We start from the raw sequence: 282,215 nt of genomic DNA, 5'->3' as shown, positions 1-282,215 counted from the left end.
GATGGCCAAACGAGGCTTTAGCAGCAGGATATTAATTTTTTTATCACAATAAAAGCCAACATTGAACTTTATAACGCAGTATAGTTAGCAATCTAGTCTATAAAAAAGAACAGACAAGATCAGTATTGAAATGAACATTAAACATAAAATATACAGACTAGATTTATAACTATATTGCCTTATATATTTCCATGGTGGCTTCTATTTTGAAAAAAAGAAAATCTCAGTTATCGCTGCTAGCATAATATCCTCCTGCTAGAAGAACGGTAATTAATCCTCGTATTGCCATCACAAGTGTCAAGTGAATATCCACAACATCATAACAACGTCTTTTCAAGCCAGGTATGTTACAATCATTTGAGATATTAGCTAGTGATGTTATAATGTCACAATGTATTATATAGATAGGTGATCTGCTGTAAAGTTTTTAAATAGCTTATGCTAGCTAACGTTAGCAATGTAGACCTATAGCTACTGTCATAGACTATTGTGAAAATATGATTATATTAAATGAATGCACAATTATGAGTATTTATTTGTAGATTACAATTTTATTGGTTTGGCATTATAATAAGTAGTACGAAAATATATTGAAAAATGAAATATTCATAGATAACATTAGCATAATGTTTTCTTTTATAGAGTGGCGAGGAAGGAGAGGAAGAAAACTAGATAGGAAGGAGAGTGAAGGACATAGTGGAAGAAAAGTTAAGATGTGATTACTGAGACAATTTATTATTCCAAACAAGATTTTTTGAAATAAAATATATATTATTATTAAAGATTGGAGAGGAAGGAGAAGAGAGTGAGAATGAAAAATGGAGGAAGGAGATTGTAGAAGAGTGAGGTGGAAAGGTAAAGAGAATGAAAGGAAGAAAGTGAATAAGTGAAGCAAAGAGGAGAAAGATTTGAGAAAAAAAGTGAGTGTAAGAAGAGCGACACAAACAATCCTGAAGAAAATGCATTATTGTGTCAAATAAACAGGTTAGATTGGTATAGGTATATTATGCAGTTACCAATCTCATCATCATCTTATTTCTGTATTATGTTAAGTATTTCACATGTACTATTGTCTCTGTTTTTTCAATGTTGCTTATGTTCAGTTCTGCACTTCTGCACTTACTGAATGTTCAGATTGGACAGTTCTGTCTTGTTTGTAATGTTTCTGTATTCACTGTCTATCGCAGTGTGTATTTTAGACTGAATACATGAAACCGGAATTGTCCCCTCTTGTTTATGAATAAAAATCACATTGTATGATTTTTAAGTAATTATTTGCATTTTATTGCATGACATAAGTATTTGATACATCAGAAAAGCAGAACTTTTTGGTACAAAAACCTTTGTTTGCAATTACAGAGTTCTTGACCAGGTTTGCACACACTTTAGCAGGGATTTACAGACCTTCTCCAGATCCTTCAGGTTTCAGGGCTGTCGCCTCCAAAGATTTTCTATTGGGTTCAGGTCTGGAGACTGGCTAGGCCACTCCAGGACCTTGAGATGCTTCTTACGGAGCCACTCCTTAGTTGCCCTGGCTGTGTGTTTCGGGTCATTGCTGGAAGACCCAGCCACGACCCATCTTCAATGCTCTTACTGAGGGAAGGAGGTTGTTGGCCAAGATCTCGCGATACATGGCCCTATCCATCCTCCCCTCAATACGGTGCAGTCGCCCTGTCCCCTTTGCAGAAAAACATCCCCATCCTCCATGCTTCACGGTTGGGATGGTGTTCTTGGGGTTGTACTCATCCTTCTTCTTCCTCCAAACATGGCGAGTGGAGTGTAGACCAAAAAGCTCTATTTGTGTCTCATCAGACCACATGACCTTCTCCCATTCCTCCTCTGGATCATCCAGATGGTCATTGGCAAACTTCAGATGGGCCTGATTTTAATCCATGATTGATGCCCCACGAGGTGAGATCTTGCATGGAGCCCCAGACCGAGGGAGATTGACCGTCATCTTGAACTTCTTCCATTTTCCAATAACAGGCTAAGCATAAAGTGAACTAAATCTACAGGACGACACATTCACACATCATGATCGATACCAAATTTAACTGATAATGAACAGCTAGGCCTACATTATTGATCCAAATTAACTGTTGCACTATTCCAACTAATCTTATTACTCTTCAATGTTGTTTCAATGAAAATACATGCACCTAGAGGTATGAGGACATTGATTGAGAAATGGACATGTTATCTCATTAATTCAATCAACTGTTTTACTGTTTGGTCAGCATTATAAAATGTTTAACATGTATTTATAATTTTCCTGACATATTAAAGAGCAATACGAAGAATAAAAGTTTGGGTGTGCAAAAGTATGGTCAGAGCCTTCTCCTGGATAAGGAGACATGGTGGCAGTTAATCTCTTTTGTGTGCTGTATAGCCTTGATATATTGCTCCATAAAATAAAATACAATTGATTTCTCAGTTACAATGAACTCTTTGGTTTCTTCAGGTTTATTGTACCTACACAGAAAACGACCTTCATTTTAAAGCTTGGTTATGTTTAGTTTAGGGAGTTTGAGTGCCCTTAAATTATTATCATTATTTGATCAGTAATTTGTTACTTTTCTAATAGCGCTGTGGACTTCATTAAAATGGTCTGCCCTCAGTATTTACCTTTATTTATTTACTCTTGTGTGATTAAATTCAATAACACATTGTAAGGTATTCAAGTAGGTAATTATCTCTATCTGAAAACACTGCAATGCATTATCCAATTCCTTTGCACTCATCCTATTTTTTATACGCTAATGTTGGAGCACTAAATAACCGTCAATACCCAGTGTAGTGTATATCGCAATATTTGTCCCTACCATATGAGAGTATTGTGATACCTTTTTTGGGCCACATCATCTATTTCATTGTTGCATTAGGTTTGTTAATTAAAAGTAATATGATAAAACGTCAAAAGGGTTAGTTTCTTATCTCGCCATTTAAATGATTTCTCCTGCAGCACTTATGGTAAATGCCCTCTCATCCGGATCAATGTGTCACCAGATTACTATTACTATTATTGAATATGTATCTGTTCAGGGTTTATTAGACAGGAAAATCATAAAAGATAGTTTTGCTGAGAGAAGTGGGCTGGATTCAAACCCATGATGCAGTAGATGATGTGTACTGGAGGCCACGGTGTGACTAGATTTGAGCTACAGAAAGGGACATTTTTGTCAAAAGGCATTTCTTTATAGACCTGCTTCCATAATTTGTGGGTACTCTCCAGATTAAAACCAACATGCAGTACCACAAACAGGAAAGAACCATTCAACCTCAACATCTGAATCAAAATCATTTTTATTTTCTACATTTAACCTTATAAATGTACTTGATGTAAACATACTTCTTCTAGTGGATGACCAAAAATAAAGTCAGAATAGACAAAATCTACTAAAGTCAACTATCAAGTAACAGGCTGCATCTGCTGTTCAATCTGAAACAGTGCATTTGGATTGTAAAACATTGAAATGGAAAAGGCACGCTCCACACTTTAATGCCTGTTTGCTTTAGCTATTCACATCATTGAGCTTTAAGACGTGTTACAAATGACTAAAAGGGTCACATGATAAGGAATCTACCTATGTATGTGTCACGAGTGACCAGAGGGGTTTGATTTCAAAGGAAACACAGTATTGTCATATCAAGTCTTTATGTATAAATGACAGGTGTCTCACTTAAATGTACAGTATTGAGGACACTACTGAAAACAAGGTCTTGAATACAACCTGATGCAACAGTGCAAACATTTTGAGGTTGATCTTTTAATGTCGGAGTCAGTGAATGTACGGCATGCATCGTTACAATGTTATATGTGTGTTGTGTTTAGATTAGATTAACTTTATTGACATTGAACAAGTAGAAATACAGTACAACGAAATGCAGTTAGCATCTTACCAGAAGTGCAAATAGAAGACGGCAGAAAAAGTATTAAGTATATGTGTATTACAAGTGGATTGTATAGATGTGCAAAGAAGGCAAATGCAATACAAATGGCAATACTTAATGTGCAAATTTAAGACCAATAGAGGAGGGCAGAAAATGTACACGTATTAAGTTTAGTGTATGTTACAAGTGGGATAAATAATTGTGCGTGTACAAATGGCAATTCTAAATGGCATACTAAATGTGCAATCGTGGCTAGTTGAAGGAGTAAGGTAGCATGTGCAGAGATAGCAGGAATGAGGTCCCGAGGTAGACCTATGTAAAAACTGAAGGTGATAGGTGGCATGTTGAAGGTGATAGGTGGCATGTGCAACTGAAATGCAGGGATAGCAGCAGGGAGGGTCCCGAGGTAGACACGTACCTGTAACAACTGAAAACTACCTTACTAGACAAGGCAGTTGCAGAGTCCGGTAGTACAAAGGGAGTAGTGCCACAATGTCCCTGAGAGACAGGGGATATGGTTAGTGATGGGTCACAGAGTTAAGCAGGGTTACAGTAGATGGGAAGAAACTGTTCCTGGGCCTGTTTGTGCAGAAACCGCCTGCCTGATGGTAGGAAACAAACAGTTTGTGGGGTGGATGTGAAGGGCCCCTGATGATCCTGCGCGCCTTGTGCAGACACCGCTTGAGCTAGAGGTGGCGGGGAGCTGGGCACCACTTGTTGCTGGGCCTTTTGGTCTGCAACAGCGCAAACGTTAAACCACACTGTGGCACAGTTAGTGAGAATGCTCTCGAAATGTGCTGGGGTAAAAGTTCACAAGGAACTTGGAGGACAGACGGCCCTTTTTCAGCCTCATAAAGTACAGGCGGTGATGTGCCTTTTTGACCAGGGTTGAGGTTTTGAGGGTCCGGGAGAGGTGGACACCCAGGAATTTGAAGCTTAACACACGCTCCACCTCAGTGCAATTGATAAGAACTTGGGAATGACTGCAGACTTTAGACTTCCTGTAATCCTCAATGAGCTCGTTGGTTTTCTTTGTGTTGAGGGTTAGGTTGTTGTCAACGCACCATGCCACCAGGCGCGTGACCTCCTCCCTGTAGGCTGACTCGTCATTGTCACTGATCAGGCCTACCACCGTGGGGTTGACTGCGTACATGACAATAGTGTTCGAGGTGTACAGGAACACAGTCATGTGTAAAGAGGGAGTACAGGAGGGGGCTCAGAACGCATCAGTGTTCAGGATCAGGGTGGAGGAGGTGAAGATGTCTAAACTGACAGACTGGGGTCTGTTGGTTAGGAAGTCCAAAGTCCAGTTGCAGAGAGAGGGGCTGATCCCCATGTCGTGGAGTTTGTTGACCAGCCTAGAGGGAATGACTGTGTTGGATGCTGAAATTGCAATTAGTGTCTGTGTATCAATTGTCAATGAGTTTGTTAGCTCTCACGTGGATGCACTGAGTAGGCAAGATACTGAGCAATGGGGAGAAAGCTGAGCCACAAGGCAAAGCTCTCGATTTACCGGTCAATCTACGTTCCTACTCTCACCTATGGACAAGATCCCGGATATAGGCGGCCAAAATGAGCTTTCTCCGCGGGGTGGCTGGGCGATCCCTTAGAGATAGGGTGAAAAGCTCGGTCACCCGGGAGGAGCTCAGAGTAGAGCCGCTGCTCCTCCACATTGAGAGGGGTCAGCTGAGGTGGCTTGGGCATCTGTTTCGGATGCCTCCGGAACACCTTCCTGGGAAGGAGGGACTATGTCTCCCGGCTGGCCTGGGATCGCCTCGGTGTCCCCCCGGAAGAGCTGGAAGTGTCTGGGGAGAGGGAAGTCTGGGCATCTCTGCTTAGACTGCTGCCCCCATGACCCGGCCCCGGATAAGCGGAAGAAAATGATGATGATGAATATGATTTTACTTGGATTGTTGTGTTATCTATAAACTGGGGCAAGTCAGGCTTTAGAGCAGATGCTTTTCAGACTTCTGTTAAGTTTTTAAAGGCACCTTATGTACTACTACTATAAAAACTATCATATAGGATGAACCAATTTTGCTTTTACTTGTTGTCTCTTCATACTTGTTTCATATACTCGCAGTACTATCCCCCCACCCTAAACCACCCTGTACTAGCTAATAGTATTCCAGTCTTGTTCGATAAGGGAAGAGGAGAAACGTTGTGTTATTGTATTAATTCTGTCTTGTGAACGTTAGAGGCAGGATTGTACACAGTGCCCCTTCACATTCAGTTTGCTAAAACTCATTGAATTGGGCCAAATGATTATTCAATTATTAACAGCTCTTCTGATTTCCAAAATCCCAGCTAATATGTCAGGAGTACTTGGTTTTCATCTATAAAAACCTTAAGTCCTTACCTGTTGTGTATTTAAATTTTCTTTTCTTGTATTTATCTAACACTGTGCTATTGATTTTGCATTAATGTATTTAAATATATACACAGGTTACCACAAATATACACAGTTTACCACATATATCAGCAAAGGCCTGCCAATACCATTGCACATTTTTAAGCTTACTCAAATAGGCCTGAGAAAAAGAAGGATTTAAGAAAAAATCTTTGATTTACTATACCTCACTCATTAATATCTATGTTTCACCTTTATTGCTACTGGTTGTCCAAACAATAATTTACAACTTTTCAAAACCAATTATAATTATAAAAGTTTCATCTGGAGCTTGTCTAAGTTATCACTTGCTCTATTGCTTCAATCAATCATATTATTTGTCTAGAGAGCAAGCAATTTCCATTTAGATTTAATTTCACTAGGGGTAATTTGAGAATCACAGACAGGCAGTGATAGCTATACAACATCCTCCTATTCGGTCATTCTGAAACCTAGTTTTACACTATTCAGAATCCATGAATTATACGTTTTCTTTTGCATTAGTGTCCTCAAACCTAATACTGTACATGAAGATAGTGCTAAGATAGTGAATTTGCTCATCTTTAACCTGTATACATGACTGCTAAAGATACCTGAACACCTTTTGTTAGTTTATTAATTCTATGGGTATCTTTAGTCCATCTCCGTATTCTGTTTAATTACGATGTAAGACAATGTACTGTATATCTATTCATAACATACAGGAGGTAGTAACGCGTTACATTTAACGCAAATTAGTAAATGAGTACAGTTTCAGAGGAACGAGTACTTTTTTTGTTACATTCTGGGGGCTGTACTCTTTACTCTTACTCAAGTATTAAATATTTTTTATAAATCGTACTCTTTACTAAGTTAAATTTCACCTACTTTTTCGTAACAATTTTGTCTTCAGTCGTTGGTCCAAAAATACTGAGTTTTTTCGTTTCGTGATTTGGATTTGTGGTGAAGTGTTCCCTCCCACTCCTTTAAATCTGCATCGGATTTTGAGCACAGACGTACCTAATTAAATGACAGACACCGACACCGAGATGGAAAGTTGTCAATTGGAGGACGTTGACGAGGAAAATTCCAATCCCTGGCCACAGTTGCACGACATGTTTCTATTTCAATTTTAAATAGGCAATCTCAGTCATCTCGAAATGTTATATTCCCAAACACGCAACCAACTCTGCTTTCAAAAACTCATCATACCTCCGCAAGCACATAGAGGTAAGGCTACTTAGCCAGCTAAATCCTATTACCTTTTTATCTTTATTATCTTCATTAAACTACAAGTCAGTACAACTAAATGCAGTAAAATATCCTAATTATAATGTAATATTCTAGCTAACTTACTACATTTAATAACACTACATGTTGTTAGTATATTTGTATTAGTGGTTCATTGGGCTTGACTCAAACGTTATTATTTAGTAATGCACTTTAGTTAGCAACATACCCAGTCTAGCTAGGTAGATTTTAGCTGAAACCAATTGCTGCTAACCACGTGGCTTAGTTGCAATGCAGTCAGCCATTCCATCCAAGACCTGACTTACTAATAACAAATATTTGATTGACAAGATGTACTGAGCATTACTACACAATATTTCTTTTTTACCAGTAACATGTATGATGGTCTTAATTCGCAAGAATCTTATTTGCAACACAGATTAATAATAGAAATACAGTATTATTTATTTTTGCAATTTATTTAGTTTTCTATTCTGCATCACTATAAAACAAATGCCTATTCAAACATAAAAAATGCAGTTTGCGTTTGTATTTCTTATCATTTTTCCTTGTTCAGTGTCTTGAACATAATATACATAACTAGTACTCAAGTAAAAGTTACAGTACTTTTACTTGACTTCAGTACTCTACCCACCCCTGATAACATATAAGCCAGCTTGGAAGCTAGTAGGTTTGCCAAATAGAAACAGGAAAGGCACCATCTAAGTCAATGCCCCTAAGGAGTTTGGATTCCTCTATGATCTGAAAACATCATGTGTCAACTTAAGTCTCTCTCTAAATGTGTCTAAGCTCGGATCTTGTCGAGACGTTCATTAAAAAGTTTGAATCTTTCGTGTCATTTAGTTCATTTGAGTCAGTAATTGTTCAATTGAACGATTAAACTGAATGAGTCAGTCATTCACAAGTTTTTTTACTTAGGCAAAGTTGGTGTATGATTTTATCATTACAATCAAAAATGGACTACTACATAAGCCTAATTATTTTAGATCTACCATTTGTCCAATTATCTGTTACAAACATGTTTTTATAATGCTACTGTCTTGATAAATTTTTTGGTTGGGTAGAACTCCACTGCAAGTCGTTCAAATGAATGAAACAACCGTTCTGTTGAACAATAAAACTGAACGGGTCTGTCGTTCATGAGTATTTTTTACTTAGGCAAATGCTCCGTGCTTGTTTTCATTGACATCGGTAATCAAATAACTATCTTAAGTATTATAGTCTGCGTTCAATTATCAGTTATAAACATGTCTTTATGGTGTCCCTGCTTTTATCTATTTTTATCTGCAAATGTACATAGACGTGTGATTATATTGTAGAAATCTGCTGTCCAATGTTCAAATGAATGATACAATTGAACGACTCACTAGGAAAAAAGGACTGTCCCGAGTCACTAAAAAGATTTGTTCAAAACAAACGAATCGTTCGCACACTCTTCACAAAATAGGAACATGGATTATCCGGACGTCTTCTCCAGTTATCTTGTAAATATCACAGACATAATATTACTGTATATCCCATTCATTCATTAAATGCTTGAATAAATATGGATAGATGTAAGCTAAACAGTCTAAGTATTAACAATTTGGTTTGTTTGCATAATTATTCTGCTTACACGAGCTAGCTAATGTTGCTAACTTCGGTCAATGTTGTTTACCATTGTGAAATAGCCTACTGAGAATGCCCGCTTTCTGGTTGTGGCTGTTACTAATCTATCATTATTATTATAATAACTACATCATTGATTTTGCCTGTGTGTGATAAACAGTGGACAAAACCTTGCCTGTTATTAAATGAGCACTGCAGAGATGGGCATTCCAGATGATTTCATCAGTCCTATCTGTCTGTTTAATGGCTTGCAACCATAAACGTCTGCATTTAGTTTCAAAGGTTGGCTTCAACGACAGTATTCTATAAAAATGAAGGCCATCTTTCTTTTTTGCATTCCTATTCTGACATCCAACGGCACTACAAGACATTTCTTCCTTTAGTCCGAGGATTTGCCAGTTTCCATACACTTGTTCCCGCAGGTTTCTGCCACCACCAAACTTCAGTGACGTCCACTCGAATATTGGTCTATACAAAAATCTTTAACCGATTTCCGTTTTCTGTTTCGATATCTGGATTAGAAGCATCAATTGTGACTGACAGGATCAAACAGACAGTGATCTGTGGATAAGGCAGTGATTGTGTCTGACAGGATCAAACAGACAGTGATCTGTGGATAATTGTTTTTCTCTGACATCTTAAGCATAGGCCCTTTTCTGAACCTTATATCTGTTCAGTCACATTTAGACACCAAGGCTTATCAGAGTTAACACCTCTGATATATTTTGTGGTCTGTGTCTCATCCTTGAGTACAATTTAGAGCACTATGTTAGAAATTGCAAGACAGATTGTGGAGATGCTCATTTGTATTGGAGCTACAGTATTAGGGCTTGTTAATAAATTCTGACCAGGTAAGGAGAGCTTTGCCTGTCTGGTTCACAAATGCTTTGAAAGGGTTTTCTCTTTACTACTAAACGTTATTCACTTCCTTGGAAGCTATTGTTTCATCATGGGAATTAATATCAATCCAAACACAAAAAACATTCAAAAAAAAGTTGAAGTGAAACCAACCATCCTTAAATTAGCATTTATTATCAATATTTATCATGCTGTATTTGCCAGGAAATAAGTGTTGACGCTAATTGCTGTATCTTATGCAAAATACAATGCCCATCTTTACATATTTTATGTCTACGGTCCTGTCTCATTACAACAACTCCCAATGGATTTGAAATAGTAGAATATCATGACAAGCCTTTGTTCTTTCCACATCTCCCAGCCAGTAAAGTTATAGGTCAACATGTGCGAGTGTAAGTGGTTTATACGCTCACCTGAAAACCTCACTAAGGAAACTTAGCTTTGCAGGCGCACAGGGTAGTTGCTAGAGTGCTATGCCAACCACTCCCTGGGCAATGCTGGTCAACATCTATTGCCCATGGGCTTCCCAGACATTCGTCAGCTGCCAGTGTAGTCGAGGCTCAAAACTAACCTGTGATGGTTAGCTTGGTAATACGAGTCTTAGGGACACACGCGGGCATGCATTTCCAAGTTAAACGAAGATACCTTTGTGTCCCTTTGGATCAAGCTCCATACGGTGCATCAGCAGACATTTCCCTTAATCATTTTAAACAAATCAACTACAGGACCATCCTCACTGACCAGCGGATTGCATCAACAGAAATATCACCTGACTTAATTTCACTTGTCAACTGCCAAAGACCCTCCTTTTTATATTGAGTGGTTAGCCAAAATGTATTGCAAATAACACGGACCTTAAGCTTAACATTTCCTTGACAGGGTAGGGGCAACAATACATTTTCTAAAATGTAATTATATAAAAAAGGCTTGTATACACTAGATAAGCTAACAGATTATCAAACTGTTGTAGATTACTGTTGCTATAAAATACATGAATGGAAATGCAAGCTAAGAGCTAACAATTGGATATGTTTTAGTTGCTTCCCAACTACATTTTTTTCCTAATTCTATTATGGAGCTGGAAGGATGTTTGTCACTGTTTATTCCACTCCAAAACACTTTGAGCAAAAACTCATCTTGACGTATGTGACAGTGCAAGGGAGTTGAGCAAAAAGTGGAGGTGAAAAAAAGGACACAAAAGCAGATCACGTTCTGATCGTAATTTAATTTCAGCGCCACAACTGGCGTTGATGAAATGCAACACAAACGAACAATAATCCACAAGGGCAACAGAAATAGCGTGTGTAATCAGGTGAATGAGGATCTGGTGTGCATGGAGTGTGTTGCGGCCATCGCTCATGCCAGCGGTTAGTAGCCCACACTGGCAAAGAGGAGTGCCAAAGAGGTGTGACAAGATCCGATAGCCGCATCATGGATCGGTCAGATAAGTGTCCTTTTTATCTTAAATGGTTACATGCGACAATTACCATTTCATCCACTATAAAAATGTTGTCTCCTTTGCAAATCTAAAAAAATACTGTGTAAAACCACTTTAAGTTAGCCATTTTGTGGTTAGTAATTGCGGTTTATACAATTACACTCTCAAACCTTTAATCATGATAACATTAATTCACCAGTCTACACCTAACTTCATATAGTAGTCTTTGGTTAGGGCAAAGCTCCTATTTGACAAAACACCTCTGTTTCCTTTGAAGGCCAAGTCCTCCAATGTGTTCTGTGGGGTTTCTTAAGTTCATGCTCTGACCCAGCGAAAAGGGCACGTTCTTCTGTCTATGTGCAGCCTCATGGAATGCTTTTAACAGAAGTGCTATTAGTGCCTATGTCCTGTTCAGAACCTCCTGTCAAATAATTGCTTTGAAAAACAGATATGTCTTTCTGTCTGCCAAGAGGATTTAATGTAACGTTATTCAAAACTGTATCACCCATTGACCTTCTGCCGTTTACAAGACCAATGTCCCCAAAAATATTTTTGGGAGTGAATGAACACATTGAAACATTAGAAAAAATAAAATGTTGTTGAGTCAATCTTTCTGTTCTTTACGTGAAATATGTGAAAAAGTAATTACCATTTTCTGAGTTTAGACAGACAGCCCAATACTGGTTTTTGTTTTGGAATAATGGGTCATTTCACCAATCAAATCAGCTTTGGAAATGAGTGTAAATATCTGATGTTAAATGAGAATGGAGTGTGACAGAATGAGTTTGAAGTATACGATTAAATGTGTGAAACTGTAAGAAAACATATTTTCTTTTGCATTTACTGTACATTCAATTACAACCCTGTTTCCAGAAAACGGTTGCATCTCCTCTTAACAACACTATGTAAGTGTTTGGGAACTGAGGAGACCAATTGCTGTAATTTTCAAAGTGAAATGTATTTCCATTATTGCTTGATTTAGGATTCCAGCTGCTCAACCGTTCGAGGTCTCCTTTGTCGTATTTTTCATTTCATAAAGTGCAAAATGTTTTCAATGGGTGACAGGTCTGGACTGCATGCAAGCTAGTTTAGCACCCGGACTCTCTCACTATGGAGCCATGCTGATGTGATACGTGCAGAATGTGGTGTAACATTGTCTTACTGAAATAAGCAAGGCCTTCCCTGAAAAATACTTCACCTGGATGGCAGAATATGTTGCTCCAAAATGTATATAATATTGTTCAGCATTTATCACAGATGTGCAGGTCACCCCTGCCAAGTGCATTAATCCACCCGTACCATTAAAGATGTTGACCTTTGAACTGTGCACTGATATCAAGCCAGAGTGATGAACCCCACCCCATCTTTACTCTCTTGGATGCTTTTTTTTCTACCCAATCATGTTACTGACCTGTTGCCAATTAACCTTATTAGTTGTGAGATGTTCCACCAGGTTCTTTTTTTGTTGTTGCATTACACAACTTTTCCAGTATTGTTGCCTCTGTCCCAACATTTTTGAAACATGTTGCTGGCATCAAATTCAAAGTGGCCATATATCTTTTCAAGGAGGAATAACAATTTTTCAATTTCAACATTTGATATGTTGTCTTAGTACTAATTCCTATTGAATATAGGGTTTAAATGATTTGCACATCATTGCATTCTGTATGACACAGGGTCCCAACTTTTTGGAAATGGAGTTCTATTATTAATATTAATATTTTATTTCTGCTACAGCGGTACTCCTATTATTATGGGACTCTAATACATTTAGATAGAAGGCAAAACCATCCTTATGCTTCAATGACTGCTGAGTCTAAGAACTGTTTATTTTTGTAGCTCCATTCATTCAAGTAGTTCAATCCAATGCATTTACAAGAGTTGCATGGACACAGTTTCTTCCACAAAAGAGCTATGGATAACAGAATGCGATAGCGTCATCCCGTCTTGTCCGCATGACAACTCGGTCATGGCTGGTTGGCCATTTACAGTCTTGTTTCAGTGCTGTGAACTTTAAAATAATGTGCCCTGTCCCTAATCAGATGCCTTATCAGTTGTTGACAAGAGTCCCTAATGTAATTGTTTCAACTGCGGCAGACAAATTGCTGTATATTTAGCTGGTTAGCTAAACTTCTATAGAGGCTATTGCATGCCCATTCCACCCATAAAACTGTACTGACAAGGATTCCAAACAAAAATAATCAACTATAATCATAATTTTTTGGGAGGAAATATTCTCAGTTATCTTCTTCTGAGACACCTCATTCAATATAATAAGTAACTAGAGTCTTAGAGTTGGATGTTTCCTTTCTGTTGGTTCTTTGATTAGATGTCTATCCAAGTTCATGGTTTCCCCAGCACTGATGTTCCCTTATTTGGGGTGGGGGTGTGGTTCATAAGACCTGGCAACATGCTTATTTTGGGCTGCTGTGTGTGGTGACTGACAGGCGATACACCCTGTATGTGATCCACTAGGGGAACAGGGAGAGCTGTTAGGTAGCTGCCTACTGAGCACCTACACCTCAAATGTTCTACTGCTTCAGCTACTGTTCCTCTTGAGAGACAGAAATCTGACAAACGAAATCCAACCAGGTCCGATGATTGCTCCAAACATTTTGGTGCCTAATCACCAAAATGTCATACAATCTAAGCATATTCCTCAAGAACATATAAGTAAAGTAAGCATTAATTAGATCAAAGGACATTATGTCAAAACGTAACCAATGAATTAAAAAATATGTATGTTTTATAAGGTCTAAATAATCCATGTGCTAAAAGCACAAGTCATTTCCACATTTGCTATTGTGTCTACTGACTTTTAATTATCTTAAGATCAAATTTATCACAAATTTGTTTCTCAGAAAAAGTTAGTTTTAGGGTTAAACGCTAATGGAAAAAACACCAATAGAAACATGGCATCTTCGACTACCTCAAAAGTATATCTGTTACTGAATTAATTTTTTTGTTATTTTTACTGAAAATAAATGGGTACCAACACTAAGTGAAATACTGGGCAATGTATTTGACACTTTGACTTTATAAAGTCCTTTCCTTCGAATTTGAACACATTTCCAAGATATCAGTTTACAAACATTAATAGCTAGCTTAACCATTTTGCTCTACCCAGGGTTTAAACCAACGAACCTCTAAACACAAAGGCGACACCAACGAAGTGTCATTACCATCAGCCCAAAAATGCCAAGGCCCTTGCTTACCAAGGGAAACAACTACTTTGAGGTGACATAACTAATTGAAATTCTATCTGCGCCGTCAGTGCGCTAACTCACTAGCCATTTCACAGCCATTACAGTAGTTACTGTAGCTCAAGCAAAACATGTAACCAAACATCTGGGTAACCAACTTCCTCACTTCTGTCACATGCTGTTAAAAGCACACTGTTTGTGGCTCAGTGCCATATTAAAAATGTGAAAGTACAGAATATTTCAAATGATGAAGACAGCATTGCTGCTGTTCATTTCGAGTGTGTTTAATGCACATTTCAAGAGAATTCCTTCATCTACTGGGGAGAACAATTGATTTGTCTTACCAGCAGGCCAATCCTGAAGACGGATGCTGTAATAACTGTCAATGGATTTTGCAGGCTCTAGCCATAATGTAAACGCGTACCAACGTTTGACATGATAGCTATTATTTTGAGGGTAATTGAGGGTAATAACATTAACTAATGCAACTGTGGGTGCGTTGAGTTGTGAACAGTCTCTTTTCTGTAACATGTCGGTAATATGCAAGTGTGATGCTGATTTTCAGATGACTGGGAACTCTGGAGGGAAAAACAAGCTCCAAATGGGGAACGTTATTTTGAGATCCAGGTTGGAAACTCCCAGAGCTCCAATTTTCCAACCTAAAGATCACTGACATCATGAATTGACCTTGTTTTCCCCATAGAGTTTCCAGGTGTCTTGACTTATTGGGAGGATGTGCAGCTTGCAGGAGAGTTACAGCTGTAAAATGACAGAACTCCCTTTTCGTAATGTGTAATGCGTAGTACTTACAACTACATTCATCACACATTTTTATTTCAAGTCTATATCAATGTAACATTTCAGGGAGAAAGTTTCAAAAACAAGAAATAGTATTTTTTACTACTACATCCAGAAACATCTCCAAATGTTTGGGGATACATATTCCCATATGTCTTTGCTTCAGAGGTGTCTTAAGCTTTGCATGTTTCTGCGAATACATTTATATTAACGATCTGTAATCAAAGAAAGGCATTTGTGTATTAAGGCTGTTTGTTGTATACAAAAAAGTCCATGAACAAAACAATGAAGGCATTTTGCTGAGAAAATTGATTGAGGCATTCTCTAAGCTCAGAAGTCAAATTGTCAAGAACATTTATAACATTGTTTAGCTAGTTACTTGGCAACAACTACAAGGGTGTTTAAATAATAATTTAATTATAATTACATTATTATTGTTATTATTATATAGCCCAGTGTTTATCTAGTTACCTGAGAACCAATACAAGGGTTTTTCAAAGAGCAGTCTGTAATGAAAATAAATTGTCACATTATTTTGGTATTATCCATGAGATAAAGAATAAAGCATGCATTTCTAGGTTTATGTGTGTGTATATATAGGGCTGGATTCAAACTCAGACCGAAAATCTAAGTAAACAATGAATTTCATCACGGCAACTCATAATGTGACTCAGTAGTGTGTATGGCCCCCATGTCCTTGTATGCACTCCCAACAATGTCTGGGCATGCTCCTGATGAGACGGAGGATGGTGTCCTGGGGGATCTCCTCCCAGTCCTGGATCAGGGCATCAGTAAGCTCTTGGACAGTCTGTGGCACCACTTGATGGTGTCAAATACCCAGATACATAACGTCCCAGAGGTTTTCAATTGGATTCAGTTCTGAGGAACGGGAGGGCCAGTCAATGGCATCAATGCCTCCCTCATCCTGGAACTGCCTACACACTCTGACCACATGAGGTCAGGCATTGTCCTGCACCAGGAGGAATCCAGGGCCCACTGCACCAGCGTAAGATCACATGATTGGTCTGAGGATTTCACCCCGTACCGTGGTCATGGTACCGTTGGCCAGCACGTGGAGGTCTGTGTGTCCCTCCAAGGACATGCCTCCCCGGACCATCACTGAATCACCACCAAACCGGTCATGCTGGGTGATGTTGCAGGAAGCATGAAGTTCACCACGGCGTCTCCAGACTCTTTTCACGTCTGTCACATGCTTAATGTGAATCTGCTCTCATCTGTGTAGAGAACGGGGCGCCAATGGTGGACCTGCCATTTCTGGTGTTCTCTGGTGAGTGCCAATTGTGCCGCATGGTGCTGGGCTGTGTCACGCAGGTCCAACTAGAGCACGTTGGGCCCTCATGCCACCCTCATGGAGACTGTTTCTGACAGTTTGGTCAGAAACATGCACACCAGTAGCCTGCTGGAGGGCTCTAGCAGTGCTCCTCCTATTCCTCCTTGCACAAAGGAGCAGATACCGGTCCTGCTGCTGGGTTGATGTCCTTGTACCACCCTGTCCAGCTCTCCTGCATGTCTCCTGGTGTCTCCTCCCTGCTTTTAAGACTGTATTGGGAGACAGTGACGTCGTTAGGCCTGGGCGTCCGGGAAAATAGCCCCGGATCTCAAATTGACCAGAATTTCCCCCGAATGTATTGTGATCCTAGCGACGCCTCTGCTAGGAGACATAGCAATCATTCTTGCGTCGACACATATGGATGTGCCATCCTAGAGAAACTGGACAGTGACAAGGACACTAGCAAAATGCAAACCTAGAGAAAAATCAGTCAGGAAGGATAAAGAGAGCAATTGTCTGTGGCCACCACCTGCAAAATCATTCCCTTATTGCTTTGAACAGTGATAAGGAGATTTGTGTCGCATTTGTGTCTTCCCAAAATCCATTGGTTAAGAAAGCCTGATGTCCGTCTTTGACTTCTTTCAATTCCTTTTCAGATTGAGATGTAAAGGGAGGATGCCAGGATTGTGACATGAAAATGTTATAGATGTCTGCGGGAAGCCTGTGTGGAAAAACATGAAATAAATTGTTGCCGCAAAGATTAGAGCAAATGTCTTTAATTAGAATTTCACAGTACTTTATACACACCAATGTATCCTGTGCATATTACATGTGAAATGAGATGTAATCATATACTGATGGAATGTAAGTATAGCAATAATTTAAACATTTAATGTATGAATCAAAAGGTACCATGGGATGTTTAGGGACCTCAAAAGACAAAAACCCTTTGACATCCCATCCAAATGACTGCCCTACTTCACTGCCTTGGACATTGATCTTTATACCAGAAGGAAGAGTGCCCCTACTGTCCCCCAAAGACCACTCCAGGTCTTCCATCCGGGGACCCACTGGGTCCAACACCTCTTGGCTTCAGAGGCAAGTCAGCAGCAGGATTCAAGGTGCTATGTTGCTTGCAGTCTCTACACACTGTCTCTACTCTATATGCAGATGACAGGTTGCTAAGGGACATTTTCTAAAGTTAGAATAACGCTGAATCAATGTCTGTGAGATCACACAGCCTACGATTACAGTATTCTAAGCACCATAACAGGATGGAATATAATAGCATAATATGACATTACTCTAGGATAATAATGATTATCTTACACTAATGTGAGAGTGATTATTCTTACATTTTGTTCTTCAAATATAATTATGACTCTAGTCTGCCTAATACCTGCCTTAGCCCTACTCCTGTTCATTACAAAACATTAGTTACAAAGTTAAACAAGAGTGTGTAGTAAGTAGTGTACTGGAATTTATTTCAGTGAGAGAATATAACATGTTCCTTGTGTTCCAATTCTGAAATAACAGGTTTTCCTGCTTCCACGGACAGTTCAGCCGATGCAGTTGTATTTGTTTGCTTGGTTTACTGTATGCAGCCACTGATGCTTGTAGCCTGCCTGTCCTCAGCAAATCCTTCTTGTCCCTGGCCAGATTTGATACTCCGTCTACTGTGTGGCTGTTTGAGTCCCTAACCGCTATGCTATTTAACACTGTGTGGACAGTCAGTCTGTCACTCAGTCAGAGACGTTCGCTCTTTTTGCCCGAATCCGCATACGCAGTCTGGAAGAAATCCATGTTTAAATTATTGTTAATATTAACAATAATATGAAGTGACAAAAAAGTTTCAACATCAGAAATTTCAGTCACAGTTTTATTTCAAAGTGGTTGCAGTAAGCTGCTTCAGCTCAGATAAACTGTTCCGCTGCAAGCTGGAGATGCTCATGAGGTGAAGGGCAGTCTTCCTGGACGTAAAAGCTTTCTTGCAGCCGGAGTCCTTGTACACCTGATTGTGATTTCCAGACCCAGGGAGAGAAAATAGAGCAGTAGAACCCTCAAAACCAATCTCCAAAATGTAGTCTCCTCCGCTAGCACTTCTCTCTTTCTCTGACTCATTGTCAAGTATGTTTCCTTGACAACCACAGAGGTTTTCAAGCTCAAATCCATTTAAAAGTGACACTATATCTCTCCTGGGTGTGAGAAACATTAAATTGGATCTGAAAAATTTGAATATATATATTTTTAAACCTGTTCTCTTAAACTCTCCTATGAACTTGCACAATTGTATCTATTAATGTTATGTTTTAGGGTGTGTTAATGTAGCTGTATTATTATTTCTATTAGTATTTACTTTGGGGGGGGGGGGGTATTGTTTTATTAGTATCATTTACTTTTTTTCAGTCTTTTTAAAGAATCCCATTGTATGCCTCAGTCAGCCTCTAGGTGGCACTGGACACTGTAATTTACATTTGTCTTTTTCCACTGTAATGTGGAAAGAGCCCTGAGAGATAGGACTGTAAAGTGATCCTGATCTATGTAGTAACTACTGTTGAACAGTAGATGGAGGTGATGAAGCTTGCATCACATCATCAACCCCTTGCATCAAACCAAATGTTTAATTAAGTGACAATTACAGTATTTCCATTATGTTGATGTGAGATGTGCACACTAATAGTCAAATCTGCTGCAAAGCAATCTGTTCACCTCTTTATGGAAATGACTTGTGTAGACCCTTGCTCATTAACCTTTAACTACACAGCCAGAGAGTCTTTGTCTATTCTAAGCATGCCGTGAGCTACTCAAAGTTTAATTTTCAGCAGCAGGCAGCGTCACAAAACCACTCGTTCTCAGCAGTTTGTCTGCATATACGTGCAGTTATGGGAGAAAACAAGTACATTTAAGTGCTCTTGAACCCCTGCCAATAGAGATGGAGATAATAACTTAAAAGGTGTGGCAATCTAATTAACACTTTAGAAATGATTACAAGATTACCTGTTCCTCATGACTAGGCCTTATTGACATTATCTCCTTTGATCTGCACATTATGGATCCCCATTGAAATATTTCAAACAAACATTTGAAAATAAATAATTAAGTGAATAATTACAAGCTGGCAGATGTGTGATTACAGATAGGGACACAGCAGCAGAGCATCATGGTCTCTTTAAATTCTATAATTAGCACAAAGATCAGAGGAAGGCGTTAAGAGTGTCTGAATGCAGAACCTGGAGCAAAAGCGCCATACAGGGGTCAGGATGTTCCACAAACACAGTACGTTTTTGGTAATGTAACTAATTTCATCTCATTTTAAGATGTTGTCATAAAGAACACATATTCAAGTTAATTTAAGGAACATTTTACCATCTCAAAGTGTATATGTATATTATTAGTTTTATTGTAATAATACATAGGTGCCACTTATATTGTAATAATATAAGTAGTGTTACCAATATAATTAGATTGATCTTGAATCAGCTATGAATGGTCATGTGTGTGGAAACTGTTGTGTTAACAGGAAGGGGGAGCGCTATGTGTGTTTCGATGCACCAAAAATGTCTTAAAAGTGAACCAGCTCCCCTGATAATACATTATGATTTGACTAGAGATGTTCATTGTTTCATTTCGATAACACTTTCTAAACAGCAGTCCTAATTATTTAATTTAACAGAGTAATAAGTAAAGTAACAACATTGTAATTACATGTGTATAACTATACATATGGTTCTTACAGAATCAGTTGTTGTAACCCTGGAACAAGATGTAAGTATATTATGTAGTATATTTTCCCCTGATGAATGTTATTTCATACACTATTGACATTATTACACATTCACATGTAACCTAATTATTTGTTATTACATGTCTGAAGGTCACCTTTTAAAAACCATGTTAATAAGTCATACTAGACCTTTATCCCATTAAATGGAACCAAAACGTGCCAATAATAAATAAAAAAAACCACAAGAATTTGACTATACAACTGTTCTAACAAAGCACATTTGGTCATTAAAGAGTAGTTATTGCAAAGAAAATCTGATGTTTTATAGTGAAACATTTCTTCATTTTGACAGTTAGTTGAAAGGTTATATAATTATGTATATATTTACAAACAAGGGGGTTTGAATCCTGAATTGCTGATTGTCAGTTCTTAGGCACGACACATTGCGGAATGCCAGGACACAGCGCATAGCCATTGTATTTGGAAATATATCACGAACCCCAGAGATGCGTTTGTAACTCAGTTACCAAAGCAGTTTGACGTGATTTGATGTCATAGCCATGGTATATTCTCTGATATAACATAACTATAAGCCTATAGTTTATACCATAATCAAATTTAATTTCTTCTCCAGGGAGGGGTTCAGGTGACAGCAAGGTGGTGGTGGTCTGAAAAACCTAAATTTAACTTGAATCCAAATTTGATATGGTCAGACAAAGGTTGATTGATTTAAATTTTACTATTTACCTATTGGTATTTAGTTCATTTTCATGATATGCCCTTTCTCAATTCTGAGTCAAGTGTAAAGTAAGAACAGTATAGTGACATAAGACGTACTTGCACTTATAATCTAGTTACCCAAGAGCAAGCAAATAAAGAGAAACACACACTTGCTCTCCCACAAACACACACACAAACGCAAGCACACAAAACACAGTCCACATGCACACAAAAGCAGCGTCAGATATCTTGGCTGCAGGTGGATATTGGTAATGTGATAGAATTATACAGCTGGATGCATTTCATTTGGTTTAATACTTTCCCAGGAATGTTTTCTTAAGCCTTGAAAAACAACTAATTGCGGTCCATTGGACAGTCACAGACTTTACAACATTGTTTGTGTACAGTTTTTTCACAAATACATGTACATTCACAAATTTTTTACTATTTATTTTGCACTGTACAATGGTGAAACTATGTGAAATGTGAAACCTGTAATACAGCACATTTTCCTGAACCATGTATAGATTTCCAGAGTATTTATGGTTTTCTAAACTATATGTTGTAGATTTTGGGTGCTTTATAATTGATGTAGTGTGCATGCTGTCTAAGGTAGCATTTGAGCGATGTTCTTAATCTCCCTTCACCCGCACACACAAACATACACAGAGTAAATAATGTTGATGGCATCCCACCCAAGCGTTTTATTATTTCTCGAAACGCAAGGCCTATAGAAAAATATAAGCTTGGTACAGTCGGGCCCAGTTAATGAGGGGGTGCTTTATGTATGTCTCCCTCTCAGACATTCGAAGACATACATTTGCCACCATAGCACCAGAACCAGTTCAAGAAAACAGGAATTGGTTTGTAGGAAGTGTATGACTGTCTCCAGATGGGAGTACCTGTATGGTCATGTTGTGGAGATATTTTGCTTAAAATTACACACATTAGGTCAAATAATGTCCTCTTTAAACAATGTAAGTACTGTTTTATACGTATTGTTTTCCACAGGTGAAAAGATATTGTAGACTTTTTGGCTTCACCACACCCAACAAAGAGCAGGGAGGAACAGAAACAGCTAATACAAATGGGGATCTGTGATATGTTAAGTCTTCCTTGGTAAAATGATAAAAAAAGACTGTTTGGATCAACGTTTCATTGCTGTTAAGATCCGTTTTCTCTGAATGTCCGACGAGTTGTGCCATTAACTGGGGAATATCTAACTATGGATGGGTGAGAGGCATCATAACACATGATTTCAATCAATTTCCGTCGGTCATGATGTACCAATGGGTTGATTTGCACTCAGTACTTGCAATACTACCGTGGCTGAAGCCAGCTATGCCTTTAACCAGCCGTCCAGCCTCCTTATAATGTGGAATGGAGTCTCAGCAGGGAGTGCTGTTTAAACCAAATTAGAAAAATGTCACTTTTCCCATTTTAACAGCTGTTGTGCCTGGATGCGATGCACGTCTGACCAACATCGTGGGTGTTGGTTTGCAGAAGAGTTTTAGAAAAGTTGTGCTAAGTATCGCATGACAACAGCTTTTCAAATAATTTGTCTGTATTTGGCACGCCATAATTCCCAAGCAGGCCAGAATTTTTGTTTATGCTGTCAGTTCACACATGTACAGGCTATAATGCAGAATCCATAATCTTCACCTTCATCTTTGCTATGTATCTTCCTGTCTTTCTTTTCCAAAACACTTAGGAGTTTCTTTGTCCAACCCTCCAGTTGTCACCCTCAGAGCCATGTCCTCGACCCTAACCAGCTATGCTTTTAGACAGATCAATCAACCGAGACCACTCTCTTCCGTGACACGTAGACTCTTTGCACTGCCCAAGCTGACTCTCTACTTTGTTCTCATCCTCCTGAATCGATCTGCTGCCTCTGTGAACCATCAGATCCTCATTCTGAACCTCTCGCAGCCGGGTGTTTTAGGCTTCACACACTATCTGACATGGATAGGATCTGTGCTTTGCAGACATTCACAACATGTCCTCCCCACCAGGGAGCAGTTCTAGGCCCCCTCCTCTGGTTTCTTCACACCAAGTTATTTGGCTCTGTCTTACGGTTTAGTCATTAAGTTCTTATCCAGAGCAGCTTATAAGAGCAATTATGGTTCAATGCCTGGCTCAAGGGCAAAACAGCATATATGTTTTAAGTATATTTGTATATAATCTAAGGGGAAAAAAAACAGCATTTATTTTTGTTACTTGTTATCAAACCCCTACAACCAAATCCAAAATATTTCAACATTCCTGATTTCTCCTGTCACCCTGTTCCTCTGCACACTTGATAGTAATTCAAAACTGACAAGAATACTAGCTGTTTGCTATTGAGTTAGAAGCTTTGAAATGTCTGCACAATTACATTTTTATTCATTGTTAGTCATCTACTCTTTAACTGTAGCTAAATGTGTTTGATCCTAGCTCCCATTGTTGATGGACCTATTAAATGCTTAGCCCTCTTATTTAACTGCCATGCCAGCCATTGGAGTCAGTTTGAGGTTGCTATAGTTTCACAAACACATGATTTGTTTCGAGGCTCGTCTTTTTTTCCAAGTCTCCCCTTTTGTATTTTGAGCCAACATCAAACAACACTAATGGAACTATAATGACACGTTTGGATTTGTATTTTGTCAACTTTGCCTAATTTGATGCTATTAAGCCTGCCTTGAATGACACAATCCCAGCATTGTCATCTCGCAGCTCATACCAAACACTGCATGTAAATGGATATGGATGTATCCTCAAACCAGGCCTTAAAGGAAGTTTGCCCACAACATATTGTATATTGCACTTAAATGATGTGTTCCCCAATGCACAGTAAGCACAGCTGTATTTGGTATGCAGCTTTATCATGTAGTCATTCAGTGTTAACTCTACTTACAGTAAGCTTTAGGAAGCAAGCCGAAGGAACAGGAGACAAATTGGTGTGGTGTGAGTAAACAGCTAGCTGTTAGAAAAATATGTATGGAATTAATTATTGGTTCTCCGTCCAATGGTATTCAGGTCTTGTGTTCTTTTTTTGATTCCTTAAGAATAATACAATTATTGATCCTTGTATAGAAGTGAGTGGGATGCACGTTCAAAGCAAACCCGACAAATGAATGTTGTTATTCCTTCGGATATCAGTTCTGTCAGTTGTGAGATGTACAATTTCTATCCATGTGACTGCAATAGCATGGCTTTGCCCAGATTCAAATGGCCAAGGCTGCAGACGTTCTGTAGACATAGTCATTTACACAGATGATTGGATGCCCCCATGTATTTTACTAACACTGTGGTTCATGCAGAATGGATGCCAGGCATTTTAAACATACAGTACTTCCAGAAAAAAGCAATGATTGTGGTTTTTGTTACAGGAATGTTGTGTAAAAAAAAAAATGAAACACGCGCCAACCTCTTTTTTTTATCCCAGCATTCACACATAAATATGCAGCGTGCACACTCACACTTGAACTAACGCACAATCACACACGTGAACACAGGCGAGCGCACACACATGCACACATTGACACACTCACGGACGCGATGACACACACACACACGCACAGAGAGGGGGAGCAAAGGAATGCAATAAATTCAGAAGAAGGTTTGCTACAGCACTGTTTCTATGACACTGGTACTTGTTGTAATCCTCCGTATTCATCTCTGAAGGACTGTAGTGAGTGAGAACACTAGGAAGCACCTGAGGCCATTCAGTTGGAAAGTAGTCAAAAGGTAATACTTTTTTCCAGTCTTGTGCTTTTCAGAGGAATCTAATTTTGTGTTGATGACTTCAAGACCTGATTACTCTGAATAAATGCATATTGCCCAGCCATGAATGAATGCTAATATGTCCTCTGAAATATCAGCATTCCTTGTTGGAATAAATCTTCGGAATACAAGCTTTGTAATATATTATTTCTAAGGGCCCAACACTTGGTTCTCTCAGCTATAACAATATGATAGTTAACCATATGATATTCTGTGTTCATCTCACAAAAATAGGGCTTATGTCCCCGGTGAATTTGTTTTCACAACAGAGGTCTCCAGCACCTAAGGTTTGATACTTATTGCTGCACACAGATGTAGTGAATGGGCCTGGTCATTGTCCTCTGTCCAACCACTGTACAGCCATCACCACATGGCCTATTACTCAGGTCACCATGGTGACAGCAGATGAGTGGCAGACATCAACGGTCTGTCTTTCGTGTGTATGGTATGGTTGGTCAAAGCTCTCTGTCTCTCTCTCTTTCTGTCTCATTCTTTGTCTCTCTCTCTGTTTGTCTGTTAGTCCGGTCTCTCTCCCCCCCACCCTCCCTCTTCCAGTCCACTGGGGCTAATGGAGCCCGGACGGAGTGACAGGACAGGCCGGGTTGGATCCAGGCGGTGGTGGCTGTTCCCAGGACTGCAGACAGACTGTAGAGGAGAGGGTGTCTGTGAGATCAAACAGAGGGCCCTGACAGTGATGAGAAGCCAGGCAAATTAGGAGCAAGCTGAGCAGATCTATTACCAGAGAGAGCCAAGACAGCGTGTAGGGGTGTCTGCTCGCCTGTTCGCCGCAACAACAACAACAAGGAAAGGAAGCCTGTACCTTTTAACTCCACTGACGGGGGGGTCAGGATTAGTAACCAGTATGTCGGCTCGTCTTTGTGTGATTCACTGCTTTGAGTCTTCTCACAGGTGAATCCGAAGTGAGGGATGTTGTTCAAACAAGGGTCAGGTGGGATTGTATCACTGTACATGGACTGACATGAACAGTTGCCGTGGACTTCCTTGACATGTCAGATTTATTTGCTCCATCTGAAGTAATTTAAAAATTAAAGTCATCACAATGTTTTTACAAAGACTACCAATGCGTTTCTCTTTGTGATACTCCTTGACTACCGCAAGGACAATCTGAGTTTTGTTCCCCCTTAGGAGAAGAATCCGCAATTTCGGGGGTTGAGGTTGGCTCCACTGATGAAACTGTAATTTAGCCTATACTTTGATGTCTTCTTCATTCATCACCTTGGCTGCAGTCGAACTGACTGGAGTATCCAAGGGCATCTTTTTGTGTTGTTGTCTAATTAACTGTAATTGCTTATTTTGTAGCCAGGCCTGTATGCGCTGCGTCGCCTTGTAATAAGATAAATTGTATGGATGGTCTGAGGACTACCGACGCCAGGGAGAAGACACTCCCACTGTCACTCCCCGACATAGCATGTACATCTGCCGCCAGTAGCCTTGTTATTAAGTCGTCCGCTCACTACTGGAGGTCCCGCTCCCTCTGTGGAAGATGAAGTCATTTGTTTTACAGGAAGGAATTTGGTCTCCACGCTGTCAGGTTGAAATGTTTCGCAGTTGTGTTGTTGACATGTGTCTCTCTCCTGTGTTGACCACAGTTTGCTTTGAGGTTACCTGGTGATGTATGTGTGAGCTGTTAAAAAGGTGTGCATCGATACATTTAGACCGAATTTATTTGACCGAATTTACTCATCCTATTTGTTAGATAATGTAAGTTCATGTTTACAGATGAACATTTTCTGAGTGGCACAATGTACTTACTGTAAATCTCCTGAACAAAATGTTGGTGACTGGTTTTAGTTGATGTTAGGATTGTACCCTTTTTGTCCTCTAATGACTTATCGGAATGTTTATTAACATTCAAGCTCCCAAAAGTTAACACGGTATCACCATGGTATATTCTACTTTTAAATATCCGAAGTATTCTTCCGGAATTCCTCGAATGGCTCTTGGTCTGACACCTCAGTGTGTGGAGCTGAACGGCAGGCGGGCTTTGGCGTGGCGCAGGGCCAAAGACAGATTTCTCTGGGAGAGGATAGTAAATTACAGGCCAGCGCAGGCCCTAATGAGGCCCAGGGAGTCTAGGTGACCCCATCAGGCGCGAGCCTCAGCCAGGCTAAAGGTGCGTCGCTGGCACTCCCTGTTCTATCTGTCGTGGGCCGTGCAGCGCAGTGTTGCGCGGCTGGGTGATTAATCATACAGCTGATCTGGAGTCAGCCACTCTAATGACAGGCCTTCCCTCCAGCGCTGTTAGCATCTTCCCTCTCCGTGCTGCCTGGTGCCACAAGGTCTGCTACTCTAAACACTGGCTCCGGATCAGGTTTCAGGCCAATGGGAGACATTCACGGACACTGCTGCTGCCCTGTAACCTGAGTCTGGCAGCCCGCAGACTGATCAATACGGGACACTACAGGAGCTATAGAGGCTTGCGATGTATGATGCAATAATGAGTCTATACAATATTTACATAATTGGTGAAGTTGTATAGATGATGTAGTCAGAGTAGGGGTATACTATAGCAAGTATGCAATGGTGTCCAATTCCCAGTAACAGAAGGCACCAGTTTTTATCAGTGTCCTATAGCCCGTTATCATGACATACTCATTATCATGACATACTACTATGACAAGCAGGCATATCATATGGATTTGGTCAAATTATTTCAAATGTTATTTATAAACTTTCCAATATATTCTGTGACTTTCAGTTTACACCTCAAGCAATCATTTTGTCCCGGTTTTTGCCAAAACAGGACCTAAATTCTACATGTATTAGTAAAACCCTAATCCTTTTGTCCAGAAACATGTCATTATCCAACCATGAATCTCCATCTTGTCTCCACAAACACTATGTCTGCTCTGCTTCCAACATTCCAGGAGTGGCTGCTGCAGTAAATAATCAACAAATTACTCAACAATTGCTGCTGTCTTTCCAGTAAAAGTATGGCTGGATTGTCAAAGATAACACCCACTTTGGATTGCCATCTAACTTATTAATTTGATGGAGAGGACGATCGTCTAACTACGGTTTCTAACTTTCAAATAGTGAAATCTAACTTGCTCTGTCTTTTATTTGCTTTACCAGAAGGCAACAAGTTTCTAGTAAACACTTCAGGAAAGACCAGATATGTCTTTTTTTTAAGAAAATGAAAGGATATATAATGCAACAGAAAATGATTCATGTGTTGAATAACTTGTGACGGTGGCCAAAAATAGGAGGTCATATTTTTTTGTTACATCGTCCAACCAACTAGTTGAAAATAACAATATTTACATTGAAATTTCAGACAAGGTATTCGTTAACATGCTAGCTAAAAAAATTTTTTTGTCTCCAATAACCGTAAAACATTGATGCCTAGAAGTTTGTAAAAGCCATTGTTGAATATGCTGGTAATAAGGGGTTCATACCTAACTAACTTAAAGAGCCCTCTTAAGGGTTTGGGGCCAGTCAGAGCCGCCATACAGAGGATAAAAGGAAGGCCACACCTTGTATTTCCCCTCTTCAGTCCCTCTCAGGATTCCTCTTGTATTCATCAGAAGAGGGCTTGAGAAAACCCTGGCATTACTGGTAGCTAGTGGTGGAGCCAGCAGGACTAGTCTGCTGAGGTCACATCCGCACAAAGGTTCATGACATTTCATTAGTTGTCTTTTCCACACATCATAATCCCCATTTATCAGAGAGGTTCTCTGGAGCCCAGCAGAGAACCCTACAAATTAGCAAGAGGCACCAACAAGGAAGTGCACTGGCAGACTGGAGGTCAGGAGACTAATGTATGGGCTCTTTCCTCTAAGCTCCTGTCTTTGTCCTTTGATACAGGAACATGTGATATCAATTATCATTACCATTGTAGAATTTTCTGTCAGGAGCCCTGTTTTAGATCCTTCCATTATCATCCTCTTGCAATTTATTTTAAGTATCACAGATTGCCTCCTCAGCTATCAGACGTAGAGTCATTGTTATCTTTCAAAGGAATTGCTTTTCTTCTCTGAGTGAATCCAGTTGTCTCTCACTCCAGCATTACTGCTAGTATGGACTGGGAGGATCATTAAAGGTTTAACGGCATCAAAGACTTTCCCTTCAGAATCCTTTAAAAGCCCATTGAAGACTTTTTCTTTTTTTGATCATCCTAAATATCCAGCGACTCTAAACATGGTAGCTTATATTACTTGGTCATGGACAATTCCTCCTTTAAACACCAAGAGAGCATGTTCAAATCTTTTGTGGATTTACGGAGTACATGTTTAAATAATATATATATAAAAAAATATATATTTCATTTATAAACAACAACAAAAACAACATTCACACACAACTGTGATTGTGAATTAGCTATTTTTGTACTCAAATATATGAGCAGAATAGCGTAGATTGAAACTAGACATATATTGGAATGATCTGCAGACCTTGGTCATCAGGGCCCCTTTTCCAGTGTTTTTTTTTTTACCAGGATATCACTTATTAGAGAGTACTAAATACATAGAAATTGAATGAAAAGAACAGACAAACTATTGACTTGAATGAGGACGAGACTTATATTAATTCCATGGCAATTCATTTAATCCAATCCACTAGATGATATCCATGTTGAAGTTGTTTTAATAAATGGCCCCAGGATCCAGAGCACAGTTTAAATCCTACAGATACTATATCTTAATTTGATCCTCAGGAAGATTAACTTGTATCTTCTTGTGTATTTGAGGTTTATAAAAGCTTTAGAAATTTTTTAATTTCCACTTTAAAATTTGAACTAATGTTACTGAAAAATCTATAAATCTAATTTGCATAAAAATGTACATTTCCTCATGCTGCAGGATCATTTTCCTGCTGCAGCCAATTGGCTCAAATTGAAATCCCACATGTGTACTTTTAACAGGTTTATTAAACAAACAAATGATCACACTAGGTACGTTTACACAGGTGGATTTGCTGCCACCAGCCACTTTTACAGGAACAGTCTTCCTCTCTGCTGCTGATGACAACTTGTGCCAAATAAAATGTATTGCTTTTTATTTTTTACCGTTATTTAACCAGGTAATGGAGTTCAGTACCAATACTCATTTTCAATGACAACATTCCCGAAGACATAGAGTTGCAAAAGGGCAGGACAACACACAAACACATAAGCAATGTAAAATATAAAAACCGAAACTAAACAAACAAATTAACATAACCACTAAATTGTATACAACAAGACATGTAAGTTTGATTCAGCAAGTACATCTATAAGATTGATTGGGCAGCTGGTTTGTTTTTGAAGGACAGAGGTGTCATGAGAATATGAAGTTTAAAGTTTTTTTCCTGTACATTACAGTAATCAGCAGAGAACTGAAATGACTTATGACCAAAAAGACGATATGTTTTAGGTCATAGATATTAAACCTTCTCCTTCGGGACCCCTAGCCATTCCATGTTTCTGATCTATTTCTGACACAGCATATTTAAGGCTGTGTTTTTTATTAAGTATTTCAATTTCTTTCTGACTGAAAGAAAATGACCAGATTATAATTTATGTACATTAAACTGACTTTGAGGACAAAGATCAAATACTTTTTACTGAATGACTTTACAGGGCTACAAAAAAGTTGCATTGAAGACCTAGCGTCTAGGAGAGACCACGGTGAGATATTCACCACAGTGCAGGTTACTATTGGAAAGGCAGATGTTGATGAGTGAGATGAGGTAGAGGGTGGAATTGCCTAAAAGAGCCTTATATGATTGTGCATGTGAGTTTGGCATTGGGTATGTGGCGATGGTGAGTTGTTAACCAGAGTGTAAATCAATCCAAATGTATTTAACCAGGTGAACTTAACCATAGATTGTGAACCAACATTCATTTTCAATAATGACGTGGCAAAAAAACTCCCAAACACACTCACACACATCCACACACACAATCTTACACACCCACACATCCACACACACAATCAAACACACAAGCACATACAAACAAAGAAGTATAATATTTGTATACAAGCTACCGATGCCATATCCTTACTGCATTATCAAGGAAGTGCAAACAGGAAATACATTGTCGAGTATTTAAGGTTTCAAAAGGCTTCTGTAGTTTGTAATATCCACTTTGAAATTGGACCTGATTTCCCCCTTGATGTCAAAATGTATATACTCCCTTAAAATGTCTATTAATTAAATTGTACATAATGATTCACATTTCCTTATCCTGCTGGATTTTTGTCCTACAGTGGCCAGCTGGCTTAATTTAAGATCCCACATCTGTAATTTAAACGGCAGGTTTTATAAACAAACAAATGTTCACACTAGGTACGTTTACACAGGTGGATGTTAGCTGCAAACAGCCACTTTTACAGGAACAGTCTTCCTCTCTGCTGCTGACGACAACCTGCAGAAAATCAAATCAAGCCACCGTTATTTAACCAGGTTCATTTAACCATTAACTGAGTATCAGCTTTCACTTTCAAACACAAGGCAAAGGACACACTGTTGCATTCACACTCACCACAGCATGCACGCACACACACACACACACACACACACACATGCACATGCACACACCAGCATACTTCCAGTGAATGCCATTGTCACCACAGGCTGCTGAGTAAGTGTGCAAATATCATTGGTTGGGTGTCTGGGGTGGCTTTGTGGGCTGTGGATGGTGTGTTCTTACTGTAGCTGCCATAAGCATTATTTTGGACTCTTCCTACAGTCCACCCCAGAGTTTTTGAAACCTCTCTGTTGCCCTCTAATTGGCACTTAAGCACGGTTCCTTTATTACCCAGAGGCTTGTATACTGGACTGATGATGAAGTGATGATGGGGAATGCATGATTATGGCTCAAACCAGAGGGAATGTGTCTAGAGTTTCCTTGGCATGCCACTGATGGAAAGTTGCGGAGATTTGTGTGGGAAACCTCTTCATAAATCACATCCATAATGACCCATGGCAATCCAAGTGTGAAGAAATTGTTAAACAAAACTTTAGGTACTCTAATGTGTTTGGATCTAGGTGATTTCAAAGCTTGCAGTCAGCCATGAAATCAGGTACGGCCCAGTGTAAGAAAGGTGTATGAAGGCCCTCACTCCAGGCGGATTTCTTCCCAATGTGCTTTACTGGATGGTAGAGAATACCTGAAGTGCTTAGTCTTTTGACCATCTGGATCATGAAATGCTAAAAGTAGTCAGTGTATCAGTTGGCTAGAGATCCCGCTCTTATCTCTCTGGATAAAATAGCAAAGTAACATGCTGTTGATGTTTGCAGTATTCCTCTTGGAATAATCTCTGTAAATAACTTGTCTGGTCCCAATTAGGAACTGCCTGTAACTTCTCCGAAATGTCTGCGGCTCTGCACTGTTTTTCACATTCCTGGTGGTTCGCGTTGCTGTCCCTTATGAAGCCTCTTAGTAAATGTGTTTGTTTGGATGGGAAGCACCTGCGGGCCTTGGATGGGATTATGAGCAGTGTTGGACTCCAAAGGCTGTTGTTCTTATCTGATAGGTAATGAATGCTCTGTGTTATTAAGAGGGCTTCCTTCACCTGCACACAGGCTCCACTCAATGTGTCAACACGGCATGGCGTGGCCAGCCAACACTGTCAGGTTAATCAGTACTCTACTCTCCAACGGTTGTCATAGACATGGTCATCATTCCATAGAAGCAGGCGGAATAGAAACAACACATAACACATTCTTTGGGGCATTCTTATACTGAACACATTCCTAGGTTTCAGACCTCACTATGAAAATTTGGATATCTGCCCTATCAAAAGAAACAAGTAGCATTTATAATTTCTGTTATTCTTGGCTTTCCTTGGAAATGCTCTCTTACTTTTGGTTAACATATCGAGCATTAGCGACCCCCAGTACCAAGTTCAAATGCCTCAACTACTTTTGAAAACAGCAAAACAAGTAGTTTGAAAAACATTGTAGAACAAGTAATTTGATATTGGTAAATATTTGAGAATACTATTGGGAAAGTATTCCCAATAGTATTCAGTTCAGAAAAGGGTCTTATTTCCTATGATTCAATACCTAAAGCTAATACTTTATAATAGTGTTTCAGGAAAGAGGACATAACGCCATGTTACATATAAAAAAACATTGAGTTTGGAAATACTTTTTTCAGACATTAACTGGCCTAAATATATGCCTGCCAATGCTGAAAAAATCCTCTGCAGTTGAGGGACTGTGTATTTTTATTATTGAGGATCAACAGTTGGTGGAATATGTGAGTTGATAAGGTAATTCTCAATTTCTTTGTCTGTACAATGTGTGGTTGTTCCAACTTCAATTAAACTAAATAGTGTCTATTTGACTTGTGTTTTGCTGGTTGTGTATTTTGAAAACATTTTTATTGTATTTACATTATTATTTAACTCATCTAGCACACACTGTGATGCATGAAAGTATGTAGCTGGCTGTGACAACGGAATGTGTCATTAACAAACTTCCGAAATCTTTCACTTGTTTGGTATTCTGGAGGTGCATCTCATTAGTCTGCATTTTAATTCTCTTTAAATCCAACAGCTACAAATTGGAGGGGTAACATTTCACCAGCTCCGTCACTCAGCAGATTTCCAAAATAGTTGTGAAGTGTTTGACTGCACAATAAATTCAAATGTCTATTCATATAATTGTATGTAAACATTTGCCTTTTTGCTCAACCTTTGAAGCAGAGTATTTGAGGGGATTATACATATAGCATGTTCAGGCCTAAAAAAATGTCCCTTTCTAGTTGCTTGTACGAGCCATATGCTATACTGTAGTCACTGGACACAGCAAACTAAATTCTTCAAAAACATCCCCACAATAAACTACACAATCATCTCACAACTTTGAAGTCCATAAAGGCTTATCAATGAAAAAACACTTAGCTCTGACCTACACTTAGCTCAGTATTAATACCTTAAATCTATCCACTCAAACTGTGATTACTTCCTGCTTTGTCCTTGTATGAGTCCACACGTAATCCTTACTGAATGAACAGTGTTCTATTACATACGGTGTGGTCTCTGAATGTCACGTGACCAGGTTGTTGATGTTAGCAGGCACTATGTCGGTTAGATCTGCAACCACTGTTGTAACAGACAGTAGACTCTCCTGCATTTAACTCACCTACAGCGCCGGAAGAAATTAAGAGACACCTGCACCTTTTTCTTTTCATTTCCAAAAAGGTTGAAAAGGAAAGTTTTGAGTGAGGAACAGAAGCGTTCAATTTGCAGTGGTCTCTTAATTTTAACCCTTCTGTTCCTCACTCAAAACCTTTTTATTTGAAAAGGAAAGAAAAAGGTGCAGTGGTCTATAAATTTTTTCCGGAGCTGTATTTATGAATTCAATGCAGTCAGTGTAGTCATTGCTGTGTTTCCATTCATGAAGTATTTACAAAGCATTTTGAAACATCTCCTCAACCTTAACCAGTCATGCTTCAAGATATGTCACTCAACCGAAACCGCTGCACTCTGTCTCATAGGCTCTTCAGATTTCCCAAGCTGAATGTACTCTGTCTTCATCATCCTAAATTTACCCACTTTCTTTCACAGTGTTGATCCATCATATCTTCCTCTCTTTCTTCTCTAGGTCTGGTGTCTCAGGCACTCAGGCTCTCCCCAAACTCTTGAATTGCATTTGATTCCTATGTGCTTGGCAGACATCTGCTTGAATGTACTCAAGCTCAACCTCAACAAGACAGAGTTGCTCTTCTTTTGAGTCCAAGACTCATCCATCCTGTTAAGACATCTCCACTGTGCGGTACTCCCAGAGTGCAAAGACCTTGGCGTGACCCTGGACAACGCTGTCAAACTCGTGAACTTTAAGGTTCATGCTGTACAACCTTGTGGAGTATGATCTAGCCTCACACAGGACGTGATACGAATACTAATCCAGATACCTACCATCTCACGCCTCCTACTCGACTACCGCAGCTTACTGTTGGATGGGATCCATGCTTGTGCCATCGAACCCCTGCAATTAATCAAGAATGGTGACCACCTTGTGTCCTACCTACCCGAGGTCTCTCATGTCACCATTATCCTCTACACAGTGGCATCACACTACATCTCACTCCCTACTCTCATCTGCAGCCAAATAGGAAGCCACACGTATAGAGTAGCAATGAATCTTAAACCAACCCCTGTCCCTTAATGCACTTATTTGTAGTGTCCTCAATGGTCAGATGTTAATGACAAAACTTTGGGTGGTTAGGGGTTTAATGAATGACATTGGGACACATCGAATGAGACAATGAATGATGCCTTATGGGATTATACCTGTATGTGGAGTCTTTATTGTTGCAAACTTGCTGGAAGTGGCCACTGGAGGGTCTAATTAGCACCTACATCCTTGAGCATTTCCACTCTCTCAGCAATTGGGACACATGCAAATAGCAGAGGCGCACATGATCGTGCAAATAGAGGGAAGTGGGTGGACTGGAGGAACCACATCCGGTCCATGTACTAGATGTTTTCCAAAGCTAGCACATCTGAATCAACTTGTCAACTTAGAGCATTTTTTCACTACAATCATTTTATTTAGAACATATATTGTATAAATGTATATTGTAAAAAAGTGAAAATGTCAACTGCTGCACATCACCTTGACATGGGACACTTTTCAATAGTCCTTGCAGCTACTGGGGTCTTGTTTCAATGTGTATTTGAGTTGAATCTCGTTTGTAGGTCCTTCCAGCTTCATAAACAGAGACAGAAGAAAATAATTTTGTTGTTGCAAAGCAACATAGTCACATAGTCAGTGGCCTGGCCAAAGCGCTGAGCCTTCATGTATTGTACCTTACATTTCTCATATAATGAAATTGTTTTTAATTGTTGTAGTCTAAAAAGGCTCCTACCTCAAGCCCTTATCGTTTTGATTCAGTGGAGCTGAATTCTGAGATGGCTGTGAAATCCAAGAGGTTTGAGTAGAGATTCGACTACTTCCACTATTTTAATGTAGTTGAAAGGGTTACATTTTCAGCATCACTGCACTTCATTGGTTGACCCCCTCCTGATGACCCAGTTGGGAGTCATGTTCACATGACTAATTACCTAGTTGGACTTAAGTAACAGTAAATATTAAAAGATCTGAAGTCCGAGCACCCAGTTGACTACATTAGAAGAGTGGGAGCCCTCAATGGTGCCGCCCATGCACTCTATTGGTCCTGGGGTCTTGTTATGGTCAATGATATAATACATTTTACCTAGTTCCAGGATATTTTGCCAATGGGATATTCTGGTTGGCTCTGCCAGGAACATGAAACTGCAAATCAGTTACCCCAAGCACATTTCGAAATCCAATGAGAAAAGTGACCACAAAATCTACATTTTGCCACCTCAGTCTCCAGACTGAAACTCTATTGACAACCTGTGGTTTGAAATAGTGTTGTTCATAAACACAAAACATGGATCTTAAGGATAAGGAAATATTATTTTAGATCCCTTCCAATGATTCGTCCAATCTTACATAAAGTTCTGGAAAAGATTCAGAGACCACTGCACCTTTTTCTTGGCTTTCCAAAAAAGTTGAAAAGGAAAGTTTTGTGTGAGGAATGGAACTGTTCAATTTGCAGTGGTCTTGAAATTTTAACCCTTCTTTGCATCACCCAAAACCTTCCTTTTCGACTTTTTTGGAAAGCCAAGAAAAAGGTGCAGTGATCTCTTAATTCTTTCCGGAACTGCATATATGACGGGAGAATTACATTACATTTCTAACCACTATGATTCACACCTGAAAGACTATTACTTATTTTTGACAAAGAATATGAGGCATTCATTCAAGAAAAAGTTGCACTCTTTAAGATGTCGGATGTAATTAGAATGCCAACCCTGGATTATGTTGCTTCGGTTTTACAGCAGGCCCTGAACTTTCTGGGTTAAAAGTATCTTATCACTAGAGCTACTCTGTGAGAGTGAGCTTTTCTTTCTCACAGCTCACCAGACTGTAAAACCGGGGGTTAATTGATATTGCCTTTGGGTGAAAGGGTCACTTCTTTTACCCAAAACATATCCTTTTTGGCAGTTCGAAGCTCTCAGAGATTTGTTTTGACCTCTTTCTCTTTTAGAGGAAACAAGTGAGTATCCTGGGGTAACGGTGAATGATCTCGCCCCAAGTCTTCTCACATGAATAGGCACCTTGAACATAACCACACAACCTTAGCTGTCAGGGCAGGGAAGCTCTTTGAAGTCTTGTAATGTACACCAAACCCCTCCCTCTTCCTTTCTGCTTTATTTATGGTATTTGTTTCAAGCACAGATGAATTTAAATGACGTGGATTGTAAAGACAAAACATTTGTATTTTCTAGTAGGTAAAGAATTAAGTAAACTGGGTTATGTTTGATTCAGGTGCAGGAATTACAGATATTTTCTCTCATTTCTTCCCATCCTTTCTTCCTTTCCCCATCTGGCAGCTTGTTGGTCATTGTTAATAGACACCAAAGTGCTAAATGTTGTTTGTCTTCAGATAGTGGTGGACCTGGTAACGTCCTACTTTTTGAAGTGTGACCTCGAATTTAAAGGCTGCCTACTGTTTTTGTTGGCACACAAAGATAATCTCAGAGAATCTGCTTTAAGTCTACCCATTGACACATATTCTATGCCTTTAAACACCTTGTGCAAATGAGCAAACAGAGATAGTCATGTGTATGTAACAGCCTGCATTAGATCCATCATTGTTTTACTCTACGACTCACACCACTGGAACACAGCAGCTAAGAACAGAAAACCCAACACATTTACACCTCCCCAAGATCAACTGTTTCTCCTTTTTTTGTGTGGATGCAATCACTTAAACAAATTACATTCAGTTTAACCCCCCCACCCCACCCACCCCAATCTTTTGTTTAAAACAAATGGGAACATTATGTGTTTCACAAAGGAAAAGGTAGAATCAAAGGGAACTGGCCACAGTTCAATTAAGCCCTGTTAACTGTAAAAAGGCACAATGGAGAGAATTTAAAACACACAGCAAATAGGTTTGGCTGCTTTGGATGCTTCCGTTTAAAAAGCCATAAGGAGGAATAGATGTGACTTAATTGTGCATAATATTGAACATCAGGAGATTGAGTGATCTAGGCTAAGAACATTGTCCCTTTCATGTTGGTGGCAGGAGATAGAGGTCTTTTGTACTAGTGTTTGCTTAACCCCCAAAAGTATTCTGAGACATAGGGCCTACAGTATGCAATGTTATCTGACTTCAACTCCTCTTGACCTTCAAAGGTTGATGAATCAAGAAAAAGGCTGCCAATGTGGCTCTTGCAGAAAAATACAGTGTGTGGGCATAATTAACCAGCTTCACATCCTACTCAAATGATAAATTGACCTGAAATTAATACATTTCTTAAAGTTAGCCATGTATATCCCGTTACACATTGACCGAAATAATGTGAGAAACTGTGAGGAAACTGTGAAGAAGGAAATGGCTGAATTAGTTTATTTCCACTGTAAGAAGCAAAAATAAAATTGAATCTAAAGTGCAAAGTTATTGCTTGTAAAGCACTCATAAAATGGTCTTGATAATGATAAATAAGTATTTTGGTTGCAAATACATAGTGATTGATAATGTATTCACTCATATTTACATTTTGTTTGTGGCAACTCAGCAGTGTGATTTAAATATTAAACGTTGGATGCATGTCATTAATATTGAATATAAAATAAAATTCCCAGGACAGTGTATTAAGAATTAGATCAGTATTGAATCCCACATAACATCTGTGTAAAGTTTTGTGGCAAAATGCTAAAATCAAATATTCTAATTGTTATGCTCCAAAAATATTTAACTTATTTCATTTTGATTGATATAGAAAACAGACATAACTTTAAGAGTTTCTTCTGTGCGCCATAACTCAACTAATCTACAGGATAGTTGCTTGGGATGTTCAGAAGGCCCTTTTCAAAGTATGACCCATCTGAGTCAGATCTATCTGCAGCTGTAGGGACCTAGATTCAGTCATTCATTCAGTATAACTACAAATCATCTCACGGTAGCCTATGTAATTGGTTTGTAGGTCTATGTTATTTGGCCAATCTGAAATGTTATGTACAACTATGCCAGGATGTGTGGTTCTTTGCAACCACCAAGCATGTAGAGGTATGGCTTGGGTTGTGAGAAATAAGTTGGTTTTATAATGACCTGTTTTGTTTACAGAATGTGTAAATATCCTTTGGCTTCACAGATTTTGGCAGTTTGTTACATTACAAATATTTTGTCGGTGCATCTTAAAAGACCTGCATATTCTTGTTTTATTATTCTAGTTTTTTTTCTGGACGTGAGGAATATGCTAATGATGTTAGTCTTGTTGGTGTTGTGAAAATATCGTTTGGGTGGTCAAGGACCATGGGCTCTTTTTCGAACGTTTAACTCAGTCACACAAGTAATTCTATACATAAAAACGTGTTTTTCTTAGATTCTAGGCTACATGAATATTTGCCATTGTAGGTTTAAATCACATGTCTACTAGTCGGCTTGTGTCTACATTGAAACCTTATTTAAAAACCATGTTGGTCTGAGTCTGTGCAATTTGCTGAGTTGGGCATTAAAACTTGCCTGACAGCTCTTCAGTATGCTCACCCAGGACATACGTTTTGGGAAACATTTTGGTTATGGTTTGTTAGCTGGGATAGCAGTTTACCATTAGTGGAATTAGTTGTGTTCACAGGAAATAATTTGTGTGAATATAAGTTGAGTTTTTATGAATCATCAGATCTTTTATCCAGTAAAACAGTGTCATGTTAGTATGTAGAATTGAAGCCAACCATTCACCTTATCTAGGGACTTGAACAGATACCCACAGGGTCAGACAGGAAATAGGGCCTATTGACATGTTATTGGGAAACAATGATTAGTATTTTCGTCTTCTGTGGATTAGGTCCATGAACTCTCATATGCCGTGACAAAACAAAACAAATGTGGCCATTGCCTAACACCAGCTAGATTAATCAAAATTGAATAGTATAAATATCTAATTAATGTTGGAGTTTATTTGAATAGGGGTTAATTTTATGAAATGTTACATCTAGTAAAGGTATTTTGTGCACCAGTGTTTCAGTATTTCTGAAGTTTGACAGTCACAAAAACTAGCATGATTATGGTCTAACATTAGCTTGATAGCTAACATCAGCTAACCTAGCCAATGTAGCTGAGCCAGGCAATTAAACAGAAGGGATTTGGAAAGCTACTAACCAGTCCAGCACATACGTTTAATAAGTCCCACGAAAAGATTACTAGCTAGCCACTATTGTAGACACTATTGCTGAGTTACTTATTAAGCTAACATGGTTTTTCACAATGCATCAGCCTCCTGCCGCAACTCCTATCAGTGGCTCTAGTGCAAAATTGATCAGAAGGAGCAATTACTGTAAAAAAATTCTGATATACAGGTTGATTTTCTTATTTTGGAGCAGTGTCTTTATAATTTAATTGTAAATGAAACAATCTAGGCAATCTAGCCATTTGTGTCAGAAGAGGTAGTTGACTAGCAAACCTGTCTTGTTAACTTGGTCAGTAACATCACCAACCACATTCTACACGTGATGTAAAACAACAGGGCAGTCTTTCATAGTGGTTGATAAGAAGTGCATGGATTTGCTGCTGTGTTTGAAAATGCACATTTACTTTGTCCCATTCTTTGTTGACAACTAGCTTTAGGAACATTGTTTTAATGCTAGCTAGCTACCTAATTAAATAACATAAAGACATTCAGTGTCAACAATAAAAGGATGTATAATTAATTTACACTGGCTTTTGTATTGTTTGCTCTGTCATGATAAATAAAAAGTGACCAACCAACAAAATTCTGCTTCTGTACTAAAATCGTACAGTTCTGAACACAGAACAGTACCTTGTTAAATATGCTCCAAAGACTCCTCCCAAATTCGCTATAGAACTTCCAAACTTATTATACACTTGCAATTTCTGGTTGTTCTGTTTGGAGTTGCTCTTGAAAAATGACAGTTGACTTCCAATCTCGCTACGCTCTCTAGAAAGAATACAAGTACACAGTCTTTGTTGACAAAGCAAAGGAAATGTTTGGAGGCCTGTTTTACGGAGTGCCTACATAGTGTGCATTTTAAGAAATAGTAAAGGTAACCACATGATAAAATCACATTCACCATGAGCTTGACTGGTACCTTTCAGCTACATGTGAACTAACTTCTTCACGTCGCTTCTCTCTCTGGCCGTATGTGTATCTGTGTGCATATGACTGGTGAAAGAAGATCAAATTGTTTAAATAAGAAGAATACCACAAATCCTCAAATTCTGAATGTAGACTTGTAGAAATCATGGTCTAAATCCTGACCAGAATACAAGGCATTGCCCCAGAGGAGACGATTTCCAAGGGGCCTTAACTGAATTTAGTTCATTGCTCTTACTCAGATGTCATATTAACAGGACTTAAGTCCTACCTATATATGTAGAATTATTTTCTGAATGATTGTAATAGCTGTAAAGATATTCTTTAAAAAAAAAACTTTCCCACTGTCCCATACTTGTCAGCCCTCCTAATGATTGAGTAGGAGCCTTCTTGTGCGATCAGCCAGTCATGGGTTATCTGGGAGAACAGGAGGGAACTGAACATTCACCCTTGGTTGGCCCCCACGTTGATGGTCAGCATGGTGGAGGGAATGTTTCCTACCCTCAACAGCTGAGGTTTGTGCATCAGGAAGTAAAAGATCCAGTTTCACAATGCTGGGTCCAGGAAGTGTTATCTGGGAGTGAGGCTTTGGGTTCCATGACACAGCTGTTTTTCACTTTATAATGACTTTAATGTCATATTCTTCAAATTTCTTGCCCAGTGAACTGACCTTTTGACTATTTGATTACTTTGATGTCCTGCGCTTGTAGATGAGCATCAACCTGTAGATATTTGAGGTTTGGTCAGAGGGGGACAGCTAACATTCTATAAAGCAATGTACTATTACACAACAGGTTAGGAGGAGGTGTGGTATATGACTAAGAGTTGTTTTTAGGCACATTGTGTAGTGGAGTGTCAGGAAACACAACTTATGTGGCAATACACCACAAACCTGTTATGAATTTAACTAGAGCAATACAATTAATTATTCTGTAACATCCATGGAATACAGTCTCAAATAACACAGCTTTCAGCTAATCATCCTACAGGGTTTGAACCACCCGATTTCTAACAAAGCAATAAGACACCACTGTAGTTACACTGAATTTCTGTATTTCCGTAATTTCACCTAAGAGCTGATTGCAACTCATATGTTTTCTATGGGATAAAAATCTGAACTTATCACTGGCCACTCTAAAACAGTCCAGCATTTTTCTTTAGCCATTCCTGTGTGGTTTTTGGTGTATGCAATCAGGCTGTCATAGATCCCTCTTTCAGCAGTGGATTCTTCCTACCATTTAACACTTCTTTGTGTGCAGGGAATTGTGTGGGCTTCCAGGATTCTTGAGGTCAGCTTGTAGACGTTTAGCAGTTGTGTGAAATGCTTTGTCAAATGTTCAATCCAACTTTTGACAACATCTGATGTCAATCATTTTCTTGCAGCCATTTCCTGGGCAGATGAACACTGTTCCCTGGGCTAGATATTTTCTGATAATAGAGATTCTCTGCTACCAGGAATTCCAAGGTCCCGGGAAATGGACTAATATTTTAGTATTATTTTGTTTCTGGTATCCTGAGTGATACAAAAGTGTGTTCTGTTTCTTCTTTCTCATGCTACGTTGAGTGGAAATCTATACCCTGTAGGCACATGCAACTTACCATAGGCCAGGAAAAGAACCCGATAAATTTGGATTACCTGTTTCTATTCATATATATTATCTTAGAATATTGTCCAGGCCATTTATATTTTATATATATTGCTTATTCGCTTTATATACAGAATCTCACAAAAGTGAATACACACCTCACAGTTTTTTAAAAATTGTTTGATTATATCTCTTCATGTGAAGAAATGACCCTTTGCTACAATTTAAAGTAATAAGTGTACAACTTGTATAACAGTGTGAATTTGCTGTCCCCTCAAAATAACTCAACACACAGCCATTAATGTCTAAACCGCTGGCAACAAAAGTGAGTACACCCCTAAGTGAAAATGTTTCCGTCCCAATGTCATGTGACTCATTAGTGTTACAAGGTATTAGGTGTGAATGGGGAGCAGGTGTGTTAAATTTGATGTTATCACACTCCCTTATGCTGGTCACTGGAAGTTCAATATGGCACCTCATGGTAAAGAACTCTCTGAGGATCTAAAAAAAAGAATTATTGCTCTACATGAAGATGGCCTAGGCTACAAGAAGATTGCCAAGACCCTGAAACTGAGCTGCAGCACGGTGGCCAAAACCATACAGCGGTTTAACAGGACAGGTACCACTCAGAACAGGCCTTGCCATGCTCGACCAAAGAAGTTGAGTGCACGTGCTCAGCGTCATATCCAGAGGTTGTCTTTGGGAAATAGACGTATGAGTGCTGCCAGCATTGCTGCAGGTGTTGAAGGGGTGGGGGGGTCAGCCTGTCAGTGCTCTGACCATACGCTGCACACTACATCAAATTGGTCTGCATGGCTGTCGTCCCAGAAGGAAGCCTCTTCTAAAGATGATGCACAAGAAAGCCTGCAAACAGTTTGCTGAAGACAAGCAGACTAAGGACATGGATTACTGGAACCATGTCCTGTGGTCAGACCAAGATAAACTTATTTGGCTCAGATGGTGTCAATCGTGTGTTGCGGCAACCAGGTGAGGAGTACTGTGACATACTGAAGCAGAGCATGATCCCCTCCCTTTGGAGACTGGGCCGCAAGGCAGTATTTCAACATGATAATGACCCCAAACACACCTCCAAGACGACCACTGCCTTCCTAAAGAAGCTGAGGGTAAAGGTGATGGCCTGGCCAAGCATGTCTGTAGAACTAAACCCTATTGAGCATCTGTGGGGCATCCTCAAACGGAAGGTGGAGGAGCGCAAGATCTCTAACATCCATCAGCTCTGTGATGTCGTCATGGAGGAGTGGAAGAGGACTCCAGTGGCAACCTGTGAAGCTCTGGTGAACTCCATGCCCAAGAGGGTTAAGGCAGTGCTGGAAAATAATGGTGGCCACACCAAATATTGACACTTTGGGCCCAATTTGGAAATGTTATCTAACTTTTGTACATACTGTACATATAATACAGTGGGGAGAACAAGTATTTGATACACTGCCGATTTTGCAGGTTTTCCTACTTACAAAGCATGTAGAGAGGTCTATAATTTGTATCATATGTACTCTTCAAGTGTGAAAGACGGAATCTAAAACAAAAATCCAGAAAATCACATTGTATAATTTGCATTTTATTGCATGACATAAGTATTTGATCACATACCAACCAGTAAGAATTCCGGCTCTCACAGTCCTGTTCGTTTTTCTTTAAGAAGCCCTCCTGTTCTCCACTCATTACCTGTTTTAACTGCACCTGTTTGAACTCGTTACCTGTATAAACACACTGTCCACACACTCAATCAAACAGACTCCAACCTCTCCACCTGTACAAGGCTGGGATGGGCTACAGGACAATAGGCAAGCAGCTTGGTGAGAAGAAACTTGAAGGATCTGGAGAAGGTCTGTGTGGAGGAGTGGGCCAAAATCCCTGCTGCAGTTTGTTTTTCTGTACCAAATATTAAGTTCTGCTTTTCTGATGTATCAAATACTTGTGTCATGCAATAAAATGCAAATTAATTACTTAAAAATCATACAATGTGATTTTCCGGATTTCTGTTTTAGATTCCGTCATTCACAGTTGATTAGTATCTATGATTAAAAAAAATTACTTCTACATGCTTTGTAAGTGGGAAAACCTGCAAAATTGGCAGTGTATCAAATACTTGTTCTCCCCACTGTATATTTATATACAGTACAGGCCAAAAGTTTGGACACACCTTCTCATTCAATGCGTTTTCTTTATTTTCATGACTATTTACATTGTGGATTCTCACTGAAGGCATCAAAACTATGAATGAACACATGGAATTATGTACTTAACAAAAAAGTGTGAAATAATTAAAAACATGTTTTATATTTTAGATTCCTCAAAGTAGCCACCCTTGCTTTTTTGATAGCGCTGCAAACCCTTGGTGTTCTCTCAATGAGCTTCATGAGGTAGTCACCTGAAATGGTTTTCACTTCACAGGTGTGCCTTGTCAGGGTTAATTTGTGGAACTTTTTCCCTTATTAATGGGGTTGGGACCATCAGTTGTGTTGTGCAGAAGTCAGGTTGATACACAGCCGACAGCCCTATTGGACATATTATGGCAAGAACCAATCAGCTAAGTAAAGAGAAACGAGTGGCCACCATTACTTTAACAAATGAAGGTCAATCAGTCCGGAAAATTGCGAAAACTTTGAATGTGTCCCCAAGTGCAGTCGCAAAAACCATCAAGCGCTACAACGAATCTCACATGAGTACCGCCCCAGGAAGACCAAGAGTCACCTCTGCTGCTGAGGATAAGTTCATCCGAGTCACCAGCCTCAGAAATCGCAGGTTAACAGCAGCTTAGATTAGAGACCAGTTGAATGCCACACAGAGTTCTAGCAGCAGACACATCTCTAGAATAACTGTTAAGAGGAGACTGCGCGAATCAGGCCTTCATGGTCAAGTAGCTGCTAGGAAACCACTGTAAGGAGAGTCAACAAGCAGAAGAGATTTGTTTGGGCCAAGAAACACAAGGAATGGACATTAGACCAGTGGAAATCTGTGCTTTGGTCTGATGAGTCAAAATTTGAGATCTTTGGTTCCAACCGCTGAGTCTTTGTACGACGCAGAAAAGTTGAACGGATGGATTCTACATGCCTGGTTCCCACTGTGAAGCATGGAGGAGGAGGTGTGGGGGTGCTTTGCTGGTGACACTGTTGGGGATTTATTCAAAATTGAAGGCATACTGAACCAGCATGGCTACCACAGCATCCTGCAGCGACATGCCATGCCATTCGGTTTGCGTTTTGTTGGACCATCATTTATTTTTCAACAGGACAATGACCCTAAACACACTTCCAGGCTGTGTAAGGGCTATTTGACCAAGAAGAAGAGTGATGGAGTGCTGCGCCAGATGACCTGGCCTCCACAGTCACCGGACCTGAACCCAATCGAGATGGTTTGGGGTGAGCTGGACCGCAGAGTGAAGGCAAAAGGACCAACATGTGCTAAGCATCTCTGGGAACTCCTTCAAGACTGTTGGAAAACCATTTCAGGTGACTACCTCTTGAAGCTCATCAAGAGAATGCCAAGAGTGTGCAAAGCAATAATCAGAGCATAGGGTGGCAACTTTGAAGAAACTAGAATATAAGACATGTTTTCAGTTATTTCCCACTTTTTTGTTAAGTACATAATTCCACCTGTTCATTCATAGTTTTGATGCCTTCAGTGAGAAGCTACAATGTAAATAGTCATGAAAACGCATTGAATGAGAAGGTGTGTCCAAACTTTTGGCCTGTACTGTGTATATATATATATATATATATATATACATATGGCAATGTGGCTGTTTTTAGATTTACATTTCAATCATTTAGCAGACACTCTTATCCAGCGCAATATACAGTGAGTATGTTTTTCATCCTTTTGTATGCAACATCTTTCACTACTGCATATAAAGTGCAGTAGGCTGTTACATTAATGCCATCAGCATCCAATCCAAGATTTTCATCCTTTCTGTCTCTGACCTGGAAGTCTTTGGGTAAACAGAGACAGTAAAGGTGTTTGACTGTTCCTGTCTGTTTGCATGCTGACCCCCCCAGACAGCCATCTGCTCTTCAGAAGCCCCGCTCCTTCTGTGAGCTCCTATGTGTGACGCCTGACATCAAATTCTTTTGGATCTCCACATCTGTAATTTTCAAACATAACAGTCAGGCCGCTTGTGAAAAGCACAGCCACTAGTACTGGGTCATCTATCTGCAGGAAATAACTTTTGCTGTGTCACTGACCCAAACACAAAACTGAAAGGCATTTTTGTGCAGAAATATAAATTACAATTTTTATGTTTAAAATATGCTTTTTACTTAACGTTACATGATGTTTGTCGTTTTGAAGTTCTGTTTTCACAATACCAAAGATGTGTAGAAGCGTCTTTTCAGGTTGTCCCTAATGAGTCAACAGAGGTAATTAGCATTTTCCTTAGACATGTCAAGGCACATTCATTGGTAGTTCCCATTCAACCATATCAAGGAGAGTTAAGAGGAAGTTGTTGTGCCACACACTATGAACATGTCTGATAAGGTTATAGCCCCCGGATTATTCCTGGAAGTGTTCACAGGAAAGAGAACATTATTTATTGTCACCGCCACTAATGGGCAGTGGGGAGTCGGAAGGGCAGGTTTAATTACTAATCATCCGTATATCCTGTTTTCACATCAAATCAACATCTTTAGTCCTTTGATGCCAACATCAGAGGGCCATAGATAGCAGTGCATCCACAGGTTGTGGGCAACAATCTCCCTTCCTTGCCTCACCAGTTATTATCTTCATCGTTTAAATTAAAGAGATCCACGGTGATGTCCTCATTCATACAGTAGGTTATATTACATACACTTATATTACTTACAGTCAAGTACGTTCTAGGAAAATAACAGCCCACCAGCATCCTTGTTCAGAAATGAATATACAGTACTAAGCAAGGTAATAGAGTAACTCCTTACCTACATTACACCTGCTTTGGAAGCAACCAAATTGAGTAATTAGAGACTCTATTTCTCTGTGCACTTCAACACAGTAAAAGAGATTGGGGGTTCAGTTTAGCTTTAAAAACATTAGACATGGGTTTTCATTTAGTCGACTCGTTCTTGTTTTGGGACCTTTTGAGCCTTTTTAGGCAGACCACTGGGAGCCTGCATTCGCACAAAGTCTGCAGACAAAGATCATGCCATTTGAGCATCTTCCTTCCATGTTCCAAAGGAAAACACAGGCTTAAAAGAAAAGTAACCCTGTTAGTTCTTTCTACATCACTTAGTATTGCTTGTTTGCTTTAATCTTCTTTAAATAAACCAGAAGATGTGTAAAATCATGAGCCACTGGAAAATAGCACTTTCCTGCAGTGGGGCCATCGTGTACATGTATCAGTTCTCATAGTCAACGAGTTGGATGCAAGATTCATTTTATTTATTTTATTTAACCAGGCAAGTCAGTTAAGAACAAATTCTTATTTCCAACCACGGCCTGGCAAGAGGAAAACATCCTCTTGAGGGAAGGGACACAAGAGAATAAAGGGATACTAAAGGAAAATACAAAGAAAATTACAATCAGCCAAATGAAACATAACACATGTAGAGGAAAACATAAATCAGTAAACACACCACAAACACCACCTGACCGAACCGGCAAGGCAAAGCAAATGACACAAGAACCATAACAAAGCACAATGTACAAACAAAACCTCACAAAGGAAAACAAATCAGCCAAGACAACATATGACCAGATAGGACCATGGTGGAAAGCAGTAACAGATTAGAAGGTTATCAGTGAATTAGCTAAATGTAACAGGCCATAAAGCAGCTTCAAAATCTAAGTATACACAAATGATTAAATATGATTAGACAAGGGCTGAATTGTTATGGTCATACAACTGGGTTAGAGCATCATTGAAGTGATGGCACCAGGATGCACTGTGAGAAGAAGACAAGCCGGTGGAGGGAGTATGATACTCTAGCCAACCTAAACATTGTTGCAGACCAGGCATACCCCTAGCCTCCAAATTCCGTGAGAGACGGAATCTAAAACAAAAATCCAGAAAATCACATTGTATGATATTTAAATAATTAATTTGCATTTTATTGCATGACATAAGTATTTGAACACCTACCAACCAGTAAGAATTCCAGCTCTCATAGACCTGTTAGTTTTTCTTTAAGAAGCCCTCCTGTTCTCCACTCATTACCTGTATTAACTGCACCTGTTTGAACTTGTTACCTGTATAAAAGACACCTGTCCACACACTCAAACAGACTCCAACCTCTTCTCAATGGCCAAGAGCAGAGAGCTGTGTAAGGACATTAGGGATAAAATTGTAAGGCTGGGATGGGCTACAGGACAATAGGCAAGCAGCTTGGTGAGAAGGCAACAACTGTTGGCGCAATTATTAGAAAATGGAAGAAGTTCAAGATTGCGGTCAATCTCCCTTGGTCTGGGGCTCCATGAAAGATCTCACCTCGTGGGGCATCAATGACCATGAGGAAGGTGAGGGATCAGCTAAGAACTACACGGCAGGACCGGGTCATTGACCTGAAGAGAGCTGGGACCACAGTCTCAAAGAAAACCATTAGTAACACACTACGCCGTCATGGATTAAAATCCTGCAGTGCACGCAAGGTCCCCCTGCTCAAGCCAGCGCATGTCCAGGCCCGTCTGAAGTTTGCCAATTACTATCTGGATGATCCAGAGGAGAAATGGGAGAAGGTCATGTGGTCTGATGAGACAAAAATAAAGTTTTTTGGTCTAAACTCCACTCGCCGTGTTTGGAGGAAGAAGAAGGATGAGTACAACCCCAAGAACACCATACCAACCATGAAGCATGGAAGTGAAAACATCATTCTTAGGGGATGCTTTTCTGCAAAGGGGACAGGACGACTGCACCGTATTGAGGGGAGGATGGATGGGACCATGTATTGCGAGATCTTGGCCAACAAACTCCTTCCCTCAGTAAGAGCATTGAAGATGGGTCGTGGCTGGGTCTTCCAGCATGATAACAACCCGAAACACACAGCCAGGGCAACTAAGGAGTGGCTCCGTAAGAAGCCTCTCAAGGTCCTGGAGTGGCCTAGCCAGTCTCCAGACCTGAACCCAATAGAAAATCTTTGGAGGGAGCTGAAAGTCTGTATTGCCCAGCAACAGCCCAGAGACTTGAAGGATCTGTATGGAGGAGTGGGCCAAAATCCCTGCTGCAGTGTGTGCAAACCTGGTCAAGAACTACAGGAAACATATTATCTCTGTAATTGCAAACAAATGTTTCTGTACCAAATATTAAGTTCTGCTTTTCTGATGTATCAAATACTTATGTCATGCAATAAAATGCAAATTAATTACTTAAAAATCATACAATGTGATTTTCTGGATTTTTATTTTAGATTCCATCAATCACAGTTGAACAGTACCTATGATAAAAATTACCGATTTCTACATGCTTTATAAGTGGGAAAACCTGCAAAAACGTCAGTGTATCAAATACTTGTTCTCCCCACTGTACATCTGCGGGATGTCCTGACCAACAACTCCACCGATCCACAGCGGCTCCACCTCACAACTTGCAGGTCTTGAAGGGTCTTGGTGCCAGATACCACAGGACATCTTCAGGGGTCTTGTAGGGTCCAAGCCTTAGTGGGGCTGCGTTGTTTTGGCGGCACATGGAGGACCAACAGCATATTAGCCAGATGGTCACAATATTTTGGCACATATATATACACACATACATACAATATATTTTTTGTATTTAGGTGTTGTGAAATTATTATTTAGGTAGGAGCCTTCCAAAATAATAAGACCCACAAATAACATCAGTGTATATTTATATTTTTTCTCTCAACCTGAGATACCATTTCTAAATGTGAAAAAAAAAAGATATATATGAAAATATAACTATTTCCAGGGCATGGCTTTGAGTGTATTTAGTTTTTTTGAGTGGTGGCTCACTATCTTCTAGGTTTCTCCTTTGGTTTGGCTTTGGGGTCTCCTATTGAAGTTAATGAAAGTGAAGGAAGCCACTGTGAGGCTGAAATATTATAAAATTATCAAAATTCTCAGGCTTACCGAAAACAACAATTTGAAACACCATTAAAAAGAACGGTGAGTTTAGTGATTGCAAATGGTCTGCTAGGCCATGAAAGACCTCTACAGTGGATGCCTGAGGAATACTCAACATAATGAAAACAAGAGCATGAACCCACTCAATGACGGAGGTGTGCTTGTGTAAGTCACTACCACCAACAGACGACAACCAGCCAGCAGATCTACAAGGCTTTAAAATAGGATAGCCTGGTTAGTTTTCTAGAAGGTACATAAACCATGCAGACTTCTGGAAAAAGCTACTATGGACAGATGAGACAAAGATTTACATGAGCTAGAGACATGGCAAAAGGAATATGTAGAGAAGAGAAAGAGCCACAGTATTCCACGTCTGTAGTCAAAGGTGTGTACAAATAAAAGGTTACATTCAGTGGATTCTTAAGAATACATACAGTTGATGTTGGAATTGCAAACAAGCTTCAGAGGAGATGTCCACTCTGTTCATCAAGAAAGGGGTAAGATTACCGTCCCCAGGGTCTGAAAAGAAGCCCACATCGCAACATTTCTAAACTATGATGTCAAGCAACAATTGTAAAATACATAAAAAATACTTACCTTTGATCCTTCTTAACTATCCGTGTGTTCTAAAGACACATCAGGTTTTAGGACCATCTCTGCGTCTTTTTTATTATAAATTGTTCTACACTTTATGGACATTAACAAAAACTGTTTTCTAGACTTATTTGGATCACATTATTTATTGAGGCTTTTCATGGATTGGACTGGACCAGCTGGTAGATGGTTTTAAAATTAGTTAACAAACAGAACATTGTGCTTACTGATGGTTTTTAAGGTAGTTTAACAGGTAAGAGCTTGGATCAGTAATCAAAAAGTTGCTGATTTGAAGCCCTAAGCCAAGAAGTTGACAAATCTGTGTTTCAGGCCTCCAGCAAGCCGATTTCTCCTACTCGCTCCAGGGTCACTGTCAATAATGGCTTAACCCCTGGCCTTGACCCCATTCCCAAAACTTTTTTTTTTTTTTACAATTCACATGTGTATAATACAGGATATTTCCAATACAAGTGGAAAATAGAACAAATATATATTGTATTTACTGTTACCCCCAAGATTGACTTTTAGCGCTATTATGGAGCTTCAACCTGTCGTTTTTGCCTGAAAGAAAACCTGAAATTGAAATTGTTACTTGAAATTGTTACAAGATTGTTTACAGTACAATATAATAATGCAGCATCCACTGTATTGAGCCACTGGACATAGATAATTATAGTGTGTTATGTATTATTACAGGCAATAGTTTCAGCACACATCACTGCACTTTGTACCAGAAAGTTGGAATGTGTGTTTAATACCACAACGTTAAACCACATGTCAATTTCACATGAATGTGTTTGTGTTTTTCTAATTCAGTTTGTAAGAAAACCTCCTGTTAACTACCATTTAATGGAATATGATGTACTATGAAGTGTTGACTGATCACGACTTCAAAGATGGGGGGGGGTGGGGGGTGAGGTGTGTACTCTGCAAACATTCACACTGGCCTGTTTGAGAGTTTCATAATAACGGAGCAAAAACTGCTCCGTTATTTTACAAATTATATGTGAATACCAGCAACCTTTTGAACAAAGGGTTCCCTTTCTCTTTAAGGGGTGTAGATGAAAAGCCAGGGCTTTGGAATTCTAAAGATGCCCACTCTTTTCCTCAACGACCCCTTATACTGTAGTAAGTATTTTTGAGTACCCTCCCCACTGTTTGTGCTATAGAAGAGTCCATCCACAGATGTTTTGGTTCTCCCCACCGATGTTGATGGTATCGACAATAGCAGGGGGAAGGATCTCTAGTGCCAGCTGAACCACATGTATGGGAAGAGGACAATTGCAAACTGTATATCCTGTGCTTTGAAATGCTTACCCCTCTGCTTTGTCTCTCCTGACAGCTTCAAGTAAAGACTTAAAATCTTCAATTTCTCGTTACCTATAAGGTGGGGGAATGCAAAGGAAGTTGAACACTGCATACTGAAAGAAAAACTACTTAAAAGGGACAGGTTTTGTGCACTGTGTAATGGGAATGCTGAAGTGTGTCCATTTGATGGATTGCCTCTATTTTCCATTCATTTAATTTCTTCTAGAATCAGACAAAGGTTGCACCCATGGAAATCTAGTGGCCTTGGAGCATCTTGATGGAGCTGTTTTTTATAGCAGCCTACTAAACAGGGATATAGGCCTATTTGTGATGGTAAATTGTTCCATTTAACTTTTCAATCCACCAAATTCAACTTAACGCTACGTTGATGGAACTGTCATTACACGTCATCCATATCTCATTGTGATTTCAAAGTTCAATATAAGCGTTTACTTGGTTATCTGGGTAAACTTCGAGTTAACACCAAGCCTCCAAGTGTTTATAAGGCCATATGGTTGTTCTGTTGAGGACAAATAGGCTAAGGGGCATCTAGTGAGCCTGTCACTCACCCGAAACTTAAAATTCCGAAGAAGTCACTCTGGCTGTCATAAAACAACCATATGGAGGGCCTCAGTAACGGGGGTCTGGTCCTACACTATGCATCCAAAAATAGGGTTATTAAAATAAGGTTATAGCAGTGATAGATGCACATGTTTAGATTGGTGCAATAATGGAAAGTATCTGAGTAATTCCCACGTGTGGGATTTTTTTTTAAAATGAAGCAACATGCATCAAAGACTTCAACTGTGTCAATATACCTTTTGTCTAGTGTGTTTTGAATTTGTTTAAATGGAATAGCCGATATCAGTGCTTTGATGACATTCTTCCCCTTTTCATTCACACTGCGCAAAATAATTTGAAAGATGTCTTTTCAACATACTGTGTAGGTTGGAAGATTTATAAACCAGTAACTTTTTGTCTGCAATAATGAGCAAAATAATTAATATTGACTAAAATTTTGTGACACTTTTTATTTCAAATAAAAATATAGACATTCATATCACAATTTGTATAAATTTGTATAAATCACAGTGTTAATACATGTACAATAAAATAACACTATAGAGCACCTTCTCAAAAAGCTGTGACCAAAATAATTAAGTGCCATTATCTATATGTTATGTACAATGCAGTAATATACTGTAATAATCATATATCTCAGGTTTCATCGAGAAACAATCAAAACCACTCAGCTATTTTTGAGTAACAAAAAAAAATAAAAAACATAAAAAAATCACACAATGTGTCCAAGTAGAAAACAAATTCCTCTTCTCTTGTCAGAAATCCCATCAGTCCTTCTGTTTAGACTTTCTGAATGGCCACAAAAAATCCATGTATTGCTGCAGACAGATCACTGATTCAATGTCTTTGGCATGTGTGCAGACTTCGAGATGCCTTGCTGTTGTGCTCTCCTCTCTGAGTTCTGCAGGACAAACTGTCTCCACAGTCACATCGCTGGAATATCTCCAAACCCTGGGTGCCTTTCTTTTTGTGCTTGGTGCAGACCTGACCTTCTTTCAACACTGGCTTGCAGATCTTGGACCAAAAATGGCGTGCACAGCAAAGTCCCTCTGTACAATCTGAAGACCTCAGGCAGTTCTCTCCTTCCAGACCTGAAAAATAATTAATTTTAGGTTTGTGTATAAAAAAAATACAATCACTCCGAGTACATTTTTACAATTTAACAAAGATTGCTTACATACCTTTGGGAGTTTGTGCAAGATCTTGTGTAGCCACTCTGGAGTTTAGCTCCACTGTAGCGTTGTCCTCGTGTGTACTGCTGATAGACAAAATGTCCTCAATTCCAATCTGCTGAACCAAGTCAGGATCACTGGGTAAACAAACACCTAGGAAGGTAGAGATCAGACATCAGATAATGTGTTTGAAATTACACCAGCTCATTCAACAGGTGTGTTGAATTGCTCAAATGAACACACTTCTCTACAAAAGTTCAAAGCAGTGAAGAATAATATCAGATACATATTTTTGGGCTATATTTAACAGACTACATTGGATGGTGTAATTTAACATGAAAGACGTGATTTGTAGGTTACTCACCATTGCTGCACTGGTTGCCTGGGCAGCATATAGCGTCCCGCATACAGCGCTTTCTGCGCTTCTTGCAAGGGAGACAGGCGCCTCGGGCAGCAAAGCAGAAACCATGGTCACCGCAGTCACCATCTGCAGAGCAACTCAAAGACTGAAATCAGAAAGATATATGTTTGATTATGTATTCGCCCATTTCTCTTTTTTATAGCAGCCAATTGAAATATTATAGGCCTGATGTTTACGCTAAACCGTTTAATTTTAAATTCAACGGATAGGACACATTGATCAATCAATATTTATTAGCCAACTTTTGTGACAAATCGATGATGGTCTTACCTGGATGGAATCAACTGCCTGATTTTGGATCCCACTGTCGTACGTAAATTCGTCAGGGCTCGCGCTGACCGGGTGACTGGGACCCGCATCTCCAGGTATGTTCTTGATGGCATTTGAGTTGAGAAGCATTGGTCCAGCGCATGCCGAATCAAAGTATCCAACACTCATGTAAAAGACAGCGGAAAAAACAAAAGGGATCATCATTTCTATTGTAGAAAAGATTGTTGTGTGTACAAATTGTACCAATTCCAAGATGCAATTGTAAGCGTCAAGCTTGACGGCAGGTAGGCGTCCACAAGTCAGGCGGAGTAAGATTCCTCTGTAATCCTAGTACTCCTGACACGCGATTTATACATGTGCAGTTGTTTGCATTCCCGCCCCCAGCTATGTGTAACAAAGGGGTGGATGGCATTTCAAAGGGCTAAGCTCATGACGCATCGCACTTGCAAGTAGCCTACCCATTGGCCGGGAATCATAATCCAAAGCGTCTTGCATTGTTTGTGTACAATTATCTACGACGCTGACACAAACACATGAACAAAATGTTTACTAATGGAAAAGTTACAAGCATTTCAAGCGATAGAATAAGAATATGAATGGGACTATTACCAAGACCCAAATACAATGTATAACAACGGGAAATTATAATTTCCGTTGATGTTGCGTATTATCAATATATGGCAACATGTAGGCTGCTGTATGGGTGAAGACAAAAGTATTTCGAAACAAATATTAAAGGCGGCCAAAGTGTTTATGATGCGCCTGTTTAGTCTTTCCGTTTGATTGTTATGTTTACAAACCGAGGTCTATGAGGCGTCATCAAATGCCTCAGTAAATAGGTTAGTTGCTCTTGCTGAACCCTGACCGGCCCGCATTTTTTTCGTAATGGGTGATCATTCAAGTCATTGTCTTCCCATTAACAGCATTTGATCCGTAATTGTAATGAGATAACTTTGAAATGCACTTGATTAAGCAAGGCGGCAAGGATCAAAGTGAAATATGCTAATAAAGGGGGTGACAAGTTTACCGAATGAATTACCTTTCAGACTAAGTGCTTTAAAATATAGGCCAATATGGGTTGATTAGCAACCCACGAAAAATAATCCACATCGGTCTCTCTGAACTTCATCCGTAGCCTGTAAAACAATTACTCACAAGTATTCCCTTCGCCTCAGATAAAGCTCTTGTCAGCCTACCCCTAAGCACGTTTTGTGTTGATGTAGCCTATTGTGCCACTTAACAATACTAACGAGATTTCTATGTCAGATCTTTGACAGTTAAACGTTTCAATCAATGCTTCTCTACAAAAAAAGGTATAGCCGTCAGTCTAAAGACTTTGCTTGATATTAGTAAATGAAAGATCTACTCTGTTGCAAAAACGGTGTGGTCCTAAATCAGGAATAGTGCTTAAAAAGGTTTAATAGCAATAAAAAACATTTGTAATAGCCCCAAAAATCTAATTTTAGACCAATTTAAACAGGGAAACGAACACAATTTTTAAAGGACTTAGGATTTGCACCAGTGAAACAGTAAACCCAAACAATAGTGGATTTAATGAAAGTTGATTCAAAATATATTTGTAATAGCTGAAATAATCGAACGAGCTCATTGGGTTAAGTACAGCTTATGTAGGAACAAAATGCGCTAACGATTTAACAGTTTCAACGTGCATGTCTGCCAAATACTTGCCACGCAAATAAAAGGCTTTGATGTTGTTGACAGAGGTTAGTTAGGCTAAATAGGCCACCACAAGACAAACGTTCAATACACTTCATTAAACGTGAATTGGCAGCATTCATCCCGATTCTTTGGTCTTCAGGCTTTGTTTTAATTGTACATCCAAAGCCTACAGTGGTGTAAAATGAAGCTTGTGTTAAGGCCCCTTTGATGGGGACAGATCAAACAGTCCTTAACCCCCAGTCTTAATCAGACTCCAGCAGACATGGCGTTTTTACAAACAGTCCGTTTGCTCGGCTTTTTGCGGGTTTTAACATAGGCCTACATTGTACTCAGCAAATTCATTTGGTTGGATTCTAGGTAATCCTGTTTTGAGATGCCTGGTTGCAGCTTAATCCATTCATGCTACAATAGACCCTCACTACTTAGCCCATGTCCCTAAAAGTGTTGAATAAACATACAATCAGTTTGCGTTAGATTGTAATAATAAACGGGCAGACCGTTTACTTTATAGTTTAGTTAGATAATAGCCTGAAGGGACAGGTGCTTTGAAAGCTCCCTCCCGTGGTGAGAGAGAATAACAGTGTTGCCTTAGGCCCTAAATGAAATACGCTCAAATGAGCTGCCTTGTAGTTACAAACCCAGGTTAAAGGCGCTATTCAACTGGCACGTTGATTTTATCCATATTCGTGATTTCCAAAGCTTTTGTTCAGGACAACGATCTTTTCCATAACATATATCGTTGATATCTTTCAAACTAGGTTAATTTGGGAGAGAAAAGCACAAAAAAAATCCTACTCTATGTGCTTAATTATATAAACTCTTCTGAACCTGTCGAATCCCGGAGGGCATTGAATAGACACCTGGATCACGCTCAGCAGCCATCTTCCAAAACCAATGCAATCATCAAAACAGATATAAAACTTCCCTAACAGTGCTCAGGCAATAGTAATCAAAATCCGTCAGTGGGAGTCAGACAGATATAGACAGAAATCACAATTTACAAAAATATAATATAAAAAGTAAATAATTTATGGTTAAAATACAATACATTTATGCAAAGTATTATATTTAATTGAATTCATTTTTGCAAATGTTTTGTGTTATAGACTAAATTTAGAATTGATTAAAAGAGAATTTGAGTAATGACTAAGCAAAAACATGTTTTTATAAATGTTTTCTTGAAAATAAAAACTAAAATATCTCATGTACATAAGCATTCAGACCCTTTGACATTACACACCAATTTGAGCTTAGATGCACCTTGGTTGTTTGATCATCCTAGACGTATCTAGTACTTCACTGCAATACACCTGTTACAAATTCAACTTATTTGTCATGATTTAGAAAGGCACACACTGATGGGGGGACTTGAAATCTGCAAATTATGGCAAATGCCAGAGGGGCCGGACCATCATTTATTGGGATAGGCTGGTAATATATATATATATATATATATATATATATACACACTCATCTAAAGGATTATTAGGAACACCATACTAATACTGTGTTTGACCCTCCTTCGCCTTCAGAACTGCCTTAATTCTACGTGGCATTGATTCAACAAGGTGCTGAAAGCATTCTTTAGAAATATTGGCCCATATTTATAGGATAGCATCTTGCAGTTGATGGAGATTTGTGGGATGCACATCCAGGTCACGAAGCTCCCGTTCCACCACATCCCAAAGATGCTCTATTGGGTTGAGATTTGGTGACTGTGGGGGCCATTTCAGTACAGTGAATTCATTGTCATGTTCAAGAAACCAATTTGAAATAATTTGAGCTTTGTGACATGGTGCATTATCCTGCTGGAAGTAGCCATCAGAGGATGGGTACATGGTGGTCATAAAGGGATGGACATGGTCAGAAAAAATGCTCAGGTAGGCCGTGGCATTTAAACGATGCCCAATTGGCACTAAGGGGCCTAAAGTGTGCCAAGAAAACATCCCCCACACCATTACACCACCACCACCAGCCTGCACTGTGGTGACAAGGCATGATGGATCCATGTTCTCATTCTGTTTACGCCAAATTCTGACTCTACCATCTGAATGTCTCAACAGAAATCGAGACTCATCAGACCAGGCAACAACTCAAATTCCAGAGTTTTTCAATGGTGATCAGGTCTGGAGATTGGGCTGGTCATGACAGGGTTTTGATCTGGTGGTCCTCCATCCACACCTTGATTGACCTGGCTGTGTGGCATGGAGCATTGTCCTACTGGAAAAATCTATTATTGGGGAACATTGTCAGAACAGATGGAAGCAGGTGTTCTTCCAGGATAACCTTGTACTTGGCTTGATTCATGCGTCCTTAACAAAGACAAATCTGCCTAATTCCTTGCTGAAGCATCCTCAGACCATCACCGAGCCTACACCAAATTTCGCAGTGGTTGCGAGACACTGTGGCTTGTAGGCCTCTCCAGGTCTCAGTCTAACCATCAGACAACCAGGTGTTGGGCAAAGCTGAAAATTTGACTCGTCAGAGATGACCTAACTCCATTCCTCTATGGTCCAATCCTTATGGTCTTTTGCCAACTTCAGCCTGGCTTTGCTTCTCATTGATCAAGGGCTTTTTTCTCACTTTGCAAGACTTAGGAGCCTGTTTTGAACTATCCTCGTCATGCACTTCACTCCAGCTGCAGTTTGCCATTCTTTTAGTAGGTCACTTGATGTCATCCTACGGTTGTTGAGTGACATTCGAATGAGTTGATGGTCATCTCGGTCAGTGGACAGTCGTTTTCACCCTCTGCCAGTCTGTAGCTTTGTTGTCCCCAATGTCTGTTGCTTGACTGCCGTCTTTGATATTTTCAGGATGGAAGCAACCTGATGCTCACTGTATCCCTCTACCAGTAAAGCCAGAATTGAACCCTTCTTTTCCTCACTCAAAGCTTTTCTTTTCAACTCTTTTGTCATGCTGAATAGTTCTTTTTTAATTCAAATTACATTTGAGGTACTACTTGCACTGTTTTTGCCATCCAGCTGGTCCTATTGCAAGAGGATAGTGATGACCACAGCAGTGGTTTTTATACTTTTTCTCATAAAATTAAATTTGGTTCAGGTAATCACCTAATCAGTACCTCATTTAGTAAAATGAGGTGTGCCTGTGTTGGAATTTAACAGACACTGGAATGGAATGGCTGCCATACATGTAGAGTACATGCTGATTTAAGAAAAATTTGGAGTGGTCTCCTAATTTTTTCCAGAGTTGTATATTAGTTATCTTGTTAATTTATTGGGAATTTGATTTGCTTCTAATTTTCAGTCAGTCTATACAGCAGTGGTCTAGGCTGGGCTTTTTTGTGGGCTTTAGTTCTCAGTCTATTTGTTCTAGCAGTGGGTCCTTTGATGGATTACATAGATTTTTTCCACAAACTCACTTTTCGATGTCAAAGACATCTTAATGGTGGTCCACCAGTGGTGAATTGAATGGATTGTACATGACTTTGATAGGAACACATCTGTCTACACAAGGTCACACAGTTAGTGCATATCTGAGCAAAAACCAAGCCATGATGTTGTAGAAATTGTTCAAAGAGCTTTGAGGCAAGATTGTTTTGAGGCACAGATCTAGGAAAGGGTAGCAAAAATAATTGCAGAATTGAAGGTCCCCCAAGTTTAGAAACATGCCAGGACGCACCTCGTGCAAGCTTATTCCAACCAAACATAAGGGCGCACTGCTGAATTTCTTAAAGTCCAATCTTCATATAACTTGATATTTACTGTCAATGTACGCAGGTGTATAATATGTGCATTATACTGGCCAGTACGTTAAATCCCACAGCAATAACTGTATAATAATATCAATTGATATACATCTCCAAAACACTATTAAGATTTGAAAGTACAATCAGTTAGGCAACACGGAGGCACCATAATGGCTACATGATGAAATCTCCTGGCCTGTGCCACACATTACATTTTGTACACATTGTCGTAACTCACACATTTTTTGCAAATATTTGATTATATCTTTTCATGTGACAACACTGAAGAAATGACACTTAGCTACAATGTAAAGTAATAAGTGTACAGCTTGTATAACAGTATACATTTGCTGTCCCCTCAAAATAACTCAACACAGAGCCATTAATGTCTAAACCGCTGGCAACAAAAGTGAGTACACCCCTAAGTGAAAATTTCCAAATTGGGCCCAATTAGCCATTTTACCTCCCCGGTTTCATGTGACTCATTAGTGTTCCAAGGTCTCAGGTGTGAATGGGGAGCAGGTGTGTTAAATTTGGTGTTATCGCTCTCACACTCCCTCATACTGGTCACTGGAAGTTCAACATGGCACTTCATGGCAAAGAACTCTCTGAGGATCTGAAAAAAAGAATTGTTGCTCTACATAAAGATGGCCTAGGGCTAGGCTATAAGAAGATTGCCAAGACCCTGAAACTGAGCTGCAGCATGGTGGCCAAGACCATACAGTGGTTTAACAGGACAGGTTCCACTCAGAACAGGCCTCGCCATGATCGACCAAAGAAGTTGAGTGCAAAGGTAAAGGTGATGGACTGGCCAAGCATGTCTCCAGACATAAACACTATTGAACATCTGTGGGGCATCCTCAAACGGAAGGTGAAGGAGGGCAAGGTCTCTAACATCCACCAGCTCTGTGATGTCGTCATGTCGGAATGAAAGAGGACTCCAGTGGCAACCTGTGAAGCTTTGGTGAACTCCATGCCCAAGAGCATTCAGGCAGTGCTGGAAGATAATGGTGGCCACACAAAATATTGACACATTGGGCCCAATTTGGACATTTTCACTTAGGGGTGTACTCACTTTCGTTGCCAGCGGTTTAGACATTAATGGCTGTGTGTTGTGTTATTTTGAGAGGACAGCAAATTTACACTGTTGTACAAGCTGTACACTTACTAATTTACATTGTAGCAAAGTGTCATTTCTTCAGTGTTGTCACATAAAAAGATAAAAATCTAAAATTAGCAAAAATGTGAGGGATGTACAACTTTTTTTGAGATACTGTATATGATCAGGGGTTAAATTTGGCCACATGGCACCATTTTGGCATTTGGTGTATCTTTTGATATATGGTGCAAATGGGTTTCTAAGCCCAAAAGTGGGATAATATGCCCAACTGAATGCTGAAACCTGGTCAATGCTGCTTGCAGCTTTAATTATTATTATTTATTATTGGACCTACATTTGTAAACCATGTTTTAAGAAACCAAAATCTATAAACCTTGTCTGAAGTAACCATCATTTTTAATCTTGTTACAAAAAGAAAATAAGCACTTGAGAAAAAAACTGTAATAAATCGACAAATAAAGGAGCATCATTGCTATTTCATATTGATTTGAAAGTTAAAATTTTATTGTAAGAAAAAGGCATATAAATAGCTGGACCATAAAAAAGCAGCAAGCCAAGCAACAATGACAATTTAAGTGGTTTGACCTTGTCATGCAGCCTTAAAACAAATATTAAGGATATCTTCTTGATGCCATCGATTTAAGGCACTTTCAATAATGCCAAAATGCTATGTAATGACGCTCAGATACGGACTGAATGACTTCACAGTCATTCTGTCATGTATGGTGAAAACATTAAAAGATAATTAAATCTTGATATAACACAATATTTCATTTGTCACAACATATCCAAAATATTCAAATTAAATAATGACATTCAAACAATAAAGTATAGTCTACTCATACACATACTGTATCACAAAATATCAGCACTAAATATGTATGTACAGAACTATTTATTTCTGGTTCTACATTAATAATATTAAATAATTTTCAACCAAAGGATAAAGGATAATGATGAATTTGAGGCCTTTCATGTAGAAATTGTAATGTTCTAAGTTCCATGTTGATGTGAAATTAATAATGTGATTAGAAGAAAAAGCTCTGTATAGCAGACTGATTGCATTGGTGTTGTGAATTTCTCTCTAATTACAATTAAATCAATTTTACAGGGCACACCCTACAGTAAGTAGAATTGAATTGGAATGGAAATCAAGCCATTTAAAGGGCTTACAGTTTTCTTTAAATCTATTTTTAAATAAATTTTTCAATAATTACAAATACTTATAGTATAAGGTTACAGTCATTTTTAAATATATTCTCCTAATTAAAACATTGTTTTATTAGAGTGGTCAAGAAATATTATTGTTTTTATTGTTAATTATAATTTAGACCCTCCAAAAAAAAAAATTAATCTTGCCTCAGCAGATATGGGGTAGTTAAAGATCGATATCACACCCTCCACAAGTTCACCAGGACGGTAAAAGGTGTCTTAGAGGGTAACAAATTCTCCAGCTTTACAACCAATGTAGCCCTGTCCGATTTCCACCTGTCCATCCCAGGTAGTACTATGTTTCACCACAAATAGTTTGAATAGTTAAAAAAAAATTATACTTCCTTCACTTCAAATTCTGTTTCCTGGGTCTATGGCCATTTTACTTCATGTTATTTGAATTTAATTACCTTCAGAAAATCTAAACCCATCCCAACCCTGACTGACATCACCTCCTGTCTCCTCTTGTAAGCATTTTTCTGTGTCAGTACCAGCTTGCCATCTAGTGGTAGAACATGTTTTTGCTCTTCCCTTATTTCCTGGTTGGATCCCTAGCTTAACAAAAGTAATACATTAAGAAGGCAGATATGACCTTGCAATTGAATTCAACAAAATATAACATGAAAATAAAAATCTAAATTTGATCCAAAAACCCAAATTAGTTTTCATCACACATCTTTGCACTTACAAATTGTGTAATTACATGTGTAATTAGATTCTGAGTATGTACAGTATCTCACATAAGTGAGTACACCCCATACATTTTTGCTAATATTTGATTATATCTTTTCATGTGACAACACTGAAGAAATGACACTTTGCTACAATGTAAAGTAGTGAGTTTACAGCTTGTATAACAGCTGTAAACTGTAAATTTGCTGTCCCCTCATTTTCACTTAGGGGTGTACTCACTTTCTTTGCCAGCGGTTTAGACATTAATGGCTGTGTGTTGAGTTATTTTTAGGGGACAGCAAATTTACAAGCTGTACACTCACTACTTTACATTGTAGCAAAGTGTCATTTCTTCACTGTTGTCACATGAAAAAATATAATCAAATACACTGAACAAAATAATAAACGCAACACTTTTATTTTTGCCCCCATTTATCATGAGCTGAGTTCAAAGATCTAAGACTTTCTCTATGTACACAAAAGGCCTATTTCTCTCAAATATTGTTCACAAATCTGTCTAAATCTGTGTTAGTGAGCACTTCTCCTTTGCCGAGATAATCCATCCACCTCATAGGTGTGGCATATCAAGATCGGACGATGATTAGACAGCATGATTATTGCACAGGTGTGCCTTAGGCTGGCCACAATAATAGGCCACTCTAAAGCGTGCAGTTCCATCACACAGCGCAATGCCACAGATGTCACAAGTTTTGAGGGAGCGTGCAATTGGCATGCTGACTGCAGGAATGTCCACCGGAGCTGTTACCTGTGAATTGAATGTTCATTTCTCTACCATAAGCCGACTCCAAAGGCGTTTCAGAGAATTTGGCAGTACATCCAACCGGCCTCACAACCGCAGACCACGTGTAACCACACCAGCCCAGGACCTCCACATCGAGCATCTTTACCTCCAAGATCGTCCGAGACCAGCCACCTGGACAGCTGCTGCAACAATCGGTTTGCATAACCAAAGAATCTCTGCACAAACTGTCAGAAACCGTCTCAGGGAAGCTCATCTGCATGCTCGTCGTCCTCATCGGGGTCTCGACCTGACTGCAGTTTGTCGTCGTAACCGACTAAAGTGGGCAAATGCTCACATTCGATGGCGTCTGGCACTTTGGAGATGTGTTCTCTTCACGGATGAATCCCGGTTTTCACTGTACAGGGCAGATGGCAGACAGCGTGTATGCTGAGGCCCTTTGGGTGAGCGGTTTGCGGTGGGGTTATGGTATGGGCAGGCGTGTGTTATGGACAATGAACACAGGTGCATTTTATTGATGGCATTTTGAATGCACAGCGATACCGTGACGAGATCCTGAGGCCCATTGTTGTGCCATTCATCCACGACCATCACCTCATGTTGCAGCATGATAATGCCTGGCCCCATGTTGCAAGGATCTGTACACAATTCCTGGAAGCTGAAAACATCCCAGTTCTTGCATGGCCAGCATACTCACCGGACATGTCACCCACTGAGCATGTTTGGGATGCTCTTGATCGGCGTATGCGACAGCCTGTTCCAGGTCCTGCCAATATCCCACAACTTCGCAAAGCCATTGAAGAGGAGTGGACCAACATTCCACAGGCCACAATCAACAACCTGATCAACTCAATGCGAAGGAGATGTGTTGCACTGCGTGAGGCAAATGGTCACACCAGATACTGACTGGTTTTCGGAACCCCGGACCCCCCCAATACAGTAAAACTTTAGAGTGGCCTTTTATTGTGGCCAGCCTAAGGCACACCTGTGCAATAATCATGCTGTCCAATCAGCATCTTGATGTCACACCTGTGAGGTGGATGGATTATCTCTGTAAAGGAGAAGTGCTCAGTAACACAGATTTAGACAGATTTGTGAACAATATTTGAGGGAAATAAGCCTTTTGTGTACATAGAAAAAGTCTAAGTTCTTTGAGTTCAGCTCATGATAAATGGGGGCAAAAACAAAAGTGTTGCATTTATAATTTTGTTCAGTGTATTTACAAAAATGTGAGGATGTGTACTCACTTTTGTGAGATACTGAATGTTTGAGTGCATTTTCTAATGGAATACAGTAAGTATTATATACAATATATCATCTGTATGTACTGTAATCATATGTGTGATATTCAAATGTGTAACATGATACAAAGGAAGTGGTAAAAAATTGATATTGATGACAACAATTTCAAGAGTCAAAACCCCTGTTGAAATTGGGGTCCTAAAGACGCTACAACAGAGAGCTGGAATCACAGTTCCACTCCATTTAGTATCACAAGTAACCACTGAAAACACTGATAAGTGCCCACAGCCACAACAAATACATTATCCTAAAAGAAACCCTATCCATTAGGGGACCCAGTGGGGGACATGGTTGATTGTGATGGCAAGAGACTGAAGGTGACTCGTGTTGGCTAAAACGTTAGTCCCGATGCCACCTCGGAGGCGAGTGCAGCAACTTTGGCGAAGGCATCTCGGTGACCTAGAGTGGTAGTTCTGTATGACTGCCCCCTTCACTGTCGCTGTCCGTTTACAGCATCATCAACTGTCCGGTTGTCAGCTCCTCTGTACTCTGCGGTCACGCCTTGAAGGGCTTCTCCAGGAGAGTCGTTTCAGAGGCAGGGCTAAGGAGCATCTGGACAGGCTGCTACACATAGAGGGTACTGTTAAAAGTCGGTGTCCCAGCCAGACATGTCGTCTGGAGGAGGCTCATCGTTGTCCTCTGGGAAACTGTCAAAGTTGCTTGTGTCAGTTGGCGATGAGACCTTGTGGAAAAGAGAAGGAGGGGCCTTGGTTAGTGGCATGTAGCGCTTTAATAAAGGAAATCATGACACTAGCATGCTCTTTAGACATGTTGGTTTCATTTTAAAACAACGCATCTTACATCGGGGATGATTGGAGGAGTCAGGGTTCCTTTTCTCAAACCCTCACAGTTAAAGCCTTCAAACCATCTGGGAGGCAAAGAAAAATAAAATAAAAAGCAAAACTTTATTGTTGTAGATTTTTGGTCTGAAGAGCAATCATTGCCATTAACTAGGCAGGGTAATGTAGTTAATTGTCTTACTTGTGCTTTTGGATATCTTTGACTCCATTTTTCAAGTTTCCTAGTCTTTCTGAAGGATTATCCCTGCATAGTTTCTTTATCAAATTGGCAGCATTTTTGGTGATCTTCTTTGGAAATTCAATCATGTCGATTCCTCTAAGGATGATATTGTAGGTCTTCATTGGATCTGGCCCTGAGAATGGTGGGCTGAAAAAAAGCAGGAACATTCATTTAAACGGTACATATGTGGTATTATTTGATCACACAGGCATTCCTTTTGATTCCATTCACTTATTCTACTAGAGATTGACAATAAAATGACAAGGGTAAATGAAAAATCATTTGGATAATTTCTATTATTTATTCTTTACGTTTTGTAAAAACGTTTTCAATTATGATATGTATTTTATACAGGATTAAGCCAAAGGACTACATTCATTTGACACATACATTCAACTGGACATATGGTCCCACCAGAAAGTTGACTTCCACCTCCAACCCAAACCCTCCAAATTAAAGAGGTACAAGGGGCTGCCAAACTTAGCCCCCCGGGTGGCAGATAAGGTGAACAGTCTTGCTCAGGGACATTACAATGAAATGGAAACTTGTAACGTTTCAAAGTTCTGTTAGTTTACCAGTAGACTTTTGAAAGTTACCTACTGTCTGCAAATCTGTGTTTAGCCATATCCACAATGTCTTCTCCCTTACCTTCCAGTCAAGAGTTCGTACATGAGGATCCCCAGTGACCAGTAGTCAGCGGAGATGTCGTGCCCCTTGTTCAGGATGATCTCAGGTGCCACATACTCAGGGGTTCCGCAGAAAGTCCATGTTTTCTTCCCAAACCCAATCTTTTTGGCAAAGCCAAAGTCTACCTGTGGAAAGACAGGAGAGCCAATGAGAACCTTTGAATGTACAGGCTCCAACTGTCCCTGTGGGTCTTGAGCCATGTCCTGATACTGCAGGTGTGGTAGACCCCTGTCCTCTCACCAGCTTGGCATAGCCTCTGTGATCCAGGATGAGGTTCTCTGGTTTGAGATCTCTGTAGATGATCCCTTTGGAATGCAGGTAAGCAAAAGCCTCCACCACACAAGCTGTGTAGAACCTTGTGGTTGAGTCTTCAAATGATCCTCTGCAATGTTGAAGACAAAATCCATAAAAGGAACGATTCTCCTGAAAACATTGCTGCCTAGGTCCAGGGTTAACACCAACATAAAGTTTGTTAAAATCTTTCCTTTGAAATGAAGAAGGCATGGAAAAAGCTAATCAACATAGTGTCAACTGAGTTGGTTGAGAGATGCAGTTTCTATACCTGTCCCTAAGTATTGTCCAGAGCTCCCCCCCAAGGCAAGCCTCCATCAACATATAGAGATATTTGGCATCTTTGAAGGTCCTATATAGCCTGAAAAATTGAGAAAAGAACTGGTTAAAAGCATGTCAACTGAACATTTTGTAGTTTTATTGAACTATAGATAGCTATTAGCTGCCTGTACAGTATCTATGTAACTACCTGACAATGAAGTCCGAGTGAGCCTCCTGCATGATCTGCTTCTCAGAGCGGATATGCTCCTGTTGCCGTGTGTCCACAATGTGTCTCTTTTTCAGGATTTTCATTGCGAACGTCTTGATCTCATCACTTTTGAGCTGCACCTGCAGAAGGACATAATCGATACAAGGCATTGAGCATCTCAAGGTCACCGACCACTAAAAACAAACTGAACGACATCTGAGGGTGAACAGGTCCTGGCTGTCTAAGTGAATCGGGTCCAGTAATAGTATATGAGTCATGGGTCTATTCGTGACATCCTGACGACTCGAAAATAGTTTACTGGGAGCAGGCATTCTTCACATTGCGTATGTCAGGGAGCACCTACATGTCTGGGGTAACTCAATCGCCGGGCTGTCTAGCAATGGACTGCAGTACAGTGAACACGATGCCTGGGGGCAGGCAAAAGGCCACTTGTTTACTGAGGGTGCCGCAGGGCCGAAAATAGGCTATGGTTAGGGGATTCCTCTTTAGGCCAAGACGTTGGGCTTTTCCTTCGCCGTAACTCTGAGACCATGCAGGTCCGCATTGCGCCACTCACTTGAATCCCCCTTTCACTCTTCCCCTGTTCTCCGTAACTTTTCTACTTTTCAAATTTTCTTTCATGTCTGTTATGTGTCAGTGGTTTTAGGTGTATACTACACTTTACTATCCGAATTTTATTTGATGTTATAATTTCATTTGATAATTATGCAGTTATAATTGCATTTCAATATGAAACCAGCACAAGACATTAGCAGAAACACATATGGTATGTTTGCTAGTCTTCACGTATTTACGCTTGTGAAATTGCAGTATAGGTGGTGGTCTCACTTTTGTGAGAGACTTCAGTTTATATGTTTTAATCTTGCAATTTGCCATTAAAATGAAAGGGGTGTATCACATTTTATACATGGCAGCCAATAGCTGTGTTGATGTCATGAAATGCCCTCTAACTTGTAGTGTCAGTATGGTGTCAATCAAATGTTCCTTATTCAAGCCTAGAGAACTTTTAAGCAATTTTAAGATATTACAGTTGTATTGTTGGTTTTACATAGCTGTATAGAGGAAAACCATTCCAGACCAGTATGCACAGCTTAGCAGTTGAAAGACGTGTCTAGATTTAATGGTGGAAGGCAGTGGAATGGTTAATGTCCAGTGTTTTTCCAGTAAAGTCTATGGCTATTGAAATGCATATTTATGTAAATATAACAAAAGTATCAGTGTTTTGTAACCAATTATAAATAAATCAGTATTGAAGTCTTGATGTAGTAAACCCCAGAAGTAGGCCTATTCACTATATACTACTACATATTCAAGGAGTCTGATGTGGGACACTGAGAGAACTCCTATGCCATGTACCACTGTGGGTAACATGGCAGAGCTCCATTACCTCTTCTGCCCTCATATTGGAAAGTTACTTCAAATAGCCCAAAGACACTGATCTGACCTGGGAATGCTCTGTTACGGGAACTGTGAATGCTCTGTTACGGGACCTGTGAATGCTCTGTTACGGGACAAGAAGACCTACTTCCTACCGTAACTGATATCACTTCTCTTTTAAAGATTAACTTCTCTTTGGCTATTGATTCCTTGTCAGTGGTTTGAACTGAAATAAGACATGAGTCTGAAGCACTGGCTGCAATGATTTAACAAGATGTCTGTCCCAAAGATCCTTCTCTTAATGTTCACCCTTGAGGATGTCTTAGCAATTGAACCACTGGGGTAAAAGTCAAATTAGTTATCCCTAAATGTGTTTTTCGGTCTACCCAGTTAACATAGGATGACCGGACTTGAGTTTCAGAGTGGAGAAGCATACAAGGAGAGGAAGGAAGAGATAAACAGCTAAACATTATAAACAGACATACCGTACATACTTTATTTAAAAATCCTACCAGCTCCACTCGTCCGAAGCCTCCGACCCCCAACGTATCAATGATGTTGAAGTCCACCAGCTTAAGGTTGCAGAAGAAGGCATTCTCTGCTTCATATCTGCATTTTTTGAAGTGGAAGAAGGGAAACTTCTTAGACGTCTGGATGGAGTACGAGGTGATGGGGAATGACAGAGCCAGGGAAGGAGTAGGGAGACTGTTTTGGCGCTCCCTCTCTTTACGCACTGGAATAGGTATCATCAACTCACGCATTTTTATCTTGCTTTGGTCTGACCAAATGAAGTATAACAACAATCAATTGGACCCCTCAGACAAAAGTAAATTCGATGGTAAAAATAAAATATCTGCCCTGCCTTCTTGAAATGTTGCTTTACGAACACGTTCTACACAGCATCTGTAAGAGTTCACTCTCAAAAGTGGAGTTAAGGCGCCATTTCCAGTTCACATTGCGAGGGTTTGAATAGAGAGTTATCTGTGTGTGGAAGATTGGTGAATTGGCCAGATCTTCAGATTGTGTCTGCATGTAGCTCAGTTCATACACGCTTCCTCCAAGTCCTCTGTATGTGCTTAGTTCAGATTCCAGCATTAACAACCCATGGTAGACATCTTCACATTAGGAAGGAACCGGCAGGTGTATTGCAAACAAACCAAAGAAAATATACAGGCATACTGCACAGGTAGAGGTATTCTTCTAAAAGTCCAAGGAAATCAATCCAAAAGTTTTGGCTTTGAAGTTTGTCCTCCCAAACCACAAGATACGAAAAGAGAATAAACCCTTGAAATCAGACTGCAGGACATCGACTAAGGTGGCTGTCTGTGGCAAAACAAAAATGTAAGTGTGCTTGGCTCCAAGTACCAGCGACTAATAATATTGCGTGGCTGATCCCACTGATATTTTTAGCATGTGGACATTGCTTGAGGTTCACTCAGTTAGCATGGCTCTCACACCTCTGCCCTGCAACAAATCTGAGCTTTCATCATCTACATGGCAATTACACCTCACTTAGAATCTTCATCACACCTCTGTAGATTATGGAAAATTATTAAGGAAAGGACTGTGTCCTTCACTGGGCTGAGATGGAGAGCATGATGGTATGAATTCAATAAACGAATCCGGTATTCATAGAAAACTGAACAGATCTGCAGGCCTGAAAGCAGACCTGAAAAGACCCTGTGAACAACAAGGCTGTCAGGTTGTTTCCCTGCAGTGGACAGATATTTGAGCTACTGAGTGACCCCTCGGAAATGTAACGGCGTTTGACTGAGCATATGCTTCACGCCCCATTTTATTACTGGGAATTATCACTCTATCTTCAGTGTAAGTTTAGTTGAAAAAGATCATGGAGCACCCACGTTGCTACTGTAGCATGAACTCACTAAACACCCACTTCATCACACACTGCAGCCCCACTGCATCACATTCTGGTGTGACACGCGTCCCTGTGGGCAGCGGAATGGGGGAGCTGCTAATCGCTGCTAGTCACATCTGTGACAAACTGTAAGTCAGCTACGGAAAGAGAGGTCACATTTGTATACTCCGGCAGTGCCTAGAACCTGGCAATACCTAGGAACTGGCAGCAGCCAATTATAATGGACCATGCTGGGGGCAGACTACAGCACTGAAGGACACACTATCCTAAAAACAAGTGCCAATGGCTATTTATGACCAATTGGAATCAGAAATGGCATGTCTTCAATCTCAACATGGGTTGGGTGCCCTGCTAAATGTAATACTTTTCAAGGTCAAAGTCACTTTAGCAAATGCATATTGGATCTTAGTCTGATGACCCATTATTTAAGTGCTATGCATTATGCTGAACAATAGGTTTCGGGGTTTATAGGTGTGCTTTCCATTGATAATCCATAGACAGGTATAAAGGTGTTACACACATTTTGTTTTGAATACAAAAAAATTAAATGGCCTAGGATCTGGGTCAGTGTCAATGTAAATGTTCAAATCATGCAAATTGTCTTTTTATAGAGTTTACAATATTTTCAATATTTGTGTTGGATGTTTTCTGTTTCTATAGTAACGACTGCAAAACATATCCCCCACCTGCTCATTGTGGTCACCTGACTCATGGTGCAATAAATGGGTGCCATATCAAGTCACCTGACCTGTCAGAGAGCCCATTCATTCCACCACAAGTCCCCAGAGGCCTTAAGAGGAAAAAGTTTACAGATAGCGTGTCACATGACATCATTTGTGAGCTGCTGACAGAAGCTATGCTGAATGACGCCTCCAGAGGACAGGACTCTCTGAGGCCTCAGCTTCGGGCTGATTTTCCACTACGTCGTTGCTCAGTCCTGTTCGTCTGTCCCACGGCAGAAGCGGTTCAGGCCTTCAGGTTGACAGTAAACTTTTCATAAAGCAGGATTGTAACCACACTCTAGATTGAGTTGCTGAAACTGAAACAATAGGGACGTTGTTTCACTGCCAATATGAGGCGCTATAGCTAACTTGTAAGTTACTTCTTTATTAATGGATGATATCCTGTAGCTGCACATTGTTTTGTTTTTAAGACATGGTTTTGTAAAGATGCTGCCCCTGGCCCCTTAACATTCCAGAGCTGCTGCTGAATAGCCTGCTCAAGACAAACAATAGTCTCATTCCTCCATTCTGACACGAAGACCAATATCTGCACTACTGCTGCCCGGGCAGCTGTCCAAATATCTGCTAATTCCAAACCTGGAGCTGGATGAGTCTGTTCCCCTCAGGGGTCAACGCACAACTAAGAACGACTCATAGGGGTTTGACCCCGACATGTTTCACAATACAGCCACCAAATGGGCAGAGATGACAAAAAAAATCTTCCTGATGGAAGCGGGCTGCCAGGTGTTAAGGCACAATGTGGCAATTTGACCCGATTACATCCCCTTGACCCGCGGTCCTGACAAATCAAGCCTAGGTCAGTTCAGCTTGGTGTTATCCTTGTCACATTGCATTTCACTTATTTAGGCTAGCTTGTGTCTTTGTATTTTAAGAATGCATACGCTGATCAGTGGTACCCCTTTGATGTTGTTGACTTCTGATGTTCTCAAACTGTTTTGACTCAGAACATTTACATGTTGTTCAAATTTTATCGAGCACTTTTCTCTGAGAAACGCCTATTAAACAAATTAATTGGTACCGCAGAAGGAATCCTCTATAGCTCCAGCTCCATAGGCGTTTTGTTGAAAGCAGTAATTTGTGAGCAAATTACCAATTACTGTTACATAGGGAGGCTCACAGAAATGTTGGCATCCATTGTACTCAAACAATCAAGTTTCCACCACAACACACCCCTTTAAAAGTACAATGCAGTCTCACTGCCTTATGGCAAATATGTACAATGTACACAAATGTGCCTGGAATCTTGGTTATTTGTATCTTATCTTAGTAGCCAGGAATTGGCATTTAACATGTTTAGGCATGATTTATTAAGCAATTTAGCTGGGCTGTGATTATGATTTGGTCCCTGATATACTAATACAAAAGGGATCCCCTTCCCAAAAAGAACTTAGGAACACTGGTAGCAAACAGTTGACTCGTAAGAACGTCAGAATACCGATTTCAAGCTGCAAGTCCACAGTGTTCACGTGAGTAGAATTCCCTCTCTATTAATACAGCTTCAACAGTCCCATCCATCAGCCCATAGATAGAGGAGCCAACCCTCCCCGCTAGGCTCTGCGTCCCTGGCCTCTCACTTGGCCCTTACCCAGAACGGTCCACGACTACCTCCACCACCATGAGGACACTGTCCGGCAGCTTCCGACCCAATGGCCTCGCCAGCCAAAGGCGACAGTGTCGTATGGACTCAGTGGGCTGGGATGCTTTGAGAGGTTCAGGCTGGTATTCCCTGTGTCCCTTCCCCATGGGCACCCCGTGTTCCCTCTGTGTACTGTACCCTTCCCGGGCTCTCCCTTTTCCGTTTTCTGCCTACCCCAGCAGGACAGGGCATGGCAAACCTAAGAGGGGGACAGAGCTCTGGGACAGCTGTTTCAGCTGGGTTCCTCTAAACACGTTGTTTATCTAAGGACAGTCGTGTTAGGTGGTGGTTGGGGCATAAACAGCTTCTATATATGGCAACTGGGAAGCCTGACCAGAAGCGCTGACCTTGCAATTTCTGGGCGCATGCGCGCGCGTGTGCGTGCGCGTGTGTCTCGGCGTGCGTTTAACTTCTCAAGGAGAGTGTTCCTCTATCAGTCACTCTGATTTGTTGCAGAGGTGTTTCCTAAAGTCTGTTCATTCTTCAAAGAGCATCATGACCGTTTTCAAAAAGTTGAATTTCTAATAACTGATGATCTCATTCAATTATAAATAATGTTTCTAGTTGTCGTATAACCTGTCGACTGCTGAAACACTATCTTGACAGACTCTTATGTAAGAGCGGTTTATTTTAGCCACTGGCCTTTAGATCTAGCCCAGGCAGTGTCTTTAACAGCTCAATAATAGTGCCAGTAGAGTCACAAGGTTGATGATATTTTAAAACAATAAAAAGGAAACCATACACTCACTGGCCACTTTATTAGGTGCATTTGCTCATTAATGCAAGAAGTCAAACAGCGAATCAGGAAGCTGCAACTAAACACATAAAGCATGGAGACGGTCAAGGGGTCAAGTTGTGGCTCAACCGAAGATTAGAATTGAGAAGACGCATGGTCTGTGCGTCTTGGACCATGGTATTTCAGCATCACGGAAATTGCTGACCTTAGGTTTTCACTCACTGCTGTCTCTTGAGTTTATCAGGTATGGTATGATAACTACAGTGAGTGGCAGTTCTGTGTGCGAAAACACCTCGTTAATGAGAGGTCAAAGGAGAAGGGCCAGACTCGTTCAAGCAGACAGAAAGGTCACAAATAGCCACTCTTTACAGCCGCGTTGTGCAGAAGGGCATGTCTGAACGCACAATGCATCGAACCTTGAAGAAGTACCGAATGTATACCGGTATTCTAGAAGATGCTCTGAGGTACCTCAGTTCCAGAGAAGGAATATGCAATACTATAAGGATAAAGTGGACTCTCACTGGGCTGAAATCCTGATATTAGATATTTATGTGTAACTCAGACTTTCATGAACGTATTTTAACTTTAAATCAGCAGGACATTCGCTTAACAATCCAAAACATTTTAAAACGGAGCTCTTCAACAATTTCAAGCAATCACAATTGTAAGTTTGATATACTTTTGGAACTCCGGACCTCAAAAAATAGGAAATAAAATATCTCCTTTCCTATATGTCTTTCCTTCAAATAAGGCTTGATTTTATTTATTTATAAATGCTGTGTGAGAAATCTTTGAATAGAATTTGGTTCCCAGAAAAACTTTGAATGCCAGTGGTCCCCGTGGAAAGAGTCTGGTCTCGACCAAGTCCTTGCACACTCCTCATTATGAGCTATATATTTAATTGACTCAACATGAGACTTAAGTAATATTTTTTTTTTTAGCACTCCAGCACATTTTAGTCATTTAGCAGATTCTATTATCTAGAGCAACTTAATTGTTCTGTTTGTCTAAGTGCCTGGCTAAAAGACACATTAACAGAATGGTCAAATAACCAGTTTACTTTTTGTGGATTGATGAAGGCAAGAGAGGACAGTGTGTCTCTACAGTGAATTATGCATCAAGATGGACACAACAATATAATAAGGAATTGAACATGAATGTTCCATGATGGTATAAAAGTTCAGTCATTTTGGTCAGTCCATGGTTTGCCAGTGATGCGTTAGGATAATCAGTACCACAGTAAATCTGAATAATTCATATAGACTAGCTTTGTTACCTAGCTAGCAGTCCAGACCATTATATGGTGCTTAAGGATTGTCAATAACAATATCTAAATTTAGGATTTGGGCATGACTTGGGAACAAGCTGTGACATTAATTAAGCAACAACTGTAATAAGGACCATTGACCACTAGAGGGGGCCCACCATTAACAAATGATGACAGCACAACACCAGAACTCCACTGCAACATCTTTTAATATTTACTCCTCAAGACTTATAGAAACTATTTTAAAGTGACGAGTACTTGTTCTTTAATTACTAGTAATTATTCTAATAGTTACTAGTATATATTACTTTTACTAGTATTGATTTATTAGATACTAGAACTTATTTACTACGCCGTTTCCAAAAAAGTTGGGACGCTGCATAAACGGGCATGTTTACCACTGTGTTACATCACCTCTTCTTTTAACAACACTCTGTAAGCATTTGGGAACTGAGACCAATTCCTGTAGTTTTGAAAGTGAAATGTATTCCCATTCTTGCTTGAAATAGGACTTTCAACTGCTTAACAATTTGGGACCTTCTTTGTCGTATATTTTGTTTCATAGTATGCAAAATGTTTTCAGTCAGTGACAGGTCTGGATTGCAGGCATGCCAGTTTAGAAACCAGACTCTTTTACTACAGAGTCATGCTGTTAAAATACGTGCGGAATGTGGTTTGGCATTCCCTGAAAAAGACGTTGTCTGGATGGCAGCATATGTTGCTTCAAAACCTACATATTGTTCAGTATTCATGGTGCCTTCATAGATGTGCAGGTCACCCATGCCATGTGCATGAATGCACCCCCATACCATCATGGATGCTGGCTTTTGAACTGTACACTGATAACAAGGCAGATGGTCCCTCTCCTCTTTAGTCTGGAGGACACAGCATCCATGATTCCCAAAAATTATTTAACATTTTTGGTTTTAGGACAGTTTAGCACTTTGCTTCATTCCATCTTAAATGAGTTTGGGCCCAGAGAAGGCAGTGGCAGTCCTGGATCTTGTTTATTTATGCTTTCTTCTTTGCATGGTACAGTTTTAACTTAACATTTGTGGATGCTGCAACATACTGAGTTCACAGACAATGATTTTCCGTTGCTGAGCCCATGCACTGATTTTTCTGATATTTCCTTTTAATGATATTATGTACCATAGATGAGATCCCAAAACTCTGTGATTCATAAATTGGTGCACTATTTGCCCACGCAGTCTTTCACAGTGGTAGAACCCTCCCCATCCTCCCTTCTGACAGACCCATCCTTTCTGGAATCATCTTTTAATACCCAATCATGTTACTGACCTGTTGCCAATTTACTTTATTAGTTGTGAGATGTTACACCAGGTTTAGTGTTTTAGTATTACACTTTTCCAGTCTTTTGTTGCCTCTGTCCCAACCTTTCTGAAAAATTTGGCTGGCATGACATTCAAAGTTGGCATATATTTTTCAAGATGCAATAAAATGACTCAGTTTCAACATTTGATGTGTTGTCTTTGTACTATTTCTATTGAATATAGGGTTTAAATGATTTGCACATCATTGCATTCTGTTTTCATTTACAGTCTATGCAGCATCCTAACTTGCAGTGTCCTAACTGAAAATGGGGTTGTATTAGTTACTACTAGTAACAAATCAAATAGCTACTAATATCTATTTTATATTTACTACTAACTACATGTAACAATTAGAGACTAGTACTTATTCATTAGTTACTAGAAATGATTACAATAAATACAAGTAACTATTCCATTGCAATTTAATTCTATGGGGCTCTGCCATTCAGAGATCTACTATTTGCTTCCAACTTATTACTATTCCAACGGTTAATAGTATCTGATTCAGTTTTTTTCTGATAAGTATTCATTAGATACCAGTACCAATTCATCAGTTTACCAATATCTATTCAAATTATCACTAGTAGTTCCGTTTTACAAGTAACTATTCATTAGATACCAGTACCAATTCATCAGTTTACCAATATCTATTCAAATTATCACGAGGCAGACACCCAGCATGCTTTTCTGGTCGGGCCCAACGCTTGATGTAGCCAATGGTCTTTATTATATTTGTTCAGCTCAAAAACATTTTTAAATAATGTTTGCCAGACGCTGAATGCATACTTCGCTCATATACGCTATATTCTTCTTCTATTTTGGTACATTAAAAAACACAGCATGGATGGGCGTCACTAGGTCATGAAGTGCTTGCATTACACATCTTGCTGGCTACCAGATTGTACATCCAGTCAATGTTACATTTAGGGGAACACAATGGAATGACCAGTTTTACCATCATTATTCAGTTCCTGAACAGTTCTAATTAACATCTGATGATTATTCTTTAGCTGGCTATCTAACAGAAGCTAGGTCATATATATAGCTAGATATTTGTTTTAATAGATGCTCAACCAAACAAGTAATCAGAAAAATTGATAAAGGCAGTTTTAAGTGGAGTTAAACAAACAGGAGTATACAAAGGGAGGTACATTAGCAGTAAATATACAGCAAGATGATAAATCATGCAAAACTATTAAAAGACTTACATATATGACAGGTTTTAACAGCTTTTCAGTTTTTGGAGCCATGAATAGTGTCAATGTACTGTACCAACGCCCACATGAAAACAGAGCCTTTTACAGTATTTACATATCTGAATGTAGAATTTGGCTAAAATATTCATGAGATGAGATGAATTATATAATATTCCCTGTCTCTGCACATGCAGAGGAAACCAAACAACACATTTGCCCCAAAACTAAGAGAAATCATCGATAATAATACATCTAGAGATATCTTTCCACAGCTAGCTAGTTATCTAACATAACAAACTACGATTGCTCGTCAGACGTCATGCATACTTACGTTAGGTAGCTAATGTAAGTATCAAGATCTAAGACAAGCGGGCAAACATAGCGGTGTCGGCAGTATACACGGTAATTTCGCGTGCGTGTATGTCGAGTGAGTGAGTGACCATGTCTTATCACTGTTTCCCATCACCGCCTCTCCAGTGGCTACACTTACTTCTTAGAAGCACAATAGATGGTCAGTATTGTGACACCAGCACATGATGTTCTCCTGGTGACGGACAGGGAATGAAAATATAAAGCCGGAACAGTAAGGTCAGCACAATGGTTTTAGAATAGATTGGGTTCTATCATGACACACCCGAAGCCACTCGGTGAGACTGCGGTGTACATTGAAGACACCCCCACACCAACCAAAGCATCCCCATACCTGAACGCCCGTTTTTAAAGTAGAGGCTGATGAAGAGGGCCTGCGGTACACTGAGAAACAGCGCGTGTACACAGTCAATGTTCCTGTTTCCTTTCTCTTGTCTCTCCAGCATCGCTCCATCTCCTCAGCCACGCACTTCAACTGTTGAGCCGGGATTTGTAGGAGAGGAGGCGCCACAGAAATTAGGAGACAAGCTCATTCTTCTTTCTTAACAAATAAAGACGGCACTGAGGCAGAACAAGCAAATGAGTGACTACAATGGATCAAAACAGGAGGAACAATGGAACACTACGTTTTGATCAACTTCTAAGCCACACAACACTAATAAATCATCTCATGGTGCGGCTATTATCTTCTAAAGTATGTGTTCAGTGTGGGGTGATCCTAGTTAATATTTACTATTGGAATAGTTACTAGCAATTAAAGAATAAGTACTAGTCATTTTAAAATATTTACTAGTATGTTTTTAGCAATAAATGTTAAAACGGCTCTTTGTCTGAGATTTCCCATGCTTTTTCAATAGGACATGTATTACGATGGACAGATGGCTGAGATAACATGTCAGTATCAAGACAAATCCATATGTTTTGTCACCGACAAAAAATAAGAATTAGTTTAACTTTTAACAGGCTGAAAGACATGTCAGCCAATTAGCAAACTCCACATGTGCACATGTCAGCTGAAGTTCTATAGTTCTGTTCCAATTGGGCTTCAATTCTCAATGGTCACTTTGCCTGTAGCCTCAGCGATATAATTGGATGGGCATCACATCACTGAATTGGTTGAATTATGGCATCTGTGAGAGCATGGGCAGTGCCACTGAGGCCATCTTCATTTCACAGCTTTGAAACACACTTATACTAGTTTTATGAACGATATACACCAAAACATTTAGCTAAATTCCAGAAGGGACACCATTTACCCCAAACCATAAGCAATATTCAGCCGTTTTCACAGGAAATCTCTGTTCCATTCACACTTCTTTTGAAAACCTCTACATAGCGCTCTATGTAAAGCACAAGCGTGTTGTCATGTAGAAAACACTGCCATTCAATAAACACAACTCAATTCAGACAGTTGGCTCGGTGTGAACACTAAGAAGCATAGTTAATCAACAAGTAATCAGGAAGTTGGCATGAATAAAACGGTCTGCTTGAAGCTCACCTGTGTTTTGGACAACATCAGAGAGGTAAAAGAAGAGCGATGAGGAGAGGAAGAGAAAGAAGAACAATGATCTCTAAAGAGATTAGTGACACAATACTTTAAGATGCTCTTGTACATGTTACAATGATCAGGGAAGCTGGGCTGAGAGTACAGCCAAACCTGAGCTGATTCACAGTTGTTCATCAATTGTCTGGACTTTAAAATAGGTTACTTATTGTAAACATATTTAACTACAGTACAGACCACCCTGTTGTCTGGACTGAGAATATTTATCCATTAGAATGGTACAGGAAATTTGCATGAACCTGAGACTTGAGACCTGTTATTTTATATTCTAAAAAATCTTACTGTTGTAGAAGTGAGACAGCTACTGGCCCAAGAACTAGCCATTGTGAACATGGTTGTTGAAAACAACCTTATGAGCTTAGAAAAATCCAGTCAAGAAGAATAATTAAAGACATGGCAATTTTTTCAAGATATACAGACAATAATAGCCAGAGAAATAGGCCCAGGTCAGATTTAGGATGATGAGGCAGAGGCAACTTGTGACAATAACACTATTCCTTTCTAAAACACTTACTTTCCCCCTCTTGTCTTCATGGGCAAAATGTGTGTGTGGGTGTGGATGAATTAAAGGTGGAATTTTGAAACACCTTTAATTCTTTTTAAGAGTGTTTTAATTTCCTTTGAACAGTGTGCAATGGTTATCCAGTAGTGTCATTGTACTTGATGTTTTTGTGTGAATTTTTAGGGAAAAGTTTAATTTATGTCAGGCTTTGAGTATAATGTAAATTTGGGGTTTTGTGAATATGGTGTAAATTTCAAGGTGTGTTTATTATGGAAATGTGTGTTAGCAGCAGAAAATCTGTATAATGGTATGTTTTCTTTGTCAAAAGTATAATTTATTGACTGATCTCTACTGATGATGCCATTGAAATCATATGATCCTTCCTGTAAAATGGTGAAAGCCATCAATGGCGAAGACCATGACTAAATTACATCCAAATTGAGTCCTCTATCCATCTCTATCACCAAAGGGGTCGCACCAAATATAATTAATCCTGGCGCCATTTTATGCAGAAAATGACTGGGGAATAAGACAATGAATGCAATATACCGGGGACTACAGTATACAAACATATTCGTTTTAAATTAAGCTAAAAACACCAAGGGACTTTAGGAAACACCTCTACATCAAAACAGAGAGACTGAAAGGCACTATGTCATACAGAAAGACTCACAGACAGCAGGACACTTAAGACGAGGGCATGGCTGCACATACAGCTAGAGACAGATGGGCTCCTGCAAGACTCTAGGGATCAGGCCGCAACCAAATGAATTATCTGGGCTATAGATCTGAGACTGCTTCTCCTCATTATCTGGGTGATAGATCTGAGACTGATTCTCCTCATTATTTGGGCTATAGGTCTAAGACTGATTCTCCTCATTATCTGGGCTATAGATCTGAGACTGACTCTCCTCATTATCTGGGCTAAAAGTCTGAGACTCCTGAGTCTCCTTCTGAAGACAGTCAATATCAGAGATGGGACTTAATTGCATGCTACTCAATATCAGTGTTGGGGAACGTTAAATGCTTATCAATAAATGCTTTTTTATTGCAAGTGCCTCAACATTTTCAGGCCAGACTTACTTATCAGCCTATAAGTACAGACTTCAATTGTGCTGTGAACAATGAAGAACAAAAATAACAGCTGTAGCCTTGTACACTAATGAACAGACCATCTCAAAAAGAAAACTGCCATTTGAAATCGTTTTGCAATTTCCATTAATGTTTCATGACTGTATTCAGAGGTGAATAATTACTCCATCTAAATTAAATTGATTCATAAAAATCGCGTTTAGAAACAAAACATGCATTTAGATGTTAATTTACTATAAACCATAGTTGACAAAAGAAAATGTTTCTCTGCTTATATAAACGACCACTATTAAACCACTATTAACGCTTCATATACAAATACAATGTGGGCAAATAATGTTTATTCACGGAATGAAAGCGTACTCCGGTGAACCCCAAACAAGCCCCTCTGCCCGATGCACTTTGAGTGCTCTCCTAAATAATTTGTAGTTAATATAGCTCTGAAGTGGCAGCTACATGTTCATTCGGATTGAACACGCGTTTGCCTGAAAAGAATGGAGGATGATTTCTGATCGAACTTTGGTTGTCCAACAGGCAAATTGATCCTAGCAAAACAACAGCAACCGCGGGGATTAGTTATATGCGAGGGTAATAACGATTTAGTCGAAATAGTGAACTGCTTCCCAAGCCTGAATCACGAAGCTCAGCCGAGCTCAGCCTTCCACCGCACACATCGCTTGTCGACGCTGCATATTGTTTTGAATTGAATGGGAGCTGGGCGAGTGACTGGTAGGTGTATACCCTTTATTTGGGAGAACTGGTGCTGGCATCTTTGTGTCCGTTATTGCCACTTGCTACTGGAGAAAACGCCACGTAAAGCTTTGTAGCACGACATAGAGAAATTGAGTAACGCATTATTTATTTGGAAAAATATAAAGTAAGGGATTACTTAAATTAAATAACTAACGCGTTACGTTACTCGTTTCCTTTAAAAAGCAGTCTGCGGCTGACTACTGTAACGTTACTCAAAAGCATTTAGGTGGAAAGGTCAGACAAGCAGTTCAACTGAAACAAACATTCATGGTATGACTAGACTAGAACTTTGTGAAGCTAAATATATTCACAACAATTAAGACAAAAACCTAATGAGGCAGGCATGTTTGAGTGTTGTCATTAACAGTGTACGGATATGTATGTGGATGTGAGTCATTTTTGGTGCTAATGAGCGGTGGGCATGTGAGTGCATGTCAATGGTGTGTCTATGTGGTTCATGCACAAACTGAAAAGAGTTAAACGGCTAACTTTATGTAAAGAGTGAGACACTTACTTCGCTTTGGCTCCTGCATCTTCATAGCCTTTATTTGAGACATCCTCTAAGCCCCCGATCAAGTGCTTGAATGAACTGAGACAAAACAGAATGTGACATTAGTCATTACTGAGAGCACCCAGGTTACAGTTCTGCTCATGAGTTTACATCGAAAAACAGAATGTGACATTATTCACCTGCTAGAACACCTAGGTTACAGTTCTGCTCATGAGTTTACATAGCCTGGCAGAATTTGTGAAATCTGCACCATTCCTTAAAGAAAACATGAGTGATCAGCCAAAACATATCTATTTTATTTTAAATGGGATTCAAATTAAACTGTAAGGCATCACAGAATAGCACAATCATTAAACAAAACATAGCAATAATGAAAATAATGGAATGGTCCCTGTTTAAACGTTTACATTTACATACCATTAGTTTTTGATACTGAGTATTGCCCCCCTCAATGATGGCTTGCAGTCTTTTGTAATAGTACTAGATAAGTACTAGATAAGGCCCTCTATTTTCTCAGGTGGTAAATCTGCCCATTCTTCTTGGCAAAAAGCCTCCAGGTCCCGTAAATTATTGGGTTGTCTTGCATGAACAGCGAGTTTCAGATCTCCCTAAAGTGGCTCAATAACACTGAGGTCAAGAGGCTGTTATGGCCATTCCAGAACCTGTACTTTTTTCTGCTGTAGCCACTGAAGGGTCGACTTTGCCTTGTGTTTGGGATCATTGTCATGTTGGAAAGTCCAAGTGCGTCCCATATGTAGCTTCCGGGCGGATTCATGCAAATTATCCACTAATATTTTCTGGTAACATGCTGCATTCATCTTTCCATCAATTTTGACTTGCCATCAATTTTGTGCCGCTGAAGTTCACACTCCCCCACAACATCATAGATCCACCTCCATGCATCACAGAAAGGATGGTGTACTCTTCATCATAGATCCACCTCCATGCATCACAGTAGGGATAGTGTGTACTCCTCATCATAGGCCTTGTTGACTCCTCTCCAAACATAGCATTCATGGTTGTGACCATTAAGTTCAATTTTGGTCTCATCACTCCAAATTACTTTGTTCCAGCAGTTTTGAGGATTGCCTAGATGCAGTTTGGCATATTGTAAGTGGGTTTGGTGGCGTTGGCACAATGACAGCTTTTTTCTGGTAACTTGACCATGCAGCCCATCTTTCTTCAAGTACCTCCTTATTGTACATCTTTAAACAGCCACACCACTTTCTGTACTGATTGGCATTTTCAAATATTTTGATATCTTTTTATAACCCTAACCCTGATTTAAAAAGGGCAGACACAATTATGTGATAATAAATGGCTTCACCTGACCACTGCCCCTAAATAAAAGAAAAAAGGTCTGCATGATCATTCATATTTTCCCAAGAATTGCCAATATTTCACGAAATTCGGCCAGGGGTATGTAAGTTTATGAGCCCAACTGTATACTGAATTATGGGTTGTGTCCTAGTTATCTGTCCTTTTTGTTATATGGAAACTCCCTTGAGCTTATGGATATTCCAGCAAATCACCACTATCATCTGTCACAATATATGACACTCATAAACCAAAGTGCTTAGAGCAGAGTTAGTAATATTAACATGATCTTGTTAGCTTGCTGATGTCTCAGCCACATTATTGTAAATCGGCAAAGTATGAACATAGTGACTCCAATTGTTATTTGGTGAAAAAATTATTCACACTAATTACTTTTGTTTGTTAAAAGAACTCCCAGGTGGCATAGTGGTCTTAGGCACTCTTTCATAGTGCCAAGCTGTCCACAACAGTCTAGGTTTGAGACTTGATTGTGCCATTGATTGATGTGTGGCCGGGAGCTCCATGGGGAGGCTGTTGGCACTGTCACATCGTGCTCTTGAGACTCCCTCAAGTCGGGCACCCGAGGCTGTCTGTCATGTAAGCCTACCCTCACAAGTGGTGATCTGACTGACTTCCTGCTTGAAAGTGCAATGTGGGAAAGCAGATTGGATTGGCACAGATACCTATGAGGAAGACATGCCTTCATTTTAATCTCTCCTGAGCCTGTTGGGAGAGGCAAGACAGGAAAATAGGTACAGCTGGATATCACACAATTAGGGAAGGGTTTAAAAAAGGGGGTAATATCAAAATCAGCTAAATAAAATTTGCTAGTACTACTAAGACAAAATTGTCTTTGAATTGCATTTTCCTTCTTAATCAACTAGAATCTTAGTGTCATATTCATATCAGAGGAATCACTACAGACTAGTTTATTTATCATGATGAGAATATGTGTAGTGCTGTCAAGGCTGGATTTCATGATGGGAGCAGACATGCTTATCTGAGTTTGAAGGAGGAAATATAATATTAAAAAACAGATTGTCACTGTCAATTGTCTAAAATAAAAAACTAAAAACTGTCAGTTCAAAATGAAAAAAATACATTACGAATCTGAGCTTTCTGAAGGCAATCGTGAAATGACTGTCATGCAGAAAATATGTAGGAAGTCAGACATTCTAGAAGAGAAATACTTTCATCAACAACACTTGTGTTTAACAAGGATGGCAGGTTATCCGCAGTCTAATGTATTTAACTGAGAAGGTGTGGTCAATTTATTACATTTCTTTAGATATATATTTCTTTATTTTGTTTAGTTTTGACATTAACATTTAGCTCTGATAATAATGTTTGCTTGCACGTTATCATGGGTGTCATTTAAACATGATTAAAATGGAAAATACTGGAGCCTAAACCCTGAAATCCCAACCCAGACGTACTCTTATCTCTGAGAGAAAGTAGCTAGAGTAGTCGACACCTGCATGGATATATAAAAACACCCAGATTATGATGGGCGTCATCAAAACACATGTTTTCCCCTTTTAGAGTGAGCAGGTTTGAATTGTTATGGGTCCTTCTGTGCTGTTTTTAGCCATCTGTTCCAAAGTGCCTGAATTTGCACTACGGGCTAAGAAGGGTCTGATTACCACACTGCATCTCCAAGAGAGGGGGCAGGTTAGAGGAGTGACCATTGAAATGTGACACATCTGAGCCATGTCTGCAGAGTGCTGCTTCTGGGGATTTTTCTCCCAGTAGGCGACAGTGCTGATCGCATCTGTCTAGGCCCCCAGGCACTGAGTCGGCTTGGAGTTCCAGAGAAGAATACTCTCTCTTCCATGTCCCTCCTCCATCCACACTTCCTCCTTCCAACCCAGTTCCTACCACTAAATCATATTTGATGGTCAAAATATCACCTCAGTGCTGGAGAATCCCTCGGAACCCTCGCACTCTGCAGAGTAACTAATTCAACAACTATGCATCTCGTGATAGAGCTACATTCTGTCGAGTGTTTCTTTTTTTTTTACTATACGCTATTCCCCAGAACTCCATTCTGTCTGATTTCCTAATGTCTGTCGTGTCTGAAACCAGTTACGGAAACTTAAGCCACTGAACATGGTGATATTACTGTACTTTATTTGTGCATTAATTTAATCCTGAAGAAATATGAAAGAAATCTAGCCACTTATCTGATTTAAAATTTTCAGTTTCTGTAGCTAGCAATGTTAACAAGCAATGGTGCAACATTGTCTTTAAAATATTTATTGTCAATGATGACAGATGGTTTAAGACAGTTTAAAAAATCTCTAAGAATAACAGAGGGAAATGATGGTTGAAGTAGCTTGTTGGCATGAAGGTGACGTCTAATTGTAGTTTTGGAGTTCAACCAACTTCTGCAATTTTCCAACTGTGATCCATGGAAAATTCTTTATACCATCATGCCATCCTCACTGTATGTGGGGTGCAAAATACACTTGGGTCCTCTTCTAGGCAGGTTTATTACAGCCTCAGTTGATTTAAACATCTTGATTATTGACCTAATAGTGGAAATTGTACATGGTAGGCATGTAGCTACGTTATTATTATGATTTTTTTCAAATTGTTTGGCAAAGGAAGAATAGAGGACCATGAAAGAAATTGTAATGATAAAAATAAAAGTGCAGAAAACAAAATGGATCCCTATTTAAAACCAAGATGGAGAACAAGCTCTGAAGGAATTTTCTGCACCGCAAAGTAGCGCAAAATAATTCTGCGACAGTGAAAACGATACACTATATCATTAGAAACAATCTCACGTTATGTAACTGTATCCATTTTCCCCTTCATTAATACTATACAGAGAAAATGAAGCTATTTCGCACTCCAGGAATTCCACCACACCACAGTGATCACATCATTATGTGCACACCAGTGACATGACAACGGAGCGAGCGCAGCGTGGAAGCCAAAACAAGCCCCCTTTAATGACCTCACCCATAAACCTTTCAGCCAGCCAACACGATTAAATGAATGCTGAGGTTTCCTGCAGAGTTAAGATAGCGAAAGTTCCTCTCTTGCCACTAGTGTCTACATCATCGGGGTTGCCTTTTTTTAGCCCTGCCTCTGGCTCTGCGCTACAAAGGACCAGACACAGACACAAACAAACGCAGTAGAACGCACGGTGTGAAGCTGGTTCTGGGGGGGATGAGCAGAGAACAGGCTCAGTCTACCATGCTGCGCACACTCCTCCGTCCCCGGTCACACCGTCGTTTTACAAAGCTGTCACTCACAACAGGAGCTTCCTCTGTACCTTTTATATGGTGTTAAGTAACTGGATTGTATAGTACAGCTGTTGCTCCAATTTTAACATAGTGACAACATTTGTTCAAAGAAAAAAACAGCATTGTAATAATAACATTGATCAGTAATGTATCTACATTCTAAGTGACTGTATAGAGTAGGTGACGTTCTGTTGCACACAAAAGGTCGTACACAATCGTTGCCTGATGTTCTTTCTTCAACCTATTTCAGTCCCAGTTAAAAAAGCAAACATGGTTTCTTGATAACAAACGGTTCATGCTCTGCTGTACTTTTCTGCACTTGGCGGTTGAAACGTTAATCAACACATTGCAAAGATGTTACCCAGAAACATTACTACTCACTCTCTGTCAATGACAAGGCAGGTGACAGCTTCAGCAGCGATGACATTAGCCGTCCGGATGTCCTCTCTGAGGGAACACAAAGTGAAAAAACATTATTCAAATGTTTGCTCATATTTCTCCCTCTTTCAGCGCTAATATAGAATATGTGCTTCATATTGACTTCACATTCTGACAACATTAATGCATGAACATTACCAATTGAATACCAAGACCAAGTAATTTGTTCTGTGTCTTTGAGATTCTCTTTCTAATGAAAAATATTTGGTCTCACTTAAAATGATATAGAGCTTATAAATGCTTCATAATGCCTTCACTGTTCCACATAAATACCTATGTAAAATGTGACATAATCCTCTATGCTGAATATGACAAACCATTATCTTATAAAGGGTGGAATTAGCAGTGCTTGATAAAGCCTTTGTAACTTATATTCAATAAAGCCTTCTCAATATATTTATTATTATGTTCATGCAATGGCAGGATATTGGGTTTCATTCTCAAAACCACCCATGGTAATGTATGCAATCGTGATTGTAAATTGCTTTGTAAAATAATGTTGGCTAAATACTGTATTTAAGCAATAAGGTAGCTCAAGGATTTGTGGTTTACAGTAAGACCAAGATCATGGCTAAGGACTGTTATTATGCACAAAGCAATGCATGGCAAGAGCTTGGTTACAGCCCGTAGCCTTGGTAACTGTCAATCTCTAGTGCAATGATGCATACAAAGAATATTTAGAATTCTTGCTTTTCTAGATTTCATATATAAAAATTCCATATGCAAAAGAGTAATATATTTTCGCCAAGTTTTCTTCTAACTTTTGATATAAAAACAACAACAAATATGTTTTTGTGATCACAAAAATGCTTCTCATCACAGGGCCACATCTGAGGAACAGGAAAACATGGAGTTTTAAGGTTTTATAGATGCAGTATCATGTGTGTGAAAGCCCTAGCCAAAAGCCAGGTATTCTTCTACAGTTACTACAGTACGCTGAAGACCAGGGCTTGAATACAGTAACAATGGTGTCAACATGTAGAGGGGGAGTGGGCAAACATGGTTGATGCAATTATAAACGGGTAGCAATGTTCAACATTTACAGAACATTTTAAAATATTTGGTTAGTAAAGGGACAGTTATTAATAAAAACTATTGCTGACAGTTATACTTGTTGCCAGTATTGCGTGCCAAGACGGAGTGAAGGACACTGTGTCCCATTGTTGTTGCCGTTCATGGCCTCTCCACTGTCTCCATCATGTATCAAGGTGACATAAGTATCAAGGTGACATCAAGATTATTTGTATTGTTTATATTTTGTGGCGCTCTAGAACCTTTTTCAAAAGTAATGCGAAACAGAAAATTGCCAAATTAGCCACCAACAGTGACACTGTTATGCAGTGGTCAAGTGGGTAGCATCTAATGTAGCATTTCTATGTTGTGATTTGTCTTGTGTTTTTCCAAAGAAAACCTGCAATTTTACCCCTGGTTATAGATTATGCAATAAATGGCCAGAAATTCTGAAGAGTCAGTCTGAGTTGTACATGTTACACAGAAATACATGTTACTAGAGGACCACCCAACCTAGCTTTTCACCATCATTTTAATGTTTCAGTAGATACTAGCTGGAATGTACAGTATAAGCAGATTTCTCTGCATGGGTGAACAAGATAGCATTCTTCAAGCCAATTAGCACACACAGAACTGTCACCACAGGAACTGATAGCAAAACACATAAAAAATGCTATGACTGCTATGGGCCTTTAGAGAGGGGTACTAGCCAAGGAAACAAGAACGAGAGAGACAGCAAGAGAGACAAAATGAGCAACAGATAGAGGCAAGTTGGCATTTAGATTGCTAGTTTGATCCAGGCTAGACTGAGCCAGGCAAAGCCATGGTCCACAGGTCAGTATGTGTCTTGGTAGTCCATGCCCACACCAATGCCAATCACAACCAGGGAGAGAGCAGCCTGAATGAAATGTTAAGGCTTTGTAAATCAGCGCAAAGCTGATCAGGTTGGTCTTGCCAACTGTCAAACTAATGTAGTTTGTGTGTGTGTGTGTTTGAGTGCGTGTGCAAGCTTACTTACATACATTGCATTCTGGAAAGTATTCAGACCTCTCACTTTTAAATTTTTTTTTACCATTCAGTCTTAATCTAAAATTTATTAAATTGATTTTTTTCCCCTCATCAATCTACACACATAACCCCCAAATTTCAGAGCATAGGCTCTTTGCCGTGACACTCCAAAGCTCCGGTACATCTTGTTTCCATTGATCATCTTTGAGTTGATCAATTACAGAATTCCTCTAAGCGGGCTGTCAGATACCTTTAACTAAGGAGTGTCTTCAATCTGGCCACTCTACCACATAGGCCTGATTGGTGGAGTGCTGCAGAGGTTGTTGTCTCCACACAGGAACTCTGGAGCTCTGTCTGAGCTCCTCCGTTTAGGAATGATCGAGGCATTTGCAGCAGATATGTTTGGTACCGTTCCCCAAATCTGTGCCTCAGCACAATCCGATTTCAGAGCTCTATGGAATTCCAAGGCTTGGTATTTGCTCTGAGATGCCCTGTCAACTGTAGGCCCTTTATAGATAGGTGTGTGCCTTTCCAAATCAAATCAGTTGAATTTACCACAGGTACTGTAGATTCCAATTCAAGTTATTAAATTCCAATTGAAGAAACATCTCAAAGATGATCAATGGAAACTTGATGTAGCTGAACTTTTGCCAATATGGCTTATTGTGCGTAGAGTTGTTGAGGAAAAAAATCAGTGTAATCAATTTTAGAACAAGGCTGTAATTAAAAAAATGTAGTAAAAGTGAAGTGGTCTGAATGTATATGTGCATTTCTGAGAGAGAGTTACGGGGAAACAAGGTGTCTGTTTAAGGCAGATACGAAAGTTCACTTAGCATACAAGTGATACAACCTCCTCCACATCAAAGCCAGCAAGCCACTCAAGCCTTTTTAATCACAAGGACTATTGTGCTGTTCTGTCTGTAGGTCTTCATGACCGCCCCCCCCCCACCCCAAATCACACTAAAAGGGATAGCATGTAAATAACGCTAAAGATCAATGACAGTGTCTTAGGTAAACCGCACATCCTCTTTCTCCTCAAGATTGATTTGCTAAACAAATTAATGGAGAAGATTGTGTGCTAATTAAGACAAAAGAGAAGAAGAAAGATCAAAGGGAGAGAAGCAGATAAAGAACACACATTTGGCATACTACTATAACACCATGTCTTGTTATATCTGAGCCCTACAAGGCTCTGGCTGCTACTCTGGTGAACATCAAAGCAACGTTACAAATTCTCTGTCTCTTTGTTGTGGAAAACAGAACCAATAATTGTAATGCTATAAAACAAAAACATAAACTGTGAGATACAACAATTTATTGTATTTGTAGTTAGATTAACAATATTCAAATTGTGCTAGTTTAGCAACAAAACAAATCCATCATACAATATTTGAAAACAAAGTTTCTTTTTATTGTGGTGCTGAGTAAAAACATTCATTATTTTATTATCTACATTATTCAGTAGAACCATTTTAAAATGTCTTTACCTTCAGGTCTTATTATCAGGCTTTTATTCCATTTCCAATTACGTAGAAATGGCTTTTATGTTTTAATCCTTCAGAAAAAATATTCATCAAACTTTATATTATACACAAACTATGATTATACACACTATATGGCTTAAAGGTTATGGACACCCCTACTAAGTATTAAGTTCAGGTGCTTCAGCCACACCCATTCTTCACAGGTGCATAAAATCCAACACACAGCCATGAAATCTCTCCATAGACAAACATTGGGTTGTACTGAAAACTGTTGCATCAATCACCAAAGAGTTCCAAACAACTTCTGGAAGCAAAATCAGCACTGTGCATCAGAAGCTTCATGAAATGAGTATCCATGGCCAAGCAGCTGTGCCCAAGTCTCACAAATCAACATGCGCAATGCAGAGTGTCCGCTGGAGTGGTGAAAAGCACTCTGACACTGGACTCGGGACCAGTGGAAACGTGTTCTCTGGAGTGATGAATCACGCTTCTCGAATAAACAAGTATGTTGTATCTCACACTTATTTATTCATTCCAGCATGGTTGGCACTCTCCTCCATTACACTATATGTATATATATAGATCACATCCACCGTCATTATGTACATAATAATACCTGCACAAAAAGATTTAGTCCAGCGTCCTTTGCACCCTGCTCATTGCACTATTGTCTCATCTGTCTTATTATGTTGTTGTTTTGGTTTATAGTGTGTATTTATGTGTACTGTATACTGCAGTCTGCGACTTTTGCTGAGTGTTCTTTGTTTAAGTTTTTTTTATGAGTAAGCACATGGTGAGCCTGTATAATCCTGAGTCACGTTCCTCGTATGTGTACACATACCTGGCGAATAAAGCTGATTCTGATTCACTATCTTGCAGTCTGATGGACGAATCTGGGTGTGCCAGTTGCCAGGAGGACGCTACCTACTGAAATGCATAGTGCCTAGCGTAAAGTTTGGTGGAGGAAGGATAATGGTCTGGGGCTGTGTGTCAGGTTTGGACTAGGCCCCTTAGTTCCAGTGAAGGGTCATCTTAATGCTACAGGATGCAAAGACATTTGTGGCAACAGTTTGGGGAAGGCCCTTTCCTGTTCCTGCATGTCTGTGCCCAAAGCGGTGACCACAAAGTCAGGTTGTTGGTTTGGAGGAACTTGAGTGGCATGCGCAGAGCGCTGACCTGAACCTCAATGAACACCTTTGGGATGAATTGGAATGATGATTGCAAGCCAGGCCTTCTCAGCCAACATCAGTGCCCGACCTCACAAATGCATTCGGAGTTGAACGTTGCAACATATATATGAACCATTATGCCATTAACCCTAGCCAAAATGCACTTTTGCATACAGACTGTCTTGTTCAAAAATAAATCATGGAAAGTACTGAGTAAATTAAATTGACATACTCATGGTTTTATTGTATTAATCAAAGCTTTTTGAGAGAATTTGGTCTTTGAAAGTATGATTTAACTGTTTGGAAATGGTTATAAGATGAAGCCAACTATTACTACGGAACCATTCTTTAGTAATACGTGCAGAATGTGGTTTGGCATTGTCTTGCTGAAATATGGAAGGCCTTCCCTGAAAAAGACAAAAGCTCTATATATTGTTCAGCATTAATGGTGATCATGTGCAAGTCACCCATGCCATGTGTACTACTGCACCCCATACCATCACGGATGATGCCTTTCAAACTGTGTGCTGTAAAGAAACCGGATGGTCCCTCTCCTCTTTAGTCCGGAGGACGCGGCATCCATGATTCCCTATAAGAATTTCACATTTTGATTAATCAGACCACAGGATCTTAAATGAGTTTGGGCCCAGAGAAGGCAATGGCGGTTCTGGATGTTGGGTATGTATGGTTTCTTCTTTGCATGGTGGAGATGTAACTTGCATATATGGATGCAGTGACGTACAGCGACGTACTGTGTTCTCTTGATTCTGTAAATCTTTAAATGATGTTATGTACGGTAGATTATGTACCTAAAATCTTTGCTATTTTACATTGAGAAAATTTATTCTTAAATTGTTGCACTATTTGCCTGCGCAGTGGGGAGTGGTGAACCCCTCCCCATCTTCACTTCTGACAGACTCAATAATACTCAATCATGTCAAGGTTTATTTTTATGCATTACACAACTTATCCAGTCATTTGTTGCTGCTGGCCCATCTTTTTTGAACCTTGTTGTTGGCATCAAATTCTAAGTGGGCATATATTACCAATGTCAACACTCTATTTCTACGCGACACCAAACTTTTGAATGCGCAGTGTATACGAATGTTAATAAAACACCCTCCAGGGCCCAAAAACCTTGTCTGGTGTTGAGTCCCTGTGTCCTACCCTGTTACAATTCATGTTTTGTCGGTGGAACTTTATGAACTTGAGAGCTGTCATTATTTGAGGGAACACCAGGAGGCACTGCGTCTCTCAATTACAGCCTGACATTCATTTTTATGATCTCTCCCTGATACAGTCACCAGTCCCTCTTTTCTCATCTTGTCTAATCTGAACTGGGAACAGGTCACGGTGCCTTATCTCTAACTGACTCCAAGTTGTCATTAAGAACAGCCAATACGCTATTGAACAATATAATGTACGCCCCAGTTTTGGAGCCATGCTGGAGGATAACAGGGCTACTGTGATGGTAAAATAATACCATTCTAAGCTCTGGCTAAAATACAGTGAAACACTAATGAAACACCTAGTATGTAGTAGTCAATGTTTTACCTGTCTCTATTAATAGCTTGACATCAGCACATTTCAGCAAATGAAACAACCGTTCAAACAACTATGCCACAACCAATCAGACATTATAGTTTTGGGGGGGGGGGGGTGGAGAAAGAGAGAACCAGTGATGTGTATTGTATTTGGACGTTAACAACTCCATCTGAATTCCCCCATTCCCTTGGTTGGTTGAAAAGGCTCAACGCAGAACAGAACCTCCCATAAAACAGAAGAAACTGTCATCAGATTCAAGACCACGAAACTGTGCCCCCGCCTTTCAGACACTACAGCTTCTTTTTCTAATAAATGGTGGGCCCAAACTGTCAACAACTGATATTCAGCGTGTACATTTAACTGGATAAAGGGTAAAAATAACATTGTAATCTGTAGTCGGGACAGACATGGACGATTTCCCTAGTAATAAGATTTAACAGTGTGAATCAAATATTCAGTCTGGGAGGGGTTAAACATACACGGGTGAAAGGTTTGTAAGAATTGAGGTTAGGAGAACTGGAGAGCACAATACATTTGTTAAGCACAATACATTTGACTGTTAAGTTGCCCCTAGTGAGTGGTATTGAAGGCGTCTCACCATGGCCTGAAGACCTGAAATAACACTGAAAAACTGGAGGTCTGTCTGGTGTGAACTAACCGCATCTACAAAGGATAGAAGATGCAAAAAATGGCACTGAAGCGCAAAATCCGGGGGGTATGATAAGCAGCCTAGTCTTTGCAAGGCTATCTGTGACATATTTGTTATTATTGTGTGTACATGTAAATATCATCATCATAAACAGCGTAGCAGTTTTTATCTGTAAAATTACTTTTTGACAACTGCTGTTGTAAATGGGGATTTATAAGATAAATCGGGTTGATTAACTGATTGACTGTAGTAGTCCTAAATATCTTAATTAGCACAAACTTTGTGCATTAGACATCTAAATCAAATAAATACTAGTTGCATTCAGTGATACGAAAACCAGGGCAATTTATTAAAATTTTACACGTGGCCTAAAAAGCTAAAATGTAGTGTGCATTCCTTCTTCTTTGCATTTATTTAACATTGAAGTGGAACTGGCATAATTTGAAGTAGTTATAATGACATTTTTATGCTGCAAAAAAAATTATACGTTTTTAAAAATAGGTTCCATTTGACTGAAAATTCCATGAAGTACATTAAGGCATTGTTGGCAGAATAAATTGATGCAGTTCAATGAATAATTCATATAATTCACAAATATTTATTATATATTAGTAATTTAGCAGACACTCGTATCCAGGGCAAATTAAAGTGCATACATCCTAAAAGAGCTTGGTGAAACAACCACAGTTTAGTAGAAAATGCATCCTAATCAATAATGAGTTATTAGCAAAGGTCAGTGCTGAAAAAAAATTACTGAAATGATAAACATAAAAAGTTTACAAATGTCAATAAACAGAGATGGTGGCCGTGGAACCATTTTAGTTTTCAGATGTTTTTTGACGATAGGTAGACTCTCTTGCTATTCTAACCTCCAAGGGAAGCTGGTTCCACCATTGAGATGCCAGGACAGGGAAGAGATTTGACTGCATGGATCAGGAAATGCCCCAACAGGGTGGGACAGTCAAGAGCACAGAGGTGGCTGAAAGAAGTACCAGGGTAGGGATGTAAAGTTTGAGCATTTCCTGAAGGTAGGGAGAAGCAACTCTTGTTGCTCCATAAGAAATAACCATAGCTTTGAAGCGGATTCCAGCTTCAACTAGAAGCCACTGTAGAATGCAAAGAAGTGGGGTGACATGAATGAGTTGCAGGGGTTTGGTTGCACACGCCAGGAGCCCCACCAAGCATGAGTTGCAGTAATCCAGACATGAGACGACAAGAGCCTGGACTAGTACCTGTGCTGCTTTCTGAATGAGGTAAGGTCATACTCTACGAGGTTGTAGAGCATGTTGTAGAGCATTAACCCACAGGAGCGACTCACTGCCTTGTTGTTAACAGGGAACTACAGCGTGTCGTTGAGCGCCAAGGTTCTTTGCACTCTGGGAGGAGCAAACTGTGTAGTTGTCAACCATGATGGACAAGTCCTGGAACGGACAGGCCTTCCAGCCAGGGATGGAAATTAGCCCCCGCCACCAGCCAAATGCGGGTGATTTTGTGTTGTGGTGGGTAAACTCGCTTCACCTACCGGCCACCGTGGCGGGTAAATAAAAATAGCATACTGTTTCACCCGGACACTTTTACGGAAGAGGATTAGTGCCAAGCAATAATAAAAAAAAGAAAACCATCTTGACATTAAAGTAATTATAATGCGAGATTAAACTTGTTAAATTTAGAGAAAAAAGTCGAAATATAATCTTGAGAATAAACTAATTAAATATCAAGAATAAAGTTAAATAATCCGTCTTATGGGAAACCACGAAACCTTGATGAATCGCGCGTAGGTGAAGCCAGCGATAACCTTGCATTTGTCCACTGGTTGTCAATTCATGTTGGACAAAAGCGAGTACATCACGCAAATTGGACACATTTTTTTTTTCTAAAAAGACCTAGCCGCTTGCAAATTCTCTTTTAAATTCATATGCTAATTATAATTCTGTCATAATTAGCTAATAGTTGATAGTATTTCTTTGTTACTGAAAGAAAGTCTATAATATAGCTTGACTAATTGATCCAACTCTGCCATCAGTAGGCTATGCAATGCACACTGATCAAATGCGTTATTCTACATTTAATTTCGACTTTTATTCTCGAGTTTATTCTCAAGATTGTATTTCGACTTTTTTCTCGAAATATAACGAGTTTTTTCTCGAAACACAACGATGTGACTTTATTGTCGAGATGGTTTTATTTTTTGTATTATTGCTTGGCACTAATCCTCTTACGTACACTTTAGAGGCGGCGCACATAAAAAAAATGTGGCGTTACATCGCAGGCGTTAAGAGGTCCGCTGAGAAAACATCTCAGGAGGAGCCAGTGGACAAAGAGGCGAAAGTCAAAAAACTTTTTTTTAAAGAACGATGGAGAAAAGCAGACAATGGTGAGTCCCACGATTGGTTAGTTTACGAAGAGACAAATCTGATAATGTACTGCTCTGTATGTCGTCAACACGCTTCACGTTGTTGGTTAAAAACAAGAAAGTGGCTGGTAAAAACATTGAGTGGCTGGTAGATTTTGAAATCCACCAGCCACAGTGGCCGGTGGACAATTTTTTTTATTTCCATCCCTGCTTTCAGCGAAAGAAGAGCAGCTTAGTCTTGTCAAGGTTAAGCTTGAAGTGATGGGTTGACAACCAACTGGAGACTACACTGCTTGGGAAGTCAAATAAATAGGTATCAGGCTGTAAATCAAATCATTTCACATTGTTTGCTGCCTTTATCCATTCTGTATTATGCACTCTTTCAGTTAGTATTAACTTAGGATTTCTTTTACCACAAAGCAACAACGTATGGATAGGAATGACAACAGTTAAACTAGAAGAAGCTGTGATGATCATAAATCATTGATAATGTTGCAAGCCAATCAATTGTTGGAGCTAGCAAACTATCATCAACTTAAAAAGGCAAGAGCCTAGATAACGATAACATGGGCTCTCTTCCATATCATATGTCTACATGCAGTAGCCTCTACATTCAGATTATTTCCCAACATCCTATGAAAGTAAAACATGTGGCAATGATCACCATCTATGAGATCACTTGTTAAACCTTTTTTTCATGTTGTTAATGTGTGTATATTTGAGTTGTTTTATAAGATTACATGTAGCTGAAATGCTGTCTGTTCCACTTTAAATGTCTGAATGTACAGCTCCGGAAAAAAGGTTGAAAAGGAAAGTTTTGAGTGAGGAACAGAAGCGTTCAATTTGCAGTGGTCTCTTAATTTTAACCCTTCCGTTCCTCACTCAAAACCTTTCTTTCAGACTTTTTTTTTGGAAAGGAAAGACAAAGGTGCAGTGGCCTCTTATTTTTTTCCGGAGCTGTATTCTGTTTAAATACATCCTTATCAAATGATTACCAGGTTAACACCTCATTTAAGTTTTGAGCTTTTTCTTCCCTAGGAGATTATTAAAATCTAGCAGGTGAGCTGTTCGAAACCTCACGGTTCACTTTCTATCGGCCTGAGGCGACCAGTGCTTAGCAGTCCATCCATCATGCCAGATAGAGCTTCCAATACAGTCCAGTCCATCTCATCTGTAATAAAGACAGCTTTACCTGCTTTTGCCCTGACTACTTCCTCTGTTAACACCTCTTTCCCCACTGGGCCCTGCAACTCCAGGAATCAATAACGCTCCTTCAGCAGTCATGGCCTCCGCTAATCCCATCAAATAGCTTAATCCCAGCTATATCCGTGCTATATAACTGTCCTCACACCACACTTACCGACTTAGTGACTGACTTAACTGACTGACTAAAACATAGAGCCCCAGGTCTTCACTGATTAACTGTGCATACTTACATAACCTTACATAAGATTTTATGAGGTACTAATCCAAATAAACACCACTTGATCTACTGATCAGATTCCTATCATGTAACTTTTCTTTCACAACACAGTCTCTTTGGCTTCCCTCCATGGTTTCGACCAAGTTGACAACATGCGGCAGTGGGAGAATTGGAATATTCGAAAAGCCGAACTTCAGGATGACCTTGCGTTAAGTGGTATTCCGTGATGAGAGGAATCTGAAAGAGGCTGTTGACCGTTCTGACACGATGTGGCTCTGGTGAGGTTGCATACTGAAATGGCTTTTCCATCAGAGGAACACACCTGCTTACCGTTTTCCCTCTGATCCTAACCGCCACTCGCAAAACCCTCCCTTTGTCTCCCACTCTCTCCCTTCTTCTCAGTCCCCGGTAAGGGGATCTTGTTCACAGACTGAAATCTCAGTGTTGGGTGTTAAATACCGGTGTTACATATTCCAGTGTCTTACATAACAGACCTGGAGGAGATCAGAAATAATGTTTTGAGAATCCAAACGTTTCACAGATAAGACTAATCAACTTACCCCTGCAGGGCTTTCTCCCCAAACCAGTCTCCTTTGCCCAGGGCTCGCAGGTATACAGGCATATCATTGGGCAAATCTTCCCTGGTCACATTTACCTGTCAGAGAAGAGACCAGCAGTCATATTTTTGCTCTAATAGTGAGATCTCTTTCCGAAAACCCCAGCTGCAGCAGAAAGACCAATACGCCAGTAAGACTAGGTCTTAAAATAGCAACAATTACAATTTTACAGCAGGAAGACAAAAATGTATAACCTCAAGAGAATGAGATTTTTTTTTATCGGTTTAATTTGTAATCCCCTTTATTTCTTTATATTCATTTTTTTTAGTAATAGTCTCCCTCTCATGATCATACATATCTTAAAGGGCAATCATCCTCTTACTACTACTTATCATTAAAGAGTATAGCACTTAGAAGTAGACCAATTCTGAATTAATGCACCACAACTATGAAAACTCTCACCTCTATAAATAAAATGCAATACTTTTTGAAGTTTGAAAATGTTCTCTCTCATACGAATATGATAGACGAGGCATGGATGATTCAGGGAAATCATTAGTTGGAGGTTCCATCATGTCTGACAGCGTTTTTAGTTATTCTGAAAGGAGGGAGCTGGGCTCCGGGGAAATACTAGATGGGTGAGAACTTGGCCGCAGTGAAGTCCTGGATGGGAGGGAGCTTGGCCCCAGTGAAGTCCTGGATGGGAGGGAGCTTGGCCCCAGTGAAGTCCTGGATGGGAGGGAGCTTGGCCCCAGTGAAGTCCTGGACGGGAGGGAGCTTGGCCCCAGTGAAGTCCTGGACGGGAGGGAGCTTGGCCCCAGTGTAGTCCTGGACGGGAGGGAGCTTGGCCCCAGTGTAGTCCTGGACGGGAGGGAGCTTGGCCCCAGTGAAGTCCTGGACGGGAGGAAGCTTGGCCCCAGTGAAGTCCTGGACGGGAGGGAGTTTGGCCCCAGTGAAGTATTGGGATGTCTTAACTACCGACAGTAAGGGCTTGTTCCATATCAGGCTGTGATGCAGCTTATACGGATCGTCTTAATGGTGCAGAGGTACTACTTGAAGAGGATCCAGGGTGGAATGGCCCATTTCTTAAGTCAACTTAGGGGGTTGAGCCGGTTTGATTATCTCCTTCCTGTAGGCTGATTTGTCCTTGTTGCTTATCAGGCCTATAACCGTGGTGGTGTCGTGCAGAACCACACAGTCATAACTGGACAGGGAGTAAAGCAGAGGGCTGAGGACACACCCCTGGGGGGTCTCAGTGTTATGAGTGAGTGAGAAGGAAGTCTTCTCACAGCCTTTGGTCTGCCCGTTATGAAGTCCTATATCCAATAGCACAGCGTGGTGTCCAGACCCATTGCTCTGAGCCTGGTGATGAGTTTTGAGGTAACAACAGTGTTGAAATCTAAACTATAGTCAATGAACAGTATTCTCATATGCATGTTCCTCTTTTCCAGGTGTATTGTGGCTGTGTAAATAGTGAAGGAAATGAGACTTCAAATATTTGCAATTTGCTCTCTGTGTATTCTGACCTTGTGCTGCAACAAGGATTACTTCCCATATGCAGCCAACTGTAGCTCTGTAAAATCCTCCTGCCAATGTGTGTTCATTTGCTTTGCAGTTCTTTACTTTGCATATTTTTTAAACACAATACAACGGTTTTAGACTAGTTATATATGCCATCAGTTAGTTTGCTTAGCCATTTTTAACAATTTGTAAAGCAACAGTACTAGTTATAACTAGCCATTCAGATAAGAAAATGCAGTGTTGATTTGTCTTGGTAAGCAACTGCAGTGTTGATTTGGCTTTCTGATTTATGTTATTGTCCTGCAGGGTGTGTTCCCCAGTGTTTTTGAAAAGCAGACTGAACCAGCTCATCTATGATACAAGCATGCTCATAACCTGATGCAGCCACCACCATGCGTGACATTTAAAGAGAAGTACTCATGGATGTGTTATGTGGGCTTTGTCCCAAACATATTGCTTTGTGTTTAGGAAAAAATATATATTCACTTGCCACATTTGCAGACTTCCTTTATTACATTGTTAAAAAACAGAATGCAAGTTCTGGAATATTTTTATTCTGTACAGGTTTCCTTCCATGTTTGTTGTCCTTCTCAGTTTTCTCCACAGCCAATAAACTCAAACTGTTTTACAATTACTATTGCGCCCCATGGTGAAATTCCTGAGTGGTTTATTTCCTCTCCAGCCACTGTTAGGGCGGAGGCCTGTATCTTCGTAGTAACTGAGGGTACTGATACACAGTCCAAAGCCTAATTAATGACTTTACCCAGTGGCATGTATTCATGGATGCCAAGCTCACCCATAATTAAAACGCATACAATATTTTTTTTAATTAAATGATCATTCATCCTTATGTGTTTTGTCACTGATGAGAATTTGGGAACTTTTTAGAATTTTTTGTCAAATTCTATTTTTACACGTGGAATGAAAGTGGTAAATTTCTGCCTGGTGGGATCTTGGTTTGCTAAAATGTTTTTTAGCAAAGACGTTTGCAGACAGGTATTTTTTTGAGTGTTGCTAGGAGTGAAGATGAGTGGTGCAGGAGTAGTTAGTCAAACTTTGCTTATAAAGAAGACAAGCATTATAGGTTGCTAGAGAAGATTTTTTGTTATTTCAAAATAGCTATTGTGTAACCGGCTTAATATCATTAATCTCTAGATATCATCTAAACTCTGGTGATATTTTTTGTATTGTATAAACTATCTGGCTTGGCTAGCTAGCTAATGTTAGCTAACCCAATTGGTTACATAAAGAGTATTCTTGGTACATTGCTGCCAGGGTGATGAATGAGATATTGTTTTCAAACTGCGGCAGCACCAAATTAATTGTTCTCCATTTTTTGTTTCGTTTTTTTGTTGAGTAGAGGCTCTTTATATTGGTTCTAGAAAGTTTTGCCTAACATAATACAATATTCAATAAGTTGCCTTCTTGCAACACACATGTACTTATCACTTCTAAACATGTATTACCTGGCACAGCCAGAAGAGTACTGGTTTTGACAATACTATGGCTGTTTTTCCTAGCCACTGTCCTATGCATTATGTTGTTGCTTGCTCTTTGGGGTTTCAGGCTGGGTTTTTGTAAAAATACTTTGTGACAACTGCTGATGTGAAAAAGGCTTTATAAAATAAATGTTATTGAATGATTGATATTTGTCTTCTCTGTCTGCCTTCAGCTAGACCTATATTTTTCTGCGCAGGGAAAACAAACAGTTGTGGGTCAGAGCACTGAGTTAGAGGACTGCATATAAATTCTGCTAACGATCCTGCTGCTGTACAAATCATTTCAACTTGCCGTTCAAACAAATGATTTAAATGAAATCGAGTCAGTCATTTATTAATCAATTATTTTTTAATCATGACTACTGAAGAAAATAGGTCAGTTCAAAAATAATGAATTGTTTGCAAACTCCACATGCCTTTTGGTGAAGTCTCCAGGACGAACTGGGAAATACACAAAACCTCTAGATGACCGTGTCCCCAAAAATATCCCTGAGACAAACCAATAATTTTTATTGTCCAGAAGACATCCTTATTGGACTTACTTGCTTAGAAAACTAGACAGCCCTATTGGCGGCATGGCTTAAAATATACAGACTTTTACTTTTAAGCTTAAGCCATTGTAATGGATGCATATTTAGGTTGTGGGAAACGTTGATGTATAACAGTGTTGAATGAAAAGGTTCCACAGACAGACCATTTTCTTTTTTAGGAACTGACAGTCATATGCCAAAAGGTTAATGGAAAAGATTACAACATTCTGCCAGCATAGTGCATGACCGGTAGTTTATGTAAAATAACACTGTATGGATTGGCCAATTATCTACTGATTAACTTAAATTGAAGAAAACATTTTTGCATAAATGTTTTGGCGGTAGCATTTTGCCTCCTTTAAAATTGACTAGAAATTAAATCTGGCTTTTCTAACACAGGTTCTCCCATGAGGGACAGACACCAGCCCATTTTATTCTTTGAGGCCCTAGATATTAGTTATATAATTATACTTATGCTCACATTAGCCAACATCAAAAGCCAAAAAAAATTCCACCCTTGATCATAGTTGCAAAGCGCAGACAGACACACTCTAGGCTTTAGGCTTGTTGGAAAATGTCACTGCAAAACAACAAAACATTCGGCCCTCACCTAAATCTGGAATTGCTCTTCCTGTTGAGAAACTACCGTTGCCTATTTCCAAAAGTAAAAGGAAATTTAAATTTAAAAAAAGTGTTATTTTCCCCATTGAAGGTGAATACAGACCATTTTCCAGGCTGAGCACCTGCATGTCTTTGGTACATCGGCTATAGATGGAGGGAGTCACCCACCTTTCCCTTGCTGATGATGAAGAAGGTGTCCCCTCTGGCACCCTGCCTGATAATGTACTCCCCATCCCCGTAGTGCGTCTGTAGGGAGAACAAGACAATTCAACACTGTCATGAACTGTCCCAAGAGATCTAACACAGGTCTGTCCTCAGTGTCAGGCATGCAACCACGTTGAATCATCAGCAATCACACGGCAGAAATAGCAGCACTGTGTTCACACAGTACAGACAGATGTAACCAAAGCAACGAGAATTACATAAATATCAGCTGCAATGTAGAAAAAATTACACGCTCACTTTTTCTAAATGAAACGTCCTTAGTTTGTCAGAATGTAACTGTCACTCAGTGTGGGAGAAAGTGGGAGAGAGTGGGAGTGCGGGGGGGTTGAGATATAGGATAGCTGCAGTTTCAAATCTGTCATTCACATTAGCATTATGTAAAGTGTTTCCATTTGAGACAAATACATTTTTCCCAGTGCGGTCGAAAGAAATGGCATTTCGACATCAACTACTTGAGGACAAGTAAATAAACTTGGACCCTTTTAAAATCATGTTGTCTTGACATGTCATCTATGTTCATTCTTTCTCAGACTGCTACTCCTTATTGTGTAGCACTGAGCCCCTACCGAGAACCAATCAGGGACTACCTGGATGAAGAAACCCAACGACAGCTGAGAGAAAGGACCACTAGGCTGTAGAGCCTCAGACATGACTTAGCAAATAATCTGCTCTTTCTGCACTGTTTGGTTTTCACAGTTGCAGGGAGGCAACTGAGGTTCTGAGCAGGTGGCACTAGATTAACTTGGACTTTGATTGAAGGAACAATGAAAGTGTGGAGATGACTGTGTTGTTTAGAAGAAAAAAATAAAAAGAATAAATAGCAGGAGGGTCCGCATAGCTCAATTGGTAGAGCATGACACGTACTGTACAACACCAGGGATCTCGGTTCAATTCCCTCAGGGGGGGGAGGGATGGGGGGGGCAGTATGAAAAGAACATTTAAACCAGTATGCTATCAGTAAGATGTTGAATTGTTGTCTGGCACTGCAACCCTTGGAGCCATAGTCTGTTAAACGCTTTTCCATCATCCCAGTCTACAACAAACCTACTTAAAATAGACAGCGGAACAATTTCAATGAAGATTGAGTGAAGTGGAGGGTCATGAATCAGAAATGAAATTCTATGGTATTTCTCATTCTTCTCATTGTCAGCATGAGACCTGTCTGCCACCCATCGCTTAATTCTCTTCCTGCTTCAATAATTGAGAACACAGCTGGTTGGGAGGTTGGCAGATTGCGATGGGAGTGAAGAGGGGTCGTCCCCCCCACAGTCAGGCTGGCGGATTCCCACCCCCACCATCACCCACCATCCACAATCAACCCTCACACATCAGATGGAAAACAGTGAACTCTTGACATGCTATGCTCTGCTTCATATGGGCCAGAACAGAGCAGTGTGGGAACAGGGAATAGTGGCCAAATCCTCTAGCTGACCAAGCCCAGATGTCAGGAATTACAAATAAACCTCAACTCCCAGCACAACCACAGCCTGTATGGTCACACATCCAATGTATGAATGTAGGGCTTTGATATCTACTTGATTAATGACAGCCATGTTTACATGTCCCTTGATACTGTTGTTTCATTGTACCAGGCTTCATAATGCTGAATGCACTGTATTTCACTTGCGCTGCAATGAATGAGTACAATAAGTGAGGTTATAAAAAAAAGAACAGCAGACAGATTTATTATTAGATAGTAAAGAGTGTTTATGAAAGACTATTTGTTTATCACAGACTGGGAAGGGGAATATCGGTCACAATGACAAAGGATAACACGCAAATCTGCAAATCGGGCCTAGAACTGAAAGGGAGTCTGATTTCCAAAGCTGGAACTGGAAAAACAATTGACCTGGACACCTGGGGGATTCTGGGTCACATCCTCACAGCTTTTTGTGCCAACGTGGGGCCCTTGAATAAGGCCCTTAACCCCACATGCTCTCCATCGAAGACAAGGATCCTGTGCTTTTCTGAACCCTACGTGTAATGTGTAGTGTTTGTGGGTGGAGAACGGACCAGAAAGTACACAAATATGTTGTTTGCGAAATATAATATGAACAATTAAGTACTGTATTGTAAGTCTTTTAAACACACTCTGTAGTGGTTTGGTGTACACCTGAAAATGTATCCAGTATTCATTGGAACTGAAGGAAAAAAATCCAATAAGACTTTTAAAAAATCAATGGTTAATTTAAGGCAACATTACATTTTGGGCCGACTCAGACATTTGCTTTTCTCCCAAATTGGAATAATCCACTGTGTCACGAATGTTGTCTTCTAACAAACAGTCAGTCGATAAAGGAGAAGAATTACATTAGGTGCCCTTATACAGTGGGCAAATTATATAGCATTTATAGATTACAATCCCATTTCCCAAAAAGTTGGGATGCTGCATAAAATGCAAATAAAAACAGAATGCAATGATGATGCCAGCAACACATTTCTTGCTGAAATAAGCAAGGCCTTCCCTGAAAAAAAAAACATTGTCTGGATGGCAGCATATGTTGCTCCAAAACCTGTATATATTGCTCAGCATTAATGGTGTCTTCACAGATGTGCAAGTCAACCATGACATGTGCACTAATGCACCCCCATATCATCACGGATGCTGGCTTTTGAACTGTGCACTGATAACAAGCCAGATGTTCCTTCTCCTCTTTAGCCTGGAGGATGCGACATCCATGATTCCCTAAAATAATTTCAAATTGTGGTTCATCAGACCACAGGACAGATTTCCACTTCGCCTCAGTCCATCTTAAATGAGCTTGGGCCCAGAGAAGGCGGTAGCATTTCTGTATCTTGTTTATATATGGTTTCTTTTTTGTATGGTAGAGATTAAACTTGCATGTGTGGATGCAACGACGTACTTTATCCACAGACAATGGTTTTTGGAAGTGTTCCTGAGCCCATGAAGTGATTTCCTCTACAGATTTTTTAAATGTAGTGCCTCCTAAGGGTCTGAAGATCACGGCCATCCAATATTGGTTTTCGGCCTTGTCCTTTGCGTACAGAGATATCTCCAGATTTTCAGAATCCTTTAATTATATTATGTACCGTAGATGATGAGATCCCCAAACTCTTTGCACTTTTATGTTGAGAAACATAATTCTTAAATTGTTGCAATATTTGCCTGCGCAGTCTTTCACAGAGTGGTGAACCACTCCCCATCTTTACTTCTGAAAGACTCATCCCCTCTGGGATGTTTTCATACCCAATCATGTTACTGATCTGTTGCCACTTAACCTAATTAGTTGAGATGTTCCACCAAGTTTCTTTGTATTACACAACTTTTCCAATCTTTTGTTGCCCCTGTCCCAGCATTTTTTAAACATGTTGCTGGCATGTAATTCAAAGTGGGCATATATTTTTCAAAAAGCTTCTAAATTTGATATGTTGTCTTTGTACTATTTTCAATATCAATGGTGGCTAAACATCAAACTGTAGTCTTGGAGGTGTGAAGGGTATTTCCCTAGGTAATTTAAAATCAATGAAGAAAAAGCATGATGCAATCATAAAGGTGCACTTGATTCTTCAAAGATACTAATCCACAACACTAAATTATGCTTTTTTGACTTCACTTATCTATCACTTTTACTTTAATTACTTACACTCTTTCTTGGTTTCCCCTATCTCCTGTGGTTTGCATGTGGAAAAAGAACCAAAAATCCACTTTGCTGTTTTGTTAGACAGAGACTGCTGGCTGATATGAGTGGTGACAAGATGAGTTTTGTATAAAGTACTTGAGCCTGTCCTCCATTTCAGAGTAATGCTGTAGAAGAGGTGACTATTAGAGAACTTGTCGGCGTGATGCTGTTGACAGCTCTTCCTGTGTTTCACTCATGCAATTACATTTCAGTGAAGTAAGAAAAGAACGAATGCAGTTAGATTAGAAATATAAATTATTCTAAACCACAACTAAAGTTTTTAATATTGGTTCATAAGACCATTCATGACAAGTTTAATAAACAGGTAAGTCGTACTAAACCAATTTATTAGTTACAGTGAAGAAATAGTGTGATACGATACTTAGCCAGAAAATGCTAACATAAACATTTATTATTAATTACTTTTCTACGTAAACCAAAGAGTAGATTGCAGTAATACTTCCGAGCAGTCTAATGTCAGTTACCAAGAACTAAAACATTGTGGAATATTGCAAAGCTGCATGACCAAGTTATGAGTCCATACGTATTTGAAATATGGAGTACCAGTTGGTAAATCTCAGCCAATGCCCAGCGTCTCCTGTTCAACTTCTTCCCCCATGAAGCAGTCAAGGTTTAAGCAACACGTTTTCCCAATCCTGGTACGTCCAAATAATCAGTGATGAAAACCCAAACACAGGAACTACTGCTGCTCTTCATTAGTTATTGCCAAAAGCAGCCACTACTCTCCCTGGGGTCCACAGGAAACATGCGGTATACACAGAGAATCTGTCCATAATAGAATAAGAGCTGTCCATAAAGGCGTAGGAAGTGAGGACACACCTGAACACATAATTTTGCTGAACTATTCCATGTTAAGAGTAACTACCTTAAAAGGACAGATAAAAGGTGCAGCCATACAATACACGTGTTATATGAAGGGTATACATACACTGTAACATTTCTCTCTTAATTTCATACAACTGCTCATAAAGAAATAAGAATCCACAGGAGAAAATCTGTCTGGTTTGGCCAGATGTTGTGTGCAGGCCAAAAATCACGGTTTAATGATTTGTTAAAATCTATGAGGTTTGGCAACAACAGCAAAATAATGATATTACAATTGTGCTTATATCATTTTCATTGATATGTTCTACATTGTTTCGAGCCCCTGATGGAATGTTTACCAGCGCATGAACATGTTTCTGCAAGAAATCACAATGGTCACAGAAAACATGAACTTTTTATTAAGGTATGAATGCCCCAGAAAAATAGGCTGAACAAAAATTCTTAACTCATGATTAGTAAATTATTGATATGGACCTTTATTAAAAACTATTTTGTACAGAGCAAAGGTGGATAATTGATGTAAAAACTAATTTACTATTCCTTTAGAAATCCTTTATTGTGTGTAGTTATTATAAAGCGGTATATATAGCGTGAGTAAACTAGCCCCGACATACCCAGGGGTTTCCTCTGCTGTTGTGTTCTCCTGTTATCATGGTGGATTGCCTGGATGTCCTCCTACCTACAGACACAATACATCCCAAAGGGACCTTATCCTTACCGTAATCCAACCCCTCTCGAGAAGCCTCCATATTACATATTTTGAAGAGAGCACGAACACACACACGCACGCGCATCCACGCACACGCACCCACACATTCAACAGTATTTTACCTGAAATGATGACTGACAGTACATAATGAGAACATCTCTAAGGCTTTAAAGCAAGGTCTTGCATAACAGATGTTTTTCTGAGGTTAAGTTAGCCTGGGGTTTTGAATGTTCTCATCCACAACCCGCATTACTGTTTTAAATGCCATCTTTGAGGCTAATGGCATAAGTACTGTCTTTTCTATCTGGAAACTCAGACGCCAAACACTTACTCAATCACTTTGTTAAAGGCAAAATAGCAGCTCAGCTGTTGACACGTGGCTGGTCATGCCAAAAATGGGACACCAATGACAGACAGCCATTGGTGGGTGGCAAGTGTGGAGCTTGGCAGGATTATCAGCATCCCAATTTAAATAACGAAGACCTTTTTTAAAAAGACCACCTGCAATCGGACACAAACATTTAGAAGACATACATTTATTTGGTTGCATCAAGAGACAGGAGATAGTATTGTCAAAGTAAAGGTTAATTGACAATTTCCCTGCTAAGTTTTATATTACCAACCCAACAACAGCTGTCAGTCACGGGTATTCCAGCGTTATCCACGCGCCAACACATATTGAAACAAGGGCTTGTCTATATTCTACATCATGAAATCAGAAGAAATGAACTGTAGACAGTACTGCATGAGTGCAAGAAAATGACCAATGGCCGCAACAGTAAGTTGTGTGTGTTATGTCGTTCCAAGGTGAATGACATTCTTTGATTTGCAGCCGCTTTTAGTTCAACTGAATTTAGCGTCTTCTGGTGAGTTGTGAAATATTAATAAACGAAGGGAATCATTGATTAAGGGGATATCAGTACAGTATACTGAAAGCAGATGCTTACACACAACTACAGGATCCACATCTTGACTACACAACTGCGGGTGTGAAAATAAAAGCGCAGTGCCATCTCAATTCTGCCTATTATTTTGGCTACCGTGGCTAGGAATAGACATGTCAGTGACTGAGGCGTGATCTCTGGGGAACGTTTGGCAGAAGCTTCGGTGACAGAGCGCTCAACTCTCTCTTGGACATTATGTCAAGGCTGTCTCAGTCACCAGGTCTGAACCCAACTGAACTCACTGTGTGAGGGTGGTCCTGGAGTCACACCTGAGACAGCGCTTCCCGCCACCAACAATACAACACTCGGTCCCAGACAGTTCCAGGCCAGGGTGCACTGGAGCTTTTCTGGTTGGGTCATCGTGGACCATCACCTTATCACTAAGTTGGTGTTTCCTTAATTATGTCAATTTCTCGCTGTATATCACATAGCATGCACACTCACAGGCTGGAGAATACACATTCACACACCACACAGGACCCAGCAGGCATGAGTTACCTACACAGACCAAACAGGAAGGTTTACTGGAGGAGGGCAGAGGGCCAGTGATCAGAGCAGGAGCCTGAGGGGGAGAGGCTGGCCTGCTCTGGGCTCGTTACCCCCGCAGAGACCCCCCTGCTCCCAATCTTACAGGGCCAGTCACCTCCACCACACTGCACGGCAGCATATTCATCAGCAGGCCTATTGGAGATCCACTTAACTCCACTTAGGTTTTCCTTATGTTTTATTTAAGTCAGTCAGGGGACAGAGTCAGAAGAATAAGGCCTTAGAAGTCAGAGGGGGAATTATGGTAACGAATATAAAATCAGAATTTCAATTCAAATCCTATACATCTGAGGACACCTAGGGCACAATGGATTGTATTGTATATGTTGTATGACTACTCATACCATGCTGTTTATCGTAGGAATCCTATTTAAGATGCATGTTTGTCGTTTTGCATTTCATTCAACTGTTGAGAAATCAGGGTGATACAGGAGGTAGTAGTTGGTGCCAGTATAAATGCAAACCTTTTTATAACTGCAAATGATTAACTACTGTGTGTTGGGTTGGTAGAGAAATAAGTGTGTGTGCTTGGAAGTAATACACTATTAAGCCAGCCAACAGGCTAAAAAAAATGTATTGGATTCAGCAATCATACCTGACTACTGAAAATGTCTGTGTTTTGTTGTTTTAATTTGCCAGTGTTCTATGGAAAGCAATTATACTGGAGGTCAAGTCAACCAATTAACTTCAAACAACAAAGATCTTGATTTCCTAAGAAAATTAACGAGCATAACATATTGGAGGTGAAGGACTAGAGAGATCTATTTGCATACTTAAAGTAATATATGTCTGTGGTGCTTAAATGGTCCCAAAAGTGGCACCCCATACCAGTTTTGGAGGAATAGGTTAACTATTAATATTACTATTAAGAAGATGTTTAGCAATCTGATCTGAGGACGTGAACACATGGACATCTGATTTTAACAGTAACAGACAAAGGTAATCTAATTTATCAAAAGATTTAACAGTTATACCTTGCAAACATTCATTTAAAAAAGGTACTTTAATGCAGCAGTGCCCAGTGTAAAAACAAAAGGTTGATTCAACAACTGGTGTTGCACCCTAAGCAGAAATAACTTGTATGTTTTTTTATGGGACTCTTTGCCCACTAGCCATTTCTGTTTCAACTACAGTCAGGTAAAAAAGTAGGTACACTCCCGTAAAAGTGGTTTTTATTTTCACATATTTGGACATGCATATCTGAGCTATATTCAAACCAAATTAATTGATAAAGGTCACCCAATTTCACAAAAAATTAAACCATTCATTCAATCAAAACCAACAGAAATGCAATTTCCTTATGGGTGAAAAGAAAGTACAGCCCTACCTTTACCATTACACAAAATGGATACACTTTGCACCAAACAGGTGCAAATAACTAGAAAATTCTTGCATGAAGATGAGAAACTTGGTCTGGTTTGGTGTTACCACAATGGGTTTGTGGTAAAACATCATGCAAAATTAAAAGACCTATCTGAGGCCCTCAGAAGAAAGATTTTTGATGCCCATGAGTCTGGGAGGAGTTACCATTTCCAAACAACTCAATTTACCTCAGTCCAGTGCTTGATGGATCACCTACATGTCATTCAAAAACAGGCCAAGAGTTTCTCAAAAATTCTCATAGAAGTCTCTAGAACCCCAGGGAAACATCAAGGGATCTACAACTCTCTCTTGCCATAATCAATGTCGAAGTGCACTAGTCAACTGTCAGAAAGAGTCTGCACAATCATGGCCTATGGGAGGTAAGGAAGGAAGAAACCTCTGCTCCCAAAAAAGAATGTCAAGACACGACTGATGTTTGCCAGACCTCACCTGGGTGAAGACCAAAACTACTGGAACATTGTGTTGTGGAAGGATGAGTTAAAGTTACAGTTGTTTGGCTCCAATGCCACATGCCATGTTTGGCGAAAACGAAACACTGCCTTTGAACAGAAGAACTTCATACCAACCAAGAAGCAAGGTGGTGGTGGTATTAGGTCTCTAATAGATCATAGAGTCAACTATGATAGTTAATACCAAACCAAAAAACTTTCTACACTTTATGTAAGGTGTTTGGTTACCTTTATATCTCTGTGGTGTTGAAACAGATTAATTATATCAAAGAAACAACACAGTACAGTACACATCACAAAGAAATGTCCCCTCCCTAATAGATCCAATGTAAGATATCATTTTGAGTTATTTTACCAACCAGAAGCTAAACATATTTGATCTTGTATTAAAAATCTAACCAGGGCCAGAAATGTTTACCTTTCTGTTTGACCCGAATAGAAATAGGTTTGGGTCCTAGATTTAGTTTAGTTTTTACTTGTTATGTCACAAGTTCAGGAATATGTAATGGCCCAAAGGTTGTCAGAGTGAGTTTTACCTGAGATTGTGTCTGGGGAGATGAGACCTCAATTAATTTAAGTGACAGGGTCAACCCAGGGTGGCCCAGGAGACCTGAAACTCACTACCACTCCACTTTATGAAGACTGCAATGACTACAAATTACACGTCCACTTAAAATGTGAATATACAGTATAATAATAATCACAGGCCATTAATTCATCATTATGAATCGATATGGTTCCTAATTGAGGGAAATGTGCAGAATTTGCTCAATTATACAGCCAATTACAGTCAGACTCAAACTCATCAGCACCCACGGTCAACTCCGCTAATTGGAGCTAATGTCACTAAATTCAACCAGGACACTTTGGAAACTCACCTCTTCCATCACATCGGCAAGCTTGCTGAGGATTTCTTCTGAAAGGCCCTGGAATGTTGGAACACTGTTCAAGAAAAGGAATGAGAGAGAGAAAGAAAGAGAGTTAGCCGTTTTGGAGCGTTCGGACACAAGATGAAGCCAACAGCTCATGCTGTTTTTGGCTGGTTAACAGAACTAGGTGCTGTGGAGCTTTATGACTTGCAAAGCCGAGCCCACCACAGTTTTTGAAACTGTTTAGACACATTAGGTTTACACAAATCCTACATCATCAATGGTCTCTGTTTTCTGTCATTCTACTCATCCATCTCTGAATGTTAACCCAAAAACCAATGCGCCAGAAACAAAACATCTGGTACTCTATATAAACACAGCTGTGGAAGCAACTGATCCTTGTCTGTTTAACACACCAACCTCTACCACCAGCATCATCTGAAGTGGGAGAAATGTGTGCAGAATCACCACAGACGTAAGCCGCAGTTCAAAGTTCACACGTGGGGACATTCAGTTTGTTTTTCTTCCCTCTTTTACAACAGGTTGGGGTTTGAGCCTGAGACCAGCTGGCAGGAAGCTCAAGAAGGCTTTCTTGGTAGATTCATGGATATTTACATACCTCTGGCATGCTCCACGATGACATGGACTAATATGTAATTCACACACACAAACACACTAGTGAAGGCGCACACTTACAAACATGACGCCCCCCAACCCCACACACACGCAAACAAACATTGTCAAATATTGTGAATTAAACGGTATGAACAGATCTTACAGGTTTTATACATCTTACAAATTGAATGCATTTTCAGCGATTACAGCGCACGTGAGCCATGAAAGACACTAAAGCAACTTCCGGCAGAGGAATGAACGACTTTCTCAAATAACCAGACTGTTTGAGACTTCATCCCGGGTGCGCCAGCTGGCTGGAGCTGCCAATGCATACGGAGAAAGGCATATTTTGTTACCACTAAAGGATGACTTCATCCAAATCAATTTCCTCCCCCTTTCTGTGACATCACTGGGTCCAGACTTTCCGGTAAAGGGCACAGCAAGGCCTCTGGGAGGAGAGATGCTCTCCTCTGTCTTCCTCAATGATCTATTGGGTTCTGAAGACTGGAGGAAACTCCCCTCCCAGGCCACCTACAGACCAGTTGAGCTCCAACGGGAGGAATGATGAGAACGTTGTACCCAGTGGCTGAGGTTAAACATCTGTTGTCGAATTCACGGGGAGCCAAACGTTTAATCGGGGATGACGTTGTCTTTCGTTATTGTTATATGGCACCCTGAGGGGTGTCTGCTCTGCATGGGGGATTTTATTATTGTCCCACCTTTTATTGAGATCATTGAGTCACTGAGGCTTCTGTATGCTTAATGTCCACTGAGGGTAAATATGTTGGTCTGAGATGAATATGAACAGTTGGCTGTAAAGCGGAAAGATCCTATCAAGTGAGTCAGCAGGACCTTTATACTGAGCATGCTTGAAACAGATTTAGCGGTACTGTGAGAATATGGGCCTTTTGACATCACCGTCATGTGGTCATTATGTCTGTACCGCATGTTGTTAGAATACAAATATATAATTGACTGGTTCACTTTGCATGTGTGTTTTGGGCCAGACCACGCTCATATGAATCGGTTTTATTGAATAGTTGCAATTATGGTGCTACTGTAATCTAAAGAATATTGCATAGCCCAACCTTTGTCCATGGACGCAGCATATCAACATTATGGCAGATCAGTCGATTTGTAGCATTTTTTTTTTAGAGGCACTACTAACATAAATAGAAACATAAACGACCAGAAGACATCAGCAGCTATTGTTTTAAGTTGATGTTCCAAAATCGTTCAGAGTGCCAGAGATGTTCCCCATTTAAAGTTTCTCACCAGTCTGTATATCAGTTTGCATTGATGTGCAGCCTCCTCATATTCGCTTTAGACTGCTGCAGGACTCTCCCCCCCAGCCAGGGCTAGTTAATACTACTCCCGTCTCATTCGGAAAGGGAGGAGGAGACAAGTGACGTCCCTGTTTATATTCGGTCTTGTAAATGTTTGAGGCAGGATTCTACATTCTAAATGACGGAAAATCCATGGGCCTTTTTGGCGTATTGTGTTCATCGTGCAGGGATGGACTTGCGAAATGTTTGCACATTCAATTGCTAGTCATAGTACCACAATCTGACCAAGAGGTGTCATTTTGTAAATGGCGGATCTCAATGGCAAGACACTTAACTCAAGTTTATTCAGAACTGTGCTAATGGTGTCTGAGATCGTGCATGCCATGCTCCATTACGTGGCACTCGTGTGTACTGACTGACGGAGATCAATCCATAGGCCCCTCTCCGCGTTCACTGTGGTCGACTAACATACTAATTAAAAGGAAGGATGGAGCAAGGTCTGGTGCAGAAAAATCTATAGATACAGGTTAATGTGAAATACCTGAAGGGCACCTGATGTTCATTTTAACATGCATCCAGCAAGTGTCTTTGTTAAACAGTGCACCCAGACATGACTGACAGGAAAAGAGAAGAGGGGGAAGGTGATTCTGTAACCGTCAGACACTGTCACTCAAACCACAGTCCTCGCTCGAATGGCATCTCAGGGGAGGTTGAGGGAGAGGAAGAGAGAGAGAGAGAGAGAAAGCGAGAGAGAGACAAAGAGAGACATAGGAGCCCACCTCTTTAGAAACTCCATGTATTCGGCATGTTTGATGAGGCCTGTCCTCATCATAATAGTCTGGAAACACTGGCGGTCGATGGCCCATAACTTCACATTAGTGAGGGCTGAGGAAGAGAAAACAGAAAGACATTAGAGAGCTGAGGAAGAGAAAACAGAAAGACTTCAGAGGCTGAGGAAGAGCAAACAGAAAGACATTAGAATGCTGAGGAAGAGAAAACAGAAAGACAGAGAGCTGAGGAAGAGAAAACAGAAAGACATTAGAGAGCTGAGGAAGAGAAAACAGAAAGACTTCAGAGGCTGAGGAAGAGCAAACAGAAAGACATTAGAATGCTGAGGAAGAGAAAACAGAAAGACAGAGAGCTGAGGAAGAGAAAATAGAAAGACATTAGAGAGCTGGGGAAGAGAAAACAGAAAGTCTTTAGAGAGCTGAGGAAGAGAAAACAGAAAGGCTTTAGAGGCTGAGTAAACAGAAAGACATTAGAGAGCTGAGGAAGAGAAAACAGAAAGGCTTTAGAGGCTGAGTAAACAGAAAGACATTAGAGGCTGAGGAAGAGAAAACAGGAAGACATTAGAGGGCTGAGGAAGAGAAAACAGAAATACATTAGAGGCTAAGGAAGAGAAATCAGAAAGACTTTAGAGACTGAGTAAACAGAAAGACATTAGAGAGCTGAGGAAGAGAAAACAGAAAGACATTAGAGGGCTGAGGAAGAGAAAACAGAAAGACATTAGAGGAAATAAGAACCATCAGATCACAGGATGGAATACCTGTGGGGGCTTGCCACATAGAGTCTCATATAAAGATGGAACATCAACAAAGGGAGAATGTAACATTCAGTCGTTAACATTTTGAAATGTGAATCTAATTAAAAACCTGTTCACTGTCCTTCCAGCAGTAATCCATCACACCACAGTCACTAAGACGTCTAACCATTGTTGCCATTCCCTCGCCAAGCACCTTTTCTCAGGCTTAACAACATGGTGTCAGTCAGAAAGTAGGAAAATGCACAGCGAAGTATATGCACAGAGAGACACTAATCACAATGAATCAACCAGGAGATATGAAACCTTCTGAATGGCCGCTGTGTTGGTTCTTGTCTGTGAACGCAAACGGACGTCCCTTAATAGATCGTTTTCTGTGGTGCACAGATTGAGGGTGTTCGATTGGATGGCGTGCGTGACAGAGGAGTAATCCCCCCCTGACTACAGTGCAGGTATGATAATTCATAACGGGGAGGTTCAAAGCACTTTTTGGAAATATGCCAAGTTATTATTATTAGATGAGGACAGGATTCCCCTTAGACCAGGGCTGTGTGACAGGGTCTAAGACAAGACCAGCCATTTAGATAATTATCCATTACACCTTTTGCATTGTTTATGGATAATGTGACTGGCTGCATGCAGGAAAATCCCCTCAGCATCCATGTTAACAATAATAATCATCAATGGGAATAATAAGAATTCAATTCATATTTTTCTCCCGGCCACACCTATAGGTGAAGTTATTCATTTTCAACAAATATGGTAATCTAAAAACACTGTAATTCAAGATCAGAATTTTTCCATTGCTATTGTCAATTGCTGTTGGCCCAAAATGTCAAGCTTTCAATAAATTAAAGCACACATGGTCAGTGAGCGAATAAAAGTCCTGCTAATGTTAAGAATTGTGGTAAATGTGATAACCTATTTCACAATTCATTTATAGCAGCTCTGCTCAGTTTGATTTAAATCTTTGCTATTCAAATCACAGGGGAAACTGTAGCTCACTTCCTAGCTAGAGTTGTATTGTCCTAGTTCTGATTTAAAACAGTATCAGTGAGATCCAAGAAATGAAAAATAATTAGGCTACTAAAACCTGCCCCTCTGCACCGGTTGCATCTAGCTACTTAATATGTGTATTGTGTACCTTTAGGGCAAATTATGCAGGCAATGAGATTAGTTAATAATTGTATTGTTCTCTATGGATTAGTTGTTGAGTAAGTAAAATATTACACACGTTATGGAAATAGGTGCCCATCCCATCCCAGAAAAAAACAATTGGGTTATAGCTTCAGTCCCCTGGCTCCATGAAACGCATCATAATGTATAGCGTACTGTACATGCAGCATTTATGTAACAGACGGAGAAGACTGAAAGGTCTTTAGGGAACCTTAGTTGATGAGCCGAGTTGAGCTCAGTTTTCCTTAGTTCAGAAAATTTGAGACACTGTATTTGTATGTGTTTTTATTATTGTTAACATTTCTGAAAGACATTGGTTAACTATTTTGGCAGTCACAATTTTTATCTGTAGATGTTCTGTATAGTTATACAATCAACAAACATTCAGCAACATATCTGTTGATAAGCAACTGCTTGCTAAGGTTAGGGTTAGAGTTAGGTTTAGAATCAAGTTTAGGGTAAGGGTTAAAGGAAGGGTTAGGATAAAGGTTAAGGTTAGAGTTAGGTTTAGAATAAAGTTTAGGGTAAAGGTTAAAGGAAGGGTTAGGATAAAGGTTAAGGTTAGAGTTAGGTTTAGAATAAAGTTTAGGGTAAAGGTTAAAGGAAGGGTTAGGATAAAGGTTAGGGTTAGAGTTAGGTTTAGAATCAAGTTTAGGGTAAGGGTTAAAGGAAGGGTTAGGATAAAGGTTAAGGTTTGAGTTAGGTTTAGAATACAGTTTAGGGTAAAGGTTAAAGGAAGGGTTAGGATAAAGGTTAAGGTTAGGGTTATGAGATAGTTACTTAAAATATTACTGATAGTGACTAGAACATCTAGAGCATCTACGGACACAATATTGGGTCACAACAAATGAACTAATTCAGATGCATTCACACTGAAAAGCAAATATTTCTGTAGCAGAAACCATTTGGGAATGCACAATATATAATATATAATATAATTTTGGTCTGAATTGCTATGACACAAGATCTACACAAAGGAGACCACGTGACTCAAACAAAAACAAATGAACACTTTTTATGGTCAAGAGCAATGTACTCAAGCTGGAGAAATGTAACAACTCTGAAATGAATTGAACGAGTAATGGACTCAATGATTGATCATCATATAAAGGTGATCAAAAGGATAACATGTTTGAAATAATCCCCGTTATTTCTGCGGGCGGTCTTTGAAATTAGGAAGCAGATTCTTAAAGGCATACACCCTACATGACAAATATTTGTTTTGCAGGTACATGGTGTGCTAGCATTAATAATTATGATGCTACTCAAATGTTTGCAGAATTCTACCTTGAATGTTTACCTCATACATCTACAAATCCGCTGGGTTTGAGACTTGAGCTATATTTCATTTAAAAACATTATCCTTAATCCTGGTACATGCAAAATGTTGTTTTGTAAGGATGCAAGGACACCATTACCTAACCCGTCAACTAACAGCTATAATAAAGCACAATAAAGCAAACATTTATATAGGATTTAAAATATTTTATTTATAGTTCTGTCATTTGTTGATCTTTATCATCAGCTCAGTCGTTACAGGTTTGTTAGAATGAGTGATGTATCTGACCTCCTACCTAAAGAGCTACACATTGTGTTCACTAGTGGTATATCATGCACATTTGAATAGAAATAAGCTATTTATTTCAGTATCAGTATCTATGACTCATTAATGTGAGAGTGCATCAGACAGTTTTTTCACAGTCAACAGATAGTGTTTGATCCTACTTGAACTGGTTAAGAACAGATCACAATAATAAATTAGCAGCAGCGCAAACCACCAGGCCACGCAAGGACATAGGTAATTTTATTCACAGTAACCTTTGTAATGGTATATCTAATAAGCTCGGCTATGAAAATGGATAATGTGCAGTCTAAATGCTCCTGAACCTCCTCTCAGAAAGTCTGTCACTGCAAGTTATCTTGTCCCCACGTATGTTGACCTAAGCAAATGTGGTGACACCATCAGTCTAGTTACTAAAAAACAAGCAGAACTGGAACAAACTGGCTTTTAATTGTACATTCAATAAAAAAGAAAGCCTGTGCAAAATAAAATAAAAACTGGCAATGATCTATACTTCATGCAAACAAAATTGAGGAAAATTATATTATTTTATGCTAATAACATAGCTAAAATAATATATATATATTTTGTGGGGCATTTTCATGCTTTATAGTTGGAAAACAGAGAGGAGAGAGTTGTTGCCTAAAACAGAGGTGGGCTGGATTAAATCCAAGGTTACAGCAGTATAAGTGCACTGAAAGCAGCGGCTTAGACCACCAGACCAGACATAAAACCTTTATTTTTCTGAAGTAAAATAAATTCTCATTGGTGTGAAAAGGATTGGCACCACTTAGAGTTCATATAAATATAATAGAACAGTTTAAAATCGGTCATCTAACCACATTGTGAAAGCCAAATAATTTGCAAAAGAAAAGAGAAAAATTATCACTATTAGGACAATAATTAAACAGTTCAAACCAGTGGAATCGAGGTTAACCTGCCTGGTAGAGGACACAAGTGCATCTCACTACCAAGCAAAGTGAGGATGTTTGGGAGCCAGAGAAGAATTCATGGGAACAGCTGGGAAGTTAAAGAACTGGCTGCATCCTCATCTAGCAGTCACAATGTCTGCAGATCTAAAATTAAGCAACATGCCAATTTATTTGCTTAATTGTGAAAATCTAAAACCTTCTGGAAAATGTGGAAGTTCTTTGATGTTATATGGAACTGTATTGCTTCCCCTGGTCCTGGGGCCCTTGTTAAGGTCAATGACATTATGAACTCAGCCAAGTAGTAGGACATTTTAGCCAAAAACCTGGATGCCACGAACATGTCCACAAGGGTATCCTCCAGAAAGACAGTGACCTGAAAGTCCACAAAGCCATTGTTAATTGGCCACAAAATCAACATTTTGCAATGTTCATCTCAGTCTCCAGACTGAAATCTCTTTGATTTAAATTGAAGGAAGTCCAAAAGCACACATCAAAGGACCTCAAGGACCTGGAAAGATTTTGTGTGAAGAAATGGTCTTAGATAAATTCCAATGTTTTCTACCCCACCAAAATAAAAAGAATAAAGTTATTCAATGGAACAAGACACATATAATAACTACATTTTATTTCTGCTTATTTTTTCTCATAAGATATTTTTGCTGGCACGAACAAATTATGAATGGTTCAGGGATATTGATCTTAATTGCAATATTACATTTATTGAAATATTTCACTTTCTTAGGATGAATATTTCTTAGGGTATCCGGTATATCTTTAATATTGTAAAGATACTTTTAAAGATACATTTAATAAAAAGAAAAAAATCTTACCAAAATTCCCAAATATACAGTGCGATACAATTGGTCTATTTGCAAATATGATAAAATGTATGTGAAGGGGTGGTACAGTAGCAGTACCACCAGCAAAAACCTGCTGTCTGCAACACATGTGCTCACCTGTTTAGACCATATTAATTATTCATTACTGTTGTCATTTTCTCTTGCATAATTCAAATGTTGAGTTCTAGATTACAGCAACAGGGACATTTTATATCTGTCGTAGTATAAAACGACAGAAAGAATTGGTGGTTACGGTCCTCGATGTGGTTAGAGGACATAAGGCAACACTGAAACAGTGACAAATGAATGCAAATGATAAAAGATTCCTTTTGGACAGCGGTCAAGTGCGCATGTGGAGGGTGCTAATTGGCTAAGGTGCCTGTCAGTCTGTTAAAAATGAGTCACATCTGAACTTTCCGTCACAGTAAACAGTGTAATTTTCTGGAGAGTACATCTGCTGTATCCCAACACTTGAATCCCATTGATAAATCATTGAAATAATACTGTAGATAAAGACCAAGTCAAGGCTCACACGGCCCAATTTGTTTTAAATAATCCTTTTAACTGGGACGATGAAACACAAATAGGTCAAAAGTGACGTTGTATGTAAACATTGGAGGGAAGAATTGGCTCTCCCAAACAGGAGCTGATTCACATGGCCCATGGCTCGGCAGGAGCCACTGATTGTAACAACATCAATGTCATCTAAGTGAGAGAGCCCAGGCCTTTTCAAGGGGCATGGGATTCCTAGCAACGTGTCTGCTCCCAAAGACAATATTTAGCAAATATCCATGCTGTTACATTTTGGCAGCATATATCTATCTATCTATATATATATATATACACACACATACACACAAACATACAGTATACCACAGTATTAATCAAGAGAATGAAATGCCTTGTTTGTTTTGAAAAAAATGATAAGGTGATGGCGTAAGCAGCCTTGCCCCTGCTGATTATGAAATGGCAGGTATATAAATAGACCTGAGCCGCATGAAAACCTCGATAGAAAGGTACAACCCCTGACAGAGACCAAATGCCAGCAATTTGGCTTAACACAAAATATCCAGGTCGCTCTTATCTGCAAATTTCAATTAAACTTTCAGCGAATAAAAGTAGACTCCAGAAAATGCCATTGTCACAATAAGGGCCTTAGATTTTGAGATGAGCGAGGCGCAAGACATTGTTTCACAATGTATCGGTGCGGCAGCAGGACCAAAACAGAGGTGAAATTGTTTATCACGGTTCTAAGTTGGTGTGGAAACCTGCCGTGCTGTTTCCTTTCAGCATCCACACCAGGCCGTTTGGTTGAGCCTGCCTTTAAAAGACAAAGTCTGGGCTGCACAACCCAGTTCTGACATGACCCGTCCAATCAGGATACACCAAATTGCACCAAGACGTAGCTACGTAATTGAAAATGCGAGGATGGTATTGAAATAAACCACACGCAGATACAGTAACGGCCTCGTCAGTGCCAAGTCAACGCCTGGCCCTGTTGTCAATAAGCCTGGGGTGTCATCTACAGGGGAGATGGCAAATTCAAGGACTTACAACAGCTTATTTGTCAGGATCACAATAGAACACATCTGACAAAAAAGGTTCTTGATTAAACTTGACAGAAGAAACCCAGGCATTGTGCTCTGTCAACAACAATTTCACTCCCCCCCCCGCAAACTCATATCTTCCTATTCTGTCTTTCTCTCCCTCTCATTGGAAGCGGAGACAGCATTATAAAGAAAGACATTTTTTGCTAAAGATTCAGAAACGTCTATGAATTTTTGGATCACATCCTGCATGTGTATTTGTGCTCTATGGGCTCTTTACGGAACAGGATAGATGCAGTTCGTTCCACGTAACTTTTCTTACTCATCTGCTGCTGCGCTGTACAGCCTATGAACTATACTCTGTAGACTTACTTACGATAGACAGTACTTGATTGACATACACTAGAGTTCCACCTCTGGGAAGACACAAAGTTGATAGTTATCATAGCTTGACATTGGGCTTGTTCATTCTGCATAGCGCAGTACCCAGAATGACCATTTCAATGGCCCTTATGTGATGGCACGGTTTGCAGCAAAATAAACAACACATTATTAGGCGGTTTATTTTGGAAATCTTTGTGGAAATAGCTTCTGGTGTTTCCAACTTTTAATTATGTATGTTTAATATTGAAAATACTTTGTGCAACATTATCAGGTCAATAAAATCAGAGGAGCATACAAGGAACATGAAGGGAGAAAATAACTCTGTGGCAGGGATGAGCTGCAACTAGCCTACACCTTTAAAGAGTTGCACAGAAAATGTGTAAAAGCACCTGTACCTGATAAATATATTCTTCCACATCATTCGGATCTTCAATGTCTATGTAATGTTTGCTTATAGTGTTGCACTTGAAGTGCAGCGCCACTGGCAAGGAATTACAGAACAAGAAATTATGCTGATCAGAAGAAGATTAAAAAAAAATGACCAGAACCAAGGCGCAATAATATATTTTAGAAAGAAAGTGCTATGGTTGATAATCAGTATGCCTTTGGGAATATTCCCTTTCCCAGTCCAACTCTCTCATATACTATTGGTGAAAAGACATAAGGAAATTCATTCTGTTACACTGTCACACTGACTACACCAGAAAACATGACGCAATAATTGTGTTTAAAGACATACGGGATTATGAAAGGGACTATCCATTTATTATCATGTTACTACACCTGTTTTTCAGCCATTTCAATACCCCCTTTTCTTGGCTCCAAAAGTACAAACGTGATGGCAAGAGGAATGCAGAACTGGGTATCAGAATGAAGAAGGGGATCAGTTCCTGACATAAAGGAGAAAACAACCAGTTTTTCTGGTCTTGGAATATACTGTGTATCAGCGGCTGCAGGTCAGGCTTTTATTTTTCATTAAAGATCCAGAAGCCTCTACACATTTGCGTATAACGCTCTGTATTTTTCCGTGTGCACTTTACAGAGCAGGCTAGTTGCAGATCGTCCCCTCTGCCACTGAATTCCTTTCTCCCTCTCATTTTATTTAACCTTTATCAGACGTCTACCTAAAGCTGTTTCAAACAGTCCAAAAACAAATAGCCTATGTGTTGTCATTAGCAAATGGTAAAACCTATAGTCTCACAAATACCATAAATAATTTATTTTGAATGTAGGTTTTAGGCATTCCAAAATGTATTTGAATGTGTTCCATTTGCAGTTCATTTTATATTTCATATACTGTCCGCTAAGGGAGTAGTGAGTTATATTGGGATCTCAGCAGGACTGTCAGTATGGTAGGGGTGAAACACCAACCAAGGCTCATCTCATTTTCATCTGGATGTCATCATGACTCTCATCTGGATATGATAGGCGGTTCTCAGAACTCTCAGAATAACAGCGGTTGCTCCATAGGGGAATGTTTGGAACCTCACAGTGGTCCATACAGTCCAGTCATGGGAAGACTATATCTGAGAAGGGGGAAAGTCTTGTCACTAACATTAATAAATGGAATGGATGTGCGAAAGAGATGAGAGGGCAGGGGAAATTGATTTCTGGAGAGCCCCAGTGGATGCTATTGAAGAACCACATGCCTCCTGGGCCAACAGATTGCTACACTACACACAGAGGGAAAACCATTTTGTAGCCTTACCCTTTAGCTGCAATTGTCGTATTCTATGAAATAGCTGTTTTTATAGAATAAATTGTATTCAAAGAATGCACTCTCATCTAATTGAATTAGAGTTTCCCTTTAGATAACAATCTAACCAACGATAATTGATATTCTGCCAAACGTGAAAATGATGATTGACAGTGACTCATGCTGGTGTAAATAACAGAAGCTGATTGTGTATTTCTCTGCTATACCTTCAAATCCTTTTAGGTCTACACAAAACTCTCCCAGATTAGAGGCAATGATACTGATTATGCGTGAGCAGCGTGGTTCATCTGTGTTTTCAGACAGAGGAAGATTTTCACTCTGGAGGTAATCACTACTGTCTCATTAGAGTTATAATGACACTTCCCACTACGAACAACAGGCTCCACACCACAGTAGTGATGTGGACTCAGAGCCAACATGGAGCAGATGTTCACACACCTATCATCATCTGTGTGGATATGGGTTCATGAATATTCAACACTGGTGATCATAATGGCTAAGAAAACCTTGAAAAATTGACAAATTTAAAAAAGACACATAGACATCAAAAACCAAGATATTATCTTACAGTTTTGCCAACTGGTGAGGGCAACCTATTTTGGAAGGCTACAGAACTACAATGTTTACCCAGATAAGCCCGGCTTCTACACATGGACTGTAAAGTAATACCTGCACTGTATCTCTGTCTAGCTGTATATCACAGAGCCAGCCACCTCTCCAACTCTCCATGGCGCATTGCTGTACCTACTTTAAAAGTCTCATGTTTGACCTTCTCTTTACATCACAGCACATTGTATAACACCACTCCCCTCTATCCAAAACCAAACAAGGGTTCCATGCTGCTTCTTGCTTGTCATGCACATCTGTCTGTGATTCACACCTGTCTGTGATTCACACCTGTCTGCGATTCACACCTGTCTGCGATTCACACCTGTCTGTGATTCAAACCTGTCTGTGATTCAAACCTGTCTGTGATTCGCACCTGTGTGTGATTCACACCTGTGTGTGATTCACACCTGTTTGTGACTCACAACTGTCTCTAATACAAACCTGTCAATGACTCACAGCAAGCTGCTGCAAAGGGGAAGAAGAACTGAGCTTGTATATGTTCATCCATATTGAGGTATGAATTTGGAAGAGTTTGTAACATACAGGTTTATACAGAAACCACTGATTGTGTCAACATATGCTATTGTGCATTATTATGCTTAATAATTATAATATAATACTGTGCTTGAGAAAGGAAGTGGATAGCACTACAACAATGCAAAATTCAACTGTCTTCACATCAAATGTACTGGCTTTCACTTTTAAAACCAGAAGTACAACCCATTTCCAGAAAGGTTGGGATGCTGTATAAAATGTAAAGAAAAACAGATTGCAATGATGTGCAAATCATTTAAACCCTGTATTCAATAGAAAATAGCACAAAGACAACACATCAAATGTTGAAATTGAGAAATGTTATTGTTTCTTGAAAAATAAATGCCCACTTTGAACTTGATACCAGCACCACATTAAAAAAAATGCTGGGACAGGGGCAACAAAAGACAGGAAAAGTTGATGGGGAGGGATTCACCACTCTGTTAAAGACTGCACAGGCAAATAGTGCAACCTGAGAAATCTCTTTACGCAAGGGACAAGAACGAAAACCAATATTGGAGGGCTGTTCTTCAGGCCCTCAGACGGCACTGCATTAAAAACCGAAAATGCTTTAGTGGACATCACTGCATGGGCTCAGGAACACTTCAGAAAACCATTGTCTGTGAACACAGTAGGTCGCTGCATCCACAAATGCAAGTAAAAACTCCTACCATGCAAAGACGAAACCATATACAAGATCCAGAAACATTTGGCGCAATATGAAACAAAAACTACGACAAAGGGCACCCCGTGTTACGGGCATCAAATTCAAAATGGGCATGTATTTTTCCCAAAACAATACAACTTCTCAGATTCAACATTTGATATGTTGTCTTTGTACTTATTTCAATTAAATATAGGGATAAATTATTTGTACGTCATTGCATTCTGTTTTTATTAGCATTTTACGCAGCGTCCCCACTTTTATGCAAACAGGGTTGTATAAACATCTAACCGAAAACATTGACAGACAAAAAAAGAAGTCAGGTTAAATCAGGGCACATCCCTCGATTGATTGGAACTCCTGTAATGTTATTCATGGGTGAACAGAACAAATTACTGCAAGATCCCTGACAGCCAGATAGCTTATCTGTCATCCCTATTAAATAGGATGTCAAATGAGCAAAAACCATTTCATTACCTGGACTTTCCTATTTGCTGTTTCTATTTGCTGGCCAATATTTATGAAAAGCCAAATGAAGCTCTCAGCTTAAACAATCAGGCAGTCTTAGTAAAATAAGACTTTTCTAAGGCCATGATGAGGAAAGGGATGTGACATGTTGTAAATATTTTAAAAGTCAAGTTGGGCTATTTGAGCTGCAGATACAGTACCATTTTCACGGTTTGGGAATTATTTCTACATGAAGGGTCTGGGACATGTACAGTACATGCCAGTTAGACAAGAAAGTCAAGGTGAAAGTCACAGTGGCAACTCTACACTGACATCTGGAGCTGTTTGTTTTCTGTCACTGAGGGACCACTGACGGATGTGAGCGATGTCTTTCTGTCTCCTCAGGTATGGTCATTCACTGTCATATTACATTCAAAGTGAACGGTCATGTAAAGTTAATGGTCATTTTGAGAATATCCATAAGCCACAGACAGACACAGAGATAGAAAAACACAGACAAACATAATGAGATCCTCGAAAATATTTGTGATGGGCTTAGCCTAATTAAATAGAAAAAGTTTAGGCCCACTGCTATTACAGATGAACCTCTGCTTGCACTTTAAAGGGAGCACTACGAGTAAACCTTTCTATTGAAAGGGTAATGGGGTTCCCAGTAGGCCTCAGAATACACATTAGCAAAGAGCACATGTTGTAAAGAAGCTTCAATTTAGTTCAACAATCAAGTGATCAATATGTCCTCAAAACATTTTCCACAGAGCCAGGGAATAAGAGAACGTACTTTATCAAAAGGCCGCTTTCATTTTAATTTACTTTTCCATTTTTCAATTAAAAAGAGGGTCTGAGCTATATCCTTGACACAGATAACACAGTGGGGGGGGGGGCACAAAACCTCTTTTGATTTAGTTTCATAAAATACACAAATGCAAAATGTTAAAAGTAAGGTCAAAGGGTCGTTTTATCACCTCACACACAATTCATCTGCTTTTCATATCAGAGTGGTGCTAAATGCCAGGAGCATGAAGCCTAGCAGAGCTCTTTATTTTACTAGGCCGCACGGTATGCCATGTCTTGACCGATGAGATTCCCAGAAATCACAGATTGTGGTATCAGGGCACAAAGCTAAACGCACGCTCTCCACATTCCTGGTAAACAAAGCCGCCTATATCTAAACAATGTATTGGATGGAAACTAGATATTTTTTGACAACAGCTGTAACAGTGTAGCTCACTGTGTGCCATTGTCCCCCTGGCTGCACTTCATTGGGAAGCCTATTCAGTTTGGTTTGCCCAGGATAATCAAAACCAAAACATGAATGTACAGTACGTTCCTTTCAAAGCAAATAGGAATTTTATTGCATTTGATTTATATTCAAACTTGGTCTGAAGTCTAACAAGACATTTCAATCCAAAATCATAGGCTAAAGAATTATCAGTAAACACCACAGCTGAGAGGCAACAGTAAACAGCCAACATCTGCACTGGGCAGAACTACACAATGCAGTGGTGCATAAGGACAGCTACAGTGCCTCCAGAATGTATTCAGACCCCTTCAAATTCTCCATAATTTGTACTCTTTTTTTACCATCAATCTCACAATTCCTCATTATAACAAAGCAAATACAAGTTTTAGAAATCTGTGCCAATTTATTGAAAAGTAATAACTCTCATGAACATAAGTCTTAAAAGCCTTTATTCAGTAGCTTGTAGAAGCACCTTTGGCAGTGATCACAGCTTTGAGTCTGAATACTTTCCAAAGGTACTGTAAGCCCTGTGAGTTTCACTAAAGACTTTCAAAATAACTAAGTCGAGTGGACAGAACCTAAAAAAGCAGGCTGGTAGAGCCAAGCAAAACCTACAGTAACAGGATCTTATTAGGCAATATTGGTACTTATTAGCAGGTTTATTTTCGTAAATGCTTATTCTGCGAGATTTCCGTGCCTTATAACTACATTTTCTTTCCAAAGCTTCTAAACCTGGGAATTATTTTACAACTCCAACAAAGGTTAAAGGTTAAAACAAATGTCTCTACATATGCTTCTGCTGTACTCTCCGCCCACTGCGATTATTTCTCCCAGTGTAAATGACATCTAGATGCTTCAGATTAACAGTATTCATGATGTAAGTTATCTGTCACAGTTTTCTTCTATTGTTTTCTTTGTATATGAAATCACCCAGACTTAGTATATTGTTAACATATAATTCATTGTTATTACAAGTAAAAACAAACGAAATACCAATCTTCATCTTACAGAATGTGCGATAATATTTTCTGACGGCAAGTCTCACATAGCTTGTCAGCCCAGAGTTGACTATACAGACAATTGAGATGGGTCTTTAAATAATATTTTACATCACATATATTTCTCTTTAAAATAACCTATCTCAGTCCTGTTTAAAAGCAACTCTGGGATGAAAAAAACTAAATGAATCAGTTCTCTGAATTCACACTGCCTTTGCCCCCGAATGAGGACTCTCCACAGATCACTTCGACTGCTATGTTAAGCAAAGGGGAAGAAGAACATTCACTCATGGCAAACTGGGTAAATGCCCAGCCATGAGATCTGAACCTTTTAGTATTTTGAAAGCTAATGGTTTTCATACAAAAAAAACATATTGTACGAATGATAATAAAACCAATTTCTGAACTAAGCACAAGACACAAGTCAAAACATTTTGTTTAATGAAAAGCCAACCTGCAAATCATGTTTTTTTGTTTATGTTCACAAAAATGAAGTGGGGAGAACCATTTTCCAGTAGCTCGATAGCTTTGAAGTTGTTGTGGGAATATTAGTTAGGCTGGTTAGCTTTGTGTTCAGACTGCATTCCTCTCGAGATGGTCTCTAGTTCGAGAAAGAGTCAGACACTCAGTTCCATTTGATTAACTGAGGTAGTATGTTCAATTCATAGGAAGTAAATTTTCCCCAAAGACAGTTAATGTTTTTAGTGGGGGATATGCTCCTTGTCACTTAACAAAAGGAAACAGGTTGCAAACCTAACAGAAGACTTAAAGAAACCATATTTGATTAAAAAGAAAATGAATCCTATGAGCATGAGGAATTAAGTGAAACACAAACTAAAAACAAAGAATTGGAAATGCAGATAACATCAAGTATATGAATCAAGGCAAGGGTTTTTGTGTGGAATAAATGGCAAAGACCCACAAATACGTAGAGCAATTAGTGATGTATTAAAATATATACTTTCTCCTTGGTCATGATGTGTATGTTCATATAATGTCACTCACCTCTCTATAAATTAGTACATATCACATGGGTCATGCAGACATTGGATTTGCTGAAAAATATGACACATGCATTTGCCAGAATTGGATGCCTTCATGGTGATTTACTTTTAACGAGTCAACTAGCAGACTAGACATCTAGAGCACCTTAAAGTTTGTGCATTTCACAGGATGAGTGATGTGTGTGTGCATTTATTCAACAAGGTGCTGAAAGCATTCTTTAGAAATGTTGGCCCATATTGATAGGATCTTGCAGTTAATGGAGATTTGTGGGATGCACATCCAGGGCACGAAGCTCCCGTTCCACCACATCCCAAATATGCTCTATTGGGTTGAGATCTGGTGACTGTGGGGGCCATTTCAGTACTGTGAACTCATTGTCATGTTCAAGAAACCAATTTGAAATGATTCGAGCTTTGTGACATGGTACATTATCCTGCTGGAAGTAGCCATCAGAGGATAGGTACATGGTGGGATTCCTGGCACTCTGGTCAGGGGTCGCCATCAAACCACCCCCACAGAAAAATCTGCTCTGTCTTGTTGAGCGTGAGCTTGAGATGCAGATGCTGATGAGATGCAGATGCTGAAGATATGCGTGAAATGCGTGTCGCAACCTGGGTCTCAGTAGACGGCAATGAGAAGTACTACCCCGTTTCCCAAAAACGTGGGATGAAAAAAGAATGTAAAAAAAAAGTAATTTATATAAAATTGCACAAAGACTATATATCAAATGTGGAAACTGAGAAATGTTATTGTTGTTTGGAAAAATACATGCTCATTTAGAGTTTGATGCCAGCAACGTTTTCAATGGGTAACATGTTTCCAATAGGTAACATGTTTCCAATAGGTAACAGGTCTGGACTGTAGGCAGGCCAGTGTAACATCCGGACACATTCATTTTGAACCCATGCTGTTGTAATATGTGCAGAATGCGGTTTAGCATTATCTTGCTGAAATAAGCAAAAAAAAAAGCATGAAAAATATGTAGTCTTTATGACAGCATGTTGTTCCAAAACCTGTATATATCGTTCAGCAAAAAAATCTCAAATGATTGCACTATTGGCCCGTGCAGTCTTTCACAGAGTGGTGAACCCCTCACCATCTTTATTTCTGAAATACTCTTTTTATACCCAAGACTCTTTTTATACCTAATCATGTTACTGTCCTGTTGGCATTTAACCGAATTAGTTGTGAAATGTTCCACCAGTTTGTTTTCTAGCATTACATAACTTTTCCAGTATTTTGTTGCCCCTGTCCCAGCATATTTGAAATGTGTTGCTGTCTTCAAATTCAAAGTGATGTATATTTTTCAAGAAACAATAACATTTCTCAGTTTCAACATTTGATATGTCATTTTTGTACTATTTTCTATTGAACACAGGGGTTAAATGATTTCCACAACATTTTCCACAGCGTCCCAACTTTTTTGGAAATGGGTTTTAGGATCTGATGGTTCACAGCACCGAAGGCAGCTGATGAATCTAGGAGGATGATAAAAGAGAGTGAGTCAATGTGAAGAGCCCCTGTGACACAGAGGAAAGCGGTCTCGGTTGAGTAACTGATCTTAGTGCCTGACTGGTTAGGGTCTAAGAGATTCTCCTGAGAGAGATCCCAGGGGAGTTGCTCAAAGACAGCACACTCAAGTGTTTTGGAAACAAAAGACAGAAGGGATACCAGCCTGTAGTTTTTGACGTCAGGTGAGTGTTGTTTCTTTTGTAGGTGAGTGACCTCTTGAAGTCAGAGGAGACACAAAATGAATTGATGAGGGGTAGTGAGGAATGGGAGAGAGATGGTCTAGAAATGGGAGGAGGGGATCAAGGAGGCAGGATGTCGAGTGACCACACAATATCGGTCGAGCAGGGAAGATGAAGGAGGATTGAGGAAAAGGAGGAGTGGCGTTAGGCTCAGAATTGCCTTAATGTAATTCAGGATAACTTTGTATATGGTGCGCTTCAGACACATCATCTATGGAACTGCATCTATGGAACTTAAACACATTTTATTTAAGTTCAATCTGGACCTTGTACCGGACTTCAAATCATGTTAAATGAAGAGGTTTCAATGAAAAGGAGAGTGTACACAACTGTTTTTAAGGGCAACCAAGGACTTCCTGCACTGAACATACAGAAATGCTTTGGAAAGAACGATACAAAAAAGAAAGTTTAATCAAAAAGTAATTGGGCAGTGTTGATGTCTTTTTAAAAGCTTGGTTACAAGGTTAAGGTGTTTATATTAACCCAGCTCAGTACTAAGCAATCCCCTTACATAATAGGACTGCCTTTTTGACAAATTCCCCAGCTTCCCTTTAGGTCAGTATGGCTTTCGTCAATAATTTATGTCAAACATGGTCTCTTATACGAGCCTGTCCTCCTAATTCCTAAAAGACATCTAATCTGCGTAGGCCAACCACAGAGCAACTTCTCCAACTCTTGTCGCATACCAATTTTTTCATAGCTCTTAATCAATCTGTCTGTTTTTATTCCATGCTCTCACGCTGTGCATTTCCTGCTGTGTTCGGTCTCAACACAAACTGAAACACAACACATACAGCATCTAAGCCAAAGCCAGACTCACAACTCCGACCCAAACAAAAGTTTGTCAGGCATCACAAACTCGATAGGTTTAAATACTTCCCCAGTGTGACTCCCCATACTATGGAGAACGGTGCAGCATTTCTGCCGGGTTATTTTTGGCCCTGAAGCTACTGGATAAAAACCTTAATTGAATTGTGAAGGTATCAGGCGATAAGTGCTGCTTGACAGCTCCGCTCTGGTTGTGAGAGAACTATAATCTGACTGGAGTCCTTCTAATCTAACCATGCGGTCACTCGCTAACCTGGCAGGCTAATTTAAATGCAAGGTTTGCCAAAACCCATCTGTAAAGATCTGTCAAGAGTGCTCAGAAAATGGACAGATAAATCAAACGTGAAGTCTTTTCAACAACGTTTCCCATTAGGTCAGGCAATAACCAAACACTGTATTCCACAATATTGACCCTGTATCAAAGGTAAACCATGGTGGTGGTAGTGTAATGTTTTGGGGATGCTTTGCTGTATAAGGAACTTAAAGACTTCACCTGAGAGCTGAAAATAAAGTGCACATGGGCCAAGCAACAAAATAATACAACACAAACAACTCTACATGTGTGTCTGAAACGCACTACAATTTAAAGGGAGAGTCCAAACAAATTACAAAATGGTACATTGGTTTCCTCACCAAGTAAGTGGTTTAAGGACAAGAATGGATGACAAGAATACATGCTTTGGTTTGGTTTAATTCTAAATGCTAGTGTTTTACCATTTATGGCACAAATCCCATCAAAGTACAGAGACATATAGTAGCATTTGTCGAGCATCATATCCAAATCATCCAAAATAATTTGTAATGTATAGTGAAGCTCAACAAAGGTCCTTAAGAATTACATGCATACAATGCACACTGTTCATTTTTTTAAATGCTAATTTAGTGCAACTTTACTGGTAGAGGAAGACAAAACATAGGTGCAGGGAGAACGAAGCACTTTTAATAACTAAGATATAACAAAACAGGAACTACCACACAAAAATAAAACTGCACAACGTTACAAAAGGATGGAATCAAGCAATATGATGATGTTGTTTGATCACTCACCTTCAACAAAGGGACAAATACTTTTTCCACAGTACTGTATATTATGAACCTGCATAGATTTTTCTCATGAAACTTTTGTCACTGTCCAACAAAGAAAGTCGAAATCCTGGCCGTATAAGCAACTAATGAAAGATGTATTTTTTTAATCTTTGGAACACTGCTTTTAATCATAATGTAAACAAATCGTAGTTTATTAACAAAACATATATTATACAGTAAAACCTAAATAAGTTTACACTGCCTCAGGAGATAACACTGGCTGCGGTAAATAATCATTTGAATCCTTTCTGATATTTAATTTAAGGTAACAAAAACATAGATCTCTGTGGACTATTATTGCTGCTAGTCTGGCTGAAGGACGGAAGTAGAAGAACCATATTGCCACAGAGATATTCCTTTTCCTTTTTTAATTGCTGTGCATTCAGTGGATCAAAGCCCTCCGTTACCAGGTAACCCCTTCAAAAGCAAAGAGAAATGAAAGCTACAATACGAACCCTCGCCTCTTCTATACATGTTGAAGAGACATTTCCATCTGATGTTCAATCCCAACTCCTCCAAAACCACATCATGACAAAAACTTTTCCTTCATCCCTCAGATACACTACCTGGCATAGATTAATGCCTGAAAGAATCCCTCTCCCGCTGGGAGAGAATAATAACACGCATACACAAATCCATCTGTATACTACCTAAGCACCAACCCACCCACCCCACACAGCTTGCTACCTCACCCGACACAAGCATCCAAGCTGTCAGGAGACACAGCTTAACAACAAATCCTTGCCTTTCCATAGCACCTGTGACCTGAAGAGTCAGCTTGAATAACTAACAACATTTTACTCATTTAGCAGACACTGTTACCCAGAGCAACTTACAGTTAATGCATTCACCTATTAATCTTTCGGTAGGAAACCCACACAACCCAGTAATAGTAAGTACATTTTACTAAATTAAGTAGCCATCAGCAAAGTCAGTGCTAGAAGGAGGGAAAACTAAAGTAGTTTAAACATTTAAAATGTAATTTAGGGTTTTACATATGTTTTTTGGTGCCTGATCCTCCTACTCTGATGAAATACAGCATTTTCCAAGCTCCCCTACCATGAACACAGAGACAGGTATAACAGAACGCAATGACGTCAACTCCAAGAGGTTGCTCCGTTAAGACGAACTGGATAAGAGTATCAAATACTGTTGGTTAAACTGACCCATGTTTGGGTAATCGAAAGAAACATATGGTATTAATCTCAGACAACTGACGGTGTGGTTAAATTGGGTGTTCTATACCCAATTTAACCACTGCTTGATTCCCAAATAAACCCAATTTCTAGACTGCAATTGTCAGAAGATGGGGCCTTTTCTTATGTTGTTGGAACAAACCATAGGTTATGTGACTGTGTTTAAGGCGCCTTCACATTGTGGTGTGTGTACAGGTTTTACTGTCCTAATGGACATCAAAAAGCCATGAAGATGTGATTTTGCTGGTCCCCCTCTTCATCTCTGGGCCTGGATTTAGGGTAAATGTAAAAATTGGGTTTAGATATCGGAAATACGTCTTAGGTTTGGTTCAAACTCTCTGGGATTACGGTATGGTTAGGGAAAAAATAACTTTCAATGGAAATTATGTTTAGTTTCTCCACAAAGATATGTATGTAAGTGTAAGACATTGCAAGAGGGATAAAGATGCTGAAGCTGTGACTATACAACCACCAAGCATGTGGTATGAGTGACATCTTAGCAGTCGTGTGTGTGCTGAAAGTCAGTGTGAGCCCCATCTACGGTTTGTCAAAAGGCCACCTCAACCCTTTCATTCCGGCCGAACACACCAAGTACACTCCAGAGCATTCCAGAGTGTCACCATGGCAACTAACTGAGATAACACTTTTTGTTTTCGTTTAACCATTCTATAGTTTCTAGACACTGAAGAAAAACAATCTACTGTGTCCACTGAGGTTTCTTCTAAAGAATGTATCAGCTAAGCTATTATAAATAGAAAGTATCAGATAACATCCTGCATGATTTCTAATCCCTTTCACATTAAATAAATATATATTTATATCTATATATGATTATATATTTTCATGTGACAACACTGAGGAAATGACACTTTTCTACAATGTAAATTAGTAAACGTACAGCTTGCATAACAGTGTAAATTTGCTGTCCCCTCAAAATTACACAACACACAGCCATTAATGTCTAAACGGCTGGCAACAAAAGTGAGTACCCCTAAGTGAAAATGTCCAAATCGGGCCCAATTAGCCATTTTCCCTCCCTTGTGTCATGTGACTCGTTAGTGTTACAAGGTCTCAGGTGTGAATGGGTAGCAGGTGTGTTAAATTTGGTGTTATCGCTCTCACACTCCCTCATACTGGTCACTGGAAGTTCAAAATGGCACCTCATGGCAAAGAACTCTCTGAGGATCTGAAAAAGAATTGTTGCTCTACATAAAGATAGCCTAGGCTATAAGAAGATTGCCAAGACCCTGAAACTGAGCTGCAGCACGGTGCCCAAGACCATACAACGGTTTAACAGGACAGGTTCCACTCAGAACAGGCCTTGCCATGGTCGACCAAAGAAGTTGAGTGCACGTGCTCATCGTCATATCCAGAGGTTGTCTTTGGGAAATAGACGTATGAGTGGTACCAGCATTGCTGCAGGTGTTGAAGGGGTGGGGGTCAGCCTGTCAGTGCTCTGACCATACGCTGCACACTGCATCAAATTGGTCTGCTTGGCTGTCGTCCCAGAAGGAAGACTCTTTTAAAGATGATGCACAAGAGAGCCCGCAAACAGTTTGCTGAAGACAAGCAGACTAAGGACATGGATTATTGGAACCATGTCCTGTGGTCTGATGAGACCAAGATAAACACATTGGTTCAGATGTTGTCAAGTGTGTGTGGCGGCAACCAGGTGAGGAGTACAAAGACAAGTGTGTCTTGCATACAGTCAAGCATGGTGGTGGGAGTGTCATGGTCTGGGGCTGCATGTGTGCTGCCGGCACTAGGGAGCTACAGTTCATTGAGGGAACCATGAATGCCAACATGTACTGTGAAATACTGAAGCAGAGCATGATCCCCTCCCTTCAGAGACTGGGCCGCAGGGCAATATTCCAACATGATAACGACCCCAAACACACCTCCAAGATGACCACTACCTTGCTAAAGAAGCTGAGGGTAAAGGTGATGGACTGGCCAAGCATGTCTCCAGACCTAAACCCTATTGAGCATCTGTGGGGCATCCTCAAATGGAAGGTGGAGTAGCGCAAGGTCTCTAACATCCACCAGCTCCGTGATGTCGTAATGGAGGAGTGGAAGAGGACTCCAGTGGCAACCTGTGATAATACTGAAACATTTCTTTAATTATAAAAAAAAAATTGAGGGGTGTACTCACTTTTGTGAGATACTGTGTGTGATAATGCTGGTCATAAAATTTGAATATCAGCAAAAAGTAGATTTATTTCAGTAATTCCATTCGAAAAGTGAAACTTCTATAATGTATACATTCATTCCACACAAACTGATATGTTTCAAGTGTTTATTTCTTTTAATTTTGATGATTATAACTGACAACTAATGAAAACCCTATTGGGTTCAGGTCTGGAGACTGGTTAGGCCACACCAGGACCTTGAGATGCTTCTTATGGAGCCACTCCTTAGTTGCCCTGGCTGTGTGTTTCAGGTCGTTGTCATGCTGGAAGACCCAGCCACGACCAATCTTCAATGCTCTTACTGAGGGAAGATCTTGCGATACATGGCCCCATCCAAAAGGTCGTCCTGTCCCCTTTGCAGAAAAGCATCCCCAAAGAATGATGTTTCCACCTCCATGCTTCACGGTTGGGATGGTGTTCTTGGGGTTGTACTCATCCTTCTTCTTCCTCCAAACACGGCGAGTAGAGTTTAGACCAAAAAACTAAATTTTTGTCTCATCAGACCACATGACCTTCTCCCATTATTCCTCTGGATTATCCAGATGGTCATTGGCAAACTTCAGACGGGCCTGGACATGTGCTGGCTTGAGCAGGGGGACATTGCATGGCGCTGCAGGATTTTAATCCATGACGGCGTAGTGTGTTACTAATGGTTTTCTTCGAGACTGTGGTCCCAGCTCTCTTCAGGTCATTGACCAGTTCCTGCAGTGTAGTTCTGGACTGATCCCTCACCTTCCTCATGATCATTGATGCCCCACGAGATGAGATCTTGTATGGAGCCCCAGACCGAGGGAGATTGAACGTCATCTTGAACTTCTTCCATTTCCTAATAATTGTGTCAACAGTTGTTGCCTTCTCACCAAGCTGCTTGCCTATTGTCCTGTAGCCCATCCCGGCCTTGTGCAGGTCTACAATATTATCCCTGATGTCCTTACACAGCTCTCTGGTCTTGGCCATTGTGGAGAGGTTGGAGTCTGTTTGATTGAGTGTGTGGACAGGTGTCTTTTATACAGGTAACAAGTTCAAACCGGTGCAGTTAATACAGGTAATGAGTGGAGAACAGGAGGGCTTCTTAAAGAAAAACTAACAGGTCTGTGAGAGCCGGAATTCTTACTGGTTGGTAGGTGATCAAATACTTATGTCATGCAAAAAATTGCAAATGAATTATTTAAAAATCATACAATGTGATTTTCTGGATTTTTATTTTAGATTCAGTCTCTCACAGTTGAAGTGTACCTATGATAAAAATTACAGACCTCTAAATGCTTTGTAAGTAGGAAAACCTGCAAAATCGGCAGTCTATCAAATACTTGTTCTCCCCACTGTATATATAAATGCATATATATTTACAACCTACCAGCAGTTTGTATAAAATGGCATTTTGTTATCCAACCCAAAACATCCTACCCTCTCCTAATTAGAGAAAATCCAGACGATCCCAACAGCAACAGCATGGTGCAGTACAGTGCCAGTAGTTGAGCAAATCCAAATCCAACCCTCCAATGTCTACACATCTTTCCCAGTGTTTCATCATTTTATTGTTCCATTTTGCAATACATCCCTCCACTGTGATGTCCCACAAGGGTCTTGAAATAGAACTTCCTGTATATATACTATCTGCCAAAATTGCCTCATGAATAAACACAACCTAACAGCACAACTACATTTTCGATTGGCTGACTGTGGTCTAATCGCACCATGATATGTAAGCCATAATGCATGAGGGGCAGTAGTATAGGACCAATTAACCATGGGTAAGGCGTGTTCTTATGCACGCCTCATGACCACACAAGCCTCATGACGATGAGGGTTCGAGCCCTGGTCCAGTCGCCCGTCTGTGCCTTTCCCATATCAGCCTCAACACACCTGTCTACCTTGCCTCTCTATTCTACTGTCCTGCCATCAAAAATAATAAAATGCCCCCAAAATAAATCTTATAAAAACAATTGTTGTATTATAGAATCTGCGATTATGATTCTGGTCCCTTTTCAGCCAAGTCAGTATGCACACTGTTCCCTGCTGTCAGAGCTGTCCTCTTCTCTTACAGCTGCTGCAGTACACCAAACAAGGGTTCAAGGAAAACCACCAAATTACTACTGTACTATTAGACAATGCTTACTCATTGTGCCAGAGAAAACTTTTAACAATGGACGACTGTAAGCTCTAAAACATTTACATTTGATTATATTATAATTTATTTATTACATTTTGCCAGTGACCTTAGGCTTGCAGCTACATTGCAAGGTAGCCTCTGGAATAAAGTGGCCCTGGATGCAAGGAAAACGCGGTAAGAGTGGAGAAAGTTAAATAAATGTAACTTTAAATCATACTATCATCGGTTCATAGCTGAATCTAGTTGTCTACAAATGGGTGGTCTTGGGAATCGAACCCGCTGACCTTTCCTACGAGCAACAAAGTACCGAAGGCCAGTTAGCTGTACATTTACATGAGCAGTAACACCAGCAACAGCTGCAAAGTCCAAACACATTCAACCTGCTCACCCCAGAGAGGAAGTAGGTTGTCCGAGAGAGCGGCAGTAAAACAGAAGGAAAATATTAGATGTCACCTCTGAACTTCCATGCAGGCAGGAGTATGTGTTGACGAGGCCCCTTGTGTGGGCTCAACCAGACGTGAGAGCCTATCATGCATCTTTCACTAGACAATAGAAATCCTATGAACTGACCATCAGGTCATGACCTCATGCGGTCTACACTCGAGAGGCCACCGTTTGGGCGGGTGGCAGTGATTGGGCTGTGTAACTCTTGCTTGGGCTTGTTTCACTGATTCCTCGGAGAAGACATCTCCATTCTACATCATGCCCAGTGTTTTATGGATGTTTTGTTAGGGAGTCAAAGAAATCAAGCAGATAATGTAACTTGATCATTATGCATTCAAAGAGCTAGAGGTCAGACACAGGTAAAAAAAAAAACATGTTTTACTTTATTCCCACCTGGTTCATACCTTACCATATCACTCAGAACTCCTGCATGCATTTCCACTCGTCGGAGGAAGCAAATGGAGTTACTGCTGTGAGATTAGAATTTCCCACTGAGTTGAGACACCAGAAAACATGTCAACTACATCAACTTCCAAAAAAAACTCCCATTCATTTTACTACAGTCTTGGTCCCCTCCATCTGATGAAACCAACTGTGATTCTACTGGTCCCTTAGATTCCAGGCTACAGTTAGCCTTTCATAAGACACAGCCTATGGCCTTGTTCACAAAGAGTACACTATAAAGAGAATATGATGCCATTTAGCATGTAGCCACAATAAAGCACAGCAGAGAAAAATAGGCTTAAGGCCGATATTACACACATTGAACTTCCCATCTGTGTTTTTGCTACATCAATATCAGTAATGCATCATTGTGGTGCTGAGTGGTAGTTATTATTATCCTCAACACTTTTGAAAGACATTGTACAAAGGAAATGGCACATGTATAAGTAATGGGATACGGGTGTTACACTAAAATAAGCTGGCGTATCAATCAACAAAAAGAAATATTAATGGATACACGCGAGCAATAGTTGCTGCTCCATCCAGAATTGGTGTATGGTAAAGTAGAATTGGTGGATATTTCTAGGTCGCCTCTGTGAATCAAAGAATAAATGGCCTGGAGATACTATTAATAATTTTTGACAAACATTGCAGGAAGTAGGTTACATCCTACTTTTGGGATGAGGGAAGGGGGAAGACAAAATATAAGTAACATATGCCCAAGTGATTGTTTCTCCTTTCGCCTGCCTGTCTGCTGTCATTATATCAAGGAGATCTCTCCTTCCACGGTATGAAAACAATACCTGCAAATGGGTTCATTTGTATAATGTCTTGTATTCCTGACTAAATGAATGGGCATTACTTCTCATACATGGACCACAGCATAATTAATGAGGCACCAAGCAGCCAGCGAAAAGCCGACATCTGGACGCTGAATACAAAAACATTACATTTGAATAGTGACATTTCCACAACAATTACAATCGCCCTTGCCCGCAGCTACTGGTGGTTTAGATATGTTTGACTTCATCAGAGTGTAATTAAATTGCCTTATGGGCAGTAAAATAAAACATTCCACAGACTATACAGTGGTTTTCTAAGGAATGCAAGGACCATTTCCTGTCAACGTAATAATAAATATCCTTCCTACAGTATTTCCTGTTTGAGTCAGGGTCTTTATGGAAATTCTTTGTTGACCATCTGGTGGCAAATTGTTAGGAAAATGTCAGAATAAAATATCCTAGGTCACTCTGAGGACCAATTCCGGAACTCCACTGTTGCAAAATCACTCCACTGTTGCCAAATCAATTGGGATAATAACTGTGAATGCCCAAAAAAAGAGTAGTTTTACAAGTCATGTTCCACTTCTAAAATAATATTTCACAACAGCAAATCATTTAAGAGCAAAAACTAATTAAATGGGCTTGGCAGTGAGCACAGCAGGTCAATTACTAAGTGCTTCCAATCAGACACACCTGAGTGTACTGGGAAGCAGTCAATAACAAGTTAACAGGACATAATACATCATAATATGGAAATGAAAGCGTGAATCTTAAATGTATGGAAATAATGTGATCTTTATCAAGATAAAATATATGGCTCCTACTAAGAACAACACCATTACAATTACAATATGTAAGTGATAATGAGGTAACCCTTTACCCATTTCCACCCTTTGGGTCACCCATTAATAGTAAACAAATTACTTTAAGTGAAAAGTTGAGGGAGGATTTTTTATAAATATTCCTTCTGGAATAAAAGGTTTTGAGCAATATAGGTTTAACTATTTTTTTTGGTCTCAAATCTCTAAGCAAAAATATAAAGACTGGTTGAAGGAATTGCTTGCACGTGCCCCTTGCAGAGGTTGTTAAATTCAGAATGTTGCTCGATTTTGCATATTTCTAATACCCTTATGTTACTATTGGTAACAGTCTTGCAACAAATTCAGCTCCTTCTCAATGATGCCCCTAAGATTTTAGTTTCGCTGTTTGTGTATGGGGCCCTATCTTGGCTAGGCTGGTTTCCCACCAAACTCACCAAATACGTGGGCTGTCAATGTAAGTTCCATCCTTCATATCATGAAGGGCGTGAGAACCCCTCCTCCTTTGGTGATAATGGAATATCTCTGCAAGGTGCCTGTTCTTTATCACTTTCCATGCCAGAATTCAATTGTTTCAGCCTAAAAAAGCTGTATGTATAACTTTTGCAACAAACATTTCAGAAAAAAAGACCAGAATTGTTGTGTTTTACTACAACTAATCTAATACTTCTATATAAACGGGTGCGACAAATTAAGAAGATAGTTAGCCTTTCATTTTGTCTAGCGGGCCTAGCAATTCATTAGCTGGAACTGTCTTTCACAAACAAAGCAGTGTTTCCTTTGACCTCATGGTTATCTACTGTGTGAAATATTCCCATTCCTCAGGTGAATCACATAGAGAATTTGGACATGTATCCACCTGTGACATCTCATTAACACCAATAACGCCTGCTTTCCCTCCGACTAAAAAAGCGTAAGCAGTCTTGACTGCACAGGCAATCCCCGTGTGTGTGATTGTCATCTGTTTTACAGGAAACGAACGCGACACTGAACGTCTCATCGTGTTCATTGGTTACCCTCAGGTAACTCAAATCCACGTTCACTTGCATCAGAGGAATGACGCAGTTGGGTCCGTGTGACGGTCTCACAGTGTTTAAGCATAACGCAGGGAGCTATCCCATGGCTCTTCAAGGCCTTAGAAACAGCTCTTCAGGCGTCACCCCAAAGAGGCAGGTGGTCCAAGAGAAAAGCAATAGTGAGACAGACTCGCTGAGTCAATTATCAGAGAGGCACTTCTGTGGGTTTTACAAAGGGTATTACCAGCCTCACATCAAATCCTACTGCATCCTCACCTACCTCATTTACGTCACACTCCAAAGGGTATTACCAGCCTCACATCAAATCCTACTGCAGCCTCACCTACCTCATTTACGTCACACTCCAGTGGGTGACTACACTGTGTGACACTCCACGCACAGCTCAATCTTCAGGTATCCTTAAAGTCACATGTTGGCTTGTTTCTAAACATGAAGAGGATGTCATCGGTCACTGCTTTGTTTTGAAGGACTCTGATGTGTCTGCCCAGTGTGTTTTTTGTCAGGGAATGGATGATGGTCGGTTGTCTGCCTAATGACTAAAATGTAAATGCAAATGTTAAATAGATGGGCGAGTATTGGTGAGGGAGAAATAATATGAAGAGCAATCTGTTTTGGAAAATTCCTGGTGCGTTCATGCAGACCAGGAAGGTTATTACACTATGTCCTGTAGATATTAATCAGTAGGAGATGAAAATGCTTTTAAAGCACTTTTAAATCTCCTCAATGAGAAATGTCACTTTTTGAAAAAAGAGTGTTTTTCAAAGAAAAGCACAAAAGGTGTCTCAACTTTAGAAGCTATTGAAGTTTGATTGGTTTTAAGGCTTTAGTTTCTTGCTTTGTAGAAATAACTAACACGTCTCCTTTGGTTCCTGGCTGTCTATGGACAATATGTAATTTGTGTACATGAAATACCATGGAATTTTATGGCTCAGTCTCCCAGATGATATCCTGAGTGTCATTAATATGTAGCTCCTGACGTATCTATATATTTGCACTTGAATGCCTATTTTCTGTTGATGTTGTAAGAATTGTGGCAAACGTTCAGCGCCTGCAATCCATCTTTGAAGATTCATTCCCCAAGCAAGCAGATTATTTTCACAAAATCACTCCAAAAATATCTTCTGACATTTTTCTTGCAAATACTGTAGTGCCTGGGCCCATAACCATGAGACCATCTCAGAAGGATGATCTGATATTTGTTTTTACTTTGAAATGAAGTTACATGGACAGAGAGGACCTTAACACTATTCTACAGGAGGTTCTTCATGAATGCAGTATGGAACATAACAAGAAGAAAAGTGATAAAAAAAATTATCCACAACAAAATAGATTGGATAATTTTGACTGACATCACTCATCATCTATTAGGGAAATGTCTGAAATGCAATATTGCTAATATAAGTGATGTTAATGTGACCTTTTTTTTTTGTAACTACAATTAGTCCTTTAAAGGGTAACATAAAAAAATATACATCTACTGCACAGCAAGGTTATAACCTTACAATGTATTTATATTCAACACATCAATTCAGGTAATTTATGACAGTATAATTTCGCCCCCACATATTGATCAGCCGTTGCTCACCTTAAGGAACGATCTAATCACAGAGAGACAGCGGCACATACCTTGGACTACTCTACCTGTTACCTTGGTGACAGGAAATTCCTCCCGAAAAGACACTGAGAGATGGGTGACTGGTAGCTCCATTCACACCAATTAGCCAGGAATGTGTCAGGCCGGTGTTTTCCTTTAGAATGTCTACCATGGTTAAGTGCTATCTGGCTGTCGTCTCGCTCAAGGTCTTCCAGGCGAAGAATGCATGGAGCCTGAGCTTTGGTAGGGTAAAGGGGGTCTTCTGTCTCATGTCACGGGGCTGTGCAGGTTAAGGAGGTGACATGTGGGGCTCTGGTTTACGTGTGTTTAGTTTGACACAAGGGAAAAGGGAAAGATGAAAAGAGAGAGAGAGAGACCCTTCTGCCAGAGACACCCTCTATCCATCACTGCAGTCTGAATACAGTGGGTGTTGTAGTCATGTGAATGGTGACGTACGAGGTCAAGCTTCATAGGTCAAATTACGCCTCCGGCCAAACATAAACAGACAACCACAGACATCGACTAAAGAAGCTAAAAGTTCGGTATGCCCTAGTAACTTCTTCAGCAATTTTCAAGCCCAAGGCGACAGTGTCAGAGTCTCACAAGACCCCCAGATAGGCAAAACAAAACCCACTATGTCCACAGGCATTCTGCAAAGCAAAACAACCCACTGAAGTATATGTAAAACCATGGCAACAACAGAAACGCAGATAGAGCCATCCATATCAACACCTCAGAGAGAAAATATCAAGCATCAGATTAGTAGTATACCGCATCTCTGTCTCCCTGCAGCTACCGTTTACCATTTAAGAGAGTTTTAATTAAGGAATATGATTGGCAATGCCTGCTCTTCGCAGCCATTAGCGGCATAAAGGGATGAAACGCATTTTCTCCTGAGACTCAGTATAAATAGTCAGGACAGAGATGTCTCTATGGCAACAAGCAATTCAGCCAACCTAACACCTGAATAAAAACAACAAGGGGACTATGCAGCACCCTCCAAAAATCAGACAGCCCCTCTCAAAAATAATCACAAACAACCGATTGGGCATTTCCAAGAAATAAATCCATGTAAATGGATTGAAGAGAAAGGCAGAAGTGTATACGCTTGTAAAATGGATCCAAGCATTGTACACGCGAGAATACCCAAAAAGAAAAAAAAAGTTTGGTTTTAAGACTATGGCAGTCTTCTGATATAAAAATAACTGTGAGTTTTACATATTTGTCTTAAGGCAGAATGGAGACATCTTAAGGACATCCAGAGGACAGCTTATATAAGACTGGCACAACCACCACACAAATGTCCCTTTAATGGGAATGACCATATAATTCTATGGGAACACTGTTGTTTGCTCTTTGGGGTTTAAGGCCGGGTATTTCTGTAAAAGCACTTTGTGACAACTGCTGTTGTAAAAAGGGCTTTATAAATAAATTTGATTGATTGATTGACAAAAGTCATTTTTTATTCTAGCAAATTTGCAAGGGGGTGGCTGATTTTATAATGCAAAATAATATGTGTGCCACATAATACTACAAAAGAAAAGCTAACCAGCAAGTAACCTACAACACAAACTGAAATTAACTTTCAATTAGCTAGCTAGCAACTGTAGTCATAGCATTTTAAGTTATGTATTCTCATCCCAGATGACCATTTCCAAAAAGAGTTGGGAAACTGTGTAAAATGTAAATACAGTAAAAAACTGATTGCAATGATATGCAAATAATTTAAACCCTACTACCTTCAATAGAAAATAGTACAAAGACAACATATCAAATGTTGAACCTGAAAATGTTTATTGTTTCTTGAAAAAGATATGCCCTCTTTGAATTGGATAGCAGCAACATATTTAAAAAAGCTGGGACAACGGCAACAAAATACTGGAAAAGTTCTGTAATGCTAAAATATAAACCTGGTGGAACATCTCAAAACTAATTAGATTAATTGGCAACAGGCCAGTAACATCAGTGGGTATAAAAAGAGAGTATGAGTCTTTCAGAAAATTAAGATGATGAGGGGTTCACCACTCTGTGAAAGACTGCATGCGGAAATAGTGCAACAATATAAGAAAAAATTATCTCAAAGTAAAATTGCAAAGTATGGCGATCTCATCATCTACAGAACATAACATAATTAAAAGATTCAGAGAATCTGGAGAAATCTCTGTACACAAGGGACAAGCCCGAAAACCAATATTGGATGGTCGGGATCTTCGGCCTCTCAGGCGGCACTGCATTAAAAACAGACCCGATTCTGTAGTGGAAATCACTGCATGGGCTCAGGAACACTTCCAATAATGACTTAACCATTGTCTGTGGACACAGTACGTCGCTGTATCCACAAATGCAAGTTAAAACTCTACAATGCAAAAACGAAACCATACAGTTAGGTCTGGAAAAAACTGGAGACTGACACTTGTTATTTTGAACACTTGTTATTCTGTCTGTTTACCAAAGTATATTCAAGTTACAGTTAAATAATGAATATGGGCATAAAGTGCAATCTCTCAGCTTTAATTTGAGGGTATACACATCCAAATTGGAGGAAGGGTTTAGGAATTAAATATGTAGACCCCTCTTTTTCAGGGGACCAAACGTAATTTGACAATTGACTCAAAAGCTGTTTCATGGACAAGCGTGGGCTATTCCTTCATTATTTCTTCATCAATAAAGCAGGTAAAAGGTCTTGAGTTGATTCCAGGTGTGGCATTCATATTTGGAACCTGTTGCTGTGAACCCTCAACATGTGGTCAAAAGAGCTCTCAATACAAGTGAAACAGACCATCCTCAGGCTGCAAAAGAAATATCCATCAGAGAGATAGCTGGAACATTAGGAGTGGCCAAATAATGTTTGGTACATTCTGAGAAAAAGAACACACTGGTGAGCTCTGCAACTCTAAAAGGCCTGGACATCCACAGAAGACAACAGTGGTGGATGATCATAGGATCCTTTCCATGGTAACGAAAAACCCCTTCACAACATCCAGTGAAGAACACTGGATGAAGAACACTCTCCAGGAGGTACAGTAGGTATATCATTATCCAAGTCTACCATACAGAGAAAAAGCAAATACGGAGGGTTCACCACAAGGTGCAAACCATTCATAAACCTAATGAATAGATAGGCCAGATTAGATTATGCAAAAAACATCTAAAAAAGCCAGCCCAGTTCAGGTACATCATTCTTTGGACAGATGAAACTAAGATCAAGCTGTACCAGAATGATAGGAAGAAAAAAGTATGAAGAAGGCTTGGAACAGCTCAGCACACCACATCATCTGTAAAACAAGGTGGAGGCAGTGTGATGGCATGGCCATGCATGGCTTCCAATGGCACTGTGCCACTAGTGTATATTGATGATGTGACAGAAGACAGAAGCAGCCGGATGAATTCTGAATCTCAACCCAATCGAGCATGCATTTCACCTGCTGAAGACAACTTAAGGCAGAAAAGACAGACGAACAAACAACCACTGAAGACAGCTGAAGTAAAGGCCTGGCAGAGCATCACAAGCGTTTGGTTATATCCATGCGTTCTAGACTTCAAGCAGTCATTGCCTGCAAAAGAGTCTTGACGAAGTAATAAAAATGAAAATTGTATTCATAATTGTGTTAATTTGTCTAATTACATTTTAGCCCCTGAAATAAGGGGACTGTATATGAAAATGGTTGCATTTCCTAAACGTTTCATACAATGTTTTTGTTCAACCCCATGAATGAAAGCTCAAAGTCAGCACTTCATTTGCATCTTGGTTATTTCATTTCAAATTCATTGCGGCCAAAATTATGAAAATTGTGTCACTGTTCAAATATTTACAGACCTAACTGTATATAAACAAGATCCAGAAACACCACTACCTTCTCCGGGCCCAAGCATCCTCTGGACTAAAGAGGTGAAGGGACCATCCGGCTTCATATCAGCGCACAGTTCAAAAGCCAGCATCCGTTATGGTATGGGGGTGCATTAGTGCACAAGGCATGGGCGACTTCCATATCTGTGAAGGCACCATTAATGCTGAACAATATATACAGGTTTTGGAGCAACATATGCTGCCATCCACATGACATCTTTTTCAGGGATTGCTTGCTTATTTCAGCAAGACAATGCCAAACCACATTCTGCCCGTATTACAACAGCATGGCTCTGTAGTAAGTGTCCAGGTGCTAAACTGGCTTGTCTGCTGTCCAGACCTGACACCCATTGAAAACATTTGGCGCTATATGAATTGACATAGACAACAAAGGAGACCCGGTCTGCTGAGCTGCTAAAATCCTAGATCAAGCAAGAATGGGAAAACATTTCACTCTTAAAACTAAAGCAATTGGTCTCCTCAGTTCCCAAACTCTTACAGAGTATTGTTAAAAAAAGAGGTGATGCAACACAGTGGTAAACTTTATCGAAAGGTGTTGCTTGCATCAAATTCAAAATGGGCATTTGTTTTTGGCAAAATATCTCAGTTTCAACATTTAACAAGTTGTCTTCATATTATTTTCAATTAAATATAGGGATAGACAATTTGTATATCATTGCATTCTGTTTTCATTTGCATTTTACGCAGCATCCCGACTTTTTGGAAACGGGCTTATACATTGACACAAGCAATTCATCTTCCTAAGAGCTTGCTTACATTACGAGAGAGAGAATAAAATGCTAGATAAGCCTATCTCAGTTTGCTAAATAATTTCCATTGCGTTTGAATTTGCATCAGCATGTTCAAGACATACCACACAGGATTGGATCCATTAATCGCAAGATAATCGTGTGAAATGAGTGCACAATTCACAGAAACTTGACACAGTTCAGACAGAATTGTCTTCACACTTGCAATACTCCGGGGCGCTCTATCAAAACATTTGGCACAAGTTACCTTGGAAGGTGACGTCTAGAGCTATCGAAATCTGCAAATTTACACAACAGAACGATCTAGTGTCTCAATTCTCGTTCGACATGTCTCGGTAAAATGCAGTGTAATATAAACAAGCCCTATGTCAAGTCAGTATTAGAGAGGGCAACTATGCTAAGACACCAAAAGTGACCGGTGCCCCTCCCCCACCAGTCCGCACTGCTGCCCAAACCGGCCCCTCTCCCAGCCCCCGTGGCAGCTCTAACGAAACAATGCAGCTCATGTGAAAGCGACAGTCTTCTTTCCTATACAAACCACTGTTTCATCACAACAAACAGGATTTAATAAAGTAATAGATGCCTCGTTCTACCCTGAGTCATAACAGTACCTATACAGACAGCTCAGCCGGCTCAGCTGTCCCACACTACGAATTAGATATCACAAAATTAGGGATAGAAGTAAAGAATTGGTGCATGGGTGCACAAAACGTGGGGTAAGATTCTGTGAAAAGATGATTGGTTGGTACAGTAATCTGACTGAGCCAGGAATTTCTTATAATTTTCTCATTGGTCAATCATGGTCAAGTATGGCAATTGTTCCACCAGGCTTTCTGTGTACATCCACATCCAAACAACCTTTTTTGCTTTCCATTTTTTTTGCCAGCTGTTTTTTGCCCTGGTGTAGACACTGCTGCACTAATTCAGGTAACAAACAACATATTAACAAATATTTACTACTAATGTGCAAAGACAGCTTCAAAATTACTAAAGTGGGCCTTTAAAAATCCTGAAATGTGAATTTTGGATAATGTTTTAAAGGACGAGCCTCACATTTATTTCCAACCCATACCATCTGAACACAAGCAAGCTGACAGGTCAATTGCAAAGTCTTGCAAAACTGTCTTGAAATTGCAAAGTGCTAAAATTGTCAAATAATATGTTTCAAACTAGTGCCACTTCTACCGGATTAAAATACAGGCCGGGACATATGATAGATAATGACTTAATCTTAAATTCTAGTGTGACCAGTCTAGACACCTTGTTGACACAAACAGTAATTAACTTACAATAAACCAATGAACTTTGTATTGTGTAGTCTAGACTCTTGCTCTATGCAACTGTAAGCCTACTTCAAAAAGTACTCAGTGTACGTCAGCTCGTGTTTAATTCCAGTTAATATGTTTTGATCAAAAACCATAGACTACTCAGCCCAGGTTTGAACATTTGATCCCTTTCAAACGATCTCACATTGGGCCTAAAACACATGGTACCCCGGCCAGTCGGATATAGGCATATAGGATAGGCTGTATACAGCTGGTACGATCCCATCTGGCAGTAGAACACGCATGAATGCAGGTTTGTGTGTGTGTTTGTCAGGAGTCGTGTCTCACCATGCTTCCTTAATGAATGGGTTACCATAGGAAAGGACAGCAGGCCTCAACCCTTGAGTGTTGGTTCTGGATTGTGAGGAATGTGACGGTCAAGACGACCAGAATCTGCAGCAGCAGGACTCCTATGTAAATGACTGTTGAATTTATCTCTGAATTTAATTTTAGAAAAACATAGTATGCTTTTGTTCCTTGACTCAGTAGACAGCCACTCAAGTGAATGCTCATTACAGCTCAAACTGTAGTCAGTCACTTCAGCTGCGACGCTCATCAAAGCTTCATGTGACGGAGGCTTTTGATGTGCTTCACCCAAAAAAAATGCAAAAAGTTGCTAAAGACACCATGCAGAATGTGTTGAAAAAAATCAGTGTACAAGTAGCTAGAATGAATAGAAGGAAAAATTATGAACGATTTTGAAATCATTTTAGAAGGACTCATTAAACTAATAAGACCATCTATCTTGAATGTGCAGAAAGTGTCTACAAAAAGAAATAGTGCAGTAATTCTTCCATGGTTGTGTTTCTAATTTTGATATTTTCTTCTATTTTTGCCAAAAGATCTGATCTGACAAAACACAAATATGTGGAAAAAAACATCTGACTTGGCCTGCCTGTGTAAACACAGCCAATGTTGTTATGTGATGATGGTCTGTGTTTGTTTGTGTGTGTGTGTGTGTGTGTGTGTGTGTGTGTGTGTGTGTGTGTGCGGGTGTGTGGGGTGTTTGTGTGGTTACACAGACCTAAATTAATGTGTGGGAGTGTTCAAGTGGGTGTATTCACTATGCTCTAAGCCTTCCTGGAAACCACTATTTGATATATGAACACAATTGAAATGGATGGAGCAAATTCAATAGTCTAATCAGATTTTTATTCAGCAACAGCTGCTACTCTTACCATTTGAATTTGCTTTAGTGCCACAGAAATATAAAACTGTCATTGCAAGGAACTGGTCATGAGAAAATAATTGTTACATACTAATTTGACTTGCTAACGTCAAGATATTGCTTTGCCTAAAGGTGCTCTATAAAAAATTATATTCCCAACAGATGTTCCAGGTAAGCAGATTTAAAAAAATATATATTTACATTGAAAAGACAGATTTTACTCTTAAAGTGGACAAAAACTGAAATGTAACCCTCAAAGCACAGAAAACTATTCAACGGTTGTCCTCATTTTGTTGGACGCATCCTTAGTAAAAGTGACCTCCATGTTCACCTGAAATGATGAAATAAGAGGGTAAAGAACCTGTCTAATTCCATACCATGTTGATATTCATAATTGATTCAAACAAAGCTCAGATAATCTGTTATTTACACATTAATCACCTCAGCTCTCCTCAGTATGATATCAGAGCGTGTTTGAGACAGTCCGCTCACTGCTATTGAAAGGCCATTAAGTCCGATTTGCTAAGCTTGTATAAGGTAATTTGTAAGATATTCTTTCTAGCAGGCCCCATACTGAATACTTTGTCAACCGTTCACATCTGTTATTCCAGCAGTAACCTTCGCTCTGGCAGATAGCTCACATTTCTACCTACACTGCATTTAGCTGTCATTATTTTCAGTTTTCCATGGCCAGTGACTGGAACGAATTGCAAAGACTCTTAAACTCAATACTTTCTTCACAGCTCACTCCTTGAAAAACAAACTATCCAAGCGGCTATCCGCTATAGCTATTTATGCACAATAGTGATTGCCTACTCCCCCCACCCCCCCACCCCCCCACCCCTTTTTTTCATTGTACTGGCCCCTTTACCGATTGAGCTAAACTGGACCATATTCACCAAACCTGTCTGTGTATGTGTCATTCTGAATATAGTATAATTTGACATTCATGTTTATATTCCTTTGTTACCCTACTCCCCTATTGGCTCAAAGCATTCCCTGTGTTGCTCTTCTAAGCTTCATCTTCTAACCCTGACAGAGGATTTCATGGTTGCAGGAGAAAGGGAGAAACAGGGGAGACTGGAACTTAATGCAAAGTTGCATGACGCTCATAGACACAATTCGCAGCATACCAAGGCTGTGGAGCAGGGAACTTCAGGTCCTTAGAATGACAGAAGCATTCTGACGAGGACCACCTCAATTACTCCTATGAGGTATGTGATCGTCTTTTCCCTTCTTCTTGCACTGACTACTACTTCTTTTAATAAAATGTACTTATTAATACTGGGTTGGTGAGTGTCACACCTAGCTTTCCAAGATTAATGCAATAACTATAAACCGTTCTCTACTAAATGCCTTAGTATAAATTTGTGACATGCACACAAAGAAAATAATTTTTTGCCACAATTCAACTGAGATATGCCCTAAAGAAAGAAATTATGGTAATATGTTAGGTAAGGGTTAAGGTTAGGTTAAAAATAATGCTTACTTATAGGACTAAAGTAGGAACATGTTCCAATGTTCCCAGTAACTCATTGGCAATGAAAGCTCCACCCTCTTCATGGTTGAAATACAGGTTGAGTCAATAAATCACATGCCCTTCTTCCAATACCAGCACACACATTTCTCATTATGCATGTCACAAATTTCTAGTAAAGCCATTTGGATCTATTTCACAAATACCTGTGATACTGTACTGGAGTATGCATGTCCTTATACGTACTGAGCCACATTACTTCCTGGTTGGAAAAGCAGTGGTGGGTGGGGGGGGTTGTCGTAATGGGACAGGGCTGGGGTTCAGTGACCATGCATCTGCCCCGGGATTGGAAGGGTGGGGTCCTGATCCTGAACAGTAAAAGATGTCATGATCAGTAGTAACTATCGACTACTGACTTCTAACCAATAACAAAGCCTTCTTGCACAGAAACAATGACACGCAGACCCGTCAGTAGCATGCCCGTCTGAACTACAGGAAGATCAAGGACACAAGGAAACAAGGAATCAAGGACACAAGGAGAGGGAACAGAACGGTGACCCTCAAAAACTGAGGTGTTACAAGGAAGCTATGGGGAGACCAGACACGTCTCATTTATATTAACGCTGAGTACATTTCACACAAAATATTTGTGTGTGCCATTTCTGGAAAAACTGTGTCCATCATACAGTACAGAGGCATATTTCCTGTGATAAAGTCTGGCCTTTTGTAAAACTGTGTGAACTGACATCTATGACAAGGGTCTGAAGGATCTGCTCACACTTGGTTCATTGCGTCAAGACAGTAATGCAATAGCCTATATTGGACAAACAAAGAAGCCTACTTAACAGCGCCAAGTAGACAGACAAAAAAATATAACTTGATGGATAGCTGGAGCAACAATGACTAGCTATGATTCACACATGATGTTTGGGCTGGAGACAGAAGACTAGAGGAATAGGCCTACTATGAGATAAGTGAGTGAGTGATACTGAGCCAAGCATGTGCCTGTCAGGGGAATTAAAAGGAAAGGGAGAGAGGATAGCTGTAATCCAATGTTGGTAGCAGGCTTAACCAAAACCCTATTTCTTCACATGCCAGTAGTGTTGTTTTGAACAGCACAGTATCACAAGTTTTTGTGAAACAGATACGAATTGTTTACAAAAATGTCTGGCATACACACAAAAAAGTTCTGGCATGCAATCATACCTAACTTGAACTATAAACCTTCTCCAACTTTCATTACCTAATTGTCTTCTTTCATGGCATTATCTGAAAGAAATTGTGTCTTGTACACACATTTCTCCAGTTTCTTTATTAAGTGCAGGTCTGAGGAACTGTTTTCCTAATAAGTAATTTGTGTCTATTTCACAGACTTGGTAATGTGATAATGTGTTGTGTTTAAGGCAGACAGTGTTTCACAGTGTCTGACATGCATGTTGTGTAGTGGGTGAAAACTCACATATGTATACCTATTTTAATTCACAGATTCTTTTTAGTTGTTTTTTTTTTTTTACAGGGAACTTGTGTTATTCAACACACACAATATTTAATGACACTAAACCTGGCTGCCTTGCAGAGCATAACCTTGGGGAAGGCAGGTTATGAGTCAACCTGCGCATCACTTCTAGACTCCACCATTGACATGCAAAGATATGTGCACATCAATAACTCTCCTCTTTCCTTAATGCCCTCATCCCTTCAGTTACAGATGTCAGACAGATTCATATAAATCAGATTACAGGTACTTAAATAAGTACGCATGTAAATTATGGCACCGTGAATTTTTCATTTAGTTACTAAAGAATCATGCCTGCTTACTTTGGAAAGTAAGCAGACCCCTTCATGTTCTCCACTTTCTGTTATACTTTCGACTTATATAGAATATATATCCCATAATGACAAATGACATGTTTTTAGAAATGTGTGTAATTTTACTGAAAATGTTAAACTGAAATATCTTAGGTACATAAGTGCTGAGGCCCTTTGCCATGGCACTCCAAATTGAGCTTAGATGCATCCTGTGTTATTTCATCTTCCTTGAAATATATAAAGGAAATAATTTTTAAAAGCACACAACTGTCAAAATATGGTCATACACTTCACCATGCATGACAGATCAAAACCCAAGCCAAAACCCAAGCCCAAGGATCTCTGTATACTGTAGATTAGGGATGTAACAAGAACCAATACATCGGTACCAAGTCGATGCCAACATTCTGAAAACATGACGGTACTGTTTTTTTAAAGCTTTATGCCAGTGCTGGACTTTTTTCCATGTCAAAGATGGGTACTGCAATTGAAATTCTGTGCCATAAAAAGTTGATTGATTGTATTTTACGCACAGTTCTGTTTATTTTTAAATACTTGAAGGCTACATGCCACTGTTGTTGTTTTTCGTAATGTTAAAATGTTTTTATTAGAAGAGGGTATGTTGAAGCATATGGTATTTATTGTTCGTTTTTTGTTTTTTACCATGGTATTGAATTGGGTATCGAGTATCTCTAGTAGGGACCCAAACATTTTGTTGAGGCATAGATCTTGGGGAGATTAAAAACACTGCTAAAGCACTGAACGTTCCCAGGAGCACAGTGGGCTCCATCATTGTGAAATGGAAGACGTTTGGAGAAAGTGGAGGGGTCTGTATACCTTAAGAAGACACTGCATGCATATGGAATTGCAACAAATTACAACTGCATGAACGTGTCTTATGATTCACAACCAAAAGCTGTGCATTTGATTGATGACCAATTGTCAGAACTGGAGCAAATAATTCAGTCCCTCAAGACAGGACAAAGACAAAGTCTGGTTAATAATTCTTTCACTTCCTTCAGAATTTAACCAATTGGAATGCCTTGGAAATCTGACAGACAACCGTTTGACAGACACTGCTCCCCAACCAGGCCTGGAATCAAAAGACAACACGGTCACTTGAATTTATTCATTTAAAAGATCTCCTCAAGACAAGACAAGTCAGCAGGGGTGTTGAGGGCCCAAATCAGTCTTGAATAACAAAACGGGATGAAATGGATTGTTGATGATGAGATATTTTGGGAAATATCCACAAGATGTGAAAATGAACTGTTTCAAGAAAACCATCACCTAAGCATTTCTATAGAAATGCCAAATGATGTGCAAAAAGTCATAAAACAGATAAGCATAGCACTTCTGAGGATAAGAGTCAAGAACTAATCCAATCCCTTGTTTGATTCAGAAACATCTGATGCTATTCATAAAAGAATTGCAGTGTGGGCAAATGCTAGAAAAACTACTTTGAACATGGACTGGAACAGTTTTAAGACATTGAGAAACCTATGTATAAAACTTATTAGAAAAGCAAATGCAGACTACTATGTAAATATGCTATGTACTTGTAATGGATGTCCTTCCAAACACTGGAAAACATAAACAATCCTGAGGAACTGTGCTGGCACCACATTGCCACAACAGAATGTATTGGACTATGTACCTGTTGTTTTGCTGTTGCCTTAAACTGCAACTTTATTGCAGCAGGTGATCATTTTGAGAAAAAATGACTATAACTAGCCAAATGATAAACAATAGAGGCAAAATCCATTGGCATTGGTAAATAAACACTTAGCTTCCTTTTTATCATTTTGAACACATTTCTATGTGGTTTTAGACCTGGGCACAGTACTATCACAGCAACTACACTATTTGTAAATAAAATTGTCAACGCCTTACTTGAGAAATTAAGGTGCATTTCTCAGTTTTTTGACCTGTCTAAGGCATTCAATATAGTAAATCACTCAATCTCATTGAAAAAGCTGTCTTCATTGGGCCTGGCCAAGGATTTGCCTAAAATTTCTAAACTACCTTAGTTTCAGAACACAGGCTATTGTAGCAGATGTAATTAAATCTACACTTCCTGTAGTCCACAAAAAAAAGTTCCATAGGGTTACATTTTTGGGTCCTATATTGTTTACTGTCTATATTAATGAAATCTGTGTGTCATTAAGAAAGTCTGCATTTCCTCTTTATGCTGACAACACAGAACTATATGCTACTACTCCCTCTATGGAACAAACTGTTGCACACTGTCAGTCAGAGGTCCAGCTGTCACAAAAGTCTCTTATCTAGATTGGTACTTAAAGCAAATAAGTAGATGGTATTTTCTAGGTCACAGAACCTAACATTACTACCCTAAATAGTTATTTTATAGAACTTGTTGCTTCTTACAAATTCATTGGGACTTTTAAAACATTTATTAGTAAGTTGATGAAAATGCTAAAGATTAGTATTGTTTTATATTATAGGAATAAATCCTGCATGTCACGTCAGCATAGAAAACATATTGTGGGAGCAACTTTTATATATATGCTACAGTTGGCTGGGAGTCACTGACATCTAGAAGGGCCAGACACTGGTTAATGTTTTTATATAAAGCGTTCATGCAAAAACATCTTGACTATCTAACATTGAAAATGAGTTGGAAGAACACCAGTTAACAAACACACTCTCAAGACTGGAAAGGGCTGGAGTTACCGCAGGCGAATTCAGGGGCGAAACTGGGTAAAACTGCTTTTGAATATTTTGCCCCACATCATGGAATGCCATTAAGAGTGATCTTAAGTTCAATGTTTTTGTGCCTCTAAGACATTTAAAATTTCTTACAAATATGATTTCCTTGATATTTTATTTATTTAAATTATGTGTGTTTTTATTGTAATACAAAGCTCTGCTTTAAAATAGACCTTGGTCTCATTTGATTTCTCTGTATAGAGGTAAATAAATAAAAAATAAATATGTTTCTGTATGTCATAGCCTGGATGTGTACAGTATTTATCCATCAATAAAGGGATCATGTTTACTTTCAGGAGGAGAGGGACCCTTCATACTGGCGCTGGCCTTGCCTCCTGCTAAGGTTGGAACCAGGAACATTTCAAACAGTCAGAAGGGAAACTATGTCAGACGATGTCGAACTGACCTTTTGTTCAGATATGAAGATATATAACTGGAGAGTGACACTGGCCTTTTTCAATCTCAGCCGACCAAAAAACCTTTTTCCATCGATCAGATGTTAACATTTGAAGATAACTGGAGAGTGACATTGTCCTTTGATCTCAAGGAAGAAGCTGTTTGATCTTGAGAGGAAACCTGATGCCATACTGAAGTATTGAACATTTGAACAGAATCTTTCTGTGCTCACTTTGATCTCAGTTGGATAAAGTTACCAAACAGGGACTTGTTGAAGAGGGACTTTCTTCGTTCCTACTACAGACTTCATCCAAGCAGAAACTAATAAACTTGATTTTCTGCCTCAAAAAATCTATTGGTATTAGCATGCAAATTGTATGTGAATAGGCTACTCCTCTTTTAAGATTATCATGGCAATAATTACTCAATATCCTTGCTAACCAATATAAATCCTCCTACCCTTCTCCCGAGGTACATCAAAATCAAATAGCCATAATCACTTTTGCCATAATCTGCCATTGATCCACTTATTCTTTCTGTTTAGTTTCACTTACTTTGAGAATAGAAATATTAAGTGTTTTAGAATCATACATTTGTTTCTGAGAATTTGAACAATAACCTTCAGATTATCATGACAACTCTGTAGCTATTTATCAATAAGAAATTTCCTTTGGGGTAGTTAGTGCTCTGCTTATTGCAGAATAAAGATACTTCTGTTTTCTATATACTATTATTAATAATCTAAATAAATAGAAGCCATCATAATGTGAAAATTGCTTTTGTAATCTCTGATATGAATTGGTCTTGCAATAGATAAAATTGATAATATAAACCGATCAGCCATAACATTATGACCACCTGCCTAATATTGTGTTGGTCCCCCTTTTGCCGCCAAAACAGCCCTGACCCGTCGAGGCATGGACTCCACTAGACCTCTGAAGGTGTGCTGTGGTATCTGGCACCAAGAACATTAGTATCAGATCCTTTAAGTTCTGTAAGTTGCGAGGTAGAGCCTCCATGGATCGGACCTGTTTGTCCAACACATCCCATAGCTGCTTGATTGGATTGAGTTATGGGAAATATGGAGGCCAAGTCAACACCTTGAACTCATTTTTGTGTTCCTCAAACCATTCCTGAACCATTTTTGTTTTGTGGCAGGGCGCATTATCCTGTTGAAAGAGGCCAATGCCATCAGGGAATACTGTTGCAATAAAAGGCTGCACATGGTCTGCAACAATGCTCAGGTAGGTGGTACGCATCAAAGTAACATGAATGGCAGGACCCAAGATTTCCCAGCAGAACATTGCCTCCGCCGGCTTGCCTTCTTCTCATAGGGCATCCTGGTGTTCTCCAGGTAAGCGACACACATGCACCCGGCCATCCACGTGATGTAAAAGAAAATGTGATTCATCAGACCAGGCTACCTTCTTCCATTGCTCCGTGGTCCTGTTCTGATGCTCACGTGCCCACTGTAGGTGCTTTCAGCAGTGGACAGGTGTCAGCATGGGCACCCGGACTGGTCTGCAGCTACGCAGCCTCATATGCAACAAACTGTGATGCGCTGTGTGTTCTCACACCTTTCTATCAGTACCAGCAATAACTTTTTCAGCAATTTGAGCTACAGTAGCTCGTCTGTTGGATCGGACCACACGGGCCAGTCTTTGCTCCCCACATGCATCAATGAGCCTTGGCTGCCCATGACCCTGTCGCTGGTTCACCACTTTTCCTTCCTTGGTCCACTTAGGATCTGACCACTACAGACCAGGAACACCCCACAAGGGCTGTAGTTTTGGAGATGCTCTGACCCTGTTGTCTAGCCATCACAATTTGGCCTTTGTCAAAGAAGCTCAGATCCTTACGCCTTGCCCATTTTTCTTCTTTCTTCTAACACATCAAATTTGAAGAGAGAATGTTCACTTGCTGCCTAATATTTCCTACCCACTGACAGGTGCCATGATAATGAGATTATCAGTGTTATTCACTTCACCTGTCGGTGGTCATGATGTTATGGCTGATCGGTGCACAGCATCAATAACTGAAAATAACTGTATATTTGCAGGAACATATTCTGGAATTTTCTACCACTTATGGAGGGTTTGTACAGAATGGCAGTTAAAACTTTAGACAGTTATTACACGCTACTATGTTCACAGACAAAACTAAACCCCATGTGCAAAATAAATAATATTGGTTCCATATTCTTCACCACATATTCCACAACATCCCTATAACTAGATTTTGTCAGTAACGTTGTGCAAACATTGGAACGCTAAGCATAGACAGCAAAGAATATTTCCCCAATGTGAACTAACATTTAGTATGTTGTAACCAGAGAAGAAACGAGTAATACTCGAAACCAAGATTGCACGCTATGGAGCACAGTCGGTTTGCCTAGCACTTAACCCTGCAAAATCAGAAGCACTCAGTTACATACTATCCCTGAAGGAAAATCAATATCACAACACCTAAGAGATCAATATAATCACAAATACAGCAACTAATCACCCGGTGGAAAATGGGAATGGCAGTAAAAGCTTGACATAAGAATGCACTCGATAAACAGTTCCCACAATGCCATAGTCAGGAGAGAAGATGTATCATGACTGCATGCCACTCACAGGTGCTGTTAGAGAGAAGCAGCGTTGCTGCACTCGACCAACACTTCATCAAAGCAATCAAACATGAATCATGTAGCAGCTACACCTGGGGAAATACTGTTGATTGTCTTCTTTTCCCACCATCATGTTTGGAGCAAAGCTTCTTTTTCCGTCACCTCACACAGAAAGTAATAAAAGTCAGATTTTGTTTTAATATCCATTGCAAATGACTATAGCCTAGCTCCTCACAGCTTTCAAAAAAAAAAAAAAATCGAACCTATCCCCCTTGGTAGTGAATTCACAATATTAAAGATAAAAATGCAGTGATACAATTATCCCATATGTCAAGGGGAAATGTCATGATATATACTCCTCTCTTTCACAAAGAACAAATAAAGCGGTGTCTGTCCCCAGTTCAACAATATGGGAAACTGAGCACCCACAGTAATTGACAGAATGTGTATGGATTGTTGCTAGTTCGCTAGCAATAATGTAGCTCAATACAGATAAAAAAGAAAGACATACAGGCGTAGCGGAGACGTAAATGGCTTTGTAAGAACCTGAAAATATTAATAAGTGTACATTGCAGCTGCCTGTTTTACAAATGGTTATTCCACATAGAGGGCATTCAAACACACGCCCACGCTAGCCTTCTACTCTACTTTAGTGCAGAAAATAAGGGCTTGTTTACATCAGGAGAGAGATAATAAAATACCAGACAGACTTATCTATCTATGGAAATGACAATCATTTCCATAGCGTTTGAATTGGCACCAGCATGTTCAAGACACATCACAGGATTGTAGCATGTTCATGACACACAGAATTGTGGCCGTATGAGTGTTCGTAGCACAAAAAACTAGAACCAGTTCAGATAGAACTGTTGGCTATGTTCTATGTACAGGTGCCACTGACTGCACTCCGCTATTCTCTGCGCTTTCGTTTCCTTCTCCCATCTGGCTGCTCTCTTCCTCTTCCACCCTGCCCATTCAGGCCGATGCATACTGCACAGACAGCCTAAGGTTCATCCATTGCACGTTGTATCTCGTTCACAATCACATGTAAATGTCAAGCTTTCTAAAACGATTTAAACTACTTCCTGTACTTCTATAACTTTGGGAGCAGGACTACCTTTGTTCACGGTTAGTTCATGTCTATTAGTTTGCATTAGCATTATCATTATTAGCTAGCATCGTCTGTGGAAAATGCGGAAAGACTGTTGTTGCGTGATCTTTGAGGGTAGATGTTTTGTAAAAGCATTTTGAGACTGCTGATGTAAAAAGGGCCTTATAAAATACACTTGACTGACTGATTGATAGTGTTTGTGCTGAAGTAATCTTTTTAGCATTCTGATGCCAATAGTCATTATTAAAAATATATATAATTAGTTTTGTGTATGCCAGTAATACTGTGGTATAACTAGATGACCATATAAAAATATGGATAGCGCCACACCAAATAGTCTAATGCCAGCAGATGATGTGCTTAAAAATTGTCAAATTAGAAGCCTTTTCCCCTTTTTCTCAGTTATTTTTTACTACCACTTCTGTGCTTAAATTGAACATATTGATAATTTTTTCAACTAGTTAGCTAAAAATGTATGCTCACTATAATGGTTCTTGATGTTAATAACATTAACACAAAAACAGCCAGTATTTGTATATTCCCTAGCACAATAATGCAATGGCATTAATACTGTTCAAAGAGATGTGTTATGTAAATTAAATAAGTTGTTGTAATCAATATGTTGAAGTATTTAGGTGACTAAGTGAAAGAAAACATGTGCAGAGTGCATTGTATGTGAGACTTACTCTTGACAGTGGCCGTCCTGGTGCAGTTATAAAGGATGGCCAGCTCTCCAAACACCTTCCCAGGGCCCATGGTGCACAGCTTCATGCTCTCTTTTGTCACCTCCACCTTTCCGTCTGCAAGGGAAATGACAGAACTGAGCACCATTTTACATTTTCTGGAAATGTGACAGTGCTGTTCAGAGCTGCTGTTGCCCAGATTGGGGAGAAGTCACAGCCAATGGATTAGAATGAAAGTCTAAAATAATTACTTTAACAGGACATGAGCACAGAGTTCACAGAGGAATCAACACAGAAGGTGTGCAGACTCTGCCATAACCGACAAAAGGGGAAATGGGACACTGGCTAGGGAGAACATTTATTAGGGAAATGGATTACCAAAACAGATTAGGTTTAGTCATTACAAAGCAATACACAATGGGATATTGAAAGTATTACAGGAATGTTAAGGACTGGAAGTAGATGAATATCCAGCAGTGCTATGCCCTTAGGCTCCAAAATCTGTTTTCACAGTTGATGGATGAGCTTCTGGCACACGGGTGATTCACCAGGCAGCAACAGGTTTCACAGTTCACTGACTTGCACCGGAGGAAGAACTGGCATTTTCTAATCGAAGCCAACTGCACATTTTCCTGGGCAGGCTTTCTTGGTCGCAATGGAACTTAGGCCTGACTGTTTTAAAAAAGCATTACTCCTTTAACGACTGAACATTACGCAGAGAATGTGTCTGTACGTTGGAGAATATGACGATGCTGATAGGATGGAAATCAGCTTTCTCAACTGGAATCCATGTCTTAGGATGATGAACTGCACAATACTGGCAAAAGGTCCTAGAGAAACTAGCATCCCTTTGGCTGAAAATGCATTGAGGTGGCTTGGTGTATGAATTACAGAGTTGTCACAATTGTACCCACATTCAACAGCTTACTGCATCCCATCATTCAAAGAGTATGCTCCTACAAAGGTTCTCACAATGAATTTAGTCCTAAGATACTATCGTGGAATCTGGCCCTTGTCAACCCTCAGGAGAGGGGGGGGGGGGGTAATGTAAACCTCTGTCATCCCTCCAGAAGCACACTCAAGATTGAAATGGTTACAGCTTTTCCTACCACAACACACTCATCTTTTTATATGAGTTTCACAATTCTTTCAGTAAATATACTGAACAACCAGAACCTTTCCTTTCAAAAGCTCCTCCGGCAGGGAGGGCAGACACAAAACAATCTGTTGACCTGGTTCGATGGCTCCTGTGGTTCACTGACTATAGATGTGTGGAAGTCATCAGCACATTGGATCTAAGCAAGTATGAACTGACCAAAACGCTGGAAGGATTTACACAGCGTCAACATCCTCTCTTCCATAAGGATTCCAGTGGGATTATTTTCCTCATCAGTTGGCAGCTCCTTTATCAGCTGGAGGAGGAAATATGTACCCCTATCTACTCCCTTCAAATGAGTTCTGATCTTATCCCTGCTCTTCAGTAACTCACCTTTCAAAACAAAATGCAAAAACCTGGGCCACAGGAATATGCTGGGGTTCTAAGATGCCGGCATTAAAACCAGCAACTCTAAGAAGTAATGGTGTTCATGCAAGGGGCAGGTTATCTTGCTGCGGACGCCTTCCAACACAACACTTTAATTAGATATCCATCATTGCCTGACAGCTTTATCTGTGATGGGGGACAGCACAATATGAGAAAAAGGATGGAGGGCATGGAAGACAATACAAACAGAGTTTGGGTCTCAGTCACGTTTGCATTTAGGTCTGCACAGCATCCGGGCCCTCTGTATCAGTCGTCATCATATTTCCTGCCAGAAAAGCTTGGGATTCACTTACCTCTCAGGAGACCCTGTTCAATTGTGTAATATCCTAAATGGCCTTGGCGTTCATAAATATGAGCAGGCACATTATGCCTCCACGAGACAATGGGCAGGACTAGATAGGTATTTTAATCAAACCGGCGTTCTGTCACTGAATCCTTCAAAAGAAAATCCACCAATATAAACGAATCACCAGGGCACCAGAGGGGCTAAACGGGCCAAGTAATAACCGCATGGAACCGGGCATGTACAATGGGCGTTAGCTGTAATTCTTTATAAGGGACCTGAGATCTGCTGGGCTCATTGTCCATGACCACTGATGCAATCCATACTGCATTGACTGTGCGCCTTGAAAGTAGGCAATACGCTCTACAACTGAAATATTATCATCATCATCATCAACAGCGCATTGCCACCAAACCTCTAATATAAGTGGGGAAATATAGTGAAGAACACTGAAAGTATTTAGAAAGAAAGGGACCCAAAAACAACAACGGCAATCTTACTGTTCTGTCTGCATAAAGATATACGGCAGGTACCCAAGGATGGTCTGGAGATGTTTCACACACACGGGACCGCTCAGGGCATCCCAGAGTGCCCAACACAACCCTTCAGAAGAGGAACCCCAGAGAAATTCATACTTTAAGTGCCTGCCCGCTATATCTAGAGAGACTTAATCTAGGAGCAAGCATTGGATCGATGGCCCAGTCACTCATACTCTCAGTGTGCAGTCAGACATGCAGCTCTGCTCTCCTATACTTCAGCTATTCCTATTCCAAAGCCAGCACACCTTAACCAAGTCATTGACAAATTATCAAACCCTTGCCTATGTGTATCGGGAGAGCTTATAACAGCCAAACATGGAGAAATATGGGTGTCTTTGAGCAGAGGTTAGAGAATTATTGCACTAAACAACATGTCAAAACAGTTCCACAGGGGGCGGAGTGGCGGAAAGTATTCGTACGTACTTTGTGCTTGATTGATTAATTAGATCACTAATTAGTCAGGATATCCCCTCACCAGCAGTCAGAAGGCCCTCTGTGGAATCGGTTTGACACCTAGGCTCTAGTTGATATAGACAGGATCACAGACGAGATCTGGTGGGTGGATTGTGAGGGCAACGCATTATATTACCCCACTTGAAGACTGTTATCAGTGGGTCAAAAGAGACTCAACAAGGAATGGGAGATTAATCTAATGTATCTCTGTGGGGACTGTTCAGATGAGCGAGGGCATTTTTACTCCACCAGAAAGAGAGAATTACACAGATAGAGACTTTATAATTTACATGTTTGAGTTTGCATTGACACGTAAAGCCAGATGCTGAGAGATGATTGTGGGCAGGAATCGAGGGATATGAGTTTTTACAGTCCTGATGTATATTCATAGGCTTCAATATTGCCTAGGGTATATCAAATATAAGCAAATTAATAACTGTAGCTACTTGCCTCTTGTCTCTGTCCTGGCACCTTATTGGTGGAACCAACTTTACTTGGAGGCTAGGATAGCAGAGTCTCTACCTATCTTCAAAACACATCAGAAAACTCACCATTCATAGACGAGTTAGAAAAGTTCCACTGTCTTTTGTTACATTTTTATGTATTATGTTTACTTCCAGCACTGACCTTTGCCAATAACTAATTCATTTGGTAGAATGCACTTACCATTAAACTGTGCAGTTCGGTAACCTAGCTCTTTTAAAGTGTATGCACTTACTGGAAGTCACTCTGGGTAAAACCATCTGCTATATGACTAAGATGAAAATTTGATGAAAATCTGTCTTTTAAAACACACATTACTGAGTTGGTGACATAGCTAATGGTTGAAAGATGTTTCTTATAGGATCTTAATTTATAATATTTGTTTCTTAATGTCTTATTTCCATTTTGTACATTTCTATTGTTGTAATGAAAAGAGACCTTGATCTCAGTTGATATGCCTGTATGAATAAAGGTAATACAAAAAGAAACAAATTCAAACATGCTGATCAGAATCTTGACCTTGGATATATGACATGTTCTTATGATACCTATATTGTAGGGTTAAAAGGCCCATAGCGTACTATGTATTCATGTGCAACAGTTGGCTTTGCGATGCCACATGGCAATCTGATTGGGACATTAATCATTGTAGGTAGTTAGGATGTGGCAGATCTGTCAAATGGTTTTACCCAAGGAAAGTTTCTCTACAATCAAGCAGGAAACAGTCAAGCACCATTTAATGTTCTTACCCAGTGATCAAAATAATTTGAAAGATGCCTTTTTGCGCTCAGTGAGATTCCAAATATAGGACTAGGAACCCATAATTAAATTCTAATGTGGTACAGCATGAGTTTGTCTGAATTCTCTCCGGAACATTGTGGAGGTGTTGTGTGAAACAGGAAAGGGAAATATACAGCAGATTGTGATACGATCTGGACCCACGCCTGTTTTACACATGTAAACTATATTCAGCCCTATTCAAATGGCGAACGCAGCCACAACAATGACCTAGTAGGAAGGCAGCTATATATAGCAGGCACCCAACAGATGAGGTAAACGAAGTCAGTCTCCTGCCTGTAGCTCTGTGACTGCCAGACTTTATGACACACATTGGCAAAACCAAACCCTTTCCTGAGGCTTCACATGTTATAGAACTATTTATGTAACCAAAAGTTGGGATTTATTTTTTTTTTTTTTAAGGGACAATGCATCTAAAATTTTCCCGAAAAATGTGTCAATATATCCCAATCAAAACAAGACTGAACAGTACAGAAATGTGGTTTACTTAATTGAACACGGAAGTGGAAATACAAATTTCTGCCCAGGAAACGTAAAAAGAAATTAACATATATATATATATTCTGTGTAGTAGACTGTTAGTTGAAAACAAACAACTGGAATATAATCATGTTGTTGAGGCAAGCAGTAACATGTTTGATGTAACTAGAATTGCCTAATAACTATAGCTGCTCATTGAAGCCAATATCCATGATGTCCTCTGCAAAATATTCATAGACATTGGCAGTGAAATGTAATCTGCATATTCACTTGGATATGTATGCTCACTGGCATTTGTGCAATATCTGTCAATGATCTGCCATTGATGGGTTTGCTATTAATACATTTCAATAAAGCCTCATTCCCATAACAGAAAATATGTCAGACGTTTTTTCTTCTTCAGATAAAACACACAACCTAGAAAGAATTGGAAGGAAGCAGATATTTTCTAATTGTAAGGTTTGTATGCCAGATGTTGAAATGTCAAACATTAGAAATTTCATTGATCCTTCTATTGTAAATTTTCCAAGTCAATATTAAATTACATTTGAAGATAAAGGCATATATGCACAAACAGGCACTAACTGTTAGGTGGGAGTTAAGGCTGTGAAGCCATAGAGTTATATAATGGACAATTGGATGTTTGCACACATCAGAAACTACAATTAAATAAATGCACTGAGCTCCCTCTCTGCAACCAACAGGCTATTAAATCCACTCTCACAAAGCATCCCCCCATCCACCCACTTTCCAACCCCCTGCTATTCCAAAAGCCATTTGAAGAAATAAGGGGTGAAGGTGACTTGCCAATGAGAAAAAAAAACAAGCCAGTAAACCTCCTGCTGTCTGGTAGCTGGCAGCTTAAGCTTTCCCTAAATAAGTCAGTATACAGCAAAGAGTAAAACTATCCACAATGCTTTTACCCCATTGTGTTATTTCAAATGTTTGGCAAATGATCAAGCCAAGCAGAGAGAAAGCCAAGACTAATGTGTCAGTAGACATAGCCTTCCCAAGTGGAGATAATGTAATGTTTATATATGTACAGTACAAGATTCTCCCCACATACATACAATAAGCCCCACCGGCTCCCTCAATGAGCTATTTGTACATTTCTCCGCAAACAACCAGCAGCATGTGAAGTGTGTCAGCGAATGAATTGCAAAGGCTTTACATACAGTATATTTCATTCAGTATTTATTAACACAGTGCATAGAAGTAGAAAAGCATTTGATGAAAGATGTGAGATCATTACTTATCTACTGATGTCTGATGACCGTGGCGTTCAGTTATTTAACACCTGCCACAGGCAAACAGATGACTGAAGAAATTATGATTAGAAAAACCCAAAACATTTTCAGTAAGCTGAAGATCATTATCTCTAATTACTCCGTTATCTAACTGCATGATTACTGATTAACAACTTTTTTACTAATGCAGCTCTCTGGGTCACAGGCGAGTGCCAGCACAATAGCAGAATGGAGATGAATGGATGAAAAGGTGGTGGAGAGTTGATCATAAGAGAGTTGCTACATATTGAAGGAGTTGGACGTGGCGGCTGAATTTCATGAAAGCGTTTAATCTACTTCTCCGTCTGCTGTGGGATGTGTCAAAGTAATGACTTTAATGCGACTTTAATCTGTTTATTTCAGAAGTATTCGCAGACAAATTACAGAAGATTATGATTGGAAAACAAATATTTAGTGTTGGCTAAATGATTATAATACAACAAAAAGCAAATGTTGTTATGAAAGCTTTCTGACTAGTTACCATCACTGTGTATTTAATTAATTTTATTTATTTATTTATTTTATTGCAGAAACTCTCAGTGGGCATTGGAGAATCAAAGATCCCAACATGCATCCTCTGAGACATGTCACCCCCACGTTATTCTGCTCCTAATAACTCTCATTGCTCAACCAGGAAGTCATGTTGAACCAACACGCTAAGAAGACAATGATCAACTGGATAAAGACCACAATTAGGTTGCAGGCTCCATGCTAGAGCATGATGTAAGAAAACATCCCTTGCTAATCATCTCTCCCAAATCACATGGTGCTGGGACAATTTGCACTGCCCATGGTACGGTCGGTGTGACTTGACTGGGAAATGAATCGTGGCACAATGACCTATTTCCCACTCAGAAATTACCATTATTTTTCATTTACATTCTCTTTCCCTCAGAATATCCCTCTGATATTCTGGCCTTACAATCTTCCTGTCATACTGCTGTTTGGATACTTTCTTTCCATCGAAAGGTCAAAGCAGGACATATACTGTACCTGTAGTTTCAGAAGTGTGAAAGGACTCTGTTTTGAAACATAGCCTGAATTATAAACAGCAAAAAACTTCTGTTTCCCAAGCAGGAAAGGCACTTGCTGCATATGAATTTGGATTCAATCTCCACATTAGTGCTGCTGCCTCTAGTTGGCCAGGTCCACTTAATTGACAGTTAAGTGTGGAGTATTGGGCCTAACACTGTGAACCTGCCAATTATAAGACAAAGGCACAGAGCTAGCAGCATCTACAGCATCTGGTTGGCAAAGATCCAGCGAGGTTGAATAGCCTTCCAATACTCAACCATTTTAAATCACCATACACAAAAAGCCCAGATTCTAAGTCGGACCATTTTGTTTTTGATTCTTAACTTTTAAACTACTGAAATATTCCAAGTGCATTCATTAAAACGGAGATTGGATGTGGCAGTTGGTGGAGAAAATACCATCCAAACGCAGTATCTAATTTGATCAAAATGCAGGATCATCACATAAAAAGGTGTATCATATCATACCGAATGCCTCGCTCTATTGAAGACTGTAAATGCTTTTGCTGTCACCGAAAAAGGACGTGTTGGCAGATTGTTTGAAGCTGCAATGTAGGCAGTCTTTGTCCGGCTACCCTCCTTCCGCTAAAACGGTAGGGTTAGTTAAGACTCTGTCTAATGCTCACAAGCAAACCCTGGGGTCATGTCAGTCACATGATCCCCGTTATGATCCTTTTATTTTTACTGGATCTGTATCCTTAGTTGACGATTTCAAAACTCCCATTAGGATATTGAGAGACACCTGAGAATCACAGTCCGTGATCCTCTCGGATGTGTTGCCCTGGTCTGATGGTTCGTCTCGTTGGTACACGGTTCTGTTGCAAGTTATTGAAATGGGATTTGGGCCAGTAACCCTTGAACTATGTGTTTCGGGAGTCTGAATTGGTTAGTGGACATTTCAAAGTAGCTCCGCAAACGTCTCTTCTTGTGAAAGGGATGACCTTGGTCATGGAGAGTGACATTGCAGGAGTTCTGGTGAGGCCTGCATTAGAAATATTTGACAACCCTGAAAAGTCCACTGGCGCCGATTAGTTCCAGCATGTACTGAACTGCGCGCACATGTCGACTGGGCGATATGACCCGGCGTTTGCCCTGATCTTTAGTCAGGATGACACATCCTGTTGGTCTCCCTCATCCCCAGAGAACCACTGTGGAGTCCTTATTGCCAGTTAACCGACAGAACTTGAGTAGAGCTCAAAAGGAAGACCCTAGTTTTCAGAAATATTATCCTAGAAGTATTACTCCGCTGTGGTAATCCAAGAGCAAGCTATGATGCAAATGGTAGCCTATTTACTAGTGGATGGGATACTAGTATGGAAATGGACCTCACGGAAGAGTGACGATAATATTGAGAGTTTAGTGTTTCAGAATATGCCAGCTCCATTTAAACAACAAGTGTTTGGCTCCTGATTGTACATGGTCAGTGCATTTGGGGGTTACAAAAACATATGATTGTGTTTTGCATAATTTTTTTGGGCCCGAGTTTAAAGGGGATGTGGCTCGTTATTGTAAGACCTGTCATTCTGGTCAGCTCTCGGGAAAACCTTAACAGGTTATTCGACCAGCTCCGCTCTACCCAATTCCCATTATGGGTGAGCCGTTTGAAAGGGTTATAGTGGACTGTGTTGACCCATTACCTAAAACCAAATCAGGTAACTATTATGAATGCTGCTATACGATATCCAGAGGCTATACCACTTTGTAAGATTTCGTCAAAGGAAGTTTTATCAGCTCTGACGCTTTTGGTCTGCCAAAAATGATACAGACAGAACAAAGCACACATTTTATGTCCAACTTGTTTGCAAAGGCGCTTAAAATCTGTACCATCACTCACAAGGTATACAACGCTTACGAGCCGGAGAGTCAAGATGCCCTAAAATGGTGGCACCAGACCCTGAAGTCCATGTTGCGGAAAGTACTCTATGGACACTAAGAACAACCGGGATGAAGGTGTGCCTTTGTATTATTTGGCATCTGTGAAACCGTGCAGGAATCTATTGCGTTCAGCCCAGCCGAGTTGATCTTCGGTCACACAGTCAGAGGACCAATAAAGGTCCGGAAGGAACATTTGCTGGATGTGTCTACTTCCTCAAAGGGTGTTAGACTATGTCAGTCACGTCCGTGAGCAATTGCGTTCCACATGCGCTATAGCAGTGGAAATGCTGTCCTCCATTCAGAAGCAGATGAAGAGTCATTATAATAGAAAGGCTGTGTGTCGTTCCTTGCAGCCCAATGGCTTAATTTTACGCAATGCTTCTCAACAGAGTGCACGTCTGTGTACTTCAGATACACTAGTAGCTTTTCCAGTTCATCACGTTCATTTGGACAAGGGACAGAAAACTGATAGTGTACCTAGTTCAGGATTTCCTTTGTCTCTTTGGTGACATTCCTAGTCACATTACAGTCCTGGAGCAAGACGCAATCGTTGGCAATGCTTCACCAATCAAGCAACATGCGTATCTTGTCAACTCAATAAAAAGACCAATTGCAGACCAAGTCCATGTCTGTGGAGTTTCCAGTGCATGTTAATACCAAAACCTGATTACAAGAAGGTAAATGCAGTTACACTGCCAGATTTGTTTCCATTGCCATGTATTGACAACTGTGTTGACACACTCTGTTCTGCTGTCTATGTAAATAAACTTGACTTACTTACAGTTATTGGCAGGTTCCGTTAACTTCTCAAGCATCTGAGATTTCAGCTTTTGTTACCCAGGACAGTGTTCTCCAGTACTCAAGTAACCAAGTCCTTGCTGATGTCCCTGACTGCTGTGCTTACTTCGATGAATTTTTCCATTCATTCCTCTAATTGAGCAGGCCATGTGAATTCGCTAATGACTGTTTTTACTCATCTGGCCAAAGCTTAGTTAAGCTCAAACTTAGCAAAATGTGAATTTCATAAGGCGACTGTTACCTACCTGGGGACACAAGCTGGGTCTGGAGGCAGCAAAGGTCTCTGCAATATCCGCTTTTCCAGTCCCTACCACAAGACAAGAGTTGCAGCGATTTTTGGGTATGGCTGGTAAATGCCATTTGTTTTTTCATGGTTGGAGCCCCACTAACCAGACTAATAATCCCAGATGTATCATTTCTGTGTACGGGTGAATGTCAGGGTGCTTTTGACACAATTAAAGTGCTTCTGTGTAGTTTCCCTTTTCTCTCTGGCCCTGACTTCAAAAATCCTGGAGCAGTTCTGTTACAGGGGGATGAGGTGGGAATTGAATTTTTCTCATACAGTGGGGAGAACAAGTATTTGATACACTGCCGATTTTCCAGGTTTTCCCACTTACAGAGCATGTAGAGGTTTGTCATTTTTATCATAGGTACTCTTCCACTGTGAGTGACGGAATCTAAAACAAAAATCCAGAAAATCACATTGTATGATTTTTAAGTAATTAATTTGCATTTTATTGCATGACATAAGTATTTGATACATCAGAAAAGCAGAACTTAAAATTTGGTACAGGAACCTTTGTTTGCAATTACAGAGATCATACGTAACCTGTAGTTCTTGACCAGGTTTGCACACACTGCAGCAGGGATTTTGGCCTACTCCTCCATACAGACTTTTTCAGATCCTTCAGGTTTCGGGGCTATCGCTGGGCAATAAGGACTTTCAGCTCCCTCCAAAGATTTTCTATTGGGTTCAGGTCTGGAGACTGGCTAGGCCACTCCAGGACCTTGAGATGCTTCTTACGGAGCCACTCATTAGTTGCCCTGGCTGTGTGTTTCGGGTCGTTGTCATGCTGGAAGACCCAGCCACGACCCATCTTCAATGCTCTTACTGAGGGAAGGAGGTTGTTGTCCAAGATCTCGCGATACATGGCCCCATCCATCCTCCCTTCAATACGGTGCAGTCATCCTGTCCCCTTTGAAGAAAAGCAACCTCAAAAATGATGTTTCCACCTCCATGCTTCACGGTTGGGATGGTGTTCTTGGGGTTGTACTCATCCTTCTTCTTCCTCCAAACATGGCCAGTGGAGTTCAGACCAAAAAACTATATTTTTGTCTCTTCAGACCACATTACCTTCTCCTATTCCTCCTCGGGATCATCCAGATGGCCACTGGCAAACTTCAGACTAGCCTGGACCTGCGCTGGGTTGAGCAGGGGGACCTTGCATGCGCTGCATGATTTTAATCCATGATGGCGCAGTGTGTTACTAATGGTTTTCTTTGAGACTGTGGTCCCAGCTCTCTTCAGGTCATTGACCAGGTCCTGCCGTGTAGTTCTGGGCCGATCCCTCACCTTCCTCATGATCATTGATGCCCCACGAGGTGAAATCTTGCATGGAGCCCCTCACCAATCTTGCATGGTTGCCTTCTCACCAAGCTGCTTGCCTATTGTCCTGTAGCCCATCCCAGCCTTGTGCAGGTCTACAATTATGTCCTTACACAGCTCTCTGGTCTTGGCCATTGTGGAGAGGTTGCACTCTGTTCGATTGAGGGTGTGGACAGGTGTCTTTTATACAGGTAACGAGTTCAAACAGGTGGAGTTAATAAAGGTAATGAGGTCTGTGAGAGCCGGAATTCTTACCGGTTGGTAGGTGATCAAATACTTATGTCATGCAATAAAATGCTAATTAATTATTTAAAAATCATACAATGTGATTTTCTGGATTGATTTTTTAGATTCCGTCACTCACAGTTAAAGAGTACCTATGATAAAAAATGACAGATTTCTACATGCTTTGTAAGTGGGAAAACCTGCAAAATCGGCAGTGTATCAAATACTTGTTCTCCCCACTGTAGGTTTAAAAAGTGTCAAGTCCGGTATTCCACCAATGAGCCAGAGACCCTTGCTTTACTTCTTACCCCGCAGTTTTTTTAAACTGATGTTGGTTCCAGAATTGTGCCTGTGGTCGTGTTCACAGACCACAACCCGTTAGTTTTCTTTGATTGTATTTACAACCACAACCAGCATCTTATGTGCTGGGCACGGATTGTGCAGAATTATAATTTAATGATCAAGCACGTTAAGGGGTCCAAAAATGTGTTAGCGCATACTCTTTCTCAAGACATTTTTTTTCTCTTATTGATTTTTGATGCATTGCCATATGTGTTTGTCTCAATTAAGAGTTTGTTAAGCTGTTTCTGCTGTTCTTTCTTGTGTGTCTACCTCCCTTTGTATCGTTCTCAGGTGTGATGCGTCAGTGCTGATGACTGATCACCTAATCAACCCTAAAAGCACCACTTCTTTTGGGTGTTGAGAAAGAGAGGATTAACGCTGTGTGTGCTTTGTTATATGTTAAAACCTATTAGTTCTGTGGATCTCAGTTTTGAGCTGTCCTTGGAGAACGTCTAGTTAAGAAACCCTAGGGTTCAATTCAGTCCAACCACTAACCGATCAGACAGACTATTTTTGAATTCCTTCAGCAACACCAACTCACGAAGACCCACAAAGTCAGTGCACTTACAGCACACCACCTATCAAAAAGAGTGAGTTTCTCATGAGCAAACACCACTTATATTCTGTTTGGGTTTTTCTTTTGATTGCTGAACCAACAGGAACCAACTCATACGCACAAGGACAGCATTTTTCACACACTCATACAGCAGACTATCATCAGGGGACAATGCAGGCGCCACGTCCTGTGCCTTGCCAAATAGTTTCCATTGCAAAATATTGGCCACACTTCCTCGGGCCAATTCAATGGCACTGCAATGCGTTCAAACACAAAAAGAGTCCACTTCAAACTCCCTGAATGGTGGAACCAAAGCAATGTTCTTGCTAACATCAAAATGGTTGGCTGCTCGATCATGTGAAAAAAAAAAAGTGCAGAGGACGTGGACACGGGGGGCCTGTCCAGAACCAGCCAAGCCAACCTTTTCATCCAAGTTGCCGCCTCCTAAGGTCAGCCTCAATCTTGAGATTCTGAACCTCTAAGTTATACTCTGTGTATCTGGAGCGTCCAGACTTGATCCTGGAGTAGACAAGGGATCGAAGCAAGGAAAAATGAAGGGAGTCTTAACCACTACCTCAGACTGATCCCTGGCAGGAGAATTAGTCCCACCTTATCAACACACCTGATCATGTTCGTCCGTACTGCTCAGAGATGTGTTAATTAAGTTCACCATCCCTTCTGTGTGACCAGGACTTGGTGCCACTGCCAAGGCAATACCTCTCCACAAGCCCTCCTAAGACACAACGTCTTAACTCTGGCTTAACTTGCGACATTTCCCCAACTATTCCACCGAGGGAGCCTCAATGAATAACTGCGCCAATGATGACACCAGTAACAATACCACAACTAGTAAGCTAACTGAACACCACACACATCCCCCACAACCACTGTGCAAGCACAGGCCCTGGCTCATAAATAACCCGTACAAGCCCCCATATGTTACGTCCCTCCTATGGCTCCTTAGTGGAGAGGAACGCAACTGTTCACATGTAAACACATTGGGGCAGAAAAATGTATGGTGGAGATAGCACTGACAACAAAGTACAACTCAGACAAAGTAGTAAAAAGCCGTGCCCCAGGGTTTTTATTTCTGTAACACTCGGAAATAAACAACAAGGAGAACAAACAACAAAGAGAGGCTTTCCATTTCAGGTAGGAGAACGGCCGGGCGAGCTGTCTGTCAAAGTAAATAAATAAGAAGAAGGGCCCTGGTCTTCCCTACACCTCTACCCTGCCTGTCACAAGCTGAACCCTATACAACTAACTTAACTGCTACAACAAACAAAGGGACAGCAGGTTATCTACGGGAGTGTGTAAACCCTAGGGTATCTTGCCTAGCCGTCCTCCAAGGACAGCTCGGAACTGAGATCCACAGAAGTAATAGGTTTTAACATATAACAAAGCACACACAGCATAACAGTACACTCTTCAACCCCCAAAAGTGGTCCTTTTAGGGTTGATTAGGTAATCATTGGACCACACCCATCTCATCAGCACTGACGCATCATACCTGAGAGGGATACAGAGGGCGGTATACACACAAGAGAGAACAGCATAAACAGCACCCTAGAGAGCTACAAAGGAGGGATGTAACCCCCCAAAATAACTTTGAAACATTAACCTTATCGGTTCCCTAAGTCTCTTTCACAATTTGACATAATCACCCATAAAAAGAATGAACAGTATAACAAATCTCTGGGATATTTGAGGTGCTAAGTCCTCATTTTCTGTTCCAGTTTTACCCTACCTTTAACCAGCCTGAACCTGGCCTTGCCACGCTTCTGCTGGACAGCAGCATTCTCTATCAGCCTTCATCTACTTTCACAATTTTAAACTCTATTAGCTTTCCAAATGAGTCAATTCAATTCCAACATTGGATGTCACTAAATGCACAGTATTTGCTATCCTGAAGTAAAATAACTAATTCCATTGTAGGCTCTATAACAATTTACTTGCTAACAGATTTGGCCTGGTTATGTCACTCAGGTACACCTCAAAGAGCAGGTGTTATGAAGGAAAATTATTAATAACCATGTACTTCAACATAGCAGTGTGTTTTATTGTCAAATGTGGGGGGAGAGTCTCAGCTGAATTATCAGTTTTATAGGACAAATATTAATATACAGGTTTCTGAATGGAAAATATGCATTGACCGGTAATATTGACTCACTCTCCCCAACATTTTTCAATCCTCACGGTTGTTTTAACCACTAAGAAAAATTTCACCCTGCTAACTTCTTTTAAGTTACTCATCCAGAGGAAGTCTCTGTAGACTCTCTTACCCTCAAATATCTAAATCAGCCTTCAACCAGCTCTGAAAGTTCCCTTTACTCTTTATAAAAACCATTTCACCCAAGAGATATCAAACTGAGATGGGCAACATTGATGCGGGTGGGCGCCATAACAAATCTGAATTCATCATCATCACCATGGGGCAAATAGAAAATGTAGCAATTTTACAGCTAATGTTTGTGCAATTCTACACATGTTACCACTGGGTGTAGAGAACACTTTAGGCTTAAAGAATGTCTGCTGCAAGTTTACACATTTTTCCATGGGTGAAGAGAAATATTAGGTGTTTTAAAGCAAATCCTACAAAGCACACATTTTGTCATAAAAGGGTTGAGTGCTGCCCATCCCTGTCAGAATCTACAATAAAAAAATGAATAAAGTACTAATGCAAATCTTAAAATGGTAAAACCAACATGCAGCAACAACAATCAAAAATTGCTTGAAGATGAAAATATATGGGTCCTTTACAAGGGCAAAATAGGCAGTCAGAAATTGGGGGCACCTTCGGGGGGTGTGGGGGTACTCCCCCAAGAACGAAGAATAATTTTAAAACATTTTCCTGTTATCCTTTTTGTTTCTCCTTAGAACGTAGACAGAACGAATTTAGAATCTAAACTGGTCAAACTTGGAAATGCGATCAGGAGGAATACAAGCATCAACAGTTAGATCTCCTGCATGTGAACAAAAATGTTATAGTTATTATATTACATTTGGGGGAGATTTTTCCATCTACAACATGTCCATCTGTTGCCCTGGGAATAACACTAGTGGTCCTTTGAATTAATGTAATCTCTTCTAGAAGATTTATTTGCACATATTGTAAATGATAAATAATCCTAACTATGTATGCATTGGTACAGTGAGGGCTGGGAACATAAAAAGACACGATGAAAATAAACTTGAAAATAAATCAACTTCCATATTTGGATCTGGCTGTTTGTTGTGGCCAATGGTGCGCATGTGCAGTGTCACCCTAGGCGATGAGGACAAATTACAGTGAGTTCCAAACTCACCTTCTCAAGGCATTTTCACTTCTGTCCCCATGGCAACAGAGCCCTTTCTCAGGAAGATTTTGTATCCCCTTCAGGAACAGGGAATTCAAGTTGTACCCATGTTAGAGGCCCAGTACAGCTGATACAGTCGGTACTTCCTGGTCCCCAAAAGGGGTCCAAATGTATGTGCAATTCTAGAATAACAGGTCCTCAATGGATATCCCAAAGTCTACAATATTTGGATGCCCACCGTCTGCCACCTGCTAGTGAATTCCCACAATTGGTACAAATCAATCTGACAAACTTGGACTTCCATATGGCAACTTAGCACCATCTCAGGAAGTTTCTACGTGTCTCCCCCTATCCCCTAGAAGCTTTTCAAAGGAGATCAATGAAGCCCTTGCACCTATAAAGGGCAGGAGACTCAGGGTGTGGACCAATACGGACATTAATGTGGTGTTAGCAGAGTCAAGAGAACGTGTGGTGCTTCACAACTCAATGCTGCTTTCTCATGTTCACTCACTGGGTTTCAGGGCAAACCTAGAGCTGCCTGACAGTGTTTCAGTGTATATTTGATCTGGTGAATTTCTGTGCAAGCCTCTACTTATTGGGGTTGATGGCATCAATGAAAGCTGTATTTCATTGATGCCATCAACCCCAAAGACTGGGACCGATGACAGGAAGTTGGCGGCACATAACAAGTAGAGACCAGCCTAATAGTTACCCTGAATCAGAGAATGAGGGCCAAGTGATGATTATACTATCAACAGTTATCGTCCAGGTTTTACAGGCTCCAGACCTCACTGAATTGGAAAGGTGTGTACTCACTGGTAGACACGATAAGGGCACATTCTCTTTCATAGTGTTTTGTACCTCCTTCCCTCCATCAGGGAACGCTTATTACAGTCGCAATTGTATCCTTTCGCCTATACTGAATATTCCCCTTTCCTAAAAAAACATGGTATTCCCATCCATAGCATATTTGTTTTAGGGCACATGTTGTGTGTTAAGCTCTAAAAGTAAGATGATTGGTGCCCTTTAATATGTCACATTTTTCTAATACAATGGTACTCCCAATGTAAGGCTCATGTGACATGCCCCGTTTTGGGATTCAGCACACATTGATCAAGTCATTATCATTCTAAAATGTCCCCTTACAGGAGATGCTCTCCACTTAAAGAAACTTCGTAAAGGACGGACACCTTTAGACAAGGAACTCAGGACACTTAGCAGAGAGACAAAGCTGCATGTATCTGGAAAGAAAACTGGAAAGAAGAAGAGGCGGAGGAGGGGGAGGCAGAGAAGCTATAGAGAGGAGGGTAAGGTAGGGGAGGTGCGCTCTCCTTGTTAAGGCAGAATACATTTCTCCCCGGCTTACACTGGATTCCAAAAGACTAAAACTGGAACTCCAATTAAAAGTACAACCTGCTTTTGACTGTTGATAAGCTGACAAGCCGCATTTGTTACACACCGTTCTTAATCAGCTAGCTGCCAAAACATTGTTGGTTGAAACTTGGAATTAATCATTTGCATTGATGCAGAAATGTGACTGCCAGCATGCATAGCACCTGGCCAATTCAGATATGTGCTGTTCTCAGTCCAGCAGCTGTCCTAAAAGCCAGTATAAGAAACAGACATTTGTCATTATCATATTCAACCATTCAAGTACCCTAATTTATTTACCTCCAACACTCTAAAATAATTAGATCTATAGCATAAAATTGTATTAATATTAATACATACAGGTCCAATGCACTAAATTCTGTTTATATATGCAATTGTTTTAGAGATCCATTTGGAAAGAGTTGTAGGACATATGTAGCTTCTGCGAAATAATTCAGAAAAATTATTTGATATGACAATTACTGCCTTTATTGTTATTTTGCATTAAAGCAAAAAAAAGTTTTCATTGTTTCCAAAGGATGGTAAAAAGTATTCATTTTCATTTAAATATAATTTTTTACGCTCATTGTCCATTTTCCCACAGCATGCTACTCTTACCATTAGCATTGTAGATCCAACACCTTGTTCCTTACTCACCCTACTTGTTCCCTACTGAACATCATATATTTTTATTATGTTGTAGCTAAATCTGGTCATTTTTAAGTAAGGTAGCGCCAAAAATTTGGTCATGGCAATTGCCTATGTGACAAGACAACCGCCACTAACAACTCTGGACCGATTCGGCTGGATATGAAGATCTGGGTGTCTGAGCAGAAAATGGCGATACCTGCCAAGATTCTGCTAAACACTTGAAAAGAAAAATGAAGCAGCAATCACATACACAAAGGAAATCAGAAAACACAATGACATGTCCAAATTCAATCATGCCTCCGTCATCATAGCCTTGTGTGGGTTAATCTAGAGATAAATAGACAACATTGCCAAAGATTAGCATCCAGCAGCTTGCTTATGGAACAAAAGCCATGTTGAGAAATCTTGAATGCATTTGGTTTATGACTGTAAAGTGTAACTTGTAATCTGTGAAAGCCAATATTCATTACAATGTGGCCATTTCCAAAAAATAATTGATGATTTATTTATGGCTGAATCCATTTGAGAAAAAGACATACAGGCTTAGCCAGAATCTCCTTCAGATCACTTCCTCTTCCTGTTTACATCTCACATTATATTTGGAGCCCATCTGTGGGTTTAACAGGCCAACAGAGAAGACTGGAAAAGGGTTGAGGTTGTTTATTCCTAAAGGGGACACAGAAGGCCCACATTTTCAAACAATCCCACACATTAATTCTGTCTACATATATTCCGCTCCTCGGTGAGGCGAGCACTTCATTAGCTAGCCGTGCTCGATTCGAATTTCAATCGGTTTCACAACATTTCCTTGTTATTTCTTTGTCCGGCGCCAGATAGCGCCAGTTCATGGGAAAACAGGAACATCAGCTGGGGTATTTCTTCTCATTAATGTCCAGCAGCAGGGAGAAGGCCACCACAATGGCAAGGCCATTAACAACTGACAGCTGCAATGATATTGAATATCGTTCACGGCCCCATGGAACCTTGACCCTTTTAGGTCTAGGAAGATTTAAACGCAGAGTAAAGATAAAGAGTCAAGCGTCGTGTTCATGGTTAATACATCGTTAATCAAGTATGTATGTGATAGATGTAGGATTCAGGAGATGTATTCAATCCAAATGATGTTTTGGACCTCGCCATGAAACCCAATGAGCCAGCATATCCTGGACTTTAAACTCCTTTTAAACCTTGATTAAAACTTGTTTAAACTACACATTTATGGGGTGTCCATTTGTCATGTTTATCTGCATCAATAGGTACCAACCACTGGTCTATTTCTCAGATTTTAACAGGTTTGAGCTATAGAAGAAAAAGAAAAACCTGAAGGATCCAAACACAATATGATGCTTGAGTAGTCAGAAGGTAATAAGTTCTCCTACACTGAACATCATAGGAAATCCCAGGTCATGTGCCAATAATACTGTATCAAGCTCATGTAATTACTGTCACAAATTGCAAGTACTGTTTTAAATGGACCGTATGTGTTAATATAATATTTATTTATAATATTTATTTGGTGAATGATGTCTTGAGTCATAAAATGTTTCTAAACAATTCTAAAGAATCCTCATAAGGCCAATACAAAAATGTATCCACTCACTATCGTAGGTGGTTTTGGATAAGAGCTTCGACTAAATGACTTAAAATGTAAATGTAAACACATAACACCCACACACAGAGAAAGATGCAAATGCTTCCAGTGTGCTTACAAGCTTGATGTTCTCATTATTTGGACAAAATACTAAAAACTCTTGCCAACTGTGCTGAACTGATTAATTGAGGTTGACATCCCTATTAAAACAGACATTGAATGCTGGTCAGTTGCATAAACAAAAAAATGAACTGTACTTATTTATGATTAGGTCTTAGACGAAGATCTAATCACAGTTTAGGTCAAATATGTGCAGAAAGAGAAAAAATCCAAACAGGCTCACAAATCTCTCTCACTTGGTCTGTCCCACCTCAAATAAGCAAAAAAAGAAATGAGAGGCCATCATTACTTCATGACATGAAGGTCAACCAATCTGGAACATTTCCAGAACTTTGAAAGCTTCTACAAGAGCAGTCGAAGAACCATCAGGCACTATGATAAAACTGACACTCATGAGGACCGCCATCAGAAAGGAAGACCCAGAGTTACCTCTGCTTCAGAGGATAAGTTCATCTGCCTCAGAAATCGTCCACTGACTGCACCTCAGATTCCAGCCCAAATAAATGCTTCACAGAGTTCAATCAACACATTGAAGACACTGCCTGGATCAGGCCAAACTGCCTCAAAGTAAACACTACCAAAAGACACTAACAATAAGAGATTTGCTTGGGCCAAGAAACATGAGAAATGGACATTAGACCAGTGAAAATCTGTCCTTTGAGATTTCTGGTCTCAACCGCCACGTGTTCATAAGACAGAGCGGGTGAACGGATGCTTTCCGCATGTGTGGTCCCCACTGTGAAGCATGACAAGAGAGGTGTGAGGGGTGCCTCACTGGTGACACTGTCAGTCATTCATTCAGAATTTAAGGCACACTCAACCAGCATGACTGCCACAGCTTTCTGAAGAAATACGCCATCCTATCTCCTTTATGATTAGTGGGACTATCATTTGGTTTTCAGTAGGACAACGATTCCATATTTGTTATTTCATAATTCTGATGTCTTCACTATCGTTCTACCATGTGGAAAATGGTACAAATAAAAAGAGTATTTTTACTAATAGAACAGTTTGTCTGGTACTGTATCTATTCTCAAAGCTCAGCTGTATTCCAGAATAAAAGGTAGCACAGCTCAACATTGTATTCTGATTCTGTAGGACAGATAGATGTACCATTGTTTGTGTCCCTGCCCAGAAGGCTCAAATAGGCTATTATTGCTGATTAAAAAGCTTTCATTTTAAAAGAAAATTTTCCTGAACACATTTGGTTTCTGGTGTCTGTAGTCAATCTCGCACGGAGCAAGATGCCCTGCTGCTACAACTACTAGTCCCAGACATATAAAATCCAAATGTTCCAACTGGATTAATATAGTAACAAATAGATGTGAAATCACACTAGTACTACAGCACAGCTGAGTGTGTTTGGAGAAAGTACAGTCCTTCACAGTGAAGTGGGTATAATTTATGGAGTTTTTCAATACAAAACACATATCTGTAAAAAAGGACATTCTTAATTGTTCTTTGAAAATGATGATGCTAATTTGAGGAGCTGCCTGAAGATAAGCAAGACAGTCAGCTGCCGATCAGCAGCTAACCTAAACACTCTGCTAACACACAAATGCAACATTCCTCAAATTAGCATCATCATTTTCAAAGAACAATTAAGAATGTCCTTTTTTCCAGATATATCTTTTCCCCCGACACCTGCATATTCAGAACAGAGAGTTAAGGGGACATATTCAAGGTGAACGCCATCAGACAAGAGAAGTGGTTCTCTAAAATGTTTTCCTCCTATTGTCATCCACTGATTCCTCATGGCTTCCTGTATCGCCGGGGACACCTTGGACCGCATTAAGGCAGCTTCCATCCCTGCTCATCACGGTTCAGCCATCGTGGGCACCTGTGCTCAGATTAGGGTATTTGTCTTGCTTACTTGTAATCAATGGCAGTGTGGCTCAATGACAGTTCAAGCCAACACCGGCTCTCTGAAAATCAACTTGACCATCTTCTTCGGGACTACTCTGAGCCAAACCACAGTGCAGTTGAATACAGATGAGCTCCAGTAACAGAGCGACTAAGCTCCACTCATGGCATTCAGTAGACCTGGAGTACATGAGGCATGTTATCAAAATGAACAAAAGCAGATTTTACCTTATACTATGAAAATACAGTGCAAACTAATCCCTCCAGGATTGAGTAAAGATTATTTGTGACTTATTTTGTGCCAGTGTGCAAAGATTTTGTCTCACTAAAATATACTTTGACGAGGGAAAAGGTTTTTGGCGTGTGGATTGATTGCAACCCATGGCAACCCATGGCAACCAATGATAAGGGTTGGTGCCACATGGAGTGGAATTTGATATTGGCATTGATGGGAGGTTTTGATATCTACGGCAAAAGAAATGCCGTATAGCTTATCAATCTTGACGATATATAGACATCCTTCCCAAATATAAACCAGAAAGAGCAGCTCAAATCTGCTGGACCAAATGTTCCATCCAGCAGCTGCCCTCACTGTTATTGTCTCAGCACAAAGTAACAAACAAAGTTTAATCTATAGATTTTAATCATTTTTGCACACCAAAATGTCTCTTGATTTTATATGACATATATGGTTATCCATGTTCCTTATTTTTATATATATATATTATATTATATATACACTCACCTAAATGATTATTAGGAACACCATACTAATACTGTCTTTGACCCCCTTTCACCTTCAGAACTGCCTTAATTCTACGTGGCATTGATTCAACAAGGTGCTGAAAGCATTCTTTAGAAATGTTGGCCCATATTGATAGGATAGAATCTTGCAGTTGATGGAGATTTGTGGGATGCACATCCAGGGCACAAAGCTCCCGTTCCACCACATCCCAAAGATGCTCTATTGGGTTGAGATCTGGTGACTGTGGGGGCCATTTCACTACAGTGAACTCATTGTCATGTTCAAGAAACCAATTTGAAATGATTCGAGCTTTGTGACATGGTGCATTATCCTGCTGGAAGTAGCCATCAGAGGATGGGTACATGGTGGTCATAAAGGGATGGACATGGTCAGAAACAATGCTCAGGTAGGCTGTGGCATTTAAACAATGCCCAATTGGCACTAAGGGGCCTAAAGTGTGCCAAGAAAACATCCCCCACACCATTACACCACCACCACCAGCCTGCACAGTGGTAACAAGGCATGATGGATCCATGTTCTCATTCTGTTTACGCCAAATTCTGACTCTACCATCTGAATGTCTCAACAGAAATCGAGACTCATCAGACCAGGCAACATTCTTCCAGTCTTCAACTGTCCAATTTTGGTGAGTTTGTGCAAATTGTAGCCTCTTTTCCCTATTTGTAGTGGAGATGAGTGGTACCCGGTGGGGTCTTCTGCTGTTGTAGCCCATCCGCCTCAAGGTTGTGCGTGTTGTGGCTTCACAAATGCTTTGCTGCATACCTCGGTTGTAACAAGTGGTTATTTCAGTCAAAGTTGCTCTTCTATCAGCTTGAATCAGTCTGCCCATTCTCCTCTGACCTCTAGCATCAACAAGGTATTTTCGCCCACAGGACTGACTGGATGTTTTTCCCTTTTCACAACATTCTTTGTAAACCCTAGACATGGGTGTGCGTGAAAATCCCAGTAACTTAGCAGATTGTGAAATACTCAGACCGGCCCGTCTGGCACCAACAACCATGCCACGCTCAAAATTGCTTAAATCACCTTTCTTTCCCATTCAAAACATTCAGTTTGGAGTTCAGGAGATTGTCTTGACCAGGACCACACCCCTAAATGCATTGAAGCAACTGCCATGTGATTGGTTGATTAGATGATTGCATTAAAGAGAAATTGAACAGGTGTATATATTTATATACACATACATACATACACACACCCTGTAACAAAATAAATGCTCTACTAAATTTGATTATTCGATGAAGTTAACACATGTAATTTAAAGGGCAAAATGTTTGCATTCCAAATCCTGCATACTTTCAATTAGCAAGAGGCTTTCTTGGCTGGTCCTGTCATAAGCGCAGCTAAAACACCTTGCTATAATGACAGTTAAAGTGTTTACATTTGTAATAAAAACGAATTGCTAAGAAAACTAAATGTTTTTAATTATGACTTTACTCCCGACTATGATAAGCACAGCAATGTGTTTACATGACTAATGCCATACTTGTCCTACTGCCATCAGAAGGTACCCAGAGACAGCATGTGCTGCCAAAAAAATCTACCACTTCCTCCCAGAACAGAATCTTTTATTAAAGTGGCCCACAATGTTCTATAGATTCTGAACCTTTCAATATTAAAACAAAAGCAATTTGGAACAAAAAATAATTGCTAAATGCTAATGGCTAAAGCATTAAGTGACACACTGGCCATTTTCTTGTTCTGGTTCTGCTGAAAGAGCATTATATTATATTTCAGAGTGGTTAAGAAACTGTATCACCAAACTGGAAAGGTACAGCTGACATTAACCATGATAAACACTACTCTATCCTCTCCCTCGTATAGATGGATTCAGTCCATTCCTTCATTGAAGCCTGGTTTCAAACAAAGAGACAAAGTAGTGGATAACAACCCAGCAGATGACCATCTATTCTCTTTTGTGGAAATCTAGGTCAGGCCAGCCAACCTCTGTTCTTAACTAAACTGCTAATGAATTAGAGCGATGGGCACAGAAGGTCTTAATTCTGGGTAGATACAGTACTTAATTTACAATAGTATTAATTTCCCTATTTCTTTAACTAGAGACTGTGTATTACAGTGGGTCTGTGCATTAGATGGTCTTTCAAACTGCAAGGGTATTCTAAAGGACAAACAAGGGGTGATACCTACTGTTAAATACTATCTTTATTTAATTACCTTGGACTGGATGAGACCATAGTTCATACATGCATAAAGAACAGTCTCAGCAGAATTGTTGTTTTACCTCTATTAGTCAAGAAATGCTTCGTTTGAAAGCAACTTCTTTGAAAGGTGTGGCGCCATTTTGAGTACTGAATGTTTGACCCACAAGCCCACTGGCAATTCAAGATCAATTCAATGAGTTTAAACACCATTGCCATTTGAGCGACATTTAGCAAGATGCACATTGACAAGTTGCAGTGAAAGAACTGCCAAGTGATATCAGAAACCAAGACAGCCCACTCAAAGGCAAGCTTCATTCTGCTCAGTTTATTTCCCCAGCCTCGCAAAGGGGGCGAGAGTGGGACCCATTTCCACACAGAAAAAAGGGGTGGGGTCAGTATGATGACCCAGTCTAGGTTCCAAAAATGCAAAGTGTCTTTGAGTTGGCTGTCTTGGTTCCTGTACCACCTCTGGTGTTATGAAATAAGGTTGCTGGAAGGACATGACCACTCAGTGGCTCAGCAGAAACGCGAGAGAGAGAAAGATGTAGAGAACACACAGAATGTGATGCATTATGTAATTCTGGGCTATCCGTTTTAGCTCACTCGCACTACTTTCAGAAATACTAAAGGAGAGCCTATTTAAAAGAGTCAAGGCTCGTTGTCCTGTGGGATGCGAGAGGACTCTAGTCAACAAGGTTGAGTGTTCTTCAACATGGGAGGTCAACGTAGATGAGAATGCTTACCTTCCATCACATACACCAAGGAGCCCACATCTCCTTCTTTAATAATACAGCTGTCTTTGCCATATTCAACTGGGTACATGCAGTCAACAATCTCTTGGATCTGAGAAAGCTCAAGGTTCTTCATGAAGTCATTGTCAAGAATGGCCTCCTTGATTAAGTCCTTGGAGCTGTGAAATGAATAAAAAGAGATGTGTTAGCAAATATTAACATTCAGGTCTTGAAGCTTGAATAAAGTGGGGAAATTAATCACTGAATTAATAACGATTAGCAAATGGAGCTGTTCATAGGAAGAAGTCCCATCAAAGGAATCTGCAGTGGCTAAACATTTGCCTTATTTTAAATATTTTCCTGAAAAAGACCCACAAATCTTCCTCAATAAATAACCCTATTTGTGAGTGTCGAGAAAAAAAACAGTCCCAGACTGGAGACAAGTCCCCCATTACTAGGAACTTCACTGCAGCTCTCCATTTAACGCCTGTGAATAGAGCCAATTCTTATCTGCACACCAGCACTTCTTTATATATTGGGAGGCTAGAAAAATGATAAAGCCTTTTTACTGCCCTAAGAGGCCCTACCCTACAATGTGCTGTAAAATACCAGCTTCAGATGTACTCTGGCTTCACTATACCATAATCATCATAGCGTGCTGATATTAGAGAGAGTGGGCACTTTAAAAATCATACAGCCTTATTCTTTGGGAATATGTTGTCTCATGTGGGAGGATGGTTCATGATGGGGTATCTGTTCCAGCAAATCCTAAGTGAGCTCCTAGATTGGTGCTGCTTGCCCTTCGACGGCACAAACAGCTGTGAGATGACGCTCAGATGCAAGGCATTAGCAGTTTCACTGGCACCACTTGAACATTGATATTACTAAATGTCCATAGCTTTGTTTCCGCAAAGCCTAGACGAAAAACACATGGCACAGACACTGTCAGATGGTCCATTCAGGGCGCCTTTAATGTGATTGGTATGCAATACAAAAGTAGGCGGACACCAGCTAGTCGAACTTCTCCCAAAATCACGGGCATCAATATGGAAGTTGTTCTCCGTTCCGCTGCCACAACAACCTCCATTCTTCTCAAAACCTTTCTACTAGGTGTTGGAACATTGCTGCAAGGATTTCCTTGCATTCAGGTCAAGGGCTCTGTGTACGGCAGTCAGGTTCTTCCACAGCGATCTTAAAAAAGAATAATTTCTATACAAACCTCACTTTGTGCATGGTGACATTGTCATGCTGAAACAGCAAAGGGCCTTCCTCAAACTGTTGCCACAAGTTGGAAGCACAGAATTGTCTAGAATCTCAATGCATGCTGTAGCATTATTATTTCCCTTTGGGCTCAAACTATGAAGAACAGCCTCTAACCATTATTCCTCCCCCACCAAACTTAACAGTCACTATGCATTCAAGCAGGTAGTGTTCTCCTGTCAGCCACCAAACCCAGACTCGTCTGTCAGACTGATGGTGAAGCGTGATTCATCACTCCAAAGACCGCTCCAAAGAACTGCTCATGAGCCCAATGACTTAACAACACTCCTGCCAACGCCTGGCACTGCGCACAGTGATCTTGGGCAGGTGTACTGCTGCTCAGTCATGGAAACCCATTCAATGAAGCTCCCACCTGACAGTTATTGTGCTGACATTCCTACCAGAGGCAGTTTGGAACTCGGTAGAGAGTGTTGCAACCATGGACGGACACGTTTTATGCACTCTAGCATTCCCATCCTGTGAGCTCGTGTGGCCTTCCACTTCACGACTGAGGACCGAAAACATATTTGCAATATCCAAAGTATTTCCTAAAATAATCCTCTCTCTGTCTTTGAAAAGGTGAACTTAGTTATTCTATGCATAAAAAAAAAATCAGCTGGAAGCAGGGGTGGGCTTGGGGGTGGGTGGTTGAAACATCAATCAATATCTGCAAAGCTCTCTATCCGTGAGATCTGGCTTGAAAATCACAGCAACATTTGGGGAAAGGAGCCTGGGGTTGTAGAGAAAGAGGCAGAGCTGAGATTTCCTTTGGGACCTGTACTTAATAAATATGCCCCTTTCCCAAGCACTTCTACCCTGTTTTCTGACAACTGTCAGGATAACCGATTTTATGTATTGTTTTTCCATACTGGTTGTGTTAATGCAGAGACAAATACCATTAAGAATGCTAAGAGCATTCTGAAGCTCTCCTTATTAAAATCCCATGAAATACTAATTTAAATACAAAATGGAATATAATGCCAGATGTGTTTTTGATTCTGGGTCCATGGGACATGTGATATGTTTAAAAGCAATCCCCCTTTCATTACCTGTTCAATGACAACGGTGTATTACAGTGCTGCCTGGCAACATGCCTGCTTAGCATTGTGATGCAAGGACTGTGTAGGCGTATAACCATGTAGACAGACAAGCTCCTTGAGTAATAAATCGATCTTAAGAGTAAAATCAGATGGAGCGTCACAGACCATATTTCCTGCCTTTTTATTAATACATATTTATAAACAGCTTACTATCAAAACATTTTGTGAATGATCAGAGACATTTTTATTTTACATTCTATGCAGTGCAAATTTAAGGGACGTACAAACATACAGAAAATTATTCTCTCTGTGACATTCACTGTGCTTTTAAAATCTGGTTTTATATTAATTTCATGTTACATAAAATAAAATACTTTGCACTAAAGGTTTCAGTTAACTAAAATGCAATGTACCTAGTATAATAAATTACAACCCTCATTATTATATTTCATTGGCAAACATGACAGTGGAACAAAATTCTGATAAACCAAAAAATTGAAAAGTATTTTAACACTGTTGATGCTGTGAATGAGTGAACAAATTTCCTCTATGCATAATTACACTAGACAACTGCATCATCAGACATGGTTTCTGCATTTTATTAGGGAAACACAAAAGGTTTATTAACGGAGTACTAAAACATTACTTTAGATTGCTTCCAATCGGTGATGGGTGATGGGAACCTGACAGTCCCATGGTTATATGGTGAAGACACGCTGTTAGCAAACAATAAATGCGCTTCCATGAAGACACACCGTTCCTAGTTACTCTACTCACGTATAGACAAGTTAGACAACGGGAACGAAACGGAAGTACTTTACGTTCTCTTTGTTTCAAGCTATCATTTTCAGGTAAAAGCCACAAAAAGTTGACAGCACGTTGAATTTGGCAGGCTGACATCTTGTTTTGGAAGGGGTATGAGAGACCTAATGAATCCAGGAAGTCTCTGGTGTTTACAGTACTCCTTTACACCGCAATGACTCATCTAATGAATCCAGGAAGTCTCTAGAGCTTACAGTACTCCTTTACACCACAATGACTCATCTGAAAAAGCGTCCCAGTATTCAGAGGCAACACAAAAGAAGGGCGCGGAGCCATTAGTTCCATTGGAGGTATGGAACTCCAGGTGGCGGCTAGTGTCAGAGGAGCGAGCCCCCTTGGTGACTGTCAGCCTGCCTTTGAAGAGGGTTTTGGAGATAGAAATGCCACCGCTCATCAGGCTGCTCCAAATTAATCAGAGCCTTTGATATTCAGCATTAATATGGTGTCCTGGCAGGCTTTTAGGGGAACACTGACGCGACACACAGCCAGATGGAGAGTGGCTTTGGTTGGAACCTACTGAATAACATGGCTGAGACACTGCAGGGCGACTAGCGAGCGACGCTGCCTTATTTTGAACAGTTGGGCCCCCGTGTTGCATTTGCACGTCTTTGTTTCACTTTACATTGCCTTTGCTTCAGAAAATGTGTCCCCGTCAGATGCCAAAGATAAACAGAGAGTGGTTTCCTTAAAAGGAGAATGTCTGCTCTTTTAGGGCACCGTTGGAGGCAGGGACGGCATTCCTGCAGACTTTGTAGGACACTTGGACTAAGGGCGCAGGAATTGAATCCTTGCCCTGGATGCCATGACTACAGCATCCAAACGAAATGGAATTTAGGAGCTCTGACGGAAAAGTGCGTGCAAGATTTAAAGCATTCCCCCTGAAACAATAGGTTATAGTTCTTTGGATTGATCGTGTTTTCACCACAGCCATCCCACCAGATAAACTGATGTGGTATATAATTATGTACTCAAAGTGATATATAAAAAATAAACTAACTGTATGGGTTATTTTTTGAGACAGGCAGATGAAACACAAACAAGGAAGACAAGGCGTTACGGCTCCAACAAAGACACTTTGAAGCCAAAACTGAAGCCTGAGAAAGGTTATGATTATTTACAGCCCACACAGTTTCCTAAACGCAGCTCAGCATGCATACAATGCAGAATACCATAATGTCACATCGGTTCACATACGGTGTGGTCCAAAAGATCTGACAACTTTGATTAAAAAAGTATACAGAAATGCATAGAAATACTAAGATATACTATAGAAAGAAGTCTGACTGTCATATTCCTATATACTGTGCTTATTGCTCAGATGAAGAGATTTGTTATATTGTCCACTTCAGTTCAAACCATAGGGGGCTATGGGGTCAAAGCCGAGGAGCACTGCCTGGCCCTGCTTTATCACAGCCTGGGTCTGCTTCTGCCAGGTGCAACAGTAAACTGCAACATATCTGCAAAAATGGTTGTAAGGTGCAAACTCTCCTCCATCAAGGTCCTTCATGACTTCCTGACAATAAAAAGCTTTGCCGACCCCTCCTTCCCGGGTCACCCCCATTCCCAAAGTTCTCCACCGGCAGGTCATGGGTGACGTAGAGAAATCATGACCATAGCAAGTTCGTCCTTTTAAATTCAGGGCACTGCTATGAAGAGATTGATCCTTAACCTGTCTTATATCAGCCTGAATGCACACAGATGGCAGAATGGGTGAAACTATTTTAGGTGTGTCCGTTTGTGATCAAAGTGCTAATTTTAGGCAGTGCTGTAAGATATATTTAAGACTAGCCAAAAGCTTTTGGTTACGGCGTACATTTTGACAGTGGCAATGCAGTGTTTATCCAGACATGAAGCACACTGCCCACATGCTCATGCTCAAAGAGCAATGTGCTTTGGTTGCCAATAAACTTGTTTATTTTTAAATTGGGATTTTATTAAAAACTAACAGTAGTCTCCCCCCTCTTCCACCATTTAATGGTGTCTGTTGTTTTGTGAGACTGCTGGAAATAAATATTTTAGCAAAACATTGAGTTGACATTCCCCTTTTATCTATTGTAAGCCAGCCTAGACCATCCAGTATAAATAATTCAGCCAGCTACCATTTTCATCATAATGTGGAAATAAACAGTTCTCTAAACCACATGATCAACTGGTAAGAGGTCAAAACATATAATTCTGTGCACTGTGTTCATAAAACAATGTAAAAGTTTTTTGCCGTTTCAGTCACTTCTTTAATGAGTTATTGCTTGAGAAATAAGTAATTTCACTAAGCAGACAAAGGCTGGGAAAGGCTGAGAAAACACTGCAGCAACATGGAGGTGAGTGCAGTCAAAACAGCATAACCTTTGATGCGTGTGTTTGGAAAATTCATCCAGTTGTTGAGTGTTCTCCCGATTAGGCAACACACTTTGGAAGTCAGTGACCAACGTTGGTCAACGCCTTTACAAAAGTGATCACTGACACACCAACAACTGTTTAATCTGTAGATTCACGGTCAACCATGACTTTTAGTAATTTTTACACACCTTTGTCAGTGGACATACTCACAGTGGAGGTCTAAAGTGGGTTTTGAGAAGTTGTCACAAGCGTGGCACTCAATTAATGTAATGTATAACTTCATAGGTTACCTGTTGTTGTATAGACAACCTTTCCAAAAAAGTTGAAAGGGAAGTTTTGAGTGAGGAACAGAAGCGTTCAATTTGCAGCGGTCTCTTAATTTTAACCCTTCTGTTCCTCACTCAAAACCTTCCTTTTCTATTTTCCTGGAAAGGAAAGAAAAGGGTGCTGTGGTCTCTTAATTTTATCCAGAGCTGTATCTTGTCTGTACGCCTCAGAACAAAAATATCTTGTCTGTACGCCTCAGAACGAAAATATCTAGTCTGTACGCCTCAGAACGAAAATATCTTGTCTGTACGCCTCAGAACGAAAATATCTTGTCTGTACGCCTCAGAACGAAAATATCTTGTCTGTACGCCTCAGAACGAAAATATCTTGTCTGTACGCCTCAGAACAAAAATATCTTGTTGTTTGTACGCCTCAGAACCAATAAACTGCACACCGTGACAGTCATCATCATTGGCATTCAAACGCGCATATGCATATAAAGACAACATATCATTCAATATATCATTAAAAAATTTATTTTAAGAACCTACTATAGATGTATATTTTGCAGTCCAATATCAGTGATACATTTCATGGATCCTTTTTATTTTCTTTGGAAAATTGCCATACATCAATATTAAGGGATGAGTATGAGACGTTACGCAATCTGAAAGATTACTGTTCTTCATTCGTGTGGTAGAAAAGAGGACATAGCCAGATGACAATATGCAGGGGGCACCAAAGTCTTAAAAGCTTGACTGTGTGTAGGTGTCGTGACAATGACAATGTCCCTGGTATTGGCTACTTAAAATGATTGACTTCAGCTAAAATGTCAGGTCTATAACACATTGTTATACGCTTGTGTTATATGCAAAAAACATTTGCGTTTATGGCTGCCTAATCACAGGCTACATTTGATCAGAGATTGTGTGTGTGTTTGTGTGACATAAAGTTAACCTTCAGGAGCCTGAAGTCTGAATCTGTGAAGTATCTGGTCTGGTTCTCTGGCTCCTAATGTAATAATAATAATAATAATATAATGTGGTTCCTCGAGTCATTGTGATATTTCATCATTAAGTGTCCTTTTAAAACACCAGACAAGCACAGTGCATACAGCGGTTTTCTTAAAAAAAAAAAAGAAAATGCTCTCTCATATCAAAAACAAAAACATTATCTAATCAACTGCTCGAGAAAACTGACTACTGATCAACCAAGGCTATTTTTGTTGGAGACAGCCCTGCTTTTTATCTTAACAAGGGTCCCTAGCCCTTTTCATCTTCATGTCATTCGACCATAGCACCGCCTAGGGTTTGCTAAATGCTATTGGCACTTGAATTGGAAACAGTCCAAAAATCTGCTTAAATCCAAAAATAGTCATTTTGCCCCAAACACCGGCGGTGATCTTTATGAATGTAAATTGTAAGATCCGCCTCCCATTGTCGCCCTGTTACTGTGAAAATGCTCTGATAGTAAGAGAAAGTTTAAAGACACCAAACATTAGGCAGGCAACTATTCTGAAAATGAACCACCACACTGTGTCACATATATGAATGTCCATATCAACATGAATCCATTCTGTGGGAAAACTTCCCCTCACTAAAACATGCACACACCACTTCCTTCTACTGAATGATCTTTATCGATTTTAAGAAAACACATTGCTGGGAGCAGTAGAAACAGTTTTGCAGTTCTCCACGGTAATGATATTTCAAAATATCCTTGGTAGTATAATATCTACACATACTGAACAGGGAAACCCTACTACAGACAGAAGCCTACATCATAACAGACCAATAAGAAGGCATTCTGCCAAGCCCATCAAATCTCTCAGCTAATAATGGCTAACAGGAAGGTCACTGTATTTCACTTCGGTTAAACCAACAAGTTTTGTAATTTAAAATATTTATAATTACAGATTAAACAAGTTTGTTATTAACACACAAACAGGTTTGTATGTTCAAGAGGCCATTCCTGCAAAGAATATGCATAAAAAAAAAATAATACATTTGTATTTTCAAATGCCTCTTCTGTGAAGAACTGAGTGACATCGAGCAGATGCTGAGCATTAACAATCTAGTCACATATTGGTAAGAGGAAGAACCTATTGGATTTGCTGTAACAAACAGGCTATCTTGACAGTGGATTACATGGGCTTTAGATTGTATCACAGTGCAGAACCAGCTAGGAGAAAAAATTAAAATGACTCTAAACAAGAAAACCAACATGTCAAGTTAATCTCAGTGGGCTTGTTTTTTTCCTTTGACTGATGTTTGACAAAAAATAACTAGTGAGACAAATACTCCAAACACATTAAAATTTGAACAGACGATTCCAGGGGTATGGACTTGACACTCACATGCAATATCACATCTTTGATGTTTTACAGAATGCACAAACAAAATATGAATTAAACTTCTGCTGTGTGACCATGGTGCCCCTTTGGGGGACCGAATACTCATAAAAGTGGGCTTTTAATAACTGGCATATGTGGTAGAAACAAAGCAAAATTTGCGTTATGAATGTTACATGAAGTGGACCAGCTTTTTTTTGTCTTTCACAGCGAATACACACCTGGCGGGAAATCCCTGGCAATCCGGTGAAAATCATTCATTTCAATGAGAGTATTTTGCACCACTATAGCAAAATTGCTGGTGTGGGCTGCTTTTTGACATTTTCCAACTTGAGCAACAATCTACTGTATGGCACAAGAACAGGAAGCTGTCAAACTACAGAAGAAGATGAAAATATGTAGCTTATCATATAGATATAGCTACAAAGCTGAATACACCTTTACTTTCAAAAGTCAAAAATATGAAAAATACTGCCAAAAACATATTGGTAATTTTTATCTTACAGATAAATTGCATCTAATCACAATATTAACAAGGAGCATCATAGATACCAGTAAATAATACTTTACCACTCTTATAATATTAAATTATTTCAATAGAATCCCTTTCAATAGGATCTCTTTGACACGAGTTGGGTAACATTCATACTAATGGGAAATGGTGTACTATTTATCATCAGTGTAGGAGTTACTGTAGCGGTACAGACCGTATGTTTGTTAACATTTGGAACGTTTTGAAAAGAGCAGCAGAAGCCATGGTACCTAAATATTCTAAGTACAGGTAGCCTGAACAGTATACATGGTCAGGCACAAGAATTTAAATGTTTCTCACTTTGCAAATTCAAATGGTTGGTGAAAAATATTCTCATCTTCCAATTTAAAGATACACTGCCAGTATGATGTAAATGTAATCCATTATCCAAGATATTCTGAAACAGAAATTATCAACCTTCTGCAAACGTCTAAAGACTTCTGTGGATAGATATGAGACGTTATTAACCATTACTTACACATCTGCTATGCATGTTAGAGATATTCTAAAATAGAACAGATTATTTTCAAGATATTAACATTTCCTTCTGTAAATGTCCAGACTTCTGAAGCAACTTACACATCTACCACAAAACCTACAAAGACTACTGACAATGAAAGAGAGAAAGGAATTATAGACCATTTAAATCTAAATTAATATAGGGCTTCAAGAGAACGTTTTCAGATGATCCCATGTAAACTGCATGTGGTACAAAAACTATTCTCAAATAACATTATGGAACACTGCATGACACTGTATGAAAGAGTGTCAAAGTGGAGTGAAACTAATCTTTCTGTTGAGGGTTGAGTGTGAGCTAGTTTTGTTACGTAAAGGCCCACTCAGACGTGTATGTGTAATGTTTTTCTGAACACGCCGTATGCTTGCTCCACACTTAGCTGGAGATTTCATGGGTGGGCCATCCAATAGGTACCTTGGGGCATTCACATGTGTAGTGAAAGAAAACGGACCACTCTTTCAAGTCCAGTGTGTGTTGTCAGACAGTAGAGTGAAGGCAGGCTCTAAACAGCTTGATATCTGTAACAGTGGTGTCATGAATCAGGTAAGCAGTTGGGATCAGTTGGACAGCTCAGGTCCCTGTGTAGCAAGTTTAGAAGGGCTGAGGGGTTTAAGAGTAAAGGATACGAAGTAAGCTTGCTCTACATGTAGCCTGAAAGGTCATCCATGAGGCTTTCCAAGGAATACATTTTGGGTGGCTTAACCCGTTGGAACATTGACAAAGTGTGCAATCGCGTGTGTGACAGAAGAACCTGGGTCAAGCCCAGTCTGGGGCAAACAGACAGTGGAGGAGTTCTAGATGTCTAGAACTTAGGCACACCTTCCCTATACAGGTCACTATTATATTAGTTTGCAGTGTCTTTTCTATCAATTCTTATGTAGTATAAAATAGTGAAAATGTTAATCCCAAAAGTTTTTAATTATGAGGATGTCCATAAATTTAAAAACACAAGCTGGGTGATATTTTCAACAGTTATTTTCAGTATATGTAGGTCATTTTACCATGCCCCAAGGTGTTACTCACCAACATGAAATAGTAAAATATTACGTTTTTCATCAATATTTGGTAGTCCTGGTTAGAATCTTTCCAATAAATTTTCCCATCAATATGATATAGATTTTTATTATATTTGACCCATTACGATTGCTCCTGAAACCACTTTACAGTCTGTTAGCTTATAGTAGCTTCTCCATTCATTAAGAAGCGCTTTGCCCTAATAACATCACATTCAAGGAGGATACACATTTTTTGGGTGGGAAAACAACAGCTGACAACAGATTAATATGGGTTCAATCTATTTTTAAAGGGTTCATGATGTTAGTCTTTATGTCTTACATAAAACTTTACACCCTATTAGGCTATATCGTACAGAAAATGAATCATGCTTCAAAAACATGTTTGATAGAAAGTTCAAAGCCTGGTCAAATGTTCATCATCATTCTAACTCAATATTGCTAACTCATACAGCAATTACTAACAAAGCATTGAAATGCCGTCAAAACGTCCAGCCTGTTCGGAATACGCGCTGACAGGGTTGAACACGTCCCTAAAAGGGTGGAAATCATTTGGGAAAAACAATAAAATAAGAGGCTAATGTCAGTAGATATTGCTATTTTCATAATATACCAAAAAATGGTTTGTTTAGAAAACGTTTTATGTTAAAGTAAAATTATTGGTATTGCTTTCCACCCTGTTATGCCTCATATTTAATGTCTATGAAAATGTCAATCTAGATGAATACATACACTGTTAATGCTTTCTGATAGCTACGTGTTTGTCCTTAAAAGGGTTGAAATTGTCTCATAGTCTCATATGAACAATGTGCCCAGATTTATTAGGATTTCAGTGCCCGAGCTGAACCAATATTTTGTTTTTGTTCTGACAGTCAAACATCATTCTCCGATAGCATACAATGGATAAAGGCATAAAATATTATAAAAATTGCAAGAATTATGAGGTCCAAAACGCACCGCATAGTAGGAATGACCAAGGCTATGTCCTAAATTACCATTAAGTTACCATTAATCATTCTGAAACAAATTCATGTAAAAAAGCTGTCAAATATCTGCAAACCAGAAAACCTGAAAACATTTTAAACATACTTTAGTGGCTGTCCTTATTTATTGGAATGACCTGTAGGAATGTCCACAACAAAGTAGCAATTACCTGACTTAATGGGTACCTGTCTGTACTCATTTTTCACTTAGTTGAAACCAAGTTGGTTTTCACACAAATCGTTTTAATTCAAATCTACTGGAAATAACAGAGGGGTGTACCACATGCAGGAAGAAGTAACTTTTTATTTATTTTGGAAAGATAAACTTTATTTTGATTGTTTAATTGATTGAACTACATGCATGTAATGTATCTTAAGCTTTCTTAATAAATAAATAAAACAACAATATCGTGGATGTTTATCAAAGTTAGCCCGCTAACTCCTTGATTCTGCTTTTCTGCTCAATTAAAGTTGTTAGCCTGAAACTTCCCTGTGGAAATTGTTTCTCTATTTACCACATAGGCTACAGGGCCAACATCAGTGAACATGTGAAAAACGTTCAAATTAAGTTTGACGTATTCAACATTCGGACTTGTGATGGAACTTTTCATGAAAGATGGCCGTACATGTTAGCCGTGAATGTAAGTCTTACATCTGAAAAGGCCTAGCACACACCATACTGTCACTGCACCTCTAGCATCCATTATGCAAAGATGGTGGCTGTATGATATCATGTTCCCATAACACACGCACACTAGCAAAACAAAATGTACCATACCAAATGCAAACACAGCCAAATCTCAAGCCAACAACGTGCTTCTATTCAACCAGCCGACACTACCGCCATCTGCTTTCATGTGATTCACTTTTGGTACCAGTGTACTCACATGGTGATAAAAAAAGACATAAACAGTGGTAAGCAGGTAACAGACAACAAAAAATAGACATTTTAAACGTACTGTGTGCTCTTGGGATAGAAGGGAAGAGTGACATGACTGAGTTCATGAATGTCAAAGGCGGTTGGCTCTCCTGATATCGCCTGCCTCTTGGTCCTGTGTTGCTCCTGTAGTACGCTTGCCTTGTGGACTTGTTGCGTCGCCGGTTTGATAACGGATCGGTATTTATCCAGTTCATTTTGAAGCTTTTGAATCAGTTCGTCCTTTTGATCTAATTCCAGCTCCAATTCATCAATAAGTGCGTCTCGTTGTCGCAACTCCTCAATTTTCTCCTGTAGTGCGTATTGGAGATCGCGTAGAGTCCCCATAGTTTCTAGAGAAGTCAGGATCACCAGAGCGCAGCAAACTTTGCGAATGACACAAATGATCCTCAGATTTGGAAGGCAACCTCCCCGTTCAGTGCCACTACACAAATTCAGCACTTCAACCAGATTTCAGGAAGAACGATTGTTGCGCTTGATTCGTAGATCTCAGATGTGTATGAAATGAACGGTTGGCCAAATGTGACGAACAATAAACTACGCTTTATTTTATTGCTCAGATATACGTCAGTATCCAGTGTGAGCGTAGGCGCTCAAAGGATGCCGAAACACAATGCATCCATCTACACCGAAGTTGGATGCTCCCTCAAATGTGATCAGCCAATAAGGTATCAGGTATGCACACACCTATGGTCTATAGATTAGATTATTGGAGACGCACACGACGTCTGATATGATGCATAACACTACGGTCACCGTATCTCATTTAGTAGGAAATGACTTAGCAGGTTTCAATAGTAGGACTAATGTTAAGATCAGAGGCTATTATTGTAGTGGAAATTCCGTTCCCACCATTAGGACATTAGTCACAATTTCTGACATTTAAGCAGGGTGGTAAGAAAATAGAGAATCGTGTTACTGCAATCCCTAATAAATAGCGTGGATATATCTCTGTTTGAGCTCACGAGTCCTGCACACTGAGGCAGTAGCCTAGTGATCAAAATGGCAACATCTTCAACATATTCTCCGTGGTTCTGTTTTACATAAATGAGACCATTCTTTTTTGTTTTCACTGATCCCGTGAGTTTAGGAAAATTTTATTGTTTTTTACCATGGAGCTTCATTTGGTAGCCTACCGGTACCTCAGACAGACGTAAAATAATATCAACGCCAAATTAGACACAGTCCTGTAAAGGGGCTACATCTCCCTCTAATGGCCATCTAATGTCATACACAAAGTCCAAAATACCACAAACCCCATAAGAGGCCATAACAGCGCAGAAGCCTACACTATAAAGGCAGACAGGTAGCATTAGTACATAACAAATCAATGTACCACATTCAGATTTCTATACATTTGATGACATGCACTCCAGCCGACAACCCATTTACCATTGTCTTACTTCCCTGTGTAGTGTGTAGGTACATATCTCAGAGCATTCAGTGTGATGCAGTTTTAACCTCACAGCAATTACAGTACATCATCTGAATGTGACAGACACATGGTTTCAAGTGACCCATTCTTGTATATAAGGAAAATATACAGTGTTCCTCTTGATAATTGACAGACCTCAAAATAAAAACAAGGTATTGGTCAAAGGTTGTTTGTTTAGCATTGTTGGTTTATTCTAGGACACAACACCTTCAAAAAAAAAATTTTTTCCCCCATCAATTTCATTCATAAGTATCTTTGAAGAATTTTTTAGACAGTCCCTACAAAGAAAAGGTATATTTCTTACTTAAGTGTAAGTGTTAAGGGTACACTAAAAATTGGGGTTAGTGTTAGAATTGGAGTTCATGTTAGGTTTAGGCATTAATGCTATGTTACTGAGGTTAAGGTTAGGGTTAGTTAGACCTGGGGTAAAAGTTAGTTAATTTTTATTGTTCAAACAAGGAAAGAGAAACATACGTGTGTGTGTGTGTGTGTGTGTGTACAAGTGTGCATGTGCCTTGTGATAGGATTTAAGACATCATCCTTAGTGCACATCAAAGTGCCTGGAAGAGCTGGGGTGAGGATGATGGATGCAAATGCTGCGAGTACTGCTTCTGTTCCACAGGCAAACGCAGGCCACAGGCCTTTTGTCTGTCTCAGTAAGATAACACACTTTCCATTCTGGAGTGCTTTTGAGTGAGCTTGTTGACTACATAGAGAGTTCTAAATGGCAAACAGTGGATGCAGACAGGCTTTGCCGTGTATGACAACACCAAATTGGGCCTCTTATCCCTTGTGGGTTTGCATACAGTGTCCATAGTGGATCAAAACAGCTTAAGTGGATCCATTCAATACTCACCTTGCTATTTTGGGTTGTCAAATGAGTATGCACAATAGAAAAAAACGAGGTAACAAAAAGCTGAAAGACGACCACTAGTAATTTGACACCCGGTCTGTCTCTCTTGATTATTTTTCCAGTAATGTAATCTCCCGATCTTTGTTGTCAACATAGATTGCTGCATGGGAACTAATGGGAAGCTACCAGAAAATAAATATAATGAAGGGCTTATTTCAATCAAACCTACAGTAGCGCAGGAACTATACACATGGTATTCAACAGTCAGATTTATCTTTCAGAATTTCCTTATATTAAGATCCGTGGGCACAGGATGCATAGCGTAATATAAATACATGTATATATTGCTATTATTATTTACAGTTATTTTATCATGCAAGTACTATTAGGAAATTTGGACATAATGATTGATTTTATTACTTGCCTGCTTCGGGATGAGAACCTGCAGCCTTTCATTTAAAAAGAGTAGGACTACTGAGCTACCCTTCTGCCCAAGTACCCCTATGTTGGTGTTGAATCAATCCTGGCCTAAACTGCTACCTAGACTTTTTGTCTGTGCCCTACCCATTTTGTAGTACTGTCATTATAGTTACAACAGACAACGGTCATTCTTCAAATCATTTTTTTTTGGTGTTATTTCTCTTAATTTAAATGGACTAAAGCCAAGTGACACTGGATTTAGACTCACCAAATAATATGATAGGAACACTATGATTGGTTGCCATTCATATTCCAGTTTCAATTCCTTTTATAAACCGCATGTGCTTATGTTGGTGTCCAAACATTAAAGAGTAAAGGTCGTCCTTCACATGGATTTGATGGTGGCAGTGTGTTTCACTGTGCAGTCTCAAGGTGTGAAAAAAGGTTTTTAGGTGTCTTGAACAGCTTAGTTTACTGTATACATTTTTATGACTGCCAGGACTGCCGTGCCATTGAGATCCAACGCCCTCTATCCCCCGTTTGGATCATGAACACTCGTTTTGTAGTTAATCGCCCTCACCCGTTTCCCTAATCACTGTTCCTATTTAAGTTCCCCAGTGTATCTTGTCTTTGTTTTGGCGTAAGCCTTGTAGTATGGTTGTTCCATTTGGTATTGTTCTAGTTTATTTTATTTTTTTCTTAAATGTCCTCCGTTCTTCCTACTCTTGTGTCCTGCCTCCGCAATCATGACATTACGACAACCCTCCCATTTTGATGATGACAGTTAGCACATGGATTGACCAAAATGTTAAAAATAACATTTACGTTCACAAATAAAACAATGAACCACTCACACCTCAATGTTTTCAGATCCTCCCTAGTTCAGATAGGAAAAGCCACACAGTTTAACTTTGTTAGAGAAACAAAGCTCAACAATACGCGATGTCTTGGCATTATGCTCTGTTCCGATCATGGTCATTGACCGTCATTGCATGATTTTGTTTACAATACTACTAACAACATTAACACGATAATATTATAAGAGCAATACTTATGGCAATGAGTAAGGTACGCTGTACCAATCCCCGCCGTAGGTGGAAACTGAACCAAACAGGTGAAGGCTGTGGTGGAGGGTGGTTTTAGCAACTGCATGCTAAGACAAATAGCAGAGCATCACACAGAGTACCCTGACTGACTCAAATAAAGCGCCATGTTAAATTGGAAATCTTCAGACTGTGGTAGGAGCGATCCCGACATCAGCTGATGCATCACTGAGCCAATGCCCACTCATGTTCCCAGGCTGAACTAGCTGCGCTCATTAATTAACGTGGTCTCCACTAGATCCTACAATGCATTCAAATATATACTTTGCAATTTAAAGGACTTACATATGTTCACTATAAAATTACCGTTAAATAAAACTTTCAATTGATTGTCTTTTGCAATTAGATAGTGTTTTACATTATGATATGGTCAAGAGACATTATTCACCACCTCAATTCAAGAATGACCCAAAGATGTCGATCATGTTGTTCATTATAGCTCATACGCATTGAAGGTTGTTTAGCTATCAGGAAGGGGGCGTCCAGAGAATCTATTCACACTGGTTCAGATCCTAACCATGAAACAGCATTTTGCTGCCATCTGGTGGCTAATGTCATTTGTTGAATATCTAGAGGCCAGTCTTGGACAGCGGTCACTTTTTGTTTTGCCTTTATGTGTGAAATAACTGTGTTTATTATAGTCAACCATTAATCACTACGTTGATTACGCATATCGGAGTGAAATAACGCACAGACTCATAACAAATTAAAGCAGAGTCGCAATTCAAGTGAATGATTTGTCACTTGTACTTATATTTCTATTTATTGAATGCCCAGGAGATCAAAACCTGGCACTTCTTGAGCCAGCAATGAGCATACATAAAATGTTAGTATCTGTAAAGTTAATCATATGCTTACTCATAATAAGCATATGTGTGAGAGCACTCAATATTGTAGTGAAGTATGGGTAAGTACCCTACAGTGCTCTCATATCAATCAGCGATAAAAATACACTTTCACAAGAGTCAGCTGACTGTCAGTAACAGTGGACAACTCTCAATCATTGCTCAGTGCAAACCAACAGAATATAGTGCTGTGAGAAATTATTGGTTTTCTTTCAGATTTTCTCTATTCTTGTCAGATCTTCAACCAAAACCCAATATTATACAAATGTAACTTGGGTGAAAAAGTGACACAAGCTTTGTACACTAATTTCATGTATTTAATGAAGTTATGCTACACCCAGTGCCCCTCTGGGAAAGGGTGATTACTGTTTTACAATCAATAATTGTTTGGATGAAATGACTGCAACTAAACGCTTTCAAATGGTTCCTTTAATTACTTTAAAGACGTACAAGTCTTTATACTGCAAAGCAACCTCAAAACCTCACTCTACCCCCACCAAGCTTGACCTTTTAATATGTAGTCACTACTGTGGAATGCAATGTTTGGTTTACATCAGACTTAACAGGACTTGTGTTATTTATTTTATTTTATTGAAAGAGTCTCCATATGTGTTTTATCAGAATTTTACTTTACAACTCTATTGATGAAACAGTTAGATGTACATATTTGGTGCATAGCAGAATATAATTTGAGAACCAGCCTTTTTTTAAGTGTCTCTTTTTTTCAAAGATGGTGTAAAAGACCCAAGACGAAATGTCCATGCAAATGCTTTTGAGGGCAATACAGGATAGTAAGCAGGACATGACTTACCTTATTGATAGTACAACTGACAGTATCCCCCAAAAACATCCCAATATGGAAACCAATATGGAAACCAATAGAAAACCTGGTAGATACCATAGACCAATGGTTAAGTGTGAAAAGTAAAATGTACAATCTCTGATTTGTAAATTTGTAAGTGAATCCGCAATTGTCTGCATGTTATGTCAATCACTGATATTCAGTGAATTATTCCTTGTGAGCTTTCCATTAAAGGCAGTGATTTTCAAAGTTCAGTTTGCCACCCCCTAGGAACTGCAAAATTCAATAACCATTTATGAAAAAAATATATATTTAGGAACTACAAAAATAAAGCGCACAGATTTAATTTTACTGTACAAAAATAAAGCCCACAGATTGATTTGACATCTAAATGTTTAGTACATTTATTGGCTTCTATCCAAGAAAGATTAACATTATGCGGTCTAAATAGCAGTCCAAGCTATAGTCTCTATTGCGCATGTCCTGAATCTGACTTAGTTTCCTTCCAAATAAATGGCATAAAATATATCTTAAACAGAGATGAAAAAATAATGTATTGAAGGTTGTTATAGCTTTCACAGTCATGATTATGCACACCTAACTAAAGATTTACAAGCGTGCCGTTTAGGGCTGCCTAAAATCTAGAGGCGACACTGGCCTTAGTGCTCGTTAGCACTGCGTCAGGACACAATACATTTTGCCCAAACAATAACAATTGAGAGGACATTCTGTCAGGCTAGTAATTCAACTTAAGGACAAATGTCGAAAAAGTTCCAATTAAGTTCTAGAGCACACTGTAAACAAATGCCGAGCAGTCATGCAAAATAGTTAGGTGATGTCTAATGAGTAAGTTCCTCATAACAGACACTATTGTGCCTTGACAGTTCCCTCCAGGTTAGCTACATCTCCATGGTGACTGCTAAAATGATAAACCATCGTTTGTATTTTAACTTGCCCGGATGGGACCACAATAATGGGCTATGGCAGTACCGGGTGAAATTTGCTCTAAAGCATTGGTGGCACATGCAGGGTGAAATCAAAAAAATTAGGGATTACGTCCAGTCTAGCCTGTGTTTGGCTAAAAATGCATAAATAGGTAGAAAGGATTGTCCTTTTTGATTGAATATTTCGAGATCAATTAAAATCACTTAACTGTCCTACCGTCTAAAAGTTGCCCACACCCTGGAAGATAATATTTCTAATCGATTTGTGACCACATCGTTCTCAGGATACCATACCTTGGCTGATCCCCACATTCAGGACTTAAGCACAATATAATGATGTGTTTATAGGCTATCCGTAATTAATACAATCAGGAACCGTAAAGTGAAATTACAATAATAAGCTGTAGGTACCTGTCAGACTTCGAATGTTTCCGAAATGCTTCACTATTCAACTCCTGGAAGGTTCGGTAAGCTTGGGGTTCCGCCGAGATGCCTTGGGCACGCCTGGTTCTAGGTCCAATTATCTGCGCGCTAGGCAAAACAGATTGACATTTGTGCAGTTTTCGTTTTAATTCGTGGATCTCTTCTTCTTTCTCGGCGAGACGCCTCTCCATTTCCTTAATTCTCTCCTCTTTTATCAATAGGATCTTTTGGAAGTCTTCTTCTAAATCACTCATGTTGAAACCTGCACAAACTTTCTCCAGGCAGAAATAAGGTATTAGGGTCCAATGCAATCTACAGGGTCCAGTGCAATCCGCTACTGACAATCATAAATGATATCGTCGAAATATGTAGATAAAAATAGTGTTGGTCTCCTTTGCACTCAAAAAATCATCAGTTAAGAACAGTTGAGTAACAGCGATGGAGAATGCTGAGTGCTTCTTTTCCTAAGTCCCTCCCGCGGCGAACTAATCGTTATATTTCATTGAGAAACCAATTAGGTCTGCTACCCTTTCTCTCCAGAGAGAAGAGGTTCACTTTGAGCTTCCGAAAGGAACGCGTGCAGGAAAATACGGCGCCGTCCAACGCTGAACAAAACCGGACAATATTTATGAGATCACTCGTACTCAAAACTAAACTATTCGCCTGAAATAGCATCTATCAAATAGTATATGACGTAGTTTCATGTAATTCGATCCAGCATTTGGTAACAATGAAGCAGTAAGTTGTTTCCAGAAGAGGAGCTTTTGATCTTAAAATGCGGAATTGTCTGAGGCTGTAGCTACCTCTCTCTGTCTGACTGACTGATGCTCATCAATAAAGTGCTTGAGCAAATGTAAGTAGTCACCACTTCAAGATAATGTAAGAGCGAGAGAGAGATGTAATGACAAAACTGATTAAAATAATTTGGGCATTTGGGCAACTACCCTTCTGAGGACTAATTTTTGGGGGGTCTAAATTCTGTACATTTCTTCGCAAAATTCTCATTACCGAAATGCAGTCGGTTCAAAATGTTACTTTAGAGATACATAAAACAATATATATCTAAATCAATGAGTTTTAAAAAGAAAGTTTCATTTACCATCTGGAGTATAAATCCTTAGATGATCACTGCATTTTTAAATTAGTCAGTTGTGTGCCGGTAGAATTCTTTAACTCCCTTTACCCCACTTGGACTTCACATTTCTGAAACTGCTAAACATCTCATATTGTAATTATTCTTATTCCATTTATAATCTAAATGAGCCGTTTCCATTATGATAGCAATATTGCCAAATACTATAAATTGATTTGTTTAAAATTATTTTGGAATAATAGTATCCAATAAAAGATATTTAAGAAACAGTGTTCAAGTGATAATCATGATCCTAAAATTATTACACAATTTTAAGGGTATTATTTATGAATACACAAATAGAAGTAGTTAAGTTAGCAAGTTTAAAATGCTAAAAATACCCATGTAGCCTTTCTGAACTCTGGTTCGACACACACACACACACACACACACACACACTACTGGTCGTTTCTGTAGTTTATAAATGTAATCCATTGCCCTATTTCCAACATTTTAAAATATTTGAATGCCTTTATATTTTATTATTACTATTATTATTTGAAACAATCATCCCGGCACACTTGTCAATAAGAACTGGTTCTATTATCTTCCCTATTATGCTTAAATGTAAATATACCCGCTAAAAGTGACATCATTGGTAAATCTGACCTTGTCATTCAGAACACCTACAATGGGGATCCTGCTATGATTGACAAAATGTGAGCCTGAAGCAGTTATCACTCCAGAATAGATCATCTGGCCCATCTTTATCTCCACTGGGGTTATCGTGTTTCAGAGGAGGCAGGCAGGGCAGACATTAGTCACCTCCTTCCTGTAATGCATACATATTCTCTCATTGAAACCAGAGAGGGTCTCTAAGTGAACACAGGATGTTTCAAAATCAATATTGTTTACCTCATTTGCCTGGCCAGCAGAAATGATCTGGGAGCATGGATGAACTCCGGAGCAGAGCCCTCATGGCATTGTCCCTTACTTTAGTACAGTATACTGCAGGATGGACAAATGTGCTAGAGGATTACAGGTCACGGGTCTGGTAGAAGTCAATTGTTTATTTAGATGGTAATGGGCAGGACACGAACAGTCAGTGTTTGAGAATCTACTCTGAAAATGCACAAAGAAATTAATAAAAACAACATAATTATAAAGTCTCAACATGCTGGTGCCATGATTTTTTTAGCTGAATGAAAGATCACAGAAATGTTTCAGACATAAAAAAAAACAGCATGATCATTACACTGGGAGACAATTTCAGGCCAGTGTAAAATGTGTTAGATTTTTACCCTACTGTAGGTGTCTCAAGAATTGATGGAGCATGCAACTGGAATGCTGATTCAGTGAATTTCCACCACAGCTTTTGTCAAATAATTTAATGTTCATTTGTCACCTAAAAGCCAATTCCAATATATTTTTTAGGGAATTTGGCAGTATCTTTAACTGGCCAATCATCTGAAGAATCCAAATTTGGACTTCCTGGGCTTATGTAGTTGTTTTCCATATTAATGTGATATCCATAGAGTATTGCGTAATGTTAACGTATAGGAACTGTAACTAAGTACAATCATTGACATTATTGTATGTTTATTACACTTACACTCAGGATAGTTTGCTAATACAGTGTTAGCACCATATAATACCAACATGGAAATTTGCGTAACATTTGTACAACATTTTGATCAATGAAATTTCAACTTCTGTTCATCGACTCAAAAAGACAACCAGAGGTTTGTTGAAGTCCAAATGCATTATGCTGTTACTATGAATGTAGAAGCCCAACCAAATGTCATTTGGAAATAGTTGTGCATATGGATACATTATTAATTGTTTTTGTATTTGTACAAAAACATCATGTTTTATTGCTTTGCTTCCTTGAACAGCACACCCAAATGACATAGATTGCAGTGTCATATGAATTGAACGAGCACAGTTCAGGGCATTGTTAGCAGGCTGTTGTGAGAGGTCATGCTTGAAACTTCCTTCTGGGCATGAGTTGGTCTTTCATTTCACCATGCAGGAGTGCTCGTTCAATGACAGCTGGGTGCTCTATACACTGCAGTTCCCTTGGATATAGTTGCTAGTCCAGAGGCTCTTCACCCCTCAGGGTGTATGCCCCATGATACTTGACCGCCCTATATCCTTATTCACCTAGCTGTCTGGAAGTGCCTTCGGTGTCAAGGGCATATCTCAACAAAATAATGTTCTGTACATTAATTTCTTCCTTCAGTGCAGATCTATGTGAAAAAGGCCTTACAATAATGTGTTGACCTGCTGCCATTTCTTGAGATGTTGGAAACTGATGAGGTGGAGAAAACCCACAGTTTTCTGACATTGAGAAGTCATTATTTCTCTTATAATTCTAGGCCAGTCTTCCTTCCGTATTAGCAACTGCTGACTTCCACCAATGTCTCTTTCACTCTCCTCTGATTATGAAGGAGAAAGGTAGCCAGAGGAAGCACCAAGGGCCATCAATTTGGTGTGGTGGAAGACGCCTTTGGGGTCTGAGCTGTAAATACACATTAGGGCTTTGCTCACCTTGACCGGAGAGACAGGGAGCAAAGTAGAGCTGGGCTAGATTGCATGCTACTAGCCCACAGATGATATGACAGAAAAATCATAAAAAGTCCTTGAAACTTAGCACTTCAGCAGGCTAATGTTTAGCTGTAGGCTGCTAGATTTATTTAAGAGATTTATGCCAATATGGATGCTTTCTTGTGTGGAGGTGCAGTAATAAAGCCAGAAGGCAGTATCAGGACCAGCCCAACAGCACACCCTAGCAATCCTGTTTAGTGTTAAAAGACGCACCCGAGAAGAACTCCCCCTTACCTTACTTGTTGAAGTCAAGCATGACAAACACTCTTTATTTAAAGTTTAGGTGCGACATGACAGTCGGCTGATTTAGCATATTGCTAATTAGCCTGTTTTTCTCCACTGTCTAGCACACATACTGTTATATCTTGTGATACACTATAATGAACTAGACAGACAGGTCCGGGGTGACTCACTATTGCCATCTGCAGGATGCCAACAAGAGAGCAGCTGTTTTTGAACAAACACATTGGCTGCTAGAGTGTTTACTTTAAGCCACAGGTAACTCCCGCTTGACTGTTTCCTTTCAGTGAAGTGTGCTGAACTTCTCACCCAACAGTGTTTTTCTGCAGCTCCAAGTGAGTCAGATACACTAGGCCCATTCTCATAGGAGCTTCTTCAGTTGCTATATCAACCCACTGAGATGATTAAGATATTACCGAAATGCAGTTTTTTCCAAATCCATTGGACTAGGTTATTTGATTAATTTCTGCATTGCTATCTCCGAGAAGGCAGTTGGCCTGTGGCTGTGCAGCAGCGCTCACTCCTATTTTCCCATCTCAGAGGGCATAAGTATCTCAGCCCACCATTCATAGCAGTGCTGTAGAAAACGTGTTTTTTCTGATCTAGCTTCCTTCTGACCTTCTGATCTCTGCATCCCCATGAATGTGAGCTTTACTCATAATGACTTCAGTAGCCACCTACCTTATCTTGCCATCTACCTTCGATGGCTAGATAACGAGGAGCTGTCAGAGAGCACAGAGGCAGCGTGGTCGTCTGTGAATCTTTGAGCTGCTACAAAATGAGAAGGGACTTGTTTTTCCCAGAGCTCCTGTCAATGCAGTTAATTATCACGGACTAGGACAATCAAACAGTGTGTCTTACACCAGAGAGTAGTGTGCCAGACAGCCTGCCCATATTCACCACCTAAGAAGGCAATGATATCAGTGGCTGGTTCAGCCTTTTACAGAGCAGCTGCCTGAGGTGATACAACAATGTTTAGATATTACATGTTCTGATGTACTCAGCGCTTAATATTCCACACACTATTAATTAATACATTTTCACATTGGTTTAATACCGTACAATAAATCTTACATTGGTTAAATGCCATCATGTGTCTAGATTAAATTTATCCTGGGCCAGTATGGCATTAAACCAATGGGAGATGTAATTGACAGTGCTTAAATAGTAATTGGTCACCTCGTAAGATGAAGGTGTGGTCCTAATGTAATCAAATGTCAATACACTCTTTTTTTTCTTACAGTTTTTTCATCTATCAATTTGCGTAGTCCACTATTTGTTCGTAGGAATTATTGTGTGGACAGCCAATAAAAGTGCCTTATGAAGTGTTTGTTTGACAATCAGAGGATGAAAAAACAAGACTAGTCCTGCTGATGACATACAATGTAATATATAATGATTTAAATTGTATGCCAACAGAGACAGGAAAAGGCTTTTTGCAGGGCCCTAGTCCAAAAATGTAGAGTTTAAGAGAAAGTGGTGAGACTAGACGAGACAAATCTGTTCAAAATGTTAAAAGTAATAATAATAAATAATGAAGAACATTCACTAATGACAATAGCCTGTATATATATACAGAGTGCATTTGCAATGGTTCAGGTTACAGTAGTGGTTTATGTAGGTAACTAGGCAACAGGATATATTATACAGTACAGTACTGTACCAGCAGTGTATGTGGTTAGGGTGAGTGTGTGATCCATGCCTTTGCCAAACTCCTAAGATAGTAAAACTACTACCAAGATAGTAAAACCTAACTGATTGGTCCCCAAAATATTTTTTAACCAGTCCCCACCAGGTAAAATGCTATTTTTTGCTTAGAGGTCAATTCTAACTCTGGGAAAAGAGTTAGAATTGGGTTAACCTTTCGTTTTAGGTATTACAAGTTAGTTTTAGGCTAGGTTATTGCATAGAAACCATTCTGAACTATTCTACTTAATATTTTTTTTGGAACGTTCATATACACAGAAAACAAAATTCGTACTGAAATCTCTTACGAGTGTCGTACACCCAGCAGTAGATCCCCATTGCTAAATATTACATGTTCTTAGCTTGAGTGCTCATGCATGTATTTGCATTTTAAAATGTCCCTAATTGACCAATATATGGTCAAAACCATCCCTTTTAAGCCAGTGGGAATTACACACTTGCTCATTTGCATTGCTGGACAGTTCTTGGCTGGGTTTTCCTTTGTAGTCTCGGATTGTTTGCAAACTCTGTCACATCAGTTAAGTGTCAGAACCAGCAGTATAGGATTCCATATTATTCTTATATTGACAATTGGTGGGTTTGATGGCATAGAGGTCATTGGAGGATTATTGACTTTGGCGTTTAAACCTAAAACCTAAAACTCAATAGGTTTTGCGCGGCTGGTTAGAACCCACATCTGCTCCACCCTTCCTGACACCTAAGACACCTTTCAATTTGCATACCGCCCCAATAGATCTACGCACGATACCATCGCCCTGACGACACACACCGCCCCCTCCCACCTGTAAAAAAGGCAACACATACATGGGGATGCTTTTCGGGGACTACAGCCCAGCTTTCAACACTATTGTGCCTGCAAAACTCAGGACACTGGGTCTTAACACCTCCTTTGCAACTGGATCCTGGACCTCCTGGATCAGACCCCAGTGGTGAGAATGGGCAGCCACGCCTCCTCCGCACTGACGCCGAGCACTGGAGCCCCCCAGGGCTGCGTAATTAGTCCCCTCTTGTACTCCCTGTTCACGCATGACTGTGTGGCCACACACAGCTCCGTCATCCTTAAGTTTGCGGACGATACAACCATCCTGGATCTCATATCCAGCCGTGATGAGGCTGCTTACAGAGAGGGGGTCTTAATATCTGCAAGACTAAGGAGATGATCGTGGACATTAGGAAGAGGTCATGCCCCCATACACATCGATTGAGCTGAAGTGGAGGGAGTCTCTGACTTCAAGTTCCTCAGTGTGTTCATCAAAGATGACCTCACTTGGTCCAGGCAAGCGAACTTGGCAGTGAAAACTGCCCAAAAGCAACTATACTTCCTGAGGAGACTCAAGACGTTAGGCGTGTCTGTAAAAACACTCACCAACTTCTACAGGTGCACCATTGAGAGCATCCTCTCAGGCTGCTTTACTTCCTGGTACAGCAGCTACTCCTCAACCAGCAACACTGATCTATGATCATACTGATCACACATGAACATTCCAAATGCTCTGATGTCTTCCCATGTATATTCAATGTACATTAGAATATTATTTTGTATGTACCATTCAAAAGCATCTTACACTCATATTATATTCATAATATTCAATACTCCTACCCATATTGTTCATATTCCCCATTCCCCATTCTACACTCTAGACTTCAGTTTACATTTTTATATATATTATTTCTCCATTTTTGCTTTATTTATTTCTTACTGGATAGATGTTGTGTGCCATGTTACAAGACCACAGAAGAGACAAAAATATTATGTATTAAATAAAATGTAATACATGGTATTATGAATGAATAAACATTTGAGTGGTTGTCAATCATCATTAGGCTACACCTTTGTCTACCTGGATTTGAATATTCAGCCAAAAGACTGGTACACGTTAATAGACAAACAAGGAACACACAAATCAAAATCTTTGAGAAGTCATTTTACCTATAGGCTATAACTTTAGAATAGACTAGGCTTAAAAAGATAACTATAAATGAATAAATCATACAAGATCAGGTAAACTGCACCAAATAAACAGCCATGTCTCACACACCCATCACCCACCAAGATTTTTTTAAATTTAAGTCATGAAGAGACACTGAATCCTTTATTACTGTGACGGTTGCTCCGCGTGGCATCCAGATGAAGGAGCTGAAGGTGGAGACGGTGAGGTCATGACCAGTCCCAAATCTCATCAAGGAACTGCAGGCCTTCATTGGATTTGCCAGCTTCTACCAGTCAGTTCATCATGTGATTCAGCACCATCGCCGCACATGAGTGCTGTTACAGCAGGTCTTCCGGTTGTACTGAATATCGTAAGACATCGTCTCCAACCTCGGCCCCCAGTTCACGTCTTGAGTGTGGAAAGCCGTCATGTCCAGACTGGGGGTTGCGGTCAGCCACACATCTGGGTACCACCCACAGGCCAACAGGCAGGCGGGGCGCACCAACCAAGAACAAGGGAGGTTCTTCCGGTCATACTGCCTAGACGACCAGGTGAGTCGACCCATTTTCTCCCCTGGGCGGAGTACTTCAGAATTCCCTGTGCCATTCCTCCACAGGTCTAACCCCTGGGTTACAGCAACGTCCAGGCTGTGGAGGAATGATTCAGGAAATCGGAAGAGGTCTTGTCCACCAGCGGGGGGACCTCCAGCTCTGCCTGCCCTGTTGTAAGCTGGGTCCCCGGCACGTGGGGCCGTTCAAGGTCCTCCGGAAGGTAAACGATGTCACATACAAACTCCAGCTGACTCCACCATACACTAACATCTCTCCCTCTTTCCATGTCTCTCTCCTCAGGCTGGTGGTTCCTGGTCCGCTGGGGGGATCCGGTCCTGCAGTGGCGCCTCCTGGCTACGGCGGGGCCAGGTCCAGTACCTGGTGGACTGGGTGGGGTGCGGTCTCGAACAGCGGAGCTGGGCCTGGGCGGTGAACATCTCTGACCCCTACTTGACAGCCGAGTTCCACTCCCGCCGCCAGATCAGCTGGCTCTCCGCTCTCTGGGCCGCCCGGGTCGTCGGCTGGTGGCGTCGTCAGGAGCCGCGACTCGGTGGAGGGTGGTACTGTGATGGTTGCTCCACGTGGCGCTGCATGACCTCTCCTTCTCCGGTGCTCCACTACTGCCGGCTGGAGATGATGGTAAACACACACCCCACACACACACCTGCACTTTATTAGTAATTATGTGGTTATTTATGTTGCCTGTTTGTCCCTCACACCTCACGGGTTATTGTGTCTGTTTGTTTGACCGTGTGCTGCTGCATTTTTGCCAGTTTTATTAAAAGAAGACAAACAGTTGATTCTCCATACTGTTGTTTTTGTTTTTTGCCTCTCCTTTTAATGCGCTCGCTTCCCTTGCACCTCACATTGGTATTTTTCATTTGCAGCAGCTACTCAATTATTGTTTCCATTATTATTTTTAGGTTAGGCTATACTCTCAGTATTTTGCATTCAGTCAAATCAATATTTTAGCACAATGGCCACACAAGGTTTGTAGGATATAAAGAAAAAGCTCACATATTATATTAAAGTTCAACAGTGGTGTGCAGTGAGTTCTAAATCAGGGTAGGCAACGAGAAATACACAAACATCTTATAGTCAATTTACTAGTCTGGTTGCAAATCTATTAGAATGGAAGCATACATGTTTTACAGGTAACTCACCACTTTCACACATATATCTTTTAATTAAATCCACAAAATCAAAATGACATTTTCTGCATTAATGAAAAGGAAATTTCTGTTGACAAATCAATAATCACTGCAGAAAAAACTATGTTTGAAAATTCCCTTTTCTGATAGGACTTAAAAGAATAAAAGTTCAATAACAGCACTCATCACTACAAGTTTAACTATCATAACAGTTGTGAAGGAATATTCAGTACACAGTTGAAGTGATGTTCTCCTATGGTCCTAAGGTCTCCCAGCATCACATACCCTTTAAAATGTGTTGAATGGCTTATGATCCACTTATGAAGTGGTTATGATCCCTGATTAAACTTTGGCTGTTTACTGTCGTGGGAAAGAGAGAAACCATGTAATGCTTCACTGACTGATATCAGAGCCTTTGTATCTTTGATCAGGTTGTTGCTTGTGAGACTATGAGACTAGATATATAGCTAGCATGAACATCACATGCACGCATACAGTACACACACTCACGCTCATATTTTGTCGGGCAAAACTGTGTTAGCTACAACAAGTCATGTGCGCAACATTCGTACTCGTAGACTAATGCAGCAATCTCATTCACGGACCCATCTGACCATTAGCACTGTGTGCATTGTCAAGTAATCTCCGGACTAGGTTAGCAAACGGGAAGTAAAATAACAATACAAATATTTCATCCATAATTGTAATATTATTAGTAAAATTGGACCAGTACTCCATTATATTACTCTTTACTTCATTACCCATGACCTTTAAAGGGATAGTTTGTCCAAAAACCATATTTCGGTGACAGTCCCCTAACCCTGAATATGTCCTTTAGGCACATAGAGTAATTTTTAAAACAATCCATTATTCAGATCTGTCTCAGTAAGTAGCACTATTAGCATCGTACAAATTCATGAATGGAAACCGTACTTACTCCTATCGCAAAGCTGCATTGCACGCGGAAAACTGCTCTTAAACACTCCAAACAAAGACAAGTGGGCTGTTTTGGCAGCAAAAAGGAAACCTACGCAACATTAGGCAGGTGGTCATAATGTTATGGCTGATCAGTGTATATTATGATTCTGAATACGAACAGGAAGAAAAAAAAAATTGGGGGGATAGAGCCTTACTTTTCTAACTCTAGTATGCAAATGATGAATTGACCGAATAGAAGCTAGCCTGCAGCTAAAGGGGAGTGATGGTGAACACGTTAATCCCCAACCCTTGCCCAGTATATCCGGAGGCAATGTGTACTTTGTGTATGATAACATAGCAATCGCAAGTATTACTTACAATCTGTCTTGTCTCCACGGGTTGAACTGGGTAAACTGATGGAATATGCATTCGCCTTTAGTCCTCTCTAAGTGAAAGTGGGTCACGATCCTCTGTATTAAAATGTTTCTTGCAAAAATTGCAGGTCTCACAAAAATTGGCAAATTTGCTCCATTGATTCTCCCAGAATTTGAGAGATGGGAGGCAGAGGTATTGTCCCAATCAACGCTTGACATTAACTTTTTTGCTCACCAGCCACAGTGACTAGTGGTTTTCCAAAGTTACTAGCCTCTCAGCATTTTCACTAGCCACCATGCAGCTAATGCACGCTACAATTTCCTCCCTAATATCAACCAAAATATGCAAGCAATATATTTATTCTTAACATAACCTAGAACTATTAACATGTTATTTAAAAAGAAAATCACCCATCATATTTATAATTAATCACAGTCAATATTATTGTTGTCTATTTTTGTTATGCTATGTTCCTGTTAATATTGACTTGCATAAAAAATGAAACAGAGCTGTATTTATTACAGCCTTGTCAAGTTTTTTCCTCATCCTTGCTACATCATTGATCTCCCTCGACTTCATTCAGCTCTACTAGGCTCTGCTGCCGTCGCTGATCCAGCATCTTCACGTTCATATATTTATATTGTTAGTAATTTAAATATATTAATTATATATATTTTTTACTCTATATGTTGCATATATAGCCTAATGTTTTTGGTGATAGTATATACCCTAATCTGATGGTCTTTTCACCAGTAATCTTCGTTTGTCTCGTGATCTCTCTTTATAAACAAATCTGTAATTTTAGGCTACTAAAAGCCACCTGAAAAAGTTATGTGGATTAGATGTAGTTTGATGTTATTAAGTTTTAATGGAATATTTTGACATGTTTGGGTGTAAAAGAAAACTAGGATCCACCTGTTTTTACGACATTACTCATCTCTGCGATGTCTGGACCCTTGTGGTCTTGCATGCAAGGTTGCCAGATTTCATTGACCATAAACTGTATTCTGCTGCAGACTCCAGAAAAAAAAAAAAAAACACCCCAGCCCAAAAAATATATACCAAATAATATAGCAATAGTATACATAAGTGTCAACTTGCAGCAATTTTAAAAAGCTTGGCGAAAGCAACTTCACATAGGTTGTTGAGGTTAAAGTTCATGCTTACCTTGAACAGAAGCTGTGTATGGTGGCTATAGGAAATAGTTTGCTAGTGCCTGTTTGAATTCAGCCAATTCCACTGGCTGGTTCTTTAGTGTACAGTTTTTAAAAATCTGTGCTACCGCAGCAGATTACTGAATGTAGTTTGAAGTGTTTTGGACTAGTTTTCCACTTGCAATGCAGCTCTGCGATAGCGGTGCTAAACATTTCAATTCATGAATTTGGATGATGCTAATAACGCTAATTACGGACTGGGAATTTGAAGAAATTACTCTATGGGCATTCTAGAATATATTTTGGTGAGTGAACTTTGAGAAAAATATTGGACGAACTATTCCTTTAACACTGACTATTATCTTCTGGCTGTGGTACCAAATAAATTGACATTGAATACACTATGATGTTCAGTTTACCAATCATCATGTTTATCATTGAAGAGACACCCTGTACATGGTGAAACCATTCAGGCCACAATAGGTGGTTTTCGTCAAAAATAATTGGTTGAGGTCAGAGAGATACAAGTTCTAGATTTCTATATTATTTTGAACATTTGTAGTAATATGTTAGCAATAAAATAGTTATATCCTCTAGGATCTATCCCTTGGCTACTCAGTTCTAAAGGCTGAACAAAGGCTTCATCCTACTCTCGTTTACCAAGGCATTTGTAAGTGATCCTCAATGTCCCTGGTAAGCAACTTGTGTGCTACTTACAGCACTGTTTAAAGTTACAGCACTGTTTTTTCTTAAAATAGGCTACTTCTTGGGAGGTTCTCTGTTCAGGGAGCTTGAGTACATGATCACTAAGTGTTCTGGAAAGAAGCTTAGTATATTTAGTTTTTACCATATGATGATATTACTGAAGCCAAATATGGATCAGTCCAGGGATACAATGGGACAGGCATCCCACTGGTCTGGGTGGTGATTATGCTTGCGTCTTAGCTTTGATAGAGTCTCCTTTCCTCAAGATTTTGTGGATAATAATAATCATTTGCATATGACAAAGGAGCCCTGAATTGGCTAGGGAGTTGTGTGTAACTACATCCTGGGTCCTCTCTAGGGGCCTTTTATTGGGAGTAGTTTGGGTTAGAACTAGTTTGGCTTCCTTCGACCAATACCATGTTTGGCATGGTATAACACTCCATCTTATAGGGCAGAAAAAGACTGCAGGGGAAGTGGTAATTCATTTTAAGTTTTATTGATGTAGGGTCAGTCTTAGACGTTCTTTTGCTTCTCGTGGTTATTTGGACTGACATCTAAATATTGATGAGGATTGAGGCTCAGAGAACACTTTTACTGTCGTATCCGAAGTCGTAAAGAAACATGCCTTCCTCATTCCACATGTGTGCCTTGTGATTGTTTCCACTGGCCGTATCTTTCACCTTATCTCTCTGTTGTGTTGTTAAATTAGTCTATTGTCATTTGAAATAAAAATTGCTGTTGAAAGCATAAATCTTCATTTCCTTAACTAGAACATTATATACACGCATGTATTGTATAATGTTCTTGTAAAATAACTGGCTTTTCATACTAGTATTTTACAGTAGTTGTGTTCATGCTTTTTTTGGCTGTCTATGCAAGTCCTATGAGTCACATTTCATTTTGATAGCTATTCATTTTGGCCATCTGCCATCTTTTTAACATATCCATCAGGCTTATTCTTTTTTTGTGCTCAGTGGGATTGTATTTCATTTCAGTGTTTGCAGTGCTGGTAAAATGAGAATAAAACATTAGTAGTTTATTGTTTTTTGCAAATTCAAATATGTTTCAGACATAGATTCAGCATGTATTTAAACCACATTGATTCACTTCACAATGGAAAATGTTAGGATATACTTAAGTCACCCTGAACAAAAATGTATACTTTTTTTGTTTATCTTTCTATATTTAGCAGACAGATATCTAGAGTGGCAAGTGCTTACAGTACATATTCACATTTGTTTCTACTTGTCCCCCATAGGAATTAAAACCGAAATCCTGGCATTGCCATTTTCTACCACCAGAGCCACAAAGGCCTCCAGCAAAGGGATTGTTTGCGTTACCACAGAGAGAATGAAATGGTAGATATACTTTCTGGTTTGCATAATAATTTCCATAGCATTTGAATTTACACCAGCATGTTCGAGATGTATCATGCAGTATTAGTGGCACCCCATTAAATGTTTCTTAGCGGTGGCCAGATGGGACCATTGAAAATCTTGGGATGGCACACAAAAACCATTAGCCAATACAGAATTTCAGGAATTTTATTATGCTGTTGTAATATATAGGATCTTTGAAAACTATGAGAGTTAAGGAGTTGCATACTGATACACTTCCTGGCTTCTTATTTTACAGTGTGTTAATAATTATCTGATGTGGATAGACTAATATGTGACAGTTAACATTTTGAGTTCCACAACAATCCCCTTTTAATGGGTTATGTATCTGTACTGTATATACATGTATTAGGTGATTCATAATCAATAATGTATATTTTTCATAATAGTTTGTGAAAGAAGATAATATTTTCCCCCATGAAAATTACATTTTGTTTCACATGAACTGTGATGGAAAAATATATATTATTGATTTAAATGAATAGTACCTACTGTAATATATCAGTTAGAATCATAGTATGCATACGCAACCCACAACGGTATGCTAGTATCAAATTACGTTCAAATGGAGCTTGCTAGCTACAGTAGTTAGTTTGTGTGGCGTAACATTAGCATGTGGCTTGGTGATTAAGTTAATTGCTGTAGCCTACGTTAGATAGTGAATTTAATTCAGACAGTTGAGCAGAACATTTTAATAATCAATATGATAATCCTATCTTTAACTTGCAAACAGTGTAATACCAGACTAGCTAATTCAGGCCAAATAACTGATCATCCCAACTAATTATATCTACCAGAGATGGACAGAAGAGGATTCAAATGGAATTTGCTGACTGATTATTTTCAAAGGTATTTTGTTGTGATATTGTATTATTACTATATAATAACAGTGTACACCAATTACATTTCTTAATTAAAACAAAGAACTTAAAAATATGATTAAGAGATATATTTACAGTATAGGCCTGTACTGCATTTTTTTATTTATTTTTTTTGCTTTTAGATTGAAGAGCCGCTCAAAATAGTATAATGTATTTATGGTGTATGGTGTTCTGGCACAGTTCATGATGCTGAAGTGAAAAGGATTACAGTTCTGAGTGTTAACTTATTACATATATAATAATTCAGTGTGCCTAGGTGGTTTATTAAACAAAGGTGATTCTTTCAGCAATGCGGACGGCGATTTCTTTAAGCTGCCGACACTCCACCCCCATTCAGGATCAAGAGTTCCCTCACCTTCCAAATTCCAATTTAACCCCAGGCCAAGGCACTGCACAGGATTGTGACTGTCGATCGCAGGAAAAGTTAGCAATATGCGTGTGCACTGCACCGAAACGTGATACAGAACCAACAGAATTGTCTTCACACATGCAATAGTCCGGGTGGGGGGGGCTCTATCCAAAATGCGATGCACACTACCATGGAAGGTGGCGTCTCAAGCTAGCGATACCTGTAAATGTACACAACATAATTATGTAGCGTCTCCAGTCTTCAATACGTCTCGGGAAATATTTGAGTACTGTAAACAAGCCCTAAAAACAATCACTTTAGTGTCTTATGGTAACAGAATGTGTGAATTAACATATCAAAGGTATGTTTAGAAAGGTCGGAGGCCAAATAATGAAATGCAATCTTCCTTACTTTACACATATTTGCTTTTATTTTGCACAAAAAGTGATGAATACATACAGTAGTTAGCTACAATTCTACGTTGCAAAAAGTAATAAACTATTGCCAAAAGAATCTGTAACCAAAATCTATCTTGCTTTACTATTTACTTATTTACTAACCGCATACTACTCATATTGCGTTGCGAGTACTGTTAAAAAAACTCTGCCACCCCCCCAAAAACGGATACTTTTGGTGTGTTCAAGACATCTGGGAACTGCACTTCAAGAATGTTATCAAAAGCGTTACAGAAATGTAATATATTATTACAATGTGGTTGGTTAGTTTAACAAGTTCTGACAAAAGCCAAGAGGCCAATCTAAGCTTAAACAAAACTGTGCTCTACCAGAGCATTTTATTTTGTGTCATCTAATTTTTTTTATGTTATATAAAACGCAATAACCCTAGATTAACCAGTATCAAATACAAAGTTTATTACAAACAAAAAATAGATGGGAAAGTGTTGCTCTCTGAGATAGGGGGAACTTTATTAGTTGGCCTGCAGCGCTCACACTCCTTCATCTACATAAGGAACATGAATCAAAACCTGAGCAAAGCAAAGCTCAGTTTATCATCACTTTCACCATTACGCAGCTGTGTGCTCAGTTTGCAATTTACATGAAATCCTAATATTTAAAGCACACTTGATCTGGGAAATTTCTAGCAATTTCTTCTACTCAGATATGGGTATTTGGATACAGACACTACCTAGATTTAATTTAGTTCAACCAAGCTACTAGCTAATGGAACAGTTAAATTCCATGTGCTGAAGTTCACTGTTCTCCATTGCTGAATTAAGCATACAAACAGCACAGGATGGAGCACTGGACACAAATACAGCGCAGATGCTGACAAAGTACAGAGCAAAGGACACACATCATTGGTACATAATCCACTTTACACTATTTGAGGAAATTGGACTACTCTGAGGTTATTGGATGGTTATTGTTCTGTCACTTTGTTCCCTGAATTGTAAAAGATTTCCTCACTATAATTACCAGGAGATTAAAGAGATGAGTCTTCATCACAGCTTCATATTGCTTAAGCTCTAGAAAAATGTGATGTTACTCATGTGTCATTGGATGCAATTCTCACAAGGCTTTGAAGAGTGTGAAGACAGAAGCCTGGAAATTAACAACTACAGATCACTGAAATGTATGCCCTTTTAACTGAAGTATACATTTCTCCAAGAATTGAATGTGTAATTGTTAGAGTAGCTTGATCTTCAGCTTGTGAGGAGAATTCTTCTTAATCAGTGACATGCAGCAACTAACTGATGGTCACTGAAGCAGAACTCTCAAGTAAAATACTTAAAGACACATTCAAGTAATTATTTCAGTTTTCCTGATGAAAATATTCCATGTATAAATATAGTAAAAGTTGATGCAATAAACTTATTTTCCCTGTTAGTTTCCCTGTTAATCTTTGCATCTCCTTCAGAATGAACTAGACTGAAATTCACTGACACTGAAATTAATTCTTCCCATCAGTTTGCACTAGACAGAATAGATCAGCCTTTGACAACAGATATAAAAAAGGACCAAATCTGGCCTATTTGCAATATAAGATGCTCCATCCCCCAATTCTCTCTCTCTCTCTAATCTCTCGATCCCTCTGCCCTCTTTATGCCATTTTATGACTTCTATCTTTCATTTTTCTCTCTCACTCTGTGCCGCTGAAGCTCTTTCTTTCCTACTCTCATGTGCGTCCTTCACGCTCTCTCCCCCTTTACTCGTTCTGCAACCCCGCTCCCAGTTTCTCCCTCACTCTTTACACTGTTCTTCTCACACTTTATGTCTGCATGTATGCAGTGGGGCATTGCTGAAAAGGTCAGAGCAGTTGTTTCATATTATTTTAGAAGGTGCAATACAAAACTGTCAGGAAGGATAAGTAGCAGTGGCTGCTCTTTTGGAGAGAGGGGAGCAGGTGAATAAGAGGAGAATAGACGGCAGGCAGCCTTAACATTTAAAATGACTTTGCCCTAAGCAGAAGAAGAAAATAAGATCTATTAGAAATGATAGAACAGTTCTCTTGCAGCAGATGCTGAATCAGGAAATTTGTTTTCTCCATTTCTAGGACACTTATATGTACAATAATGTACAAGAATGCACAATATGTGAATCCATGGGTCCTGGGGCCTTATTTATCAATATTGCACACAAGCTATCCTAAATGTGTACTTACAAATGGCTGTATCTTATTCATTACTGTTTGTTGTAGGGCATTTTTTTATTAATTTCATGTGCCTAGTTTATCTTTGGTTGTTACGTTAAGTACTTGCATCAGACAAGGTTTTACTGAGTGATTGATCAGTTTCATTAAGCAACTTTTCCACAGTGATGCATTACAACCGGAATGATAAATAAACAAATTCTTATTCAGGCTATAAATAACTGTTTTTAAGTCACCTGCTTAGTTTACATTTGAATAATTTAGCAGACACTTTTATCTGCAGTTAGGGTTAAGTGCCTTGCTTAAGGGCATAAATACAGATATTTCTAATATATAAGGGGGAGAACAAGTATTTGATACACTGCCGATTTTGCAAGTTTTCCCACTTACAAAGCATGTACAGGTCTGTAATTTTTATCATAGGTACTCTTCAACTGTGAGTGACAGAATTTAAAACAGAAATCCTGAAAATCACATTGTATGATCTTTAAGTAATTAATTTGCATTTTATTGCATGACATAAGTATTTGATACATCAGAAAAGCAGAACTAAATATTTGGTACAGAAACCTTTGCAATTACAGAGATCATATGTTTCCTGTAGGTCTTGACCAGGTTTGCACACACTGCAGCAGGGATTTTGGCCCACTCCTCCAGAAAATCACATTGTATGATTTTTTAATAATTAATTTGAAGGATTTGTATGGAGGAGTGGGCCAAAATCCCTGCTGCAGTGTGTGCAAACCTGGTCAAGAACTACAGGAAACGTATGATCTCTGTAATTGCAAACAAAGGTTTCTGTACCAAATATTAAGTTCTACTTTTCTGATTTATCAAATACTTATGTCATGCAATAAAATGCAAATTAATTACTTAAAAATCATACAATGTGATTTTCTGGATTTTCGTTTTAGATTCCATCACTCACAGTGGAAGAGTACCTATGATAAAAATTACAGACCTCTACATGCTTTGTAAGTGGGAAAACCTGCAAAATCGGCAGTGTATCAAATACTTGTTCTCCACACTGTATATATATATTGATTTAGAACCAGCAACCCTTCAATCTCTGTTCCAGCGCTCTTGACCGTAAGATTACCTACTGCCCCAAGTATAAAATATAAAGTACCAAATTTGACAGCATTTCTAGATGTCTGATGATGCATAATATTGAATGTTTATGTCAGCACAGTGTTCTCTGCAACTAGGTCTGATATTAGCAGGAGAGTTGGACAGACTGTCAAGCACACAGCGTCCCGCCCTGTCAAAAAAACATTATAATGGGATAAGTAGCAGCCAGCCATTATGTCATGTATAATTTATTTACTTAAATGACAGCCCTTCTGGTGTGCAATTTACTCACACACTATTACCTATAACCCATTAATATCCATGTCGTTTTACTGCAGTAATTGAGGTGGAATAACTTTCTCAAGGGTTCAGAGTCCTGCGAGTGATTTGAACCCACGGACCTGAGAATCAGATTTCTTGTGTAATTAGCAACCGTCCTCTCCTCTGCTCTGCTTCATCTGCTCAGCAGTGAGACAGCCTGAGGCATCAAAAGCATTTTATCATCCGGTTATTTCCCTGAGTCACTCACAGAGGCAGGTAGTTTGTAGTCTGATATTAAGTCTACTTTGGAAGATTTATCCCAATAATTCCAAACAGTGGTTTTGTTTAATTGTTTACGGTATTCTTGTCTCATCATTCTCAGAAGATATAATGTACTATATAATATGTACATATCCTGAGAGACCTTCCAATTGCAAATGGATCTTCCTGCAGTAATGTCATAAACAGCAAATTAAAGACTAGCCTCCATCTCATTGCCTTTTTTGGAGAGCACATTATTATAAAAAGATATTGTATCTTAAGGATCCAAATTACAAAGGTGTGGGGGAAGATCGATATGTGAAGCTAGTACCTCATTGTCCCTGCATTGCTCACTGCAGTGAGGGATTGATTGGTTGAAGCTGTCACACACAATGCCTTAAACCTATGCCTCAAGCATCTGTCACTCACCTGTTCCTAACAGAGCTGTTTTTGAGGTGTAACTGCAGCAACACAAGGACAGTTTAATCCATGTCCATTGGACTGAAACTTTGTATGAAAGCCTGGTGCAGAGAATTGACCGTAAGCCTTGTTTCACCTTTGGATTCAAACTACTGCCTCTGTTTCTAACTACATTATTATCGCTATATTCTACTGAATTGCAGGTGATGAGGCTCCACCACAACGTGAGGTCGTTCATACTCAGGTTATATTGTGTTTCATCCACGTATGCCCCAGATTCATCAATCTGTCCCACACTGCACGGCCTCAGTTTTAAAAACCTCATAAAGCAACCTGCCATTCATTCAAGAGGATAGCGCTGACAGAGCATGTGGCAAATTGCTCCATTCGGATACAGTGTATTACTCCGTGCCAGCGTTTTAGTGCCAGGTTGTCACTCCTGCTAGAACAGATGACAGAGCAGACAACACAGCAAGACCCTCCAATGACAGCGTCAGACATGGAGAACGGAATGAGTGCATAATGTAAAAATTCATTTGACTGTTTGACGCTAAGTTGTGATTTTTTTTTTATACAGCAACACACCAGTGGTTTATGTTACGAGATAAGGGATGAATGAAAGAGAAGCAACTAGGGTGTGATCACACACTGGATGCTATTAAATGCACCTTAGAGGTTCCTCTCTGATGGATATGTTTGACCTGTTTTTTGTCCATCAGTGATGGGTTATCACCCCGAGTAACACTGCAGGCCAACCTTGTTCCTAATGTATCTGTTGTTCATGTACAGAGCCATTTTTCCCGAGGTAGGAACATTCCAGAATGACAGAATGTCTTCCTTTCCGTGTGTGTCAGAGCGGAGATACCCAGTAGGCTTGCTACAATGGGACATAAAGGTGTTGTGTTGTACTGTAGCATAGCCATCTGTCACTTAATACTGTCATAAACAGGAAGGCATAATTCAACATCCTGTTGACTTCCTCCAATGCCACTTTTGACATCATCATTTGACATCATCTCTATTCTGGGATGAAATGCTTTGTTTTGGTATTCTTTGAATTCATAGTACCACAATGTTGGTTTTTCTGAGTGTATGAACAGCAAGCAGGCAGCCCTGACGTTGTTAGAAGATGGAGTGGCACACAGTGGAGTGGATGAACGAACCCTGGTCAGGGATGCCCTGGTGATTTATCATGCCTACAGAGACAGAAATGTCTTAACATCATGTGAAAAACACCTGACACTGCAAAGTAGTCACCGGATCTGGGATGTACACAAGGGGAGCCTGTCTCATTACTGTCTCATTCTGATGGTGTTAGGTTGTGCCAGGGGAAGTGTCCAGGCCAACCTTCTCACTTTTTCAAGAGCCAAAGTCCCACCACTCCCAGTGTTATCTGTTCGTCCACACAGGAGCGCTAGAGAGCAAATCAAATGTGACAGCGTACTGGAGGGAAATACTTCCACCAAACAAAATGGTTTTTCCAATGAAGAAAATATTTACTCAAGTTGCATTTTGTTATTAAATGGAAGATGTTATTCACTTGTGTTTCATGTCATGAGAAAGAGGTGCTGAAAATACCTTGCAGACGTCACCATTTATGATGGTGCACGTTTTGATCAATACTTTTCAGATTCTTTACAATATATTTGAAAAGTAAACTGAAATCAACTTAATTTTTCAGAACTTGTCACACTGAAGAGAGTTTGGAGTAAAAGTTTTGTCAGTCCAAATTGTTTTGCAACAGACAAAATGTTTCGCAACTAAAGTGTTACTTTGAGGTAATGAATAGAACACTGGTTATAAACAATGTGACACTCAAAAAGTGTTTTTCTTCATCTACAGGATGCCTGACAGTAAAATGTAATTCACACATCACTAACAGAATGGCACACAAACCTGCAAGACACTAACCAATTATTTGTGCTGAACTGGAATTTTTAGTTTTCTGCCAGAACAAAATAAACTATATCAACTATGCAGAAAGTGTAGATCATTAACACTGCCAATAGTTCATTCATTTGACATTTTTTAGTTGAAACAATAGCAAGGTGTTCTCTATGCAACTGTAATTGGCAAAAGGTTTTGGGAAGGAGGTGGAGAAATGTAACCAAAATCTGCCAAATCTTACAGCCATAGGATCAAGGATTGATCAACCATAACAAATATTTATCTTAACAATCATTTGAGGCTATACTAGGTTTTTTACATTTACTTTGATTACGAACATTGTAGAAAAACAATGGTTTGGGTGATGTATGTACTTCTTGTATTACATTAAACATAATATAAAAATGTTCTTTGTTTGATATGAAACTGTTATTGCTTGGAGACCAGCTCTGATTGTTGGTCTAAATGTGAACAGAAACCCCAGGTCATGACATTAGGAGGGTGATGGTGGATAATGTGTCACAATATTACTTTAGTGGATTTTTTTACTGAAATTCTTTTATGACAAAGTCTGAAACAAAAGGGTACCATCTAAGACCTGAAATGACAACCTCTTCTTGCTCCACGTAGAAATGTTTTCAGTTCCGTATAGACTCCTCAAACCCCTTGCTTCAGCCAAACAATCAGTCTGGCCCACAACATTGTTTTTTGAAGACCGTCCCCCGCAAGAAACACTGAACACCTGATTGGTCCCAGAAACTGAAGGGTACAAATGACATGGGACGGATTGAGAGAAAGCCAGAACACACAAATGGGTAAGGTGACATTTTGAAAATGCATAATTGGCTTTATTGGTTAGAGATTGACAATAACTTGGCTTGCCCGCTGTGATGTAATTTGCAGTTGGATCATCTCTAACCAATCAAAGCAAATGGAAGGAGTCTCAGACTGAAACATGTAGCAAACAATAGTGTGGTGGAATCCTTAAGGGTTCTCCTAGAGGAACAGCCTAAGAACCTTTCAGCAGCCCTTTGTTCTGCGAGTGCAAATCATAACAAAATTGCCTGGTCATTTCATTCACCCACATCCTTGTGAGCCTCACTCTGACACCAAAACACCTTTTGAAACGACAAAACAAAGGTTAATGATGTGATTTAATATTGTTCGAAAAAGTAATAATACAGAATGTTGTGTTTAGTTAAGAGCGCAGTGAGTCGGTGCCTGGCCGAGAGCACCATAATCTTGCTGTCCCTGGTCAAAGGGCTCCTCTCTCTGCAGGCAAAGAGGCAGAAAAAGAGAGATAGGGCTGGTTAAAGTTTAACCCTGCAGGCTCGTAAAGCAGCTCCAGGACAGTGAACCTTTGGAGTTTGATATGATGTGATTACAGAATCACCTCAGTGACACGTTGCCAAAGCCACCAGAATGAAGGACTGAGTCTTCCGGGTGGGGATCTCTGAAATTGCTCAGGTAAGCTCAGCTCCCTAGAAATGTGTCCTTGTGTGTCTGCTGCTCTGAGTCTTGGAAAAGAAAGAAGAGGCAGATCCTCTCTTCCAGCACGCTGTCTCATTGAGCTCTTCGGGGACGTTTTTCATGTGACTGATCTGATTGAACACTTGTGGTCTTTTGAGGGACCAGTATTGCTCTGATGGTCAAGGTAGGAAAGCAGGAGGACATGGTTTGAGGGTTTCATGCAAATGATTGCCGTTTTCCATTCATTTTGTTGCCGTTGGACTTTACATAACATGCGCCGACTGTGTAAATAGGGAAAGAGCATCGCTGATGTATGTGTTTTAGTTTCATAGTTTAGCATTTTGTAGCCGTTCGGTCATTTGTATTTCATTTGTTGATACTTTTAAAATAAGAACATAGTAAATAACCCTATTAAAACGGTGCCACAATCTAACCATATGGTAGGTTAAGTACGCTAGATGCCAATGAACATGGAACCTTGGTTCTATTCTCACACAGCAGTCCAATAGAAACAATCTTAATACCATAATCAGGTCAAGCTTCCAAGGACCTTCCCTTGACAGTAAACCTAATTTATAAAATGCACATAAACTACAGTAAACCTAACTCATGACACCGGGAATTAATAAGATCAAAATGGACGTACTGTACAAACTTGTTTTCTAATTCCTTTTGGACTTTTTTCCAGCAGCAACAGTGGCCAACACAGTGGCCTTCAGCCTTGTGTGTATTTAGTCTCAGTCAACAAGGCTCAAAAAAGCTACTGATCACGCCAGATAAGCCTCCGTCTAGTTATCTTGTTTAAGCAAACGGTAACCATGGGTGTATTCATTGCACAAAGCAAAATGTTCTAGTTGCAAAACGTTTTCTTCAAACGTAACGAAACAGGAAGGAATCTACCCGACATTGCCCAATAGGAACTCCGTTTGACCAAATGTTTTTGCAACTAGAGCGTTTCATTTCGCAGAATGAATACACCCCAAGTAACCAGGGTCTCATGAAGAGCTCCAGATACGGAGAAACAAATAGGGATGAATGGAGTCTGTGGTAGCTGTATACTCTGTCCAGTCATGGCATAGCTTCATAACAACTCTTTATCTTCAAGCCACCCAGAACAGAGAAATAGAACCTAACTTATTTTTCCTGGGCTTTACCTTGGTGGCTCATTAACCCAATTCAAGACCTTTACCACAGTAGAGATTGATTTTGGAGAGTTTTCTTGGTTGTGGCTAACCATGTTAACGTTCCAGCTAGTGCATGACATAAAAACTCCTCTCAGACTGTGATGAATGATGGCCAGTGATCCAAAAGCAGGTCAACATCAGATTTCTTATTTTGCCTTTAAATGTCTTGACATTTACATCAAAGCCTTCTGCGGAATGGTTGAGGTGAGTGATAAGTGAATGGTAAAAATATAGCCTAATCTGAAGGCTGGCACATAGGTGGAACTCCACTTCTGAAAGGAGACATTGGTTTGACTATATTTAAACACTTAAAGGTATAGATGTGTTCTGGGCGTGCTGTCACTCCCGTCGTGGCTGGCACCCTCTTCACACTCTAAACCTCCTGTCCTTCTATCTCTCCTTCCCTCTGATTTAGAAGTGATACGTGCCTTGTCACTAGCAGCACCTCTATCTCCTCTCTTTGATCCATATGTGTGGGGACGAAAACAAAGGCAGGCCTCTCAATCAGGACATGCAGAGACTCACAGTTGCCTGTTTACTGTGTCATTCCCGGTAATTTAATCATGCTCTCTGAAACAACAGAGGATTATCTCCGAGTGGGCCTAAAGTGCGGCAGCATTGCAGAGTTTGTGATTTGCCGTGGAAAATCAAAAGGATCAATTAAGGGACACATCCAGAGCTTTTGGATGCGTGCTTCATGTAACATCAGTGCGCTATATGTGACAGGATATGATAGCGAGAGTGGAAAGGTTGTGCTTGGTCGAATACTGTACGAAGAGGCACAAAGGGGCCTCACTATTAGTCTGCTGTTTGGGTTGAGTTCTGTTAATAATTATATTGCTGTCCTTCACCTGGAACTGCATGAAATGCACTTCTCTTTACATGTAATCATAACGTGGAGCTATGGCCTTATTGCAGAACAACAGAGTCCATGTTGGTGTGCTCGTCATTCTCTATAGGTGACTGACTGAATATGAGACAATAATGTATCTCACAATGAATTCTGTCCTTACTTGAAGTTGCGTGATTCATTGAAGTGTAGTTGCTTAAGCGTTAAGTGGGTCAATTCGTCATGCATTGAATGGGTTGTTTTGCAGTTTTGTCACTGATGTGTTCTGGACTATCATTAAATTTCAGTGAGCACCCATAATTTTGCTGATTTATTGCTGACAATCGCTCTCAATGGAATCCAATCAAAAATCCGGGGATGGACTGACGGGCATGCAGAAAGAGGCCTCACTGCGCGCACTCATTCAGCGCACAGGATATCAATTACTGCAGGTAGGAACCAGACCTCAAGGAGTCAGGGCTTTCACCCAGTTAATGGCCAATGCACAGTGTTTGGAAGCTATCATAAGCCAGAGAGGTGGGTGAAGATGGGGTTATGATATAATTCATGGTGTCTCTGGAAGTTTCAAACCTATTATAGTGTACGTGTGAATGTGTGTAAACCTTATGCCCAGGCACTGTCATGAACAGTGTAACTAGGGCACCACCTGGTGGTGGAATAGGCTAGTGACAGGAGCCTTTCTGTTTCTGATGCAGTCTGGTCCACAGCAAATTCATTTTGCTCAGGATTCTACAGCTCATATATTTCTGTAACGATGAGTGCCTGGCCAATTTCGGCATAACAACAAAGTCATAGCAAATTAAGATTAATAGGACATTTCTATATGAAATGTCAAATCTGTAATTTGAAATGAAACCCATGTTACAAAAGGCATTTAACTGGAAAGGTCACATGTTAAACTGTACAGCGCTGGTTACTCAGCAATTTTAACAAATTCCTGTTGTCTCCATAGGAGAATGGTCAGAGGAGGTACGGTGGACCCCCTCCAGGCTGGGAAGGCCCTCCGCCAGAGAGGGGCAGTGAAATCTTTGTTGGGAAATTGCCCAGAGACCTCTTTGAGGATGAACTCGTCCCCCTCTGTGAGAAGGTAAGATACATTTGCCATTGAATTGTCACCCCTACTCAATTTGTGAGCTTCCCCTGATGCCTTGATACATTACTTTACGGTAAACACCCCATCATGCAGAGCTTGCGCTTTATTTGGATGCAATGCGAGTCCTGCTATTGATAGTGAGGAAACCCTTCCAGTCCCCAGAGTGCAGGAGGAGGTGCTGTGGTGCTATTTATTTGTAGTTATTTACATTGTTTTGTATTCGTTGGCTGGTTGTGTACTTCATTAATAACGTTGGTGCTTTGGTGTCCATTGTTTTTTGTTTAAAAAAGCTATTTAGTTATTTCATCCAATTTGATTTAAGTAATATTGGCTTCAATAAAAACAATTTTTTTTTAAATATTCACCAATTAAAACTGATCCCTGTATGTTCCTCACCTCCAAACATATTTTCGTTCACAGTTTGGGAAGATCTATGAGGTTCGGATGATGATGGACTTTAATGGCAATAATCGGGGATATGCATTTGTTACCTTCACCAACAAAAATGAAGCCAAGACCGCCATGAAACAGCTTAATAACTATGAAATCAGGTTGGTGACCACATTACACAACAATGTACTGTAAAATGTAGAAATGTACAACCTAGCCTAATGGTCAAATAAAACCTATACACACAAGTCATGAAAACCTCAATGCAGAACCCCCAACTCTTGATTCATCACCACACAAAAACATTGTCTGATTTCATTGTCTACATTAACCAAACACATTTTTCAATTCAATCTAATCCAATGTGTTTACTTTACAGGAATGGACGGCTTCTGGGAGTCTGTGCCAGTGTGGATAACTGTCGTCTGTTTGTGGGAGGCATCCCCAAATCCAAAAAGAGAGAAGAAATCCTGACAGAGATGAAGAAAGTGACAGATGGGGTGTTGGAGGTCATCGTTTACCCCAGTGCTGCAGACAAGACCAAGAACAGGGGATTTGCCTTTGTGGAGTACGAGAGCCACCGTGCTGCAGCAATGGCCAGAAGGAAACTACTACCAGGTACTAGACATTTTATACTAGTACCAGTCACAGGACTGAGAATCACAGTCTGAAACAACATAACCTTATACGGTATATCACACCAGAGCACTAGAAGGGACCCTCTGTCTAAAACAACATAACCTTATACGGTACATCATACCAGAACACTAGAAGGGACCCTCTGTCTAAAACAACATAACCTTATACGGTACATCACACCAGAACACTAGATGGGACCCTCTGTCTAAAACAACATAACCTTATACGGTACATCACACCAGAACACTAGAAGGGACCCTCTGTCTAAAACAACATAACCTTATACGGTACATCACACCAGAACACTAGATGGGACCCTCTGTCTAAAACAACATAACCTTATACGGTACATCACACCAGAACACTAGAAGGGACCCTCTGTCTTAAACAACATAACCTTATACGGTACATCACACCAGAACACTAGAAGGGACCCTCTGTCTTAAACAACATAACCTTATACGGTACATCACACCAGAACACTAGAAGGGACCCTCTGTCTAAAACAACATAACCTTATACGGTACATCACACCAGAACACTAGAAGGGACCCTCTGTCTAAAACAACATAACCTTATACGGTACATCACACCAGAACACTAGAAGGGACCCTCTGTCTTAAACAACATAACCTTATATGGTACATCACACCAGAACACTAGAAGGGACCCTCTGTCTAAAACAACATAACCTTATACGGTACATCACACCAGAACACTAGAAGGGACCCTCTGTCTTAAACAACATAACCTTATATGGTACATCACACCAGAACACTAGAAGGGACCCTCTGTCTAAAACAACATAACCTTATACGGTACATCACACCAGAACACTAGAAGGGACCCTCTGTCTAAAACAACATAACCTTATACGGTACATCACACCAGAACACTAGAAGGGACCCTCTGTCTTAAACAACATAACCTTATATGGTACATCACACCAGAACACTAGAAGGGACCCTCTGTCTAAAACAACATAACCTTATACGGTACATCACACCAGAACACTAGAAGGGACCCTCTGTCTTAAACAACATAACCTTATATGGTACATCACACCAGAACACTAGAAGGGACCCTCTGTCTAAAACAACATAACCTTATACGGTACATCACACCAGAACACTAGAAATGACCCTCTGTCTAAAACAACATAACCTTATACGGTACATCACACCAGAACACTAGAAATGACCCTCTGTTCCAGGCAGGATCCAGCTGTGGGGACACGCCATCGCAGTGGACTGGGCGGAGCCGGAAGTGGAAGTGGATGAAGACACCATGGCGACCGTGAAGATTCTCTACGTGAGGAACTTGATGCTGGCCACGACAGAAGAGACCATAGAGAAGGAGTTCAACAGTATCAAACCAGGCAGGTTACGTCACGGCCGAGGCGGTGTTTGATGTTCAACAGCAGACCTTTGTGGAGATTCTGTATGTGACCATATGCATTTAGTGGAGTTAATAAGCAGATGTATGTTAATGATCAACAGGGGCTGTGGAAAGAGTGAAGAAGATCAGAGACTACGCCTTTGTCCATTTCACCCAGAGAGAGGACGCGATAAGTGCCATGAATGCCCTGAATGGAAAGGTAAAATCTCAAACAATTTCACACTGCTCGCCACTTTCTCCCATCTAATACCACATCTGACCTTGTCACCAGTGTATCCCAAAGCATGTAATGTTGTGGCGACACGCGATTGAATCGAAAGCGACTCAGTGTTTTACACATTCAGTGATTGAAGCTCATGCGGCAATCAGACTCGCGGCCCTGAATCAAACCCCCGGCCACCGAGCCGTGTGGATCAGTCAAGGCCATACGAGCAATGCATTATCCAGCCACACGACTGCCGTCTACACGGGAACGGTCCTAAATGTCTACTCACCCCCCCTAGCTGGTGGACGGCTCTCCGGTGGAGGTTACCCTGGCCAAGCCGGTGGATAAGGACAGCTATGTGCGCTACACCCGCGGCACGGGTGGACGAGGCGGAGCCCTGGTCCAGGGAGAGTACACCTACACCCTGGGCCAGGTGTATGACCCCACGGCAGCCTACCTAGGCGCGCCCGTGTTCTACGCCCCCCAGGCCTACGCGGCTATTCCCAATCAGTTCCGCTTCCCCAGTGCCAAGGGACACGTTGCCGGGCGCGGCTTGGTGCGCGCGCCCTCGGTCAGAGGTGGGTACACTCGCTTTTTTCCCCTTCTCCTCAGCTAATCGGGGAGACACGGATGGATATGGCAATTCATCTACCAGTCTGCGTCTTTGAGTATTTTGTTTGATTATGGGGTTTTTGCCGTGATCACCTGAGATATCCAAATCCATGAAAGTGAAATTGCTTAGGCCTTGTTGCAAAGAATCATTTGAATAAAAACCTGTTGATTCATTTTTGTCTGGAGCACAATCCACGTACAGTGTGTTGTTGAATTTAGGTTTTGTTTCCCAACGTAGATCATTTACCTTTTTCTCATGAATTTAGATGTACTGTGGGCATGCATGATGAATGCTGTACTTCTTTATTTACATTAGTAAGAGATTTTGGACATCTGACTGGAATAAACCAAAATTGCTCTCCATGGCTGCATATTACAGTCTAGTTTGTCAAGTAGATTAATTAAATCAAGTTGAATCAAAAATGGAATCACAAAATGTACTGATAATCCAAAAACATCTAAACAACACCACAGCTTTAAGCAATGAAAAGGGCTGTACTATGTTGGCCTGGATGACCACATGATCAGTGTTAAAGTCATGATTTTCCTCCCAGGTGATTTCTGGTGATTTGATTCGGTTTTAATGCCTTCTTGCGTTCCTAGAAATTTACATGAATGTACCTGTAGGGGCAGCAGGTGTGCGCGGGATGGGTGGTCGCGGTTACCTTGCCTACGCAGGTGTAGGCCGAGGCTGTGCCACCTACCAGCTAAAGACGGAAAAGCGCCACGACGACAAGCTTTTTGACCTGCTGCCGGGCATGGAGCTCACGCCTCTAAACCCTGTGTCTCTGAAGCCCCCGGGTATCAAACACGCACCACAGGTACACACGAAATGATTGACAACTGCTCCGTGACGTGCAATAAACATGCAAGCCTGCACACACACACACACACACATAATAACCTTATTTCTGCTTAAACAATCATAACATTTTTCTGAAAAAGTATGTCAGAGGTTTTCTAATGCATTGATATGTATCAATTAATATGTCTTCTTCCAGATTTTGGAGGATGTGTGTCAGAAGAACAACTGGGGGCAGCCAGTTTACCAGCTTCACTCAGCCATTGGTCCTGATCAAAGGCAACTGTTCCTCTACAAAGTCACCATTCCGGCTCTGGCCACGCAATACCCTAATGTGTAAGTAGCACAGCCATCCCAATTGTTGTATTACAAAACACACATCTGTTGTGTTTGTAGCAGTGGTCTTCCTGTTATGAATCGCTTGGATAGCAAGGGATAAGCTACTTTCTCCTGTAGCTAATCCCTGGCTTCCTCTATTAAAGATATTATCCTTTGGGATAATATGAGCCTCTAACCTTCCCTCCCCTTTCTTCCTGTCTTTCTCTCTGGGCCCCAGGCATCCGTTCACCCCAGCCAAGCTGTGTACAGCCGTTGATGAGGCCAAGGTTCACGCTGCGGAGCATGCCTTGCAGACCCTGGGTCTGCAGACAGAGGGCGCTGAAGCTACATTCCCAGGTATGTGAAGGTCTGTAAGACAAATTATCATACAACCTCTCTCTCTCACTCTCGTAGGTTGCTAACCTAGAGCCTCACAATGACCTTTACTAAAGAAATGCAAACCAAGCTGAGGGCAGATTGTCAGTAAACGTGCACCAGGAACCTGCTCTTGAACAGTCACACTGACTGTAAGACATCATAGTGAGCAACTGAAGCATACTACAGTACATCGTATGCCTGTTCAAACTATGTACTCTATCATGACCTGCAGGTTACACAATAGCCAGCACGTCAGCCTCCGTAGCTGCCGCCCAGCTCAAACAGGCTGTCTCCCTGGGTCAGGACCTGGCAGCATACACTACCTATGAGGGCTACCCAGCCTTTGCCGTGACAGCCCGCGGAGATGGTTATGGAGTGTTCTAGAGGCTAGGGCCTCATCTCATCTCAGTCACTAGCATTCATTCTTAGTATTTACATTTATAGGCCATGTATGCAGATTTTCAGACACCATCTATCGCTAATGTATATTTCATTCGGTTGTGTCATCCATTTAGTTGTAGAGGACCAAAATGTAACATTGCAAATTCACATTCACATTTTTAGTTTTGATGTGTTATTTTGTATTTCACTATTATTTTGACATCCAAGCCTTTTTTCCTCTTATTTTATGACACAGCTGCTTTGGTTCATAGTGACAGACAAGTGGTCCGACTACATGACCCAGTAGTGGTGGTGATTGTAGTGTCCCTTGGAAGTTCACAAAGTTTTCCCTCAAACATATTATTTACATTTCCTCATAAATCATTAATAGAAATATGTCAGGGATGCCATTTCTGCCTTACTTTCAATGTTGACCTTTAATTTCTACCTAAGTGTGTTTGAAGTACATTTAGATGTTGTTGCACAGTTGTACTTTTTTCTATGCTAAAAACACTGGCGTGGTTCATTCAATTTTGATGGAAAGATGAAAATGAGGTTTATTCTGTGCTATTTCATGTCTCAGTATTTACAAATACAAACATCTTTTGTTTCCCTCTCTTTTCAATGTTATAAGTGTGCAGAAAATGAAATACATCCAAAAGCTGTGAAGCTGAACTGCCTTTTTTAATACTTTGAAGGTTTCTTGTCTTTGGAAATGTGTCTGTTTTAGTCATGGGATATTTATTGTCAAAATGTATGGTTTTACATTGAAAAACATGGAGTGTTAGCTATGGACAATCATATTGGACAAAGACCAGTGTCATTCTAGTTTGCATATTTTCTTTATTGCCTTAAACTAAACCTTGGCTTGTGAACATGGATATTGGAAGTGTCCACACATTTATCAGGGCACAAAACGACACTGACAAATATGAAAATGCCAAGCAGTGACAGTATTAAAGTGTGTATAGCACTTAGAACTTATTTTTATACCAGAAATCCAACACTGTATAGTATAGTTATGTTTTTAGATTTTTCAAACTCTCTGTGCCTCAATAATTGATCTGAAATCCCGAAAAGCCAATCAAAAAGGGATTACATAAAGTTGGAAATGGAAGGAGAAATGGAAACTGTTTCATGAAACAACATAAGTGGTAGTGCTTGGGTAATTCTAACATGTAACATTCTAACATTCTAACTGTAATGACCTGTGGAAAATAAACAAATTGCCTTTTCAAACTTGCTATATTCACTTTATTGAATACACCTTTTTTCTACACAAAATTAAGAAATGAGCCACAATACTTCCAGAATCCATTCAACTAAAGTTGGGACAGCACATAATTACATACTGAAAACCTGCGAAGAGCACATAATAAATGTTAAACCAGAGATTTGGTGATATGAAAAAAATACTGTGGCGTTTTTGTCATTATTTTATTATCTTCTGTTCTGTAATGCACCATGGGACTAGCATGGGAACTATGGGATTTTGTCCAAATTAATAACATTTTGAACTAACTAAACAAAACCAAATTTCCCTGATGCTTGTGATCCGAGTGTCTAGAAGAAACACACTGCATCTTTAAGTCTGGCGGACTGAAAATCCTCAAAAAGAGCAGCCACTGAAATATTTTCCCCTACACCCAACTGAGTGCAGCCCAAATTTGGGACTTAAACTCATATACTAACTTCATATACATACGAGCATGGACGTTTTTCAGTGCTTTGTACCATACATGAATTGTACTGCGTTGACATAGAGAAGATATAGAATCCTCATGTTAGGGATTATGAGGTGTAGACGATAGTGTGTCTCCCTCACTGATCAGCGGTCAGTAATAACTGGTCCTTTCGGAGACTCTGAAGACGCCAGATGCGCCCTCGTACGCTGTGATGACAGTGTCGAATATCCCCTTGCGCTGCTTGTAGTGTCCAAAGTGCCGGATCCTGTAGGAGCCAGGCTCGGCTGACAGGGGGATATGCCACTCAATGGTGGTGTTGCTCTCTGCTCCATTCTTCACCCAGTGAAACCTATTGAGAGATGAGACAGGAGAGAAGGACAAGGAATTAGCAGAAAAAGGGCAAGAAGAAGAAGGAAAAGACAAGAACACAAACAAACAAAAACACACACACACAACACCTCTGATGGTGTCTGGATGATTAAAGAGACTAACCTTGTTAAGGCAGTTGACACAGCAGAGCTCAGGTCTCTAGCCTTACATGACTGGCCCTGTTACACTGAGGCACACTCAACCTGGCCGCACACAAATGGATGCTAACAGTGGATCTAAAGAAAACCATCCGCTGCTCATAAAGTGCTCTTACGTTAACAGTGGAAACTATAGTCCACTTCTTACTCGACTCTTAGTACTCTCAAAGGAAACCCATTGTTGGCTTATGTATTATTTATTATCTTCAGGTGCATATTTAGCATGATTATATTTCAAATATGATTCATTCAACTTATGTGTCAAATATGATTATATTGCTGACTCACGCTGACTCATTCCAGGCTTCATCACTGAGAGGTAATTGAGAGATAAAGTCTGATTTGAATAACACCAAATAAGCATTGTTCGCTTGCCAGATAAAATTACAAAGTTCCTGACTTCACTATTATCTATTTGATAACTTTCAATAGTCATTAAAAGGATCTCGCATCCTCATAAAATGGATTGTGTCTGGATATCAAGTGTAAGAAGCGGGGAGGTTGAATTAAGAGGAAGTACTGTACCTTGTCTCCCAAGATGCATCTGTATGAACAACCTCCCAGGTTGCTGTGTTGTTGTGATACCTTTCCACAGTGACAAAAGTCTTGTCCCTCTGAAATGACAATGTATCAGTGATGACAAGATGTCTGGAAAAGCATAACGCTATCTAGTTAAATGTAAGGTTTCTGTCTCACCATGTCTCCCGAGTGTCTTGGATTCCCTGCTACAAATGTTACAGAGGCCACCTCGCCCTGCAGTAAAACAGCACGTGAATACTCATCGAAACACATTCATAACCTGAGGTGATAGGATTCCCTGCTACAAATGTTACAGAGGCCACCTCGCCCTGCAGTAAAACAGCACGTGAATACTCATCGAAACACATTCATAACCTGAGGTGATAGGATTCCCTGCTACAAATGTTACAGAGGCCACCTCGCCCTGCAGTAAAACAGCACGTGAATACTCATCGAAACACATTCATAACCTGAGGTGATAGGATTCCCTGCTACAAATGTTACAGAGGCCACCTCGCCCTGCAGTAATACAGCATGTGAATACTCATCAAAACACATTCATAACCTGAGGTGATAGTATTCCCTGCTACAAATGTTACAGATGCCACATCCCCCTGCAGTAAAACAGCATGAGAATACTCTACGAAACACATTCATCATAACCTGAGGTGATTTTATACTGACGCTGTGATCGTATAAAAACGAAATAGATCTTAGCATTTTGACCCCAGTCAGACTTACCACCCTATACTCTGGGTTCACTTGCTGTAAAGCCTCTCCAAAAGTGGTGTTGACTGGCTTTTTGTCTATGGGTGCAGCTGGAAGCAAATTGAACAGCTGACCATCCTTGAAGAAAGGTGGCTCGGGACCCTTGGGCAGCTCTTGCTCTTTCCCCTGTGAGCATACAGTAGGATATGTTGAAATATAGTTGGTAAATGACATTCACTGTTGCAGTGGCTGGTGCATGAATGTATGTATGTATGGACTGGATGTGCTTCTCACCTCTGCAATGGCCTTGGCCAGGCCTCTAAACTTCTGGATGTATGCCGAGAGCGTATGAGGCCCGAAGATGGTGGACGCTCCTTCGTAACGCTGGATCTGTGCAGAACTACGTTAATCAGTGACTATGGGCACTTGTGTGATCATGGATCTGACGCTACATATGTCTCTCTCATACCTGATACTCCTCATATGTGGTGATGTAATGAGTGTAGATGTTACACAGGCCAGCAACAACCACCTCTGTGTTATGGAATGTGCCCTGGGCCTCCAGTTCCTGATCACCAAAACACACAACAGTTTTATGTCATCTGTATGACAGACATCCAAAGTCAGCACATAGAAAATACAGAAATAATATTCCAAGCTGATAATTGATTTGAGAAAAAAAACATTTTTTATATATCTACAAGAACAATAGTAGAAAAATGTAAGCACTACGGAGGTGAACTAACACAAAGAAACAAACAATGGATCACTGAAAGGCTTCTGGGCTCGTCTCTCATTAAAACGGACATCAGACCATTCTCACTTCACCCAAAATAGTTAGGGCTAGTTTCAGTTTTGTTATTGTCAACATCCAGTCTTTAAAATGAAAATGTTGTATTACTATTGAATGTCAGATTAATCCATTATGTGTTTATTTATTGTAAAAAAAAAAAAATCTTTCCAAATATTATTTTTCTTTGAAAGGTTTTTATGTAGGTTAGGTTTTTCTTGTATTTTGAGTATAAAGTGTCTGTAAAATAAAAATAATGGTTCACAGGATTTACAGTGGGGAGAACAAGTATTTGATACACAGCCGATTTTGCACGTTTTCCCACTTACAAAGCATGTAGAAGGCTGTAATTTTTATCATAGGTACTCTTCAACTGTGAGAGACGGAATTTAAAACAGAAATCCTGAAAATCACATTGTATGATCTTTAAGTAATTAATTTGCATTTTATTGCATGACATAAGTATTTGATACATCAGAAAAGCAGAACTAAATATTTGGTACAGAAACCTTTGCAATTACAGAGATCATATGTTTCCTGTAGGTCTTGACCAGGTTTGCACACACTGCAACAGGGATTTTGGCCCACTCCTCCATACAGACCTTCTCCAGATCCTTCAGGTTTCGGGGCTGTCGCTGGGCAATATGGACTTTCAGCTCCCTCCAAAGATTTTCTATTGGGTTCAGGTCTGGAGACTGGCTAGGCCACTCCAGGACCTTGAGATGCTTCTTACGGAGCCACTCCTTAGTTGCCCTGGCTGTGTGTTTCGGGTTGTTGTCATGCTGGAAGACCCAGCCACGACCCATCTTCAATGCTCTTACTGAGGGAAGGAGGTTGTTGGCCAAGATCTCGTGATACATGGCCCCATCCATCCTCCCCTCAATATGGTGCAGTCGTCCTGTCCCCTTTGCCGAAAAGCATCCCCCCAAAGAATGATGTTTCCACCTCCATGCTTCACGGTTGGAATGGTGTTCTTGGGGTTGTACTCATCCTTCTTCCTCCAACCATGGTGAGTGGAGTTTAGACCAAAAAGCTCTATTGGTGTCTCTTCAGATCACATGACCTTCTCCCATTCCTCCTCTGGATCATCCAGATGGTCATTGGCAAACTTCAGACAGGCCTGGACATGCGCTGGCTTGAGCAGGGGGACCTTTTTTATTATCTTCAGGTGCATATTTAGCATGATTATATTTCAAATATGATTCATTCATCCTGCGCTGCAGGATTTTAATCAATGACGGCGTAGTGTGTTACTAATGGTTTTCTTTGAGACTGTGGTCCCAGCTCTCTTCAGGTCATTGACCAGGTCCTGCCGTGTAGTTCTGGGCTGATCCCTCACCTTCCTCATGATCATTGATGCCCCACGAGGTGAGATCTTGAATGGAGCCCCAGACTGAGGGAGATTGACCGTCATCTTGAACTTTTTCTAATAATTGCACCAACAGTTGTTGCCTTCTCACCAAGCTGCTTGCCTATTGTCCTGTAGCCCATTCGAGCCTTGTACAGGTCTAAAATGTTATCCCTGATGTCCTTACACAGTTCTCTGGTCTTGGCCATTGTGGAGAGGTTGGAGTCTGTTTGATTGAGTGTGTGGACAGGTGTCTTTTATACAGGTAACGAGTTTAAACAGGTGCAGTTTATACAGGTAATGAGTGAAGAACAGGAGGGCTTCTTAAAGAAAAACGAACAGGTCTGTGAGAGTTACCATGCTTATCTATTAAGGTTGTTGTCATAGAATGGATCTGTATGCCTACAAAGTTGTCTTTCCGCTTCGTTGTGGCCTTCAGTGGTGTTGAGCTCATTGCTGTTCGCGTATGGCCCTGTAGGCACTGAGCTTGGTTGCATTCTTAATTTAGATTTGTAAATGTGACAGTGGTCATTTTACATGTGAGTGAGAGAGAAGGAGAGCCATTACACAAGAAGGTCTCTCTCTCTCTCCAATATGTGTACTACAACACCTGGTAGAAGCAAGCCGCTCTGTCATTAAAAGTGTTTTGTGGAGCCACGCTGTTTGTTGATGTGTTAAATAAACACATCAGTGGCAAGAGAGAGTTTTGTAGCTTTACTGGTATGTATCCTATATTTTTTAATGGTTTGTGGCCCACCAATTTTTTACATATAATAACACCACTGGTCATGCTCCTGCTGCCCTTGTCACTTCCTGTTTGTGCTATCACAGTTTTTGACTTCCCCCGGTTGCTCTCAGAAGCAGACTGTGTTTCAGTACAAGTTAGAAGTCAGCGTTAATGTCCTTGCCATGCCCTTAATTTAGCCTGTTTCGGTGGTTTACAGGCAGGGCCAAAGATAAATTGTCAGAAATCTTTCTAGTGTGACAGCTCCATGGCAGCAATACAATTTCACTGTGCCTACCTCAGATTATACACTTGTGCTGCATAGTGCCAGAGCATTTTGGCATTACATTTTTCTTATGGACAGAGTGTCAGAGATTTTGCTTGTGGACGGACTGGAAAGAAGTCTAGGTTTGGAGGAATATTTCTCACTGGTTTCAGTTTCTTCCAAAATGTCTTCCTATTTGTTCTGATTTAATGTATGATACTAAAAACTACCTGGTTGAGTGACCTAGCCCCTCCCCCACACATTTTTTTTGTTGGTTTTCAGCAGACCGGCAAAAGAAAGTAGTGTCATGCAAAGGGAGTGACAGCACGTCACCTCAGCATTAGGCTGGACATCTACCCAACAGAGTTGCTGGCTGAGTTCTAATGAGCGGTGGTCCCTACATGGATTGTTTGTGCTACAGCTAACAAACGAGGTTTAGAGACAGTCTCCACAAGTGGTCCATTTGGGTCAGTTTCAGAACAATACAGGCTTGTACACAGCAGAAACAACAAGGGCTAAACCCACAGTTACAAGTGTTTAGCAAACATGACACGAATCAACAGAACCACTGCGTCTGGGATTTAAAGGAAACAAGGAGATAAGGGGAAACCAGTTATGCCTGCATCTGATTATAATAGTTGGGGCTAGATCATCAGGGCCAGGGGAGTTGGATTTTACATGAGTCACCTTCAGGGTTCTATGCAACTCTAAAAGGAGAAACTGAAGAAGGCGTGGGAGGAGTATCCTGTTAATTCACAAGGGGACATTTCACTATTTAAAATAGTTTTCAGAGTTCTAAATAAAGTTCTCAGTTTTCACCTATTTGAGTGTCCCTGCATGTGTTTTTTTACTCTACTCACTACTTTCCAAAATGTGGATAATTTCGATAATCTGCCAAAAAATGTAGGTACAGCAGCGCTTTGCTTTCTTCACTTGGTCTTAGCCATTCTGATTCCAATCAGTGTGTTACTACATAAAAATGTATGCATGTGTGTTTGCATGTGTGTGTGTGTCACTGTGTCTGCGTGGGTGTATGTGTGTCACTGTGTCTTTGCGTGTGTGTGTCACTGTGTGTTTGCGTGTGTGTCTGTGTATGTCACTGTGTGTTTATTTGCGTGTGTGTGTGTGTGTGTGTTTGTGTGTGTGCATGATATCTCACCTGCTTGACAGCCTCTCTTATCCTCCTCCCTGACATTGTGCTGTAAGACAAATGTTAAGTAAACAGATTTCAAACAAATTGTCTTTTAACACGTCAGCTAAACAAACACTGTCAACCATCTGTTTTTTGTTTTCTCTCCAAAACAGGTTTGATTTGCTTAGTACTTTCAACGTGCCCATGAAAGTGTGACCAGCATCCACAAAGCCACAATCGTAGATATAGACCAATGCTTTATATATACACGACTATGACCGTTGCCCAAACCTGACGCACAGTTCCCTAGCTCTAGTCACATTTTCCATGACAGCATGGGCAGAAAAATTTAATCAGAGTCTATTACGGTCAGACACACAAACACACACACACACACACACACACACACACACACACAGACACAGACACACAGACACACAGACACACAGACACACAGACTCACAGACTCACACAGACTCACACAGACTCACACAGACACACAGCCTCACGTCATTTCTCCAGGGATAGCCACAATTGCTAAAGGTCCTATAGTGATCATCTGGACATCCACGATACTTGGGTGCCAGGGGAGGGGCCAGTTCATCTGGGGATGAACAGCACAGATAGAGTCAGATCCAACAGCTAGTAACACACAAGCTTAACACCACAGTTAAAGTCCCATGGAAAGTCTCATGGAAAGTCTCAGGCTGCAGTGGGACGTAATGGAAAAAAGCTGAAATATAATAGTGCTTACCTCTCCAGTGCTAAAGAGAATAGGTTTTGGTTTGTGGCAGTCCTGTGTCTCATTGGAAGGAGCTCCAAGCAGAGCATCTCGAATGCCATCCCAAAATGGGTCACCATCAACAGCCCCTGGTTCATAGTTTAGATGGGAAGGAACTCTTGGCCATGCAGTGATACCATTTGCTTAACACAACAGTTTGATACCGTTGCAGTTCGTTACTGTTTGTTGACTTCTCAAGTAGAAGTAACAGCCAAATTATAGAGTGAATAAGTTACCATTTAACTTATAGAGGGAAGCAGTTGGTAGTGGATGCTGTACCTACACTCTATAAATAGCTACAAAAACTGCACTCTGGAACCACAGCCAATCGATCTTGATGACAGGTGATTTTGCTTACACTGTCATGAATATTTGGTTTGGAAGACAGCAAGGCAGAATGACAGAGGAATGGCAAAATCAATGAACCTCCCGCCCAACTCAATCTTCAGCTGGAAGTTGCGCATTTGTAGACTACCTATCAGCTCAACTTAAAATATTCACACACCACTAGCCAGCCTAACATATGTTATGAGTCAGAATAGTTAAATGAAAAGTTGAATGAGTAAAACAAATCACCCTTTTATTCATTTGGAGCACATGGACCCCAGAAATGTCTGTGCAACAACATAATTGAAGTGATGATGAAATGCAGAGGACCGTTGCTAACCTTGTGTAAAATTGAGGTCGCCTCCTCCATCAGTAGTCCCTGCGGCGAAGCTGTGGCCCAGAGCTGGTTTACAGGTTCTGCCCTGATAGTGATACAAACTTTGTCAGAAACGTATCCTGTAACTAGATAAAATGGGTAAAGTTCAAGCACACTGTGGTGGACCTCCGGGAATTATATTATATTGAAAGTGCACTCCAAAATGATCTTTGATAATGTTGATAAAGCACGGCACCATAAAAGTCAAAGGAGGAAGAGATGATAAGCGGAATCAAAGGGCAGCCTTTGCTAAATGCCGGACGCTCATCAGTTTGCACCCTTGTGCGGTCGAAACAGGTCCAGCGATCTGGGTTCTTAGAGGTTCTCACCATGTGTGTGGAGTTGAGCTGGACGGTCACATCGGTCATGTTGACCCACTGATGGGCTGCATGGAGGGGCCCGCGTACCTCCTGACTGGCTTTACCATACAGATCCTGCATGGGACAGTCCCAACACAACAGGGGTCATAAGACATTGATCCTGCATGGGACAGTCCCAACCCAACAGGGGTCATAAGACAGTGATCCTGCATGGGACAGTCCCAACCCAACAGGGGTCATAAGACATTGATCCTGCATGGGACAGTCCCAACCCAACAGGGGTCATAAGACAGTGATCCTGCATGGGACAGTCCCAACCCAACAGGGGTCATAAGACATTGATCCTGCATGGGACAGTCCCAACCCAACAGGGGTCATAAGACAGTGATCCTGCATGGGACAGTCCCAACCCAACAGGGGTCATAAGACAGTGATCCTGCATGGGACAGTCCCAACCCAACAGGGGTCATAAGACATTGATCCTGCATGGGACAGTCCCAACCCAACAGGGGTCATAAGACATTGATCCTGCATGGGACAGTCCCAACCCAACAGGGGTCATAAGACATTGCGAAGTCGCTTACTTAATTCACAGGACACCCTCTTAGACTCCCCCAGCACACACCCACATTGGCGACACTATAGACTTTCCAAATTAAAATGATCATCCTCTTATAATTTGCTGGTAAACAATTTATTACATTCATACATTTATTTTAGTCTATTATTACTCTTCTGTTTTTTACCCTATTCTCATTGTTCTCTGACAAAAAAATGCATCGTTATGAACTTAAAATCAATGTAACTTACTTTTGGATTACTCAATTTATCTCTTGATGGAAAATAAAAATGATCTATCTAGGTAAAAAGTTGTTTGAGAGGTTATGGAACTAAAATGGCCATATCAGTCAAAGATGTCTTACCTTGGCCCTTTTGTAAATGTTCTCTCCTATGATTTTGGTGTTTTCAAACATGTTAGATCCTGCTGGACCCAGTCCAATACACATTTTTGTCTGAAACATATAACATTAAAAGAAGCTCACATAGGTTGGTGCCGACAGTGTTTACTGCTATCAATTTCTTTGCGAACATAAACATCTATTATTGTATAGGATATTTACATGCTGATGCTGTTTAGTAAATGTCTGGTACAGTATTCCATGAGGTATTCCGATTGTTTTGTGCCAGTTATACACACCCCTCCAACTGGACAAGAGCTGTTGAGGAAATCACAGGCCTCCCCAGTGTTGGCACAGAAGGGCCCTTTGATATTGGGGGTTGCATCTCCAAGGTTTGAAGAGGCAAAGGCAGCCACGAAAGGTCCCTGGAACAAGACAGTGTCACACATTCAAATGTAGTGAGGCATCTTTTTTATACATTTGATTCCATATACTACACATAATAAAACATTTATAGATATCACATACACAGTACTTTTGGTTTTATTTGCTATTAACTTAAAGGTTCCAACATGATTGTATTAATCAATATCTTCCCAACTCTAATCCAATATTATATACTACATTGTGGAAAAACCGCTAATGGTGGGCAACAGTGCAGAATAAAAACAAACAGACTCTCCTGAGTAGTCTCAGAACAATTCTCCTCTCCACAAGAAGAACCTTGAGTTACACACCATAAATCACAATGAACAGCCACACCACACGTTTCTGATATCAAATACTAAAGCAGGTTTAGATAAGGGTAATAAACGTTACCTCTCCAGGCAAGGAGCCAATGTTTTTCTCCTGTTCCAGAAGGTAAGAGGCATAACCCACATTATCACTGCTGACCATGCGATTGGTGTAGTTCATACTGACAGCGTGGACAGCGAACCAGCTGAAAGGGAAGGCAGCACACGTCAATGGAATGGGTCAGATACATGTGAACGCCAAAAAGAACCAATGGGTGGCACGGTCATGAAGACAGACGACATCTCACTGCCACTTAGTCAGAATACACTTCTATTGACACCACCAGTCCAATGATTGGGTTTCTATGATGCTAATTGAAGAGTCAAACCAAGTTTCTATTTACCTGAGCATGCCTATACCATCTCCATCCAGGTCTGTAAACTTCAGAAGTGTCACCTGCTTGTCTGTGTTGGCTTTATACCTGTAAAACATGAAGAGATCCTGAAGCATGAACTACTATGAAGACGACTGGCCTGCAAGCTTGACTTGGACCTACATACTTGTTCCTCTCCTCTGCTGGGTTGTTCAGATAAGAGTATGGACTTCGGTTTACGTTGCTCTCCTCAAGCTCTCCTTTGCTTATGTAGATTCTCCCAGGCTTTATATTCCTGTGCGCTATAACAACGCTCTAAGTGGAGACATAACATTCTTGTCACACCTCAAACTCCTACTCAATGAAACCAAATGTTTTCATATTGGAACCCCCGACCGACCATACGTTATAACTGGGAGTAATGCTGGCACCTTGACAATTCCATTCACGATGGCTTGGATGGACGGTCTGATGTATCCTTTACTGGTGATCATAAAGAGGGTGTACTGGAAGTAGCCGGCCAGACCGGAGTGCGTGTGGGTACCACTAAGAATCACGTTGTCCTGCCTGTACATGTTCCCGTATATCAACTCGAGTTCCTTAAGCACCTAAAACACACAACGCCACACGCTACGTGACCACATCGTCAGACATTCACTTTCAAATCGGCCCCCTCCTTCAGCTTCCCCTTTCGTTCTCGGAGCCGGTGGAGCTGAACGTGGTCGCAGTGCACTGGAGCTCACCTCCAGCCGTAGCCTCTGAGAGACCATGCCGATGTCTGCGGTAACAAACAACACCCTCTTGCTCCCGTCATCCACTATGAAGGCCCTACTGAAGAGACGGGTGTGGATGCCCCCAGCAGTCTGCTCCAAGTGTGCATAGCCCATCTGGAATAAAGGGTTGAAGATCAAAATTGACGTCACTGGTTCATTGCACTACCACTACCTGTGGTACGCAACTACAAACCACGACTCCTATGACAAGCAACCTCTCATTGTCTTATGGATGGGTTTTCTCAACTACATGGGCTATGATGCTTTATCAGCATAAAAGTCTTTGTTAAATATGATCTGTCACATACAATTCCATGTATTCAGCCTCAGACTCCTGACGGACCATACCCACTCACCAGGGGGATATCAGCAGGCGGCCCTGTGCAGTCTGCCCTGCCTACACCTATCAGGTACGGGTTCTCCTTCGGTTCTTCTGTAGGCTCTGGTCCCTCTGAAGTCAACATCAGTCAATACCATCACAAATAAACCAGTCGAGTTGGACAATTTTAAATCAACCCAATGAAGACTGTACCTTTGGCACGTGGGTGAAAGGACATTGATTCGTATTTCTAAATTCTTGATAAATACCTGCTAGCGCTCACTTAAACAACCACTATCCACAAGTAAAAGGTGACAAACAGTGATCAGCACTTACGTGTTTGGTCTTCCCAGGGGATGGCCATGACTGTGATGAGCCCCACAGATACTGCAGTCATGACCACAAACAAAACCATGAGGATGACCTCCAGAGAGTTCAGGCCACAGCACAAAGCCTTCCGCCGAGCCATGGTACAACACTAAGAACAGCCGACATGGGGTTCATTATATTAATAAAACCATGTGAGAAGCGTCTCATGAATTTAAGTCAACGTAACCTTGGAAGCACACAAATGACCTTCTTGAGCAAATAGAAGAAACAGCTCTCGAAAAGCAAACGGCATGGATCGATTTTGCAACAGGAAGGAAACAAGTGGAAACATTCCCCATCAGAAAAGTTCACAACATTCCCCACAGTGGAAATTTAAAGTAGTTTACTGCAGAATGATTTCACAGCATGAGAACATGTTTTTTGTCAGTGTAGAACACACCATTAGCGGTCCACATGAACCCAACTCCCACTTAGCAACGCCACATAGTCAAAGAATGCCATACTCACAGAAGTCCAGGAGAAATGAACAGCGTCTTGTAGACCGACAGGGTTACTGTACCATCCTGAATAAAGGTAAGCGGACCACCAAAATGTACAATAAACGCTATCTCAGCCTTGTCCAAGGGTGGATTTGTTACACAACTAGTAGTTATCTTTTGTAATCACTTGTAATTCACTCCAAAGGTCATAGACGCACACGAATGATTAGAGAGGAATAATATAAACATAATATAAATATGGTGCAGGAAAAGATCCATTCTTCAGCACATACAATTCAGACACATAAAAATGTGGTAAAGATAATTTTATTTCCAATGGGATTCACGTCTACCATGGATGCACCACAATCAGCTCTTCTCATTGGTTGATAAACAGGGACAGTTCTGAGGTATACATTTCATTTGAAGGGCAGTATTGATCAGTAAGCATTCGGGTGAATGGGTGTGTCAAACTTTTGACTGGTACTGCATTTGGCATGACAGACAAGATAAGACATCAAAGAACAACACAAAATAATGTAATAAATTAATCAATAGAATATTTGAAGTGTTGATACACAAATTGCCTTTACATTCAGAAACCAGGCAGGAAATGTAGTGGGGTCAAAACTGTGTGCACTATATTAGTGTCAGGTTCATTTCAGCACCCTCATATTTGATCATGTCTAAATACTTTTAAACTGTGATTCAACATAAATACATGGATGAGGGCCCCAATACACTTAACCGAGATTACGTTTCAGTCACCGAGCCGGCACTCTTGTCCAAGGAAAATTACAGAGCAATTTTTGTTAATCACCTTAACCAACGGCACCACAACAGATGGTTTCGTTGGTTTGGGGATTCAGAACGGTGACATTTTGGTGTCCGACCCAAAACACTACGCTATCTGCTGCACAACACAATCACAACAACAAAAGGCACTGAGGAACATTAACAGCAAATACTAATCTCCTTCTGGCTGTCTTTAGACTCCCATCTGTAAAAATGTGAAGCACTTGTTAAAAAAATAAACACTATATGCTTAAAAAAAAATTTGCGCCTTGGCCAAGGTTAGTTTAGATGGCTACCAAACAAACCTTCTTGCTGTCATTTCCAAATGCTACAGCACTTCATTGAAACAAAATGTGCCAAAACGTTTGAGAATGATAACACCTAACATTTAGAACGTACCCCCAATGGCACACAAGATTACCTGAATGTTTCACTGATTTAATTTTAGTAAGGATTATCCACAATTTTGCCATTACACAGGGAGAGATTACCATTGACCTATACAGTAACATTTACCAGAGCTAGCTGAAAAGATCTGGACATGACAATGAAATATTTGCAATACACCTGCTGAAAACTATTACAGTATTCAGAGCAGCCTCAAGAAGACCCCACTCCTCACGGTTTTCAAAAATAAATGTTTTGGATGAACTGACAGTCTGGATAGATGGTCATAGGGCTACCCAGTAGGTATGCACTATTTTATTACAGTAGAAAGCTGAAGGAAGCTGGACCAACATCAGAGTTCAACAAATAGGGCATTGTGTTATCGGATGTGGCCCTTTGAGGAGCCTTGTTCATTGCCATGTCGTCCTGGGTGTGTCACGGAACATCCACGTCCATCCGGCTGTACTTTGCTTGACTCCACTGAGCTGGTCGCCATGTAAGTGGCATCTGGTAGTTCTGAGGGATGATGCCTTGCACATTCTGTTCCAGGTACTGGAAAAATCTGTACCACCAAACCCTGGAGAAAAAGTTGCTCTGTGAAAATTCCTTTAGCACCTGTGAAACAAATGAAATGACCATGAATAACACCACCCCATATTTTCGGATTCAGTTTAAACATACAAGTATACCAAACACAAAAGGTGTGGCTGAAGTCCAACTACTGAATACATGCATGTTCTAACTAGACTCCAAAGGGTATACATACTTGATATATGTAGATATACATATATACGTACTTGCTGGTTGGCCATGGTGTGGTACCACCAGAACAGGCGTGTTGTGATGAAGTATGCCACCACGACATCTATAGAGTAGTGGTCATGAGCCAGGAGAATGCAGAAAAGTCCTACAGCACACAGCATCCAGCAGATCCAGTGGTACCACCAGAACCTTTTCGGGGAATCTGTGAGAAACATACAGAAGAAAAGGACTTTCATTTGATTGCATGTGAGAAATCAAATGTTATGTTGTTGTTTTTTTTTTTTATCAGTCACACATCAGAGCCACGGTCTTACAAAATACCACCAGGTGTCTCTGTTGGCCAAAATCAAACATTACAGTGATGCTGTGAAGCCTACAGTACTTACACTCTTTAATGAAGAGATATGTCAGTGTCAACATGACTGTGTGGCCACTGTAAAGATAGTCTCCACACATATGGTGGGACCCAGTGATGGTCAGGCCTCCTCCTGCCATCATCTTCATCACTCTGCGCATTTGCGCCTCCCAGTCACCAAACAGCTGCAATATAGTTTTGTCAGGTTAGTGTGACCGATGGTTGAAAGGCCTAAGCACAAATCAAACGTATTCAGCAAACAATTAAGACATTTGTATTAGCATAATATTAACTGCGTGAACTAAACACATCTTGTTAATTCTGTTCAGCCTATTTGAGCTAATGAAACATGGAACAAGGCCTTGGTTCAGTGATGCAGGGGCACAGTATTTTAACTGTTGAAATTAGGCTATCTGTAATGTTGTTAAATCAGTTGCCTTCAACAACAAATGTAAAGACACTTTCATAATGTAGCCTGGTTTCATATACTAGATATAACATAGTAAATCTTGGACACTGAAATCCATATGTTACATTCAATACAGCTGTATGAGTCAGTTGATTACAAAAAAACTAAGGCAGGACGTTTGGTTATGGAGGATGAAAAGAGCCTTTTGCTAATTAACAATTTTGCAGTTACTTATTGAAATACTATACACCTATATAGTATGCTACCTATCCCTTCCTACAACCTTTTAACATAATTCCTAAAACTAACTGTAACCCTAAGCACAACCCCTAACCTAACTTAATCTAACCTAACTCACATGCTAGCCAACTAGCTAACAACCAGTTGGGATTCTAATACACACCTTATGAATGTAACATAGAGCTCCGGAAAAAATGTAGACCACTGCAACTTTTTCTTTCGAAAAAGTTGAAAAGGAAGGTTTTGAGTGAGGAACAGAAAGGTTAAAATTAAGAGACCACTGCAAATTGAAAGCTTCTGTTCCTCACTCAAAACTTTCCTTTTCAACTTTTTTGGAAAGGAAAGAAAAGCTGTATACTAAATGAAATGTTGTTTAATATGTAGACAACATCCTCAGACCAGGCTGCCTGTATAACATATGGTTTCCTTCCGCTAAGTTGAAAGAGATCATGGCCCCTCCCCTAAAACTAGGCCTATACTGTATGACTGGGAGTAGACTAATACAGGAAGAACACATACTGAAACCCCACCCCACGGCCTCATGTCATGGCTAAACAGACAGGCTAAAAGTAGAGAACATTGAGGTTAAAGGTTTCCTTAGTAAGAGAAGTCATACAAAGTCAAATACATTTTATCATCATTTTCATAAGACAACATTTGATTAACCAAAAGAAGGCACCTCTTTCAACACTGGACCAATGAGATAATCTGAAAGTGAAGGACCTAAATGCCGTAGATGTTCAGTACAGTACACAGACATGAATAAGGTTACTTCCCAATGTTACAATGCACTACAGACATTCTTAACTTTGCCAGTGACCACCACAAGTGGAGAGAAATATTTTCCCAAGGTTTCTTTCAACAGGAATAAACAATGAATCCAGAAAGGCAATCACTGATGTCCCTAGAAATCAACATAAAGACTTGTAGCTCAAGAACTGGTGAAGAAGTTAAAATGACCATGAATAAAACCAACCGGCAATATTTCCGGGTCTAGGGAGAGATGGGAAGTACCTTAGGGGAACACTTGAAATGCATCCCTGGAACAGGGAGTGTGGTGACGTACATGGTGATGCACCTATATAGGTAGAGTGTGCCAACTATGAAGAAGAACCGCCTCCCAATGATGGACCTGAGGGCAAGACAGTTGTACATAAAGAATCAAGACATAGTTCTCAATCAGCACACCACAAAACATTTTAACATGGCATGGATCATTCAATTCAATATGGATCATTCAAGTTATGGCAATATACATATTATTTACCTATATTTTAATAGTGCCCACTGTAGAAGCCAAAGCCCGACCAGAATCATGCCATTGATTTCACATATAGAAAAAGCCCAGTCTACTCTGCCAAAAAAGTCGAAGAACTTGTCTGGCAGGGGTGGAGTTGCTTCCTTGGAAGGCACGCGTTCATGGACTATTGAGATCATGATGGTGGTGGAGATGAAGCAGATGATGGCATAGACAAAAGCCACACCGGTCTTCCCCCATTCCTCAGGGAACGGAGAGCGGGTGATCTCAGGCAAACGGATCTGTACACGCTCCTTGTGGAATCCATTGACCAGGCCGTTCCTCTTGGGCTTGTTCCCACCAACCTCATTGTTGATGGTCAAGATGGCGTGTCCATTGGCATGCCCGTTTTTATGTGCCTCAATGTGGTGCTCTATCGTGAGTCTCTCCATCTTTTCCAAAAGTTGTCTGCCTCCGTCGGAGGTGACAAGGGCCAGGGGGGGCGTCTGGAAGTCAGCCTTCGAGAGCTGCAGGAGGCCCTGGCCGTTCTGGTGGCGGAAGGCCTCAGAATATTCCTGCAATCCCTCATCATTAAGCCATTGGAGCACATCCTCCGTCGACCATTCAGCAACTTCCTTCATGTCAGCCTGTGGCGTATGCGATGCAAACCAAGAGACCAACCAGCGTAGAGTCTAGATGTGTTCACGACTCGGTCTAACAAATCCAGAGTACTTAAGTCACACTCATCATGTAGTAGGGACATTGGGTGCCGCCAGCACCTGGAGGGCCCAGTCAGTCTTATCTAGAGGTTATTCCATCTAACCAAGGTTTGGAATTTAGCTTGAAGCGGTTTGATGCAGTAACTCTTGTGCTAAAATCGGAGACCCCCCCCCAAAAAAAAAAAATTAGCATGTGTTCAAAATAGTTCATAACATTTAAATAGATTAAATATAAAATTAATTTAAGATTAAAATCAGGACTTATTGTCGTTTTGAAACTACAGTAAAAGTGCTAAAACTGCAATCAACTAAAATTGTATACAAAGTATTAAACAAGGTAGTTAAAAGCGCACTGATTTTACATCCATTGCAAGGGTTACAAATACTGTAGCTCTTATTAGACGTTTATGTTTCTACATGATATATATAAACATATTTCATGAATCCTTTATATTTTAGTTATATATAGTGAACTAAAATGATTGACTCATTTCAACTGCAATATTGCTTACGCGCAGACAGGACTATGGAATGTCGAACTTTAGCATACGCTTTCATTCAGGACATGAGACTTCTATTTTTCATTAATCTGGTTGTTTTGAAACCATCCTTTAGAAACTACCAGATTGCTTTAAGGGATTTAATGTGAGGAATTAGATCACAACTACGTACACTTCTTATAAACACACGAGACCATTTATGATATAGCTCTTGTATCTACAGCAGAGAACGTGAATTCTGTTTCAAGTCGTACATTTACAATACGTAAGATGCCCATCATAAAAACGCTTCACTATGCTGTATTCGGAATCACTGGCGAGAAAAATAACGTGTTACCTTGTAGATGCCGCCGTTCCGTTATCGTATAAACAATCAAAATCGGACAGTACGCAGTTCCTTGGCAGAAATAAAACAGCCTAAAAGGAGGCAACTTTATGTGAAGCACAGCTAAGTGCTTTAGAGGAAGCCGACAGTTTCGCGCAAGGCATTCGAAAATCTCGGTCTGGAGGGTATGGTTTCAGGGTGGGGCAGCTGTGTTTACAAATCGGTCTTACTATAACTTTCAGTCAGTGCGTTAGTATCCACCTCATCTGGTACACATTAGCAAAAGGCTGAAGCCCCGAAAACTTAGCATGAGTCGGCGCCACATCTCCAGTTAAATAGGCTACGTCAGACGGTCTTGTCTTATCCTTACCATCCCAATATCTGCGATTCGACACAGCAGATGCACAATTATCTATACTTTTCAATATATCGTTAGTTGACATTACTTCCTTTTTTGTGCTCATAATAGGATACTAAAATATAACTTTTGTGCCAAATTAGACAAAATCTAGTGGCGTGACTGGTTACCCCCGAACTTCAGTATTAACACATTCTATGTAGTTTTGACTACCAGTTACTCAAAATATACTCAAGAAAATTCCCCTGAAATAAAATGTGTCACCAACGCCCGAAATCGTGTGATAAACATTTTTATTGGGGGATCACACGCAATGAGCAAGTAGGCCTACATATGACACCTTTTTGAATGTGTTGGACCTGTTTTGAGTTTAAAATGTTATGGTGAAATTAAATGAAAAGTTTTACTGTTAAGAAAAAAGCTCAATATGGAGCATACAGCCTGAGATTTCCCTGTATTTACTAGCTTGTAAGCAAAGTGACTATTTGAATTACTCATGAACAGCCTACAGAACCTCAAGGCTTCTGGTTTAATCTGCTCAGGTTTCTGAAAGTGTGTTTGTCTGAGGAGATGCGGATATCTGAGGGGATGGAGCTCGCCCCGTGCGAAGACTGTACCACTACTGTCATGTAGACGTTTTTCTGGCACTTAGCCTAGCCAACAGATACCAAAAGATCCCCCAGGGGGATGGGGCAGTAGACGGTTCAGCCTACCGAGGAGGAGAATACAAGAGCCCGGTGAAGAGGAGCACGGGTCTGTCTCATAGGTCTCCCGTCTGTCTTCGAAACCGATTGTATCTTTCTCCCTGTACCATAAACTCGAGTTTCCTTACTGCGTTCCTGAACTGCCTTAACTCTCAGCTATCACTATCAGCACGATGTGCAAACAGCCTTGAAATATAAATGCAAAACCTATCACAGACAGCCCTCTATAATTTTAAGATTCTCTTTGTAATCAAAAGTGCTTATGAATGTATTATAGTCACTATCATTATCATTACAAGGTATAAATTTTTTATTTTCACATTCTTTAGAATGTCATACCAGTTGACAAATTCAAGGTTCTACTACATTAAATGGTTAATTATGTTGGATAAGATTAAATGTATCCATATTACATTTTGAGCAGTTTAAAGCTTTTAGCAACTTTATGCTTTTATTTTAATTTTTAAAATATCTAAAATGCTTTGGGCACATAAAATATGTAGATCTCTTTTGATGTTCTAGTCTCTTACTCCTTCATCTTCCGCTGCCTATTTTAACTGACCAAGCGCATTAACGTATTTCCACCACAACAGGAAACCAGCATGTGTTAGAAGTGAAAAGCTTTCTGGGCATTTGGATAAATTATTGTTTTAACTCACTGGGATTCTCATTTTTGTTCAGTGAGAACACTCCAAAAGGAACTCAGACCCATGAAAAGGGATTTACTTTATTAATGAATGCTCTTCAGGTTGTCTTCATTCCCACAACACACACTATACAGTGTTTCCACTGTCAACATTTTTTAGTACGAATTGCCAAAGACAGACAAAATGTTCTGTGTATATTTTTTCTTCTTCAAGATATCAACCCTGGATTCCAGATAGGAAATCACGTGTCTGTTCTATTCAACGTTACCGTAGATTAACTTGTCACACACTAATTACGAGTAAACTGCGTCAATGTTAGTTTTTTTAATTTATTTTTTAAGGCAATGTGAATGCAGTCAGATTTCTTTCAAGTGAATTTGGCAAATAGAGACTTTCTTTAAAAGGCAAGAGCAGTGCACATGCATTTAAAACGCCCATACGTGCAAAGTGTCAATTGAGGGTGATCTCAGATCTGTGTGAATGACATCCCAAAGACCTGATGTAATTGATCAAAAGAAAAAAAGTAATTGGGCTGCTAGACCAGGAGGGGAGACAGGAGAAATAATTCTGAATGCCAAAAGGTTCTGCTTTGGCTGTGCCACATTAGGGGTGACCCATACTATATGTCCTGACACTCATTTACTGATTTTAGGCTTTCAACCCAGTAGGTCTGGTAGGCCAATGCATTCGACCATACAACAAAGAAAGATATAAATGAACAAAAACGCACCCCTTGTAAAATGGTTGTTATGCAAGGCTGGAAACAACTGATTTTGTTTGTTACGATTGTGTCACAAGATGATTCAGCTGTTACTCATAGCCTAAGCCTAGAAGGACAAAGTCAAAGTACTAGCCCCTACAAACATCTGTTTACAAACTCACAACTTTCCTTAAACCTTGTAAGTACAATAAAAGCATAGAACACGTATAATGCGCAAACTGTAGACTATTGTGACTTGGATAGAGAACCTGTCTGTGTCCAACAGTATTTAGAGCAACTGTAATGTTTTAAATATTGGCTCTCAATCTACCTAACTGGTTAAATAATCAATAACTAAATGATATATACACAGTTGTGCTCATACGTTCACACAAGGTGACACATACAGGTGAAAATGACAATTAAAGGTGAATTTCCCAAATTGCAATTAGTGTCTGTGTATAAATAGTCAATGTTTTGTCAGGTCAAAACAAACACACACACACACACACACACACACATTATCCTGCACTTGTTCTCCTTGCTGCATTCTTCCTTTTCCTACTGTCTATATTTGAGGTGTGGCAACAAAACCCTAAGAAGTTCTGTATTCTGTATTCAACCAACTAGAACATGTTAATCTCTCACTTCCCTGAATCTTTCCCTGGCTGCACTAGGGCTGTGAGGCTAAACAGAGCTCTTCAGCAAGACCCACCCATCCGCTGCTGACTAAGGCTAAACAAAAAACTCTGAAACACCCGGTCGGTGTAAGCATCCCTGAATGGCCATCTCACAGCATGGGCAGGTTACACCAAACACAATCAATAGCAGCTAGGGATATTTCATTAAGAACTCTATATCCCAGTCCTGATAGTCAGAGATACAACCACACTGATATTGTTGCTCTTCATTTGCAAATGTTACTAAGCCAACTGTTTTACTAACTTCTTACTAATTAAGTGTTTGAAGATAGACTTAAAATTGATAATTTAGCCATTTTCATTTTCTTACACACACACACACACAGACACGCGCGCACACACACACACCGACATCACATTTTCAATAGTACTTACCTATGTCAGTGACAATCAGGTGTTAATAAGTGAATTTGGAAAGGCAGATATTTAATTCTAAAAGAATAAGGGCGATTCAACCCATTAAACTCTATGGAAAAAAAATTAAAAGGAGTTTGGTTAGTATTGGTGGTACTTTCTGTTAAACTGATAATGGATTCCTACAGCACAAAAAATATAGGCCTGGCCAAGTGTTTGGCCACAGGAAAGTCACACCCATTTGCAGTAAGCCATCTCTTCCAATTTATTATTCACTGAACAATTGTTTACAAAAAGGGGATTTCTATTATGGAACGGAGATGACAAAACATGTACTGCATTATACTGTACATATGACTTGCATAACACCCTCATCTGTACTGTATTTCACATCAATGTATGCATTTGCTAACCTATAGCTGTACTGTAGCCCTAAAATCAGACACTTATAATGACAGATTTTAGGCTTAGGGGACCAACAAAATTGGCAGAAAGGCATTAGGCATATCAATTAGTTTCTCTGTATAAATAGTCAATAAGTTTGTTAGCTCTCACGTGGATGCAGTGAGCAGGCTAGATACTGAGCCATGGGAAGCAGAAAAAAAACTGTCAAAAGACCTGCATAACAAGGTAATGGAACTTTATAAAGATAGAAAAGGATATAAAAAGATATCCAAAGCCTTGCAAACACCAGTCAGTACTATTCAATCTCTTGATACCAAACCAAGGTCAGGTAGACCAAGAAAGATTTCAGCCAAAACTGCCAGAAGAATTGTTTGGGATACAAAGAAAAACCCACAGGTAACCTCAGAAGAAATACAGGCTGCTCTGGAAAAAGACAGTGTGGTTGTTTCAAGGAGCACAATATGACGATACTTGAACAATAATGAGCTCCATGAGTTGCCAGAAAGAAGCCTTTACTGCACCAGTGCCACAAAAAAGCCTGGTTACAATATGTCCGACAACAACTTGACATGCCTCACTGCTTCTGGCACATTGTAATTTGGAGTGAAGAGACCAAAATAGAGCTTTATGGTCACAACCATAAGCACTATGTTTGGAGAGGGGTCAACAAGGCCTATAGTGAACTTACTGATGTTTTTGGGGTGTGTGAGCTCTAAAGGCACATGGAATCTTGTGCAAATTGATGTCAAAATGAATGCAGCATGGTATCAGAAAATACTGGCAAACAATTTGCATTCTTCTGCACGAAAGCTCCGCATAGGTCACTCTTGGACTTTCCAGCACAACAATGACCCTAAGGCACAAGGCCAATTTGACCCTCCAGTGGTTACAGCAGAAAAAGGTGAAGGTTCGGGAGTGGCCATCATAGTCTCCTGACCTTAATATCATTGAGCCACTCTGGGGAGATCTCAAAAGTGCATATCATGCAAGACAACCAAAGACTTTGCATGACTTGGAGACATTTTGCCAAGATGAATGGGCAGCTATACCCCCTGCAAGAATTTGGGGCCTCAGACAACTATTACAAAAGACTGCTCGCTGTTATTGATGCTTAAGGGGGCAATACACAGTATTAAGAACTAAGGGTATGCAGACTTTTGAACAGGGATCAGTTAATCTTTTTCTTTGTTGCCATGTTTTGTTTTATGATTGTGCCATTCTGTTATGACCTACAGTTGAATGTGAATCCCATAAGAAATAAAATACATGTATTTAGCCTGCTCACTCATGTTTTCTTTGCAAATGGTACATATATTACCAATTACCAACTGGAGCAGCATTTACATCAGCTTCTGGTAAATCAACCAATTAAAATTAATTAGGCTAATTAGTAAGAATATTGAGGCAAGGGACTATTTTCACAATCAAGGAATTCAAAAAAGAGAGAAATTGCCTATTAATTAAACCTGCTATGTTGATACTGCTGCTTGAGTTTTATTTGATAAAACCCTCTCTCATATCATCAATGGAATATCTCTTTTCTTTACATGTCTGAGCCAGTCCTGGAGATATGAAGATATAGTCCACATGGAAATCTAAACCCATCCTTTAAAATTTGCCACAGCATCACCTCATTGCTGTCAGGCAGCCACACGATTCAGCTTTACTAAAGCCATGTGGGGGGAGGAGGGGCCAGGACAGGATTAGAACAGGGGATGTGGGAGAGTGGGGTCTAGGTCTGGTGACCAGCTGGCCTCATTTATCGCTTGATGATAACTTAATTCCCCACTGATCTGATAACACCACCACAACCCCGCTGGGGTGGAGAATACCACAGATCAGGCTCAAAGGGTTGTTGACTGGTTTGGCCCATTCAGAGGTGGTACTGGCGCACCAAAACACTGGCTTAAAAACTGGAATAAAAAAAACTGGAATTTAAATAAAAATTTTGAATCGTTCACAATAAGTTTTGATATTACAATAAATAAATTAATGTTTTTTTATTTCAAATTACTCCATGTACGATAGAACAGTACAACATGTTTAGCACTTGCACTTAGAAGATTTCAGCTTTAGAGAAACCCCATTAAATTATAAAGACCTCAATTTACACTTAATCTTAAAAATATAAATCTTAAAAAAAAATTCAACAATGCTTTTCACGTATATAATGTATGCTTAAGAGGAAAATCAATGCCACTGTAAAAACATTATGCCAATTCACAGGATCTACAAATCTGCCTTCTCTGATACAGTACTAATGTTGGTATTAAAAATAGTGGGGACAGCTTTGGTATTAAAAATAGTGTGGACAGCTTTTTCTCATCCATCTATGCTTTCCAGATGAATGCACATATTTTTAAGACAGTATGGAAAGTTGCTCATGCAATTCACATCCACTCCATTCAGTTATTAGGGCATAAGTGAGTCATGATATTATTTCAATACAAATGGTGCATTCAATCTTCATTATATTCCGACAGCAAGCTGAACTACTTTAAGGGCTAAAGCACAGGCAGAAATTAAACAATACTTCAACAGCACCAAGGACAATTGATTTCCATTCACTTTCCAATTACACTCACCTAAAGGATTATTAGGAACACCTGTTCAATTTCTCATTAATGCAATTATCTAATCAACCAATCACATGGCAGTTGCTTCAATGCATTTAGGGATGTGGTCCTGTTCAAGACAATCTCCTGAACTCCAAACTGAATGTCAGAATGGGAAAGAAAGGTGATTTAAGCTATTTTGAGCGTGGCATGGTTGTTTTCACGCACAACCATTTCTACGGTTTACAAAGAATGGTGTGAAAAGGGAAAAACATCCAGTATGTGGCAGTCCTGTGGGCGAAAATGCCTTGTTGATGCTAGAGGTCAGAGGAGAATGGGCCAACTGATTCAAGCTGATAGAAGAGCAACTTTGACTGAAATAACCACTCGTTACAACCGAGGTATGCAGCAAAGCATTTGTAAAGCCACAACACGCACAACCTTGAGGCGGATGGGCTACAACAGCAGAAGACCCCATCGGGTACCACTCATCTCCACTACAAATAGGAAAAAGAGGCTACAATTTGCACAAGCTCACCAAAATTGGACAGTTGAAGACTGGAAAAATGTTGCCTGGTCTGATGAGTCTCGATTTCTGTTGAGACATTCAGATGGTAGAGTCAGAATTTGGCGTGAACAGAATGAGAACATGGATCCATCATGCCTTGTTACCACTGTGCAGGCTGCTGGTGGTGGTGTAATGGTGTGGGGGATGTTTTCTTGGCACACTTTAGGCCCCTTAGTGCCAATTGGGCATCGTTTAAATGCCACGGCCTACCTGAGCATTATTTCTGACCATGTCCATCCCTTTAGGACCACCATGTACCCATCCTCTGATGGCTACTTCCAGCAGGATAATGCACCATGTCACAAAGCTCGAATCATTTCAAATTGGTTTCTTGAACATGACAATGAGTTCACTGTACTGAAATGGCCCCCACAGTCACCAGATCTCAACCCAATAGAGCATCTTTGGGATGTGGTGGAACGGGAGCTTCGTGCCATGGATGTGCATCCCACAAATCTCTATCAACTGCAAGATGCTATCAATATGGGCCAACATTTCTAAAGAATGCTTTCAGCACCTTGTTGAATCAATGCCACGTAGAATTAAGGCAGTTCTGAAGGCGAAAGGGGGTCAAACACAGTATTAGTATGGTGTTCCTAATAATCCTTTAGGTGAGTGTATATTTGTTTTGTGGACTGGCCAGACAGCTTGTACTACTGTGATTCCTTGGGTAAATTACTAACACACAAAGACAATGTGTTTTAGGAATACACTCATTCCATTCCCCATACTCACTGCACTTACAGTTTCATAAGCCACAAAAGAACTTCAGTATCAGATAGTAGAGCCGAGACATCGCTACAATAAGACGCTGCAGAAGACAAAAGGGCGGATACTCTAAGCTCAAATGTGTGACCTCCAAATCAGCCATGCTTGTTTATTACCACTCACGTGTTTCTGACAATGATAAACACTGCAAACCAGAAGTATGTGGTTTGGCCTCTAACTGACCATGAAATGACATTCAGTAAATGCATGAATCACAATCTCCATAGGATACCTTGAATATGTAAGAATAAGTAGTGGGAAAGTTGAGGATGTGAAATATAATGTCAACAGATTTGGGGTACTGAAACCAAAAAAAAGGTCTGTTGAATAATTTCCCCTCTTTGAAACTGTAAAGATGTTAACACCCTTAAAACCAAAATAACAGCATCTGACCAAAAAGCAACATTTTGTTAAATCACATCCCAGAAGTAAGGCTGTACACGATCATTTCCACAAGGTTATTGCTGTAAATGACAATGTCTTCAGTGGAAAAGGTAAAATATGGGTAAAATGGGTTGCAAGTAAACCGGAAATTATCCAACTACTCTTCTTTATTCCCCACAGACTACGTTATTACCAATACAAATGTTGACCCCATTAGACTTAAAACCCTATTCTTATACAGAGATTTTTTATTTCCTCATTCTGAATCTCAAACATTCCTAATCTTAACAATGACGTCTCCGGACAAAAGAGTGAGTTAGTTCAGCAGTATCGGCACCATCTAGTGGTCAGAAAGTGTTAACATCAGATTTTGAAGGGCCTTTGAGTCTTTTATGTGTTTACAAACATTGCATCAAGGCTTTGTGCAGGCATCAAGTTTGCAGAAACATCCTTAAACTAGCATGCTAACAGACACAATACACAAATATACAAATATAACTAGCAATGTTAAATCGCATGGCAGCTAATGAGCAAGACAGAGGGAGAAAGTCAGGGGCAGAGGTTTGATTTCAAATGTGAGCGGACAAACACTGGCGTAGCGTGGTGAAGCCAGGGTGCAAGTTGTTCTTACATGGACCCTCACCCGGGATGAAAAATTGCGAAGAGGATATATAGTATATACGCATAGAAAGCCGATCATGAGATCTTACTGTGAAACACACAATTGTGTGCCTAACCATAAAAACGCAGAATAAGAAATATAATAACAAAAAACATATTTTATACAGGTCAAGCACAGGCCTCCCACCCACTGCGGGCCCTGGTGTAGCCGCACCCACAATAGCTACCCCAGTGGGGACAAACATGTTTTTGCAAATGACCATGTTTTGGAATGGGATAGCCAACATCTCATATAGGTAAATGCCATTTTCAAAAAGTGGGGGGGACATGTCCCACTCACGTATAATGAAACCTATGTCCCTGGAGAAGGTTCTAGTTTGCCGTGTATGCTGTGCACCAGACCCACTTCCTCAAGCACAGCCAGTCAGAAAAAAGCTAATTACCTGATGAAGAATAAAAGCTGCCTACTTGTTTAATGGATTCCTATATCAGTACTAAGAATATAAAAAAAATATTATTTAATAATAAAAATGTCATTATTTAGTTTTCCATCATTAAGCCCTCCTACTTCCATTAATTTGATTGGCCATCAAAACATATAGTCAAACATACACTCACCTAAAGGATTATTAAAAACACCTGTTCAATTTCTCATTAAGGCAATTATCTAATCAACCAATCACATGGCAGTTGCTTCAATGCATTTAGGGGTGTGGTCCTGGTCAAGACAATCTCCTGAACTCCAAACTGAATGTCAGAATGGGAAAGAAAGGTGATTTAAGCTATTTTGAGCGTGGCATGGTTGTTGGTGCCAGGCGGGCCGGTCTGAGTATTTCACAATCTGCTTAGTTACTGGGATTTTCACGCACAACCATTTCTAGGGTTTACAAAGAATGGTGTGAAAAAGGAAAAACATCCAGTATGCGGCAGTCCTGTGGGCGAAAATGCCTTGTTGATCCTAGAGGTCAGAGGAGAATGGGCCGACTGATTCAAGCTGATAGAAGAGCAACTTTGACTGAAATAACCACTCGTTACAACCGAGGTATGCAGCAAAGCATTTGTGAAGCCATAACACGCACAACCTTGAAGCGGATGGGCTACAACAGCAGAAGACCCCATCGGGTACCACTCATCTCCACTACAAATAGGAAAAAGAGGCTACAATTTGCACGAGCTCACCAAAACTGGACAGTTGAAGACTGGAAGAATGTTGCCTGGTCTGATGAGTCTCAATTTCTGTTGAGACATTCAGAAGGTAGAGTCAGAATTTGGCGTAAACAGAATGAGAACATGGATCCATCATGCCTTGTTACCACTGTGCAGGCTGCTGGTGGTGGTGTAATGGTGTGGGGGATGTTTTCTTGGCACACTTTAGGCCCCTTAGTGCCAATTGGGCATCGTTTAAATGCCACGGCCTACCTGAGCATTGTTTCTGACCATGTCCATCCCTTTATGACCACCATGTACCCATCCTCTGATGGCCACTTCCAGCAGGATAAGGCACCATTTCACAAAGCTTGAATCATTTCAAATTGGTTTCTTGAACATGACAATGAGTTCACTGTACTGAAATGGCCCCCACAGTCACCAGATCTCAACCCAATAGAGCATCTTTGTGATGTGGTGGAACGGGAGCTTTGTGCCCTGGATGTGTGTCCCACAAATCTCCATCAACTGCAAGATGCTATCAATATGGGCCAACATTTCTAAAGAATGCTTTCAGCACCTTGTTGAATCAATGCCACGTAGAATTAAGGCAGTTCTCAAGGCGAAAGGGGGTCAAACACAGTATTAGTATCGTGTTCCTAATAATCCTTTAGGTGAGTATATAGTCTTATGTTTTGAGCCATAATCGGAAAACAGTGTGTCATCTCAGCTCTTTTATTTATTTAACACCTTAAATGTAATTTGCTCTAACGGACTTGAGTTCACTCAAATGACAAAGCTCAAGACAGTCTCTATAATGTCAAAGCGCAAGACAGATGACTGCCAACAGAGATACTGGCCAATGCAGCAGAGTGCACAAAGTACGAAGACATTTGTGAACACAAGCTAAAACAAAAGCAGAGAGGAAATCAATAGAGACTGAAAAGAGTGAGAATAAGCAACTGACCAGTGTTTCATTTGCAATTACCTCTGATATTATTTGCCTTCCCCGTAAAAAGCTGTTTGTCATATCAAAAGAAAGAAAATGTGAAAAACCTATACAGATCCACTCTACTATATCTATTGAGAAACCAAACTTTTGCACACCTGTAGATGTTGTTGGAGAATACCAAAGGTCGATTCAAGTAAACAAAAACATTTGGCCCACTGGCGTAGCTAACCAGGGTGCGGCTGCACCAGGGCCCGTGGTGGGTGGGAGGCCCGTGCTTGACCTGAATAAAAATGTTTGGCTGGAAGACTGGGATTCATCTTGGATAGGTTACCTTAATGTCACTAGGTGAACTCTCAGAATCCAACAGTTATTGAATATTTCCAGTTTTCCTTTTCAGATCAAGTGCACCACCTGCGGTATGTGGTACCACACAGTGTGTGTTGGCCACCCCTCCACAAAGGGGGACTATTTCTGTAGGGGCTGTACACTTTAAAATAAAGTAATTGATTTCATAACTCATTTCCTTCAGTCACAGTAATGTGTCACTCCTTACAACTGTAAGATGACTTAGAGCTTGCATTGTATAATGAACTTGAATTTGTGCACTGTGTTAACATGTGTTTATTACACCACACCTGTTGTGTTGCCCATGTTGAGGATTTGATTTTGGTAGGTGTAAATGATGAAAGGATATGAATATGAAACATGGCCGATGGTAGATGTATCACAAGTTCATTTGTGCGCACTTCACTCTACTACAACTAACAACCGTATCCACTCTGCGTTCGAGCTCCAGCATCAGCAAACATCTCAAACTGTTTCCGTATAGGCTATACATAGTCTAAGTACAAACACATTAAATGCGATTATGACACAAATAAGAACATTAACATTTGAACGATTTATTTACATTTGCAGCATTTTCAACAGGCATCGATAGTCACCTACAAGATCATTCCTGCCCAAGGTTTCTCATGCCACGCCTACGTCGCATCTAGAAATGTCACCAGTTAATCAGAACGCCACTTAAAGTAACACCGGCCCTGCGTCATCACGCTACGCCAGTGTTTGTCCCCCTCACATTTGAAATCAAACCTACGCCCCTGGATCCACATTGTAAGAAATACCAGACCGAACAGCTAGTATTTAGACACTTTTAACAACAACATATTAATGTGGTTCGGCAAAATTATTTAGCTATATGGTACAGGTTTGATGAAAGCAATTAAATAGTTTCAGACGCTTAAAACGTTTCACTTCTGAAACGTTTTAGTTGGCGTAATGAAAAACACCCGATCCATTGAGCTCATTGTATGTACGCGCAACACCTGTCGTTTAACGAGACAGTTATCCTGGACAAATTGAAGCCTAGATTCTGCTTGTAAATGTATTTACATTTCAAACTCACCTTGATATGAAATGCATCAGGTGTGCATGTCAGGCTTTCCGAGGACCAGTCAAACAGAGCCATAAATCGATGTGTCAATCTGCTTTCTATAGAGGTCCTTGCTTCCTGAAGATGTAGAGGAGTCAAAATGCATTCAGCAAAGTCACTGATGCACAGCCAGTCATTTTTACTGCGCTACAGATGAATAGCTACGCAACAGTAAAATCCTACTGATTTGCCAATCTCGGGGCACTAGAGAAATGAGAAAATATATGCTTCAGGCTCATACAATGGCAACTATGATGGAGTTGCCCCCTGGTGGTATAGTATAGAGGCTTGTCATAGGAGTTGAACTCTCACTTTATGAATGTACCAGTATAATCAACACCTGAGCATATACATGTAACCAATATGGTAACACTATAATCATCAATGTATCAGGATATAAACACAACAGTATAATCAAATGATGTATGAGTAATAAGCACAGTAATCAAGAAGCACAACAATCAAGTAACAATAAATGTAAATGGCCCTAATGGCTCTATTATTTTTATACAAGTTTCTAGAGCCTGCGCCACCAATATTTAACAAGGAAAGCATCTTGGAAGGGTTGCGAAACAATGGTGGCGGATGGGGAGATAGATCCGCCCAAAAAGTAGCATACGGGGATAGCCAGGAAAGTTATGCAAGACAACACTGTATACATTTGTGTGTCCTGAGTTGGCAAGACAGTTGTTCCTGCAGGTCAACTCTGCTTGATTGCTCATTAAAAGTCTAAGTTGAATCCACAAACTCCTGAGTTATTGCATCTTTTTGAGTTGTTGCATTTTTGGCAAGAAGAAAAAAAAAATCCACGATAGTAGACAGAACTGGACAGAAGCATTACACAGAAGCTCTGATAGAAACCAGGGAAGGGTCAAGGGCAGTTCTGATGTGTAATAAAATAAACTTCACCTTATCCTAAACCCAACCAAAACCTTGACTATAAACTATTTTAACAAATTCTGAGATCAAATGTTGGTCTGCATGTCAGAAGTGCCGGTATCGGGTCGGTATCTACTCTTGTGTTCTGGTAAATTTAATTGATTCCCCGGTGGCGAACATTTTATTATCTTGCTTCATGTAGAATTTCTACACATACAACTTGAATCCAATGTTTTAGTCTGGGTCTCGTTCTGTTTGACCACGAGATGGACAGTGCCACACAAAAACGCGGGGTTAGATTACAGTAGGCCGGATTGTGAGAGTTCAAAGTTCACATCAAAACGACAACAATGCAGAATGTGCTAATTTACGTTAGCTAGTTTAGTAGATTGTAGCTATCGATAGTTTCTGCCTATCTCATTTGACAAAATGACATCTTCATTAACCAAACAAAATGTGTTGTTTAGGACATTTAGTCTTGCATTGACCGGTTTTTCATTTTATTCAGTTTCAAACGCTAAAGTTTCAAACATACCGGCGATTGCTAATTATTTTGGAACGAAAGGCAGATACGAGGAGGTAAACCCTTACCTCATTAATGACATTCTTTCCGTAAACAAATCCCTTTTGAAACCGGGATGTACTGATTGCACCGCTATTCATGTAACCGCTATTATTCGGCATGGTACACGATATCCGACTACCAAAAATATCAAAAGAATGCAACGGCTCTACGATCTTGTTGTAAACGAGGCAACGAACACTGAAAAATGGCTAAATGACATCAAAACCAGGTGGCAAATGTGGTACACTGACGACATGGACGGAAAGCTTGTGGAAAAGGGGCGAGATGACCACAGGCATCTAGCTGTCAGGTTGGCAACTTTGTTTCCATCTCTGATATCAGAGGAAAACCTCAGGAGCCATCGTATCCGTTTCATCACTAGCTCTAAACACAGATGTGTGGATAGCGTTGTAGCTTTCCAAGAGGGCCTGCTCAACCTTTGGAGAGTGGCAGGTGAGTATGCGCAGTAAAGCTTTATTGTTCCTGAATTATCAGTAGTCCTGTGCCTATCACCCTCAATCACACATTAATCTATACTTATACTGGAGTGTCCATTTGAATTAAATCACTTTTTCTTTCAATTCCACTTACATACACATACCATCAATTTACACCAAATTCCCCTTGATGACAAAGTAAAAACACATTTTGAGAAATGTGGACCAGTTGATTGAAAACAATGCAGATCATGTAGCCTACTCAAACAATGCAGCTTCATGCCTCTGCCTGCTTTACACTCCAATATGGGCAGTTTCTCTCATGCTTTGTTGTAGGTCTCCCTACAGACCTTCAATGGGGTTCAAGTGTAGGCTTTAGCTTGGCCACTCCAGGGCATTCACAGATTTGTCTTGAAACCACTCCAGTATTTTCTTTGTTTACTTTTTTTTTATCGTGCTGAAAGATGAATCTTTGCCACTTTTTGAGATCCTGAGCACACTGGATCAGGTTTCCTTCAAGGACCTCATTGTATTTTGTTACATATTTAATTTTCAACAAATATTTTTTGTGAATTTATTTAAAAACGTAATTTGTTATGACACTCGGAATTGAGCTCAGGTGCAGCACATAGCATCACTCATCGCAATTGGGGGATACGGGCATTGGTCATAGAACCACTCCTCTGTAACAGGCACATAACAGCCTGGTTGGAGAAGTAAAGGACACCATGAGAAACAAGATTCTCTAGTATGATGAAACCAAGATTGAACTCTTTGCCCTGAATACCATTTCCCACGTTTATAGGAAACCAGGCACCACTTATCACCTGTTTAATTGTATATGCTCAAGTGTCCTTCATGAATGAATCACGCTTTCAACTGTACCAGGCAGATGCCAGACAGTGTGTATGGTGTTTTCTGGGCAAGCGGTTTGCTGATGTCAACATTGTGACCTGAGCATGCTTGGTGGTGATGGAGTTATTATACGGTGGAGTTATTATATAAGTCCATTACCTTTCATTAATGGCAATTGGAATGCAGAGATACAGTGAAGAAATCATGAATCCCATTGTTTAGCTCTTCACTTGCCACCATTACCTCTTGCTTGATAATATGTTACAACAATCTCTACACAGTTCATGGCAGCTGAAAATGTCCCAGTTATTTTATGGCCTGCATACTCATCAGACGTGTCATCCAACATCTTTTGCACATTCCATAGGCCAGAATCAACAGCCTGATCTACTCTATGAAAACATGTGAAGCCCTGCATGAAGCAAAATGTCACAGAGGGATACTGATACTGTTTTCTGATTCATCTTTTTTTAAGGTGTCTTAAATCAACAGATGCATATTTGTATTTCCGGTCATGTGATATTGATGTATTAATGCATTAATGTTTAAGAACAAAAATTCAGCAAAAGCTTTTAAATTATCATGCTTTATCTATTAAAATCTATATAAAACATGTAACAGAAATACTGTTTATCTCTGCTTGCTTATAGGGTCAGGTAGAGGTGAGACTAGAGACAATATTGTTTAAGTGTTTGTCTTTATTATATTCCATTTTTGTCTCATTGCAGAAGTTGGACTTAGCCACAAGATCAATGATGAGTTGATGAGGTTCTTTGACCAATGCCAGAGATTTGTTGAGGATGTGGAGAACAACAAAACTGCCCTAGAACAGGTCTACCTTTTCAAGGCCTCAGCAGATATGAAAAGAGTCGAAATGAATATTGCTGACCGACTTCAAGTTCCATACAGTCACATCACATCAGGTTAGTTCTGAATCTTTGTATAGAGTGGTTAAGCAGGTTTGTGATGTTATGGTTGAAAAGTCCAGTCCTCTTGTGCAAGTTTTTTTTTTTTTTTGTTCCTCATCAGATTTGGTTGAGGCTGCCTTCTTCCTGTGCTCGTATGAATTTTCCATCAAATCTTTGAACTCCCCATGGTGCAACCTGTTTGATGAGACTGACGCCCAAGTATGTATGCAGCTCTGTGAAAGAAATATTACCTCTGCCACATGAACAATGAAAGCAGCCTCATGTTTCGCACAGTCATGTGAACTTTCATGGTTTTATCTAGCATTTTAAGCTGTACTTCGATCTGAGAATTCCATTGGCTCTTAAGTATATTCCCCCCTTGGTCTTTCCTAAAAGTTTTGTGTTCCAACATGAAATCAAGATGAAACTGTAGTTTTTGCTGCTGATTAACACCATACCATACCATCTTCTTCCGCTTATCCGAGGCCGGGTCGCGGGGGCAGCAGTCTAAGCAGGGATGCCCAGACTTCCCTCTCCCCAGACACTTCCTCCAGCTCTTCCGGGGGGACACCGAGGCATCCCAGGCCAGCCAGGAGACATAGTCCCTCCAGCGTCTCCTAGGTCTTCCCCGGGGTCTCCTCCCGGTGGGACGGGACCGGAACACCTTCCCAGGAAGGCGTTCCGGAGGCATCCGAAACAGATGCCCAAGCCACCTCAGCTGACCCCTCTCGATGTGGAGGAGCAGCGGCTCTACTCTGAGCTCCTCCCGGGTGACCGAGCTTCTCACCCTATCTCTAGGGGATCGCCCAGCCACCCTGCGGAGAAAGCTCATTTCGGCCACCTGTATCCGGGATCTTGTCCTTTCGGTCATGACCCAAAGCTCATGACCATAGGTGAGAGTAGGAACGTAGATTGATTGGTAAATCGAGAGCTTTCGCCTTGCGGCTCAGCTCTTTCTTCACCACGACAGACCGATACATCAACCGCATTACTGCAGAAGCTGCACCGATCCGTCTGTCAATCTCCCGTTCCTTCCTTCCCTCCCTCGTGAACAGGACCCCTAGATACTTAAACTCATCCACTTGAGGCAGGCACTCTCCACCAACCTGAAGTGGGCAAGCCACCCTTTTCCGACTGAGGACCATGGCCTCGGATTTGGAGGTACTGATTTTCATCCCCACCGCTTTACACTCGGCTGCAAACCGTCCAAGTGCATGCTGAAGGTCCTGGCTTGAAGGGGCCAACACGACAACATCATCCGCAAAGAGCAGAGACGAAATCATGTGGTCCCCAAACCTGACACCCTCCGGCCCCTGGCTGCGCCTAGAAATTCTGTCCATAAAAATTACGAACAGAACCGGTGACAAAGGGCAGCCCTGCCGGAGTCCAACATGCACAGGGAACAAGTCTGACTTACTGCCGGCAATGCGGACCAAGCTCCTGCTTCGGTCGTACAGGGACCTGACAGCCCTTAGCAAGGGACCCAGGACCCCATATTCCCGAAGCACCCTCCACAGGATGCCGCGAGGGACACAGTCGAATGCCTTCTCCAAATCCACAAAACACATGTGGATTGGTTGGGCAAACTCCCATGAACCCTCCATCACCCTGTAGAGGGTATAGAGCTGGTCCAGTGTTCCACGGCCTGGACGAAAACCACACTGTTCCTCCTGAATCTGAGGTTCTACTCTCGGCCGTATTCTCCTCTCCAGAACCCTGGCATAGACTTTCCCGGGGAGGCTGAGAAGTGTGATCCCCCTATAGTTGGAACACACCCTCCGGTCCCCCTTCTTAAAAAGAGGGACCACCACCCTGGTCTGCCATCCCAGAGGCACTGTCCCCGACTGCCACGCGATGTTGCACAGGCGTGTCAGCCAAGACAGCCCCACAACATCCAGAGACTTGAGGTACTCAGGGCGGATCTCATCCACCCCCGGTGCCTTGCCACCGAGGAGTTTCTTAACCACCTCTGTGACTTCAGCCCGGGTGATGGACGAGTCCACCTCTGAGCCCTCATCCTCTGCTTCCTCAATGGAAGACGTGACGGCCGGATTGAGGAGATCCTCGAAGTACTCCTTCCACCGCCCGACGACATCCCCAGTTGAGGTCAACAGCTGCCCACCTCTACTGTAAACAGCGTTGGTAGGGCACTGTTTCCCTCTCCTGAGGCGCCGGATGGTTTGCCAGAATCTCTTTGAGGCCAGCCGATAGTCCTTCTCCATGGCCTCACCGAACTCCTCCCAGGCCCGAGTCTTTGCCTCCACAACCACCCGGGCTGCACTCCGCTTGGCCTGTCGGTACCCGTCAGCTGCCTCAGGAGTCCCACAAGCCAACCAGGCCTGATAGGACTCCTTCTTCAGCTTGACGGGATCCCTTACTTCCGGTGGCCCCACCCTGGAGCCAGGCCCGGGGTTGGGGCTCGTTCGCGAGCGCCTGGTGGCCGGGCCTTTCCCCATGGGGCCCGGCCGGGCCCAGCCCGAACGAGCGACATGGGGCCGCCCTCCCGTGGGCTCACCACCCACAGGAGGGACCATAAGGGGCCGGTGCAGAGAGGATCGGGCGGCAGTCGAAGGCGGGGGCCTAGACAACCCGATCCCTGGACACGGAAACTAGCTCTAGGGACGTGGAACGTCACCTCGCTGGCGGGGAAGGAGCCTGAGATCGTGCGTGAGGTTGAGAGGTTCCGACTAGAGGTAGTTGGGATCACCTCTACGCACGGCTTGGGCTGATGAACACAAAAAGTATTAATGTCAAACTGAAAGATAAAACTTGTTCTCAATTAAATAATTGATTGCAAGTGTTCACACCCTTTAGTCAATATTTAGTAATGGTACAAATGGCAGCAATTAAAACCACGAGTCTACCAGAGCTGCACATCTGGACCCAGCCACTTTTGCTGATTCTTCTTTGCAAAATTGCAGTTTTCTTTTTACACATTCTCAATTGGATTGAGATCCAGACTTTGACTTTTGAAGCCACTCCAGTGTTTTGAAGCCACTCCAGTGTGGCTTCAGCTATATGTTTGGGGTCAGTGTACTGCTGGAAGATGAGTCTTCTCCTATGTCCAATGTTTCTTGCAGACCTGATGTAGAGAATCTTCTCTATAGCATAATGCTGCTACCAACATGTTCCAAACATAGAGCTCAGCTGTCAGGCTAAAGCTTATTTGACCATAAACTAGGGCTGGCAATATGGCAAAAACATTTATCATGATAATTTTTCTCATATCATTTGATATCGATTAATTATCACGATATACACTGCAAATTTGAATTTTCAGTAGGTATTGGCTTGAATTATGTAATCTAGTATATCCCAAAAACATCTACTTGCCCAAAGGTGGTTAACTTCTGAGTTTATTTCCGTGCAATTCACAGAATAACCAATTGGCCAACAAGGCCATTATAAAACATTGTGCTGTGTTGTTTGAATCACAGTCATTGCTAGTTTCTAACATTATAGAACATGAGGTAGAACACAAAATAAAAACTGTTGATATTATTTCAGTAACTCCTCCTGCTTATTGCACGGGAGGTTTCAGGCAAGAAAGACTAGTCTGTCCACTGCCTCTGGTTTGAAGGCCGACCTGTGGCAGGTAACAATATTGCCAGCTGTGCTAAAGATTCGCTCTGAAGGCGAACTGGTGGCAGGAATGCAAAGATACCGCTATGCCAGATGGCTTACTCTGGGAAAGTTTCTTTCATTGATCTTCCACCGTTCCAAATTTTATCGATAATTGGTTACATGCTTATCATTGAAATTGTATATTTCCTTATCGTGATGAATATTGGTGTTGATTAATTGCCCATTGTGTTGTTTTATTTTTGCCACTCTCCCGAAAAGGACACTTTTTTTAAGCCCCTGGGCTATCATTGCAAAATGTAGTGTCTCCCAGCTTAGCTGTGAAAGACTGTAACTTCTTTAGAGCTGCCCTAGGCCACTTAGATTTTCAGTGGTGCAATATTCTCCCCATTTCTTAATAATGACCCTTACTGTTCTTCCGTGAATATTCAATGCTTTGGAAATGTTCCTATAAACCTACCCCTGATTGCTGCTTTTGCAGAACCTTATTCAGATTTGCTTTGAATGTTCCTTCATATTCATGAGGATTGTTTTGTTACAATTGCACAAACCAACTGTGGGTCCTCCCAGAGACAGTTGTATTTAACCTGAAATCATGTGAAACACCTTAATTGCAATGGGACTCTTTCCAGCAAATTACATGGCTTCTATAATTGGTCACTTCAACAAATGGTTGATCTTAAGCTCGTTCAGGTGTGTCATAGCGAAGGGGTTGAATGTTAATGCAATCTATAATTTTATATTTGTAATCAATTTAGAACCATTTACAAATTTTATTTTTTCATTTACATTATGGATGTATTTGTGTTATGTCAATAATAACTCCTGATTAAGTCCAGTTTGATTTCTTGTAACACAAAATGTGGAAAAGTCGAAGGGCAGTGAATACTTTAGAGAACCACTACCAAGTCTTGGTCATATAACAGAATTATTGATGTAAAAATATATGTACAATCCAGATAATGTGACAAAGTTGCACAAAAAGATATAGACCTAACCACATTTCGAAGTTTAATTAATATAGTGACGTGCCGTTACAGGTGCTGGAGTACAAAAATGACCTAAAGCAGTACTGGAAGAGGGGTTATGGTCATGACATTAACCGGAAGTCCAGTTGTACTCTCTTTCATGACCTATTCAGTCGCCTTGATCGGGCTGCTCTTGAGATCAGGTGAGTTCTTCAATCTTCATATTGTCAGACAAAGCAACAGACTCCAAATGCAGTGTCAAGTCTAGACATTAACAGCTGTCTTTGCATGTACCAATGCTGCAGGCTAATGAGTCTGTTTGATTACAAAACATCTGCAAAGCCAGTTCACCAAGTAAGAGCCAATTGACCCTGAAAATCTATGGAAAATTTGAATGCATGAAAATCTGATGCACTGATAATGACAAAGCAAAAACAACTTTTTAGAAATGTTGGCAAATTCACATATATATATTTATAAATACAGAAATACGAGTAAACGTACGATGTGAGCTCTTTTTAATGTCCTATTCTTGTCCAGGTTTGGGCAAGTATCTGAGGCTGTTACCATCCAAGTGGGTCATGCCGAGACCCTCCTGCCGCTTTTGGCGCTTATGGGCTTCTTCAGAGACGAGACGCCCCTGACTGCCGACAACTTTGACCTGCAACGTGGTCGCACCTTCCGCACCAGCCGCATCGTGCCATACGCGGCCAACCTGGTCTTTGTACTGTATGACTGCAGCGAAGGGCTTCGTCTGCAGTTCCTGCTGAATGAGACGCCTCTAAAATTCCCTGGTATCCACCACCAGGCTCCATTGTATGGTACGGTGAGAGAGACCTACAGGGAGCTGCTGCACGGCTGCAATTTTGAGAAGGAGTGTGAGCTGCCCAGACCTAATCACAACAATGAGCTGTAATTTTGGGACATGTAACGGCTTGCTCTGCAGGCTTTCGAAGTATCTAACTTGTATGCGAGAGAGAAGTTATGGTTTTATCCAAACCCCTTTTTTTTGTGGTATATCTTTGGATATAATTCGTGACATTGTACAGATACACAGCTTTCACACAGCTTTAACCACTGCACCTGTCATTTCAGCAAATTCATTTTATTGTTATTTATGCCTTTTCTAGGGTCAAAATCCAGGGTTTTATTTAATAAGGAAGAAGAGCTTTACATTTGTGTTATTTCACTGTTTTTAATTGATATTTAATCTTTTATTTTACATTTTCCAGGTGCCTTTTTGTGTTTGCATTAAGTGAAAGACTGAACCGAATGTCTGACAGATGCAGGGGGTTGTTTTCTTTCAAAAATTTATTGTCAGCTTAAGGGAACCATTGCAGTGTTTTTCCCTTGTAGTTTGTGTGGGGTGATTTATATTTCCAACGAATTTTCTTGTACTGCTATGTAATCAAAATATACGTTGAGAATTATTAGCTTTTAGATTTTGGTATACTTGGCCAGAAAACATTTTATTGTTTCAATTTTTTGCAATTAAATATTTAAATAAATTCCTTATCAGTTTGTTTTATTGTAGATTCTGTAATGCATATTGAGCAACCCATTTTAGTGCCCATCCAAGGCTCCAAATGAGTGAAAACTTGCTTTGGTGACTGCTCCTGTTTGTTGCTGGATAAAATGTACTTTAATGTTATGAAATACATTTTAGAAAGACCTGTTTCTTCCTTTCCTGAGGTCATTCAGAAATGTTGGGGTGATTTGGAAATCTCCTTTTTTTTTTTTTTAAGAAAAGGACATTCGTGTCCATTAAAATAACATCAAATTGATCAGAAATACAGTGTAGATATTGGTTGGTTTTTAATGGAATATCTATACAGAGGCCCATTATCAGCAACCATCACTCCTGTATTCCAATGTGTTTGCTAATGATATGTTTATCATTTTAAAAGGCAAGTTGATAATTAAAAAACCCTTTTGAAATTATGCCGGCACCGCTGAAAACTGTTATGCTGATTAAAGAAGCAATATAATTGGCCTTCTTTAGACTAGTTGCATATCTGGAGCATCAGCAATTGTGGATTCAGTTCCAAGCTCAGAAAATGGACAGAAACAAAGAACCTTCTTCTGAAACCCATCAGTTTATTCTTATTCTGAGAAAGGCTATTCTGTGCGAGAAATTGGCAAGAAACTGAAGAGCTTTTACATTGCTGTGTACTACTTCACTGAACTGTGCAAACTGTCTCTAACCAGAATAGAATGAGGACTGGGAGGCCCCGGTGCACAACTGAGCAGGAGGACTAATACATTAGAGTGTCCAGTTTGAGAAACAGGCACCTCACATGTCTTCAACTGGCAGCTTCATTAAATAGTACCTGCGAAACACCAGTGTCAATGTCAACACTGAAGAGGCGACTCCAGGATGCTGACCTTCTAGACAGAGTTGCAAAAAGAAAAGCCATTTAAAAGAAAAAATTAAGATGGGTAAAATAAGCAGTCAACTGGTATTCTGGAGTGGCCTGCTCAGTCAATGAATATCAACCCTACTGAGCTGTTGTTGGAGAAGCTTGTCCACGTGGTAAGTAAGACGTGCCCATCAAGCCAATCCAACTTGTGGGAGGTGCTTCAGGAAGCATGGGGTGAAATCTCCAGATAACCTCAAGAAATTGACAGCTACAATGCTGACGGTCTGCAAGGCTGTACTTGCTGCAAATGGAGGATTCTTTGACAAAAGCAAAGTTTGAAGGAAACTTAAATTATTATTTCATTTAAAATTCATTAATTCTAACCTTGTCAATTACTATATATCCTATTCATTTTGCTAAATTTACTATTTAAACTAATTTCATGTATGTTTTCATGGAGAGTGACACCAAACTTTTCACAGTTGTGTTTGATTATATGCTAAACTATCATATTTAAATACATCTGTACCCCCTTGATTTAATACTTGTCAGTAATTACTAATGGGTGTCTGTTGGGATGGTTCTTTACCAACTTCATTAGAAAAAAAAAATGTCAGTGGTCTTACAAAACTGTTTACACTAATTGGATTCATTTTTAGCTTTGGCTGTGTGCATCAGGTAAACTTCAATCTTAGTTTCAGCTTTCGTTCTGAAAACCACAGGTTTTCATCAATTAAGTTTTTGCGCATTACACCATTAATGTTTATATCTATACCAAATAGTGCTTCAGTCCTCTGAGATGAGAACCATCCTCACAATATGATGCTACCAATATCATGCTTCACAGTAGGAATGCAGTTCTGTTGGTGATGTGCACTGTTGGATTAGCACTTACATTTAGGCCCATAATATGTATTTTGTCTTTTCTCTGACCACAAAACCTTTTGGCACAAGGCTACAGAATAAAAACAGGATTCAACATGTAATCTTGAGTAATGATTACCTTCTTGCCACCCTACCATAAAGGCCAGATTTGTGGGTCATCTAAACAGGTGGTGCCACAAACTTTCCGCTTCATAATAATTGTTTAGGCCATGATTAGCCTCATTGTAAGGCCTACCTAAATACATCTATTGCCTTCAGAAAGTATTCAGACCTCTTCACTTTCTCAACTTTTTTTGTGTTATAAACATAATCATTCAGACCCCTTGCCTTGACACTCTAAATTGATCTCAGATGCATCCTGTGTCTTTTAATTATCCTTGAGATGTTTCTAGAATTTTATAGAAGCCCATATGTGAAAAACGACAGTCAATGTAGGTTATTGTGTGGAAATTGATGGCAAAGTATGTATTCAATCATTTATAAATTAAGTCTATAACACAACAAACTGTAGAGAAAGTATCTATAATGTCTCTTTCCCAAAGGCATTATAGATGGCAATTTATTCTGTCACATATTTATTTTCTTTATTTTTATTCATATACATTTTATTATTAAATATTTTGCTAATGAAACAATTGATTTTATCTGGGCAAGACTGTATGTGTGTTTGTGGGCCGGTGTACTTACAAAACTGTCTGTGCATGTGTCAGGTCATCAAGGTTTGATATCTGTGACCTGGGACAAATTTTGGGTCAATATTGATTCCAGCGTGAATGTGCTTAAATAAACTTTTTTGTTGTCGGTGTGTGTGTTAGGTGGAGCTGTTTGAGTTACGAGGGAGGACATCACTGCGAATGGAGAACTATTTGCATCACTAAGGGACAGAGTAACACCAATACAGTAGCTGCTGTAGAGGTTATGTGTCAGCGCTCTTAAGGTATGGAAACATAACTGTGGCTTGCTTGCATGGGTATGTATTTCTACAGTGTAGTCTATAGGTATTAGGACAGTGACACACTTTTTATAGTTTTGGATCTGTACTCCAGCACTTAACATTTTAAATTGATGGAGTAAAGAATAGAGTGAATTTAATGTGTGTGTGTGTGTCCCCAAATAAATCAACCATTTAGAAATAACACACATAAATGTACATAATCCCTCCATTTAAGGGGGACAAAAAATATTAGGACAACTGTCTTCACAGCTGTCTCTTATTAGGCATGTGTTTTTGTGCTAAATGTGCTGTGAGAGCTATGACAAAAACAATCACTGTTTGGAAGATACAAGGATTGGAATTTACTGCCTCAGTCCCTACACACTGTATGTCTTCTAAACATCGCCCATAGGAGTCTGGTTTTCTGAGAGGTAATTTACTGGCTTACTGTAGATTCCCAAGCCATGTAATCCTAGTACATGAACTCAGCAGATACCTAGAGCAGAGAGTCCTCTCCTAGGGTAGAAAGTACTTCAATCTGCGTGTGTGAACTTATGTATGTGTTTCTTTGTATAACTCAGTGTAATTTCAAGCAGTGGTGCAGTATAACAGGATCATCTGGTAATTGTAGATGTAAGGCCATTATGTCAAAGCTGGAGAGTGAAGTTTGCTCAAACAGGCATGGTTCCTCCGGTTGACTGCTCACCTCAACCAGGTTAAGTGCATCCTCAATCTACAGGAACCAGTCTTCACTTCCAGCAACCGTGACAAGGTTAACACACCGTACATACTCCGGAGACTTTACAGTATTTGAATGTTTGTGACTACCTGAATGTTCCCCCGACACACCTATTCTTTTTGTTAAATGTATTATTTAACTAATCATGGATTGCGCCTATGTTACTTGTTTGTGTCATCACTGCTATTATCAGCATTCGACAGATGCCACGGCCCATGCTGATGGTCTGAATTTCAATGGGGGGAATGACTTTAAAACGAATTACTATTCTGTCAATATTACACTTCATGGGCATTGAAGTACAATGACATGGCTTAACCATTTAGAAATTACTGCATGTTTTGTACATAGTCCCTTCATTTTAGGGTACATGTGGGGGTGTGTGGTTGCGGACGTATACCCAAGTGACGCATGCTTCAAGTTGTGTGCAGCGATGATGTGGGTGCGATTAGGGTGTTCATGTACTTCTGCTGAACCAAAACAAAATA

The 282,215-nt window shown here is 40.1% G+C and overlaps 6 protein-coding genes across 16 annotated transcripts; 2 read left to right on the top strand and 4 right to left on the bottom strand.

Moving 5' to 3' along the window:
• Window positions 1–53,633: 53,633 nt before the first annotated feature.
• On the bottom strand, window positions 53,634–55,268 carry dkk1b (dickkopf WNT signaling pathway inhibitor 1b). Its single transcript, XM_010864612.3, has 4 exons — window positions 54,962–55,268; window positions 54,635–54,776; window positions 54,280–54,423; window positions 53,634–54,189 (listed from the first exon to the last, which is right to left on the bottom strand). The coding sequence occupies exons 1-4, from the start codon at window positions 55,163–55,165 to the stop codon at window positions 53,936–53,938; spliced, it is 744 nt and encodes a 247-aa protein (XP_010862914.1). The 5' UTR covers window positions 55,166–55,268; the 3' UTR covers window positions 53,634–53,935.
• Window positions 55,269–65,299: 10,031 nt separating this feature from the next.
• prkg1b (protein kinase cGMP-dependent 1b) lies at window positions 65,300–206,397 on the bottom strand. 4 transcript variants are annotated; one of them, XM_020046261.2, is made up of 17 exons: window positions 205,899–206,397; window positions 187,040–187,206; window positions 162,179–162,292; window positions 115,532–115,637; window positions 112,861–112,924; window positions 103,408–103,485; window positions 99,072–99,166; window positions 87,813–87,878; window positions 82,864–82,938; window positions 69,773–69,887; window positions 67,881–68,020; window positions 67,683–67,772; window positions 67,361–67,502; window positions 67,082–67,245; window positions 66,395–66,580; window positions 66,215–66,281; window positions 65,300–66,095 (listed from the first exon to the last, which is right to left on the bottom strand). In XM_020046261.2, exons 1-17 carry the CDS (start codon window positions 206,162–206,164, stop codon window positions 65,997–65,999), a joined length of 2,034 nt encoding a protein of 677 aa, XP_019901820.1. In that variant the 5' UTR covers window positions 206,165–206,397; the 3' UTR covers window positions 65,300–65,996. The 4 variants fall into 4 exon arrangements, with proteins under 4 accessions (XP_019901820.1, XP_019901821.1, XP_019901819.1 ...); XM_020046262.2 differs by having other exon boundaries at window positions 69,791–69,887; window positions 205,899–206,396; XM_020046260.2 differs by lacking the exon at window positions 205,899–206,397 and adding an exon at window positions 199,108–199,590.
• Window positions 206,398–228,827: 22,430 nt separating this feature from the next.
• On the top strand, window positions 228,828–238,417 carry a1cf (apobec1 complementation factor). Of its 6 annotated transcripts, none has more exons than XM_020046907.2 (12): window positions 228,828–228,925; window positions 231,250–231,393; window positions 231,915–232,049; window positions 232,476–232,606; window positions 232,825–233,063; window positions 234,298–234,462; window positions 234,584–234,681; window positions 234,986–235,265; window positions 235,927–236,120; window positions 236,301–236,437; window positions 236,658–236,776; window positions 237,030–238,417. In XM_020046907.2, exons 2-12 carry the CDS (start codon window positions 231,295–231,297, stop codon window positions 237,179–237,181), a joined length of 1,749 nt encoding a protein of 582 aa, XP_019902466.1. In that variant the 5' UTR covers window positions 228,828–228,925; window positions 231,250–231,294; the 3' UTR covers window positions 237,182–238,417. The 6 variants fall into 6 exon arrangements, with proteins under 6 accessions (XP_019902466.1, XP_010862939.1, XP_019902467.1 ...); XM_010864637.3 differs by having other exon boundaries at window positions 235,903–236,120; XM_020046908.2 differs by having other exon boundaries at window positions 235,903–236,120; window positions 236,658–236,786; window positions 237,030–237,121.
• On the bottom strand, window positions 238,416–250,723 carry asah2 (N-acylsphingosine amidohydrolase 2). 2 transcript variants are annotated; one of them, XM_010864648.3, is made up of 21 exons: window positions 250,617–250,722; window positions 250,116–250,257; window positions 249,817–249,911; window positions 249,431–249,574; window positions 249,119–249,295; window positions 248,875–249,002; window positions 248,718–248,795; window positions 248,399–248,519; window positions 247,879–248,004; window positions 247,604–247,693; window positions 246,690–246,794; window positions 246,325–246,406; window positions 245,631–245,746; window positions 245,386–245,480; window positions 244,904–244,943; window positions 241,087–241,185; window positions 240,912–241,007; window positions 240,651–240,803; window positions 240,087–240,143; window positions 239,916–240,004; window positions 238,416–239,212 (listed from the first exon to the last, which is right to left on the bottom strand). In XM_010864648.3, exons 2-21 carry the CDS (start codon window positions 250,246–250,248, stop codon window positions 239,014–239,016), a joined length of 2,223 nt encoding a protein of 740 aa, XP_010862950.2. In that variant the 5' UTR covers window positions 250,249–250,257; window positions 250,617–250,722; the 3' UTR covers window positions 238,416–239,013. The 2 variants fall into 2 exon arrangements, with proteins under 2 accessions (XP_010862950.2, XP_019902463.3); XM_020046904.3 differs by lacking the exons at window positions 238,416–239,212; window positions 239,916–240,004; window positions 240,087–240,143 and adding an exon at window positions 240,150–240,428 and having other exon boundaries at window positions 250,617–250,723.
• A 176-nt stretch (window positions 250,724–250,899) lies between these two features.
• Window positions 250,900–269,018, bottom strand: sgms1 (sphingomyelin synthase 1). 2 transcript variants are annotated; one of them, XM_010864677.3, is made up of 6 exons: window positions 268,589–269,018; window positions 254,804–255,644; window positions 254,551–254,668; window positions 252,919–253,072; window positions 252,568–252,734; window positions 250,900–252,385 (listed from the first exon to the last, which is right to left on the bottom strand). In XM_010864677.3, the coding sequence occupies exons 2-6, from the start codon at window positions 255,412–255,414 to the stop codon at window positions 252,206–252,208; spliced, it is 1,230 nt and encodes a 409-aa protein (XP_010862979.1). In that variant the 5' UTR covers window positions 255,415–255,644; window positions 268,589–269,018; the 3' UTR covers window positions 250,900–252,205. The 2 variants fall into 2 exon arrangements, with proteins under 2 accessions (XP_010862979.1, XP_010862971.1); XM_010864669.3 differs by lacking the exon at window positions 268,589–269,018 and adding an exon at window positions 256,330–256,965.
• Window positions 269,019–269,807: 789 nt separating this feature from the next.
• minpp1b (multiple inositol-polyphosphate phosphatase 1b) lies at window positions 269,808–277,785 on the top strand. The gene is made up of 5 exons (XM_010864688.3): window positions 269,808–270,512; window positions 272,080–272,274; window positions 272,381–272,478; window positions 276,882–277,012; window positions 277,350–277,785. Exons 1-5 carry the CDS (start codon window positions 269,924–269,926, stop codon window positions 277,723–277,725), a joined length of 1,389 nt encoding a protein of 462 aa, XP_010862990.2. The 5' UTR covers window positions 269,808–269,923; the 3' UTR covers window positions 277,726–277,785.
• Window positions 277,786–282,215: the final 4,430 nt, after the last annotated feature.

Source organism: Esox lucius, chromosome 5, assembly GCF_011004845.1.
Source record: "Esox lucius isolate fEsoLuc1 chromosome 5, fEsoLuc1.pri, whole genome shotgun sequence".
In the NCBI taxonomy this organism is placed as follows: Eukaryota; Metazoa; Chordata; class Actinopteri; order Esociformes; family Esocidae; genus Esox; species Esox lucius.
This window is presented reverse-complemented; position numbering and strand designations above follow the sequence as displayed.

Excerpts from the sequence above, each read along its gene's own strand:
- prkg1b (XM_020046260.2), bottom strand. The coding sequence starts at position 199,412 with ATGGGGACTCTACGCGATCTCCAATACGCACTACAGGAGAAAATTGAG. Across the intron at positions 112,925-115,531 it reads TACATGGAGTTTCTAAAGAG|TGTTCCAACATTCCAGGGCC; the intron begins GTGGGCTCCTAT and ends TTTCTTGAACAG. Across the intron at positions 67,246-67,360 it reads ACAGAGGCTATGCCAAGCTG|GTAGACTTTGGCTTTGCCAA; the intron begins GTGAGAGGACAG and ends GTCTTTCCACAG.
- dkk1b (XM_010864612.3), bottom strand. The coding sequence starts at position 55,165 with ATGATGATCCCTTTTGTTTTTTCCGCTGTCTTTTACATGAGTGTTGGA. Across the intron at positions 54,424-54,634 it reads AGGCAACCAGTGCAGCAATG|GTGTTTGTTTACCCAGTGAT; the intron begins GTGAGTAACCTA and ends CTACCTTCCTAG. Across the intron at positions 54,190-54,279 it reads TCTTGCACAAACTCCCAAAG|GTCTGGAAGGAGAGAACTGC; the intron begins GTATGTAAGCAA and ends ATTATTTTTCAG.
- asah2 (XM_010864648.3), bottom strand. The coding sequence starts at position 250,248 with ATGGCTCGGCGGAAGGCTTTGTGCTGTGGCCTGAACTCTCTGGAGGTC. Across the intron at positions 249,003-249,118 it reads TCGTGAATGGAATTGTCAAG|AGCGTTGTTATAGCGCACAG; the intron begins GTGCCAGCATTA and ends GTCTCCACTTAG. Across the intron at positions 248,796-248,874 it reads CCAGCAGAGGAGAGGAACAA|GTATAAAGCCAACACAGACA; the intron begins GTATGTAGGTCC and ends CATGTTTTACAG.
- sgms1 (XM_010864677.3), bottom strand. The coding sequence starts at position 255,414 with ATGAAGGAAGTTGCTGAATGGTCGACGGAGGATGTGCTCCAATGGCTT. Across the intron at positions 254,669-254,803 it reads TGGGCACTATTAAAATATAG|GTCCATCATTGGGAGGCGGT; the intron begins GTAAATAATATG and ends TCTTGCCCTCAG. Across the intron at positions 253,073-254,550 it reads ATTTCAAGTGTTCCCCTAAG|CTGTTTGGTGACTGGGAGGC; the intron begins GTACTTCCCATC and ends ACTATATTGCAG.
- minpp1b (XM_010864688.3), top strand. The coding sequence starts at position 269,924 with ATGACATCTTCATTAACCAAACAAAATGTGTTGTTTAGGACATTTAGT. Across the intron at positions 270,513-272,079 it reads CAACCTTTGGAGAGTGGCAG|AAGTTGGACTTAGCCACAAG; the intron begins GTGAGTATGCGC and ends GTCTCATTGCAG. Across the intron at positions 272,479-276,881 it reads TTGATGAGACTGACGCCCAA|GTGCTGGAGTACAAAAATGA; the intron begins GTATGTATGCAG and ends GTGCCGTTACAG.
- a1cf (XM_010864637.3), top strand. The coding sequence starts at position 231,295 with ATGGAATCCAATCAAAAATCCGGGGATGGACTGACGGGCATGCAGAAA. Across the intron at positions 234,463-234,583 it reads GTTCAACAGTATCAAACCAG|GGGCTGTGGAAAGAGTGAAG; the intron begins GCAGGTTACGTC and ends AATGATCAACAG. Across the intron at positions 235,266-235,902 it reads GCGCGCGCCCTCGGTCAGAG|AAATTTACATGAATGTACCT; the intron begins GTGGGTACACTC and ends TTGCGTTCCTAG.